Source organism: Accipiter gentilis, chromosome 25 (assembly GCF_929443795.1).
Source record: "Accipiter gentilis chromosome 25, bAccGen1.1, whole genome shotgun sequence".
In the NCBI taxonomy this organism is placed as follows: domain Eukaryota; kingdom Metazoa; phylum Chordata; class Aves; order Accipitriformes; family Accipitridae; genus Astur; species Astur gentilis.
The window spans coordinates 22,238,458-22,524,380 of record NC_064904.1 but is presented as its reverse complement, the minus strand read 5'-3'; the positions used below and the strand labels follow the sequence as shown (position 1 = coordinate 22,524,380).

Sequence of the window (285,923 nt, the reverse complement as noted above, 5' to 3'; positions counted from 1 at the left end):
GTCCGGTGACACCAGCAAGTGTGACAATGGCTACGCTATCATCCCACCGACCCTCCATCCCCATTTTTCCCTGAGGCTTATCCCGCCTGGGACAGCCGATAGACAAGTTCCTCCTGGGTCAGTCATTTCAGCCACCCATGTCAGCAGCAAGCTATTCCCCAAAATCCCTTTTTCACAATGCAAAATGTATGAGAAGTCCAAAGAAAATTGATACACAGGAACCTTTACAACACTTCATTGATAAAATCCTTGGACTGTTTTGACCTGAAATTTTTGATAGCATGCATTTTCCTAACTCTACCTGAAACAGCGCAGGACATTAACTTACAATTCCAGAGTCTTAACCAGACCAAAGTCTTTTTAAAGACTTATCAAAGTCATTTTACACACAAGATAAGTCACAGAGCAGTAAGGTGATAACAATTATGTGGTCTTTTTAAAACATGTTTTCCAGTGGCCCCAGTGCAAATTAGCAGATTATGTTTCCTTCCTAAAGCAATCTGTCTGCAAGGAACTGTCTGGAAATCCTAATTCTGGAAATGATGAACTTTGAGAGCCTCAGCCAATGCACAGCCTGGACTTGAGCTCATTTACCCTTCCATTATGGTCACATCAGTTTTAACAGTGCAAAACAGGTGTGACAAGACAGTGCCAAATTTCTTCCCTGATCACATTTGGCCATCAGCACTGGCCACTACCCCTGCCAATTCAGCGTAGCCTCAAGGAGCAGCCGTCAGCCGAAAGAAGCACTGACGTTTGGGGACCTCACCGGTTTGCATCTTCGCAGCTGGGCTGGAAGAGCTTTGTCCAACGCCATGCAGACTTCTTTAAGCACCTGCCCCTTCAGCATCTGCGCAGGTGGGTTGGTGGTTTCCAGCCCAGATAAAGGGTCGGGAGCAGAGGAAAGGCTGGAAAATGGGAAAAGTTCAAGCAGCAAATATCTACTCGGCTGAGGGACCTCATGGCTAAGCTCCTCCCGCTGTGATGATCGACCAACTGCTTCTTATCTGTCCCATCTCCCAAAAAAACACTAAACCTCTCTACTTTCAGTTTTATTGTAAACCCCACAAGAATACTATTCTACACCAATATTTTGTGGAATGAGTTTGCAACATGCTGCTTAGGCACCGTCATTGTTTGAAAACAAGATTTTATGGGAGATGGATAGAGGTACTGGCTCCCAGACACAAATGGGTCCCACGAAGCCTCAATAATTGGTCAGTAGCTGGTGAAAACTGCCTTATAAAGAGAGCTCTCAGCTTGAAGCTGGAGGATAAGGGTGCAGCAGTGGCAGCTCATAGCATATCCGGAAGATTGGCAGTAACCCAGGGAGCCTGGGAGCCCTCGTTAAGAAATACGTTTGTCTTTTATACTTAAAATTTCTATTTTAGATTTGTATATATTTCTAGTTACTTTCATGTCATGCTACAGGTTACTAACATTTTGTCTTTTGTAGAACTTCAAAACATCAAATGGACTTGCATTTTAAAGTAGGATGCAGATTTCCAACACAAACTGTACTTTTATGCTCACTACTCCCCAAATCCCCCACTTCAAAAAGCAATATCTTAGTGCTGCTGTAAATTTCTTTTAAAATCCATAAAAACATAAAGATCCAGGTTCAAGGAAGGAAACCAAAAGCACTATGTAGCCCTTCAGAAATAAAGTCAGAAATAAAACCACATCTAAGTGTATAAAATTAAGTCAAAAGGCTGCCAATGTTCATGAAATTGGCTTGAAGTCATGGGATCTAAAAAAACAATAGTAACTCTTGGGACTTTCTGTTTTCTTTCTGGAATCTAAGTCTTCAGGATTTGTGTTTTAAAGCTTGATGCTACAAGCAGAGGGTTTGCTTTGGATTTAGAGCAACCTTTGAAAAGCAGTGTTGCAGGTTAAAAAGCTCAGAATATTTTAAGAATTAGGGAGCTGGTGCTTTAGGAAAGAACTAAATCCTGCAAGACTGCAGATAGAGCTGTGCGGGGGAAACAAGAGCAAGTGGTGGGGAGCCCTGCATCCCTCCCCAGCTGCGCTCTGGTGTGGTGCAGAGAGGGCAGCGTAACTGGGACAGGCAGCACCAGGGTGACAGGCAGGGAGAGAAAGGGACCTTTTCTATAGAATAGAATAGAATAGAATAGAATAGAATAGAATAGAATAGAACAGAACATTTTATATTGCTTGCTCATGTTGTTCATGCCTAGTGTAAGTCTAGTTCTATATTGCTTTTTTGTTGTGGTTTTGATGGGAGATGTGGCAAGCCAGGCTTTGCTTTGGGGTTGCATTATCAATTCCTAGCTGTGCCAAGTTTCACCCCATTCCCTTCCCTCTGTGTCACGCACTGAAAACCTATCCCAGCTGGCGGTGGAGGAGAAGATGCTGGAGTCTGGTCTGGAAGAAAAATGTTCCTCAGCAGAATAAGAGTTCAAGGCATTTAACTGAAGGCCTCTGCCAGTTTTAGAAGACCTTTGCTTTCAGCGTTGTACATGCACAAAGGGACAGACAGCTGCTCTCCCGAAGTTTTCATCATCTGAGCAAAGCGCAACAGAGAGGAAAGCATTCTTGTCCCTATTTATGGGTGGAAAAATTAAAAAGGAGAGGTTGAAGGACAAGTAGGGCCATTTCAGGAGTCAAAGAGCCAGTGACTCCAGATATGGGATATTGGTGAAGCCTCTTCTCCAGCTTCAACGCATGGCGGGGGGTTGCTGACGTGCAAACCCAACTACCCCCACAGAGCAAGCACCCATGGCTGGGAAAACAGGGTATGACAGAGGATTTTGACTTGCAGATAAAGGTGATGAGAATAATGTCAATGACTACATAGGGCTGGTTTTCATTTTTTTTTATTATTTTTTCTGTTTTATGTGGGTTTATTCCTTTTGCAGCTCAATCTTTCCTTTGATGTTATTTTTGGTCTTTGCTTTTCTTCGTTTTCTTTCCACGTCCCAGATGATGGTTTCAGTACCCCCTGGCCCCACATCATCTCTACTGGCTCCAATTCCCCATCCCCTGCAAGTGTCTCTTCCCTGCTGCCACTCCTCACAGAGGGATTTTGCTCTTCTCGCCTGTGAAGCAGCTCCCGGCCCAGCGCCTTGCCGCTGAGCTTGGCAGGAAAAAAACCAAACTGGGAAAAAACCTTGATCTCAGCCAGGCAACACGCGTCCCCAGACCCCGCGAGGCTGAGGAGGAGCTGGCCCATTGCCCTGCAGCGTGTAATGCCAATGCCCGTGCAGACGGCGTCCGAGCATCGTGTTACCGGCAGGGATGCAGCTGAGATGAGGGTACTGGAGACCGCGGCCCCTGTGAGCAGCGTGCACAGACCTGTGCAGCACCAGGCATCGTTCAAACCCCCCAATGAGTGTTTTACAGCCAGGACGTACGCGTCTCCTCTCTTCCTAAAGTATATCCAGAGCAAGCTGTTAAACAGCATAAACTACGGTGACACACTGCTGATCTTTGTAACAGCGTCACAGCTCAAGCTAAGCTGTTATATTGCTATAAACATAACAGAGGTGATGAAACCGGGGGGGCACGGGTGTGCACGGGGGTGTCCCAGCAAGGCTGCAAGGACAGCAGAGCGGTGGAGGGAGAGGGGAGAGCAGGGGCTGCCCTGGCCACCAGCACATGGTCCTCTCCTCCTGCCTGGGCTGGCAGGAGGAAAAGCTTTCCATGTACCAGAGGGAATTATTTGTGTTACTCTTCAGGCTACAGATTTTTGTCACCTGGTTCCTCTTCAAACCTCTGCAATCCCAAGCCCAGCTGTTCTTTGCAGCTGGGGCTAGCGCTGGGATTTCTTTGGCCATTCCCTGTCAGTCACGGTGAGGCAGCGGGCTGCCACGCTGGGACATTTGTCTTTAAAATTCTGGCACATCCACGTCTGACGGGCGAGTCTGGGGTTCACCCCCCTCTTGCTCCCCCGACGTGCAGCCTCCAGCTGCTTCCCTGCTGCCGCAGCATCCCGCTTCCCTCTGCTCCTGCGCCGTGCCACTGCTTTTCTGCAAAGTCTGTTGGCTTTTATTCTTCAGTAATTTGCCTGTTCTTCTCCTGATCCAGAGCCCTTCCTCTAAAGAAATAACACTGTGTGTCTGCTGAGTCTTGTGGACCATGTCAATGGATACGGCCATGCTCGGCAAACCTTTGGGGCTGTGGGAGGCAGCTTCTCCACTTCTGTCGGTCCCACCGTTGTGCCAGGACGCGGGTCCCACCACTTGCAGCACTTCGGCATCTGCTCCACTGCACGCCTCGGGGATGCCGCTAGCCCCTTCCCTCTGGGACTGCTGCCTGGCAGGGGGCTGAGCTGTTTCATGGATTCTCTGAATTACAGTGTCACCTGTTTTTTCATCACAGCTGATCAGGATTTTCCCTGTTCTGCCCATCCAGGTCCCTCCCTCTAGAGACAGGAGGTTGTACGTCTCCTCCGCTTCCCCTCGCCCAGCGGTGGAGCCCTGGCACAGCAGCACGGTGCGTTCTTCTGCTCTTGCCTGGTTTTTTTTCCTCCAAGGTTCAGCTGTTTGCTTCCCCACCACGAGCTCTATTCCCTGGAGATTGCCACACTTCAGCTTGACCACCAGCAGCAGGCTGCTGTCAGAGGGCAACGCACAGCCCTCGCTTTCCTCGTCAGGTTGCCTTGATTCCTTTTCTCCAGGCTGGTGGGGCTGGGACTGTTGCCCTGATACCTGCTCGCTCCCACGCTGTGACTCCTGTCCCTGGACCAGCTTGCTGCCACGCCGTGACTCCTGCCGTGATAACTTCTTGCTGCCACGCCGTGAATCCTGCCCCGATACCTTCTCGCTGCCACGCCGTGAATCCTGCCCCGATACCTTCTCGCTGCCGGACCGTGACTCCTGCCGTGATAACTTCTTGCTGCCACGCCGTGAATCCTGCCCCGTTACCTTCTCGCTGCCGCGCCGTGACTCCTGCCGTGATAACTTCTTGCTGCCACACCGTGAATCCTGCCCCGATACCTTCTCGCTGCCGCGCCGTGACTCCTGCCCTGATACCTGCTCGCTACCATGCCGTGGTGTCTGCCTTGTTGGCCACCTCGTTGTTTCAGGGCACCTATCCGAAATTTCCTTTTCTGCCCCATTTACCGATTTATTCTCTGTATCGATGCTGCTCTCAGATTTTTGAGCAGAGGACTTCAAGCTTTCTGCCAGAGCCTTCTTGCTCCAAATCTGACTCATCTGCTGGCTCCTGTTGGTTACTTCTCTGTTTGTCCTTTGGCTGATCCAGGTCGTCCCCTCCTCGGGGCTGTAGGCCACCCTCTGCCCTTGCTCCCCTCTTTCCCTGGAGTCTGTGCTGAGCGGGGACTCCTGCTGCAGGGGCTGCCAGCCGCTCTGCCACGGCTCGTCCCCCAGGCAGGAGTCTGGCCCCAGGGACTGCCAGCTGCCCCCCCTGGAGACCCACCAGGGGCTGTGCCAGCAATCCTGCCTGAGGGACTGCTGGGATGCTTCCCGCGGAGGGTCCTGCTCCTGCTCCCGGGCAGGTCCGCAGGTTTGCTCCAGCTCAAAAGCCTGGCCCCAAAGTTCCTGCCTTTGAGAAACGCTCGCGCTGCTGCCAGCCCGCTGAACCGTGTCACCCATCTTGCTTCGTGAACCCTCACTCTCCCGGGTTTCTTCCATCCCTGCTTCTCGGGCATTCCCTGCTGGTTCTGGTCCCATTAGGTGCTGGCCGCTGGGCTGGTGCTCCTGTCCCCACGCCCGCTGGCTGTCACGCTGCGGTTTTTGTCTCCATGCCTGGCTGCTGCTCCGTGATGCCTGCCCCTCTGCCGCAGCCGTTTTGGGACTTCTATCTGAAATTTCCTCTTCCACCCCGTTTACCTGTTTATTCTCTGTACCAGTGCAGCTCTCAGGTGTTTGAGCAGGGGACTTCAAGGTTTCTTCCAGAGCCGTCTTGCTACAAACATGGCTCGATTGGTGGCTCCTGTTTGCCACCTCCTTGCTGGCCTGAGGGCTGATGTGGGCAGGACCCTCCTCCGCAACCACGCATAGTGCCAGGACGGGGGTCCTCGCGTCTGCCGAGGGGCTCCAGGTGAGGGAGCGCTGGCTCCTCACCCCCTCGCTCCCCAGCAGATCCTCCTGGAGCGTGACAGCCAGCATCTCCCCATGGCAGGGGCTCGCGGGGCGGCTGGTGGTGGCGTGGGGCAGGGGGACGGTGGTGGTGTGGGGCAGGGGGGGTTCCTCTGCCCACCCCTGCCCTCCAGAAGCCTCCAGCTCTGTGAGGTCACTGACCAGCCCCAGCCCCACCGCTACCCGTGGACTGTGCCCCCACAACCCCACGGCTGCCCCAGCTCACCCCCCCCCCCCCTTGCTGCCCCACAGCTGCCCCCAGTCTGTCCCCCTGTGCCACCCCACTGCTGCCCACAGCCTGCCACTAGCTGGGTGCCCACACCGCCCTCCCTGCCCCGTACCCCCCCACCCATGCACCCCCTCATCGTCACCACCGTTGCCCCCATCCTTCCCCAGTGGTCCCCATCCTTCCCTAGTGGTCCCCATCCTTCCCCAGTGGTCCCCATCCTTCCCCAGCGGTCCTCCCTGCAAGCTGTTCCCTGCTCCCAGCCACGCTGCGTTCCCCAAACCTGCATCAATAACCTGTCCTTTTTTTTTTTTTTTTTATCTCATTTATGTTTAATTGCAAAATTAATTCAAGTTTTAAAAAACATTTAGCTTGTTGCCCAGCTTGTATGTTTTGCTCAGCTTATTCTGGAGAAACGTCTGCTTTAGAGTATTTCGGCAGAGATGGCTTCTAACAATCTGCAGCTGGCAGGGAAACTGTAATTCATGAGCCAATACTGCTCCTTAACAATCTTGCACTCTTACGTGCATAATTTAAAAAAAAAAAAAATATTAAGAACACCGTGGCTGCCTACAAAGATGTAGATGAACTGTGTGCCTCATTTGTGCTGTATGTACAGCTGAAAATCCCTTTTTAATTTGCTCTGTCACAGTTAAATATTGCTGCTCATACAGCATATAACATCCTTTACGGCAGTAAGACAAGAAAATAATTTGGATAAAAGAAGTACAGAAACAAATTTCCACCCAAATCTCAGTGCAAACAAAACCCCATTCCCAGTTCATGGTACATAATCAAGGTTTTATTAATTCTAAATCAGCAAGTATATGCAGAGGTATAATGCAACCGCTGGTTAAAAAAAAGATTTTTTTTGTGAATTAACAACGTAAGAACACTGAATTACTAAAAAGAAAAATGCTTAAGGAAGCGAATGACAACTTGAGATGTAGAGGTAAAAACTCCAGGCTATAGCTGTTGTGATATGTACCCAACATAAACTTGAAAATATCCATAAGCCAGGAGTGACAGGACCTGGCCTAGTTAAAATAAACTGGAATCGATAGTGCTTTCTCAGCAGTGGCAGACACAGCACACTTATGCACGATAAGCTATGCTCTACCCTCGCTCTTCCCAATGAATCTGTAAAAAGCCCGGAGCACTGCACAGAAAGCAAAGGCAGAAGGAGAAGTGGTTTAGTCCCAGCTGATAACAGCAGTGCCGCTTTCCTTACCAGCCGGGGGTCAGGGAATGCTGCCGGGAGCGCCGCACGCCGAGCGAGCAGGTCGCCAGCCCCAGCAAACGGATAATTCCCTTGTGCTGCACGCTGCATCGCCACGCGTCTGCAGGACGGGGGTGGGAGGGAGGCTTTCCTCCGCTGCCGCCTCCACCTGTGTCCCCGTTTCGGCCAGGATAGAGTTAATTTTCTTCCCAGTAGCTGGTACAGTGTTCTGATTTGGGTTCAGTAGGAGAAGAATGTTGATAACACACTGATGGTTTCAGTTGGTGCTAATCAGTGTTTATCCCAAGTGAAGGATTTTTCAGCTTCTGATGCCCAGCCAGCAAGAAGGCCGGAGGGGCACAAGGAGTTGGGAGGGGACACAGCCAGGACAGCTGACCCCAACTGGCCAAAGGGGTATTCCATACCGTGTGATGTCACGTCCAGTATAGAAACTGGGGGGAGTTGGCCTGGGGGTCAGCTCAGGAACTAATTAGGCATCAGTCAGCAACTGGTGAGCAATTGCATTGTGCATCACTTGTTTTGTATGTTCCAATCCTTTTATTGGTATTGTCATTTTATTATAGTTGCTATTATCATTATTAGTTTCTTCCTTTCTGTTCTGTTCAACTGTTATCTCAGCCCACGAGTTTTACCTTTTCCCCTCCAGTTCTCTCCCCCATCCCACTGGGTGGGGGGAGTGAGTGAGCGGCTGCGTGGTGCTTAGTTGCAGGCTGGGGTTAAACCACGACAACCTTGCAGCCAGAGAGACACGACATCCTCCAGATGCGTTAACCACAGAGGCGTGCGGAGACGGAGCCAGGCTGCTGTGCTCGTCCTCCCCACGGCTGCCATCACCCCACGGGCACTGCCGGGGATACCCACCCAGGGGTGCTACCCTGTCCCCTGGGACCGGGACTGGACAGTCCTTTGCTCTTCCTCTCTCTCTATTTTCACGCGGCTACGATCATCTTGCTTCAGAGTGGTCAGATGACATGTGAAATTCAGACTAATAGCAACCAAATTATCTATTCTTGAAATACTAATAAATAACAGCCAATTTTTCCATAGTTCGCTTGTTTACCGTATGCCACCAAGGCTGTGGAGCAGCCTTACACAGGAAGAAATTCAAGTTAGCAGAAAGGTGAGGTTTGTAATCGCTATTTTTCTTCCAAACCTCACGAGATTCTTTGGCTTTTTGAATTTTCTTGCAACAAATTCTATTTCCTTCCAATGTTTTAGAGTAAAGATGCAATTACATTCGGTTGTGCAGGAGGTCGTCTGAGCAACAACCCAGCGGTATTTCAAGGCTGCTGGTAATTCCACTCAGTGCAACAGCACCCAGCTGCTTGAAGGTCCAAGGCCATTGCAATACCAGTACTGTGGCTTTATACAGCTTGAAAGGGAGCACATAGAAAACAAAAAGGTTTCCAAAAATGCTGCTGGAATAAAATGTGCGGTTTTCTCCTTCCTTTGCAAGACTCCAGTACTCCCTGAGGGACTCAAACTTTTGTGGAGGATTGCCCACAGAGTAAAGTACATGGGCAATCTTTTAACTGCTCTCGGAAAAGTCACGACCTGCACATATTCCCTATGGACTTGTCAAGCCTTCCCAAGTAAACTTCCCACACGCTCTGTCCGTGCCAAGCATGCTCCAGCCCAGGATGGGAGACCTGCCACTCACCCCGGTACTGCAGCAGCCCTCCCCAGCGCCCCAGCACGCTCACCCCCGCGTCCTCAGCCGCGAAGAAGAAATCGCTCCTCCGAAAGCAAAAGAGCAGCAGGGTGGAGGAGCTGCAGGTGCTCCTGCTTTGAGCAGCAGAACAATATTCTTCCGTCCCACAACGTGCTCTGGAGGTGCTCCCACTGCTGCCTGTGCAGCCCTCGGCTGCCGCAGCAACAGCCCCGGCAAAATCCCGAATTCCTGTTTTGGAAGAGGCCGCAGCAAGCCAGTTCTGGTGAGGAAGGATGGCAGAAAGAGAATGCTAAGTGGTTATCCAAGCTATGCATTGAACCCACCAGGGTGAAGCAAAAGGACTGAGTGATGATATAATTAAAGACTGAACATATATGCAGATGGGGAAGCTAAAGCAAAGGTAAGGCTGCCCCGCCGCTTGCTGATGTGCTCAGGCCACAGCTTGCCATGCTGAACTGTGTACTTCTTCCACTGTCTGCTCATATATTTATCCGCTGTCTCTTGTTTTATATTTCAGAAGGAGACCTTTGGGGAGAGAGATCATCTCCTTGTTTGACATTTTGTGAAAATTAGTTTGCGTTTGCTGAGTACTAAATCTCCATTCCTCAGCTAGGGAATTCAGAAGAGTGCTTTTGCTGGGGACTACAGTCCTGAGGTTGTATTTTCTCCCTATAGAAAAAGAATAAAAGCAGGAGAATTCTTCCGTCTTCTCCCTTTCTCTTCTCCTTTGAGTTACTGCTATTGGCTGTTTCAGGTTAGAGCTAGATATCTGTGTATATACAGATATATGTATACATGTATATAAAAAATACCTATAAATCACTTTGAAATTTTGTTCTTTGAAAGTAGGCCAACAACAATATCAGTTTTTCTCACCTACTTACGAAATAACTCCAAGGTAAAAGTTCTCAAAATTACAATGCCATTAAAGTCAAATTTAACGGTTGAAGTAGCCACTTGGGTTCTCACTTCAATAAGCACAGGAGAAATGCACACCTCCATGGATTAGACAGGGCCTTTTTGAGGTCGTTTGGATGGTGAGGTTTGGGATTTTTACCTAAAACATTTTATAAAAGTATCTGAAAACAGTCTTTGGTTTGCACATGAAGTATCTTCATCATATATGATGAAGTACTAGGGGTTTGATCATTATTTTGGATTTCAATTAAACAACATGAAAACCTGTAAGAAAAATTGTAAATCAGTCACTCAAGTCTTCAGAAGAAGCTGTACCAACCATCTGAGCAAAAGAGAGAAGGTTCCTCAGTACGACTCAAACTTTGTTTTTGTGGTGCAACGCTGCAGCCCTAATGAAGCGGACTGAGCCCCAGGCGCAGCCTCAGGCTCAGGCTCCACAGAAACAGCAAAGGAACGCGGGGCCACAGGAGCAACCAGCGTGGTGTTCTGCGGCAGGAGAGGGAAGATGCCAATATTTAAGCTGAAATAAGAATACAGCCAAACTTGTTTGCCACTTTGGGCTCTTATCGCATGGGATTTTGGCACCCAGATTTGATCTGTTCCAACCCACCCGTTGCTCAGGAGACAAAAAACCCTCTGAACTTTCAGCAGGAAATCTCAATTTTTGCATCATCCACAGGCATGCTGTTTCCAGCAGTTCGGTCTCTAATGAAAACACCCAAGCATTTCAGCTTTATGGAGATGAAACGGGCTCATCCCAAGCTGGACAATATCCAAGGGTAGGTGCACCTGTTCCTCTTGGGGACATCTTTCTAATTCCCACATACTTCTGGAAGTTTGGCCACCAAAGTCATTTCCAGTGGAGCTGACGTGGCCACCACCTCCGAGTTAGCAAAATTTGCAGCCACTGTTTCTGTGGGCAGCCCAGGATGCAAGTTACCCCTGAGGACAGGTATGGATCTCCTCATGGGCACCGGTCCCCGTTGGCTTTGTGCTGCCGTGCATTTGCAGCAGCGGTCCCTGGCATCCAGGCTGTTGCATCTCCGTACGACTCCTCAGATGTCTGCTTCCAGGACAGTTCTGTGCTCCTAAACTGTCATCTGGCCCCCACACATAACCCACCTTCACAGGAAAAAGCTTGATAAATGCTTTGCACCATACTTCCATCTTGCCCCAGTTGCAAGGTCCGCGTTGCATGAGGAAGCCTACGTGTAGAAATCCCCACGTTCCTCCAAGAGTTAACATCTCAGCGCAGCAGACTGTCATCTGGCCCCTCTTTCTACTTGTGTCCCTCATCCAGCAGCCTCAGACTCTGGGATGTGGAGGATGGAAAGTAGAAAAATGATGAAAATGAAAAATCTGTGCTCAAGTTGTGCTCCCCATAAACTGCTGTAATTGGATTTGTGAATCCAATTACAACTGTAGTGTAGAAGGCCACAGACGAGCTCTGTATTGTATGTGTTAAACTGTGCAACGTGTGTATAAAAAAAAGTGGGCAGAAATGAGCTAACTGCATTTACCTTGAAACAGCTTGAGAAAATACCCCCTGACCTAATTCTAACCTCACTGAAGTCAACAAAATCAGAGCCTGAGGCGCTTCAATTAGAAATCCCCAAAATGTATCGAGCTGGGCTTTGAATAATAGCAAGTTCTCTGTTAGAGCAATTGCAGATCTCGCATTGTAAGGGAACAAGCCCAGTGCTCAAAAGACACATATATAATTAGAAATAATTCAGCTGAGTTACAGAATTTCACTACGGCGATAGGTGACGTAAGCCAAAAAATATTGGGGGATAGTGGGTAAACTGCTGGCAAATAAGGAAGGTGGGAAAAACAAACCAAGCAAAATGAAACAGATTGTTAAAAAAAGAATAAAATGAGTAGGTTCTTGTTGCTCCCATAGAGAAAAGTCGTACCTCAAAAGTCTGTTGCAGGCCCTTGATGAAGCCAACATCCCCGTGCATAAAGGTGGATCATTCAGTGCATATTGGGCATTAAAAACATTTTTCATCAAGAGTTTTGGAGGAAAGAACCTATTGTAGGGCAAGAGGAAAGTCTCTCTCCTGGGTCACTTGGTGGGCAGAAGACAAGCAGTAGGCAAACAAGGCGGGCATCACACCGGGCAAGAGTGCGGGGGGCTCGCGAGCAGGGGAGCAAGCTCGTCAAGACCCTCATTAATGCTCTGGGCAAGGAGATGTGCAAGGGGGGCAAAATTACCAAAATTATTCCCTGCCAAAACTGAAGTTCATGAGCAAAATATTTCACAGTACGGAACGACTTGGCAAGAGGAAGGCCGATGGCACTCAGTGTTACCAACCTGAGTAATGCCTGTGGGAAAAGCACGGACCCCATAACCACGGGCATGGGTCTGGTGCTTCAGGGAGGAGGCAGGGGAGGCAAAGGGGTACGGAGATGTACGTCGGAGAAGTATGTCAGAGATGTACGTTGGAGATGCTTGGCCGCAGTGCACCGTTTCTTGCCGGGTGCCCGAACAGACCAGCGTTGTTCAGCCTGGAAAAGAAAAGCTCTGGTGACGGGATGTGACAGAGGAGGGAGACAAGCTCTGGGGCTTGGGAGACACAAAGAGCAAGAACAGTTTTTCATCACACAGGTTATAGGTTATCTTGTGAAATTATTAGGCATTAAGCCAAAAATAAAGCTTAAAGGGGAGTTAATCATGTAGTACATAATTAAGTTGTAGAATTCACTCCCCCACAGACTATTGCAGAAACCAGATTATAAGCAGTTTCAAAAGACCTAGACAGAGTCAGGAAAAATAGATCCACTGATGGAGATTAAGGATAATATGATTGCCTTTAAATTCCAAGCAGCTGGGAAGAATTGCTGGAGGAAAAATCTCCTAATTTTTTTCATCTTCATAGCCTTTTCCTAAACTTTTTTACTGCTGTTTGTCTCAGAACACATCCTTTGCAGTATGTTTGCTAGAAATATCCCACAGAGGATATTTTCTCATGTAGACTTGTTCCCACGATCAGTCTCCAGTGATCCTAGCTGTGCACCATTCTGGTTTTGCGTACTGGTATGTACCCGCACTTTGTGCGGCCATGCCCAGCACTGGCTGCAGCGGAGCTTCTCCCAAGGGCTGCTGCAGGATCGCCACACAAATCAGAGTGATGGCTTAGTGTTTCCTGCAGAAAATATTGCTACTGCTCATACAGACTTATCCTTCTGTCTTTAAAATTCAGGCTGCATAAACTACAGTTATCTATTTAAAAAATGAAAAGAAAGTATTTTCCTATACATCAATGACTTAGTGTATTCAGTACCTTTGCTTTCTAGTCTACAGTGAATTTTACTTTTTTCCAACATAAGCAATTGCCAGGTTTTTGAGTGAGAAATGTCACATGCAAACAATATAAGGTTCAATTAAGTGTTCCAGCATGTAAACATGATTCTGATGGAGCCCCACTTGGGCTTCTAGCCTTCTTCCCAGAAACCAGGTCTTTCCACATCTGAGAATATCATGGCCGACACACAAGGAAAACTCCTCTTAATTAAAACAACCCGAGAACCAGGAGATAAGAAAAAGGTCTACAACAGGGTGAGGTTCCCACATTGTCTTCCAAGTCTGCATTATTTACAGTATGTGACCGGCTTGAGGAGAACTCCCAGAGAAATGCAACAGAAGGACAGGGTCTGCAGGAAACCACCACCTTTGCCGACAAGGCTGTAACAGGTGTCTATAGTCACATTGCTCCCAAAATCAGAGCTGCACAGGGGGAGTCTCCCTACCTGCAAAGACGTTCAGGTGGAAGGCAGTTATCCTTTCAAATGTCTGGTAGAAACAGAGTTACTTCAGAGAAAAATCTAAGAGGCAGAGGGTTGTATGTTACTTGGTACAGTGCATGTGGTTTATATATTCCACAATGTGTTAGAAAGAAACACTTGGTTGTATAACTTAAAGAAAATGCCTTTTTCCAGGCATATTCATGTTTCTGAGTATCAAATTATGTGGGACCAAGGGAAAATTACGAGTTCTTAGAGATATACATCAGTAGATGATGGACACTTCACTTCTTCCTCTTGAAGGAATACTTTTGTATGGAGGTAGCTGAAGTAGCTGGACGAGCTGCAGATCTCCAGGTGATGGCTAAAGGCAAAAAGGGCTCTGTTGTGGTCATGCTGGGGACACAGGTTTGGTCCAACCAAGCCAAAGAAATCAAGCGGATGATCTGTTCTAGAACCATCTGACAGAACTGTCTGGCACAGAAGAACTGGTCGTCAAGGGGGGATTTTAATTATCTGGACATTCATTAGCAAAGGTATCCGGACATGCCACAAACCTTACCTTAAACTGAGCGCAGGCACAGAGCTCTTCTGCTGCCCGTGGGGTTTGCATGGCACAGACTGTGTTCTGCAGGTGTGCTGGATGAAACCGAGAGGTTTGAGTTATTTATTCTGATTTCCATTTCTTTTGCTATCAAATGGCTCTTGTTTGATGCATGTTTCAAGTGACAGATGATAATCCTTAAAATACTGAAGCATAAAGAAGGCAGAAGCAGCACGTGGTGCTTGCAAACCTGCATAGCAAGCTGGCCAGGCAGCAGACAGAATATCTTCTAGGTATACATCTCTGGCACAGAGGAGAAATTTGTTACAGTGAGGAATCTGACCACACGTGTGAACCTCCTGATATTTAAGGCCAAAGTGCAGAAGAAGCAGAAAAAAACAACGTTCAGCCCTGAGCACGGAGCCACCGAGACATTCCCATGGCCTCGGCCGCTCAGCTGCTGCGGGGATGCACAGGGGAGTGGGGGGGACTCATGGTTCACCCCCAGCTGCAACCTCAAACATGCCCTGAGAGGGACGTATAGTCAGGTCTCTTTGTTTATATGTTTCTCTGAAAATATATCTCTGACATATTTTCTTTAAAATACATTCAGTAGTCTCTATTTCAGAAAATGAAAAACAAGGGACAGGAGCAATTCACAGCTGCAATTCAAATTTAGGTACTGTCCTGGTTTCAGCCAGGATAGAGTTAATTGTCTTCCTAGTAGCTGGTACAGTGTTCTGGTTTGGGTTCAGTATGAGAAGAATGTTGATAACAACTGAAACTATCAGTGTGTTGCTAAGTAGTGTCTATACCAAGTGAAGGATTTTTCAGCTTCTCCTGCCCAGCCAGCAAGAAGGCTGGAGGGGCACAAGGAGTTGGGAGGGGACACAGCCAGGGCAGCTGACCCCAACTGGCCAAAGGGGTATTCCATACCGTGTGATGTCATGCCCAGTATATAAACTGGGGGGGTGTGCTGGGGGAGGATTGCTGCACGGGGACTAACTGGGCATCGGTCGGTGAGTGGTGAGCAGTTGCATTGTGCATCACTTGTTTTGTATATTCCAATCCTTTTATTATTATTATTATTATCATTGAAATAGCAGTAGTAGTAGTATATTCCTTTCTGTCCTATTATACTGTCTTTATCCCAACCCACAAGTTTTACTTTTTTTCCGATTCTCTCCCCCATCCCACTGGGCGGGGGTAAGCGAGCAAACAGCTGCGTGGTGCTTAGTTGCTGGCTGGGGTTAAAGCACAACAGGCACAAAAGGAAGAAGCTTATGCCTTTTCCCTGTGGTGTTGACCTACATAATCTTTTTGTGTCCAACCCCAGGGACACCAATGCCTTTTTAGACAGCCCAGATCTACCTCCATCTGACCATCCTCTCTATCTACATTTTAAGTCCTCCTATACCAATACAGTACCTAAATTTTTAGGAGCAGATGGAACACAAATAACATTAAGAATAGGTAATTTTTCTAACCCAAAATGATTGTTCAGTACAAAAGGAAATTCTTTGACAAGACAGTCACAACTCAGAGGAGTGGAAATCAGGTAGAGATGCAAAACTTTGATTTGCACCTATATATTTGAATGTGCTAATTGTTCCCTCTGGGAGCTGAGCCTTTTGAAAACAGTGTTTCTTTATACATACATGAAATAATTCCTGAATATTTCAAACATAGTCTTTATGTATAAAGTAAACATATGTTGATCAGTTATTTCTAGAATAATATGCCATCTGCTATTTGACAACATGTTCCTCTGAGTGTAGTGATTAGTGATGGGTGAAAGTGGAAAACCATTTTCTATGAAATTTTGCTCACTTGCACACATTTTCTGCAATTTAGAATCTAGAAATATAAATCTTGAAAAATATTCAAGAGGTTATTTAATCCGGCCCATGGCATTGAGGAAAGGACACCCTGCCAGATGTTTTCTAACCAGTTCTTGCAAACAGCCACCGGTGGACACACCATAGTCGTCCCCCCCCAGCCTCTTGGCACCAAAATTTAAAAAGCTTTACCCATTCTGAACTATATCTGTTGAAAATGAAGTTTGCATTTTTTTCTGGATTATTGCATTAAAATATTATTGCAATGAAAATCAGCTGAAAGCTCAGTTCATTGCAACTCCTCAAGCCCTACCCTGAGGACCCACCTGGGCTTGAGCACGCCGTCACCAAAGTCCCATACACCGTTGTGGTATAAGAGATATCCTGTGCTTCGCACTCTTGAAGCAAGATGCCTTTTAAGGGAGCTTTTTAGCCTGACAATTTCATCCATAAGTGTTAACTATGTTCATGTGAAGCCCACGGTGGCTGGATAAGCCCTCCTTGCAGGAAACTCAGAGGACTCCACAAACCGCCTTTCCAGCTCTGTACCAGTTGTGTGATGGAAAAGTCTGCTCTCTGGTCTAGGAGGAAAATGAGAGCTGTCAGTGTTTTACAAGTCAAACCATTTGAAATTTATTTCAGATTAATCTGATGCCTGATTTAGGCAAAATCTAATCACTTTGTGGTAGGAAAGAATAATTAAAATGTAACTGCCAGAAATGTTGAAACAAAAATTCAATTCAAACTGAAAAGAATTGGTGTTTTAAATTCACACATACTATTTGAAAAGCAAATTATGATTTTGAAAGATTTAGGTAAAGAATCACTTCAGTTGTCACGTAAGTCACAGAGAAGCTAATGACTTCCAAGGCAAGAAGTGCACTTGCTTTCAGAGCAGACTGAACAAGATGGAGATAAAACACCTTAAGTCTCAACAAAGATATAGCCCAGCATGTTGGTAAATCATGAAAACTGGGGTGAAAACTTTCACAAGACCAGGCTGTGGAACACTCTCCTCATTTTTCAACTACAATAAAACTTGAACAGCACCTGAAAAGCTCTTCTCATCCTGATGCCTAATGTAGGGACAAAGTAGGAAGGGTGACAAACCTGGAGCACGCCACGTAAAGCCCAGAATAAAAGTGTTTTTCTCATGTCAGACTCTCAGGTCTTTCAGCATGGAAGACGAGAAGAAAAAATGTTAGGAGCACCTCATAGTCCTCGCTACCAGAGGAGGCTGGCCTACCTAATGATATCAGCATGGGCATCTGTTCTTCATTTGTGGCCAGAGCAGATGGAAATCAAGGCAGCCGATCTAATTCCCTTGTATCACCTGCTGACCTATCTCCATTTAAGTTGAGCTGGTTGGCGGTAGGCACCATTGCAAATCTCACTTGACACAAATGCTTTTTCTGTCATGCACAGGTTGCATTATAGCCTGTACGAGATGAACAAGGGTGGCAAAAAAACCCAGATCATAAGAAGATCACGTGTCTCAGCTCATCATTTCGTGCTCACGGTTAGAAGACTGGGCTTTCTTGCGGCTCTTCACAGCTTCAGAGGTGCAGGGTCAGGAGACCGGTGCCTGCAGCACCTTCTGGCCTCACAGACACGCCTGTGAAACATGGATACAACACTGGTGATGGAGGAGTTTTTTACAGTTTTTTTATCTAAGATGATGTTCATGTGTTGATTGCCTCATCCTTAGGGCATTTTTCTATCTTATGTGTACCAGGAATACCAGCTTACATCATATTAATTCCCTCATCCCTGATAAAGCAACAGTAAGTAGCTGAGCAAATGCTATGCTGCCTTACTGTGATAATTATTAGCCTTTACAGAAATGCATATTTCTTTCCATGGCTTTCATTTTTGTCACTCAGGTTTGCCCTAACACCCCTAGTTAGCAGGTGCAGAAATCACTGATTCTCTGCATGCAAGTCCTCCCTTCCCTCACCTTTCTCCTGGTCGTTAGCGGGAACATACATATTTTATTTAAAGCACTGCATGCTTTCCCTTGCTCATTTTTCTCTGTATTAGGTGAAGCGGCTTGTTTTGGAAAATACACTCACAAACTTCTCTGATCCACATTCATTAATCTGCAGCCAAATTCATTAAACAGAATTATAAAATAAGCTAAACATTTTGTAGGTGGTATATGGTTAAAAATGTTGTGATTTTTTTTTTTATCAGGTGACAGAAAAACAATGTTTATAGGGCTGGCAGTATCACGCAAAATAACCAGCAGCCGAGCATTGAGGGAGATCCTGGGGCAGTCCTGGCTGCCTCTCGTGGGCACCGCACCCCCTGCACACTCACCTGCAAAGCCAATGGTCAAAGTCACCAAAATACAAACCTGCAAACAAAAAAAGCCCCAAACAAAAGTTTTGGAAAAAAAAAAAAAAAAAAAAAAAAAAAAGGGGGGGGGCCCAGACTAGCTTTATTTCACAGTTGGGAAACTGCAGAAAAGCACATTTTAGCTGCCAACAGTGACATTGCGAGCAGATGATCTGCTAAAACAACGCTGTACAGGCTTCATATACAATGTACATCCACAAATGCATACGTGTATTTGATTACGAGTTTATTTATGTCAGCCACATACATTCTGTGTGTTACTATATAAATGTGTATAGACTGTAAGAGGTTCTCAAGCAAAACCATCAATATTTCTTTATATCTTCATCCACTAAGCATCCATGCCTTAAAATGTCTGGGCTATCACAATGCAAAAGACCACAAATAATCTGTAATGTGAGAGGAGCTAATCCAGCCCTTCATGTCTGATGTGCAAGATGCAGCTGTAGGGGCTGAGCTTTGTGGTTTCTTATGCTGTTGCAGGGGGATTTAAAGAGAGAGAGAGGGTGAAAAATGAAAGATTTGGATCATTTAAAGAATCACCTCCAATTGTATTAGCAATAGGAAAATGATTTAATAGAAATTCTTATAAAAGTGCAGCTTCACAGAATTCAATGGCAATATTCACTCTATTACTTAGTGCATGGATGAAATGCACTCAGGAAAATTAAGTTTGAATAAGACTAAACTTATGCATATAGACACTGAAAACATAAGTTAAAAAAAGGAATATTACAAAGAAAAATCAAGTTAGAATTAATTTCTTGTGATTTGTGCAAAGATCGGGAATGTGGAAAAGTAGAGGAGACCCTCCCATTGAGTCAGGAGGTTCAGAGAAGACCCCCTTGCTTTCTGAGCTCCTGTCGGAGTCTGGGTGCAGCTGGATCGACTCCTAGTCCCAGACTTGGGCAGTGGTTTATATCTAAAGGGATTATGAGTATAACAGTAGCCTGAGAGTCATTCGCAGTTGAATTAATTTACGACAGTAAATTAAGTATAAATTTGAAAGTAATAACTTATACTTGTTATAATATACTTATTATAGACTCTTCAGGTTAGTATATGTGCATGCATAAAGACACTAAGATAGATACATAAAAGAGAGTAAAAGAGAGTAGAAGAAGTATACCTGTTAAAAATTCCCCTTGAGGTCAGTGAAAAGGTTCACTTTGAATGCTTCGGCATTTATCTCAACAGGCGAAGGGTCGAGCCTCAAGGAGTGAAGAGAATCAGCCCAGGTCATGTCGGCTTTTGATGACAGACCTCCGATTTTCGCAAACTGGAAAGCCTGTGAGCTCTGAGAGGCATCCTGCTCAGAGGGAGATGCTGGTCACAGCCCACTGTGGTCCAGGGGAGCTCAAAGGGCCTCACTTAGTACCGTTCTTTATAGGTTGGGGAGATGATTGACTTTTGTCATCAACAAGTTACTGGGATCCCAGCTGCGCTGGTACTGATTCACATGCAGATAAGGAAAGCTCCAAGGCTGGCTGAGAATAACTTAAAACATAGATACGGGATGCTCCAAGGCTGTCAGGGGAGGATTATAGTGTCTCAAGGTCGTTATGAGAGAGAACTGGTTGCAGGTCATTACGAGAACCGGCTATCTCTGCTCCCGTCCCCTGCCTCCACCGGGCAGCAGGAGTCCTTGAGGCACACAGCGTATCTCCCTGTCTTAGGTGTGTGAGAGTTCCTGGCACAGCCAAGGTCTCTTAACTGCCCAACTCATCACACTTATGCTAAGGCCTAGTGAGCCTTCCCGAGTTGGTAAATCAACCTGGAGCGGGGGAAGAAATGCACCACCACACGAAACTTTGCAGTTTCTCATGCATTGGCGTAACAGGAGTCATCTCCTCACTCCATCTCTTGGGAAGCTAACTGTGATGGATTGGGATCTCTACCTTTCCCAGTTAACTTGCTTTATCTCTCTTTGGGGCACCAAGAACTTTGCCTTAGTCCACCCGCAGACAATCTCTTTCTCAGCTACCTATTGTGTAGGTACAGCCATCCCAATGTACCAGTGGGACCACGTTGCTCTCAGAGTTCGTGCTTGGCTCTGCTCACCCCAGCCCTGTCCTGCCCCAAAATAGGGAATTTGATCTGAGATCATCTGAAAAATTCTTCCCTCCAAAATGCAGGTCCTCGGCTTGGCATCACCACCAGGTCACCTCTTGTGGAAGTAGAAGTGATCACTAAAGTGTTGGCTCATTGCCATCGATCTGTGGGTTTTATCACTTACAGAAGGGAAGTTTTCGGACAAACACACACAAATTTTCCTTTTCCCACCTTTGATCGAGGTGTGTCAGAGGTGAAGAGCTCTCCTCTCCTGCTATTGCATGATGGGCACAGCATTAGTTGAGTTTCCAGGTGAGCACCAACACATCTGCCTACTCTTACTTTTCCATGTGCTAAGGCTCACAGATACATTACAGAAAGATTGTCATAGCTGTGTGCCTTCAGGAGGGAAAGCCCATAATTCTTTAAATGTTCAGACATCCAACTCGCAGTAGGTTCGTCTGTAAATAGCCTGCCCTAAGCCGAGCTTGGATGAAGTTGTTTATCCACAGGTACATGGCCATTTAGCACATCTCCATTCAGGAGACATGAATAGTTTGCCCTGAGCTTATCAATGCTTCTCAGAATTAGACTTTGATGTTTATCCAAAGTGGGAATGTTTGCTGAATTTGCTTAGGAAATGCAGCACTATTTTAAATGCGAACAGTCCCAGATAAAGGACGGTTCTTGCGTAAGCAGCTCTGCTCTGGGTATCTGCAGACCCCGCACAAAGTCAGACAAGCTCAGGAGAGGCCAAAGTCTCTTTATTCAGGAGACACCAGCGATGTTCCTTTCATGTCTTAATCCTCTTTTGTACCATTCTAGGAGAGAGCGAGCTAGCGGGAAGGCTTACAGCAAGCCTTCAGTAAGGTGGGAATTCACCCACCACGTCCCATCACAGAAAGGTCTCAGGGCAGGGAGAGGAGGCAGTGGGTGATGTCTGTTCCTCCTGCAGCTCGGAGAACAGGCACCAGCCTCCAGCTGCCCTGGGTGATGGGCAACAGAGCTGCAAATCCTGCCTGTGGTGGGCGAGAGGTGCAGCCGGCTCCCCGGAGGCGAGCAGTGCCGGGAGGGGAAGGAAAATACTCTGCTCAGGAGAGGGAAATCTACCACCAGCTGTGGGCTGGCTGAACTTCTCCCAGCAACTGTCAAAGCCCCAGCTGGTATATTCTACACAGCATGACACACTCGGCTGCACAAAATTTCCAGGCAGGCATCATGGGGACTCAGGATTATTGCACTCCTCATAAAGTCCTTCTTCAACATTGGTATCTCTGCCCGATGCCTTGTGCCTCCTGTGTCCTCCCCCAAAGGAGATGGGGATGGGCAGGGTAGGAAGATGGGAAGTATAGGAAGGGAAGGGTAGAAAGATCAGCAGCTCATTTTTAAAATCTGTTAAAAAATTGTGGAGGACAGAGGGCTGGTCCTGGCTCTGATCCTAATACCCTTAGATACTGTCCCCAGATAACCGATTGTTATAGTCATGGGGGAAGCACACATCCCACCTTATTCCTAAAGACCACGCAGGGCAGAGGCTCCTCCAAAAGGTGCTGCTAATGCAGGACAGTCTTTGATACAACCCATCTGGGCGTGAAGCTGAGGGTGGTGCTTTTCCATCAACAGTAAAGAAATGCAAGGTTATTTGTCACCCTTCTCTCATTAAACATATTGAAAAGGCACACGAACCTGTGACAACTCTCAGCGTACAATCAAGGTGTTATGGGGAGCCTTCACCAACACAAACCCGTATCAGGAGGCAATGGGGACATCAGCAACCCCAGGGGAGATGCAAGGGGGGCAGGATTATCCCAGTTAATTCCTCATGTACACGCTCTCTGGGAAGCTGGTAACACAGGGAGAACATGGACACAACAGCATGCATGTGTGACACAGCTGATAGAACATTGATTATGTCATTTTAATAGGTCTGCAGAGATTGAGGCTGTAAATCCAGCTGCCTGGCCTGAGCAGAGGTATTGCACCAGGAGACCAATTAGGCACCAGCCGCTGGTAATTGCCGGCCCCAGCATGCCTGCAGATGCCTGCGCCTACCCGGGGAGAAGCCAGAAGACAACCCTAGGATCAGCAAGGGGCATCCGCAGCCCAGCTCCGGGCACCGGACCCACGGCTCATGGAGCTCTGCGCTACACGGGCTCCTCCGTGATGCCCCTCGGTGCACCCTCGGCATCGGAGGGTGGGCACCCACCCCGTCCAGCGGCGACTTACCCCCCCCACTCACGGGAACGAGCTGAGAGCTTTCGTCTCTGCGAAAACAGAGCGTGCCGGGGATCGCAAAAATCAGCAAAGCAGAAAAAAAATATTTTCTGGTTGTTTTTCTAGATGGTTACACACGGACCTGCAGAGAGGATTGATTCAAAAGGGTTCAGCCAAGAGACTGAAGATAAAATGTGAACACTTCCAAAAGTCAGTCTAAGCGAATAACGGCCCTTTCCCTCTCGGGCAGCTGCAAAGATTTCGTACATCTGCCTAATTCATTTGGCGGTGAAGGCAGTGTGCTCTCCTCAACCCCAAAACTTCTCTTTCCATTAAAATTAGCAATATTAAATATGGTTTCTCATCGCATAAGTTATACACAGGCCTGTTTTGTGTAGGTAAGATAAGCATATGCCTGTATTATTGGATGTATACTTCTACATATACTAGGTTGAAAATAACAGAAAGCTATCCCAAATATTATTATTTTTTTAATAGACTATTTCAGGTGGAAGGGACCTACAACGATCATCTAGTCCAACTGCCTGACCACTTGAGGGCTGTCCAAAAGTTCAAGCATGTTGTTAAGAGCATTGTCCAAATGCCTCTTCAACACGGACAGGCTTGGGGCATTGACCACCTCTCTAGGAAGCCTGTCGCAATGTTTGACCGCCCTCTCTGAGCCCTAAAACTGAGCTACCATGGAGAAAAATAGCAGTCATCACTAGTGTAGGAGCTGTAGGCTTTTGGATAGTCTCACAGTAAATCTCTTAAAGTGAACAGAAGTGATTCAGCAGGTACACATCTACCGTATCAATATTCAGAGTTTGCAACATGAGTCGTGTGGCCATAAATCATACAAGAAAATAACAAAACTTGAAGAGTGTGTCATGGCAAAATCAGGACAAAAGTATGTTAAGACTTTCAAGAGTGGGCAGAACATACATTAATTATAGGCCCAAAAGATTGCTGTGAGTTACTAAGATAACAGTATGAAGTATTAGTAATTCCTTAGATATTATTTTGCTCAGTTTACTTGTTTCCACAGCATGTAAATGTTCTGATTTAACACTTAATGATCGGCTCACAGAAGTACATGTGCAGCACTTTTCTCCCAATAATGACACTCTTCACGTTTCTTGTGGCCATAAGCATACAGCTGAAGAAAGGCTGGAATAATCACATTATATATTACAGCCATTTAGTTGTAGAAATGAAGCATGAAATAAACACTTTAGTTCATTAGCCCTAGTGAAGTAGCACAGTGTGAGTCTGCTATCCGTAATCACCGGTAATCCATGCCTAACCTGGTGACACGCTTTATTACCAAACCCGTGAAGCGGCTCGGGATCTCATCCTGGAAATGCAACGGGTGCCCCTAGGAAATGGCTTTTTGGAGGAAAGAGGCCGTATTTCATTAATGCTGTGCGTGCACTGCCTTGTTCCCCCTGCCTGCCCTTCCCGCCGGGTCCCTGCAGGGACGGCAGGCAGGCGATGCCAGCAGCGCCGCCTCCGCTCGCCCGGGGCAGCCAAAATTAGTACCTGGAGATCTGGCTGATTCTCTGCTTCAGACAGTTGGCTTGACAGCGCGGGGGAAGGCACGGCTCTCCTTAGTTCGGGCTCTGTTCGATCTGTTAATTAATAGACGCTGCATCCCTGCTATTTCATGCAAATGCAGCTACACGTCGGTGCCCGTGAGCACGCCTGGGAAGCCTGCAGCACCGGACCATCACCCAGGAGCAGCTGGATGTCCCCGACGGGGCCGTCCTTTTTTAAGGAAAGTCCTTCTGGCTTTGTGCTCTGGGCAGCTTGTACCCTTGATGAGATGTGCTGTCCCAGGCTGGGTCCGGCTTGAGCAGCACAATAACAGGCAATGTCACTTCCACAACAGGGAAAGTCATGCTTTTCTGGGATTCAGGATATGCCCTGGGTTGTTTGGAAAAAACATAGCTCTGTGTTTTTTCCATGACGAGGGCTAAGCTATATCTCTGCTCTGAGGTTTGCCATTTGGAAAACTGAGCTGTGATCCATCTCTCGAGTCCGATCCCCACGGCTTCCAGTGGCACAAGAGCAGGTTCAGCCCTGAGACCCCCGGGAAGAAGGACCACAAACACTGCTCATCTTCAGAAGAGATCGACCCCGTCAGAGCTTTGTATCGGATGCGAGTTCCTCTGCCCTGAGTTTCTGGGCTCTGAAAATGGAGGCTCAGGTACAAACCCAGTTAACCAAGAGCCACAGCGGCTGCAGGTCCCTGTGGGCACGTGCATCTCCAGCATCAGCGGGAGGCACATGGACGTGTGCTGTGGGACTTCTCCTCCCACCATGGCCCACAGCAAAACAGCCGTGGCTGGTCGTGGCTGATGCAGCACCCTCCTTTTCCACCAGCACCCCCGGACAGGGCTGCAACTGAGGGACGGTGCACAGAGCCAGAGCTAATTGCAATCACTCGGCCAGCACTGGGCAGCAGCAGCTGCAGCATCTCTCTTCCCAGCTGAAGTTACGGTGTTGGCACGGGACCTTGGCCATGCCCAGCCCTCGTGGGTCCCTCCACCACGCCGCAGGAGGGACGGCACCGGCCGCTCGGTGCTCTCATCGCCCACCTCGGCAGCTCCGGCGATGCACCAGCACCGGCACCAGCTGCAGGGGTAGGCCCAGCACGCCGGCAGCGCTGCTTTATATTCTTTCCATGGACCAAAGCCTTTTGTTTCATATCCGTCTTTATTTCTTTTTTTTTTTTTTTTTCTCTTTTTTTTTTTTTTCCATCTCTGCCCACATCAGTGCACGGCCGTGAAGACATGCAGAGGACCCCGCGCTCCCCACAGCCCCCATGGAAGGGAAAGTGGTAAAATACCTACAACAGACTTGACCAAAGAGCTAGTCTAACCTGAAAGCCTTGCCTTTTTTTTTTTTTTTTTTAATCATCTCTTTTTAACAATAATCTGGCAATAAAGAGAAAACTATATTTTCCACAGAGGAACAGAAGGCTGTTGTAGGCACTCCAGGACAAGAGAATATTTCAAAACATATTCAGTAAAATATATGCATATTAGCTACAGCTTTACTCTATGGCTCAAATTGCTCTGTCTTCTTGCGGCGAAAAAATGAGACAGTTTCCATTGGAGGGCAGGAACCACATCTCCTTTAATAATTTCATGCCAGACCATGTAAAATGTAACTCCTGTTCCTGTGTTCTATCAAAACCTACACCCGGTAGAGTAGCAAATGACCAAAAAACAGTGTTTAGAAGAACTCATTTTCATGCTCTGCAGGCTCTAACCTTGTCTCCAAAAGCCAAGGTTGATGTGTCCCATGCCAAATTAAATCGAAGATGTATGCAGTAATGAAAAGGGTAGCATTCCATGAAAATCCCCACTTTTCAGTTAAAGAGGCCATGGTTTATTAGGTATGCAAAAATTACAATGTCAGGGTAACTTTGCAAGTTAAGCTTTTTTCCTAAATGCTCAAGTATCTCACTGGAAGGAAGACGCTAGCTCAAGATTTTCATAACTTGTTACCTGGATACTCTACTTCAAAAAAAAATTGCTCCGGTGAAAATAAACCATTCCCCTCTCAAAACATGAGGGAAGCATCCCCTGATGGGGGTGGGGGGTCCGAGCAGAGTGAGATCCCCACGGCAGCAAAGCAGCTCATGATTGCACGGTAAGGAATCCGCAAAAATCTCCGAAACCTTAAAAGATTTTGCTTCCCAACACAGAATGAAGGCCCCGACTTCCAGATCTGCTTGTGATATTTGACCTATTTACATGAATTCCCTCGCTGTTGGCAAGCTACAAATGAGAACAAGAGCTCGTTACCAATCTGCATTGCCAGATGAGCGCCCAAGGGAAGGCAGAGAAAAGCAGATCCCCGGGTCAGGGGAAAGCAGGAATTAACTGCAGCCACGGAGTTATTCGGGGTGAACCCACTGGGCTCGGTGCAGCCCCTCGCCCTGGTCCACATCCCGGCGCAGCCCCGGTCCCTCCCACTTCGGAGCATCGCGCAGAAGAAAGGAGCAGGCAAATGATATTTTACTGCATCTGTAAAGTGAAACTATGCGTGAAGAAATAGAAAAAAGGAGCAGATTCAAACTCATTGCAAACCACAATAAGCTGCAGAGGACATTTAATCACGATTTCCCTTCCGAAGGGAAAACAATATTAGAAATCTGCAAGGCCTGAGATTTGCATCTAAGGCCAATATGCTTTCCCTTTCTCATCTCCATTCCCCTTAAATCTTTTATAGGAGTCATTAAAAAATGTTGCGCACTACCACAGTCATAACAAATAAACTTATGCCCATTAACAACTGCCTGAAGCACAGCAGGAAATCAGACAGATATATCAGTACCCTTGTGCAAAACAAATCTGCTTCCACTAATAGCAGGGCTTTTTGCCCAGCCTGTACCAGGGAAAACATGCAACCTTCCCTCTCCAAAATAAGCAACCTTCCTCCTCCACGTGCTCCACGCTACCCCGCGGCCCCAGCTCCCACGGCTCGGCCCCATCAGCCCTTCCACTCCCCACTTACTGCATTAAAAAGTCAATTAGAGCCAACTGCCCGGCACGAGGCAAGCACAGGTGAGAGGAAGGCGGGCAAGAAGCCATTCCTCACCCCATGGCAGTCATACAAGACTGTGGACTTCTCCTGGGAGAAACCTGCTCACTACTGATGCTGGGACGAGCAGCAACATGGTCCTCAGCCGTGCCTCCTCCTGCACAGGGCTCTCCAGACCCCAGGCTGCATTTGGGATGCTTCCAATAAGAGTTTCAAGAAGAGTTTGTGAGCCGTGACAAGTTGGTATAAATCATGTTTGCTCCGTGCGAAGCCTGCTGAGCAAACCAGGGGCTTTGTGTCTTGTGCTGGTTTCATGTGTGCTACCCTGACGGAGTCGGGGGAAGTGCTGCTGTGATTTATTCATATCCTAGCAAACAAGTCTTCATTAACTACTAAAACTTGCATGTGGAAAAAGCATGTACTGTCAAGTGCTGGGTGCTGTTTAATGAAGAAAAATGAGGCAGCCACCAAATACATGGCAGTCAGAACTGGATCTCTTATTGACTTTCTTCCCTGGGCAGTTCCCTCCTCCTGCATTACTGAAAAACATTTTAAGACTTCTGCAGCATATCCCTCCTGTGAGTGACAGCCAGTCTCTTCTCAAAAAGCTGCCCAAAGCTGGTACAGGCGATGCCCCATCAGCCCCAGGGACTTTTTGCTATTCCCATCGATGCATGGTTGCATCCTCCCCGTGCCCGGGCTGCACACCGGCACAGCGGTTGGGGCTTTTCAGACCTCTGGCTGGGCTCCTGAGGACAGTTAAACCACTGGTTTTTAGCTAGTTTAGCACCCATCATCCAGAATAAAGAAAAAATCATGGCATTATCTTTTCCTTATTTTCCGTGCAGTCAACAAGAGCTATTTCTCTGCTTTAGGCCAAGCAAATTACACATGATACAGTACTGCATATAAAATATTGGGCTGCATTCAAAATTCACTTTCAATTTTAATGCATTTGAGGTTCAGCTGGCTATTCATGGGGAAAGAAATAATACAGATGGGCAGCGTGGTTAGACATGCTTAGTGCAAAACAGCAGCCTGGAGGGCAAACAGCTTTGGTCGGAGGTTTCCCCCGCTCCCCCATGGTCTCCCATGTAGGACCCCGCAGGGGCAGCGGGGGTATGAGCACCCCGCTCTGGGCTGGAGATGTAGTAAAAAGTAGATTTTTAGGTTTAAAATGTTCAGGCTATAGGAGCCCAAGACAGTTTGGGATGTTTCTTCATGGATGAGATGAACTGGTGCCTCCACGCATGGCGGGACACCGGCGGCATCGCCAGTGCTCGAAGCCTGTCCCACCGGCAGCACCGTTGCCAGCACCGAACGGGGGGTTCTGAGCAGCCGCGCTTGGCGAGGCAGCCTCCCCTGCCTGCAAGCAGCCAGCCCCTGTGCACACCCATTTGATTAAGCTTTCTATTTTTTGTAATTGAAATATTTCTCATGCCTGCTCAAACACCTCTTCAAGAGTACTGATATTTATCTAACATATTGAAAAATTATTTTAATTTTCAGGAAATCTTTTTTTTTTTCTCCCTGGCAACCTGGCATAGATAACAAAACAATGAACAATTCTCATTCATTTCATGCATTTCTGAACATCGTGGCAACCACTGTCAGAAAATTTAATCATGTTGCTTTCATAACATTTATTTTGCATATTTCCGCAGTCACTCTGTGGAGCATGGCCGTGGCAAACATAACTTGCCTAAAGTCATATGCAAAAGATAGTCCGGTACTTCATCAAAGTTTGCTGCTGAAAAGACCTGCAGAAATAAAAGATTAGAATATAAAAGGGAAGTGTTCATTGCACCCTTCTTGTGCTCTTCCCTGCACTTAATTTAAAGCTTGCTTGTGGTAAATAGGTCGGAGTCTGCTTTTCCTGGTTGCACAGCGAAAGGGTAAGCGAGTCTCAAAAACAGCTCTTCATGTGAAACACTTACTTTAATTCCACCAATATCAGATGTGAAACTGCCTCCGGGTTCATATATCTCAGCTTCACTTACCTGGATTTAGCAGATAATAATAAAGGAAATAATATTCCATGCCTATAGCACCATGCGTGCACTTACACTGCACAGCACCACTAATTAATTCTGCATTCAATGGCCTTCTGGACCAGCCACAGGGACATGCAGGTACCAGCCATAAGTCCCAGACCACCTTTCCTTCCAGGCAATTCATTTGCGTTTGACATTTCATAGTTCTCCAGCTTCATAAAATTTATTTCTGACTTGTTTCATGTAAATCAAATTGCATGAGACTTCTGCCTTCAGATTATAAATGATCACATTAAACCAGAAGATGCTCTTGGCCACAGTAAGTCTAAAAAATGTGATTTTGTACAGTTGTTCTTTTTCTTTTTCCTTTTTTTTTTTTTTTTTGGTGAACAAGCAACTTTGTATATTCCCAAATCAAGCCATTTGCACATTTGTCTGTATACAGATGGCTAGCTGGGCACGTGCTGTCCTCCCGTGAGACCCCCCCTGCAGTCCCGCGTTCAGGGTCCTCAGCAGAGGACAGACAGGGACCTGTTGGAGTGAGCCCAGACGGGGGACACAAAAAAGATGTGAGGGCTGGAGCACCTCTCCTGTGAGGAAATGCTGAGGGAGTTGGGGTTGTTCAGCCTGGAGAAGAGAAGGCTCCAGGGGGACCTTACAGCAGCCTGCCAGTACCTAAAGGGGGCTTAGAAGAAAGATGGGGAGAGACTTTTTAGTAGGGCTTGTAGCAGTAGGACGAGGGGTAATGGTTTTAAACTAAAAGAGGGTAGATTTAGACTAGATGTAAGGAAGAAGGTCTTTTTGCCGAGGGTGTTGAGACACTGGAGGAGGTTTCCCAGAGAGTTTGTGTCTGCCCCATCCCTGGCAGTGCTCAAGGCCAGGTTGGATGGGGCTTTGGGCAACCTGCTCTAGTGGAAGGTGTCCCTGCCCACGGCAGGGGGGTTGGAACTGGATGATCTTTAAGGTCCCTTCCCACCCAAGCCATTCTGTGATTCTGTGTGTCTATTTTGGCACGGGGTCACCGCTCCCTGCCTTGTGCCCTGCGCAGGCGGGAGGCTGCTGCTGGGACATCCCTTCTCCGCAGGGTCCGACCTTCCTGCCCCCACGACACCGTACGGGCGGCCACGCCGCGGGGGTGCAAGCTGTTTTATTTTCTGCTCAGCCTCAAACAGGCCACGAACGTGCTCCATTCCTGCTAGCAACCACCGTATCGCTTCATTTCCAATAGAAACATAATTCTTAGAGTAAAAATAAGTTATAGCAGCTCAATGAACAATGACAATAAGGCTTTGCTTCCTCTGTCTATTTTCCTTCCCCCCCCGCCCTGCCCCTAGCTGGCTGTTGCATGAAGCTAAGCACCGCAAAGCAAAGAGGAAACCAAACGTGTAACTTATCACAAACGTCCAGGGGACTCTGCCAGGGCATCCGTGTAGATGCCAATCCACTTAGTTATGCTAGAAGATCATTTTTCTAATGGTATTAAGATGCAATATGGGAAATATTAGTGGGATTTAAAGGCTGGCTAGTAATGTCCTTCCAGATACCCACAGCTGGGTTAGAAAATGATAAAATAAAACCCCAGGATGCGGGAAGGGTTTGGGGAGCTTAAACTGTGGGTACAAGCCAGTCTTTAGGTCACACTCAAGGCGGGGGAAACTCCTTTGATCAGGCATCTGAGCAAAATCTCCATCCCTTCCTGAGCACATCCTGCAGGCGGGATCACCTCCGCGCCCACACCACGGAGAGGGTCCCCAGACCCTCAAGGCCGCCGGTCCAGCCCCTGCAGCCCAAGGCAAGCGGGCAGGGAAAGGGGGGAGCTCAGTCTGCCCCAGCCCCCTCATACTGCTCCGGTCCAGGCTGCCTCAGGCTGCTTTCTTGTTGTTTCCTTTAATTAAGCGGGAAAATATCTCCCTGAGCTGAAGGTAATTGGCAAAGCAGCCTGGGCACTCAGGAACTTTGTAAAAATAGATGCAGGAGGCTAAATTAGTTTCAGCATTTTGAAGTTGCAGAAGTGCAAAGGCAAAAAAAAAAAAAAACCAAGAGCAGCAACAACAAATATTCCCACTGAGCCCTGTTTGCTTGAGGCTGCGGGAGGGGGGAGGGAAGCTGGAGCAAGTCCTCAGCCCAGGCGCTCCCAAAACCACAGCTTCCAGCCAGGTCCACCGGAGACAACACAGCGTCAGATCTCAAACACCAAGCCCACCCGTGCCGGTGGGCAACTACGGCCACCGCTCCAGTCCCACCTGCCCTTTGGCCACCTCCGTTTCAGGACTGACCCATGTTTCAGCATAAAAGTAGTTGTTTGGATGGGTCTTGGTGCTCCCAGGGAGGATGCCAAGCAGATGATGCTCCTGCTGCGTCGCCGTGGAAAACTGGGACTTCCAGGGAAATATTGAGGCATCTCCCCTGGGGCAGCAGGACCAGTGGGACACCACCAGGGCACTTAATTCTGGGACCATCTGATCCATCCTTGGGGGAAAAGAGAGAGCGAGCTGTGACCAGCCTCTGCTCAGTGTCTGGCAAATCCCACAGTGTGCCACGAACCCGTGAGTGGGAGCAGCTCGAGAGGCCCCGCTCCAGACTGGCTGTAAACCTGTAATGAGCTCTGCCAGTTACACTTGCAATTGATTTCACCTCCCCATTGACAGCCTGCAGGGAACCCCCGCTCATAGGACTGCTTGGCAGGACACCAAGATGCACAAGGGAAACGTTGCCCTAAATTACGATGCTTTAAACAAACAGGACTGAAGGAAGTACGAAGCTGAAGTCTTTGGTGTATGAAACGTATAAATAAGGAAAAAGCTCCAGCACCCGAGCACACATGTCCTGGAGGCATCCTCCGGCTCCACATTGATTTAAGCACTCTGCCCCGAAAGTCAAAGCGCTCTCCCAGGCACCACTTGCTGCTTGGCCACAGCCAAAGCACTGCCGTCGGTGCCTCAGGGAGAGGAAAACCTCAGCCCTCTCTTCCCTGCCAGTCCTCTCCCTCTTCCCAGGAGGGCAGAGGATCCCCTTTCCCTTCCACTATCCCTACCCAGTGCACCCCTCCCTCTCCCCCAGCTCTCCAGTGAGGTACCTACAAACTTTTTGAACTTTTCTTTAGACCAGCTCCCCCATGCAAACCACCCAGTCTAGGAAATTTACTGCCACACACCAGTAGCTGTGGAGTACCCGGCGGTGATGTTGGTAGGTACTCTCTGAGCCACGTCCTCGCCCAAAAGGCATGAGCGATACTCAAGATAAGGTGGCAGCAGCGCTGCGCTTCCCACCGGGCAAAATACGGCCACGGTGTGACACGAGAGAGATGGGAAAAAGGGAACAGCTGGCATCTTCTGCAAAGTAATAACATAACTATATAACTAGATGTGTATATAAATATGTATGTATTGATTACATAATACTGTAATCATATACAAATAATATTTTTATCATCTTTTACTAATATTTTTTTTAAAAAAAAAAAAAAACAACTACCAAACACTTCCCCAAATTACTGACTCTGACTATTAAATCTCAGTCCTGGGCAGAGCATTGCCTCCCTCCCTCGCACACACGCAGCAGGGCACCCACAAACAGCATACGCCTGTCGGGGGGCACAGGCCAAGTCAGGGACGAGCTGCTGGGTTTTCATTTTAACCACTTAATTCTGCTTTCAACAAGTCTGAACCAAAAGAGTGGACATTGAGCCCTTTTGTTAAAGACCGCAAGGGTTTCTCTCTCTTAATCAGGCTCTCCCAGCAATAATATTCAATTATTTTTCTGTGGCTGGTTTCCCCAACAGGCAAATAGCCAACGTGTCGCCCATCACCCATTTCCCAGCTCAGCCCCTTGGGATCCATCCACTGCTGTTTTCAGCTTCCTTTCCTACAGAAACCAAACAAGCAACGTAAAAACCCTCAACAACATGTAATCGGCTTCCAAACTTGTGCCAATCAAAACAGTTATCTGGGGAGCCTCCGGAGAGACAGAGACTGGCATTGCAAACAAACATTGCATACATATTTTTGAAAGAAGAATAGAATAGGAAATAGGTGGGAATTTGCTTTGTTATTTTGCTACACTGCTGTCCTTCATGTTATTTTGCTACAGCCCACCCAAGCCGTCCTGCGGCGATGGCACGGTTGCCAGAGCCCTTCACGACAGCAGGGCAGCGGGCCCCACGGAGGGCTGGGGGCTGCAGGGATGCTCAGTATTACTGTCAGCACGAAATACTAGAGAAAAAATACCTGCTCTTGGGTTTCAGGGTTGATCAGCCTCTGTGTAGGGATCAGCGGGGACTTTTTAGCCCCCCTGAAGCAGCAAAACACAGAACCTCAGCCTAAACTCTTATTATTTCTAGCTAAACCTCTTATTAGTTCTTTCTTGAGAGCAACATTTATGTACCCACTTGGAGGGGGCCAAAATGTCAACCAATGTCCCATGGTGGGGAGGAGTCCCCACCAGCAAGCTTGGGACAGGCTTGGGTCAAACCTGAATCTCCCAGATCCCACACAGCCTCCTGTTCACCGGAATATCCTGCCTATTTTAAAGCATTTATTTAAAATTAAGTTTCATGTGCAAGTTTATTAAAAAAGTGTGGTTTATGGATTTAATTAAAGTACTGCATATGAGACCTTGCTAATCCTGTTTGTGCTGCAACTGTATTAAAGTGCTAAAAATCAATATATTTGAGTTTAAATATTTTATTATGGCAAGCTGTTAAATATTAATGATGTAACAAGTAATCAGTGTCACTGCTTCTATCTGTTCTGTGAGAAATGTGCAGGAAATTAGAAAAAAAATTAAAATGTCTGTTCAGTTTGATGGCCAGGCAGCTATTTGTTTCTCAGTTCAGGAAACAAACATTGTTGGTGATTTACGTAAGTCACAAGAGCATCTTCCCATGGCTGTTCTCCTTGCACAAGGCAGGGAAGGCACGGAGCTGCAGAGCAGTGCTGGAGGGCCAGGATCACGCTCACGTGCATCAAATTCCACGGCGCAAGCCAAGACGTGAGCTTGCATCATGTCAGCTGCCGGGACCTCTGGGTGCTGCGTCCTCCTCCACCATCTCTGTGGCCCTAGGGACATCCCTGGCTCTCATCCCACCGATTGCTCTGGCAGCAAAAATGCCCATTTTCTGCCCTTATGGGGACATTTTTTTCTTCCACACCAGTGGAAGTTGGAGAAAAATCCCAGGATGCTCAGATATAAAGGAGACAGGCAGGTGGCTGCAGCCCCACTGGCTTATTGACATACAAATATAATCATGAACCTTCTTGGGGCAGATAAAAGGCTATTTTTAGCATACTGCATTTGGCAGTGGCACCGATCTGTGGCCTGATGGAAATCCGAAGGTTGCAGCCAGCTGCCAGAGGACTTTGGAAGTTTTACACCCAAACCTTGTCCCTGATATACACAATTTTTAACGATGCTTCTGCTCAGAGAATGTCAAATTACACTGCACAAAATGAATCGCAAACACGGGTTTTGTAATCACATTTTAGAGAGATCCGAGTTTATTAATATACATGATCTTGTAAACCTGGCTCCCGCGAAAAGGCAATGAAGGAGCCAATTTGTTTGTGATCAAATCCCAATTCTAGAGCAAGTCAATCTTAGTTTCTGTCCTGCCACCAGCACACAGCAGGGTGATTTCTGCCCAGGACGGCCTCCCAGCCGTGCCTTGCTCCCGGAGGAGAGCAGCGGGTGCGGATGTTCCCAGGGAAGGATGCCGACTGTCGGGAGAAGGAACACCCCAGCTCACGGGCTGTGTGGACCGGCCGCTTTTGGAGCACTTTCCGTGACTGATCGTTGTTAACCCTGTTTTTAAAAAGTCCATCCTGAGCATCAGTGGGGTGGGAACTCTCTGAGCATCTGTAGACATTGGCCATGCAGACGTCTACATCTGAGACAGCCCGGTCACGCTTCCCTCACCCTTTCACCCCCCAGGGACCCCGCACCCCAGGGTGCTGGTCTGTGGGTGGCCCATACGCACCCTCCGAGGGTCCGTCAGCGCTCGGTCACGGCATGGGATGCAGCTGGACACTGGGAACATCTCCGGGTGTCCACCCAAAAGCAGGGCACGGGGAGGATGCAGGGACCGTAAAACCGTGTGTGGCACGAGGCTGCTGGGAGCAGCGCGAGCCTCGGCAGCTTTTATCCGAAAATATGGGCTCTCTCCCATGTTAAAGGCCAGATCCTGAAAAGTGTGACCGCATTGGCCTCCCATTCCCTCTGTGGTACACACACACGTCTCCGGTGCCGTGCCTGGGACCCACGGGTGCCCCTTTTCCCCCTCCACCGGTCCTCGCATTTGTCATCTGCCCGTTTTGTCCATACGATGTTGTTTACACCCTCCCAGGTAAATTTATGCACCGAGTTTCTGACACAGACTCATTCAGCAGCACCGTGCATCTAATTTTTAATCTGAGTAATAGGGTTGAAATGTCACACTAATAGCGACTCCTGTGCCTCGTGGTTTTCTCCTATCAATCAGTCCTTCGTTATCAGGTAATTGGAAATATTTATCTCATCCCGCACTGCGTGCTTTTTCCCCAAACAAAACCTCAGTTGATATTTCCAGGGGGTAAAAAGGCACTGGGGATGCAGCAGGGGATCAGACCAGAACAGGGATGGGGTCCAGAGCCTCCCCTGGGCTGAGCACTGCCCGAGGTCGGGTTGGAAGAGGTCTTCTCCATCCCCACCTCCCCCTGGAGAAGACTCGGCGGCAGATCCACCAAGCAGAGCCGAGGTCCATCCCACCGCCGTGCATCCCGTGGGCAAGCCCCAGAACACCCATCTCTGCTGGGGTGGGAACGGTAAACCCTGACTGTGGGCCCTGAACAGGAACGACCAATTGCCACCAAACCCCTGGCAACTGCAGGAAACATCAGTGGCAATCGGGTGGCACCGGAGGGGTCCCAGCCCCGGCAGCATGGCTCTTTGCTTCCGGAAAATGCACGTACCCCGTCCTGGGCACATGCAGTCGGGTCCCCCCAGTGGGATGGGGTACTGGGGTCACTGGTCCCATGGGGGGGGAGGCAGCGCAACCCTCAAATCACACAATTCTGCTGTGGCTTCTCACTAGCACTTTTCAAGAAATGTTATTTCTCCACTTCAGTTTGTGTTTTCCAGGGGTTTTTTTCTGAGAAAACAAAAGACTGGGGGAAAAGACCTTCTCAGGTTTTAGATGTTCTGGAAAAAAAAAAAAAAAAAAGAAAAAACAAACAACAACAAACTGATTCTGCTTTAAAAGTCATTAAAATGTTCAAATGGAGAGAAATCAAGTATCTGTAATTATTACCACTGGAAGCAGTTATTTTTCCTACTCTTGTTAGAACCTTCTTTGAAACGAATAACATCCTTCCTGCCAAATAAGATCCTCTTCCATTACCTTAATTTTTTTGCTATAAGGAAAATCACATCTTTGCAATTCAAACTGAAAGGGGTACCCTCGTTCCCGACACACACGCACACCCCAGCAGCGCTGAGCTGAGCCCCTCCAGCTCTGGATGCAGCCCGGCTCCTGCGGGAGGGACAGGGCTGATGGGACCCCCTGCCTGCACTGAGGGGCTGCCCCCTCTCCCCCCACCACCCCAGCAGGAGGTTCCGTGGCCATGCCCGAGCTCCCAGCTTGGCTCTTGGTTTTCCCCCCAGGGCAGCAGGTTTCTGCTTGAACATCTGCACGACCCTGGGCCAGGCAGCAATGCTCCACATGGGAGCGTTATCAATATAAACACAGATAGCCGAGTTCGCCAGTGATTTTTGTCCGTGCATACTGTTGCAAATCCTAATCCCCGCTGCAGTTAGCCCTGTTCTGTGTAGCTCCCTGCAAGCACCATGATATCAAATCACAAATACCCTCTTACCTAATGCTATTTAAAAAAGACAGGGAGAGTCACGTGCTACTGAAAATGCCTTTTCATCTCACAGCGCTTCTTGCTGCGGAAAATACTTGCCAGTGCTCAGCTGTGAAGTTGTAAATCTGCTTTGGCTAGGTTTAAGGGAGATCAGGAGTTGTTATTTAAGCCCCCTGAGTGACCCTCCAGGTAAATTCCGGCTGCCCATCAGCGGCATCAATCCGGCGTCCACGCCACGGACCCCCTTCCTCGGTCCCGCTCGGGCTTGCGGCAAGACTGAGAACGACCGTGCTTCTGGGTGAGACGGAGCAAAGGCACCTTTCCCCTTTCTAGAAAGATGTGCAAGAAGGTGCGTTTGGGAGCAGTTTAATTCAAGGCACAGAGCGCTGCTCTGCGCGCTGCTGCCTGCCACGGGGACGGCGGTGCTGCGGTGGGCTGCAGCGGAGCTTTGCTACCATCTGCCGGGCACCCACCAGGACCCTCGGCATCCTTACGGCCTGGAAGCCTAAGGCCAAATGAAAGGAAGATTTACCTGTCCCTTGGCAAAACCCCCAAAGGCTAACCCCAGTCTCACATCCATCATTATCCCAGCGGAGGGCCACAGGCACGGCCCGTCACCATCACGGGCGGCTTCCCACACCCCTTTGACCTGTTTTTAATAAGACACAAGCACCAGGAATCAAAGGCAGTGTTTTATTGATGCCCCACAATGCAAACACCAAGGGTAACACATGACACGCAAGAAAATCTTTGCTGTCTCTGACCCTTGCGGGAGGCACCCTCCAGCTCCAGGACCCCCCAGCTCCAGGACCGCTGCACCCCGTGGTCCCGGCACCGGCGTCCAGCCCCCGGCACAGGGCGTGGGATCGTCTCCGAGGAGATAGAGGATGTCGTGTCTGTGTTTCCATATTTCATTTAGAAAAGCCGGAGAGTGATGGAAGGTGGCAGTGATGGAAGCCCAGGAGGTGATGCTGAGGTGAGGCTGGTGGTCCCAGCAAGCCCACCCAGCACGGCTCCCCGCACACCCCGGCTCCATCCCTCCTCGGCAGAGCCAGGCGAGCGCCTTGCTCCCGCCGCAGCGAGGACCAAACACATCTGCCAGCAGGCAGGTTTCTGGCAGCGAGGTGGGGATGCCTTCTCCCCCACCCTTCCCCTGTTTTCCTGCTCCTCGAGCACACGGTGCCGTGTAAGTACCTGTGCTTTCTGCATACTCTGGTGTCCTGAAAGAGCATCAGCATTGCTCGGCCAGGATGTCACCGTCACAGCTCCACTAACACCTCTCTACAAGACAGACTGTCCCAGCCACGTGCATTTTGCTTCACGTTTCCGAACGACTGACAGCCGGCAAGAGTGAGTGCAGAGGAACAGCCCTCCTGGCCCCTGGCCGGGAGGTTTTTGGGAGCCACGGGCAGCCTTTCCAAGGACCTTCCCTGCCAAAAGCCGATCCCCTGCTTCCCACTGCCGTTCCTCTGTGGCACAGGACAGACCTCATCCTTCTGCTTATGTGGAGTCACCCAACCCCACACCAGCACTCTGGTGGACCGGGTAGTGGAGTGGTGCCACGCTGGCAGCCCCTACAGCCCCATCCATCTCCAAATCAATCAGGGGACTTGGGGTGATGTCAAGGGGGGATGGCAACCACCCCAGGCCAGTGCTTGCAAGAGGAAGAGTTTTCCTGGCGCAGAGCCGGAGGACAGCAGCACAAGGGCAAGTGCCCGCTGGAGGGTCCCCAGCTGCCCCCTGGGTCCCCCCCGTCCCCATCTCGGCGGTGGCCGTGCGATGCCCCTCACGTGCCCGCTGCCCGCACGTGGCAATGCCATGGCAACACGCTGCCACGGCACAACAAACGCCGGATAAACCGAAATGGAAAGGAGTAAAAGCAAATTCCGTCGTCCGCTCCGGTGACAGAGCCAATATCAGCGCCCATCTGCCTGCATTATTCCCCTGGAATTAGAGAGACCTAGAGAGGGAGAGAAAAAGCGGCAAAGCGAGCGTACACTTACGGAGCGTGACCGTCCTCGGCTTCAGCCGAAAATCACTCCTCCCTTCTGCCCACCTCCTGTCCCCCCCGCCGGCATCCCGCACCCGGTCGGCGCTGAGGCCGGCGATGCTGGATGAGAGCAGGACCCCAGCCCCGGGCAGGGGGGCTCAGCCTGCCCTCAGCATCCCCGATGCCTGCTGCCAACGCTCCGGGGCTGCTCCCCGGGACGGATTCGGTGCCCCTCGGGGGCCCGATCCTCCCCGCGTGGTGCAGCGTGGCGGGTGGGGAGCTGACCCCGCACGCCGGCTTCCCGGAGCTGCTCCAAAATGTCTGAAGCACTGGAGGCAGGAGGAGCTGCCGCTCCCTGCTAATTCCTGCCCTGTCCTCCTCCGGTGAAACTTGTAATTCGCTGCTGGATCGTTCAGAGAAATCCTGGGGCTTGCATTATTATTCAGTACAATCTCATCAGCTTTTATCCTTTAGCAATGACCTTATGATAGTAAGTTAAGCCTACAGAAATAGCATTTGTAATTAATCTATTTCCATAAGATTAGCATGTCAAATGTCACAGGGATACATGTAAGATCCCTTCAGAGCTTAAAATCCTTTTGTCCAAATTGCTTTAAAACCGTGACAGTCTCATCAGTAAGTAAACAGCCTGGCTGGGGCGGGGGGGGGCAGGGCTCTCCGCGGACCCCTCCCGGCTGGCCCCCAACCTGCTGCAAAAACCACTGGTTGGCAATGCCAAAACCTGCTTTTCTGCCCCGTCCACCCAGCCTGGCCGAGGCCAAAGAGCCGCTGAGCTCACCCCGAAGAAGGGGACCGACCCCATCGCACGGGCTGAGGCCGGGGGTCCGACACCCTCACCCCCGCTTCTCTGCCCATCATCCCGGCCCCAGCTCTGGCACCGCTGCTGCAGGACTAGTCGGTGCCATCACCGACCTCTTCCACTTCAACACTGATGTGTCATTTAAAAAACGGTAGAAAAATAATGCCAGAAGATACCGAGGGATTTATTTTATCTTTCTCTCACATGAAAACGTTGTGTACAAAGTCCTCCTTACCTGTAAGAAAAATCCCCATTTCATTCCAGCACAAGATATTTTTCGAGTTTAATGCCTTGTATTCTCCCGGGGGTTGTTAGAAAACACCCCAAATCCCTTCAGGTCTCTGCTGTCACTCCTCGCACAGCTCGGGTACCCTCTGCTCACGCCAGCATTTACATTTCAGCTTAGCCACGCTGCTGGCTCACAGGCTGTTGGCTGAGCTGGGCTGGATTTGGGGGTTATCGGCAGCCTGCAGAAGAGGGGGACCCCCGCCCTGCCGGAGCAGGCTGGCACCCACGCTGTGCCCGGCAGCCTGCCACGGTCGTACGTCGTAACAAAGCAAAGCAAACGCCCGCCGAGGGTGAGCAGGGGCCTTCAGCAATTTTATTGCTTGGACTCAAATATCGCAGCCCCCCACCATCCCAATGCCCCGCCAGGTCCCCCCGCCTGCCCGGGCAGGGAGCTGACTGCAAGGACTCCTGAGATACGGGGTTGGGAGTGGGCACAGGAGCAGGCAGGAGCAGGCAGGAGCAGGCAGCATTGTGACTCCCTTTCCTTCTGGGGATGGAGGAGCTTGCCCATGCTGAAAGTTTTCTTTTGAGCTTTTATACTTTTGTAATAAGAGGAAAAATCTCCTGTTTTCTAAGCGCAATCTTTTTCCCTCTCGAATTTTTCACCTTTAATCAAGTTCTCTGTCGAGTGAGGCTCTTTCTTTTCTAGTAATTAAAAAAGGATATTACCCAAAGAAGATTATTTTTTTCTTTTCTTTCTGCAGAATAAAATAAGTTTCCTATCATCAGATCTACATCGAAAGCAAGTGCAGGTACAATTCACTGGAGGAAACGCTCCCCCCTAATGCCAGAAAGGGAGTTATCCATAACCCTGTTTTCTGACACCTCAGTTCTTTTCAGTTTATGTCCCTCGGCACCCACCCCCGGCAGGATCAGGCAGGGCTGCTGAAGGATGCTGCAACACGGTGCGTGCATCCTCCGAGCACAAAGCGATGCTCAAATCCCAAACTCTCTCACTGCGATGACTTTGCAAAAGTCATTGAATACTCTTACCTCTGCAAAAGCACTTTAAAAACACATGTACACACAGACAGGCACACACTCCCGGGTCTCTGCACCTCCTCTCCAGCTGCTCCGGATGGATCTTTGCTTGCCCCCGTGCTCACGCTCGCCCATGGCCCTGCCCCAGGTGCTGCCCCAGGGACCCCCATGCACCCATAGGCACCAGGAGCCCCTCACCCAGGGGACAGGCCGTGCCGTAAGCAGCCAGGACAGGCACGGCCAGACAAGCGTGCCCACCAGCCACTGTTTTCACAGGACCGGCCCTTTTTGTCCCCTTACCCCACTATTTCCCTATGCTTATTCCCTTCCCCGAATCACCTGTATCCATCCCTTTCCCCACTTTTGGTTCCTCCCTGAATATCCCAGAATAAATCCCGTGCAATCCCAAAATACTCTCCCCCGCATCCCACATCGTGTCCATGCCCCCAGTCCCAAAGCCGCTCCGGGGTCACACAGAGCCCCCGGCTGCTGGCTCCGAGGTGGGCAACACACTCCCCAAAGCGCGGGGAACACCAGTCTCGTCCCCCCATCTGCTCTCGATGCTGGTTTCTTCCCAGTGACCCCATACACCCCATAACTCCTGGCACGGCCACCAGTCCCGGCGCTGCCCTGGGACCAGCACAGCCATAGGAAGTCTCACCCCCCACCCCCCCACCCCCCCCGCACCCCAGTCCTACCAGATCCCTCCTGGGCTTTCCCAGCTTGAATTCCTACAGAGCAGTGTCACCCCAGCCCCAAAATGGACTGCTCAGAGGCGTGCTGATGCGGAGCAGAGCCCAGCGCTGGCTCCACGTCTCCCAAATTAACCCCGTGTCACAGCTCATCTTACAGCATCTCCAGGGAGTATTAAAATGATTTTTTTTCCATTTTCTCACTCTATTTCTCTTTTTCCTTTTGGAAATACAGGATGACACTGTGTGATAAGGTCTGTCACTTTAAATTAAACCAGCTAGAGTGCGTTTTTTCCTGCAGTAATCTGAATGCAGATAAAATGTGATATCCCTGGGAAGAGAGAAGCATCAGAAGGAAGAAAGGGACCAAAAACCAGATACCCGGATACCTCCCAGGATTAACCATGGGCTTTTCGACTCTATAGCATCCCTACAGCTTTTCATTAACACTACAGAAATCAGACTTCATTGTCTTCAAGCATTTATAGCATGGCTTCCACAGGGTCAGTATTTGGGGCTCCCCATGCGAAAGAGATGCCAGCAGGGAGGGGAGCGACAGGGCTGTGGGGGCTGTGGGATGGTGGGCACCAAGGTCCTGGCAGCCCAAAGCCCACCTGCCAGAACGAGAGCAGGTGACAAGCACTTCTCCATTACCATCAGCACATTTTGCTTTTTAGAGAGCCATTGCCAGCCTTCCTAAGGACCTGGGAAGGTCCACGTTAATAGGAACGGAGCATGTAAACCTTTCCCACTCACCTAATTAGCTGCTCATCCAAAAATTTTGGATGGTTTTGGAAAACCCAGCTTTGAGTCATAAATGAAATCGGTAGTGTCAATTCAGGGCGAAAACCTAAACCGACGCTGTGCTGACGCTACCCCCTTCGGCGTTACACCTGACTAAAGAGGGGTTTAAGGAACTTGGGGGAAAAGCCGTAAAGAGTCAACACCATCAGTGAAGACAAACATATCGCAGGAGCCAGAGGCACTGGAGATTGCGTGAGGCAGAGTTAGAGATCCCTCATCTATCATCTGCTGTGCAAATCACATTACTGGAGCTGAGGATCCTTCAGCCGGGGAAAGCGCAGCAGGCAGATGTAATCTCCCACAGATGCTGCCAGGAAGGCACGAGGCTCAAAGGGATGAAATGTCACCAGCCTGTCTCAGCTTGTCCCTGGAAATATTGCCTCTTAATCCCAGTCTCTGCCTCTAGACTTACCACCCCTGTGACCGCTCCGGGCTCGGACCCAGGCTTGCCCGCCCCGTCCCCAGGAGCGGCTGTGGCTCTGTCGGCTGCAGCACCATTGCTGACACACAGCCAGGTGGGACAGGGCTGAAAACAACGGCAAAAAACCAAAACGTGTCTAAAACCTGACAAGACGCGTTTCCAGGAGGGATGCCTGCTGCTCCTTGCACATCCCACGCTCCATCTCCTCCCCGTCGGGACAGTTCTGCTTCTGCTGCCGGAGAAGTTCACAGCCCACACAGCAGTCCCACATCCAGGCTCAAAGCAGGGACTCAGGATACAACTCATCGTTTGGCTTCTGGTCACCACAGCACGGTCCAAGCACACCTCATACAAACCCTCTTTTTCTCTGAGATCTCACTGGCACAGGGCATTATTTTTTCCAAACTCGCCCCTATGCCCTCAGAAAATAAGGTGCTTGCGGACTTGCGTCTTTGCCCCTCACAATCCCCTTTTCGGTCCCTTGTCTTACGTATTTCACTGGGAAAAAAAGTACAGCCTGGCCAAGTGGTTTGTGAGCCCGAGAGGCAGGACTCTGCTGGTGCCTGCCTGGTACCCCAAGAGAGTGGGGGGATCTTTTGGCTCCCATGTAGACTTGTTGGCCAAGCCCCTTTGTGAGCCTGGCTGTGCCCACAGGCTTCTGTGGATAGAAAGGGGAGATGATGCCTGTCCAGACGAGGGGCACATGTGGATAAATGTATTTTCAACTGGGATGCTTGAATACTGGGTATATAGAACGTGCTTACAGGTGTATAGCACCTGGAATGCTCCAAATAGCAGCAGGTTAATGGGTTCTTTGGCTCCTGTACACATGCCAGTGGGTGCACACTATGGGCATGGGAAATGATTTGGTTGCACCTGGAAGGGCTGCCAGTTTGGAAATAGGATGCCTTCACATGCACAGCCAACCCATGCAGCAATCCCACGGTGCCTAGAAAATATCCTGCTTTCCTGCATCACATGTATTTAACCCTGCACGGAAAACTTTTTGATTCGCCCATCATTTCTGGCTTTATTATTTTTCCTCCGCTGTCAGAGACTTCCTCTCCCCAGGACAAATACGTGAACTCCATGCTGGGACCATATGCACGCCGCTTCTGGGTGCAAAGCAACAATTACTGGCCCTGGTAATAATGGCTGTGGCTCTCAAAGCTGTGACCTGGGGAGAGAGACGGCTTTACAGACCTTGCAGATGTCATACCCAGGAGCAAAGACAGGTGACGGCGATGATGAAGACTTTGGGCCTTACATCATCTTATAACAATTAGTCCCTGCAGCTGGACCAGGGAAGAGAACACAGAGGAATGGAGAAGTTGTTCAAAAAGAGATAAACTCAGAGAAGGCTCAGCAAGGGATGCTGATCTCGCCCAGAGGTGGGTGAGGGATGGGTTAGGGAGGAGTGTGAGCGCTTCCCATGCCGTGCCAGGGATCCCCGGCCACCGCAGCCCTGGCCCCGGCAGAGGGGTGAGAGGGAGACAAGGACAGGGAAGGGGTTATTCCCACCGCCGTTGGGAACAGGGTACTTTTCCAAGCAGCACTGGACTGAAGGACTCGGCCACCACAGTTTGTGGGAATGGCTGGAGTTCCATGTGCCGCCTGATGTCGGTGGGAAGGCTCGGGCTTCGCCAGGAGCATGCTGTGCTACCGGCACTGCTCACGTTTTTTAATTCTCCAAACTGAAAAAAAAAAAATTAAAAAATGCTGCCGGAGGATTTAGGTGACGATCTGACTGCCACGCTTTGGGCACAGGAGGGACACCCTGGTACCCCCGGTGTCCTCCTGGGGGTCTCTCCCCACTCCCCCCACTGCCGCCCAGGCTGGTTTCTGGTGCATTTGTAAAGACCGAGGCGGTGAAGCTTTGCAGTGAATGCAAAGGAGGGGAGACGACGCTGGGGAGGGCCCACCTGGGAATTGCCATTCTCCCGGCCTCTCCAACTGCCACCGTTAATATTCGCCGCGTTCCTCGCAGCTGTCAGCACATGCTGTCTGCTGCTTTATTCCCACTGCCGAAGCCCTTCCGTCCCACTACCCGTCTCGAATGCTAATATCTGACCACGGCATATTATTCATCTTATCAAAGGCAGGACAAGTATTTTAAATGCTGCAGCGATTCATGGTAATTAGGGAAACTCTTGCGAATATTCATTCTCTCCTCCTCTTTCTCCATCCTCCCCATGCTGATGTGGAAATACAAAGTATTCACTGTGTAAGAAGATGGGAACAGGACCATCAGCAAGTTGGGACCCCCCAGATGTGCCTTAAAATACTTTGTGAGCAGGACACTCACCTTAAAAGCACAGCTCGCTTCCCTGCCCCAGCACAGGGTGAGATGGTGCTGGGCACCACGCGTCGGGACCCTCCTGGCCCCTGAGCCGGCGCAGATGCCGCTGCCCCCAGAAAGACCGGGGAGCTGCCAAAATTTGCTCCGATGTATATGTGACCTCAATACAAATTAGGCAAAAGCCAAATCTCCATGTCTGCCACGTGCTCAACCGTAGCTCCAAGCCTGGCACGGGGCTGAGCACCGCCGGCGGTCCTGCCCGGAGGCTGGCACTGTCTGGGGAGCGGTGGGGGCTACTGGGAGGCACTGGGGAGGACTGGGGGGGTTTATAGCAGGAGGGCAGAAAGCCTCCACGGTCTTGTGCCAGAGCACCCTGCAGGGCCTTCGCACCCCTTCCCTGGCACATGGAGGGTCACCTCTGCGCTGGCACAAGCAAACTGGTGCCCACCCAGTCCCCACACTGGGGACAGCGGTTTCTGCCCAGAGCTGGCATTTACGCCTTGCCCGCTTGGCACTGGGACTGTCAACACACCATCCCAGCATCCCGTCCCCTTGATGCCCAGGTTTGGTCCATGCCTCACTCTCTCACAAGCTGGCACTGCCCGGACATCACCAGTGACAGGGACACGGTGAAGGATGGCTTGTCCCCAGCCGGTCACCGCTGCCCTTTTGCCTCTTGCAAGCACAGCTTGCTGGTGGCAGGGAAAGCCCTGGCACGGCAGTACCACACCATAGATGTGCCCTTCCCATCCCAGGTGAGCCGTGATGTGGTCCAGAGCGAGGGTGGTCCAGGCGCCAGGCTGGGCAAGGGGATGCCCGCAGCCTCCCTGAAGCCGTACCTCCAAACATCGCCTTTTCCGAGGTGCCTTCAGCCCCTCCTGTCCCTGCTGTGTTTGCCCTTTCCTGCAGCCTCAAGCACAGGAACAGTCGTGGAAAGGTTTTGGGGGCAAGAGGATGCTTTCTCCTCCTCTGCCCACCAGCCGAGACGAGGCAAGGGACCAAACCACCGCAGGGACCAGCCTGCTCCCCTGCCACCCCTCCTCTCCTTCCTTTTCCCACCCTGCCAACGAGGAGGACCCAAACCCGGTCCCCTGGGTCTGGGCACACTCAGACTGCAGAGCCTCCCCTCTCGTGGGATTTCACCGCCCCTTCATTTCATTTATTGTTTTCACAGCTTTCTCGCTGAGCTTTGTGAGGACTTTGAATTAAAAAAAAAAAACGAAAAAAAAAAAAAAGACTGTGTTTGTTTCCTAGTTGGGTACCAGCCTGAACTGAATTAGTTTGAATAACTGCAAACCTTTAGGGAAATTCATGCTAAATTTATAAAATATTATTATCTCTAGCTCTCTAAATTAATCTGCACAAGTAAGTAAAGTACTTTTTCATTTAGGACAATTCAGGATTTAAATTAAACAGTAAGGCAGAGAAAACTCAAGACATACTTTGTGTATGCGCCAGCATACCTCCAAATATTAACTTTGATTTCCAGGACCACATGGGAATGAAGTGTAAGCTAGAATGCCGTATTTAGGAGATACTTATTCGTAGCCTCTAGCTTTTGGCCCAGAGGGAGATGAAAGGAGGCTGGATGCTGCACTGCAGGCACTGATGGCTTCCTGAGCGTGGCTGGAGTCAAACAGCGGCTTTGGCTGGGTGGGCAGCGTCTGTGACCTTCACGCACTGGGATGTTTTCCCATATGATGTGTCGGTAGGTCTAGAGAGGGGCCGAGGGGGGCTGCCCAGCAGGAGGTGAGGTCTCATCGCAGGATTTTGAGCGAGGAAAAAAAACGTGCAGAAGAAGTGGGAGCTCTGCCGAGGCGGGGATGCTCGCTGGGGCGCGCAAAGCTGGACGGACCCAGCAGAGGAGAGGGGACCCCAAAGCGGTCCCGCAGGGAGAGCCGCAGGTGAGAACCAGGCAGGAGTTAGGAGTTGTCCGGGGCAGATGCCGGAGGAGAGCCGTGCCGGCAGTGCCTGGCAGCACGGAAAGCCTCTGTCTGCCGGAGGAAAGAGTCTCTTGGACACCAGAACCCCCTTCATTAACACGGTCCCTCTGTCATCTGTAAAGGCAGCCGTAACCTGGTGGGGAGGAGGAGGATGTGAGAAAGCAAGGTGGCTGACTGCTGCACGAGTCAGGGAGCCTGTTACCAAAACGTGGATCTGTGGAAGGGAGTCCCCGGTGCCCACTGCTGCGGCCCAGGAGCTCGCTGGGGCCGTGGGGAGGGAGCCATGAGGCCGGCTGGGAAGATCCCAGTTCATGAAGGTATGTTCTGTGGGCGACTAAGAGAAAGGGAAGAAAAACCTTGTAATCCCTCCGCCATAGCGGAAAGCTTTGCAGCAAGAGATCGGTGGTGCATTAATACCTTTAATTCCAGCTAAACCCCATTATTGCAACAGCCCGGCTGCAAAACGTGACATTTCCCAGCCAGCAGACAGCATCTCCCATTACAGCAATCCAACACAAGCCCTTACGGGGCATTTCTACACCCGCCGGGACCCCGGTCCGAGGGTGGGCTCTGCAGGAAAGAGGGGCAGCCTGTGGCAGGGTGAACCCCCCCCACACCCCGGGTTCTGAGGACCCACTTGCCCACGTTCCCCAGGCACGCGTGGCCTGGAGGTGGCAGGGACGGTGGCAGGGAAGGAGATGGAGAGAAGAAGGGTCCCAGCGCGACCAGCATCCTCGCGACGAGGCCAGAGCTGCCCTGCAGCAGGGGACCAAACGCGTGCGGGGCTCAGCCCTGGACCCCTGGGAAGCCCCCACCAAGCCCTGGCAGCATCTCGCCTGAGATGATGAAAGCGGTGATGGGTCACCCCGACATCTCTGCCCACGGCCACACCAGAGAATCACGCAGCGAGCGCGGCGTTGCTCGGTTTCATCGAAGTCTCGGGTGGCTGTAACCCCCCCCACGGGGCTGGGGGGTCTCGGGTGGGTGCAGTGGGGGGGGTACTGGGGTGCCTGGGGGGGGCTGAGACAACCCCCCCCCACCACCACCCGTGTCTGTCCCTGCGTGAATCAACACTGACATCCAGTGACCGCCCAGCCCCACTGCAGCTTTCTGTTCCTTGCCATCGCTCAGCAAAAGAGCTCGTTATTAAAGGGGGAAAAAAACAAAAAAAGGGGGGGGGGGGAGGGGGGGGAGAGAAAAAAAAGAGGCTTTTCATTTTCCTGAAAAAATACCTTCGAAAGCCCATTCCTCGGGGAAACACTCGCGTTTCCTCTGGTCTTTCTAACCACACTGAATTAAAGGTGACAAGGAAGAGACACACACCTCTGCAGGAGCTCCAGCCCCTCCAGTGATGCTCCACGGCCCCAGCAGCCTCCAGCACCCCACTTTGGCACCGAGGTGCCCACTGGCCTTGGCACCACGTAAATCCCCCCACCCCAATATCGTCTCCCATTCCCGGGTTCAGGCACCAGCCCTGGGCAGGGACGAGGTGGTCCTCAAGCAGCACCAGCCGGTTGTTGAGGCAGGGGCTCAGCACGAGGTTCTGCCCAATTTCCTTCTCCTGGGGATGCAGGAGCTGAATTCCCCTTCTGGCCCTAAAAACACGTCCCCAAGCCTGCCGGGCTGCCATCGTCCCCAATGTCACCTGGGCCATTCGCTTCTAATCCAGCCGCAGCCCTGGGACTCTCGCAGCATCCTTCATGCAGCAGAGCAGAGCCTGAAGCTCGGGGGTAGTTTGCGTGCCTGTCCGAGAATATAAGAGTGTGAAAAGTATAAACATGAGTATAAAATAGTGTCCCTCGGCCTCTCCTCTCGCCGTGCTGTCGGCACGCCAGACCACCCTCGCTGGGCTGAAACGTGGGGTGTTTGTAAGCCCCCACATGCCTGCGACAGGCAGTTTGGAGCTGACAGATCCGGGCTTTCAGCATCCCCTGGTGACTCAAACATTTATCTGTGCTGGGAGCAGGGGAAAGCAAACACTTTACCTCATTATATTTTTCCTGGCAATATATATATTAGTAATTTGAAGACACTAACTTTTTATTTAGGGTATTTAGGGAAATACATCCATCTGTTCATCCCTGAGACAGAGAGGGAGGGATGCCTGAAGCTTCAGGTGCATTTTTTTAACCATATAACTGGGCTCAGCACCTCCCAGAGTCTCACCAGTTAACCCAGCCTGACCGTGCTCAGCACAGCCTGAGCATCCACAGGCTCCAAAATAAATGGGTCCCCCCAAGGCCACCCTGCGCTGGGAGCACCCAGCACACGCCTGGGAGCAGCCACAGGTTCCCCACCATGCCAAACCTCCTGACGCAGCGCTCAGCGTTGATTTTAATCGGAGCAAAACTTGAAAGGGAATTAGTCTCAAAATAAATCCAGTCCATCCAGGTCCCAGAAAAAAGGAATCATTCAGAAATCCCCCTGGCTTCCGAGGAAGGAGTATTTCCAGTGCTGATAACCCCTATTAGAAAAGTGTAATTCAGTGAATGAGCCACTGCTACTTCATGGCAAGGTCCAGCAGGGAACCACCATAGGCTATGGCTGTTCTTGATAAGCACGTATTGTTTCTGCTGTGCTGAAACCATTTCAAGAAGGAAGGGCTGCAACCAGCCCTTATTTCTGCTTTGTTTTACCTCCTCGTTTTGCCCTTTCTCCGCTTTAAAAACCACACTAGCTTATCTTCTGGGAAACCCTAACCTTTGCTGTTTTGAAGGGCGAAAGCCTTTCTCCGCACGAACGCTGCCGGGCCCGGGAGGAGGACCTGGCAGCGTGGCAGCGGCACTAGCCACCGGGCAGCGGCACTAGCCACCGGGCAGCGGCACTCTGTGCGGCACGGGGTGCCGTCCCGGCAGGCGTGGTGCCGCGGGCAGCCCGGCAGCAAGGTGGATAATCTCATCGGCGATACGGCGGCTTTCTGCAGGGAGGCACAGACCGACCGCAGGGAGCCCAATTTTAAAATTCAGCAGATGATAACACTCTGCAAGGCATAAAACACGAGTTGCATGACATCAAATGTATTCTCCACCGCTCCTGCTACTTTTGGGCAGCATCAATATCAAAAAGCCCCCAGGAGGAAAGGCTGAGAGTGGCAGGGCAGGAGAGGAAGACCGAGGCCGGGAGCAGGGACGAGCTGGGATGGAGAAACCTGGGCTCCCAGCTGTACCTAGCGTCTGTTTTGCGGGCAGAACCGCGCACAAATGGTTGTAGGCAACTGGTGGTTTCTTACCTGCTCTGAGGCTTCGCTCCCACCCATAGCCTGACTTTTGCCTTCAGGTCACTCCTGTGGCCTCGGCTCATTGCTGCGGCCGCCCAGACAAGGCGGCAGATCCGCGCTCGACCTCCTCTGCTTGCAGGAGGGCTCGTGCCTGATGCCGCGCTATTTCCACGCTGTTTCTTTCCAGCAGCATTTGCCTGTGTGATTTGTGCATCAGCCGGGCAATGCCCTTGCTTTGGCTCAGGCCTGGCATCTGCAGTTGAGGAGAGACGGCAGCAAGCTTCGCTTCAAAAATTACTTGGAGAGCTGCTGCATCACAAATTGATCTAAAAGGATGTTGTGCAAGGAGGCCGTGCTGTGTACAGCTTCCCGGCTTTAAAAATGCCATTCAGATTAAAGTTTTGGGAGAGTTTTTGTGTTTTATAACCTACACACTAAAGAGGTGACCCTCGGAGCACAAGGTCAGACACACGCAGCGCGTTGCCCTGTTGGTAAAACAAAAGCAGACCCCGCAGTGGTTTATTCACTGGTGCAGACAGAGACCGGGGCCCTTGGCGAAAGGTTTTTGACCCCTTTTATTTGCACCTTCAAATACTTTCCCTGAAAGACACAAAAACATTGTGCCTTTAGGGTGCTGGAGCCGGCAGAGGGTGACAGGATGGGTCCTTGGGGCCCAGAAGCACCCCCAAAGTTTGGACCCTCGAGGCCCTGAGCACCTTCCATGGCACTGACCGTGATTTTGGGTGCCAGCACCCAGCACGAGGGGAGCAGGCACAGCCAAGGTCCTTGCACTTGGAAGCAGGTCCAAGGACACCACGTTTCCCCGCGCAGCCCAGGCACGGGGGGGCTTTGGGGGTGCTGGGGTACGTGTGCCAAATCCTTTCTCTACAACAAGACCCTACAGGCATATCCAAAACAAATAGTGAATCTAAACGTGGGTCTCCCAGGAGTCTTCTCTTCTGCAGGCTGAACAACCCCAGCTCCCTCAGCCTCAGATGAAATGTTTCTGCTTGTCCCTGCTCCGCTCGCACCCTTGATAACCCTGGGAATCAACCTGTTCCGTGGAGTCCCACTGGGAGACCCACTCACCGGCAGCTTCTTCCCCTCCACTGGCATTTTCCTTGGCAATCTGCTGCTGCTGGCAAGGAGAGCGTGGTGCAGCCCTTCGGAGATGAGGAGAGGGATTTAATAGGACTTCCAATTCTTTCATCGTGGTCCCCTTGCTGCCTGCAGTAGTACTGCATTTGGTACGTACAGACTATCGCATTTAGTTTGGCGCACACAGGAACCTTAAAATGCACCTGTTAATAATGCAGGATGTGATCTCTTTGCTCTGCATTGTTCAACAAGTGTGGAGGGATTCTGCAAGGCAAATCCAGGTCCACATTGGAATGAAGTACCTGCTGCATCCTAACATTAATAATGGGCCGAACAACTGCTCTCCAGCCTGGAGGTTTTAGGACTAAAATATGTACCCAAATTTGCAGCTCAAAGCTATTGGTATTTGAATTTCATCTCCAATTAAATAAAGCACTCAGTCGTGCACTCAACTCTAACTCTCAACTAACACCACCAAAAGCAGTATCATTTTTCTGCTTCAAAACGCAGAGGATTTCCATTTCTAATAGCACCACCTAAGGACGCAACCTGCCGTATGCCTCCATGAGAGGGGGAAAAAAGAAGGGTTTTTTCCTCCCCTCTAGAGAACCGAAGGGCAAAGGCTATTTCCCTTCTAGTTAAACACTGTTCTACCTATTCTGGAAAAGTAAGTTTTGAAACTGAAGCACTTTCCTTTTGCCTCCCACCTTCCCCAGCCCCTGCTGTCCCTTCGGTCACCAGCTGTAAAGCATCTTCGCCCCAGAAAACATCAGCTCCGGAGAGGCGGCAGCGGCAGAACCGGCCTCTTCCCGCACTGCCATCGCGATAGCCGGCAGGGTCCCATCACGCCAGACCAAGGAGTTAAATTGCCAGGGTTTCACTGTCAGCTAGAGAGTAACTCATTGCCATGTTGCTTATTTTTAAAACGACAATGAAATTTTCAGAGGAATTTTTTGTATTTTCAAGTATATTATGTAACGAAATTATTTCAGTTTTGCCAATATCCTATTTTTTTTGCAGCCGATACTCTAATGTTTGGAAACACTTTAATCTGCCCGTGGAAGATGAACGTGTGCTTCTGGCTCACACATGATCTGAGGACTGTGTAATACAATTTCCAAATCTTTTTCTCACTGCCAAAGGCATTTCAGAATTACAGAAATGCCAGGAAGTGTTCAGGCATGGGGTCTGCAGTTTGTGCAGCTGGTAAGTTCTCTAGCTATTAAAAATTACTTTGCAGAGTCATTAAGGCATCATCGTTGCAATTTTTAATTCTGACAAAGTTCAAGACGATGGAAAGACACTTTAAATGACTGAACACGTCTCATTTTACAGTGCAATAATCGTTTTTATGCCCAGTCTTAAAATCAGAGCACTCTGATGCTGTATGTGCTGGAGCTCGTGAAAGTGCATTAACAGTAAATTAAAGCAATATCTGGGTAAAAAATGGAATTTGATTATAAACTGCCTTCAGAAAAGGGGGGGAGAAGGGGCCAGCAGCCACAGCAACCGTGCAGGAAGGCTCGGGCTTTAAAAAGTGGGCAGGAGGCAACTGCAGGTCGTGTCCATGGGATGGAGGTTTGACCAAGAGAGGGCTCGGCGGGGTGCTTGTGCTCCAGGAATCATCAAAACAGCCAGAAATGGGTCGGAGACGAGGCTGGGCGCCCATCCTGGCCGTGCCCGTTCTCTGGGGGGGGATGGCTGGTACCCCGGCACCACCGGCGCGCTGACCCAGCCTGCTCCTCGGTTTGTACCTTCTCTGGAGACCCACCTCCACACCTGACGTGGACCTGAGCAACCCAATATAACCTCAGTCTGCTCCTCCTTTGAGTGTGTGTGGTGGCAGAGCTGGGGCCGGTGACCTTCAGGGGTCTCCTCTGACCTAAATGCTTTTCATATAATTTGTTCTTGTCCTTCCCTGTTCTTTCTGTTTAAAGAGTTTCAGTCTATGCTGAAGCTCTTTGATTTTGTTGTGGTTTACCTTACGTACAATTAGAAACAAACTCCTAAATTTTTCAGTTTACAGCAATATTTTGTGTATTTTGAGATGTACATTCTTATTACTTGACTAATGCATGAAAATCCTAAATTTAATCAGTCAAGAAAATTTGTCTTGTAACTTACAAGGTTAACAATATTTTCCTTAATTTCAAAGCAGGTGGGATACAGGCAAGAAATAAATACTTTAAAAAATACATCTTCTTCGTTCTATTTAAAAGAATCTGAATGGTCACAAAATGGGTGATTTATTATTTTTTTTTAATGTGTATGACTGCTAGAAAGAATGGTCACTATTGTTCTGTGCTTGCAGATGATTGCAGTTTAATAACCAGATCAAGTGATTACCATTATTTCCATCTTCCCCAAGAAATTCCTTGTGGAGCCTGGACTTAGCCAGCAGTCATCCCCAGACAGAGCTGGGTAAGTGCCTGGTAGGTATGGTTCAGTACAGGCTCAAATGTGCTGGGTTTTTTGTTGTACCTAGGAGCCCTTATTCTGGCTTGGGAAAATCACAATAGCTGAAATATTCTGTGCCCATGTCCTCTCTCTATCACGTCAGCATCATGCCAGGTGACATCTAGGTGCCCATCTGCTCAGAGCAGCCTCTTTTGGAGACCCGACTTGCACGGGTGGATGGCCAGTACCCACATCTGTCCTGGTGGCAGAGGGAAGGTGAACAAGGAGTGGGATGGGAGTACAGAAGCATGAGAATTTTTTGTTTTCTTGGTTTCTTTTGGCCTCTAACTATAGGAATGACCTTACCCAAGGAGGAGACCACACACTGGTAATAAGTAGCAGAAGATAAGCGCACAGTGAATTCAGTATAGGCACTTGGACTCTCTCAGTTCATCTGAAACTTTTAAATAACTGAATAGAAGTGTGAGCACACTGCAGCTGGTAACAAACTGTTTTGGTTTTTCTTCTAGACTGGAGCTTTAGTAGCAAAGAAAATTACCACTTGAGAAGTTTCACGCAATGCTAATGCAGTTTACTTTGTCATATCTCCCAGATATCACTTCTCATCTGTTAACGCTGGCTGTTCAGGTAAATCTGCGTACCCGGTGCCGAGGAACATGAAACACCGGGCTGCATGACCCACCTACAGCAAGGCATGCAGTACAGCCAGCTAGGTGGCCGAAAGGGAGCACCGATGATCAAGGTGTTGTTTTCCAAGAAATATAATAGTCGGATTAAACCTTTATAGGCTGTGAAATAGGAAACCAGTTCTGCTAGAGCTGAGTACCAGGCGCCTGCCCTTTCCTTGGAGCAGAGCAGTCATAAAGACAAGTCATAAGTCATTTAGGACGAGAGGAGATGGACTTAAGTTGCACCAGGGGAGGTTTATATTAGATATTAGAAGAAATGTCTTTACTGAACAGGTTGTCAGGCATTGGAACAGGCTGCCCAGGGAAGTGGTGGAGTGACCATCCCTGGAGGTGTTCAAAAACCACATAGACAAGGCACATGAGGACATGGTTTTAGTGGGCATGGTGGTGTTGGGTTGACGGGTGGGCTGGATGATCTTAAAGGTCTTTTCCAACCTAAATGATTCCATGATTCTATAAAGCAGCACCAGACTGGCTGGTGGGACCCACAGCTGTCCTCCGGCTAAGCCCAGGCACATCTTGCCTCGCGCTTGCTTTGCGAGTTGGTTGCCTCAGGGAAGATGACAAGTCTCTGGGGGAGGTGGATTCAGGGATGAGCTGTCTGCGTTCAGAGCAGCCGCCTGCCAGATACTTTTTCCATCAGCAGATGCCTGCATTGGATGCTTGTGCTATCCATATGACTTTGTTTTCAGACAAGTTATCGGAAGGTGCCACGCTCTTCGATAAAGAAAAGCCCCAAATCAATGTTTACTGGGTGCACCTATGGTGGGCTATAAAATGTCATTTTTTAAAAAATAAAGCATCAGATTTCTATTTTTTTGCTATCTCTAGTTAATATTAGAGAGCTAAAACCCCCTAAGTTATGTTGCTTTCACTGTTATGTTCCTGGCCATTCCTAAAATTAAGGTCTGTGTATTAAGCATACTCAGGACCCAAAGAAAGAAGAGAACTACAGTAGTTGTGTATTGTACTGCCTAGTGCTGGCTTAGGTCAAATGCTATGCAAGGTGTTTGTATTTTTCTGACACAATCTTATTTTTTTAAAAATGGGTAACTTTATGCTAAAATAAACTAGAAAAAAACCATCTACTGCCCTGTCTATCTGCCAAATGTGTTTTGAAGTACCTGCTACATCAATGTGTAATAGCAACCTTTAAACTTAAGGAAAGCTAAAACGTAAGCCCTTGATGGGTATTACCTGAGTGTCTTTTATTAGTGAAGCAAATATGTGAAGAGCTGTCTAACAGTAAACCAAAATTATGTAGGTGCAAACCCCTCTGGCCCTGAACAGATCATGTTTCTGCAGAGTTATTCAGCGATGCTGGGTCTTCACCAGGAGAGAACAGTTTGTGCGGGAGCTTTCTAGAGCGTACTCTTCTGCCAAGGAAAGCAGGAACAAGCGGGTTTGTGTGTTCCTTTGATGGTTACTGATTCATCAGGCAGATAATAGTTACGGCTACAGAGACAGATGGGAAATAGCAAGCCACGTACTAAAATCCTCTTCCACGAGAGCTTCTAATACCAATGAGGCAAAGACCCTGGAACCTGGTTGCTGGGGTCAGGGTCTTCCAGTCAGTTCACCCCTCCCCAAGAAGGACAAGCATCCTCCTGCTCCACCTCCCCTTCTTTCTAGCTGTCACCTTGCAGGGTTGAGCTATCACCGCTTTTGAATAACAGCTCACAAACACGTTACTGCGTTAGAAGGCTAAAGCTACAGCGCATTTATATTCACCACTCAGCGAAAGCATAGTTAAGTTTTTCCCCAGGTTTATTTACTAAATTTTCACATTCAATGAAATAGTTACAACAATACTTACAGAGCATTATCACAAGAGCAAACACATTGAGAACACTAGTAAAGACCAAGAATGCAGGTTACAGTTATTTTCCTGTTTAACTTAAATGCCGCTTTTGTAAACAATAACAAAACCAGAACATTGCTGCTAAAAAAGATGTACACATAAAAACACTCTACATACACAAAACTACATATATCATTTTATACTCTCAACCAAAGCACTCTGGTCAAGTCCGAGTACAATTTGGTATTCTCTGTACAATTATTAAATCCTGCTAAAAATTATAGTTATCCTTGGGTTTAAAATACAGCACAGCGCATAAGGCAAAAAAATAGGAATTATCATCCAGTTCTTTGCGTTTCAGTTAAGTATCAAGAATTTAAGGCAAGTTTGGACGTTTTGCATTGTTTCATGTAGTGAATGGGGACTTACAGATGGCAGATTCACAAAAGTAACATGCTATCTTCCAGAAACAGTTAACTGTTTGTAATGTGTACTGGACACATTTGCCCCTCTAGAAATTCCAACTAGACTTTCTGAAAGAAAAGCATTCCTAGTAGGAGAGACTGTCAAGAAGCTTACAGATGAATATCTTTAAAAAAAAAACCCAAACAACCAACCCCAAAACACCCCCCCACCCCCCCCAGAGCAGAAATTTAGGAACTGTATGTACACATATAAACTCATACCCATTTTAAAGTGCTTTGCAGATAATTTTGAGTGATTAAGAAATAGAACTGGATGATAATTTATAGTTGTATGACATCTTATTTGAAGGTCCTTAATTGTTAAACTGCAAGACAGATGTGACAATGAGAGTGTTATTCTTTAAATGCAGATTTAAACTGATTGTTGTGTCTGATCTTCCTATAACCAAGCACTTCAGTGAACAGGACAACAAGCACCCAGAACAGAAAATGAAGACAGCATGATTTCAAGTGACACGATCCCTAGGTTGATACACTGTTTGATCCATTTCTAGCTAAACAGTTCATCTAATAACAGCAGTATATTTCATTAGGCATTTTTCCCATTCTTCATACCAAGTCTGCATACTAAAAAAAATTGTTTATGCTGCTACCTTAAATTTAGGAATACCACATTACACAATATGGGGTCAATCTCTATGACCTCATTTAACATTACCACTGCCTAGGTGAAGAGAGTGGAACATTTAACAATTTTCAGTGCTTTGACTTCCCTAAATGAAAGATATTTGTATAAACATTGAATAACCATCAACACCACCCTGACCTATGGATTTTTTTGTTCTGATGAAGTCAAAATGATTTCTATACCTTGCGCCAGTCTCTGCTAACTGAAAATGGTGTTTACTAATACTTCTAATCCGAACACGTACGTGAGCATCTTCATTCACGGAATCCTATTGTAGTTAAACTCTAAAAGGTACGGTATATACCGAACTGCGTGGAAAGCCTCCTATCAAGAAAAGGCATAAACTTGTCTATTAGCTAAGGAATTTTTTTTTTTTTTAATATTAGTTTGTTAAGTGTCTTTATCTCCGGTGTATATTGGAAAATACGATTATCAATGGCATCTCTGTGAAACAATCTGAAAAGTAAAACAGCACATGTAAGCATTCAGCTTGCGCATTTATCTGAACCGAAGGAGAAGGCAACCTATGCAACAGGCTGAAACATCTTCCTTAATCCCCAACCCCAAACCTGCTCCCCTTCATCCTTCTCCCCACACACAAACATGCAATGTACAACCACGTAGCTACTTGTGTCCTATCAACAGATTCACTGGAATAATTAAATCACACTATTATTGCTATGTAACTAGAATCCTTAGTGGGTCAAATAAACTGCATTGAAAACGCTGAAATTGTTAATTTTATTCGCTTTTAAAGTCCTGCTGAATTCTACCAAATTTGAAGAATACGTGCAGGATTTTATAATCTGTGCAAACACCTGTTACCTGTGAATAATGTTTTATGGTGAAAACATCCTCGGCTCCTTGACTGTTTAAAATCTGAATGTTAGCGTATGGAAGAACAAGGAACACCACTGTTTGCCTGGCTGCAATTAGCTTTGCAGGAACTTAGAATAAATCAAGCACACTCAAAACTCTCCGCTTAGCACACTTATAAAGAAATGGCTTTTAAAGCAACTATTTCAAATATTATTGCACCTTCAAAAATAATACTATATGGGCTTGAAAAACAAGGGGAAACAAACATTAATTTAGCATGTTAAAACAAGGGGAAAATAACTCTGGATGCAGAAAAACTCTTCAGTACTGGGCCTGGCAATACACACACAGACATCAAAACAGAAACTGAAGATAACCATGATTCATAGTTAAAGTTAGAAGACAAACCAAAACATTCTAAATTAGCTAAAATTCATATTTATTCAGTCATCTATTTTAAATAATGGTTATAGCCCACAGCATTGCTTTCTATTTACCTGCCCAAGTTTTCACTAAGTTTAGGGCTATCACAAAGTTATATCTCTCGAGATTCTGGTTAGTCACAGGAACTGACCTTCAGTACTCTGTTACACTGGACACACACTTGGGATGAGCAACTATGCCCCGCGCTTGTCATTCATTGCAACTTGTGTTAAAGGCAAGACTGTCTGAAGAACATGAGATGGGATCTCACTGTTCACTCCCTATTTATGTATTTGTGAGAAGAGGAACAATAAACATAGATCTTCTGGAAAAAAAATAATGTAACAAACTTAGAGCTCATTCAGGATATTGTGTTATTCTTGACAGTTTTCATAGGCACAAATGTATCAAGCAAATAAACAAAAACACTAGAACAATCAAAACGATCATGCTTTATGCATACTGCACTAAAATTGGTAACAGCCTTATCATTAAGTCCTACATTTAGCACCATTTTTTATCTGAACACTCTGAGAAAGCAATCATACATTCTTTTAAAAAAGGAAGTTATACAGAATATGGACACAAGTGCGCTTGGGAGAAGGATGGGATGGATTCATTTTTGAGTACTTATTTTATATCATGCTATGAATGCTGCTGTGGCATCTTCCGATGCATGACTTTTGTAATTTTTCCTTGCATTACAATTGAAAACACACAGCAGACTAGCAAGATTAAATCATTTAATCTAGCATTCGTTTATCCACAAAACGAAAAATATAAAGGAAAGTTAAAAATGTGATTTCTCTTCAGCAGATCCAAAAACTTCATTAAGAGGCAATAAGTTTGCCCTGTAAATTTCTTTTAAATAGTTACTAATTACCATCCCAGGCCTCCTACCAGTAAGTGGGTAACAAAGGAGAACGTACAGGCAACATACTATGGCATTTATTTACAAACCTTGAGATACAGAAACAAGGCAGCCCTTTAGTTACTGTTCATAAAAAAAATTATGAAGCACTGGCGTTTTCTTAGTATGAAGACACAACCAGACAACTATCAGCAAACTGTCCAGTCATACAACACATTCACACATCTCTCACCCCAAGCACAGTAAACTTCATGTTTCATAGAGGCAGGAGGAAGAGAGAAAAGCTCTAGAAAGTGAAAGGGTTAGATATACAGTAAGTTTTCTAACCATATGCCAGGCATGTACAGTACTCTCTAACATTCACTGCCATTAACAGGATGCTATCTAAACCCAGCTGGTAATAAGCGTTCCATTCCTTCTGCCCATGTCACTAAAGTACCAAAGGCAAATTACTGGAAGAAAACAAATCCTTCCTCATTTCAGTCCCAGCTTCACCATGTTCCTCCAGCTTTCCAACTTCAGAAAACACGGCTTATGGTCTCTGCCAGCAGGGTTTACTTTCAAGCAGATTAAGCTCCTTCTTTGCATCAAGTCCGCAGAGTCCTGCTTTTCATCAAAGTGCAGTCAAACCAAAATTGCATCGACAGTACATCATCCCAGCAGAGTCCAGCCAGGTATCTGAGATAGGATCATATTTCTGGACAGTGTTCAGATAGGATGACCCTGAATGACCTCCAACCACATAAAGGTAGTTATCAATTACAGCTGCACCAACTCCTATTGGAAAGAAAAAAAAATTAAAAAATTGCACAATCACCAAGTGTGGAAATAAGTAGTATTTTTGTTCCTAATTAGAACCACCTCCCCACACCTGAAGGCTGAACAGACAAGTTCTCACAGCTTCTCCTTCTCTGGGCTGTCTTTAAAGAAAATGGATGTAAACAAAAAGTCGTTCTCTGTTCAGGTCTTACACTCCTTTTTGACTTTTCTCATGCCCCTTCCTATAACAAAACAATGCTCTTCTGTCCCAATACTCCTTGTCACAGAGACAGAAGAGAGGATGCACTACCAAGTCTCAACATAAAGTAAAATACAACAGAATGGTAACCACAAAATTGCTGAAATTAACTCAAAATTAATGAAGAAGATAAAGTAGAAATATTACTTCATGTTATTTTTGTTACAGCTGAGTATTAATAAACTGGACTATAATTAAAATTAGAAAAATAAATACTCATTCTTTCACAGAGCTGATTAAGAGATCTTTGGTCCAGTTCACAAAGTACAGTGCTCTGCAGACAAATCACTGCAACTTTATTGCAGCTTCTGTCAGGTCAAACAGCAATTTATTTCTGAAAGGATATCTGAGTTAACTGCCGAGAGGTTTGTATGTCCCTACCTGTTCTGGGTTCCTTCATGGGTCGACACACAGTCCACTGATTTTGATGAGGATCGTATCTCTCAATGCTGGATAGGTGAGACACACCATTGTGTCCACCGACTACAAAAATGAAGCCCAGCATGACACCAACACCGAAGTTTATTCGTTTATCAGCCATTGAAGCTACTGTCTCCCACGAGTTTTTACTTGGATCATAACGCTCCATGCTGCAAACACAGACAACTTGTGAGGCTCGGATTTTAGTGACATTTAAATTTCACTCCACAAGAAATCTGCATTTGTCAGAGGTACATCTAGTTCTGCCAACCAATATTACCACGCACAGGAATAACGTAACACAAAGAAAGAGTGCTTGAGCTGATGGAAAATTTTGCAGTGTGGTTGCTTTGTGCTACCCAATGGTAGCACAGAAGAAACTAAAGCCAGTGTTATCACCTCAGAAGCATCGATCACGTCCTAGGGTCCTTTGACAACATGAAGCAGCTGGAGGGTTTCAACAGTGTTGCCAAAAAGCTGTTTTAACATACTTCATCCTGACAACACAGAGACTGCAGTTCAGCTGCTTCTCTGATGTCCTCATGTCACTACCCTGGACCTTCAGGTGACAAATTGAAACAAAGCAAGATTTTTCAAAGCTGTTCTCGGAACCAAGAGCTCTTTCCAGGATGACTGCTGCTATTTATTAAAAAAGCAACTCATGAAAAACTGTACACAATGCAGATCTGAAGTGTATCTATTTGGGTTACACATCAAATCAAAAACTTCCCGGAGGCTTGCCTGAAAATAACAGACAGAGAGGAAAAAAAAATGTGGAGAGCATATCCCTCAGGAAAAGCAGTAAAGAAGTTGCTGATCAAAACACTAAGGATAGAAGAGGCCTTCAGGATAAAATGGAAATTAATTATCATCATCGTTATTACTTTTTTTAATCGGTGGAGCTGTACAGATGGTCAGAGTCATTAACACACTCATGGCACGTAGCCATTCTCTGTCCAAAGTGTAGCTTCAGTAGCATGAGGGGGCAGAAAAGAGGGGAAGAGAAAATCAGAAGCACTACAGAGTTGGAGAGAAAGCGCTTAATTACACAGCAGTCAGCTTTCTTTTAATGCTAGAGCTTGTATGAGTCTAGTGACTGTATGGCATGACATATTACTTGCGTCCTTGAATAATTAATAAAACAAAAAATATTCAATAAAAAGTAAATTAAATTTAAAAAGGCAAATAATGAAATATCAGATTCCAGTAACTCTACAGGAGCTGCTGGCAATTCCTTTCTGACTGAGGAAGAGAGCAGATGTGGTACAAGGAGTGAGGCTACTGCAGAATTTTAGTGTTGTTAAGAGCTTCCCCTTTAAAGCCACCAGCTTGATAAAGACATTCCCTCTTGCTCCAGTGATAAGTCCTACCTTTCCTGAAAGGAGGTTACTGAGTTTACCTTTCAGAGGCCTGCGTGCATACTGAGAATTCAACTTTTGGGCACCACTTCTGGCAATAGCAAGGGCTTGATTATCTTCTTTTTTTTTTTTTTTTTTTTTTATGGTCTGTGCAACAAGGCTGCAGTGGAGTCAGCATCCCAGAGGTCCCTTAGTACCTCCTGGTACTACTACTACGCCTGCTCTACTTTGCTACTGACTTTGCTTTAAGCTACTATTAAAGCTGATAGTTCTGTGTGGTACAAAGATGGTACGGAGCTAAGAATGACCACATAGAACAACAGCGCAGCTTAATTATTCTGGGTCAAATTCCCATGTGAAGAAATCCTGGAGTCAACAGAAAACTTTTAGAGATGGTTTGCTTGTCTATTAAGTATTTCAACTGCTATCACCTTTCATAATTTAAAATATAAGAAGTCAGAATAACATCACATTAAGTTTCATAAAATCCTGCCACAACCATTCCAAACAGTTTAAGTTATTGCTGTTTTTATTTCAGTAATTTAAAAAATTGTTTGCATTTTCCAAATGAAAACTACTTAGCTATACTTCCCTATTTGGGAATGAATCCTTTGCTTCACAAACTGTTTTATATAAAAACATATCAAATATGAAAAGAACAATTAATGATTAGTGCAATGTCGTTATACTACACTGTTAAACAATCAATGCATCTCTTCCTATAAGCAAGATTTTCATTTTCATTCTTTATTCCGCTATTTAGACTTGTAATCATTAATTTGCTTCCTGGAGGGACATATGGCTGAATTGTTCCCATTTTAATGAAGAAGAGAGTACAAATGATTTCTTTGCATAACTAAATGCCCCTGTCTATCCAAACAGAGCGATGTGGAACAGAACAATTAAAGAGCATGCTGGTGCCAGGAAAGCTCCTTGTGAATGCCAGGGCTGAAGCAAGCCCACTTCTACCCAGGAGCCAGACCAGTAACCACCATTCTGAACTTTATTATTATCATTAAGACTACTTTAATATTCCGAGGTATATATTTATTTTGTGTATATTAAGCATGTGAAAAATCCTTTTTATTTCAAATCAGTGTTTTCAATGTTAAAGCTAACCACTCTTCCTAATATTCTGCAGGCTTGAGGTACAAGGATTTATATAGCGCTGTCCCAGTGTTAAGCAAGCCTCTCCCAAGAGCTCAGTAACGGAGGTGCATCACCATGACGCAGATAAAAGTACACTACCTTGGGGCCTGAGCAAATAAGCCCACACCATACTGATCTGCTGAGTTAACCAGCTTGGGTGTCTACAAGGTCAGGTGTCTTGCACCACCTTGCTTAGTAACATGCACATATGTCATTGTCTTTACCATTTTCCCTTCTTAGGGATTAAAAAAATAAAAACCAACCAAAAAACCCAACCCAAACAAACCAGCTCTGAGCTGGAACACGTAAAGGTAAGTTAAAAGAAAGACTTCCCAGTTGAATTATCAGACTGACACTGCAGAACAAGGATTAATGAAGCCCACTGTGGATTACCAATCTATCTTAGAGTAATTTTTAATTGGCTGCTGAACACGAGCTTAACAGTGAATTTTGCTGCTTTCCAGCTTATGACACTGAGCTACACACATCAAAAGCACATACCTGTTCATATGGGCAGGACCATAACCACCAATGGCATATATCATTCCGTCCAAGACAGCCGCAGCAAAACAACTTCTTGTTTTGTTCATTGGGGCCACTAGCTGCCACTCCTTCACTTTAGGAATGTATTTCTCTACAGTTCGTAAATAAGACTGCCCATCATAGCCACCTAAGGCGTAGAGTTCTCCTGCCAGAACTACCACTCCCAGAGTACTCCGGCTCTCAAACATCCTTTCAAGAGATGTCCAAGTGTTCGTATCAGGGTCCCAGCACTCCACTGAATTCTCATGCTTTCGGTAACTGATGCCTTGACACACGTGGGTTGCAATCCCTCCTACAACATATATTTTCTGGTCTAGGACACATATTCCAAATTCATAGCGGGGAATGCTAAGAGGTGCCAGGCCTATCCAAGAGTCATTCTGGGGAAAATACATTTCAACACTGAAATAGAAAAACAAAGATTATGTGAGCAAACCTAACTTTCTGAAGCTCTGTGAAGTGCAAATGAGCATCAAGGAACACAGTCTTAAGACTACTTCTTATGTCTCATCTGATGTTTGCCATTTCTTCCAATAGCCCAAATGTAAGCTAAAATGAAATGCTGTTTACTGTTCTAAAGAGTTAAAAACCCAGAGCCTCACAGCCTACGGTGCGATGCAGCAACACAGCAAGTAGCCACGGCACCAAGTCTGAGACCCGAAAGGATGAATTTTGAAAGTACAAACCAGGCAGACTACAGAGAAGGCAAGACAGCACCCTGGATAATGCGAGGGAAGACAAAACAGTGTTGATGCCACAGCAGCTTTTGGAGGTAGGCTGTGATTGTGGTAAGCTAAAAATACAAACCGAAGGGATAAGAAGGGTAAACTGAAAAAAAACAGTCAGAACAAACACAGAGATGGGAGAGAGAAAAAAAGAGAATTAGAGAGGGGGAAGCACATGTCTATATATACATACAAACATACATTTAGAAAGTACAATCTGTAGTTTTATAAATACATATTTTACATGCACTGTATAATTTAAATGAAATGTCAGAGTAAAACAAACTAATTTGAAAAATCTGTTTTCAAAATACTGCTTATCTGCATTTCCTTTTAATTATACTCAGTGTTAAGAGTATGGTGGATCTAGCCTATCATGTATGAAGTCTAGTCAACCTACCTAAATAGTCTGGTTAACAAATTACTTCAATGATTTAAAAGAATATCCAGTACACAGGAAATACGACCTGTTCAAAAAACAGAAAACAAAATGAAGCCACTGGAGAGCTGGGAGCCACTGGCTAAGAACCTAGAAGCAGGGACTGCTGAAACACCAGACTGGCTCTTGACAGCAGCAGCAGAATTAGAAAAAGAACAGTACTACATACATTCTAAGTAATTTTGTTATTATGAAGCAGTGGCTAACATTAAAGTGAAAAGCCAGTCTTCCTGCAGTACAAATGAAAAGTACAATGAGAATAGTGGAATTAAGGTTTCCTACTTCACGATTTTAATTGTATTAGGAATTATCCATTTAATCAATCTGTGACTTTTTTTTTTTTATTTCTAAGTCAAGGGCAGTTGTTTAAACTTAAGTATTAACTGAATCAACAGTTTAGAAAAGACTAACATGAATAATAAATAAAGGAAGAGCAAATTTTGGTATGCGTTAAAATGTGGTTAACAGTAGTAAAGAGCATTTTTGTTTAAAAAAATTAATCAAAATAATCCAAACTACGTGGTATGTAACATTGTTACACTCATTGAAGAAGCTGTGAAAGAAACAGAGCTGAAGAATATCAGAGGACGACTTTACTCACTCAAACAGATTTTTTTATTAAACACAAAATCCCCTTTACTTTTTAAATCTGTAAACCCAACAATTCCCAGTCTCAACATCTAGTTTACTATCGATCCCTATTATAGGGAATGTTAACTTCAAATAACTTTGACAACATCTCTAAACACAGGGAAAAACAACATACAGATCTTCCCAGGTTTTTAAATGTATGTATATACATGCAAGCATGGAACTGTCACAGAAAAAAAAATATCTGAGAGTAAAATATCATCCCAGAATTCAGCTGTAGAACCAGTTCGGGTAGTCTGCCTTAACACAGAAAACATTTACTGAGCTGATAAGGGTACAGTCAACAGCAAAGCACTATATGTGTATGTATAAGCATGCATACATATGCAGACCCACACATAGTTTAACTACCATATCTGGAAATGTTAATACAATGTTATAAGTAAACCCAACCATACCCATATGGGGAAGAAAGCTATTTTTCTCACTATTACATTCCTTTTGCTCACATGATTAGCCTCAGTGATGTACTCCAGTAACTGAGGAGGAGGTTCATTTTGAAAACCAGGTAAAGAAAGATGGGCACTTCTCTGTTTCTGCCAGCACGGACACAGATACCTACTCAGCAGCAGAGGTTAAAGGCACGATTACATTATGATCAAGAATGTGACATTGCTAAGAATTACCTCTTCGCCCTTCTCTGATTAAGTCTTTTAATTCCAAGGACTTTTGAGTTATCAGGAAGCAAATTTCTTATGTATTAGGTTAAATTTTATGATTTAATTCTCTGGAATAATAATAGGTCAGGGAAAAATTATGTAAAATGAAAAAACCTGAAAGGATAAAGAACCATAGAATGGTTTGGGTTGGAAGAGACCTGAAAAATCACCTGCTCCCAATCCCCCTGCCATGGGCAGGGACACCTTCCACTAGACCAGGTTGCTCAGAGCCCCATCCAACCTGCCCTTGAACCCTTCCAGGGATGGGGCATCCACAACCTCTCTGGGCAACCTGTTCCAGTGCCTCACCACCCTCACTGTGAGGAAAGTGAAGCGGCAGCATACAAACTTTTATTAACCACTTTTATTAACCAAATTTCTCAATCAATAGAATTAAAATGGTAAGATTTTATAGCCATTGGTGTTGGTACAAACAAAACCCCGTAACACTGAAGATTACTCATGGAATCAAAAAGCATTTTGAATTCAGCACTCACCCTTGTTCCAAAAAAATCTACTTATGAGTTCTTATGAAGGAAAGCAGTAACTACAGTCCTGCAAACCACAGCTCGTCAATGATTGTCTTAATCCTGACCCAGGGTGGTAATGAACATGCGCGAACGTCACACCACCCAAGTGCTGCAACAACTTGACTATTACTTACCTTTCCAAACATGCAAACAGTCCAGCTTTTCCTCCTACAGCACAAAGAACTTTAGGAGCACAGCGAGGTCGTGTCATCAACATGGTCTGGTGTGAAAGTCTGTGTTCAGGCATAAAGTGGTATTTTAGGGCCTCATTTAGCAGATGTTTACAAGTGTGGTCATCACGAATGAGATGGTTCGCTTCGTATAACCTTGTGAGAAACTTGACGCTCAGCAGTGGCAACCGAACGCAATGTAGCAGCTGTGCCAAGTACTTCTGTCGCTCCTGCACATCATATTTGATCCAGGACTCCAGTGCATAAAAAACGGTTTCTTCTGTCACAACATTCAAGCAGTCATTGGAAACAATTTCATCCAACTCAGAATGTGTAAGCTCAAAAAATTCTTCCGTCTGACAAACATCTTCAAAGTTTTGACAAATGTACTTGTTAGCAGCCAAGTAGAGGTCATGGCAGCCGTAGGTCTCTGCAAAACGAGAAATCCCGATGCAATTGCCAGGATCAAGCTGGCTTTCAAGAAATGCACAACACTCCTTCACTACCAGTTTGATCTGGAGAAGATTCGCAGCTGGAAGAAGCGACTCTACAGTGTCTTGCGAGATAAACACAGTTCCTGTGTAGGCATACTCCACGATGGCCTGCAGGGCTGCCTCATCAATGCACTGGAACTCCACCTCCGAGTTCTCCTTCTCAGAAAGGTTCCCAGTAAACATGGCTTTGAAGTATGGACTGATGCTGGCAAGCACCACTTTGTGGGCATGGATCTTGACATCGCCAACTCTCAGGATAATGTCACAGAGCTCGTGATGTTGGCGAAGGAGGTTCAAGCCTTGCAGAAGCTGTTCAGAATGCAAGTGGGTTAAGTTGGCAAGCATGTAGGTTGGAGACGACTGGTCCATCTGTGACAAACAGAATTTTTAACGCATTACTCAGGGCTTCATTTCAACAACTTCATTACTCATGTTACTTAGACATGCCATACATAACATTTAAAAAATATTTTTCCATTTTTGCTTTTATCTTAAGTTTATTACTTTCCAATTTACTTTTTCAATCTTCATGTGCTACGCTGTGGCATGCAAGTTAAATCCAGGACAATCAAATGTTTATTAATAGTCTATGCTATATTAAACTTTGCCTTAAAAACACCCCAACCAACCACCACCCTTTTTTTTGTTGTTGTTGTTCTGGAGTAAAATGCATATTATCTGAAGCATTGAATACACGATAGGATTCTACATGAGATATTTGAGAGAACTGAACAGTGACTGAAATAAAAATAGAGACAAAGAACGGCACCAGCTCATTTGAGACAAAGTTTTAAAAGTTCTTAAACTACTTTCAGCTACTTGCCTTGCGGTCTACTTAGCGCTACTGTGGTGCAGCCAAGCCCTGCTGCACTTCCCCTCCGAGCAGTGCTGCGAGCAGGGCCCTACCAGTCAGCAGGGACCAGCTCTCCATTCCTCCTTCCTCACCTGGAACAGCAGAGTCCCTCCCTCTGCACAGAGGGGCAAAAAAGACCCACAGAGCCAGTGGGACCCTGGGCTGCAAGAAGAGGGGTGCTGGAACAGAGGTTTCTGTACTCTGAACAGGCAGAGGAGCACAGGAGTAGGGGGAGATCCTTGCCTCGCCTCTCCGAATGGCTTCCGCCACGAGACAAAATCCCCAGTGGACATGCCCTCAGCCTCCGGAGAGATCAGAGCCAGGGAAGGCTGGGAGCTGGGCCTGCCTCCATCATCAAGAGACAAGGGGTGGGAGCTGGTGAGGCGCTTCCCAGGGTGATCAAGGGAGCAGGTCCCAGGTGGACAGGCTGAGCATCCCGGCGTCTTATCACCATTTCCACATCCTCATGGCACCGGCAGCTACCCACACTCCCTAACATCACTAGCAAGGGCAGAGAGAAGGATCCTCGTTCCTACCTACAGCTCTACAAAACCCCTGAACGTTTCTTCCAAAAAGTTTTAGTTTGCATCGTGACACTTGAAGGCACTATGATACCTGTTCTAATTTCAGGATCATTAAAATTCAAATGGTGCTGCCCACCACTACCTGTTGGAGAAGCAGTTCTTCAGCTCTTTATTCAGACTGAATTATTATACCAGTGAGAGGGTGGAGGGTACGAATGCGTCAGGATCCTGGACCACGAGGAAATATAACTATTGTTCTACAGAGAACACTGCAACCATCCAATTTCTGAACTGAAAAGCTGATTTAATTTTGATTTGCTAAATGACTACACAAACTTCAAGACCTCGCTTTTTTTATCTTATTATTAAGAAGTTCATCATTTTTACAGCTCCTTAACTGACATCTAATTTGCAGTGAGCCTACTTACAAAGTGCTTAATCTGAAAGAATAAAATTAGCTGCCAACGTTTAAGTACAGAACATAATAGCACTGACAGAGAAGTGAAGGCTTACAGCTGGGGATAGAAAACCTCTTGCCCATTAAGAGATAAGTAAGCTCACCTCTCTCCTACTACAAGCCTATACTGGAAAAAAACCCCATATCTAAAAGAAAGTCTTTTAAGCATATCTGCAAAAGGCAAGATTCCATACAACAACATTTTCCATATAACAACATTTTTGCAGCACAAATTACATGGGCGGGGGGGGAAGAGCTGTTCAGCAGCTAAAACACTTCCCTTTCCTTTTGTGTTTCTGCTCAGTTCATAACCGGATTGTACGTACACACAGAAATCATAAAACACAAGGTAACACCACATGGAAGGAAAAAGGAATGGTTACAGTTCAGGTGCAAAACCTGTAAAACCAGTTATAAATAACTATATTTACGTTATTCTGCAGGAATAAAACTTTTTGTACCAACTTGGTAGAGGTGCCTACTGTTGCACCTCGCATGCCTCCTGCATGGCAATGCTCACCCATGCCACGTATTTGCATGTATTTATTTTGTTGCTGAGCAAGGAATCAGAAGCCGGTAGATTAACCAGCCCTGAAGAACGGATGCTAGTCCAACGACCTGAGCTCACAACACAAATCAAATGGTTGCCCCTAGGCTCTGGACTACCAGATCCTTTTGACAGTCTGTAGATCAGACTTATCTTGAATAGGAGGGAAGGAGTTACTGGAAATAAAAAGGCTAACCAGAAATGTAAATACTTAAGCCCGCTTACTGAAGGTTTTTACTCTCCTAAAAACCACGGTAGGCGACGATACCCAGTAAGCGATGCAGAGCGCAGCGTTTTCTGTATGTGAAAACAGCAAGAAGAGCTGCAGGCACTTTTCTGTTTGAAGGTGGCGTTGAAGTGCTCGCCAGTTCCTTATTTAGGCTACAAAATGGTTGGAGCCCGTAAGCGACTCGCCTAGTTTTGTTACTCACCAGAGAGCACACAACCTCAAAAGCACCCGCCCCAAGTGCCGAGCTAACTTTGGTTCTAAACACCTGACACATCACAAAAAAACCCCAAACCAAAACCACCTTCTGCGCGCTAGAAAAAAGCGCAAGAAACAACTCGCAAAGCGTAAACCGTCTGCCTTATAAAATTTTAGCCTCTCCACGCCGTCGCGCTTGACCCCTTGTGCTTAAGCTCCAGTCCCGGGCTGTTTCAACGCGAGGGGTGGGGGGGCGGCGGGGAGAGGATCCTCAGCGATCGCTCCGGGACTGCCACTCCCGTCTCCCCCCCCCCCCCCAAAGCTGCACACTCGGCCGCGGGGTCCCGCTCCGTCGCGGCGGGGCTGGGCTCACCTGAGGGCGGGGGGGTGGCGCAGGCCGCGGCCAGGCCCTGGCCCGCGGTAGCCGCCGCCGCCGCCGCCGCCTCGGTCGCCTCCGCTCCTCCGGCAGCACCCGGCAGCGGCGCGCGTCACTTCCGGGCGCCACCACCCCGCGCTCTCTACCAATCAGCGGCGGAGAAGCGCCGCGCACCCACCGTCCGCCGGGCACACCCCACACCGTGGAAGGAGGAAAGGGGGGGGGGGGAAGGAAAGAAGGCGGCTCGTTCCCCTTCAGCAGCGCAGCCCCGGCACCATCCGCCTCACCGCCCCGCGTCTCTCGGCTTCTTCCGCTCCTCACCCGCTTTCCGCAGCGGCGGCGTAGGCGAAGCGAGAAAGCATCGAGTCTTGTCCCGTCGCCAACGCTTCCCCCCCCGCCACCTTGCGCCGTGGGCGGTGCCGCGCAGGCGCGCTGCAGGGCCGGCCCTTGGCGACGGTGGTGTTGTGCCGCGCGGCGTTGCCGGGGCGGGGGCGGTTCTCTTTCCTCTCATGGCCGCCGCCCTCACGCTGCCGCCGCCGCCGCCCGCCCGCGCCATGGAGCCGCCGGCGGGCCCCGAGCGAGGGACGCGGGGCCGGGGGGGCCGGCTCCCGCTGTGCCTCAGCGCCGAACGGGCGGAGGGTGATGCCGCCGCGGAACTGCCGCGGCCGGCCCTGCGCGGTCGGTACCGCGGGTCCGGCCGCCCGCCCGCCGCCCGCGGCGGGTTAGGCGAGCTCTCCCGCAGCCTGGCTTGGCAGATGGGCGGCCCCGCCGGGCAGCGGGAGGAGGAGGAGGAGGAGCAGCCTGGCACCGAGACGTTCCCACCCGCCGGCCGGGAGCGGCGGGTGGTCGGTGAGGGCATGGTGGCCCCGCCGTCCCCCGCCCGGCTCGGCAGCGCCGGCTTGAAGTTCGGTCTGTTGCCGCCGGAGCTGCACGCCCGGCTGCTGGACCAGGAGGACTATAAGAGCCGTACGCAAGCGGTGGAGGAGCTGAAGAGGGTGGTCGGAGGTGCCAGCCAGGCCACCGTGACCTCCATGCCTGCCCCCAGCCTCCTGGGGCTCATCAGCTTCCTCTACACCCTCCTGGATGACTCCAACTTCAAGGTGGTCCTCGGGGCGTTGGAGGTGATAGATCTGCTGGCCCTGCGCCTGGGAGACCGGGTCCCGGCTTTCCTGGCGCCCCTGGTCTCCGCTGCTGCTAAAGTCCTGGGGGACAACAAGCTGGCCATCCGGCAGGAGTACGGCCGCCTGTTCCTGCGGCTGATGAAGGCGGCGGGTCCTCGGCAGGTGCTGGGCCTGCTGCTGCAGCAGGAGTACCTGCAGCACAAGAACTCCAAAGTCCGTGAGGAGGTGGTCAACATCTGCATCATGGCCCTCCTCACTCACCCCAGCGAGGAGCTGGACTTGGCCAAGCTGGCGTTTGGGCTGGCTCCAGCACTGGTGGACAGCAAGCGCAGGGTTCGACATGCTGCCATGGAAGCGTTCGCTGCGCTGGCGTCGTCCATGGGCCCGGGCAAAACCGGCCTTCTCTTCAAGGCGGTGGATGCCGTGGAACTTGAGGACAACGGGGACGGGGTGATGCACGCGGTGCAGGCCAGGCTGGCCAGGAAGACCTTGCCCAAGCTAGTAGACCAAGGGTTTGTAGAGTATGCTGTGCCCTTGCCGTCATCAGGTCATAACAGGGGGTCCAGTTTACCCCCCGGAGCAGATACGGACTGGCTGTTGATGGGCAGCAGGACTCAGAGTGCACACAGTTACTGTGGGTATCACGCAAGGGATGACGCTTTGCAAAACTCCAGCTCGCACGGTGCGTATGCCGACCAAGGAATAAGTTCAAGGAGAGTCTTGAGTGCGGGTAAAGGAAAAAACAAACTGCCTTGGGAAAATGAGCATGCTGGAGACAGGGAAGGTGGTTCGGGAGTCAAGATGCCTTTCACAAAGGGTGTGGAGCAGGTACGTACTTGTAGCTCGTTTATTCTAGGGCATGTTCCAAAGGGAGATTTGAAGGTTGACAAAGGCTTGTTAAGCAACAGGTATTTGCGAGGTATGGCTAATACTGCTAATATTTGATGCGCAAGGATCTCTATACGTACATCGATCTGGGAAGGCAGATTCGAGAACTCCCTCAGTCATATTTAACACTAGTAGGAACCAGGCAACTTCTCACTTACAAAAAAAAAAAAAATAAATCTTTTTTTTTAAGTTAGCTGGACTCCATGAGGCACTTCTTACTTCTAACCCTAGCGACGTGCCTCTGACAATGGCTAGCTAAGACCCAGGGAATGAGTACAAGAGTGGGGAAACTGTTTCAGAGCTTCTTATTGTATATTCGCGTTTGAAAGTGCCTGACTGACTGCAAAGAGTTTCCTAAATCCAAAAGGTGTTTGGAGGAAAACTGACAAATTACTTCAACATGGGCTTTGAAGGCAGAGCTCTGGACTGTGGCTGAGCCAGTGCTTTTTGGCAGTCTACTGACCTGTAATGAAACCTGAGGGTTGCCAAATGTCTATGTGGCTCTTGTTCCTCAGTCTGATTTGACTAGAAAGAATGTAGGTCAGGCTGAAATAGCAATTCTGATTGACCCAAGTTTTGATTTTATCACTTACTGACCATGTCGGCAGCTGCAGAGGGAAGGAACCTTGGAAAATTGTTCAAGTCACTTTTAGTTTGGCAGTGGTTCTGTTATGTGTCATCTTGTTTTGGATACCATCCATGCATTTAAGACCTGGGGGTGTGTGTCTGTGTGTGGTGGGTTTTCTGTTGTGTGGGTTTTTTTTTCTGTTTGTTTTTTAACTGGACAGGTTTAATTTATCATAACTTGATCTCCAGTGAATGAGTTTGAGTAGATCTTTTTATAAAATCAAGAGCTGTATAGAATAGACTTCCTCCCTGCCACCTTTATGTATTCAGAATGTAATTCTTAGTTGCTTAGTAACTTGTTCCTCTATTGCAGGTCATGAACAGTGCTACTTTGTGATGGCTGGCTTTTAGTAAAGTCCCTTAATAAAAAGAAATGTGAGTGAACATTATTGTAGTGTAAAAACCTTGACGTTCACCTATATACTTGTATGCACACATGCTCATGTCCTTCCTTGGTTTATATATTACCTTTATTCCGACTCCCAAAGAGATCTGTCTCTTTCTGAGTTGATGAATCGGGCAACTAAGTTCCCTTAGATTACCCACAAAGCAGATAGGGTCTGGACAACAAGTTATGTAGGAAACGCCTCTATAGCAAGAAGGTCTGTCTTTTTGAAACAGCTTTTCAGTATTAACTAATACCACTTGTAGAAATAATAGTTAATTGCCAGCATTCTCTAGGCAAATTGGGCTGAGTTCTGTACTGCTGTTGTTTGCTGCTGGCTGGGTTTGCGTTTTTCTGTAGACGGCGAGCAAAAAGCAAGCCAGTACATGCACCAAAACCTGGCTGTTGCTTAGAATGGTGGAAGGTCCTCTGTCTGAGGCAGGCCTCTCTTGAAGTCACAGTTAGGTGCTGTGGAAATGGTTCTTTATTTATTTTTTAACCTTTGGTCGTTGTATTTATCACCGTAAATTGGGAGGAGTGCCCAGAGTTTCCAACCCTGGAGAGAGGGAGAGAAAGCAGTTTGTTTATGCTTTCTGTGGTGTTGCATATGTAAAGTGCATTTAGAAATGGTGTGAACTTAAATTTAAATTTATCTGGGGAAGTAACTACATATTCGTGTTTGCAAGTCAGTGATAATGAGGTACTTGGTTTACTAGGAGCATCCTTGATACTAATATGATAAAAGTTTTTTAGACTATATATATCTTTATATGCATAGTATAAACTTAATGGACATAAATCCCATCTCATAATATTTGGATGAAAACCAACCTAACTGCCAGGGATCTGAAGTGCTAAGTGTGCATATGTGGGGTTTTGGTTTTGTTTATAGTATTACTTTCAAAGGCAGGCAAATCATAAGCAGATTGCAGGAAGCTCTCATGTAAGAGTGCTAGTTACCTCCTGTATGTAAAGCCTAACAGGAAAAAATAAAGACCTTCAGATTGGCTTCCTATGTCTGACAACCACTTGGCTTGTCTCTTCGTCATCCCAACATTTGTCTGTGTGACTGAATCATTGTGGGATGACAGGTTTTTTTCTTTTCTCCTTGGAAAACTTTTGCAATTACATAACATCATGCAAATACTTCAAGTATAAATTAACATTTTCCTTTTGTGATCATCTTTATTCTTACATCCTTCTGTATTATGCCAAATATTTCACTTTGTTCCCACTTATGAACAGATGTAGAACTTACATTTGTGCTGTCTGTTTTTGCAGAATTAGAAGAGAATCACTTTCAGCCTTTATTTGGTAAAAGCGTCATTTGGAACAGGAACTACTTGTGACTATCAGGGCAGGTTACTTGCCCGAATCTCTTTTCCTTTGCTGCTGTGAGGGGGACTCAAGCTGTGAAGTTAACCAGCCTTGCTTTGCTTTCGCTGCAGCCACGTAGTATGCAGTAGCTGGCAATGATGGCAATGACAATACTTCTCCAGGGAGAAAATCCTGTTTGTCATGTACTGCATTTATTCCTTTTTAATAAGAACTAATTTTTTTGCACCTAATGACTGTTTTTTCTAAGACATTCTGTACCTCCTAGAGATTCTGTTTGTTCCTGTCTCTTCCCGCTGCTTTCTGACTTGTTCTGTTTGCCTCTCACTTCCATTTTATGTTGTTTTCTTGCATATTTATGTTGGTAGAAGGCAGATCGATAACTTTGAGGTGTCAGAATTTGAAGGCTTCATCAGTTGCACCCTACCAAAGGAAACATGTTAATGCTCCTCTTGCATTCTTACTTGAAAGACGCCTGAATAACCAGAAACCTCCAGTTAACCAGAATTCATTTTACATTGAAGTATAACTCTTCTCCACATAGCTTTTTGCTTACATGCAGGTAAGTACTGCCAAAAATAACATTTGATGTCATGTTTGATAGATTTTGAAAGTTGCCAATTTTGACTTGGACATAGACGAACACGGTATCAAAATTACGCCTGTGTTACCAGCTTGCTTTAGGGGTGTTGGTTCACCTGACGTGAACAATGTCAAAAGCATTGTTCCCATCATGACAATAAGACATCTCAAGGCTGATACAATACAGCATCTAATATTTTGCATTCAGTGGGTTTGAAAAATTTGGTTCAGTCCATGTGAAAACACAAGCTGTTTCTTTGCTGGTGGGCGGTTAAGAAGAGCATACTACTGGCAGACATAAGGTTTTACAATTACTCTTCAACTGGCTTTTGGGAGCTGTGATTTTAAAAATTGCTGTGGATTAACAGCTGTCCACCTGCCATCAAGACATACTAAGTTGAATGTAAATTGAACCTGGCTCGAGGAATAGCTTTGTGTCTCTGTACAGGCTCATACTAATTTAGTCCACTTATGCTGCTGTAACCATCACCCATCTCTCTCTCCAATAGCAATTGTTCAACTCGTGCTGGTGGCACCTGTTTGCCACTCAGAAGTAGTGGTGGCACTCAGTTTCTCAAATTCCAACGATTCCTTTTTACTTCAATGTCTGCAAACATACAGTCTGGCAGTAACAGTGCTCCTATGAGAGACAAAAGTATGATTTAACTTAGCCACTGCATCTTTGTCCTCTGTGAGGGAAAGGAACCGCCTTGTTTAAAAACAAGTGCGTCAGGGAGGCTTTTTATTGGAAGGTAAGGCAAATGCTGCTCATCATTGTGTATCAGGGAGAAAAAGAGTGAGAGATTCATTTTAGTTACCTGTATGGTAATTGCTTAAGTAGCCCCATTGTCAATGGAGAGCTACTCTGTGCAGTCAGTAGAGTCTAGAGAGCCATCTTTGTGAGCAAGGACCTAATTTGGCATGAGATGAATTGTTTTCGAGACTTTGGGCACTATTGGCTAGACCCACACTTACTGTAATGGAAACTTAAACAACACGTTGGTTTAAGTATTGAAATATTTATCCGATCACTGTAGGTTGACAACTTTGTTATTCTGTCTTCACGTCCTGATCTTTTGTCTTATCTTACTGTTAAATCTGTCTGAATAGATTGTAAAGCTCTCCAGGGCAGGGGACATCTTTTTATCTGGCTTTGTGATTTTTTTTTTATTTTTTTTTTAATACAGTACTTGCTGGCTTCTTGATGGTGTTTGTTTTCTTATATCCATTCCACAAAGCTGCTTTTATCCTGTGGAGTGTATGTATCTTCGATGCCAGTAGGTGAACTCTGTTTTCACGCTGGGACGAGTAAACTTGGACAGTGTTTCCTGTACTTGAAGACATTCCTTCTTAACTGAAGGAGATTGCCATAAGCTGTATAAATAAAGCGCTTTTCCTCAGGGCATTTAGCAATCAAAGGCGGGGGGGGAGAAAGAAAGTTCACCCTGTATCTCTTCTTAACTATTTTCAGTAAGGTATATCACGCATAAAATTCGGGTAGTTGACTTGTTCATGAAAATGTGAAAAATTAATAATTAATTCAGACATTCCTTTGAAATTAATTTGCTTAAAAATTAACTTTTGGAGTCATTCTGTGGCTGAAAGGATGCATGAAATTAGCTTAATGTTTAAAGTTGTTTTTCTACTAGTATTTTTAGGGTCATGTTACACAGTGATTGTCCAAGGCCATGTCTAGACTTCCCTGATCAGATAAGATGTGAAGTAAAACGTGTGTAAGTTAATGTGTACTAAAAATGTAATGTAGACAAAGCACATTGCCTTCAAGGGTTTGTCTTTAAACACAGCTTCTGTCAGTGATGTTAAATTGGGTTATTGATGAAACGTTTCTCTGTAACCTCTGACGTCCTTTGAGACTGGTTTTGTTTCTGACCCATCTGGAAACTTATGGTTGCCAGCTACGCCGCAGGATTGGGAACAGCAATCTGACTGCACTGACAAACATAACCAAGAGCGTCCATCCCGTGCAGTGTGTTTCGTGTTTCTGTACAGTGCAGAGTCCAGGAGTGACTGTGCTAACACCCGTGGCTGCCACCTCGAGCAGTGGAGATACCACCACCTAATCGTGGTTAGCTTGACACTGGAGATGCGAGCTCAGAGTTTCTCTTAATTTGTTAGATTTGCATGAGACTGTAGTTACATTCAACCTTATAAACACCTTAGTGAGATGCTCTAGTCAGAGGTGCTTGAACTGCCACCACCTCAACTTCCAGGGGATGCCCTTCTGCACTCAGAAAGGAGTCTTCTTCCTACTCATAATGGCAGAAGAAAACATGACGGATAGGTAAACACTGCAGGGCCTTTCTCGGGAAATGGGTGCCTCCTGCTGTCTCTTTCGGAGCCAGAGGGTGCCATCAAAAGCCCAGAGAGAAGCGGTGAGTGCAGCAGGACTGTTTGGTCACCCGAGGAGCCGCCTTGCCCCGATGCTGCGGCTGACTCGGAATAAGTCATGCAGGCATGGAGTTTTGCTGGAAAGAGAGTCATCTCCAGTGACGTAGCTCAGCAGTGTTCTGCCTTGAGGTGTGCTTACAAAATGTGGCACTCGTGGGGTATATAGCACACACCCCTTACAAAGGTCATTAAATAAGACATTTATACCAGTCTTTATTTAATCTGTGGGTCTTATTTCTGACAACTAGTATGCTTTGGTTAAAGTGCATGATTTCACGCTTCAGTGCTTTATATGCTGAAATTGAAGTCTTATGGCTTAATAGCTGTTCATAGCACCTCAGCTTTCCATTTTTCTTTCTTTCTGAAAGCCAAACCTGAGTTTATTGAATAAAGGATAATTATCTGTACTTCTACGCTTCTCGTTCTTGGCAGCTGCACACATCTGTCAAAGCTACAGGACAGACTCTGCTTTTGACTCTACCTTCTTCTAAAGCCAAATTTGAGTAGCCTGACCTCCTCCTCCTTACATGGGACAGGGGTAGTTGCTATCACCACTCAGCTGAGTGGTAGGCTGAAGCTTCTCTGTTTTTTAGCTAAATTAGTAAAATGGTAACTGTTTTGTGGTTGTGTTGGGGTTTTTTTGGTTGGGTTTTTTTCCCCCCCAAGTACCTGTAGTTTTATGTTCTGAAGCACATACTTACAGGAACCTTTTAACAGCATCAGAGGAATGTTTTGTTTGCTAGAGATAGGAAATACTTGGCAATGCAGAATGGTAATAAAGCATATGACCCCATGAATATTTTCCTTTGTACTTCAGTAAGGTCCCATTCATTTCTAATCCTGAGCTGGCAGAGCCAGGCTTGTGGTGTTCAATTTTTTTTATCTGTAAATCCAACGGATAAAGTTGTCTGAAGTCACTGAAGTGTGTATTCTCTTTCTAGAGATGCTGATGTACTATGTCTGCTCCTGTTCCTTGGGTTTAGCCTTGGAAAGTGTAAACAATTCCAATCTGAACCAGACCAGATCCTATTCTGAAATAAATGTTTATGTTGTTTTTTTAGAACTTGATGTGATCTACTGATCTTTTGGGTGCTGATGTTGAGTAATTGAAATTAGCCTGCTGTGACCAAACATGTTGTGTTCTCTAATGGTTTCCCAGCTATGCCATTCATGAGAGGTCACAGAAATGAGTTTGAGAACACTGCAGTAGCAATCCCCCATTCCCTTTTTAATTTTCATCTTCTATAATTCCAATTTAAGCAAGCTATCAGAACAAAAACACTCTGCAGTTTGAGGTACAAAAGCACTTTTTAAAAAAATGAATGCTACTTCTTCTGTAGACCTTATTAGCTCCACTGCCCTGCTGAAACATGAAGAACAAACTGGTTGCTGCAAAACCAGCTAACAGTGTGCTGGGAGTTCCTCACTGATCTTTTGTAGCTAAGCCTTCCTGTGTCTACCTTGAAAATTTAGCGTGCTGTATATAAAATATAACATGCCTAGTAATTATTGCAGTTAGAGAGTTACCTTACTGTTTTTCCCCTGTGAAACATATGCATTGTGAGTGCCTGTACCTGCTGCTGAAAGCACTGCCCTTTGGGTGGGAAGCAAGAGCATTTGAACATTTTACTGAAATTTTGAGCCATGTTAAAAAGTATACGTGAACTACGTGCAATTTCACGTAACTGCACTGTTTGGCAATACATGTGGAATTCTTCTCTGTTTACATACTGATCTGATAACCAGAGAACTTAATAGCTGGGCTTTGTGAAGACCTTAGCGAGTGTTCAAATGATCTGTGAAATTAGTTTTATGAAAAAAATACTCTTTTGTTTTCTGCAGCAATAATGAGGATTAAAGGGACACAGAGGTTGACCTGTCTGTGTGATAAAGCTATCCTTTCATTGTGAATTGAGATGTCAGTCTCTGGGATGTGAGCTGTGGTTTTTCTGGAGGTTGGGAGAGTATTTTGGGGAGATATCATTACATATTTGTGCTATTGTTGTCTCTTCCCTGGGAGCATGTTGTTGATGGCTGCTGTGTATTTGATTAGGAGGACTTCTGTCTCATCCAGTGCTGCTGCTCAGCTGGGAAGGGAATGTAGGAACACAGCTGTTGTCACTGGTGGGTCACTCACAAAGGCTGTGCTTTGGTAACCAAGTTAATATTCCTTTGGGTGGATGGATTCAAATATTTTCCGCCATCGGTGGTACTAGTGGTATTTAAATGAACCTGAAACCTTTTGAGAAATCCCTTTGCCGGGATCTGTAATCTACTTCAGTGAAAAAATCTGGCAGCATTAGGTTTGTGTTTATTTGCCACCACCCTGCGTGCCTATGTTTATGAAATTTATAATCGTTGTAATTATAATTTGCATACAAGAAAGCAGACAGTTTTTATTCCTGTAGCTGGGATGGGAACAACTGAGCGAAGTTGTACAATCATGTCAGCATTGTGTAATTTGCTCCTTCTGCATATATTGTTTTGTCTATGGAAAAATGTAGTGTAAGTAATTTGTACAAGTAACATTTATTTATGGACTGAAAGATGCATAGATTGAAAAGGATGTTTTCTAGCCGACTGATTGCAGAAGCAGGAATGCCGAGTTCTCATCTCCTCTTTTCTCCCGACTTGTAATAACGTGGAACAAACCACTTCACCCACTTGTCTGCTGTTCTTTTTTCTCACCTGTAATGTAAAACTGGTGTCCCTCAGGGTACCCGGGCGGTAAAAAGCCAACATAGCGCTGAGTGTTATTGGTGTCACTGGTGTGATTTAAGTCATTGTTCTTACTGTATATTCTGCAATCAGAACTTGTTTCTTATTCTTTGCAAAGCTTCATATTTTCTGCTCTGGTCCTACTAAATCATTTCATACCTGCTGGATTCCTTCTGCTGTCTTCCATTAAAAATGGGATTCAGACAGATCCATTTTGTATCGAGGCTCCTTAACTTTTCCTTCGCTGTCGTATGCTTTAAGCAGTTGTCCACAAATATTTTAAGTGAGAGGCTAATCCCTGAAGGCCGATTAAAAAGTCTGGCCCTGCATTAGCACTGGCTTTCGGGGAGGAAGATTTTATGTAAAGTTTTAAGCTTTTGAGCATTTTGGTGGGTTTGCTTAAAATGCTTCAGACTCGAGACTTTGACTTGTTAGGCGGATGATTTAATTATATCTGCTGAAGTTGGAGCCTGTGAAATGCAGTGCATGACAGTAAATTGGAACATGCATTTTTGTAAGTAAAGTCAAAATTTTTGCCATTTTTGTTAACCGCAAAACCCCTCCCAGGAACAGGGAAGCTTTTTCATTCAAGAGGCTGTGTCCACGTAGCTGCGTACCTTGGCGCTCAGTGCAGGGATGAACTGCTGTCCCTTTGGGAACCGGTTGGGTTTTTAAAGCATTAAATGGAAATACAGGCAAACTGCTGTTGCACTTACTTGTTTACTGCTAACAGGTACCATGTGTGAGTTACTTTTTTCCATTTTTAAGGGGGGAGAGTCTTGGAGGAGAATTAGAAATACGTAACTTAAAAGTTTGAATTGTGAGGTTTATTTTTTCAAGAGGAGTCCATGAGATTTATCCCGGTGCGTGGAAGGTGTAGCAGACCTCAGAGCCGGCTGTGTTGCAGGGTCTGCTGTTGCCCAGGCGCAGCACGGCTGTACCGTGTATGTGCGGAGTTTGCCGCTGACCGGTTTCTCCCTGTTGAACGCAACTTGCATTGTGTGGGCCAGGCTGTGAATTGAGGAGGTAATTGAATTATGGACTAATGGAGAACTGCAATTTCATGTTGCAAGAGTTTTTGTGAAGTTCCCAGTTTGAGAATCCATCTTTTTGGTGAACTGAGATCTTCAGTGACATTAAAAAGTACATATTTTTATAAGTTAATGTACTGTGTACATTTAGACTACAAATTCTCTATTCACACAACCAGTATATTGAGTAAAGAAGGTTTTTAGGCATAATGTGATTCTGTTCTTTCCAATACTGAGTAAATATTTCCATTTCTGTTCAGACTTCTCTTCTGACCTCTCTGTGGAGCCTTGTCTATGAAAGGGGAGAGCAGAGTTAATGTAGCCTGGAAATGATTAAATTCCTGAATTTACTAATTAAATCAGAAAGCAAGAAACCCTTATTTAAAGCATGATCTTTTCTTTGCTAAATATTTATATTGCTCAGATTTTTCCTTTAGATATAACCATTTCTCATTACAAGGTGCTGATATTACCAGATACAGCTTTTAGACTAAATCTGAAGCATGCTTTTGTCACACCTCAAGTAGCTGCTGTCTGTTTAAACACTTACATAGCTAATGTACATAATTCAAAATGTTAATGTTTAATTTTAAAAATTGATGACTAGTGCAATTCTCTACCAGTTTGTTTTGTTGTTTTTTTTTTTTTCCCTTCAATGTGAATAGTGTCAACCTATATTACAATAAGATCTGGAAACCAACTAAAATGCTTTCTAATGCTTAAAATACTTAAGAGTATTAGGTAGTTGGGAAAAGAAAACTTTCATCAAAATGTTTTGCATTTAAAAATCAACTGCCTTTTTTAAACACAGGAAGTCTTGGCAGTTCGTGTCGATGAGCTGTGGCGCTCAGTGCTAAATTTTAAGGTTTTAAAAAATTGTCACAGTTTTTTTTGTGTGAAGGATCTGAATTTTTGAACTGCTGACCTGGCCGTGCTGCAAGAAACTTAACGCTTCGTTTCACGACAGTGAAAGGCTTCATATCTTATGTTACCAATCTTTTAATAAAGGGTTGGGTGAGATTGTTTAATGTTGGAAGACAGAATTATTATTTTGTTTTTAAAGTCAGGTAGTGCTTTGGGTTTAGGCTGCAGGAGGACGAGGTTGAAGGCAGACTGAGCCATGCCCCAGCCCCGTGTCGGTGCCCAGGGCCTGGGGGACAGCTCTCCCCTCCTTGGCACTCTCGTGTCACCCCAGGAATGGCAGCACCCCAGGAATGGCAGCACCCCAGGAATAGCATGAGCCCCAGGAACAGCGAGGCAGAATAAGGCAGCTATTTTTGGGGTCTTTTTTTTTTTTTTTTTTGTAGAAACCTTTTCTGCTTTTTGCTCTCTTCATTCAGTAAGCTTTGCCTGTGGATATATGCATGATGAATCCCTTTTGCTTCTGTGAGTGAAAGATACAGCGCATGTACGCACTCTCTTGCTTTTCATTGTCTAAGTGATAGGGAGGAGAAACCTTTATTTGTCGTCAGTTCTGTCTTCTTAAACATATTGATGGTAGTTTGTGTAGCTTCATTGTAAAGAGACAGGTTTGGGCTGTGGTGGGGTCTAGATGACAAAGATACGCAGGTAATTCTGCTGTTTGTACAGAAAAGGGTTGTGCATTCCTTTCACACACATGAATGTTTCTTTATTTTCCTTTTTCCTACAGTTCTCTACATCCAATGATTTTCTTCATTCTCCAAAGTTAAGGCCCTCTCAAGGAGTACCAGTCAGTGATGAGTTATTTTTTAGTAGAAAAAGAGCTTCAAGGAATTTATTTCAGAATAGTATAGATTTTAACTCTGAGCATTCTTCTGTTTGTGCTGGTAAGTATTAACACAGAAGAGTGTTTGATCTGCTGTTTACAAAACAGATTTAGAAGAACCTGAGCATAAATTTGTAGCTTTATGAGCGTGATTTATCATTTGTTGATTATTTGTTTTGTTATTTATTTTAATTTACTACGAAGAATTGAGTACTGGGCACAGGGCTACGCCTCCAGCTGAAGCAAGTGGCAGCAGTCCCATTCCTGCTCCTGGAGAAGCGTACTCCATCTCAGAACCTAGACCACTGTTTTCCAGTCCTGCAGTACACACACAGATTTTCACTAGGTAGATCCAATAGGGATTATAGATCAGGGTTTTTTTCAGACAGCAAGACCAAAAAGAAGTAGTGTGGTTACGTGAACAGATGTATTGAACAAAAGGACTCAGGGTATCCCTGAAATATAGAGCTTTCTGGTGCTTTTGCAGAGTTAGGAAAAAGAAGTACCATGTAGATCAGCAATGGAGTAATTCAGCCAACATTCCTTCACACTTTAAAATACAATATGAATTGCAGATAAAGCAGTAAATTAAAAGGAGACACAGAATTTTACAGACTTTTGAGCAGGAATACGTTGTTGGCTAGAATAGCAGTTGTTATCATAAAAGGTATGCTGTCAAGAGTTAGCCGATAGTGGTGGCCGGGTATGAAATACCATAAACTGGACAACATGTTGGGAAGGTTGTATTTATGTATGGTAGGCTGTTCAGGAGAGCAGATCCGTGCATATCTATTCTAGATTTGCATATTTTCTCTTTTTGCTTTGTATAAGCAGCTAGGGTAGAAAGCTGTCTGAAGAGTGAGCTCTAAAGATTGTTTTAAAAAATGGAAAATGTCTTGTTTTTGAAAACCAAGTCTGTAGAAGATTGCAGGTATAGTGCTACACTTAATTTACACTAGCAATGTAGACTCAGTGATTTGTATTCTAATAGCCAAAAGGCATGTAAAAAGACTGGGCAAGACCAGACCTGATTTATTCTCTTTGCTTGGCAGTAGGTTATATTCTTGGCTTTGTCTGAGGAGTGCTGACATGTGCGGCATGCAAAGTTTACTCCTAGCTATGCTAGGCATGACATCACTCTAAAGGAACTCACTGCATTTGGGGGTTTTAAGGTGTTGTCTTCCCTTTATTGTCATGTATTCAGAGAGGGGATTGTTCTGGGTTTTTCTTTTGACCCCCTACAATTCTCAGGTGGAAAAGTGCCCTGGAAGAACATTTTTCCAGTTCGTGCCTGTGAACGGTATTATTATGAGGTTCCTTAGAAACTCTTGAATTAAATGCTTTGAAAGTAGTTATATTTTACACTGAAAGTTAGACAGAGAGTCTTAATTCACTATTAAATATTATTGTGTAGTTTTTGTTGAATAACATACGTTAAGTATTTATCTAGTTATTTGTGTTTTTCTTTTGAAAGGTGCTATGGGCTCTCATCAGTCGCAAGTTTCAGGGAAATGTGGAACACTTGGATACACACAGACACGTGGGAAGAGTGGTAGCGTGGACTCTGATTTACAATTCTTAGGATTAAATAACTGTCAGCAAGACAAAGGTATATGGATTCTAACTGTATTGTAAGTCAGTGCATGTTACTTTGGAAATGTCACTTTATTTCTATGCTGCCTTAAGAAATAAAAACAATTACTAAAATGTTGTTCAGTCCCTATTCAGATGTATTTGTGCCTCCCTCCTGTGTAGTGCTTTTCACTTGTGGTTTTTAATCTGCAACCCACACCTTTGGTATCTGACTGTACCAGCATGCTGTATAAAAAGTGGTACTGTAACAGAATCTGAACTTTTTTTGAAAAACTGATTTTTAGAGTTCTGTTAATGATATAGGTCAGATCAGTCCAGCCTGCTTAACAGCAAGGGCCAGGTTTGAGCCTTGCTCCTCTGAGACCGGTTCACGTACCTCTTTTGGTCCCCTCCGAGGTGTGGAGGGCAGCCGAGGTGTCTGAGCAGGTACATGTGCAGGAGGAGGCACAGGCTGCTCCGTTCTGCTGGACAAAACAGCCGGGTGGAATTGACCTCGGTGTGCTGCAGAGATGCTGTGTTGGCACCTGTAAAGCTCTTAATTCTCATAGTGTTGCTTTACAGTACAGCTTTTACTAGACAGATGGCCAGGGCGCTGCCGTGTCAGGTGGCTTTTGCTGCTAGCTTAAAAAGTGAGGCTAGGGATTTGATTGAGTGCACCTTAACCCTAGAGCTGGAGGCTGAGATAAATCAGGACCTGTAACACGTATAAACTTGGCTGTTCATCAGTAGCAACAATAATAAAAATGCCAGATGTACACTTAGTGGAGGAATAAACTCACTGTCCTGAGGAATAGATGGTAATGATACCAAATCTGTGGACAGGGCTGCTTTGAGTCATCCAGCTGTGTTGGACAAGGGATATTGCTGACGGCCTTCTCGGAAGATATGTAGGAACTTTATTTACTTGGTTTACCTCTAGTCACTTACAGGCTCTAGATACTGTGTTTTTCTCATGCCTATGGGAAGAAAGGAGAAATTTCCTCTTTGTTTTTTGCCCTTCTAATGACAAAGTCAATATTCTCTTCTCTTAGCCTCAGTCTTCAGAAGGCTGTCCAGGTACGTTGCCCACACTTGCTGATTTATTTCTCTGCAAATAGTTTTTGTGCCAGATATTGTTACTTGAGCCTTTCTCTGGTAGCACAACCCACACCTGATGTGGTTGTCTCAGTTTTTCTGCCCTGGGATACCTGGAGAGCACCGGGGTGCTGCAGCCTTGGAAAGCAGCAGGAGCAGAAGACAGAAGACCTTGGAGCGATCTGATTTCTAAAGGGATTTTTTATGCTATAACTAAAGGCACAATTGAATGGTTTTCTTCGGAGTGACACAGACCATTAATAGCTTCTCCTAGCCTGACTCAGACTGTCACTTTTTCTTGCTCCTTGCCTGTGCTTTCCCATTCTCCCAGTTGTGCTGGTGGAACTGGTTGTGGGGCTGTTCTCTCAACAAGATTGCTGAAGTGGCCCAGCGTACAGTGATCCTTCCAGAGGCTGTCAGGAACTTTAAGTTTTTCTTTGTCCACTTTTTCACTTCCATGGCTAAAAGCTTGAGTGCATGAAGGGAACATGTGTCTGCTTTTCATGGGAAACAATTAAAATAGTGTAGTTCCAAGTCATCACTTATCTTTCCATTTTTGACCTACTGGTTTCTTGGAAAAAATAATTTTTGGATTTTTTTTTTTTAAGGGTGTAGAATTTTAAATATTTGTGCTTTATTTGTGCTCTTGTATCACTGAGTTTTGAGAGTGGTGTTTGCAAATTTCATGCTATGCAGGCTTGGAATACATAGCAGCAAGCAACAGAACCATGTTCAATCTACTTGCATCGTTTGTTTTTTTAAATATAGTTCTTCAAAACATGACTGAAATAGCTTAGGCTTAAACTCATTTGATCAAATGCAGAAAAAAGGAAATGGATATTTTGAGGGACAATGCAATTTGCAAAATGAAGTTAGCTGATTTGTCTGTGTCTGCTTGAGTAAAATGCTGACCTTCAGTTTTTGACTGTCTAGATGGTGTATTATTTCATTGTAAATTATTATTATAAGAGCTGTCAGAGGGGCTAATTACCACAAATACTATTCTCTTTTTCTTTGTTCAGTTTGTGCCAGCCTAAATTTTTCCAGCAAGACCCAGAGAAGTTTTTGCAATCAAGCAGAACATATGATGTCCTTCCAAGGTCCTAATGCAAGCCAGGGCACCTTCCTTCTGCCATCTTACCCTCTGTCATCGCCAAGGAACAGCCCAAAGCACGTCTCCTCTGCAGCTGATTCTTCAAAGAAGTCACAAGATAATACCATGAACTTCTCAAACTCCTGGCCTCTTAAAAGCTTTGAAGGACTGCCTAAGCCTCATTCACAGAAGCAGCTTCTCAGTCACAAATCAGGAGATAATACAGGTAGGAATGTCGTCAATATAATGAAAACAGATTTCAGGTTTGCATTTTGAGTGACTTTAAGCAGTAGTCAGAAAACCTACAGTGGCGGATAAATGGGGAATTATGCAATGCTCCAATTGCAATTAGAAACATGAGGGTTTTCTACCTGCGCTAGTCTAGTCACATCACTGGAGGCTTCTTTTAAAAAGTGAAGTCTTTGTGTTCTGTCATAAAGCATAATATGCTACAGCTTTGCTTTTGTTATCAGTAATGTATCAAGGAAAAGTTTTTCTTCAAACTAAAATAAAAAAAAAAAACCAAATCTAGCACTTTCAGAGAAAGGCAATAGAGAAATACCCGTTACTTTTAATACTCTAATTAGTACCTGTGCAAGAACAATATTACTCATTGCATTTTCCCTTTTGGCCTCTTTTATTTGGAAATGTACGTATTGAATTCTCCACACTCAGAATAGCTCTTTAAAACCTGGGTACAAACAGCTACATCTCTACTGAGTAGAATCTGTGCTGATTTCATCCCAGTTTGCACTGACAGCTAATGGCAGAGACTGTTGTTTATGGTCTGATTTCCTGACTTTGAAGACCTCATGTACACATTGGTTAACCTGAAATAGTTTTAAGTTTATTTAATTACAATTGCTTAAGTGATTTAGCTGATTTCTTTCAAATACTTACTAAGGGCTGTCTTATTTTAGGTTAAAAATAGCTTTACTCTCTGTTTAGCTTAAATTAATTCCTAATGACTCATGAGGCATACCTTCTGTGAGCAATACAACAGTTTCCACATAAAATTTTGCACTGATTTAAAGAAATCTGTTTTAAATTTCATCTTCGTTGAGACCCATATTTTTGTGCATATGTAGAAAGTTTCTAATTTAATGCTTTGGAAGTCACCTGTGCTTGGAATGCATGTAACAGTATCCTGTAGATGTGTGTTCATCACTTGCTGATTTTCTGTATGTTGTCCATATGCATTTAAATTTTTTTCTGTTTCTTTGGAGTAACTTTATTGTTGTTACAGCAGCTTACAGGAGAGTTTGTTAGGGCACTAGTCTTTTTTTTTCATAATTAAGAAAGTTAATTACTTTTTAAAGGTACTAAGTGTATGTTGGTATGCACATGCATGAAACTATTTTTTTAAAAGGAGACACTAAAAGTAGAAGAGATTGGTAACCGAGCTTGAAATGCAGGGAGATGGAAAAGGTAGAGTCAGGAGGTAATAGAAAATAGCATGGAAAGAGGCAAATCTCGTAATGATCCTAATGATTTTGTAAAATTGAATATTGAAAAATGTGCGTAAGTGTGTATTCAGGAACAGGTCTTTGGTGCATTTGGGAAACTGATGTTGGAGAAGGAATATTGAAAGATTTTCAAAGTATGAATGGTTTAAAAATAAAGTTAGATAGAGAATCACTGTCTACTGTTGTTCGTGTGAGAGACTTACTTTCATCTGTGTGTGTGTATGTGTGTGTATATTCATACACAGGAATACATGTATACATGCATACCTGAAGGAGCTAAGGAAGGGGTTTGGTGACATCAGGTTTTAAATAAAGGGGAGCGTTTTTAATGCTCATTGTGGAGCCGACTGCTGAAGGCGCCAAAAGCAAGGATTTATTGGCAAAGGAGGTGAACTTGTATACCAGGACGGTGGGTCACCTTGGGTCAAACCTGACCAAGGAAGCTCCTAAATCCTGTCTGAATACTCTTTAGTGTCAGTTTCTTACCTTGTTAGGGAACAGGCCTTTCGTCTGACTCACTACAGCTGTTATGTTCTTACTGGTTTTATTCAAATTTGCTCATACTGAGCCAAACAAAATGTCCTTGAAATGTATTTATAATAGTAAATAAAATTGCATGCATAAATGTGTTTTTTAACACTCACCTCAAGGTGAACAGGAGTTTTCTGGTGTGATATAGAAATGAGACATGAAGTTTATTCTGGTGAGTGCTGTGTTCCTGCCACCCCTCCAAAGGACTGACATCTGCTTGTGTCTTCTTCAGGGGAGAATTTGCAGGAGAAACACTCTCCTCTGCAGCTGAAACCCACCCTGGTGAGACCCCCAGCCTCCCGCCGGGGCCTGAATGGGACCAGACCTGTCCCCCCCATACCCCGTCTCGCTAGCCCACTGCCCGATAAGATTGAATTAAGTGTGACAAAGTGGAGAAACGAAGAGTGTGAGGACATGTGGCTGAATGAAGTGGATAGGAAGCTTGCAGCTGATCTTTCAGAGCTAAATGTTGATGATGAGGAAGTGGATCAAGAAGAGGTTGGTTTAAGTATGACATAATGCACTTTTAACAGTTGATAAACTGTAAGCTTTTCTTTTTCCTAAACGAGAGCCAGAAAATAATGTTTCTGACTTAAATTTTGTGGCAGTCATCACTACAGCAGGTTTTCAATGAGATACCATTGGGTGTCTGATAGAAGCTAAGTAAAGCAATAAATACCAGTGTTGAAGCACACTTCCCGTGTTTGTTCCAGACATATTAATTTCCCTTGTTTTTCTCAGAGCTCAAGTTGTAATTAATGTTTTCAGTTATTGTAGTACCAAGGCAGAACTGCGGGCCTTTATACAGCTTCTGCTCTCATTATCTTGACTTCATTTTAAATTTCATGCCAGATTTAAGTAATAATCCTCTCTTTAGTTACAGCAAAGTGCCCGAAATAACAAATAACTTCCTTGATGAAGGTTCATTTGACTCAGCCTGGGAGTTTCCTCAGCTTCCTGGGGCTGCTGAAGTGGGCTGTCCCTGATACCCTCACGGCATGTCCCAGCTCTCTCAGAATTCAGTCATTTTTTCATGGAATAAAATGAGAAAAACTGATGTGAAGCTGGGTGAATGTGGTGTCACCTGCAGCTGATTGATATGACACAGACACATTTGGCATTAGGCTCGGCAGGTCAGCATCCCTCCTGTATGTGGAAATCCACTAGTAGTAATTTGGGCTAATTATATGTATTTGGTGGCCAGTGTTTTGAGTGTGCCACTCAACCTGTGACTTAGAAAATATTTGAAATATTTAAAACCTTTAAAAATATATAACTTCTGTGACCCATGAGACTTGTCGAACAGACTTATTCTAGTGTTTCCCTTTACTGGTCCATGAAATACTTCGCAGCCAGTGTAGCTGTATATCCTGCATGGCTGTTTCTCCATCGCATGGGTTGTCCAGTGATATTCCACTGTGTATGGGAGGCTGTGTGTACACCGTCCCCTGCCACTGTGCCCGGTACACGCCGAAAGATCCTGTCCCTCAGTCTGTTGCTCAAGTCTCTCTGATGTTTGAGAAACACCAAATAGCTGCACCAGTCTAGGATATAGAAAAATACTGCAGAAGCATGCTGGATTATTTCCAGGGGTCGTGGAGAGGTGGAACTGTATCCGCAGTATCCTCGTCAGTACAAATCTAAACCATTGCAACGTTGATTACATGAGAACCACAGGTGTCAACCGTGATTGGATTTTGTATGATCTTCCCCGCATGATCCCATGCAACACGTCTGTATTTCTGTCACAGTTTATAGAAATTGTTTGAATCTCAAATCCTGTCTTTAGTCCCTGTGGATCTGAGAGCAGCTGCAGTAGGACTTAATGGCTTTGCCTTACTGCCTTTATTTTCCATGCTCTAGTCACTACTGAAAGTAACTTGAGGTGATAAACAGACAGAGGAAGAATTTTTTTTATGTCAGATGTATTCAGCAAAAAGAGGAGAGAATATGCAGTAGCATGAAGCTCTAGTCATTGTAGATTTTCCTGCTTAGCTGAGTAGGAGCTTTGCTTGCTAGGCGCAGTTTTCAGGATTCACTTCTGCATATTTTGCAGCTTTGTGCAGTTCTGTTGTGAAAAGCCTGAGGACCCAATTGTGTGTACTAGCACCCAGCAAATGCTTCCTTTAGTCTATTAAAAAAGATAAGAGCAGCTGATGTATTTTTGCAGGAATCTGTTCTTGTGTTTTGCAAAATGAAGCTAGGAGTTACTGTGAATTTGCATTTACTTGCAGGATAATTACTCTTGTGAAGTAAAACAATGAAAGGGATCATTATGATACTGCATAACCTATGTAAATGGTCAGTCACATTGCCCAAGAGACACGTGCACTGAACGCCTGTGAACTGAACTGAACACTCAGAAACATACTTTCTTTTCCTTAAAAAAGCTTTTTTTCTTACGCAGTGAGTAAAACCTGTGATTTTGTTTTCAATCCTGTTTAGATGCAGAATTCACTTCGATCTCTACGAAACAGTGCAGCTAAAAAAAGGGCAAAGCTAAGCAGCAACATTTCAGATCTTGAAAGTCCTGATTCTGCTCTTAAACTTGATCTGTCTGTGGACTCCCCCTCCCACGCTTCCTCCCCGAGCGCAGGCTCCTACAGTGAAAGCGGCATTTACAGCCAGGAGTCTCTGACTTCACCTGTGTCCACAGTCCCCCAGAGAAGGAGAATAACGTGAGTGGAACTCGTGTATTAACTCTGCTTTGAAATTCTCACACACAGTCTCTGCTGCTGGTAGTTTAATATTAAAGGGGATGAAATCTGTAATATATTTTTTATACAAGATTGTTTTGCTTAATAGCTTGGGTTTTTTTATGTGTGAATTATTTTCCTATCTAAAAATACATTGCTCTATACAATAGCTGCTTAATTATATTCTTCTAGTTTGTGCTGGCTTTTAATTTGAAAGAGTTCCCTGGTGCAGCCATAGTAACACAGTGCAGTGAAGTACTGCGGGTGGTAGTAAATATTTCATTAAGACTGTAGCCTGCCATAGAAGGTATGTGAACCATAGCCTAAACAAATGAGTAAGAAGGAGAATGAGTTAAGAGGAAGGATAAGGTTTGCTTGTTATAGCCTGGAAATTGAAGAAGGGATGGCTTGTTTTTTTGTGATAAGTGGAGGACAACGTAGATGTTTCTTATTACTGCAAATCATGAACTGTTTCCATTTTATTACTGGCAGACTATTGTTATTTAAAATGCCTTCACAGAGCTCTTCTAAAAAGAAATTCTGTGATGACATGCTATTCTGACTGTAAAGAGAAATGAGCCAGTTGGTTGTGAGCAGTATAAACTATTTTATTTTTTAATGAAATAAAAAAAAGTTTTTGAGGAATTTTGCAGATTTCGCAGTATGGAATCTCCTTTTCTGCTCTCTGAGGCCATGATAAAGCTGCTTGTACCTCTGATCCAAAGACATCTTTTATTTTTGTATGTACTAAATGCATCTTTATGTAACTGGCATACAAGTATATAAACAGAATAGGAAGGAAGAGAGGGAATATACAAAAGAAAGGTTTTTGAGACAGAGGGAGGCTGGAATGATTCAGAAACAGAGGGTTTTCACAGTTGTGCAGTCTCAGAACTAATTTATGTGTAGGTTATCTTCCCCATATGCATTACTGCTGAATCATGGTTTTAAAAATATTCTTTAAAATAACACATTCAAATGCTAGAATACCTAAAAAGTCATGACCATAAACTTCTGTGTATAATGTTTTTCCAGACAAGTTTTTTACTAAGGACACGTTCTATACAACATGCCATTTCCATTATTGAGTGACATACAAGCTTAATGTTTTACAGAATTTACAGATACAGAAATTCTGAACTAGCAAGCAAGAGAGGGGACATCTGGCAGTAAGACTGAATTTGTAGAGGTGACAAAATGTATCCTAGAAGACACTGGAAGCCTTGGAATGTTCATAAAAATACCAGAGAGTTTAGTTCAGATGCTGGTTTGCGAGCATTGGAAATCAGCATTGTCGGTTCACAAAATCGATGTAGTTGGGCAACAAGAATGTAGGCTTTTTCTGTTTATTTACTTCTAGAAGAATCGGTTTCTCTACTGATAAACCACCACAGAAATGGGAGCTTGATACTGGTATTAGTGAAGTTTCTGAAGCATGGGCTTTCTTCCGGATCTTAAAAGCAAGTCTTCTAGTTGTGTGTATTTCAGTCCTAGCAGAAAGTGGAACAGCTGCTGTTTCCCTGTAACTATTACGTACCTAGGCACAGTATTTAACAGCACAGGGCTCTGGGTTCAATCTTTAATATTCAAATCATCATTTCAAAAAAGAAGTATCAAGATTGTCTTGTAGATAACAGCATTTTCCTGGTGAATGTCTGTGTGCTAGACACTGAACTGAAAACAGCTCATTTCTGGAAGTGACAGGTTAGTGGATTTGGTCACTCTCATTTGCCATTCTTTGCCAGATTGGAACCAGCATCATCAGTCCCTAGACCAGATGATTCCTTAGCTTTTTGACTGTATGCTAAATTTAGTCCTAGTGTAAAGTTTACTCTTAAGGGTCATCTTTATGGTGTTCCTCATAATGGACCTGCTCATCAAATAATTTCTACTAAATTCATTTTCTTTTTCTACTCAGTGTGAACATTTGTGGAAGTACACTGGAAATATTTGTCCACTAAGTACGTTGGGGAGGAGAAACTGAAATCTGTTGTTGTCTTTGCTGCAAAGTGTTATTTAGCTGGGCTCTGACTAGTGTGTAGAATTGTACTTATAAAAATTTGTTTTATATTTTAACAGGTCAGACACCTTTCCACTACTTGGCAGCAAATTGCAGCCTGCAAGGATATCATCAGCAAGAAACAGAGACCCACATGTTGCAGAACACAATTCCAGCACAGGTATTTCGCTGTTGACATGGTTTAACCCCAGCCAGCAACTAAGCACCATGCAGCTGCTCTATCACTCCCCTCCTCAACTGGACAGGGGAGAGAAAATACAACAAAAGGCTGGTGGGTTGAGATAAGGACAGGGAGAGATCGCTCAACCAATTAACGTCACAGGCAAAACAAACTTGACTTGGGGAAAATTAACTTAATTTATTGCCAGTCAAACCAGAGTAGGGTAATGAGAAATAAAACCAAATCTTAAAACACCTTCCCCTCACCTCTCCCTTCTCCCTGAGCACAGCTTCACTCACGGATTCTCTACCTACCCCCCTCAGCAGCACAGGGGGACAGGGAATGGGGGTTGCAGTCAGTTCATCACACGTTGTCTCTGCCATTCCTTCCTCCTCGGGGGAGGACTCCTCACTCTTCCCCTGCTCCGGTGTGGGGTCCCTCACATGGGAGACAGTTCTCCATGAACTCCTCCAACGTGGGTCCTTCCCATGGGCTGCAGTCCTTCAGGCACAGACTGCTCCAGCGCGGGTCCCTCATGGGGTCACAAGTCCTGCCAGAAAACCTGCTCCAGTGTGGGCTCCTCTCTCCACGGGGCCACAGGTCCTGCCAGGAGCCTGCTCCAGAGCGGGGTTCCCCCAGGGTCCCAGCCTCCTTTGGGCATCCCCCTGCTCCGGCGTGGGGTCCTCCCTGGGCTGCAGGTGGAGATCTGCTCCACTGTGGACATCCCTGGGCTGGAGGGGGAGATCTGCTCCACTGTGGACATCCCCGGGCTGGAGGGGGACAGCCTGTCTCACCATGGTCTTCCTCACGGGCTGCAGGGGAATCTCTGCTCCAGTGCCTGGAGCAGCTCCTCATCTCCTTCTGCACTGACCTGGGGGTTTGCAGGACTGTTTCTGTTACATGTTCTCACTCTGCTCTCTGCTGCTGTTGTTGCATGGCAGTATTTTTCCCCTTCTTGAATACGTTCTCTTAGAGGCGCTACCACCGTCGCTGATGGGCTTGGCCTTGGCTGGCGGCAGGTCCGTCTTGGAGCCGGCTAGCATTGGCTCTGTCAGACATGGGGGAAGCTTCCAGCAGCTTCTCACAGAAATCACCCTGTAACCCCCCCTGCTACCAAAACCTTGCTGTGCAGGCCCAATACAGCTGTGCTCTTCAATATATACCTTGCTTCATTGATGCAACAGAATGGTCACTTGATATGTCTTTCTTACTTGTTCAATGAGTTCAAGTCCATTCAGCACTTAAAAAAAGGTAATTGCTAGGCGCTGTTTGGTCAAATTGAGATTATACTGCGGTACTGCAGGTGAACCAGGGTTTCTGCCTTTCTCTGTCAGGATAAAATGTGTTACTGCAAATGCCACCTGTGAGTATGTGCACTTCAAAATTCATTGCAGTATTGTTTGAAAATTCATTGGACACCAGCTGGATAAGAGTAGGAAGGGTCAAAATGTTGCAAGAAGTTAATTTCCTCGTAGGAAATTGAAGTTGAGTGATGCTGTTCTGTTTTACGCTTACAGTGAAGTACAGGTAACTGCAGATTTCTGTAATTCAGCTGGATGGTGGAAAGGTACTGAGGGAGCTGTGCCCACAAAGTTCTTTTCTGACCTCTTCCCAAAGACTACTCTGTTGCACCCTGTTGCAGCCTAAGGAGCAACATATATATTTTTTCTAAAAAGTTTGCAAAACTTAGTTCAGTTAAGATTGGACGGCATCTTACAGACCTGAATTTGCAAAGCCATCACATTGAAAAACCGGTAATTGCTACTGAGACTTATGATCTTTTTTCACAAATTGAAGCTATTGCTCCTCATTTCAGCTGAGGTCACTTTTCTCAGAATAAATTAGCAAATAGGTTTTTCAAGTAACAGCATAAGTCAGAAAGCAAATACTGCACGTACATAGAAATACATATTGTGGTTAATGATTTTGCATTCATTATATGAAAAGACCTTCTGCAAGAAGTTGACCTTCAGTGTAAAATAATAAGCAGCACATTTATTTTGCTTATTGAGCCAGTTAATCAACCAGGATGCACAGCACTGGACCTCCTGTAAAGAGCTGACAGCCTACTACCGATAAGGTCATTGTAATACACGTACAGCTAACTGGTGAAGACAAGTCCATCACTCCCACTACTGCCTGGGCTTGGCCTGTCACACAAGTCAAATCTCAAAAAGCTCTGAATTTTTACACTGGAACTTGGAGAACTTGTAAAAATCAGTTTGGTATTTAACTGGTATCATCAGATGAAAGGTTTTTTTAAACACTGAACGTAAATCCCCCTTGCTGTAACTTACCTCATTACACTTTTATTTTATTTTGAAGGATGAAAGATTTTCTTCTTCCAAGCAGCTACCTTTTTTTTGTATTTTTCTTTCCCTCTTTCATTTTCTATCCTTTAGACTAACTCCTATTTTTTCTAGCTTTCCTTCACAGGTCAGACTTTATGGACTTTTTAACTGCTGTCATCTAGGCTGTTTTCAACAGATCTACATGCAGTACCCATACAATGCCCTTTGTGCACTTTGAGTTGAAAGGATAGTTATGGTTGCATTGTTGTAAAACATGCAAAATCAGTCCTGTCCTACCTGAGTCTTGTTCTTCTTGGATCATTCTTGTAATTTATCATGAGGTCCTTGAATTCAGATCCTGTCCTCAAGCATGCATATATGCTTCCCATTTGCTGACCTTTATTTGAGTGCAGCATGCTGCCTCATTATCCAGCTGTTTGGGCAAAATATTGGATAGTACTGGATCCTGAACAGACTGCAGCAGAACGCTGCTTGATACATCCCTCCATTTGGAGAATGAAGCTTTTGGTAACTGCTCTGTGTACGTATGGGACGATATGGCATCTCTCACTTCTTTCCAGCCCACAGGGACTGTTGCTGTGTTATAAAAGGAGACCAGATTTCTCTGATCATACTGTTTTCTGGTGGGTGCTTCCAAATACATTAGTTTCCCTGGTACAGTCCTGGGAACTGTATTGCCCAGCATATGGGTCAGTTATACTCTGGCTCCTTCTTCAGCTTTTTTCTTTTTTTTTTTAAAGAGTTTTAAGACTTTTACTCTTTTCTGTTCTGGAAAATTAGTTGTCCCTTACCTATCATTAACTTGCTAATTGAGGTCAGATTGCTTCAGCTGTTTCTCTAAGATTAATTTTATCAGCTTCTTTTAGCTTTGTTATAATAGTGGCAACTTTCAGATGTTTCTTAGTTCCCGAATTCTTTCTGTAACGTGTAAGTTTGTGCAGCTTTTAGTAGTTGACACGTTGAAAACCTGTCTGCCTGCTGTCAGGCCTGTAGCTCATCTTTTGCCAGGGTCCTGACAGTTTCCGAGGCTAGAGGGTGCTGTTGTACCAAATACAGCAATTAATGGATCAGTTGTGATGTGTGAGGTCTTAATGTTGATATATGAAACGCTATAACTACTAGGCTTCACTGGGACAGTGCAGAAATTCATGGTCGAGGAGTTCTTGGTCTTTCAGGGGATCTGGCCCTATAGTAATTTTCCAGAGCATCTCACAGCAGCCAGGACCAGGGCACTGTCCGTAGTGTTCCTTGCTGGGAGAGACTCACCATCTCAAGTATATCCCTCAGCAAAACCCTCCCTTCAGTTTTCATCCCCTAGCAGAACAAAACACCCTGCTCTGATCCAAGTTCTCAGCTGAAGAAGAGAACACAAGAAACCTTTTTAAGGATTTCAGTATGGCTCTTGATCTACGTGGACATGGTTGGGTTGACAGCGACGGCCACCAGTGCAGAACTTGAAGACAAATGGGCATCGGCGGGTGGTAGGAAACGCATCAGTACCGTCACGCCTGCGGCAGTGGGAAGCAGATCTGCAGGCTGGTACCCCTCGTAGCACGCCAAGGAAGATGCCTGGGTCACTCTAGTTGCTGGCATTGCCAGAGTTATGTCACCTTGGTGCTGCCTATCGATCCCTTTAATTAAATGCAGGGTTAGTTCTCTGGAATTTGTGGAATATGTAGTAAAAGCACATAGATGAAAAGACTTCTGTCTTTTTAGGTATTTTGATTTTAGGGGTGTTTGGAAAAGCAGAAATGATCCTTTAAAGGATTCCTGAAGTAATTAGCGGTGGTTTTGTTTTTGTTTATTTTTTAACCAAAACCTAAAATGTGTTGAGAATGTTTTGCAGGCATAAAAATGCTCTGTTTCTATTGTCTCCAATTGTAACATTAAAATGTGTTATATGACTTCTAGATTTCTTGTGGTTTAACTAGTATTTTACTATTTTCACTTAGTTGACCTATGACTTAATTTGGCTTTTAATGTTGAATTACTTAGTATTCAGTTGTTCATATTTGAAAGACTTTAAACTAAAAAATAATTTTTCAAGCTGAGCTTATCAACCTGGGTTTATCTGTAGATGAAAGCCTTTGCATGTGAAAGATGAGTAGAGCCTGAGCATCTTTGTTGAAATGCTCAGATTTCTGTAGGCAAAAATGCTCATACTGTATGCATAAAACCAGTCTGAGGGACTCTGAAAATGTAACTATTTGAGAATCCTGTAGTACACAGGAAAAACTATTTCTAATTTTATTTTTAATATTTGATTTTTTTCCTTTTGCATGGCCAGCATTTGATGATAAGGGGACTTCTAACGTTAGCATAGTTGGCCAACGTGTGAACTGTGGCAATGGGTGTGGAGATTATGAGGACAAGAAGCAAGAAGTGTCACGTACTATTTTTCAAAGTCAAAATACGGAATACCAAAGAAATTTTAAGCATTCAAAAGGTTTGTGAGTCTGCTGTTCATCTGAGCTCTCATTTGTGGCAAAAACTGAAGCTGTGTGTATAGCCTTTTGTAAAACAGGTTTTATAGAAAATACGTTTCAAGGTGTTTAGTGTGGGTTCCTCTTTTCTAGTCTTTATATTATGCTAACAAGTTTGGTTTTTTTCTGACATTGACTAAAATTAGACTGCCAATTAAATTAAAGTTAAAAGTCAAGTGATAGTACATAGCATGTAAAAAGGACCAAATTGCTATATATCTCAGTCCAAATAAATGAACAGCTTTAAATGTTTGGTTTTAAATTATTCTGTTGTTCATTGGTGAAATTAAGGAACTTAAACCATTATATTTCACGTTTCAGTTTTAACTGTGTCATATTAATGCATCCTAGGAGCTACTGTTCTCTAAATCAGACTTGTATGTACGGTACAGATGTATTTTCCAACTATAAGCTTGTTAGAATAGAGCAGCAACTTTTTTTTTTTCTGAACATCAGAAGTAAAATGTGGAAGTCAGTTTAAGGAGCATATGATTTCACTCTCTCTTGTTCAGATCTCCCTCAGAGTGGCTGAAATAGATATCAAGTAATCATGTTTTAGTGACAAATAGAAAATTAAATAGACATTGAATAATGAAGAAGATCTTTGTCCCAATAAGAGACTTTGTTTTCTTCATCTCTTGCTTCAACCTTAAACATGGACAGTTTTTGGTCTATTTCTCAAGGTTTTCTAGAACTGGTGGAGTGCTATTTTGTGTGAAACATTTAAAGCTGAGCAATGGAAGTTTATAAGCAGATTTGTAAATCCTTGGGTTTTGGGGTTTTTTTTGTTGTTGTTAACACCTGCTTATCATGAGATACCTGTGAAATGGAAGTTTGTAAGTTTTTTGTGCTAGAAGCTGAGGTTAGGACAGAAGGTCTTAATCTGGGGGTGGGTTCCAAAGACGATCCAGTATTTGATGCCCATTCAGTTATGTTCTAAGAGAGAATTGCTCATGAAGCCTCAAGTTTATATGCAGGAAAATCCCAAAAGACCAGTTTTGACAGTTCTCGAATGTTAAAACTTGGAACATTCAGAAGCCGATGATTGTGGGAGGACAAAATAACACTTTCAAGAGAAACCTTTTCACTTGATATTTCTTCTCATAAAGGATAAAAAAAGAGAGCTCCAAAATTTAAAGTATGTAATCAGGTAATTAGTAAAGTAAAACAGCATCTGTCATACTCTTACCTGTGATTATTTTTGGCAAACTAAAGATTGAGATGAGGGCAGAAAACGTTAATAGTGCTGTCAAGAGTCCCAAACTGTTGAGGTGCTGCAGCTTGCTTGGTAGAGGGCATTTTGTAGCAGCTGTAGATGTAGACAGAGGGCTGTCAGTTCACCAGAGTCTTTCTCAACTGGGATGGTTCAGTAGTCCCCTGGCTTGATTTGTGCACTTTCTAGTAGGTAATCAGGCTTTGCTAAATCATCTTTTCTGCTTAGAAACTTCAGATTATTCAGGTTAAATAGCAAAAGCAAATATTGCCCTTCTTTTGTCACAAACTATCATTTTTATTTGCAACTAGTGTAGGCAATATGGAAGTATATAATATATGTTATCCACTTTGGTGAAGAATTTGAGGGACTGCTAATTTATATGGGAAACAGCATTAAGTGCTGCTTGGGGTATTTTAGCAAATTATGTTTTGATTCAATTATGCTGAATTATGTAAGAAACAGATCTATACTTCTGCTAAGTGAGTTAGAAACTTCTGGTTTTTTTCAGTGGGATCAGTTGATTTAAAAATCCTCTTACAAACATTGGTTTTCTTTATGATCTTTTTGCAGAAATTTTGTTTGCTCTATGCTGTCCGTGATTTTGAGGATATCGATATTTAATAAATTCTGTTAGTGTCAGTAACTTGAAAATATATTGATTCATAAAAGCAGTATATTCAGATGTCACTGTATGATGACATTTTAGAAGAATAAAACATGTATCAGAGGGTAAACTACATGATCTACATTGTGTGATTTTTTTTTTTATTTTTTTAAGGTCTTGCAGAGTCAACATCTAGTTTTCCACAGATGAACAATCTAGATTTCACTTCACCAAGTGTCCTGTCTGAAGATGCAGTTGTAATTGTTGGTAAAGGTATTACAAAAGCAAAATTATCTCCTATATCTCATCATGTTATTAAAATGAGGGAATACGTACCATCATAGAGTGGGAAAAGAAAAATAGATTCTGTACAACATTTTAGATTGTGAACAATCTCCAGTTTAGGTGGGAATAAAAAGAATTATGCTTGAAAGTTTTGCAGTTACTGGATATGCTATTCCATTCCAGAAACAAAGAATGACAGCAAGTTATGAAGGTTAGGTCTTGGTTCTAGCCAAGTGTGCACACATGTGCATGCATCCATCCTACTCGGCAGAATAAAGTAAGAGTACTTTTGGGTGGAAAGTGGCACTGATAGTGTAACAGCAATGTTTTTATCTCCTTGAATTACTTTTGGTTTTCTTTAGTTTTTACTGAGTTCTGCTGAACAGAATGGTTATTTTGGTGAGGGCACAATATGATATGCCTTTCAGGTGTTTTTGGAAGTCCTCCTTCTGCACGAACACACAGCCAGTCCCTAACGTGTGTAGCGAATGGAGATGACCAAGCTGTCAAAGAGGAGACTGAGCCATCATCAGGGATCTCTGGGAGAAGCATCCAGCAGAACAGGGCTTCTCATTTCCATGTTGAAAATGTAGAAGAGGTAAGAATTTCAGAACTTTTTTACTGTCGCGCTACCTGGTTTTGCATGTATGAATACAGTTAGAGACAATTTTGCAGTCTCTATCTTACGGGAAACAAGAGTTTGATTAAAATAGCCTATAGCCATCAAGCTGCTTCTCCCTGCTTTTTCTTTTTGGTTCCACGTGGATATTTTATAATGGCAAACTGCTGTGTCAGAAGCTTCCCACCTAACTTGGAAGTCTGGGAGAAGGGCTGCAGGAGGGAGTGAAGCTGGAAAATGTCCTCCTCCTCTCCAGCTCCCACAGCACATAGGAATATGGAAGGAGGAATTGCCTGGGTTTGATCACATCTTGCTTTTTTTGATGGGTGTATTAATCTAGCTCCCTTCATAAGTTTTTTTAAAAAACAGTCTGATTATCTGTCCCATAATACAGTTTCGTGAGGAGTGGTGCTGCTTTTTTAAATAGTATTTACATCTGTTATAACTTGGAACAAGATTTATCTGAATGAAGTGTGATACAAAGTTTTAAAAATTATAAATGAAAATCACAAGTCTTTCTGAAAGCATTTAAAATAACATTTTAAGATAACTAAAACTTTAAGTTAATGATAAACAGTGTCTTAATTTTCTGATTTCCCCTGAAGAGATGAATACTTGGAGGGATGAAATTCAAAGGAGCAAATGGAGGAATGTATTAAATGTTACTGAGTTTTCATGAGGAACTGTAAGCGTCTTAAACATATAAAAGAGTAGGGTTAGATCGCACTGTTAAAGACCGCTACAAAAATCCTGTGTGCTTAAATGTAAGGGAGTTAGCCCACTGAGAAGTGAGTGTATTTGTTAGTTAAAATTCTAGGAAACTACACAATGCTGCCAAGGAATAGCAGACCTTTTCTTGTAGACCTTGGTTCTCTAACTATTCAGATAGTTTAGAGTAAGTGATTGTTTCCCTTAAATGTTTAAGCCTGGAATGTTGCTTCTTTTTGCCAGTAGGACTGCTTATCATGCAGAAAGAACACATTCAGCTCTTTTCAGGATTGGATTTAATATTTAAGTGAATAATTTCCATTTGCTCTGTAGAATAATGGTGAAAATAGTAATTTTCCATGCTTACCTTAGACAATAACAAGAACTGGGTAATAAGTTATTGGGTAACTTGTACATTATATTATACTGAATACCATAGTGGGTGCATTAATTTTTTACAGATAGAAGTAGCCATGTCAAAATCTGCCCAGGATAAGATAAGGCAGAAGAAAAAAGAAGAAAAAGAACACAATCATAAAGAACATCAGGAAGTCAAAGACCTCGAAGGAAAGGAAGAAAACCCTTGGGAAAGACTTAAACTGAATGTACCAGAGAAAATGACAACAGAAAGTGAGGATTAGTGTTTGTCTTAAATGAATAATAAACTGTTAAATGCTGCTGAAATGAAAATTAAAATTCTGTGATAATTACCAAAAATGACTGTTTAGTGTGACATGAGGTATCACTAGAATTAATTTTACACTGCAGTTTACTCTGTAGTCAGTTGTCAGTCTTCTAATGCAAATGGTGGAGAGTAAAGTGCTTATGGGAAATATTTGAAAGACTGTAGCTAAGAAAAATTTCAAAAGACAAATTAGGACTCAAAATACTAGTTTTTTCCTTTTTTTCTGATTTGTTGTTGTTGTAGTTTGGACATTTCCTTCTATTTTCTAGAGTTAAATCTCTGTGGGGATGTATTAACATCATCAAGAAATTTATCTTTGTCATTAGAAAACGTGACCTTGAATCCTTCATTAAAAAGAACATCCAGTTTGAAGAAGACAAAATGTTCAGCTTTGCTAGATTCTGGTAAGCTGTTACAGTAAACTAAAGACTGTTAAAATATTGGGTCTGCGGAGTGGGACAGTTCCAAAATACAATCAGGTTTAATATGATTTATTTGTATAATGGAGAGTCCTGAGGTGCTCTGGAAGATTAGTACTTTGGGGGTGGTGGTGAAGGGGATCTGAATTCATCATTGCTCCCTTGAAACATTTTTCATCTATAATTTGTTAGGAAGACATTTGGAACAGGAGAGGGTTTTTTATTTGCTCAGCAACTTAGTTGTTGTAATGTATTTATGGCAAATTGACTCCCTTCTGTCTCCAAGAAAAACATTTCTGGGTACATTTTGTCACTGAGATGCCTTTAAAATATGCAGTAGAAATCTTTTCAGAATAGAAGGTCGTACTGATGTTGGTCAAAGGTCTTCAGAATTTCTCAAGTGGCTCTTTAAGTTTTACTATGTTGTGTCTTAGCACACTCTGTTTTAGCACATTGTGCATCTGTTTTTACACTGAACAACCTGCTACGTTTGTGTTTGCAACTTTTTAAAGCGGTGGTTGTTTGCAAAAAAAATTCATTCACACGTGTGAAATGCTGAATGATTGAGGATGTAACTGGGAAAGCTGTCTTTTTGAAAACCTGGTCCCTTAGTAGCAGCAGTCTATACCTCAACCTTTTTATATTTCCTTCCTTTGAGTGCATTAGTTTCTTCAGATTATGTTAATTATTTCTTATGCTTCACGACTTTGCAGATGAAATTTCTCTTGGGGCGCGAGGACGCTATAAAGACCAGACCCCATCAGTCACTCATAGCCCAGAAATAATGGACCCATCAGAACTGCAGCCCTTTTCAAAACCAGAAACGGCGCTGACAGAAGCCTTGACACTTTTAGCTGATGATGACTGGTAGGTGTAAACATCTGTCTACAACCTGAATCTAACGTGGAAGGTGTTTATTTCGATAACTTTAAAAAAATAACAGCAAAATGGACATAATATCACAGAGTGAGAAGGATTGCAAGCAATATATGAAAAAAAAGAAAAAAGTTTTTTGCAGTCCAAATCTATATTAAACTGTCACTGTTGTAAATTGAGGCTTAATAGCTAAGCTTTCAGAGACTTTTAGAGATATCCAAGTTTAAGCAGTGTTCTGGAGAGGGTCCCCACCAATACCTTCTTGTCACTTTCTGTGGAATATAAGGCTTCACTGTGCTCTCACTGGTGAAATGGGGTTACAATGCTGCTGCCTTTTCAACTTGGGGAAGGAAAATAGTCTTTTAATCGCCACTAGTGCAAATTGTGGACAGCACTGTAGGAAAGAATTGAGAAACTGGTATGCTAAAATAGTCCTACTACCACATTAAAAGAAAGACTCACTTTGAAAGAATTTCCTACATTATATGTCATTGGTTTATTTTACAATCCAATTTGTTTGCTATTTGGTTTCTTAGAATTCTGTGTTTTAATATTTTAATGAAAATTTGCAAATGCTTTGTATTTAAATGTTTTTTTACATAGGGAGAAGAAAATTGAAGGTCTGAACTTTGTTAGATGTTTGTCTGCCTATCATGCAACTATTCTGATTGTGAAGCTACATGAAACAAGTTTGGCTGTGGCTCAAGAGGTTAAATTTTACTATTGGAATATTTCACTGACTATATATGTGTATATGTATTTTATAGCTCTCAGATACACTGAAATGGTATGTTCATCTGTGGTTAGTTTTCCTCTGTTGGACAGTCTCAAAAAGCTGAGTCTGTTGTTCAGCAAAGCAGCTCAGATACCAACGCTTGATCTGATTTGCTAAGAGCCTGAAAAAAATTAGATTGTAACTTTACAACATTTTTCATGTGTATGTATTTTAATTCTCACACATTGTGAATCAAGTTAGAAATGTATTTCTCAGTTGCTTTTAATGTTGCTTAAAAATTACAAAGGGAAACATTAAGCTTTGCTTATTTTAAAGTGTATTTTATAAACATTATTCATTGTTTGTTTGGGTTTTTCCTGTGTGCAGGTCAAGAATTTACGCTCAGGTGTTTCTCGAGCTGCTGTGGTCTGTTTAGGGGATTTGTTCACCTACCTGAAAAAGAGCATGGATCAAGAACTAGATAATACAGTAAAAGTCCTTTTGCACAAAGCTGGTGAATCCAACACATTTATAAGGGAAGAGGTAGACAAAGCACTGAAGGCTATGGTTAATAATGTGACTCCAGCACGTGCACTTTGTTCTCTTATAAATGGAGGGCAAAGGTAATTCTTATAAAGACTTTGTAAAGAAATAACTTGTGAATAGATTAAATTTATCAAATATAGTCTTTAAAAAAATACCAAGATACAACAGGCAGAAATTTGAAAATATAGTAAGTCAGCTCTGCAAAACTTCTACCCAGGGCAACGTTTGTGGGCATAAAAGTAAAATGTGCCCCCCCTGTTTCTTTCTGTACGTTATGTAAAAAATTGGTTGTTGATATTGGAGCTTGGTTTATTTTCTGGTCATTTTGCAACATTTCAGTAATTTTATTTGCTGTTAGTATGGTATTCTTAGGAAACTGCTATCTTGCTTTGCTTAGTGTGAAGCTCACATAGCATTCTTATTTTTCCTTTGCTCTGCAATCAAATACCTGTCTCTTTCAGTTTTCAGCACTGCTTTTTATTTAGAAAGTTGATTTATAACTTACAATTCTCTAGCTGAAACTATCTTGGTTGATTTCCTATTCTTCTCTAGACTCAGCTGGTTAATAGTCTTTTTGTCTGCATTTTAATTTCCTTTACAGTGGCGGTGGCCATTATTTTCTTGAGTACCTCAAACATGACAAGCCTCCAGTTCTGGTTGCATGGTTTGATTCTGACCTCTAGCTCACCTCAGTCTGTAGGAGAAGTTACATTCCTTTCTTTCACTTTCCCTGTTAAGTATGGTGTTCTTTTTCTTTTATATCCTCATTCACTGTAACAGCAATACTTAATCAAACCATTAGGCATTCCAGTATGTTAGATATATACCTACTTGTACTTAATCTCTTACCTATCTGTCATCACTTAGATGACATTTAATAGGCTACATTTCTCGTAGCCTATCCCTTCCATTAAATATTTTCAGATGCTACTTTATAAATCAATCTTTAGAATTTCTGCACAGCTACGAATCATAAGAGTTAGTCTTGATTCGAAATGTTTTGTTTCCTATTTTGTTTCCTGGGGAGCTGGTTGTTGTGGAGTATATTGATTCTGTTTCCTGAAAGCCAATGAGAACCATACTGCAATTACCTGAACTTTAAACTGAAAGGCAAATGTCAGCCTTGGGATTTAAATTATTTATGAATCATGCCTGCACGTGGTTGTTTTGTGAATTTAAGAGCAGCAGGCAGTAACTGCACATTGCTTTAGTTCAGAAGCGATGTAAAGTGGTCTGTTTATGTACTCCCATCTTTTCTTCAGAAATCCTTGGCCAAGCAATACTCATGATCATAATTGGCTAGATCTGATCTCCTCATTTTCAGTGGCAGATTCAAACACACTGACCTATCCTTCTGAGTTTTCTAGACCTATAAAGATTTGACCCCTCCAATTTGTGAACCAGGATACATTTTCAGATATCTAAGACATCAAAATTATCTGAGCTGTGAGTCTGAATACATCATTTGGAGCAGGGACTAATTTCCTCACAGCTAAGAAGACTTCAAAGCAGTGTCTAAATCATGGAGTACAGTATGTTTTTAATGCCTAATGCATTGGTGGGTGGCCTAAATAGCCCTGTGAGTTACAGCTTTTCTAGTATTGGCTGTAACACTGAATACAAGAATTATCTTTCAGAGTGCAAATTTGGGAGAAAAATGACGTGTCTTCAGTACAAAGTGGAAAGGTTCTGTTTGACACAACTGTGTAATTACAGAAAGGATATCTCTTCTAAATTTGGCTTATACATTGAGTCGCTTGTATTTACCACAACTTACATTCTCAAGTTAACAGTTACGGTTTTGCCTAAAATTTGTAAGCCCTTTTAAAATTTACCTATTTTCTGCTCAACACATTTCAAGCCTACTGTGATCATAAGTGTTGATGCTTTCAACCCTGAGTAGATATATATACTGATTCTTCATCAGCTACAAAGCTGGTTTTAACTTTACCAACAAGAATAACTACAAACATTTTTGTTTGCTTTTGTGAGATGCTTCTCTAAAGATACTGGACTACTGCTGTAAACTCACCTCTATGAAGAGATGCTTGATCGAAGAGCATGATTCTAGTAGTAGATCTAAAAGTGATTGTGTTTCAGAAATTTTAAAATCGTGTTTCTTATCTGAATGAATTGTGTTTAATTCTAAGGTCTTACGTACATACAAAAAGAATTCCAACACTTTTGCATGAGCAGTGGGCATTTGTGGGGAGTGGGGGCTTATTTGCTTCCACGTAGTGAGGTCTTCAAGCCTTGCAGTTCTTGTTTTCCCATCAGTACACGCAGCAGGAGTTAGTCTGTTACTTCTTCCCTTCTCCCAAGCTCCTGAGACGAGTGGCTGCTGTACAGATGTAACTGCAGGTACTGAGCATGAGCCAAAGCTAGTCTTAAACGAGGTAGCTCAGTAGCAAGCAGCTGAGAGGATGGCTGCGTTAGCAGGGAGTTCCACGTGAGATGCTGCCGGATTGATTTTGCAGCCTGGACTGGGTTCTGAGCTGCCACATTTTGCAGTTTAAATAGACCCAGTCAGTTGCCTTTGTGCGAACTGAAGCTGCTTTGGTTGTGCAGTATAATCTAGTGGTAGCTTTACTGCCAGTGAGGCCATGGTAATCTATGGAACCAGAGAAAACTAAAATCCTGGTGAAAGGGGAATGTAGTCATTGAGGAAGAATGCTGGATGTCAAACTGTAAAGCTGGGGAGCCGCTGATGTGGTTCACCAAGTCAATTCTTTTCATTAGCTCTCTCGTTTAAACCTGCTTTTCCCTATGAAAGATGAGCCATATAAATGTCTTATTTACTGTGTGGTGAAAGTGTCCTCAAAGTAGGATTTTTTTAATCCAAAGATAAAAATAAAATTGGAAAAGTTTGAATTTGCAGAGTTGTGTACTCTGAAAACATGTGGGATCAGCAGGTACAGTGGAATTTATATAAAAGGTTAGTTTGCTGCATGGGTTTGAAAATTGATTCCAGCTTTTCTCTCATTTTCATCAGCGTAGGTGTTTAATGGCCCCCATTTTGTAGAAACTAGACTTCTGCAAGATTTTTAGAAGTCAATAGAATATTGCTTTATTTAATTTTAAATTGATATACACAGAATGTGTTTCTGAGCGTAGGGACTTGTTTTTCATAAAGTTGATGGAAAGAACATGTAGTAATGTGCTTTCTAAAATATTTTACAGTTGTTTTAAGGAAAACTAGAAATTAAAATCTAAAAAGAAGAAAATTACTAGTTTTATTAATCCAAAATGTGCAGTTAGAGGTTGAAACTGACTTTAAACAAAAAGAATACAATTTTTCTTTTTTCATATTTGCATTCTTTATTTGCATAGTTTGGGATTTTTAAGTGAATGAAATGAAATTTAATCAAATGGGGTTTTCTTCTAAAAAAAGTTATTTGTCTTCGCTCCACAAGGTCTTCTCTACACAGCCAGAATAAGTATCTGCATATCAGTAGTATACTAGTTGTAGATTATGCTGAAAGATGAAAAAAGAAAACTTGTATACTGTATTTGGTAGAGCATATAAATACTGCTGTCCAGCTCCTGTGATGAGTTTTTACTAAGCAGCTGTGTTTTCTTTAGCCACCTGCATTCAGCGGTGAGAAGATGCACAGCCCAGCACCTGTCAGACATTGTAGAACGTATGGGACCGGAACGGATACTGTCTGGAACCAAAGCTGTTGCCGATCGGATTTTCCCTGCAATAGCCAGGTTTGCACAGGATAGTTCACAACAAACAAGGTTAGTAAGGTTAATAGTTAAGATAAGCACATTCCAGGTGGCTGAAACCTTTGCATAGCTCAGCATGTGTTCCTCTGCAGTGACAGAGGATAGAATCATAGAATCATTTAGGTTGGAAAAGACCCTTAAGATCTTTGAGTCCAGCCGTTAACCTAGCACTCCCAAGGTTGTTAAGATAGTATATGTGACAGGAATTACCTGAATGCCTGCTGCAGCTGTGCCCACCCCAGCTGCAGGAAGAAGAGGGGCTCAAAGCATATACTCTGCTGGGCACAGACAAGATGCAGGACATGGAGGGAACGCTGGCACTGGGATCCACACTCTCTGACTGACAAGGCTGGACTATCCTATTTAGAGGCAGCTGAAATGGAAGACTGTTCTCGTTAATTTGCTCAGTTGTTGATTAAATAGTGATTCTTGAGTGTAGTTTCTTTGTGGGAGGACGGAGAGGCAGAGAGGGTGTCTGGTTACACATATAGATAGCAATCTTTCCGCACTTAATATTTTGAAATAACACACTTATAACTACCAGCAGAGTTACAAAGCAAATCTGTGTTTACGTATGTACACGTTGTGGTCTGTTGCTCTGCAGGTATTATGGTCGAAAGATGCTATTCAGTATGATGACTCATCCTGATTTTGATAGAATGCTTGAAAAGTATGTGCCGACCAAGGATTTGCCTTACATTAAGGAATCTGTTAGCAATCTACGTGAAAAGGTGTGTGGAAAAGCTCTTGTTTAACAGCTGAAAAATGTAAATGTGTACTAGTAGCCATTAGGTGTAGATAGTAAACCTACAGGGAACGGGGGTGTGTGTGTGTGTGCATTCAGAGCAAGACAAGTAATCGAGTGACTGCAGCATGGCAAGGAACAGCTTGTTAGCTGCCCTGTGAATGCTTTTACTCCTTGCCAATACACTGGATGAAATGTACTTTGCTACTATACTTTGTATGGCCATTAGACTTGCTTTTGCAGGATCTCCAGCAGTGCAGAACTGTACCAGCCAAGTTAATTAACAATTGTACCTTTGTGCAGGGTTTGGGGGAGATGCCATTAGATACACCCTCAGCAAAGGGAAGACGTTCCCATACTAGTAGTGTTGGACATTCGAGGTCATCATCTACTTCCAGAGATGCTCTCAACATCACTGACAGGTAATGATCTTCAGTGTTTTACCCTGTTAGTAAGTTGACCTCTAGGATAATAGCCACACCACAAGAAGAGAGTATGGAAACATTCACAACAGGGTTGTGGAAATGAAACATACCTGAAGGAAAAACTTTACGTGTCCCAGATAAAATAGGGTCCCTTTTAAATAGGGTAATTGGTAATAGTAAAATGGCTTTGTGCATTTTGAAGTTAATTTATTTATTGACTGCTGATGAAAATACACAGGGTACACAAAACACTTGGAATTCACAGTAGTTTCATGTCACTATCAGTTCAAGATAATGCTGTTCAGACTCTATAGAAAAAAAGTGCCTAGTGGTAGCCGCAGTACAAAGTATCTATTTGTTCCCTTCCCTGGAGACTAAGTATTTAGTTAGAGCCTAACTGGGAATGCTGAAGGTTTTAGATGATACTCTGTCCATTTTTAGTTTTCTGTTTTTTCTTCTAATAGGTTTTCTATTGAACTGAAAAAGAAACCCCCCAAAATTTAAGCCAAGCCAAAAAGCTGTCCAAGAATATAGAGTTCATAGGGACTGTGACTGCTTCCAGGTTGAAGAAAGTGTATCTGTTCAGGAACAGCTTTCTTTAATGCACTCTCTACTATTCAAAATAATAATTAATTCCACATTTGATGGTAAATTTTGCTTTGGTATGTAAAACTACATGTCTGCTTCCTTAGAAGAGGTGCTACTTACTGCATTATGCCAAAGGCTCTCTTACCTTTGATTCAGGTACTTTTAGTGGCCTATGGTACACTAGCAGGACAGGAGATTTTGATGCCACCTTTTGTTCTCACAGAGCTGATAGGTTTGAATTTGGAAATGCAAGAAAGATGCTTATTTTGTTCTCCATCAAAGACTTCTGATCATGAGTTAGGAATGAGCTGACGACTATCTGGACTGGTGTGTAAATGCAGGATACTTATCTGGACAGAGAAGTGATTCCACATATTTTCTAATTCTTTCCATGACTGTCTAATGAGATTAGATGCTACAGAAAATTTGTCTCAAAATCCTCTGTGAAGAGTTGTTGAATTTCCACCTCAGCATGGCGTGTTGCTTAGGTACCACCTAGACTGGGATCAGCGTCTAAAATACTTTGAGAATAAAGAATTAAACTACAGTAACTTTTTTTTTTTTTTTTTTTCCCCATTGATGTGAGGGAAGTTCACAATTGTTACTCGTCACAAACCCAGCTGCTCTCATACAGAAACTTGAAACAGCACAGGGCTCCTGCCTAGCTGAGGCTTATCTCTTGTGTGATAGGTATATATGCATTTAGGGTGGAACGTATATTGAGACTTTAGGAACAACAATTACCATTAGGTGATTATTTTTTTTAAATCACCATGCTTAAAGTGAAAGTCCTTCATCAGAAGATTTTCTGTTTACTTCTGATATTTGCACTTACGTGGAAAGACGAAGTCTGCGACTAAAGACTCCTGTTTCAGCTTGCTTATGTGTTCACTGAATAACTTTTTCCTTTCCAATAGAGAGACTATTGAAGCCCGTGAAGTCACAAGAAAAACAGCTCCTCGTAATTCACTAGAAAGTGAAGAATATGTTAAAGACATTATAGGTTTATTGAATGCAAAAGACTTCCGTGATCGAATAAATGGCATTAAGCAGCTGTTATCAGATACAGAGAACAATCAAGGCTTTGTTGTTGCAAACATTGTGAAGGTAACTCTATAAAAACATTTTATTTCAAAGGTCTTTGAAGTTGTGTCACAGAGTTTTCTGATAAAGATCTTGGCTCCCTCTTTCAATAAGAATGTCTGATTAACAGGAAAACATTGAGGAATAGGTGAGGTATGCTCAAGGGGGAGATATGTAAGCTACAAAGGTAGTAAAGGAAGTAAATAGCGGGAAGAAGCTGGAAGTTTTCACTTAGAGATAGCACTCATTGAACTATTTCTGGAATACTGCGTGCAGTTTTTCATGCCACTGCTGAGTAAATATCAAAATATTGGAACAGGTTACAAAAAGAGCAGCAAGGATAAATCAAGATCTGAAAAACGGTCTCTGAAACACAGCTGCAAGTTCTGCCTGCTTTGTTTGTCTCGGAGAAGGTGAGGAAAGGTCTTTATTATGATACAGCTTAAGGTAAATATCCTTTCTAATAGGAAAGGAGGTTCTTTAGGAGAAAAATACTATGATGAGGTCCAACAGTTGTAAACTAAGGATAGATATGATGAAAGGAAAACCAAGGTTGTCTTCTAACAGTGCAGTCAGTGTCTTTGCTGTGGAGCTATGAAATAGTTCTGTGGAACTTTGCAATATCTTAACTGTGAATATTTCTGAAATCTTTAAAACATTCTTTTTGCTAAACAGAGCTATGTCTTGCTAAAAATATTTGCTTGCAGAAAATGTTAGTCATACTGAAAGTTACAGATGGCTAGTTTACCTCCATTACATTGTATAGGAATGATTCAAATGCAGATGGGGTGAGATACAGTTGAATAATACACAGTATAAAAATATCAAATGTTGCTTTACTTGCTAAAAAAAAATAATCTCTCAGGTATTTGCATATCAGAGCTGTCTTTTGCTAAGATGGACAATTAAAGTGTAACTATAAAGCAGGAAATGTAATATCCACCTCAAACATTAATTGTTAATTCCGTTAAATGCTGTTTGGATATTTTTTCAGATCTTTGACGCTTTCAAGTCTCGCTTACATGACTCAAACAGTAAAGTAAATCAGGTTGCTTTGGAGACAATGCACAAGATGATTCCATTGCTGAAAGACAATTTAACACCTGTGATCAACATGTTAATTCCTGCTATGGTAGACAACAACCTGAACTCCAAAAATCCAGGGATTTATGCAGCTGCCACAAACGTTATTCAGGCTCTATGTCAACACTTAGGTAAGTCTAAATTTAAAGAGTTACTCTTTCCAATAGTTTCCATCCAATCATTACATTGTGTAATGTAATGTGCATCACTGGTTTTATTCTCACACTTTTTAAACCATACAAGTCTTAATATTTTGCCAGTCCAATAAAGAAATACAGCTAGCTGGACTTGTCATAAGTGCATAGGTGGTTTTGTTATTTTTCCATAGCAGGTGTTTTTTGCTGTGAGGGTGTCTGAGTTGCTGGCACAGGTTGCCCAAGGCAGCTGTGGATTCTCCATCCTTGGAGATACTCAGAACCTGTCTGGACGTGGTCCCAGGCAATCGGCTGCAGTGGCCCTGCTTGAGCTGGGGCATCGGGCCAGATGATGTCCAGAGGTCCCTTCCCACCTCAACCATTCTGTGAGATTCTGTGTTTCATTATCCAGCAGCTTGTCACACTGCTGAACCTCTTAAACAGGTCAGAGAACTAGATTCTTGCTGTTTTGTGTATGCAGCAACTGTTTTCCCTCCTCAACTATTCTAGCTTTGGAACAGAATTTTAGTATTTTCAGTAAATGAATATGCTGTGTTCTACCAGATTCTAGGAGTTAGGGCTTGTTGTTAAAAGTATCTTTTTATGCTTTTATGCCCTTAAATACATCACTGTGTTTTTTGAAGTTAATATATCATAAGTAAGGTTCTTATCTACATTTTTCTATATTGTGTTTATTTCCAGACTGTTTAATTTTCTGTTTAAGAATTTTAATGTGTTTTGTTCTTTGCATTTAGACAACTCTTTGCTCCTCCAGCCATTTTGCACAAAAGCCCAGTTTCTGAATGGAAAAGCAAAACAAGACATGACAGAAAAGCTTGCTGGTAAACTGATGTTTCACTTTGCATGTTTGTTTGTGTACCATCCGAATTAGGCAAATTCATTGTAGGATGGTGGTGGCTATGCATCTTCCCTTCTGTCACAGTAGATTGTGGGCATTAACGATGCAGCAGTTGTCAAATTTCACCCCCTTCTAATGCAAATTGAAGCTACTGCTGACAAAACAAAAGATTATTGATATTATATAGTCAGATAGAAGATGTATAAATACCTGGAAGGTGTATAACTACCTTAAGCTTATAATAATTTTAATATGGAATCAGAAAGAATGTGTTTTGGTTTGTAATGAGTTTCAGTCTTATCAGTAACTGAGTGGGATGTACTGTATTGAGACTTGGGTCCCCGCAGGCCTACTTCTGCCCAGTTGGCAAGCGTCTGTTTTGGTGCAGGGGCCAGAGACACGGGGCCGACTGGGGAGTGGAGGCTTGCCTGCTTCACTTGCTGCAAGTCATATTGCCTCTCGCAGTATTCATTCCCTCATACTCTTGCCAGGGAGAAAAGAAAGGAATGAGTGCCTGCTTTTTCTGAGGTTTCCCAGCACAGAAAATATACTGTTCTCTAAGGCTGGCTCCTACTAACTCCTGAATTTTACTTCTGTGCCCTTTTGCTTTTCACAGTTGGTCTTGTTCTCATTTTAAGGCTCTCGAGAAGACATATTGGCATTGTCGTAAAGGAGACAAGCTGGCAAGCTGAGCTGCACTCACCACAAAGCTGCCAGACTTTGTAATGGTCTTCTTCCTGAACTGGTGTCAAAAGCTTAAAGACAAATTTGCTTAAAAATTGAAGACAAATTTTAATCAGAATTTGAATACATATTTTAATATTGGCGATTATTACTAGCAGAAGTGCTGAATTTTCCTTTGATGTTTTAAGTGAACAAAGGGTGTCTTTATGGGAAATATTCTTGAACCAAAGAGAAATTATTTGGCTTACTTTCAGAGTAGTTCTGTGTAGTAGCTCTGAAATTGAACTAAATATCATAATGGACAGTCTGTTCTTGAAATATTCCTAAATTTATGCTTTCTGAATGTGTTAGCAACCTTTAAACAGTTCATCTCTTGCTGGGATTTTTTTGGAGTAGTTTGTATCATGTATCAGAAGAGCCCATTCTAATAAGAAGGCAAACATTTGCAAATGAGATACTTGTAATTGTCTAAGTGGGGAAAATGCATTGTGCTATATATATTTATAGTATAAGGATACTTTGTTCCTTAAACTCAAATACTTGCTGTGTATTTCCGATAGAGGAGAAATCATAAAATATCAGATGTTACACAGTGCACTGTGAGAAATAAAGCTCCTTAGGACAATCCTAACTAAAAAAAAATAAATCAAACCCCCTTTGTTTCTTGTTTTAATTTAATGGAAAATTGTGATTATCAGCAGTACCAGTGCTACTGTGTAAGCTCCTGAGAGAGGATGAAAGGGGTGTTTGCAGGGAAAGCTGGTATTTTTTATCGGAGTGCTGATGCTGTTGCAACAGCAGACAAGCTCTTCTGTATATAGCAAACATTCCTTCATTAGTTGCTTTGAGAAGATGATTTGACACTGTGTCTCAGAGGAGGGGATCACTTCTGAATCGTATTTTAAAAATAGTCTTCAAACACTGCTTGATGACTTGTTGTCCTCCTTGCAGATCTTGTTACGGAGCTATACCCACGGAAGCCTTACGCTGTGGAGCAAAAAGTTCTAGCTGTCCTTTGGCACCTCCTGGGAAACATGACGAACAGTGGCTCTTTGCCTGTTGCTGGAGGAAATATCCGGACAGCCACAGCGAAATTATCGAAAGCACTTTTTGCACAGATGGGTCAAAGTCTGTTAACTCACGCTGCGTCTCAGCCACCGCACATCAAGAAGAGTCTAGAAGAATTTTTGGAGATAGCAACCTAAAATAACCACCTCTGCGTGCGTGTGAAACTCAGCCAGCCGACCGACCCACACAGACGGACGGACAGCAGTTTACACGGGAGACAGGCGGGACCGTCCCCGTGTCGCTGCCTTTCTCACGCGGAGGAGAGCCTGCAGAGCGCTGGGCTGTGCCGAGGCCGGCTCCGAGGAGAATTCCGTCCTGCTCGCCTGCCGTTCTCCTCAGGAGATACAGCACAGCGCCCTGTTTGCAATAGCGGGTGTCAGATCGCTAATGAATAAATACACTCATCACGTCCTTTGACTTGTTTTAGCACTAAGCTTTACGTTGCTAAGCGGAAGAAAATCCTGGAGATAATTATACAGTGCAACAGGGTTTTGTGTGGTATTTGTGAAAAAATACGTATTTTTTTAATCCAGTTTCACAGTTGTGCAGTATTAGCTTGCTGTGGCTGCTGTTAACGGTGCTGTAACGTTTGTGTGGTGGCTGGGCATGCTCGTCTGCAGGGGAATGTACAACTCCGGCAGCTCACAGCGAAGCACGGCGACCCGCTCTGGGGGAAACCAGCCCCTCCTTTCCCCTTCCCGTTTCCGCAGGCAGCGCCGGTAAAGCGGCCCCCTCCCCGCCCCATTCCGTCCCTCCCGCTGCCGGTACTGTACGAGTTTGACACGGGAACCTGACGCGAATAAACCGGATTTATTTCTGTAACGCAGCGGCCGCCGCCTCCTTGCCTGAGGGGGTGGGGGAAGAGAAGGAAAAGGGGGAGGGCCGCCATTTTGGCGGGATGGGCGGGAAGGCGCCCGGGCGCATGCGCGGTGCGGGTCGGGCGCAGGCGCGGTTCGCTCTTCCTGGGGCCCGGCGGCGGCAGGCGCGCGGCGGGCTGGCGGTCACCGTCCCCCGCGGCAGGTATCGGCGCTGAGGGGACGGGACGGGGCGGCCGGGCGGTCCTTTCCTCGGGAGACCGGGGCACCGCGATCGGCCCCGGGAGGGTGGGGGGGCTCGCCTCGCCTGGGGAAGGGCCTGGCCCCGGGCCCGGGCCCGGGCCCGGGCCCGGGCACGGGCCTGGGCCTGGGCCGGCGGGAGGCTGAGGCGGGCGGGGCCGGCCTGAGGGGAGGAGGCGCCGTGCCTGGGGCTCTCCGCTTGCCGTGACAGCCGCCCCGCTGCCGCCTGCAGATGTTCCCCCCGGGCAGCGGTTATCGGGCTCTGCGGAAGACCAGCCTGGCCGCGGCTGTCGCTTAATAGAGGAGAGCGTTAGTCCGCGGGCAGGGGCCAGGCCGGCAGCGGCCGCGCCGTCCTGCCCGGAGAGGTTCGAGCAGCTGCTGCTGAGGGTTGTGAAACGCTCTTCCTAGGGCTTGGGGGGGTGGTGGGGGGGTGGGAGGTGGGGCCTGGAATCCCGTGGTGCTGCCCGTTTGTGTTTTTTTCCTAGGCGTTTTCTATTAGTTCATTCGTATTTATAAACGCAGGTAGTGTATGTGAGAAACGCTTAATTGAAACAGGCTAAATATATATTGACGTGAATTATTCATAGCTGGTGCGTGTGGCTACCTGATATCCAGTTGTTTCGCTGGAGAGATGTAAAAACTCCTGGAATTAAGTTACTCTCTTCCAAGGTTGGCTGTCCTTGAAGCATCAGCTTCGTGTGTGCTGCCTTCGTAGCTCCGTGGATCGACGGGCAACTGTTTGGTACCAGGCAGGGTCGATTGTGTCGGCTGTAACGTTCAGTTACTGTAAGAGTTTGGGATATGCCTTGGTTCCCTGGGAGTGTTCTAGAACTCCTTCAATTGGAAGCGAACTGTCAGACAGACTTTCAGTTTCTGTTTGAAACCTTGTGTGCAGGGGTGATCCTGTACCGCTTCTCCCTCTTTATTTTTTTCTCTCCTCCTTATTGGAAGACAGCCAGATTTGGGGAAGTTGTTCTTTAAGCTGGAATACATCTTCTGAATCAGCTAGAGGGGGGAAAATATCTGGCAGAATAAGTTTAGGTCATAAATTATTGCATGATTAAAAACAATTGTATTAGCTTTCTCAAATTTTAGAGCTGTAAATATCCTTTAAGCTATTTTTATCAAGTGTTGGGCCTGCTGTTCTCATGACACACTCCTCTTTGGCCTTGATTTTAGAATCTTTACACAGGTAAGCTCTGAATGGTAGCAGCTGTTTTTAATGATGCAGATATCTTCTGTATGTTGCACTGGTAAAGGTGTACTGATACTGCTTTGATATTTAATTTCTTAATTTATAGATTGTGTTTATTCTCAAAATCAATATCGAAGATGCATCTCCAACACTCACTAAAGAAACCAGCTTTTGAAGGAGGCTTTCTAGAGTGCCCCAGTGTGTGGGGAAGAACTGGTCTTTAACGAAATAAACTGCTTGTCTTACACAAGCGTCCTCTTTTCCTGTAAAACAAAAGCACTATAGTGCTCTGTGTAGTCACATCGTGTTCGTGTGACTTTTAAATAGCATGAACTGTTCATTTTTATGAACAGTTACCATATAAAGTTGCAAAATTATGAACAGTTTACCTTAAAGGAAAGAAATTGTATTTTTATGATTGCCAGCTGATGTATACAATGGAGAATAGAAATAGTTACTTTTAAAAAACAGTTATTAGAAAACTTGCGGAGTAAACTGTGTGGACCTTTTAACACTACACCAAAGTTACTTGCCTTGGTGAACTCCTAGGAGAACATGAACTGTTATCTCACGTGTTGGCGCTGCTGAAGATAGGGTATAGATTTTTTTTTTTCTCCTTTCTGTCAAGAATTTTTCCTCCACTATATTACTGATGGCTTATCGACATATTTGTTAAAGTGAAAGCAAGTGGTCTCTTTGTTCTCTTTTCAGGCTTTCAGTATGTCCTGGTTTCAGCCAGGATAGAGTTAATTGTCTTCCTAGTAGCTGGTATAGTGTTCTGTTTTGGGTTCAGTATGAGAAGAATGTTGATAACACACTGATGTTTTCAGTTGTTGCTAAGGAATGTTTAGACTTAAGTCAAGGATTTTTCAGCTTCTGATGCCCAGCCAGCAAGAAGGCTGGAGGGGCACAAGGAGTTGGGAGGGGACACGGCCAGGACAGCTGACCCCAACTGGCCAAAGGGGTATTCCATACCATGGGATGTCATGCCCAGTATATAAACTGGGGGGGGGCGGGGAGGGAGCGGCCTGGGGCAGATCGCTGCTGGGGGACTAACTGGGCATCAGTTGGTGGGTGGTGAGCAATTGCATTGTGCATCATTTGTACATTTCAATTCTTTTATTATTATTATTGTAATTTTATTAGTGTTACTATTGTCATTATTAGTTTCTTTTTTTCTGTTCTACTAAACTGTTCTTCTCTCACCCCACGAGTTTTACTTTTTTTCCCCCCAATTCTCTCCCCCATTCCACTGGGTGTGGGGGGGAGGTGAGTGAGCAGCTGCATGGTTCTTAGTTGCTGGCTGGGGTTAAACCAGGACACAGTGGGAAAGAATTCTGGAGATAGAGTGGGGTGTGGGGACTTTTTTTTAAATGCAAAACTTACTTGCCATCTTCTCTGAAGGGAAGCAAAGGGAAACAGGAGTGGCAGTTGCTACAGTGCATTTGAGGATGATGGTCTCGCCCTGTTCTTCATCAAGATAGATTCACAGCTAAGAGCTATTGTATTCTGCCTGGGTATTGTATTGCCTAGAACCTGTTAGTCATTAGGATGTAGCTTGAGGGTAGGGAAGGTTCAGCTGAGTGCCTTAGCCTATGCTTCAGGAGGTGAAGGCCCAGATCAATTGTGGTCAGCTGCTCTTTGGCAGAGCAGCATGCAGCCAAGTTAGGCTGGACTGGCCTTTGTGGAGGAGGGTAGGGCTGGGCAGCAGCATTTGGCAGGAAGATCAAAATGAAAAGTGGGAGGAAGATGGAGTCTGTCCTGAGGGGCAGGAGGAAGCACCTGACACCTGAGTTGTGTGTGGGAGCCCTTGACTGCTTGTAAGGGGCTAGCCTAAACTTTTTTTGTGGCCTTCTGATGCTGGTTGTTTTCTATAGACATCATTAATATGGACTGAGTCTAGTGCTGATAGTAATTCTTTTCTTTGCAAAGTTATCGCTTAAGCCAGTTCAGCTAGGCGCTGAGGGTACGTTTTAACATATGCTGGTCTTGCAAAGAAGTTACTGATTTGTACTAAGTAGGAAAATTGAATAAATTTGACTGTAATTATTTGTTTGGCATAAACATCCGCTAGACTCATACAGGAGAACGGTATTGGTTCACTGTTATACCTTGATAGCTACTTGCGATAGTTTTTTAGAAAAACCACAATGGTTTGTATGTGCAGATGTTAAAATTTATGACTGCTATTAACATTTTTTTAAATTGTGAATTAAGCTCAACAGTGAAGCAGATCTAATTGATGGAGGTCTGTGGTGGAATACACGGATGCCTGAAGTACTTGGGAGACTCTTAGCTAATAATTCATGCCCAAGTTCTACTTGAATGTTCACTGCATGAATACTGAATCTTTTTTATTTCCACAGGATCTAGTACTACAAAACAGCAGTAACCTCAGCCATGGAGAACGCAGATAATACAGAGGAGGAGAAGCCGACTGTAAGCAATGACAGCACAGACAATGCCGCTGAAACGACAACAGAAGAACAGCAGATGGACTTCAGTACAGAAATTATGAGTGTAACTGAGATGGAACAATCACCTGATAGTACCCCTGACTTGAACGAAGAGAACACACAGGAGAGTGAAATTCCAAATATTGAAAGTTTGCAGACAACAGATATTGAGGCTTGCTTCCCTCCAGATTTTGACAAGTTCTGGAAAGTAGTAGAGGACAATCCCCAGGATTTCACAGGATGGGTATATCTACTACAGTATGTAGAGCAGGAGGTTAGTACATGCCCCCTTTTTCCCTAGCCTTCCAGAAATAAAGAAAACCAAAACAAGCCATGGGTATTCCAGTGACAAATCTAGAACTGTACATCAGGCTTTCATAGATGCTGTTTTAAGACAATTGCCCTTGCCAGTGTCATCAGTAGAGGTCACAAAATGAAAAATCGTTTTTAAGGAAATGTTAAAACATTTATTGTTTTTAAAATAACGTGAATTTTTTTTTTAAGGAAAGGATTCATTGCTTTTGTTGTGTATTTCTTGCAGAACCACTTACCAGCTGCCAGGAAAGCATTTGACAGGTTTTTCACACACTATCCATATTGCTATGGATATTGGAAAAAGTATGCAGACCTTGAAAAGCGGCATGACAACGTTAAACAATCTGATGAGGTATGTAGGTAGCTGGGCGCGGCTATTGCCATTGGTCCTGTTAGCCAAATAATGACTAACCTACTGCAAGTCATTTGGCTGCCAGTACCTGCCATGTATGGTCAGGTTTGTAGGGATTTTGTTTGCACTTGTCACATCTGTGGCATTTGTAGCTAATGTTTTTTCTCTTTGTTGGCAGGTGCGTTAAACCTCTACAGTTTGTCAAGCTTTGCAGTGCAAGCCTCTGTATTACACTGCAGCTTAACAAGTAGGGCAGGGCTTTTCTGTCACTTACATTTATTACTCATTTTCAAAACAATATAGTTGGTTTGCTGGTCACAATTGCTACATCTTATTGCATTTTTGGTCAGACGCTGTCAATGATGCTCTAATGGGTCTGTGCCCTATGGTCTGTACCCCAAAGCCTGCCCACACAACCTGGTCAGAATGCAGGGACCGCTGCGCTTTGAAGATCAAGACTCTGCACGTGGAGATCAGAACATTGCCATGTTCTATCCAACCTCCACCCAAATGGTAATGGTAGATTATTTAAACAAAATTCCAGTAATTAGTATTTCTAAGGTTCACCGGATAACACAGTGTTGCCTCTCTATTAGGACACCATTAAGTATTTGAAGTACAGTTCATGTTCTCTTCATAGGTTTATCGCAGAGGGCTGCAGGCAATTCCTCTTAGTGTTGATCTTTGGATACATTATATAAACTTCTTAAAGGAGACCTTGGACCCTACTGATCCTGAAACTAACAGTACTATTCGAGGGTAAGTTGAAAGCAGTCTTAAGTAATACAAGAGACCCACACATACAATTACATAGCAGTGTAATCAGATTAAGATGTTTAAGCTAAGGGGCAAGCTAATAACAACCTGTAGTTATTTTAAGGACTTTTAAGAGATGATGGAGCCAAATTCCCTAAGAAGGGGTAGGCAATACGGTGTGGTACAAGGGTCAAAAGTTGTGACTTCGGAGGTTGCTAGAGACTGTGTATTTTCCTAATATCTTGCATTCCTGCAAGTGGATTTTTCTGTTGTCTTTATTTGTTCTGTTGTGGTAGTGCTGGAGGAAAAAAAAAAGTGAGTGCGAACTTTCTGAATTTCTAGAGGTCTTGCTACAGATATCTAGAGAATACTTTGCAGAATTTAAATAATGAATATAACTGTGGTTGCAAGTAAATGAGGATGCTCATAATCTTTAAATAAGAGCGCAAACTTTTCTTCCTTGTTCTGTCACCACATCTAGAAACAACTGTAAAATGATATCATTTTTCAGAGCCTATGAACATGCAGTCTTAGCTGCTGGGACAGATTTCCGTTCTGACAGACTATGGGAAATGTATATAAACTGGGAAAATGAACAGGGAAACCTAAGGGAAGTTACATCCATCTATGACCGTATCCTTGGAATTCCAACGCAGCTCTACAGTCATCACTTCCAGAGGTAAAGAGAAAACAAAGGTTTAGTTAATGCTATGAATTTCTTAAGCACACGCTAACCTAATTCTGTAAATGTGAAAATGTTCACTCAACAAGAACTTGAAATAGTTACTTAGTTTTATATACTTATCTACTTATTTATGTACCCATAGAGTTTGACTGGTTGTTTTAAAGTACTAATACATGTTTTAGAAATTTGGCTTTAGATAAATGCACAAATTCTGTGGAATAAAAGAAGGCCTTGGAATTGTGAGGAAGAAGAGAGGATGTCTTTGAAAAATCAGATTGAGCAGTTTCAAAATTTAATTCCTCACGCAACGCTCACATGTGGTGAAAGACTAATTTAATTGACTAAAGAGAAATACTTGGTTAAGTTTTAGATAGTAGAATTCTGCATTAATACGGAGAGGTTAAGAGGGAACCAGAAACCTTGGTTAAGTTATGCACCAGTCTTCCTCATAATTTCTACAGATCTTTTGGGTTTGGAAATAAAGTATCTTCCTCCAAAATCGACCTTGTCCTTTGGCATCAATTATGCATGGCAAGTGGTCTGTCTTCACCACCAAAGTTCATTGTCCTTTCCTTTCTCTTTGAAATGTGAAGCGTTTGAAGTCTGATAGATAGTAGAAGTTGCGCTTTGTGTGTATGTTGTTGGAAGTTGCATTTTCAGTGTTGCTCTAGGTTGATAAAGTAATGCAGAACCTCACTAGGATTTATTACTGTGCTCTGGTTAGGCAGAGTTTTGCAACATGAAACATCAAATTTGTGTTGACCTGTTTCTAATTATTCTTAGGTTTAAAGAACATATACAGAACAACTTGCCTCGGGACCTTCTGACTACAGAGCAGTTTGTTCAGCTGCGCAGAGAGCTGGCATCTGTGAATGGCCATAGCGGGGAGGATGCACAACCTGGAGACGACCTGCCCTCTGGTACTGAGGACATAACTGACCCTGCCAAGGTACATATGCAGAGGATGTTTGTCGACATTTCTTGCTTTACTCTGTGGCTGACAGATTAATTTATTTGCAGACAATTAGTACAGCTGTAGCTGAGGTGTTTCAGTAGTTCTCTCGCAGATCATTGCTCTGTGGCTCATGTGATAACTGCTTTTGCCTACAGGACATACCTTTCCAGTGTTTTCATAGGTATGAAAGAAATGGAGTTAAAAAATTGGAGAAGTGATGTAAAAAACGTTAGGGATAAATATTAATTATTCCAGATTAACAGATTAGGAACTGTGGTCCAAGAAAGCTCTTCATCAGCAACAGTCGGTGCAGGTTCATAGCCTTCAAAGGCTATGAAAACTTGGAACTGTCCAGAGGAATTGCTGACTGTGAAAATGTATACATACTGAAACCAAGTTTGACTTGGATCCAAAATCATCTTTAATCATCTTTAGCATAAGAGCAAAGCTTCAGATAGAAAACCAATTCAGTTGGGTTGTGCTAAGGGACAAGGCACCATCAGGGCAATATTCTGTCCCTTCTACTATTCAGGGTAACATTTAATGCATCTCTGATACTTCTAACTTATGCATGTTATTGTCGTCATAAAATGTATTTACAAAGGTGATACGGTATCTACCTGTGTTACATTTTTAAAAATTATGTTTTAGCTAATCACTGAGATAGAAAACATGAGGCACAGAATCATTGAGATTCATCAAGAAATGTTTAACCACAATGAACATGAAGTCAGTAAGAGGTGGACGTTTGAAGAAGCGGTAAGTTTGTTTTTTCTATGTAAGGCAGCATGCGCAAGCGTTTTGAACATAAAACTGGGAGCTAGGAATGTTGAGTAACAGTTAGGCCTTACAACTTAAGCTGTTGCAGGGCTTTGAACAAATATCCAGTTTCACTTCTCTGCTCTTTTTCTTGTGAAAAGGCAACTTGTGAGGTCACCTTTGTCATCTGACGAGTTAAAAAATCTTTAATTATTTTGTTATTTAATAGTATTTGGAGAGGCAAGATGGTGTATTGTTTACTAAGCAGACTTTAAATACAGAAGCATGAAATGCTATGTAAGTTACTACTGCCTTATGCATCTGGGGCATTGCAAAATAAGGGGATGAAGGTAATTCTGATTGAAAAGGTAAGCCTATCCTAAAAGGAGAATGAAATCTGTATGTTTTTGTATTTTAATGTTACGCTCCTACACCTGCAATCAGTTAACTTTCACTTTCCAAAAGTAGCCATCATAACATGCAGCTCCTATGTATAACATATTCAAAGTAATTAATTAAACTAATCGTTTGATCACTGCAAGTATAGAACTTTTTGAAAAACAACCTGACTTTTTAATTCTCGGTCTTTTTTTTTTTTTATTTTTTCCTTCCTGGCAAATAGCATATTGCATAACATGGTTCTTGTTTTAAACTTACTTTCTTTTTTAAAAGTACATTGAAGATCTGTCCCGGCTGTTTGATACAGAGACTCCTTAATGGGTTAAGTGATGTCAGAACTGTTATGTTGCTTATTGCACTTTGTTGGACCAGGCCAGATACCTTATAAGCTGGAGGAACTCCAGGACATGGTACCTAGCCAGTCCTAGCGCCATAGACTCGAACATAGTCAAACTCGGATGGGTTACCCTTTCTGTTACACAGCAGCCTGCAGGGCTGATAGCAGTCCTACGTGCCGCAGGGTTGCTTTCATACAGGTTACCTGTAGTAGAAGGAAGCAGAGCGTGCAGAGTGTGTCCCTAGAGTAGGCAAGGCTGAAGTACGCTGATGTAGTGTGGAAAATGGTTATGTGGGGATAGGTCTTCCGGAAACTAAGCTACAAATTGTTGAAACTTGGGAGAATGCTAAAACTGTGGACACGCTAGAGAAAATGTGTAAGAAAGAGGGTGTCCTTTCTTGCTACTGCCCAGAATCAGTACTTTTTCTACGAAGAGAAAAATATCTGCTCTGTAGATACCAATGTGTTGGATCTCTGAGGTGTTTGAAATACAAGGTTAAATGTATCTTTATAACAGACAGAAATGAGGTAGATGGGCAACAGATGTCACATAAGTGATGGAGACTGCTTAGACCTGCTTTACTGTTATTTTAGCAGGAGCAATGTACCTGTGAATTTGTCAAAATGGAAAAAGAGTATTGGGTTCCACAGTAGAGTTCAGTGAGGAGCATGAAGGGGGTAATTGGCTTTAAATTTAACCTGGCCTTGAAGAATTGAATGTTACTGCTTAATTATTGTAAGTTCTTTATCCGTTTGTATGTATCTGAGATGGAGTGGCAGTACAGGAGAGATAATCAGGTAAAATAAAAGATTTGTAGAGAAAAAGCAAAAGATCTCTGGAAGGATACCTTGCTATGTTTAGTTCAGACAATGTTTAAATTTTCTGTGCTGAACTCTGTCCCACCCAGCTCCTCTTGTAGTCATCAATAAAAATGCAATCTTGCTAGCTCTTGGAATAATCAGCTTAATGTAAATATTGAATGTGAAGTTCAATTCAATGTTCTGTCTTGTCATGATTCTCAACCAAATTTTGAATTTAATTTGTAGGATATGGGTTAGTACAACAGTAATTTCTTTAGAGTTGTATGTATGTGGGCAGTATTCATTGTTGTTTACAATGTCATTGTTACATTGTGGCCGCAGCTTTGCAAGGGATTAACTGCACTGAGTTCTTTCTCAGCTTCTGTAAACACTTGCACTCTTTTAAAAAGCTTTCTCAAAAAACAAGTTACTAGCCTAGAATGTAATTGTCAGCAAAATCTCTTGAGATCGGTACTTGGGTAACCCCAGCAGACTTCTTTGAATAGCTAATGACGTATCATTCTGAAGTCCTGTTTATTTAAATGGTATTGCTTGAAAGGTGTGTGGCTGTTTGGTTTGTGGGTTTGTTGGGGGTTTTTTTTTGGTTTTTTTTGGTTTGGTTTTTTTATGCCACTTGGTGGTATGCTTATTAGTCGTAAGTTGCCATACTGTGACTCTTGCAGATTAAGAGGCCTTACTTTCATGTAAAACCTCTGGAGAAAATTCAGCTGAAAAACTGGAAAGAGTACTTAGAATTTGAGATAGAAAATGGCACTCATGAGCGAGTTGTGGTCCTCTTTGAAAGATGTGTTATTTCATGTGCCCTCTATGAGGACTTCTGGATTAAGGTAAGGGAAGTGGTTTACCACCTATCTCCTACCGATTGCATACATTGATCTAGTGACTAACCTTTTGTACTCTTGTGGAATGTTGTTCATATATAACTATATCTGTTGCATTAGGAGATGGTCTGCTTGCAACCAGATTTGACTGCTGCATATGCCAACTTCGTTGCCTCTCTACGTCCTTCCTTACAGAAACTAGTCTAGTGGTTCAATAAAGGTGCTGAATGGGTTTAAACAAAAGAATTTTATCGTTCTGTCATGTTTTTAAAGACAAATACAAGCTTTAAATTCTTCAATCTCTGCTCTGTTTTCAACTATAGTATGCCAAATACATGGAGAATCATAGTATTGAAGGAGTGAGGCATGTCTACAGCAGGGCTTGCACGATACATCTTCCTAAGAAACCAATGGTTCACATGCTGTGGGCTGCCTTTGAGGAGCAGCAGGGTAAGAGCAACATTAGTTTTTGCTGGGAGGGATTCTGGTTTTGAGAGGCTGTTGGATGTCTCATCTTAAAGCATCTTCACTGGTATTTTAGGCAACATCGATGAAGCAAGACGAATCTTGAAGACATTCGAAGAGTGTATTTTAGGGCTAGCAATGATTCGCTTGCGAAGAGTAAGTCTAGAACGCAGACATGGAAACATGGAAGAAGCTGAACATCTGCTTGAAGATGCTGTTAGGAATGCCAAATCAATTAGTGAATCGTCATTTTACGCCATCAAATTAGCTCGACACCTCTTCAAAGTACAGAAAAATCTTCCAAAGGCAAGAAAAGTGCTGTCAGAAGCCATAGAAATTGACAAAGTATGTGTTCCCTCTTTGCTGTATTTAAAAAAAAAAACAAAACCAAACAAAAAAACCTGGTATTTTTCTCTCTTTCTGAACCTTTTTTTTTTTTTTTCTTTTTTTAAAATATGGCAACAATGATGACAGGAATTGTAACTGTATGTAATGTTTCATTACTACATGGAGACACCAGTCCCTCTAAACTGATGTTGCCATATGTGCAGCTTGCAAATCTGGAAGTTTGCATTTTTTTTTTAAATCAGAATCACAATGTGCTTCATACCTTCATTTTTCCTTTTTAGAATCTTACATATTATAGGCATGTTCACATCTCAAGGCGAACAAAATTGATTGCGTAGGTAGTACTTGTAGACTTTTTGGTATAACCACAGAACTATTTGGCACTCCAAATACTATTAGCTCACTGCTAGCGAAGCGTGACATCTGGTTTTGTAGTGTTAGATCACTTCTAATATTTGTGAAACAAGCCAGGTCAAAGATGACCAATGTAAAGAGAAAATCTTTTTATTGACTATTCTAGCATATACTTATGATTTAAACGTTCTGGTATCCATCTGGTAGCTATACATTCGACATTAAACGCCTAACATGACAGATGTACAACTTCTAATATGTCTTTTGCACAGGAAAATACAAAACTGTATCTCAACTTACTTGAAATGGAGTACAGTGGTGATCTCAAGCAAAATGAAGAAAACATCTTGAGCTGTTTTGATAAGGCTGTCAATGGCGCATTGTCTATAAAAATGAGGATTACGTTTTCTCAGCGAAAAGTGGAATTTCTTGAAGATTTTGGTTCTGATGTAAACAAGTAAGATGTAATCCGTGCAATGGCCAAATTAGGGTCACCACAAGAGTGCTGGTAGAAGCACTAGGGAAGGGGTAGGGTTAGTGGCATCCATTGAGTTTTTTTCTTTTGTGCCATCAGTTCTCTGTTGAGGGATGGCTGCTTTTCTAAACCAGCTTCCTGTTTTTAAATAGGAATATAATTTCAGAAAATTATCCTTTTTTTTCTGAAATAGCTGACATCTCATGGAGCAAAACTATGCTGCCCATAACTTCTTACTGTCGTTTTCTCTTGGTAAATTTTATAAAAGAGGATGTTCCTCAAAGAGAATGTGAAGTTTTTTGTGACACAGGTATAATCTGGTACTCGGTACCCTGTGAGCTGCTGCTCAAATCTGCGTTGATTTGTTTTTTCTATGTTTAAAGTGTTAACAATGCTGTACACTTATGTGGGAGGATCAGATACTAGAAGTGCAACTTTTTAATTAAATACTAGATATACTTTTTTTCTCTTAATTTTCTATTGTAAAACAAGCCCTAGTTTTCATTTACATTTGCAGCTAATTAACTTTGAAGGACTAACCATGAGTTAGTTTTTCTGCTTTGTATGTTTTTTAACAATAGCTGTCCTTAGTTTCTGCTGACTCTGGCCATCCTAACTTGAGTGGCAGCCAAGCTTTGCAAGTTTGGGATCCTAGATAGAGCAAACAAAATGAGGTTTTCAGTTCCCAAATAATACTAGAGCATAGAATAAGTACAAGAAATGGTTTTCACCAAGAGCAATATTGACAGAAGAAGCAGTTTTCATGTGATACTTTGTAAACTGTGGTATGCAACAGATGAAATGGTATTTAGCTATTTGTGGGAATTCTAGCTAGGACTCTTCTGTGCTGCATTAAATGTACTTGTTCTTCCCGTGTTGCCTGGGAGAAGGCTGTAGGTGCTACTTTGGAGTGGTTGTAATTTTGTGTAATACCTGTTGCCAGTATTTAAAGAAATGTTGATTCTGAAGTATCAGGGCTGCTATGGGTGGCATCAACAGGCAGCTGAGGGAATGCAATCACTGGAAGAAGCAGCTGTATCACAAATAAGTTTTAGAAAACTTCTTTATAAAGGAACTTTATAAAAGAACTGCCCAAAGTGTGATAGAAGTTGAGCAAGTTGGGAATTTCTGAGCTAACAGAAAATTCTTCACTATGCTTTGTGGAATCAAATTAAGTTTTTTGGCTTTCCCATGTTCATGGTAGATCACTGATTAATATTTGATTACGATTGAGGTTTTTTTAGAATGTTTTTGTATTCTTAGAGTTTCAAGTAGACATTGTGAAATGGTTGCTCATGTGTTTAAAATGTTTACATGAAAATGGTGAGCAAAGCTTTCTTTCATTTTGTCTCCTTCAGGCTTCTGGATGCCTATGATGAACATCAAGCACTTCTAAAGGAGCAGGATTCTTTAAAAAGGAGAGCAGAGAATGGGTAAGAAGTCTGTTCACCTGAGGGTATAAACTAACTTGGTAGATGATGCAGTATGGGGTAGCTGGAACATGTACTACATTGCACTGTACACTACACTACACAAAGCACTTTTTGGAAATGCTTTAAAATTAGTTCAGAGAACAATCTCAGTCTGTGGGGTTTTTTTTTCTTCATGAATATATATACATATATTTTTCAGCTTTAAACCTACTGCTTGCAAGAACAAAATCACTGTTTTTTAATCACTTAAAGTACAAACTAAATTGGGTTATACCGTTGGTTAAAATATTTGAAAACAGATTTATTGGAAAATAACATTTTGAATTACGTATCACAGGAAAACTAAACAGTACTGGTACTCTTAAGCAGAAACGTGCTTTTGCTGTCTCAGTTTGAGCACCAGAACAATTTAAAAACCAGACTATCATTCTGAAGCACAATATACTACTGTCTTTTTCTAAATCAAATTGTTACTCTGTTTGGACAGGGCACCAAGTTTCAAAATACTACTTAACCTTATCCATGATAACATTTCTCATGCAAAGACACGCTCAGAATTTAATCCAAGATACCATTTATAAGCATATATTAACTTCACAGATCAGAGGAGCCAGATGAAAAGAAAATGCTCACAGATGATCCAACTTTGGCATCAGCACAGATGATGGATGGAGACATGCAAGTCAATCAGGCAGCGTATAACTACAATGCCTGGTACCAGGTAGGTGTATGCTTGGTTACTTCTTTCAACACGCGCGTTCTGAACATATGCACGTTATGGTTTTCCCAGTGACGTTTATCTATGGCCCATGTCAGTTGGCAAGGAAGGCTTGGAGTAAAAATTTAGCTCCTGTTTTTGTTGATTCCTCTTTGGCCTGTTACACAAGTGTAAAATATTTCTCTCTAGTGTGGAGCAAGATGAGCAGTTTTGTGGCTAGACATTTATGTGAAGGGGTGTGTGACAGCAGTTAAGGCCATTGTGGGCAAAGGGCAATAGACCTGTAATGTGCTGAAATGTTTTGCCCAGGAGGGTCGCCTTGCGCTGCCAATTTACTGCGCGTTTTGACAGTTCCTTTCTCCAACTTGTAGCTCCTTTAACGTTTCATTATGGGTCTGCTGCACTGGTATATAGTGCATGCAAACCAGCCTGTACAACAGCTTGTCTTGGGGGCTGTTCCTGCGTGGCATTTCATGTTGTCCCCTACAGGGGCTTAAAGAGTGAATCAGTAATATCATACCTTGGTTTCCTCCTCCTGCTTGTGGCAGCAGCAACCTCCAGCACAGGCTCTGCTTGCTTCTAGACTGACTGTCCGTTTTTGTGCTCTGACTTGTCCACGGAGCAGGCTGTAAAATCAGAGCTTCAACACCTGCCTTACTGTGTGAGATTAATACTGGTAAGGGTGGGTGCTGCCGCTGCCCCCTCAGCTGAGGCGAGAGTGCTGTGCTGCAGGCGTGGAATGCTGCTTATTCTCAGTTGTGAGTTGCAGAGGGTCCAACTGAAACTTTTGCTGAAGCAGTTTAATCAATACTGTGGTTTAGACTGCAAGGAGCCTAGCAAGCCCCTGAAAACAGTGTTTGCAGATGGGACACAAACCAGTCCTTGTGTACCTGTGGTTTAGAAGTGCCCGCATCAAGGCCAAGCGTTCTTTCCAAAGTCAGGCAGTGAAAGGTGTCTCACCCAGCATGGGGAAACTGCTCAGCACTAGGCCAGGAAAAACGCCCCAAGTTTTCAGGCACAGAACCGTGTGAACAGCAGACTTGGAGTGTCGAGAAGATCTCAGCCCTGTGGTTGACATGGTAAACTCCATCACTGTCTGCCTCCTGTGCATTTCACAGTCTGCTTGAGAGTAGCAGACAGAAATGCTTTCTGAGGGAATGGAGATGTTTGTTTGTGCTACCCTGAGAATGTTACACGGCTGAATACCTACCTAGGCTCAGCTGGGATAGTTGGGGTACAGCTGGTTGCAGCAAGACCATGGGGACTGCCTCAGTGATGGTTTCTGCTAGCTGCAAACCCATGGCTTCAAAGGGAGTGGTGGGGCACTTGAGCTGTCTGTTCAGGCTCTGCTATCTTGTGGGGTGTGCTGTGAGAGCAGCTAGAACGCAGACAGTTTGAGCTTCCTTTACCATCTGCTCCCTCCCTTTTTCCTCCCTCTTATGAGCGTCTGTTGAAAGGGGAGTGACATGGAGCCACAGAGCAGGTACTAAAGAGGGACCTGAGGAGCAAGAGTGAACCTCTGAGCTGTCCTCTCTATCAGAAGACTTACCCCATGTGTGTTTATTAAGTGACTAAAAACACAACACACAACGGTACCAGGCTCTGCGCTGACCCTTGGTGTAGCTCTGACCCTGGACTGAACCACATGTCAGTGTTACCTCCCTAACAAAGCTGACTTCCCGGTGCTCTTCCAGGCGGTTGGGAGTTCCTGGGACTGGGCCCTGCAGAGGAACACCCTCGTATGTTCCACCCAGAGCGAGGCACGGGCTGCGTGCGGAGCCTCGGTAAAGGGGTACCGAGTACTGAACGTTGCGGGTGGGATGTGGGCACCTTGCCATGCTGGCCGCCACCAGAACTGCCCCAGTTACAGAAGGGCAGCCTTACCCGAGCCTTTTGGGAAGGACAGACAGCTCACTGTCAGGTATCCTCGTGGATCATGGGCAGTCTGACTTAATGCTGTTATCTGTTGTGTTTGTTCTTTCTAGTACAATTACCAGAACGCATGGAATTATGGACAGTATTACCATCCAACTTGATCAGAAGAGTGAGTGAAGTTCACTGTGCCACAGTTTCAACAAAGATGGAATTAAAAAAAAAAATATATATTTTTCTAAATTAGGGATGTGAAAGAACTGTTGTAATACCTGCTTTTTGGTCTTTTGCATGTGAAATGAGCTGATGTTCACAGGGTATGTGTGAAGCAAGATTTGTGTGCCGGTAACTGATAAATGGTATCTCTGTACAATTCTAGTTTACCATAAATGCATTTTTTTTTAATTCCCTGCACTAATTTATGGAGATATCTGAAGAATTTTTTTTTGGTCTCATAATGATGCCATAGATTTAATCAGTAAAGCTGTAGGGGTTTTGTTCTGGTTTCTTTTTCTCCCCAAAGCTGTTCTGCTGACCCGTGTTGGCTGCCATGGCTGCTGCAGGAACGGCGCAGGTCGGGAAGGCTGGCAGTTCAGGAGTAAGGCTGTCCTCTCCTGCTCTGCTCTCCAACCGGAACGTCACCACCTGCTCTACCATGAGATCTCTTCCATGCCCCAGCGAGCAAATCCCCGACTCCTTTGTTTATGTGGTTACGATCGAAACTCTTCAGATTACGATGGCAGCCTTTGCACGCTGCGACCTGTATTTTCTATTCTATGTGGGGGTCAAAAATTAAAATGCAGTGCAAAATGTTGCATTCTTTTCTAAAAAGCACAAACTGTGTTTGGGATGATTTTTGTATTTAGAGTTTTTCATGTACACAGTGTGAGCAAACTTTTTTCATTTTGATCAAAGTGATCATTCCCATTTTTGTAATAAAAGCAAGGAATTCAGTAGTTCTCTGAGCTTTCTTGGATTGCCTCGTTCAAGCCAGGAGTAAAAGCGGCAGAGTCTCGGTTCATCACCGGTTTTGTTCAAACTGCAGTGTCTGTGGTACAGGAACACCTCAGGAACGCGTGGGGTGCGGGCGGGTCTCCTCAAGATGGGCCTGGGCATCGTGCCTGACACTTCTATGAAACACCTTTAGAAGAGAAATGCAGTGGAATTTCCTCCCCCCCGCCCCCAACTTAGGCAATGCCTAGAATACAAATGTAATTTTTTTCCTCTTCTAATATTTTAGGTTAACTAAGATTGTTGGGCGAGTGCTGTCGTAAGACTCAGCAGCTCTGCAAAAGATAAAGCTGAAAGAGAAGCACACTGGTGAAGGCTTGAGCCGGGTATCAAAGTAGCTGCTTTTCAGTCAATGATCACACAGTATGGCAAGGGGTAATAAAAACAGTCCTGGCCCTTCTCGATAGGTCTATTCCTTTAACAGTTTGCTGGAGATCTATGCCATTTTTCCCCCATAGTAGGAGAAGAAGTGTTAAGGTGAGTATACACACAAGAAAGTGAAGTCACTTGCATGTATAAACTATGTTTTCTTTAGTGGTATGTTACTGTACAGCAGTTGGGGAGCAGGGAGAACAAACTTGATTTCGATACAAGGCCACAGTTGTAACTATATCCTGAAGTTACAAGAGCAAAACTGCATTGTCAGAAGCTTTCTTGATCATAAATGGATTCCCAGCAGTGAAGGAAACTCTTCATTTCATTCGATATCCACCAATTCCACTTCAAAGAAAAGTTTTGCATTTGGTGGAATCCTGTTTGCGCACGTTAAGGAAGCTTCAAAAGCAGAACCCCCACTGCCCCTTACCCCATGGGCCAGGGTTAAGCAAGTTACCACCTGTTCTCCCTGTTCTCATGTGTCAGTTTTATATTTCACTGACCCGTCTGAACATCTTGGGTTTAGTATGGAACCGCGGCCGCCGTCCTACTCGAGTTGTCATGAGACGTTCAGCACCAGTTCCGCAGATACGCCTTTACTAAGACATGCTTTTCATTGCTCCCATTCCGCTAAAGATGAGCAGCTGAGTCTCGCCCAAACTGCCAAGCGCCTGCCCATTTTTGGGACATGGTCACTGGTCTCCCTCTGAGGAAGTTAGACTGTCCTACGGTACTAGAGAGGGAAGAAGACTGTCTAGACAGTCCTTTAAATTAGCATGACATAGCATTCGAGCCAGAGAGAACACTGCTTCCCTTCCTCTGGAAGCACTGGTAAAAAAACATGACTGCCCAAGGCACTCTGCAGGATCACTCAGTCCCCTATTTCAGTGGTATCCCAGGACCAGTTCTAGCCAAGATTTCGCTGCTGTCTCTCCAGTTGCAGCAGAACTTCTCCTCCCACCTCCCTACTACACCACTTAGCATCCCCACTGGTGCTGCAGGAATAAGCATTTGGAAGCAGCCGGAGTAAAAAAGCAGGCAGAGAACAATAGCAAGTTATGCTCTGCAATACTGCCCGCAGGAGCTTTTCTTCAAAACAAATGGACAATTGCATCCATCCATTAAGTTCACTGGATTTTTTTTTATATTGTTAATGTTCCAAGCCTGCTATGAGTAACAGGTGAATGCTCCTGCCATTATATCCCTGTCCATAAAGCACTTTATTCCAGCAAGCATTTCCAAGTTACTTAATGAGTAATTGGTTGTGGAAGGATACTTGGCATCAGGCTGCCCTTTCTTGCCATACGCCCACTCAGGTTCGATTTCCAGTTGAGCCTTCTCTCCTTTACTCATTGTTAAGAGAGCTTCATCCCACTAAAAAAAAACACAACAAAACAAAAACAACAAAAGAACACAGCAGTCTTAGAGAGCTTAATAAAAAATGCACGTCATAACGCTTTCCCCATTTGCTCCTATGAATACCTGCGCAGTGCCACATCATTCTCTCCAGCACGCTTGCCCACCCCAGAGTACGCTATGCAGTTGTTTCACATTCTTTCTATTTGTGGAAACACTCCCCCTTGGCCGATGTTCCCTGCACCCACACTAGCCTGTGCTGTACTTTGCAGTGCAGGTTCATGCTTCTCTGTTGTAAAGACATTAGTGAACCCATGAAGTAACATGCTCATTTCTAAGCAAGTATTCAGAGTTTCAGAAGGTGTTGAACAGCTGACCACTGCAGACACCATTCCAAGGGATTTGTCTCTCTCTGCCTCATGTTTCCTTACCATTTCACAGCATCAATGGATTAGCGTTTATTTAAGGCTGATGCTTAAAGACTAATTTTACTTCAGTACTTGTCCCTCTTCAAGACTCGCTCGCGCTGCCCAAAGCCGGTGTTCAGTTCAGCACCGTACCAACATTTCACAATGAACAGCTGCTGCTCCTGTCGTGTAGCTGCTCAAGGAAGATATCTGGCACCCACACAAACACAGGAGCGCTGTGCCAAGAGACTAAAGAAAAAACCCAGGCGACTGCTGCTTCTGCAGTACTGGCCACAAGCCCAGGGACATTTTCCCCTTCCCAGTTCCAATCCTGTTACCCATAAAGGCCTTTTTCCTGCACAGCAGCAGCATGGAAGATTATGCTGGGTTGGGTTTGTTTTGTTTTTTCAAGTCAGGTAAGCACAAGATCCTCCTTACATTTGCAGGCAGCCACAAATTTAACAGTGGCTCAGCAGCAGCAAGGTAAGAGTTAAGCACCTCATTTGCTGTGCACATACGCTGGTATCTCCCCACACAAGTTTGCACCAGCACCTGTGACTTCAAGATGTAAGCTAACAGACAGGTGTGCAGAAAACTCGATTCTTCTACTGAGTGCTTTTAGTCTACCTAGATATTCGCCCCCCCCAGCTTCCACCTGCAGTACTTCAGCTCTCGGTGCTGGACAAAGCAGAGGAGTTACAGCATCAAACTGCAACTCATTTCAGCACACGACAGCCAGAGGAATTTGGAGTTTCAGCATCCAGTTCAGAATTAACAGATGAACTGAACTACGCGTGAAGAGGCACTGAGGCAAATACAAAAAAGATCCTGAGAGAAAACAACCTTCTGACGGACGAAAGCACACTGAATGCACGCAGTGATTGAGAGCGCCCTGGGAAACCGATAACCTTGCCTATTGTGCAAAGAACTAGACAGAGATGTGCAAGAGGCTGTGCTTGTCCTGAGGAACACGTAGTTGTTACACTGTTTTCCACACACTACTTCACGAGAGGAATGACACTGCAGATGGATGGATGCATCCGTAAAGAATAAGTATTACATCCTGTAATGTGGATGTAAACACTTTCAACTTGCCTTTTTACCTCCACAAGAAACAAGAACAGCAGCTCAAAATTTGCACCCCGGTCATAAATCCTTCAGAATGGAAACTTTTTGGATTCTGAGGACGTCATTAATAGTTTACTTACACCTCTGATTACTTTTCCTACGCCAACTTTGAAACTTAAAGGTTTGGCTGCTTTTTTCTTCTTTGAACCTGAAAGACAGTTTTATGTTGTTTTGCTTTAACATCACACCAAAATATACCATACTTCTGTCTAAAATTACTGCTATGATCATGCTTTATATAATACCTCTTCTTATAATATTATATTTAGCCCACCATCAGATTTTGAGGTGAAAATTTAGGGCTATGCACTAAAAACATTATTAAATGTTCAAGTTGCACCAAGAGCTAAAGTTGATGAGCATCTTTCAGACGCTGATCCAGTGAACCTCAAAGACTCATTTCTGAATTACTAAAGTTGATAGTACAAGTCATAAATACATTAGTGAAGCAAAAAAAGTCAACAGGTAACATACAATATCATACAAGTATGATGACTCACAGACAGTATTCCAGTGACATCACTGCTGGAAAAGCATTTCTAGGATTTCAGAATTTCATATACTTAAATCTTCTGATCGAGAAACTGTCACAGAAATACCAGCAGACTTGTCTGCAGTGGATACGGTACACCAGACTACTTCAAATCACTCTTATGCCAGCACGTCTACATTTAAGAGTTTATTATAGAAATACACCAAGATGTGTCTTTTTAGAGACACTGACTACGCTGTTGGTGCTCGAGTTCCATAGATAAGGTTAACTCCCTGAGCAAGAACCATCCTTCCTCCAAAGTAGTTTCAGCACTGCTTAAATCCCCACATTTCACATTATCTATGGCCTGGAGAATGCCCAATGTGAGGTCTGGCAAGATGCAGCAGTGTCACTTGACACCAGCCAGTCCTAAAATACTGCCCTGCACTACCTCATGGAAAAATCAGGCTCCAGGAGCAGGCTGCAGGGACACCCCCAGTCAGCTCAATGGGACGATGGTAAAAGCAGTTTGTCAGGACTCCCGCCATGCACACCTTCCACGAGCAAATGCCTGCCCGAGGTTGCTTAATGAGCCTGGCTAATTTCCTCCATGTGCATTTGCAACAAAAGCCAAACGGTGTATATATATGACCTTACTTGTTTGAATATTGGTATCGAAGACTGTTCCATCCTGTAGTTTTCCTGTATACCAGCAATGAACAGTGTCTCCTTTCTTCGGAAAGTTGGTTTTATCGCCCTTCTTTAAAATTGATTTTGTATACTTTGGCGGCCCCTAAGCTTACAAAAAACAGAGTTATGACTGCTGCATTAACTAGTCTCAGAGCAACTGCATCCAAGACCGAACAACCACCTAGTTCAAGGCACCGAACGAGCACGTGCAGCGCTAGTGCATGGCACGTTCCTGTGTTATTGCACAGCTGTGATATTTGGGGAGAACGTAGCAGCCTGGGCGCAGTTTTCCGCAAAGACTGAAGCTTTGGGATTGATGCACAGGGCTCATCGCTAATTCAAGTTACAGAAGCAGCTTAAGGTTCAGGCACGGTACGAACACCAGCCGTCTTGCCGCAACCAGGTTTTAGAAGACCCGCTTAATTCGGCTGCCCCACGCGATCTCCCAAACAACGCGAGGTGGGGGGTGCCACACCGACCTCCTCCACGGCCTCCTCGGGCTTTGCCGCTTTCCCCTTGGCCTCCTCCACCTTAGCGGGCTTCGCCTTCTCCGCTGCCTTCTCCGCGCCGTCCGTGCCCTTGAACCGCTGAGGGGAGGGAGAGGGGCGGCAGCCGTCAACCGCTGCCCACCCACCCCTCCAGCCCCCGGCCCCTCCAGCCCCCGGCCCCGCACCTGCGTGTGGAAAAGCTGCGTGTAGGCCGCGATGAGCTGCTCCTTATTCGCTGTCTTCGCCACGTTCTTCACCTGCCCCAGCAGCTTGTGCTCCGCCAGGAACTGCAAGACACGCCGCTGAGTAGCAGAGAAAAACACCGCCCCGCTCTCCCCACGTACCCCCCCACACACACCGCCCACCCCTTACCGCCTGGGCTGCGTGCTCCTGGAGGAACTTGATGATATCCTTCTTGGGCAGCGCCTCGCTCCGCAGCTCCTCAGCGCTCCAGGGCTGCGCCGGACCCGCCGTCGCCGCCGCCATTTTCCCGCCCGCCGCCGCCGCCACCACCACCACCGCCGCCGCCTCCTCCTCCTCACGCACCGCCCAGCCTTCCCGGCGGCCCCGCGGGAGCCGCCGCAGCGGACGAAGGGGTGGGACGGGAGGCGGCCACCGCCTCCCGTCCCACCCCTTCGTCCGCTGCGGCGGCTCCCGCGGGGTTTTCAAGCGGCGGCGGCGAGAGAAAATGGAGGGCGCCGCGCTGTGGCGCGTGTTACCTCAGAGCGGGTGGGAGGCGCGCGGCGCGGCGGCGCCCTGAGGGAGGATGAGCGGCGGGCGGCAACGGACTTTACCTCAGGCCTGGAGGGCGGCGAGCGGGAAGGCGGCGAAGGAGGAGAAGAAGAAGAAGGAGGAGGAAGAAGAAGACGATGACCTGTTGTTGGTGGCGGCCGCGGCCGCGGCGGACCCAAGCCCGGTGGCAGCCTACCCGAGCCCGGTGGCGGGTTTCTGTGAGGCGTCGGGCTCCATTTGGATCTACCCCACGAACTACCCGGTGCGCGGCTACCAGGTGCGCATGGCCCAGGCCGCCTTGTTGGGGAACACACTGGTCTGTTTGCCCACCGGGCTGGGTAAAACCTTCGTGGCCGCTGTCGTCATGTACAACTTCTACCGCTGGTTTCCCTCCGGCAAGGTGCTCTTCCTCGCCCCTACCAAGCCGCTGGTGGCTCAGCAGATGGAAGCCTGCGCCCGCGTTATGGGCATCCCGGCCCGGCACATGGCCGAGATGACAGGTAGGGTGGCGGCAGGGCCAGGGCCAGGTCTGCTCCGCTCCGGGGTGCCTCGGAGGAGCCGCAAACCTTGCGGCTGCTTAGCTGAAAGGCAAGGGCAAGAAACGTGAAAAGCCCGTGGGGGGGGGGAAGTATTTTTTTAGGACTATAAGCTTTTTAAGGGGTTAATTTTAAGTTCTGCAATAGTTAAAACCCCAGGTCACCCATATAAAGGGTCACGAAGCGCTGGAACGTGTTTTCTGGAGTTCTGGTGTGCAGCCTTGTGGTTCACAGAGCCCTAGGATTTCCACACAGAGGTGTAAATGTCTGCACAGAAAACATGCTCTGTGTGAAACTTAAGCCAAAGAGTAATGGCGCTTTTTTTTTTTCTTTAAAGTTTTTGCAGACCCCGTGAACTGCAGTTTACTGCTTACTGAAGTAATAGCCTTAACGACTGAATCCATAACCCGCTTTTAAGCACAAACCGTTGTCAGCGATGGTGTAGATTAGGTGTAGGGCTGCGGGAGTGTCCCGGTTTCAGCTGGGATAGAGTTAATTGTCTTCCTAGTAGCTGGTATTAGCGTTATGTTTTTGAGTTAGGTATGTGAAGAATGTTGATAACACACTGATGTTTTCAGTTGTTGCTAAGTAGTGTTTATACCAAATCAAGGATTTTTCAGCTTCTCCTGCCCAGCCAGCGAGAAGGCCGGAGGGGCACAAGGAGTTGGGAGGGGACACAGCCAGGGCAGCTGACCCCAACTGGCCAAAGGGGTATTCCATACCGTGTGATGTCATGTCCAGTATATAAACTGGGGGCAGCTGGCCTGGGGGCAATCGCTGCTCAGGAACTAACTGGTCATTGGTTGGCAAGTGGTGAGCAATTGCATTGTGCATCACTTGTTTTGTATGTTCTAATTCTTTTATTACTATTGTAATTTTATTATTATTGTCATTAATAGTTTCTTCCTTTCTGTTCTACTAAACTGTTCTTATCTCACCCCACGAGTTTTACCTTTTCCCTTCCAGTTGTCTCTCCCATCCCACTGGGTGGGGGGGAGTGAGTGAGCAGCTGTGTGGAGCTTAGTTGCTGGCTAGGAATAAACCATGATGGGGAGGCTAGGGGGCACCTTGAGTTTTCTAGCCTTTGTTTCTGTGATTCTGGCTTTAGTGTTTTAATGCAGAATATCTTCCTACTCCTTGTATTCACCCTTTTTTCTTGAAAATGGGATTAGCGTCAAGGTGCGTGCTGTTTTAAAAGGCACTCCTTTCCCAAAGCCAGCATGGGTCTGCCAGCCCCATTGGCCTTCTGCTGCTGCTCTCGGGTCACAGGTCATGGCTTGTTCTCAGCAGAACAATTTGGAAATGTTATTTCTTTAATTTTCAGGGGGAACCCAAGCTCTTAGTCGGAGAGAACTGTGGACTACTAAGAGAGTCTTCTTCCTTACACCTCAAATAATGGTGAATGATCTTTCCCGTGGGACGTGTCCTGCTGTAGAGATTAAATGTTTGGTTATTGATGAAGCTCACAAAGCCCTTGGAAATCACGCCTACTGTCAGGTAATGCTGGAGCCGCCCCACTCTTGTCTCACGATTACAAAAGACCTCCCCCAAAGTCACCTACAGGATCTCCATAAAGTGTCGCTGTCATCATTGCTTTAGGGAGATTGTCCTTTAGGTCCTTAGCTTTGTTTGAAAGAGACCAAACAGTCCTCTATGTTCTCAGTGCCTTGTTTTTAAGTAAAAACTGTATTAAAACTTGATAAGGTGAGGTGGGAATTTTTTTAATGTCTGAATAAAATTGCAATTTTTGTTTCAAAATATTTTTTTTTGACTGAGGTAATTTTTAAAAAAAGTCACTATGCTGTTTCTTTCAGATGTGTTTGTATTTGCAGGTGTACTGTGGTGTGTTTGTGCTATGTTGGAATAGCTCTTAAATGGGGGAGGTATTTTTTTCAGAAAAAAGTGCAGGCTTTTTTTTGTGAAGTTCTTTATCTTAGTAAATGTGTTCAAGATTTCTTTTTAAAATAGGGTTTTGTCTTGATTAGCAAAGAGTTTATTGTGTTATCTTGGCTTAATCTCCTCATAGCGGTATGTGACTTAGAAGAAAGTTACAGGTTTATATACTGGAGAAATTGACTGAATGTGTATGGAGTTGTGTCTCATTGCTTGCTAGGCCTCTTTAGAGGAAAATAGGTGTGTTTTAGTGCTTGTTGAACTCGGCATGCAGGAAAAGAGATGGTAGCTTGCCAAGTTAAAACAGTACATGTTGGTTTGCCAATGTTGCAATTTTCTTCTATAATTTTTCAGAACTGTAGGAACTTCATTTTCAAAGAATTTAAGTTTATACATTATTTTATTTCAAAATACTGTATAAAAATATTGTCTTAAAATATCGTCTCAAATAATGTCTCAAACAGAGAGCCAAGACTTGCATTCATTAGCTTTTGAGTCGTCCTAGTTGTAGCTGGGGAAAAATTTCTTCCATCCCCCTTGTCAGTCTCCATGGCTGTGAAATTGGCAGGCTTTGTTCTCTGTTTTATCTCTGCCTTTGCATGATTTTCAGGAGATCTATCAGCACAAATTGAATTTCTCTTTAGTCTCCGTTCACTGATTATGTATTATATAGCTTTTACGTTCTGTTCTGTTACTTGTAATTTTTTGTTGTGCAGCATGAGGTGGTTGGTCAGAAGGCACAGTGTCTGCTGATAGCACTGGCAGAGTTCAGGTCTGTGGGAAAACAAAGTAGGGAGGCAATTTGGCTGTTGCTTGAATGTTCAGCAGCTATTGTACTTGTCCCCGTGTTGGTCTTGGAGAGGGTTGTAGAATGAGAACATGGGAAGTCTAGGAAATATTCAGTCATGGTGGTTGTCATCTCATCTCTTCAGATTTCATGGGACTAATCATCCATGATTTACTTTTTTATTTTTTTTTATTTAGAGTGGTGAGTGGTTCTTCAAACTTACTTTTTGGCAGCTCGCTTGAGTTAGTGTGCTGTTAATCTTTTTGTTAAATCAAGTGAAAAATCATTTTGTAATTTACCAAGGTTGTTCTGCTGCATGGGACTGGGGTAATACACTTAACCAAGATTAAGTGTTCTTGGATAAAATGGTTATAAAGTGAACACTTCTTGGTTCGCATTTGAATTTAGATATACTCTTTTTAGAATATTTTGTTAAGCTTTTTCTACGTAGTGGGTATTTTCATCGATAGGGTTTGTATGAGCAAATAGTCTCCTTTAAGGATATTAACGGAAACATTCCTATTCTTAGGTTGTAAGGGAACTAAGCAAATATACAAATCAATTTCGGATCTTGGCCCTAAGTGCCACACCAGGCAGTGATACAAAGGTGAGTCAAATCTACTTGCATGTTTGAAATAATAAAATTTCAGTAAAAGCTATGTTTAATACCAGTTTGAACATTGTGTAGGATACTGAAGTCTATTAGAATTCCATGTAAAAACTGAATCTCTTTACAATCCATTAGATGTTAAGGGTTTGTCTTTTTCATGCTATAGACTCTATATCATTGATTTCCTGACCTTTCTAAAAGGAAATAATACCTTTTGGTTTTTGAGAATACAAACCTACTTGAACCAAAAAGAATATACTCTCAGTGCAAAATGACTTTCATATTCTGTTCAGTGTGATATATTGGGTAAATATAAGTAAGGCTTAGCTTTTCAGTTTAAGGCAGATAGACATCCAAATTCAGTTTAAGCTCCTAGCTCCAGGTTACTTCTCATCAGATATTTCATGGTGCACCCAAAGCCAAAGGGAGAGTTCTGTCTCTCCAGCCCTTGTGCAATTGTATGCTTTTTGCATTCATGAACTTACCATGTTGGCTCTTTGTATGCTACTTGAGATCTTTAAGTGGAGAGTTTCATTTTTCATCTATAGGTAGTAGGTACCTTTTCCTTACAATTATATTCATGCTAAAATATGGAAATGGTTACTTTAATGTGATACCGACTTGCATTGTTGGGAGTTTTAATAAACAAATACGGTCTTTTTTGTGGCTTCTCAAACAGGCTGTGCAGCAAGTTATTTCCAACTTACTCATTGCTCAGATAGAGCTATGTGCTGAAGATTCTCCAGAAATTCAGCCTTATTCTCATGAGCGACAAGTGGAAAAAATTGTTGTTCCACTTGGTGAAGAATTGGTAGAAATTCAGAATGCTTACATTGGGGTGAGTTTTTGCATTTATTTATTTGTTGTTAAATGGACAGTGTCACTAAACATATGATCTTCCTTCCTATTTTAACGTATCTATCTAGACTAGCAATAACTTATAAAGGTAACACTTTCCTGTGCAATTAACTTTGCCTTTGAGTATAAGGTAAAGAAAAAACCCCATGGTTTCAACTACAGCAGCTGCTGTTCCACTTTGCACCAATGATACCTGTTACCTTGCATAACTTAAAAAGTTCTGGTGGAAAACTTACAGTTTAATTAGTTTTCTCGTCCTCTTTCAGAAGTCCTTGTAAAATTGACATGAGGCCTCAACCAAGGGCTTCTTAATTTGGCTGAATTTATTAAGGTGTTGAGAATGGCCATGCTTGTGTTCTCTAGGTTATTGCCAGCCTTATGAAAACTGTGTATTGACTGAAACATTTTCTCTGATTAAGAATATTCTTTAGAGCTATAAGTCATTTGTAAGTGTACTTAGTTCTCCTTGATTTTTGTTATTGGGGTTTTTTTCTGATTTTTTTTCTAATTTTTCTCTTGAGAGTTTTTTTCTTTTCTTTTTTTACCAGTAGGCAATGTCCAAATATAAGACAGATTAGCAGGGACCAGAACTGTTAGCCAGTCAATGATGACTTAATGGTCTGTATCTTGTCAGTAAGTTCCTAGTAGACAAATGGTATTACATAAGATACTACTTTGAAAAGTTCAAAAAAGATGTTCTTTTTTTGTAGGAGACATTAAAATATTAGGATTAAGTTAGTATCAGACTGTTGACCTTAGAGTATGTTTTTGGTTAAAGTTTAATGATTTTGGTGTAGTTTATGTGAAGACCATTGGAAGGTAAACTTGTTCGTTCATTTTTCTAGATTGAATTAGCTGTTTTCAAACCAGTAACCTGAGAGTGTATTTAAATGAGGAAGTTCCACTGATAACCTAGCAAGAACTTCAAAGATAGTTTTGCATCACTACAAGTGCCTCTGAATTCTCGTATTGAGTGCAGGGATTTCATCTGAAGTGTTTCACTTGAGATTTAAGCTGAAATAAGCATGTAGGTTTGGCTAATCTGCTGTAATTGAGGAATATAAACAAACTTTGACTAAACTGTCACTGTGGCTTCAGTGGTTTCCATTTCCTTTCTTTGATCTGGTATTTGCATTTGTATTGCTACTCCTTTACTTAGCAAATAGGACTTGTAACAACAAAGAGGGTGTGAAAGGATGATGCCCCAGCCTTTTCCAGTGTTCCTGGGTAAACCAAGCCTTAGTCTTAGAGACTTCAGTGCTTTCAAAAGTGGCTCCTGTACCTCAGTTTCTGCAGAGGTGTTTCTGTAGTTGTGCAGTTTTCTGTGGCACAGCGATGGACCTCAGCCATGCCCTGAAGTTAAATTACACCATTTACTGGACTCCTGTGTTTTGGCTTCTGGACAGCTTGAGATCAGGGTGTATGAGTGCAGCCACAGAGAAGCAACAAGTACGTGTTGCATTATCCTTGTCCCTTGCCAAAAGAATCAGTTGTGAAGTATGTTCTGAATGGCATCAGGATTTAGGAGAAAACTCAAATGCATATGTCGCTCTTTGTTAAGTACTGCTTCTCTACAGTTTGATTCTGAAACCAGTCCTACACCAGTCTGTGCTGCAGTAAGAATTGGGGGAGACTGTGCTGGATGCTTGACAAAAATGGGCTTGCCGATGGCTTCTGCAGTGAGGAGGAGTGAGTTTGCTAGCAGACCTGCTGGCTGCAGCATATAGACGCGTAGCTCCAAATGTACATGTTTATTTCAAAGAATGTATGTTCTTTTGAAAGCTATTTAAGTTTTGTGGGTCTTGGAGCAACCATTTCAAATGTGGGGCTTAAACGGCTTTTGTAAAATCAGAATAGCAACTTGTGACTTCTGCTGTTCCCATTCAAAGGAGAGATAGCAAAAGGTCTTGTATGTCTGTTACAAAAATGAAAGCCCGGGTACTCTGCACAATAAGATCATTATCTTTAATTTTGACAAACAGTAACAGTAAACAAGATGACATCTCAGTGACAATGAAGGATAGTGTAAAACAGCACAACGCAACAATGCCGGATAAATTATGTTTATATTTGTATACATACAATAAGCAAGGCCCTGAGTATCACAACAGCTGGAATAAACCTTTGAGGCACTAATGCTTGTTTGGAAAATACACAGTATGCAGGACAACATTTATCTGTTAAGGCTACATCATTTAATCCTAAAAAAATATGGGTGAATTCTGTTTTATTATCTCCTTTGAATAGTGGAAATCCAATAACTTCAAATTAAAAATGAAAATCCATTAATTAATGGCTTACAAAATAGAGCCACAGGTGGATAATAATAAAATGCCTATTCTGATAACAGGAGTTGGGTAATCATGCTTGACATGATGTTTCCAGACTTTCTGAAGTGATGTATTTGAGTAATAGTAATGTTTCCTTGGTATTTGCTGGTGTAACTATTAAGTAAACTTTATTGTGTGTCAGTGAAAAAACACAATTCTTCGTGCCCGTGCTTGTGAGGGCCAGTTACAGAAGTTGGTACAATGATCCATAGCCATAAAGTGTATCTTCAAACTTGAGATTAATTGGTTCTCAGCAGCAGAAGCTGTCTAACGTAAGTCAAAATAAATACTATCTTGGAATTCACAGTTTTACATAAAACAACACTGAACACTTTGCTGCAGTTAGGATATCAGCACATTCAGATAAATACCTTAGTTTTATATTTCAGTAACAAGAATGTTTCTATAGCATACCCACAAGTAGCTGAGTCACAGAAGTATTTAGGTGAAGATTGCCTATGGAAGGAGACATAAGATACAGCAAATGCTTTTTGTAATAGACATTTAAAATGTAAACTATGTACAAACTGGTACTTTATGGCGAGAGGATTTAACTACTTCCGATAACTATTTGACATTTGTTGTGCCAAAGCATTAAAATAATTTTCATAGCTGGCAAAAGCAATCAAATTGCAGAAGCTTCTTTATTTTGCCATAAAATCTTGTCAAAGGTGAAAATTATTTTTATTTGCTATTATAAAAATCTTGGGAGGGGGGTGTGAGGGCAAAACAAAACCTGTTATTTAATGCCTCCCTGGGCCCTCTACTCAGTTTTTAAAAACTTTTTGTTGTTTTTCATTAACCTGTTAGCTTTCATTTTAATACTGGCTAGCATTTCCAACAGTCTGAGGAAATGTTAACAATAAATGAAAAGCAAAATAAATAAAAAATCAAACGGGAAATAATCCAACATACTGAAAAGGAAGTCTGTTTTTTTTGTTTTGTTTTGTGTTGGTTTTTTTTTTCTCCTCTACCCCTGCCCCCCTCTGGCTAGGATCCTGTATCTTGAACAAATTGAGAGAAATAAAAGACATGACAGGTACCTTCATCGCCTTGTTCTGTTAAGTAAGAAATACTTTGATGTGCAGTTACATTGGCGCATAAAAGAAATACTTTGACGTGCATTAAATTGGCACGTTGGACAAAGTAGTTCCTCATTTGTGACATCTGTGCTGTCACGTGGCAAACCAGCTTTGATAGTTTTCTGGCTGGAGTAAGAAAGATCCCAAACCCACAGTCTTTTTTGAGATTCCCCCCATCAGTTTAACATCCAGTTAATTTGTGGCAATACAAACGTCTGTGCTGGACTCATGCGGGGTCTCTGAACAGCTAGGGATATCGGATGTCCAGAAGAAGAAAGGACGGACTGCCTTTTTTGTGTGGTGTTTGTGGGGCTGGTTTTTCTTCTTTTTTCCTCCTCAGAAAGACTATCAGTTTGCCTGTGTCAAAACGAAGGCTTTTCTCTCTCTTTTTGTTGTTGGGGGGTTTTTTTTGTTTGTTTTTTCCCCCCTTCGCCGGGCTGTCTCCCCGAGGGGTCTCTGCGGGCAGCAGCCACCAGAAGGCGCCTTGCCCATGCGTGAGCACGCTCGGCCGGGCCAGCCGGCACTCTGACTTGGCTGCTCAGCCGGGGCTTTCGGGTTAAGCCGGCAGTCAGTGTGGTGCAGCAGAGCGCCGTGTGGAACCGGGAGCCTTAAAGCTCTCGAGACCTGTTCCTTTATTCACTCAGAAGTACTACATAAATCCATTTTGTTTGCCAGTTAACTCTACTGTAAGCTAGCCGATACTGGCTCTGGTTGCCGTTTTGTATGCTGTAACTGAAGAACGCAAAAGCTCTATTTAAAGCCTAAACCCTGTAATCAATAAATAATGCTGGTGATGTACTTAATGAAATTTTATATAAAAAGACATTTACTTCTATTAAGATTAAAATCTACCATCAGATCTGTAACGGGACATATTAAGAAGGGATTTTTGAGAGCAAAACTGTTTGCTACCCTGATTCTAAAGTGCAGTAGGTGCTCTTTAACTGTAGTAAACAGCAAAGCATGAATGCTGCTTTCAGACCTTCTGATGCATGTAGAACTATGTGAGCTTGTCTTTCAATCACAGTGTGCTAGACTAGCAGTTGTCTACTTGAAGTATTATCATATGGATGAAGTGTAAAAGAAACAAGCTGCAATATGGAAAATTAGATATTGGGAAGAAAAATTCTCACAGTGAGGGTGGTCAAATACTGGAACAGGGCCCAGAGGGGTTACGGGCTCCTCATCCCTGGAGATGTTCAAAATCCGACTCTGTGAGGCCCTGAGCAGCCTGCTCTGCCAGCAGCGCAGCAGAGAGCTGGACCAGGTGACTGCCAGAGGTCACTTCTGGCTGAAATTTTTTCTGTGATTCTGTGAAATATTTGTATCATTTAGAACATTAATAGTGTGGTACTGCCAGAAGAGTGTGAAAAGTACGGAATAAATTACTTCAGCTGCGGTGTTTTAACATTCAGCAAAGTTGTAAGAAGAAAGTGTTCAGAAAACTGAAGAGTTAAGAATAACCACTTTCTATTTAGGAATGCCAAATATAGTCATGGGATTACTATGAGTGTGTGATTAAGGTAACCTGTAACTTTTGCTATCAAAACTTTAATCACCATTAGGACTGTTCTGCCACCTTGGTCTCTTCTCAAGGTTAAAAGTACTTTGGTTGAACGCTTTTTGAGGTAAGCATTAAGAATCTTTGCGCCACAGATAATGACATTAAAAGTAGTCAGTGTTGGCCTACTCTTACTCATTGGTTTAATCTCAGTGGTCTACATCTGGTAGTTTTCTTCAGAAATTAAGGCCCAAGCATTCTTTTTCTGAAGCATAGCCTGCATGTGTGAGGTGCTTTTAATGTGTGTCCCACTGAAAGCCCCAAGAGGGACTTTGTGTCCTGGTACAGCACTAGGTACCCAGAGCAGGCCAGGCCATGGGCTCCAGGATCTCCCCTAGGACCGTCCCAAGCCACAAGCAGTTTAGAGGTGCTAATAAGTGGATGAGGAGAGAGGTCTCTGTCTCCCTTATCTTGTAAAAAAAGATAAGGTGAACTAACCTTTAAAGTGCTAAAAATCTCCATAAAATTGTGTAAAAACTGTGAAAGTAGACATAGGAAAGTTGACATAGGTGTGTTTCAGGTGTTACCTTTGATTATTAAGTTGGAGTGATTGCCTTGCTGAACTGACTAAAAGCCACATTTCTAAAATCTTTGAGGGTTTGACATCTAGTCTCATGTGATTCACCTGTAAGATTCTGCCAGTAAATCAGAACTGATTCTTGTGACTGACAAGCATCAGAAATGAGAGGCTATGGTCTTTGAAGGAACCATATCTCGTTGTGTCGATTGGCAGCAGCTGGATTCGTGTATCCTGCAATGATGAACGTGTCCTGCAAACATAACTCGGGACTCTCCAGAATTTCCGCCAACAGGTTTATTTCTCTCATTATAGAGTCTTCATTGGTGATTCCTCTGAAGCTCCTGTAACAATCAACTTCATATCAAGTTCTTTTTAAATTCCACAGTTTTTCCAGAGCCTAAAAAATGCCTCCTTCTAAATTATTTAGTCATATTTCACAAATGATACTACCTGACTGTGACTGATCTCAAACAGATAACAATTTTTTCTTAACATTTTCACTGATATGTCAGACTTTTTTCCCCAGCTACACAGAATAGTCTGTGTTCTGAGATGCTGTTATATCTCACGTTTACAGATGCATCATTTTACCAACTAAGTTGGTAACTGTTATTTCCTGAATATCCCAGTTTGATAAAGCAGGCAGCTTTTAACAATTACTGAAAATCAAGTTTTACTGTTTGTTAGCTTTTAGAACTTGATTTAAAATACGTAACATGCCCAAATTGCATCTTTTTACCTTTTTTACTAGAACAAAATCAAAATGTTTCTTACCTACTATAAACAATAGTAGAAGGCCATTCTTCAATTATTATGTCAGAATCAAATGGATGAGGTGGCTCGTCCTGCAGCACTTCAGGCAGGTAGTATGCTACTGTCACTGACGGTGTCATCTCCGATTGAGATTCGTTTGTATGGACTATGGTCACAATGGGTACTGTTATCCCCAAGTACAGTCCTGAGGAGACATACATGACTTTTAGAAAATACAAATGGAAGTCTACATATGGTGCTTGACTTCTGAACTCACACTGAATAATACAAAGTGAGTACCACAGAGCAGTTTCATTATGAAAAGGTATTCAGTAGGATGTTTTAGAAAATGGGTTTGTGTATTCCAAGTGGAAGTAGCATTTTATTATGCCTTGTAGTTTGTGTGTGTGTTTATATCTCTAGAATCTACACATGCAAATATGTGTGCATGTGTGTCTAAAATGTGGTATTTGGTGAGCTCTCCTATCTTCGTGTGGGGCAAGGAGTTTGACTTAACTTCTTTCCTCCTCTTAAGAGGGTTGTGTTTATCTTGTAAACCGACCTTGTATCATGTTTTAAATATTTAGGAACAAACAATGTAGGCAAGACAAGGGGGCTGCATTGTGAATTCATTTAGGATTTGCTGTTACCAAACATGTTGCTATGGTTTTTGCAGTGCTATAGGAAAAGGTTGTGACTTTTGACTGTGCAGGTAGCAGTGATGACTAGGAGTGCGAACTTTGCTTCTGCATACAGTTTGAAAACAAAACTGTACTGTTCTGGTGCCAAAATTACTTTTAAACCATGTTAAAGGGTTAAAAGAATGGAGAGAGTGGGGAAGTTACCTGGTTAAGGAAAAGCTTTCATGATCAATGCTTTCAGTTTTTTGGAAAGAAAATTAAGGGTTGACTTGATTGCAACACATGTACTATTATGGAACAAAACACTGGGCATTGCAAAACTTTTTAATCAACTGGAGAAGGAAAAAAATGAGAACTGATGGCTGAAGTTAAAACCAGATTAAATCGGATTGGAAAATAGGTGCACATTTTTCATGCAGGCACAAGTTATCAGGGGCATGTTGGACTTGCCATTAAAGTACTTGAGTTAAAACTAGATTATCTTTCTGGAAAATATGCTTCAACCACAAATTTTTGGTGTCCACTCAGACATACACAAGTTAAGTATCATAAACTAAAATGGAGGCAAAACATTATGGTCTCTTTTGGCATTACACTCTGAGTAGGTTCTTAGAATATGTGATTTCAGTACTGCTGTGAAAACTAAACTACTAAAATTCTGTAGCAAAAGCCTAATGTGTAGCTGACAGCCTACAGAAATAGCCAGTATCAATTCTCAGGCAGTTGGGGTGGTCACAGCGCCCCTAGAAACAGTGGTCGTTTCCCGCAGATGTTCTCTTCTAGCATGTATGCAGAGGGAGCAGCACTTTGGTTTAGACTCTGCTGGAAAGGCTGTATTACAGGAAAACATCCCTCTAGACAGGGTGGTGTATTTGGAAGAAGCTCATGAAAGTATCTTCCCAATTAGGAGAAGCTAGTGCATAAATAAAATGTTTTAACTTTAATGTAGAATTGGGGTACCAATTACCTGAGGAATTCTGCTCACAAATGTACCTCATAAGCTTCATGAATCCAAGGCATATGCTCTGTTCATACTGTTTTTCTTTCATTTTTATACAAGCCCACTTGGCTTTTCCATACTGACGTTTTTCGTAAAGCAGATCTCCAAGCTGCAAATGCAGTAAGACAATAATTTGTATTTTAAGTTAATCACCTAAAAAACCTGTGCAAACAAATAGAAGTCAAACAATATTCCAGTGCTTTACTTACAGCATAGAGAAATCAGATTTTAAGTCTCAGCGTCAGCTGTACCTTAAGTGCGTTCTATTTAATGATTAGTTCACATGTGCTTCATTTCAAGGTCCAAGCTGGTATATAATAAGTAGATATCCAAAACCAATGCAGTGTGTGCATCTTACTTGAGTACAAGAATAATTGCATCTTTTTTCAACTGTCAGTAAAATGATCTTGAAAGGAACATGTGAATTTCAATCCTTCCTTGTATGAATTAAGAAGGGATATGCTGCTGATCTGGGGCCAAAACTTATTTCAGCAGACTTCTAGGTAGGTCTCCTTTAAAATAAGGAACTGCCATCTTTTGGGCTTGCAGTATTAAGCATTTAGTTGGAATTAACACTGAATAACCTTACTTTTTTTTCCTGCAGTTATTACAGTAGTACTAAGAAATTGCTTTCAAGCATTTAATTACAGCATAAATAGTCAGGAGTCCCAAACTGTTTAGGTGAAATACACTCAATCAAATTGTGACATTTATAAATTTGAATTATATAGATCTACTTAAAAGAAATGCGACAAGAATTCTTTATACATGGTTAGTAAAGATTTTCTTGACTTGTCACGTATTTAAGGTTAGACACTTGTTTGCACATTTCCTGAGCTGTAAACAATTTGCTAGATATCAGTTTCAATTTTTCATTAGAGGGTAAGATGGTTTTGATAAGATGGATTTGTAAATTGCTGATTTGTTTAATAATGATCCATGATACAGAAGCACATGTTTAAAGTCAGATATTAATCTCTTTCAAGTATTCTTTGCTAAGGTTTTGTTAACGTAATTATGCAAAGAAGCAAGTGCATTGATTTAAATGAATAGGCATTTTTATTTCAAATGTCAAAATAAGAGGGGTTTTGTTAAATTAATTATAAAGTGTCACAAAGACTTTAATTCCTTGCCATCTTGTGACATTGCTGCTAGTTTCTACCTTACAAAAAAGAAAAATTCACACATGTAAGAGTGGTGAGGTGTTAAAAATGAAATGTAGTTATCCAGTTATAATGCTTTGCACTTATGATATTAAAAATCCTGAATTGTTACAAAATTTTTCTAAAGAAACATATTTTTGGAAGCTAGGTATGAATACTGAAAACACTGTTAAAACCTCAACTGGGAAGGGAAACGGTACCTTTTCTTTGCGCTGGATCAGAGTAAATGGGATGGTCTGTCTCTCCTGGGGATTGTTATTTCTAGTCAGCTGCTGAATTGGCTCTGCCATCTCTGTAACAAAATAACACATTTACAATTTTAGATGTAGGAAGGAGTCTGGGGACCTTGTTTTTGTAACAAAGATCAAGTTTTGTAAGTTTAGTTTGCTCTTCAATATTAATGGAGAAGGTTAACTGGCTTCTGTCTCTGTACTGTTGGGAACAGATTTCGCTCTCCCACTCCTCGTATACTGCAATTGCACAGGTGTCTAGGGAAAGCTTTTGGGGGAGACCAGTCTCCTGGCTCTGTGCTGGTGTTGCCAGGAGAGGATTTCAAAATAAAAGGCAAACAAATATTTTAATTAAGAAGTAGAAAAGAACATGAACTTTTGTTTGTAGCTTCAGAAGACTGCATAGAAGAGATGATACACTGGGCTGTATCAGCAAGACCGCAGCCAGCTGGTCAAGGATGGTGGCTGTTCTGTTCGGTGCTCATGAAGCTGCATTTCACTTTATGGTACAGCAATGGCATTGATGAACTCAAAATACTTTGGTGGAGGGCTGCCCAGCTGGTTAGGGCAGGATGGAGCATAGAAGGGGCTGGGAGAACCCGATGTGCTCAGGCTGGAGGGGAGAAAGTGAAGGTGGGGTGTGGATGGGGGATCAAAGTGCAGTCTCCACCATGTAGTGGAAGGATACAGAGAAGACTGAGACTCTGTTTAGAGGTATACAGTGATAGGGTGAGAGGCAGCAGACATACAATTGCCATACAGAAAATTCTGATTAGGTATAGAAAAAAACCCACCAAAACCCAAAAATCACAGTGTGAGTGATCAACCACTGGGACAGGGGCCCAGAGATGTTATGGAGCCTCTGTCCTTGGAAAAATTTAAGAGTCAGCTGGATGAGGTCCTGAGCAATCTGAAACCCGAAAGTTAGGAACTTAACTGAGCAATTAGCTCTGCTTTTAACAAGGGGTTAGACTGCAGATCTCCAGGGGCTCCTTACAACCTGAATTATTTCATAGTTCTGTATTGGTTAATTCTGCATATTATACCTACTCAGTGTAAATAGATGTTTATACTTTCTTTAAAAGAAAAGTGCTGAAACTATAAATGAGGAAGGAGAAAAGTGTCCTGTTAAGCTAAAGGAATAGAAGATGAGGAAACTTAAAATTCCTCAATGTATACTTCACTGAAGAAATGTCTTAAGAAGACGTGATTATTTAACAAAGAAATTGGAACACAGATTCGTGTCAATTGACACAAATCTCTTTTTGTTGCATAGTAGTTTCATAGGTATGTGCTGTGTGAAAGTTTTTATTTCAGTTTGGAAGGGGCAGAAATGACTTAGAGTGAATATTAACATTCTAGCAAAGTTCAAACATAATTTACATAAAGATGGGAGTAGAGCAAAGCAAGCTTTGTAACTCGTGTTCTGTTTGTCAGGTTCCATTACACCCGGCAGAAAGAAATCCAGTGGTTCAATGTTCTCAAATAGTCATAGTTACCATAAAGCACTAGTAAAGATTAAATGGAATGTACTAACTTAAGTTGACTAATAGGGACACCCTCTGTTTTGCATGCTTCTTATGTTTGCCGTTGACTGTCGTCTTGCCCTTTAGAACGAGAAGGCCTTGGGGTACAGTCTAATGTGTCATCACTTCTGATCTCAGCTCACGTTTTGGTGGCTCATTATATGAAGGAGAGTGTTAATAGTTGACTGTTGTTGAAGAACTGCAAGCACCTGCATGCTCACTTGCCAATACTGAGATGGAACTGAAATGTACTGTGACTTTTTGAATGATTCTCACATTTTGTAAGAAATTAAATAACGAACCTGTTCTCTATTTCTAGATGTAGTGACACTGCCAATCATCCAGTCTGTATTAATGGTACACTTTCCAGCCAAGCTCAAACGGATAGGAGAAAATATATTATACTTGCGTATATAATACTAGCATATTCTAGTACTTCTGTTCTCCTACAATTTTGTCATTTAAATGTGGTTGGATTAGGTGTATTTGCAACTATGGTTATCTTGACATCAGTTCTAGGTGCAGTTCGTAAATAAATTCTGCTTAGAAGTTGATCCCTAACAGACAGGCTTGGAAACTCTGGATATAAGGTTAGTCTTAGGAATGGAAAACCTCTCTTCCAGAAGAGTTAGTCCCTTGCTTTTCCAAGGTGAAGTAAAACAGACATTTGTGTACTTTGATAGAGGATTAGAAACTTAATTTTTATGTACAGTGTTTGAAAGTCTGGGTGTGAATTTCTGCCGTACTACCTCATGTTATATATCAGACATGCATGAAAAGGACTAAAGTTTCAACTGAAATAAGAGCCCTTCTCTTAGGTGTTTTAAGTGCCTCAGCGTCTTAAGTGGAAAAGGCAGGATGATAGGGGAAAAGAGTATTATCCATGTTGCAGAGAAGAGGAGAATTAAGATGCAGGAGAATTAACTTGGCCGAGGTCACTCAGTAAATCTGTAGCTGAGCTGGGAATCAAACCTACATCTCCTGGCATCCAGTGCAGGGGTTTTAGCTTTAAGACTATTTGGAATAGTAAAGATGGTTTTAATAAGGGGGAGAAAGCTACACTTTAGTTAATTTTAAACTTTTTTTTTTAAATGTGATTGGGAAACATTTAATAACTGACATGTGAAATTGATCTCTGGAGGCTGAGAGAAAAATAAAAGTACATTAGACTTTCCACAGAGTACTTAAGAATTAGGAAACATTTTAGGACTCTAGAAATGTTAACTCTATTTTTAGATTCCTTTATTGATAAGTGTGGAGGGGTTTATATTTTTCTTTTTTTTTTTTTTTCCTTCCATATTAATGCACAGGATAGGGATTACAACTAATTAAAGTCCTTTGGGGAGTTTTATTCTTCAGTTTGTGAATCCTCACCTGTCAGGCAGGGTGGTATAACATTTGGATTATAAATACTTTAGCCTGTAAAATACTTTAGATTATACTGCCCAAAAGCAAGTGAGTTGCTTGGTTTACATGTCATCTGTCAGTCCAAGCTTGCAAACTTGAATACTGGTGTGACAAAACAACGCACGATGAGTTGTAGCAGTGTAGCTAGGTAAAGGCTTGGTTTAATTCAATTTCAAAATTGTGATTACAGTTGCTACTATAGGTAGGTATTGTGAAACAGGCAAATCTTTACAAAGGGATTTATATAGATAAGGCACATTTGACAAGACTTGTTCGTAGCAGCAAGATTGAACAGTATTTAAATTGTTGCATGTCTTAATTTGTGTCTGATTGGACCTGCTGGGAGCGCTGCTGAAGTGGGATGTACTTGTCAGCTGCACCCCTAAATAATGTACGTGCACACAAAACTCTGTCATTCTAGAGGAGACAGGCTTTGCAATGCTGGGAACCAAAATCTTCATACTGAAAAGAACCACTAGACATGCACCTTGGAGAAAAAGCTCTGGGAGGTGTCTATGAGCACCATCTTATGAAGCAAGCTCAGTGCTGGGCTGGGGTGGGCTTCAGCATGAGGCTGCACCACTGGGATGACACAGCAGTGGAGACTCTGTAGTCCTTCCTCACATGCTTCCTTCAGCCGCCAGATGTTTTGGCTGTCCAGCAGCCTCTGTACCAGCAGAGCCTTGCTGCCACTTACGTGAGGTAACCTCAGCAGGGGAGGTGCATTGGAATTGATGGAAAACCACCTGCAATTCAGATCTAAAGTTTGATCTGGAGCCTGGGTATTTGAACTCAGATCATGCTTCTTGGCGCACTGAGTATCTTTAGCCAACTTTATGCTTTAGCAAGTAGATGGTTTTGATGGGTAGCAATTTTCCTGAGCTTGCTTATTCATGAATGTTCTTACACTGAAATTAGAATTGAGAAATTTAAAATTAACTGCTGTAGCGTGTTTTTTGCTTCTACTGGGAGTAGATAAAATATAGGTTTCAAGCCAAGAAAGTTAGATTATACCTTTCTGCACCTTCTGTTTTCTTTTACCTTTTTGTTGCAAGGTTTGGCATAGGCCAGTCAGTCTATAGGATTAAGATCTTGTTAATAGTGATAAATTGCAATATCTGTTCACATCTCACAAAATCTTAGGGTTTTTAGAATGCTTACAGTGTTCCTGTTACCTTAAAAGGTGCTAACAAAAGCTACAAAGCAAGTCATCTTTTTGAAAAGTATATTGTCACTGTGGAACAAAACAGGTGTCAAAGCTTGTGGCAGTCCAGAGCTATTGATGAGAGGGGTGGTAATATTCTTATTTTGCAGACTTTACCACTAGACTACAGGAAATACACCTTCTGTTGTTAAGGTCTCAAGTGCTCTGCCTGCACAGTTACCAGGCTGGCAGTCAATAGTTGGCCAAGTAAAGTTCTTCTATTTTCATTCATTGTGGCTTCAGTGACAGCAGCTGCTTGGCTGGGGCACACTAGTCGAGAGAGGTGGTCTGCTCCCTATTGACAGGGAAGATTTCTCCTCCCAGAAAGTCATCTCTGTTGCCTCTCTGTGTTCCCTGGGGCTCAAGTACACTTTTAGCTGACTGGATACCAAACATGGATATTAACAGTTAACTTGAACTTTGAATGGACCACGTAAACTCATCTGGCACTCTCTTAGGCTGTTCTAGCTGAGATGCAGTCCCCTCCTGACATACAGCCCTGGACAATATCTGAAGAAAAATCTTCTGTTTAGATTTTTGTAATGTTTGCTTAGTGCTACAAAGTAAACCTTTTATAATACAGTAACTAAAATGTGGTAAAATACTAGTTTTGATATATATCCTGGATTTGACATCCTGCCTCATAAATCTTAGGATTTTCAATGCCTTGTTTCACTATGTATCAGAATACCAGATAATTGTGTGGGAACGAATCTTGTTTTCTGCTACACAAAGCTAGTCTTAAGCAGCAACTTGGCATCCATGTGTTCACGGCTCACTCGTGCATGTGTTAAAACCTCTCCCCCGCCTCTGTGCGCCTGTAGAATCAGAAGCCTTCAGATTTGATGTCCTGATTACAGACACAAACCCGTGGCTGCTGGCGTGTGTCTTGGAACTATGGGTTGGCACTGCTGGCACAGGGCATCCAAAGAGCCCCCCAGGAAGGGGGCAGTGAGGACAAGGCAAGCCAGAGAACTCTGTTCAGTCTGACTATGCCCTTCTTTTAGTACCTGCTGGGGTGTTAATTTTCATTGTTAAAACATTAGAAAGATAAGATGAGACTTCTACGTGTGACTTGAAAAGGCAGTTGTACCCTCTTTGCTGTGTTGGAATATAGGAAAAGTTTTTGAAGAACAGTCATTTCATTTTGGTAGTATCTAGTGCAGTCTTGTTCAAGGTTTTGCTGCTTCCTGTCCTCTTAGAAGGTGATTTATCTGAACAGCAGAGATGCTAATGATCTCTCTCTACTTCTCTGAGCTTCTCTGCTGCTTGTTGTGAGTTACCTGACTTGTTACAGTCTTTCAGATGGTTCAGTCTTTCTCAAAACTGAAAAGAAACAATTTCTTAACAAGATAAGCCTGGGAGGCTTAGTGTCAAAAAGCAAAGTTGATCCTTTTCACTTGTTTACTCTGTGCCATCTTTCAATTCAACCACCTTTCTTTCAAGATCTAGCCTTTTGGATAGGTACAGGAGATAACTCTTAAGAAGAATGCTTTTGCAGGTAGTCAATTTGAGACTGAAAACTCGCATCAGTCCTCCTTAGTGCAAATAGGTCAATCCGCTACGACTACAGCCGCTTCTCTAGGTTAGAAAAATCTGTCGAATCGCCCCGTGCAAACCTTCCTCGCAGACTTTTCCGTCTGCGGGAAGCGCGCACGGCTCGGATGGCCGTGTGTTGCAGTACCGCGCACCTCCCCAGCCCTAGCCCTGCCCCGGAGCCAGCCGTGCCGCAGCTGCCCGCACCAGGCGTCCCTAACCCGGCCTCCCCGCCGCTGGCCGGCGTGACCCTGCCGCTGCCGTGGGGAGGCGAAGGGGACCGTGCTCCTCCCGGCCCGGCCCCGGGCCCTCTCCAGGGGGGACAGCTGGGTGCCAGCCCCCAGGACAGGCTCCCCCGGGCTCCCTTCGCAGGTGTTGGGGCCCTGCACCCCCCGTGAAACGCGTGCGGGGGCTCCCCGGGGAACTCGTCACCGGCACGGAGCAGCTCACACGGAGCTGCCGAGAGGGACGCCCTGCAGCTGAAGGTCAGGAGTAACCGGGAAGGTGACGGTACCGGCCGGTAAGCTCAGCGATGCCGCCTCCCTAATCCCCCTAAAGCCCAGCGGGCCGCTGTGGGCGTAAGCGGCTTAGCCCGGCCCGAGCGCTGCCCGCTTGCGGGTGCCCGGCCGGCTCTTACCCCGGGGCACGTCCACCTGGTGGCCCCTGCCCACGCTCTGCCAGTAGCTCAGCAGCCGCTCCTGCTCCTCGTCCTCCATGCGCTCGGCCTCCTCCTCCAGGCTGCTGCCGTTGCTGTGGTACGCCGAGTCGGGGCTGTCCTCCGCCATCCCGTCCAGGTCCTCCAGCGTGATCATCGCCGGGGCGCCCGGCTCCGCGCCGCTCATGCGGCACCCGCCCGTCTCCATCGTGCCGAGCCGAGCCGGGGAGCGGGCTGGGTGCGCTGCCGCCGCCGCGCCGCTTTATGAAGGGCTCGCCCTGCCCAGGGATTTGAGGGCGGGGGGGGGCGAGCGCCGGCACAGGCGGGGGCGGCCCCCGCCTCTGCCCGCCCGCCGCCGGGGCAGTGTCGGGGGCGGGCGGTTCGGGCTGGCGGAGCTCCGGCGAGGGTCCCTGCGCGGAGCCGGCGGCACTTTGCTAGCAGTCCTGATGCGCTGTAGCTTCACCCGGCGCTGTAGGATGCAAGCAGTATAGGCTTTAAAGAAGTTTGTGTTTCGTATGTCTTCTCGCTGTTAACTCGGGCTCTCTTTCCTAGCTATTCTCTTCATCATCTTTTTTCCCCACTGCTCTTCATCTCCTGTTAGTCCTTCTTTATTGCGACTCTCTTTTAATATTTTCAAACCGTGCTTGAAAGGCAGATCTTTCATTTTATTCAGGGGTGTCTGCAACGTCATTCCAAAGTGGCTCCAGTTAGGAGTGCAAAAGCCATGGCTCGTTTCGTTATTGAAAGTCCAGCTTTGGAAGTTGACAGCTGCACAATTTTGCCATTGCTGAGGCAAGCCTTTAGAGAAAGGTAGATGAGCAGACCTGTTATGGGGATGGCTATGACAATTAAAGCAGGATCTGAATTTGAGTCAGGGGTCTGTGTGAAGCATGTTGTTCTACTTGTAGTTGTCTCTCATTCCAACTTTAATGTGAAATAAGCGTTGTGGTCCTTTTTGCACGGGCAGAAAAGGGGAACCTCTGGGCTTTTAGAATTTTAGAAAAATAGCAAAATAGTCTTCTCCCATACACTGTTGAGATGCTTGCAGGAAGAGACCAAAGGTTGGGGGTATATAACTGTTGACTCTGTGATGTGATGCTTAATTCCCTGCCCCCCCCCCCCTTTTTTTTTTTTTCTGATCAGTATTTTTCTCTTAGGCTCAGCTTTGGTTACCTAACCCAGGGGCCAATCTTGGTGTGACAATGAAGTATTAATTGCCTTAGAAACCAGAGATGTGCAAGTCCTGACTGTGTACTTCTGACAATACAGACTGAAATCCTGCTGTTCCTATCAAGTGTTTCTGTAAAAGCTGACCAGCCAAGGACTGTTGTTTCTTGGACAATTTGCAAATGGAAGAACAACCACCAGTGGGAATGTCCTGAGAGAACAGTTCTTCAGTTCTTTCCTAGTGAATTTAGCTTCCCCCCCCTCAGAATAGTGGAATGCACTTGTTGCACTAAGTGAAGCAGATAGTTCCACTGTGAGGATGTTTGGCCTCTTAGTTGTGGACATCAGCATCACAGACTCTTCTCTGATGTGAAATACACTGAGAAGGCAAATCCTTGACAAATGTAGGAGATGTTTGCTTAAGTGTTTGGTTGTCTGATGATTTGATTTCATGGTCAACTACCTAGTGTACAGAACCTCAAGTTTCATTGAAAATGTGCTGAAACGGACTGTATTTTGGGGCAGTTATCCGATCGTCCTTGCAAAGGTGCTATTGAACTTTTTGTGGGGCAGCTACACTGCTCTGGGTAGGTACCTTGAAGTAAGGCACATGAATCGATCCACATCACAGGTAGTGTCTTAAACTACATTTTAGTGCAGTACAAACACTGACTGCAGTTTTGTGGGTAAGGAATTTTCCGTGTGATTTTGGAACTTGGATTATTACTACCAAGTGGGGGCATCCTGGCTCTTGGAGATTTCTTCCAGGAAACCATTATTCTTGAGAAGAGCCGACTTTTTGAGGCAATGTGTAGAGGCTCTTCCTCTGTCTATCCTGCGTAAGTAATTCTGACACTTTCTCACAGAAAATAGTCCCATCTCTTTTGTTCAAGACTTAATTATGAGAATAAATGGTTGCTTAAATTAAATTACTCTGTTTAAAGGATTGCTAAGCGTTGTTGCTGGAGAGGGGGAAAAAAAAACCCAAAACCAACAACCAGAAAAATTGTCTAAAATCATGACTAAATTTCTCTGTTTGTGAGAAATGCCACTGAGTATTGACTGGCTGCCTGTGAGAAAGAGGCTGGTAGGAGCTTAAGATCCTATTTTAAAGATCCACCTGCACAAATTACTGCATGTGTATTTTATTTGTCTTTGGTTTGTGATGTGCTTAGTAATTATATACAAAGGGCTACATTTGATAGAGTACTGAAGATGTATCATGGTCTGTGTATAGACGCAGCTGTGAGCTCAGATAATAAAGTAACTGATTGCTACTGGAGTTGAACAAAGCTGATTTTTGTTGTATTTGGCTTTTTTCCCCCCAACTTGTTCACTTTGGGTGTGACTGTTGGCTAATGAACAGTAACTCGAGATAATAGGGTTTTGGTAGTACTGTATTCTTGGTGCTTTCCTGCCAGGTTGTATCTCTGAATGTAAAAGAAAAACAAATGTTCAGCCTTGCAAACTGAGGATATGAAACATCCCCAGTAGGATGCTACTTTTGGTCCCATGGCAAAGTGATGACACTTACTGAATGGCGGATTATATAGAAAAGCCAATTCTCTCTTATAACTTCTCAAGTAAAAGAGTAAAAATATTCTCAGTGAAATTAATTGAAAAGTAAAAACTGTAGGCCTTCTTTTTTTTGTAACTTTTAAGAAATGAAAAATGCTGTAATAGGAGAAAAAACAAGATGTTAGAAGAGGACAAGCTATTCTATCTTTTTGGTGAATACTAGTTTTCAGGGAGGAAGGGTATATGTTCAATGTGTAACAGATCCCTGGAGAGTGGGAAGACTGTGAAGTGTCTGAATGAGTTAATATAAACTTGACAACAAAACTTTCAGAGGCACCAAGATCATTACTAGGTTGATCAGTATTGGTTTTGGAGAATTATAAGATCAGCTTAAAAACACTGTACCCTGCTGTGTCCCTGTTGCTTTATTTTCAGTATTGGAAAGGTAAGAAAATGTCAGTACAAAGCTTGCACAAAATAACACTTTTCTCTCTCGTGTTTAGAGTTTGTTTGTCATGACTCTGAAGTTTTACAGGGAGAATAACTAAAACTGAGCACTAGTCATAGCTCCAAATGCCTTTCTCAGTTGCCTTCTCTGTCATAAACCCACATGCTTTTCTGTTAATAATTGTCCTCCTTCCCTTCTTTGATGTACTACACTATGATTTGAGAGGCTTCATCAAATGTTACAATAAACTGTTCTCACTCTGTACATAAACTTTATGTACTCCATGTGCCTGAAAAGTTTCTTTACAGTCGGGTAAAGGATATGTGTAAGCTGCCCTAGCTCATCCGTGAGATGTGCTCCTATGGCCATGAGGCTGTCCGGTTCTCTGATCACCACTGGACTTCATGGCTCTGAGTACTTTCTTTTTTGATGGAGTCTAAAGACTCAGTCACTCAACCTGGAGTTACAGTTGGTGGACACTAAACATGGTTTGTTCCTGGGATGTCCTCCTGGAAGTTACTTTTAGGAATATTATGTTACGGCACTGACACTTCTCAAGGTAGCACACTTTGTGAAACCCAAACCCTTCTAGTTTCAGCCCTAAAACAAAGCAATGAACGCTCTAGATCTTCATCTAACCTTCACTGGAGCTGCTGCTCCCTAGAGCTGTAGAAGGTCTTGGTTGATTTCATACCTTCCTCCAAAATCGGTTTGCTCTCCCCCAGGACAGTATGATCACAACTCTGTTGTGAAGACTTGTGATAAATACACCTTCTAAGCTGGCTTTCCAGCTGTGGGTGGTGGGGCCAGAGCCTGGAATAAGTCTCCTCTTTCCCTTTCTTGTCTTCCTTCGCTCTCTTTCTTGAAGCTTTGAAAATCTGGAGCAGAGAGCAGGAGCAGCGTGATGTCCATGTGGGGCATGACAACAACAAAAATCTGGATTTGTGTTCTGGAGCTGCCTGTGCTACCTCCCTGCTCCTGGCTGTAGTGGTCCCTTGTTAAGGCAGACCAGTGTGTTAGTGGGGCACGTTAACACTCCTGCACAGCTCTAGGTGTGACATTACCTCACCGACAGCGAACGTAGTCTCATTTTCTTGCACACCAATTCTGCATCTGCCCCACCATGTTTGGAAGGGGTCTGTGGCATGTTGGGCATTGAAAATGCTGGAGCTGGCTGAGTTGGGAGAGCAGGGGAAGGAGATGAAGGGAGATGGCAGCTCTATTTAAGGGCAGTGTGACTGTATAAACCTGGTCAGGTATGACAGTTGAGGCTGGAAGTGCTGTGGAGAGCTTCCTGGCACTTCACCTTTCCTCTGGATAGAAGTGAACCTTTAGAGTTTTTGTTTTGTGAAGATACAGTCTAGTGGCTGGTTTCTCTCAAACCCTGCCTTCTGTACGCTGAAAGAAATGCACTACAAACAGTTATTTATGTGTGGCAGATTTCTTGTTTTTCTTTGGCAAAGAATGCTTGCAAATCCGCAGTAAAATAATTAGGCCAGGTCATCTGTTTAGAGCCTTTGTTTTATATTGTGCCAAGAGAAAACAGGTTAATAGCAGGTTTTAGTGAGGTGTAGCTGAAGTAGTAACGGTTCTTTGCATTGCCAGTTCTGCTTGTAATACACATGGTAGTCCTTTGTAGCTCCAAATGGCAGATCTTAAGCTAACCTCAGGTACAAGCTTCAAAAAAATCAGTGTGATTTGCTGCAGAAGATACCTCGTTCAGCAAAAACCTTTATGCTCATGGCAAATTTAGTGCACTATGGGATAGCTTTACCAGTTGTCTTTTATGTATTGGTAGTAAATCTGTCACCTTTTTGAACTCAATTTAGTTAGCTAGAAAAAGCCATGAGTCCTAGTAAGCAATTACTTTAAATTAATTCTACAGTTCTGTTTTTTAATGGGTAACATAACACTTAAATGTTTTGGAAAGATTGAGAAGACTTCCCAGAAGTATTATCTTTTTAATTAAAAATAAAGGTATAGAAGCAAGATAAATGTAATCACTCTGAGTAGTGCTTGTTTCTGTATCTCTTCTAAGTAGGTTATGTTTACTGTTCCTTATTAGTTTTGAAGCTCCAGGTGACTGGATCCTGCTGTCTTTCATAATAGTCTTCCTTGGTTTGTTTTGCAGAAGCTGATTAAATCAGACAGGGGTGTACATTGAGCAAACAGTGACAATGTAATTTTCTTACATATTATAAAGTAGGTCAGGGGATGAGACATAAAAGTACATGTAATGGAAATTTCTTTTTAAAAAAAAGCATGCAACAAGTATAGGAGATAATAAACCAGTGCTGAAATACTATACTTACATGGGCATTACTTTTTAATGAAAACATTAATTTCTTTTCTAGAGAAACATGTTTGTGTTTAGAGAGTGACTCAATTTCCACTATTTGAGACATAGTTTAAGTTTGATCTTCAGCATTTCCAGTGTCCTCATGTCCAGCTGTTTAGGGTTTAATAGGAAGGTAAAATGCTATTTCAGTGGTAACCCATTAAAATAAAAAGCAGTGAGTTATCCCTTGCATGGCCGACATTTTTAATTTATATTTTTTTTAGACACTTTTTATAAGCTGGCACAGATATTTCTGTCTCTGTCCTTTTAAAGCGATTTGTCAGATACAGGCCAGATCCAAAAACAACATAAAAATAACAAACTATTTGGCAAAAGACAAAGTTTTGAATTTTAAATGCTTGAAACTAAACCAAATATGAGAAATTAATTTCTTGTGCATTTAGATTTCCACGTAGCTTGGTGAATGTTTCACTGTATCTTAAGAAAAGATAATTTGATTTCCCCCCTCCCCCCCCTTTCCTCCAGAAATTCCTAGCAATATTGTGGTTTCCAATTGGTGTTTAGTTGTTGTTAGTGGTGTTAGTGGTTTATTTGGTCTAATTAATCCATTAGTTTTAATTAGAAGGAATGATTCGGGATGGAGTATCTTGACTGTGCTTTACTTCGCCTGGGGAGCCGTGTGAGGCAGTGTCCCTGTCTGCCTGTGTCATAGAATCCTAGAATGGTTTGGGTTGGAAGAGACCTTAAAGACCATCCAGTTCCAACCCCCCTGCCATGGGCAGGGACACCTTCCACTAGAGCAGGTTGCCCAAAGCCCCATCCAACCTGGCCTTGAGCACTGCCAGGGATGGGGCAGACACAAACTCTCTGGGAAACCTGTTCTGTGCCTCGCCACCCTCACAGTGAAGAACTTCTTCCTTACATCTAATCTAAATCTACCCTCTTTCAGTTTGAAGCCATTACCCCTTGTCCTATCCCTACATGCCCTTGCCCTTGTAAAAAGTACCTCTCTGGCTTTCTTGTAGGCCCCTTTAAGTACTTTACCTGCAGGTCAAGGCAAACCTGAAGACAGGGGTTTGAAGTGCCTGGGGGCTCTGTGGCCACAGATGGATGTTCAGTCCACAGAGCTGGTCTGACATCAACTCCCGCAAGAGATGTGAGCAGGCAGTGCTCCTCACCACCATCCTGCCTTCAGAGCTGCTCCCAGAGGCCTCCCAGCTGCTCCTGTGGGCATCGCGGATCTGCCAAGCTGGGTTCCTGTGATCAAAAGCAGCAAGTTGCCTGAGCGTGGTATCCCAGTCTGAAGGCCCAGACTAGGGAAGAGGAGGACCCTAAGATGCACGAGAGCATTCAGAATTTAGGCTTTGTTTCTACTATTTCTCAGAAGCCTTTATCTGTTATAATCTGCTTAGCCTCCTGACTCCAGCTACATGTTTTTGAAAGACCTGCGGGCAAGGAGTGGGCAGTGTGGAAATTCCCCAGCACATTGTTTCCCCAGTTTGGCTGGTGCTTTCACAAGTTTTCCTTCACCCTTCCAAAGTTCTCTTTGCATTTTTGATTCTTTGGAGGATTAATGCCTCTGTAGTTGACAATGGCAATTATTCCCATCCCTTTTCTCAGGATTTGTCGCTTAATGCCACATAGGCACTGTACACAGAGTAAGAAGCTAAAGGAAAACCAAAGTATAAAGATAATCAAAACAAGCTGAGAAGAGTTGTTAAACTAAGCTGCCAGTGCCTTGACAGGGTATGAATAGAGTGTGCTGTTAATAATACTTATGCATCCTAACAGGCTCTAAAAACCCAGCATACACTAGATGTGTGAAGAGGACAAATGGAGTGTTGTCACTTGGTGCATAAACATGCACTGCACTTTTACAGTTGACTTTCTTCTCCTGTTAGGGCATTTTGTTTTCACAAACAGAAGACTTAGTTAGATCAGTATTGTTTGAGGCCTGAAAGTTAGACCTGTTTTTATTGGTTCAGTTGGATTTGATTTTCAGTGGGCTGAAAGAACAGCAGTAAAGGCGTTAGGCTTTTGTTATGCTATAGCCTTCTCAGTGCAGTTCAGCTGAACTGCTGTTAAAATGCCTAGAAAACTTGGGAAACACTGGATGCATGTAAGCAGCTATTGGGAACTATCTGCTATCAAACTAAGTCAAGACTGCCTTTGGAGAAGCTTGTTATTGTGCACTAAGATGTTTTTGGTGCTACTAGTCAAGTGGGCCAACAGATTGTAAGTAATTTTTATAGAACAAATCTGATTACTCTAATTATTACAGAGTTAGCGCTCATGCAAAGCTAAATCTGTGAAAAAAATCACGACCACCTAAGGCTGAGAAACAAAGAGGAAAAACAGGATTAAGATGAATTAGTGCAGGTCAGTTCCCTTGTTTCACCAATGTGGAAAGCAGGTACATGTGATGCATAAAAACAAATTGTCTTTTGGCGTGGTTTCTGAAGGAAATGGGGCACGCTGCTGTGCTGGGTCCATCTGCTGGATGCTCATTCCTCTCTGTTCATGTCTCCCGACTCCCATCCCTTCCACACACAACTTTCTAACCTGTTGGCTAGTCTTCTGTCTGGGGTAATTTAGAGTTCTCAAAGCTGAATAAAAGTTTTCCTGAGACTAAAATGCTGTTGAAGTTAGGGTTACCAGTAAGAGAGGGAGCTGCAGCATGAGTTCAGTAGCTGGTTACCCATCCTATTTAATTTCCTCTCTGCTCAGTCAGTACTTGTGTGATTACAAAAGCACAGTGTGCGTTTCCACTTCTCAGTTATTTGATGGGTATGGGTTTATCTTGGGGCATGAGGGTGTTTGTCTGTAGGGTGGTGGGCACAAATCTTCAGGGAACCAAGTTGTAAAAATTCTGCAGGTTTTAGAAAAAAATTTATAAATTAGCCTAGAAACATTCTGATAATGGAGAACCTTTCGGTGAGGGAGAGCACCAGCTTGTCATCTGATACAGTAACAAATTATTCAGAAATCAGTACAGTTTGTTTTGAAAAATGCTATGTTTCAAGTAAAATAAATGAGCTGCTTATGTTCTGTTGTGCAAGATCTGTAAAAATAAAACTACTTCAAAGGGCTAAATACACATACCTTCACATCTTTTTTTATACTTCTGTGTTTTCTTTGCAGGTGCTAGAAACATTTGCTGGACGCCTGATTAGAATAGGAGTTTTAGCAAGGCGGGATATTCCCAGCCTTACAAAGTACCAGATAATTCTAGCAAGAGACCAATATAGAAAAAACCCTTCTTCACAAAATGGGGTAAATGTCTTTATTTATTTCACTTTATTGAAGTAGTGAATAAATAATAATATACCACAGCATACAAAGTTTCCTGATACGTTTTATGTTAGTTTTCCTTTGTAACAGTTATATTTTTAGCCTGGAATGAAATAAGCCTACTTGTTCCACATTTCTTGATGCTAATATAGGAAAGTTAAGGAAAAGATGAAGAACTCAATTTCCAAACTGAAATTGTTTTGAGAACTTAGATTGTGACTGCTGAATTTACACTTTCCCCTCAAAACTACATTAGTGTTCCTATATTTCTGTAAATTGTCATGGAATGTTCAAATTTTGCAAACTTAAAAAAGAATATTACTTAAAAAAGAAAAGAAAAAAAAGACTGTGTCACTTAAAAAGAACAATGGGAAATACACTTCACAGTAGGCAAGCCAACTTTCCTGACTTAAATTTTGTAGCTCGGGTAGACGTGCCAGAAATCTCTTGTTTTGCCAAAGACTGATGGATAGTTCAGCTGTCAGATTTTGAGTGTTGCTGCATCAGAAAGTAATGAGATAATCCTGGAGGATAATACAGATATTTCGGAGATCATTTTGGAGGTAGAAAGAGATTGCCTTCATTAATGATTAAGAATTGTGTAACCTGTTTCCTGAAGGTTTTGATAGATAGACTACTCACTGTACATTAGTTTGTGCTTTGGCTCTATTTCTCAAATGTCAATCTTATCTTTGTCAGAAGAATTGCGGTATGATTCTGCTGCTTATCGACTTCCTAATTTAATGATGAGTTTGTTTTGTTTTTGCAGGGAATACATCAAGGCATAATTGAAGGAGATTTTGCACTTTGTATCAGTTTATATCATGGTTATGAGCTGCTGCTGCAAATGGGAGTACGGTCGTTATTTATCTACCTTTGTGGAATTATGGATGGTTCAAAAGGTGAAATGTCTTCAGAAATATCCTTCCTTCTGTCTCCACTCCTCCTCATCTAATTTACCCCATCTGTATGGGGTTTTGCACAAAACAGCTTATATAATGGATGGGTTGCAAATGTAATTGCTATTTTGTTCCCCTTCATTCCTATTGGAAATATGTTAGCACAATGTTAAAGATAGAGTATATTTGGGAAAGCAAATGTGTTTATATGGTAGCAGTTCTAAAAACAATAAGGCACAGAGAACTCAGAGTAAGTGGCAGTAATATCTCTGGAGAGACAGAGAATAACCATTAAACAATTTAAACTGAGAAATCGTTTGGTCTTATAAAGCAATTCCTCCCACCATAGCGAAACTCATGTGCATGAGTTTTAAGCGTCAGATTTAGACACATCACACTAGAAGTTCTATTCCAGCTGTGCAACATTTTCCATGCTCACTAAGCAAAGTATAAAGTTGTTATTGAGTTTCTCTGTACCTCTTCTCATTTGAGAAAAGGAGAGGATGAGAACTGTGCACACTATTCCAGATGTGGATAGAGCATGAATTCATACAGTGATTCAATAATGTTTTCTCTTCTGGCCTCAGTTTATTTCCTAATTCTATCACTGACTATTGTGAGTCTTCTGTAAGTCTCCACAGTCATTTTTAGACCTGTTGGGTCGTCACTGCTATCTGGAAGACCTGGTTTGGCACTGACATCTTTTTTTGAGGGGACAAATTTCAACATAGCAATGTCAGTCCAACTGCAAATTTCTTTTAAACACTGGATGTGGGAGGGGAAGGTTCCAGCTGTTCAGATTACCCCATGATGTGGTTCTCGGGTTTCCTGCTTTGTTTTGATTTACACTTAGCTGTGCAACTGTGTGGTAACTTACAAAAGCTAGTTCGCCTACAGCACTGCTTAATTAAAATGACACTGCTTCATCCTATGTCTGAACCAAAAATGTACAGTGCATGCTTCATGTTACAGAGTATCTATAGAACATATTTTTAGAGTATGCATGTGCTAATAATTGCTCATTAATTTTGTGCTTTTGACATTTTTACAATTTATTACTTTAGTGTGTGCAGATTTTTACATTTCTGGTGGTATACTGCTGTTAGACCTAGTCACTGGAGAGCATTTTGTGTATTTCCTAGTTTCTCAGATTCCTTAAATCCCTGTCTGCTATTGAAAAATGACTGATGGAAGGTAGTTCTAATAAATAGGTCTTCTGTACTGGTGTTCTGGTAAGTTTAGTTTCTGGTTTGAGTAGACCAAAATTCTTTTCAACATTGACATAAAATCATTCAAGAAACTTATTAATTTTAGCTTTTAGTCTAGGTTCCCTTCTCTTTGAGTAACTGGCAGCATTTCGTGGAATCCCAGACTCATAGTATGGTTTGGGTTGGAAGGGACCTTTCAAGACCATCTAGCCCACCCCCACCCTGTAATGAGCAGGGACATCTTAAATTAGATCAGGTTGTTCAAAGCCCCATCCAACCTGACCTTGAACACTTCCTGTGATGGGGTGTCTGTGACTTCTCTGGGCAACCTGTTCCAGTGTCTTACCACTCTCATCATTTTTAGATTGAATGGCTTTTGGTGCTAAATGGTTGATGTAAAACTTTTTTGTTTACCCACAGGACCAGGCTTCTGTCTACACATATGTTTTTCATGTTTAAATCTATGTTTTCATGTTTAAATTCCATAATGGCATCTTCCCTGAAAAAATACTGATGCTGAACAATGTTTATTACGTTTCCTAAAGCTAGCGTGTATTTTGTAGCTCTTGAAAGGAGCTTGCTACTTTTGAGAAAGCTTGTCTTTTGGATAGCAAAAATTATATTCACTCCAGAGATTAAATACTAAGGTATTTCAACTTTTTACAAAGGGTTAACCCGTACGAAGAATGAACTTGGTCGTAATGAGGACTTCATGAAACTATATCAGCAGCTTAGAGACATGTTTTCAGACACATCTCTGGCTTCACTGAATGGAAATGTTTACAAGAGTAAAACAGGTAAGTATTTCCCTTTTAGGGACAGAATATTTACTTTCTGTTTAAATGAAACAGTAGATAGCTCTACATAGTTTGTAGATGCAGGAAGCTATTCATTGTGATATACTTGGCTAGTATTCTTTATGCCAGATTTTTTCCTCAGACTCTTATCTATCTATCTTCTCTAGCTGGTTTTAGCTACCTTCAAAGAAGGTATGTTTGAAGTTTTTAATTTGATTTAAAATGGAAGGTTAAAATATTACTGTTTGACTATATATCTTTTAGAGTGTGACAGTAACAACACTTGCTCAAAAACTGGGTTTAACAAATGTGCTTCTGTAAGTAATCTACTAATTTTTTTAGGTGAATGCAATTAGAACTAGTGTCAGGAATTTGTATGTCTGACTTGGAGAATTAATTTTTGGTTTTACTTACATCTTTAATTGCTTTATTTCCTTTTCAGTGTTTGAAAATAAAAAGGAATTTATCTACAGCCATCCAAAATTAAGGAAATTGGAGGAAATTGTAATAGAACACTTCAAATCCTGGAAAAAAGGATGTTCTGGTAAGTACTAACAACTCAAAAGAAAAAGTATCTGAACAGTTGAACCCGAGGATGAAAACAAGTAATATCCTACTGATTTATTTCCTAATTTGTTCAAGTGCTTCTTTATTGTTTTGTATGTTTGTATATCTTCTGTGTGGAAAAGTCCTCTTTAGAAGGACTATACCATAATATTTCTTGAAGAAAAAACATTCTGTAAGTTATCATTATTAATTTGATATAAACTGTTCTAACAGTTTAGTAAAACAGTGATAGTAAACTCATTCCTAGTGCTACTATGTCTCTTGATCTTCATAGTCACAGAATTTGTTCTGGAAACCATCTCTCAGTGCAGTGCTACCATTACCTCCTGCAACGTTATATGCAAAATATTTATGGAGCTTAAAGATAAAAGTTTTGATATCCAGCCTGTTCTGAAGAATGGCAAACTCTGAGGCATCGATTTGAAGTTTAAAACCTTCAATTACATTCATCTTTCTCTCATTCTTTTTCATCTTGACTGAAAGGGAGATCAAAAATATGTCCCACAGTAGCATGAGATTAAGCAACAAAATATTCTGAATCATTCAGACATTTCTGGCTTTAGGAAGTTTCAGCTTCTTGATCCAGTTGTTGCTTTTGGAATGATGACATTAGTAACAATTTTAATTTTTTTTTTTTTTTCAACTTCTTCACTTTTTTCCTAGTCTGTTTGGATCTTTGTGCTCTGTGAAGTTCGGATAATTTCTGATTTGCCATTCCATTTTGTGGTTTTTTTGGGTTTTTTTTTTTGGTGTTGTTTTTTTTTTGTTTGGGTTTTTTTGGTTTTGTTTGTTTGTTTGTTTTATATTAGAGGCTTGATTCTCAGAATACACTTTAAGTGACTGCTACTTTCTAGCAGGCAACTTCAAGTTTCATCATGTCTGGTTTTGTTAGTTTATAATATGTCTAAATGCATTTAATCAAATTACGTTTCTTCTCCCCCCTTCCTTCCATCCACACTTCTCTCTGTCCTCCCTGCCTCCCTCCATGCCTCTGTCTTGTTTCCTGTAACACATCTGTCTAAGCTATTGCCTTTTGTTTTCAAATTCTGTATTCTGTACTAGAGTTCCTTTAACTAAGTTTCATGCTTAATATTCTTCCATCTTCTTTTGCATGGATTTTGCTGTCATATGAATCCCATCAGATATGTTTTTCCTTGCAATGTTGGTCAGACATGTCTGTTAATATTACTAACAGGTAATTAATATTCAAGTGTTTTGATTTTGTTTTGTGTCTGTGTGTGTGAACTCAGAAGAGTAGGCATCAATTGTAAGTCTTTCCCATTATAAATACAAAATTACAGTAACCGTGCAAGAAGAAATATGTAATCTTTTCTAGCATAATTGGTGAGCTATGGTAGAATATCTAGTCATAACTTGAGCTAGCTATGTTAGGTTTTCTTGCTGGACTTCTTTCCTCCTTATCCCTGGAACCTCCTTTATCCTCGTGACTAACATGCAAGGCAAGGCCATGGGGAGTATAAAGCAGTGTCCTGAACACAGTTCTTCTCTAGATGCATATAGTCAAATTGAAAGCAAGTCCTGAAATCTTTGTGTATAAAGCAAGGCCAGAAAGCACTTTACAATTTGCAGTCTGATCACAAAGTTGCAGGCATTCTAGTAATTTAGGGAATGTAGTAAGCTCCAGATTGTGTCTTCTAAGCTTATGCATCTCCAACCCAAATGCACTGGGCAGTTGATGGAAATAGTGAGACACTGATTTTATTTATTTGCCTTATTATTCACTGTGTCATAGTGCCTCTGATGCTACCTTTTGAGCAATAACCCAAAACCTGTATTTCTACCCTTACTCCCTGTTTCTTGCAAGTAAACTCTACATTCACACGTACACAAGCAACTACACCCTAAATTCTGGGTTTGGACTCTGACTGAATAGAGTACACACCCATGTCCTGATTTCTTACTCCTCCAGACAAGAATTTGTCATGAGTCTGTCAATAAAAACTTGAGTACTTATTAAGATTCCAGACATAATCGCATGTATCATTGCTCCATCAGAAGGCTCTGAAATAAAAGCCTAAATCATTATGCGAGCAGTGGAAAATACATTCAGCATTTGTTTCAAGAACTCATGCAAGTGTGTATTATCTCTAGGGAAAAAACCCAGAAGCAAATAAACCCCCTGAACTTAACTCTGCCTTGTTCCAATTATGCATTACTGAACTACCCTAAATCATAATTTACTGTGTTCGTGCCTGTGTAATTTTTAAAACGAATAACTTCTTCTGCAAAGCATTTTCCTTGAAAAGCCCTACATTTGAGACAGAAAAGGAGAATATTAATAATCTGTCATTAGCCATATCAGGAACAACACTAGCTCTTTTTCCTCCATTTGAGATGAAACCTCTCATATGAGGACTTGTGGGAGTAGTGCCAAGTTGCCTGTGCAAACTCTGAACATTTCTAACTAGTGTTCAACCAGGTTAAGTTTGAGCTTCCCAACCATGTAGCTATTGCCCCTGCTTTGCAAAATGCACTTACCAGCAATTTGGATAAGTGCAAGATAACATTCTGGACAGCCCTTAAGAAATGTTGGCTCAGCATAATGAGCTTCTCCCAGCTAATCTTCCATACCTGGATTACTTGTCAGATTGATTATGGGCTGCTAATGTCTTGAATTTTCTAAGTCTCATTTTGGATAAGGTCAAGGAGGTAATGGCAGCAGTATAACATTTTTTACAGTACAGGGACAGATGCCACTGAGCATTACTGCTATTCAAGTTATGAGAATATGCTAAAAATAGATATAGAATAATGTTATTCAGTATAAAGTTAGTGGAGGAGAATAATATGAACTCAGGTAAGTAAGATATATCCAACCTGCACTTATTCTGAAATATATAGTTTGTCGGTCTGCTCAGGATGGCAAATTATGTAGAACACATTATATCAGTGTTGCAATTGTCTGGTTTCTAGCTAAAAATATTGAATCATATTCACCATTTTGTTTCTAGGCCTTCGCTGGGGACTGGTTTCTGTACTTGACAGATGACCTCCCATGTTTCCTGCAATTTACTGAAACAGTGCAGTAGAATATTATAGAATAATTTCGACTAGTTAGAAGGGACCTCTGGAGATCCTCTTGTCTAACCTCCTTGGCTCTCAGCCTCGAGAGTGAAATTTGTTTTGACCAGAGGCAGCCATCTTCATAATCTACCTGTGAATTCAGGGCTCATCTTAAAAACAAATGGCCAAGATGGTTAGCTTCAGCTTCTCCTTTTTGACTTAAGCTGCTGAAACCATTTCTGCATGTAGATATGCACAACTGAAAACTAAACTGGAATTTCTGATAGCTGGTCAGAAAGATAGATAGATAGATAGACACTGATCTGTTACACTTAATGCTTTAACTTCAAGAAACAGCTTGAGACTGGAATTACAGGCATAGCATGAAACTGTTATCAAGCACCAACTGACTGTTCTTTGTATGTTCCGGGAAATAGCTTTCTACACATTCAGTTTTGAGAATTTTAATTCCTTGTCTAACATTTCTTTTAGTGAGATAAAGGTGCTTTGTGGAGAATTGTGTAAAAGAGGAGATCTTTATTCCTGGAAATCTATTTGATTTCATCTGAAGGGTATGTCTAGGTAATGCATGCAAGCTGTGCCAATTTCAGTTATTCATTATATCCTTTTAGGGATTCTCTTTTCTAGCATACTAGGTTTTTACTTTGTAGCATGCAGTAATGGGCATGTTGGTTTAGCGTTTGGATAGGATAAACAGCAGCTGACTGTTCAAGACTTGCATGTTGCTTAGGCAGCTTTCGCTTGTGCTCATGAAGGCAGATACCTTTATATGTTTTGGTAAAAAAAAAAAAAAAAAAAAAAAAAAAAGTTGAGTATCCAGAAGACAAAATCTGTGATGGTATAACATAAGAAACATTGTTTTGGTCAAAGGCGCCTTGCTAAGAAACCGTGTATCGATGCAATTATTTTTCTCTTTTCTTTGAAAAGGGAAAGGCTATCTATGCTATTGAAATGAGAGATATAACCAGTTGTGATGACAGATCATTCAGAAGTAACAGATTATGCTGTTAAGGGGAGGTTTTGCACATTTCTGCTGTCATGAGGATCCTAAGCAGTAGAACTAGAGACAACTTGCTACAACAAATCATAGAAAGTTAATATACATCTCTAATTCCACCACCCTGAATCCTAGACTAATGGTAACAGTGTTTTGTATTGCTAACCTCATCTGACTCTGGGCATTTAAGTGGCAGATTTAGATGTCACATTGTAGGATCTTTGGAAGAAGGCATCTTAAACTTTATTTCAATATGCTTGCCATCAAACCTGAAATTTTCAAAGTAGCATTAGTAAAGGTATCTCAGATATAATACATTCTTGCCATAGTTGGTGTAAATTCTCCAAAATTAGAATACTGCTTTGATTCCAAAGAGGAATTGTTTGAGCAGGTATATCTTGGAACATTTTCTAGGAGGTTGGTCTAAATAGGCTGAGAGGCTACTAATTGTCAGTTTTCTCTGCTGTTTGTTTATTTATTTATTTGTTTATTTATTCATTTACTTAGATTTTTTTTTTAATGAATTTTTTTTTAAACAAAATGTCTTTGAAAAAATCTTCCCATTAAGTGAGATGAGAGCTGTGAATGTATAGTTTGTGGGATGACCTCTCCTTTTTTATTGGTAGTTATTTTAAAATCATGCATAAAAATGCTCTTCTGGCTTTTTAAAATTAAATAGATCAAATCACGAATGAAAGCACATCTGTGGACGCTGTGGATACCAGAGTGATGATCTTCTCATCATTTCGAGATAGCGTGCAAGAAATTGCAGAAATGCTTTCCCGGCTCAGTCCAGTTGTTAGAGTAATGACATTTGTTGGCCACTCCACAGGAAAGAGCACAAAAGGCTTCACACAAAAGGAACAACTTGAGGTAAACAAAAGATGAGATTTGTATTAGGAAATAGTGATAAAGAGTATTAATTGTGAAAATAACTACTTGAGTATTGATACAGGTTGTATGGCAGTGACTGAACTTCAAAGCATCATTAGTACATTCATATGTAGTTCAATTGCTTTTAGAGCATCCAAAATTATACTCACTGAACAGAATGTAGTAGAAATATTTTATACATTTACATTATATTAACAGCTGCTAACTTTTATGTATTTGAAAATCTGGGCAAATAAATACTTGCTTCAGGGATTATTTTTTTTTTTCTTGTAGGTAGAAAAAAATAAGATATCTCCTTAAATTTTGATTTAACAAAGTTTAAACAAACAAACCAACAAAAAACCAGAAAAAAACCCAAATGCTTCCCCCCCTTCCCCCCCCCCTCAAAAAAAAAAAATTAAAAAAATTAATTGCAAAGTTGGGAAGATCAATTTAGAAGAGTGCCATGGTTGGAGTCAGAATAAGGTGTGCTTTTTTTAACTTTGTTTCAGAACTGAAGAGTTGTTATGTTGATGTTGATAACATTTGTGCATGGTATTTGATCACAATATAGTAGTTGACAAATTCAGAAAGTAGTTTTATGGTATAAATTAATTTTTTCAACTTCTGTTTGAGCCTAGAAAAACTGCAAAGTGTGTATAAGGGGCCTTCTGGCTAACCTGTTAAATCTAATTTTAATCATTTATTCAGGTGGTAAAACGCTTTCGTGAAGGTGGGTATAACACTCTGGTCTCTACCTGTGTTGGGGAAGAAGGCTTAGACATTGGAGAAGTTGATCTCATCATCTGCTTTGACGCTCAGAAAAGTCCAATTCGCCTTGTGCAGAGGATGGGTCGAACGGGGCGCAGGCGTCAAGGCAGGATCGTTGTCATCCTTGCCGAAGGGCGGGAGGAACGGGTGAGTATGTAGCTTTCTTCTCTCTGGCAAAACAGAGTTGTTTAGTCTGTTACAGGGTACTGTGCAATCCTGAGCACTCCTAGCAACATTTTAACTGTCCCTGCAGGAAAGTAATATAGCCCACAATATCCTAGAAATATGTGCCCTTTCTCAATGTGAAGGGCTTCAAGCCCTGTTCTTAATAACAGTTACTTTGTAAACGATAAACTGAAACTCAGAAAATACACGGGTTTTGGCAAGGGTACAGAACAATGTGGAAGAGATAGGGATGAATCTCTGAGGGCGGGAGGACTGGAAGCATCTCACTCTGAATTGCTGACGACACTGTGCTTTCAGACAAGTGCTTAGTGGTAGCACACTTGCGTATGAGGTCTGAAGAGATCAGCTTAAGTGGAAATCTACTTTTGCTAAATTCCTGAACCTCAGCATTCAACTCAGAGTATAATTAATCATCTCTGAGTGCAGGCTGCCCCTTGGGAAACTAATGTACCAGTGGAAATCTAAGCCGTGAGTTGTGAGCCAGGGGAACTGATCTTCAGCTGTACCTGCACTCTGCCCAGCTTCATCCTGCAGCTGCACCATTGCTAGGTCTGATCCAAGGAAGCTGGCGGGGTAGGGTTCAGGTGGGAGGAGGTAAGGCAGTCCCCACTGACATCACTTGTCGGTGAGATTGGTTGCAGAGTGACAGGAACCTGCATCTTTACAGTCTCTTTGTGTAACCCCTGTTTGAATGCAAGGCATTTTTAGGGCGCACCTCACTGTTCAGGCTGAAAATTGATGATGTTCTTTGCTGGCTTTGTTTACTTGTGAGGTTGGTTCTGAGTTGGATCAGGTTTCATGACAGAGAAGTTCGAGATCTGTGTAAGCTAGTTGTAAACGCAAAATTTCAGAATCTTGCTATTATTTCATTTATTCCGGTCAATGTTGTGCCTCTGGTTTAACTTTGTAGGTAGCAAGGATTTAATTCTAAATGAGGGTCCAAAGAATCCTGCCTGAGGAAAAAAGCTGCTTTGAAGGGATGAAATTTAAAAATTATAAAAGCAAACAGTATTTGTAAATAGATATTTTCTCATGCTGCTTATGAAGACTGGTTACTACTGAAAGCCCTGCTCTGTAATGGGATATTAAAATCGTCCCTTAAATTCCTTGTAGTTTACCTTAAGTAGTTGGATTACTGGGTTCTTCAGATTTTCTCAGAAATCTTTGAAGCAAAACCTTCCCCAGGTAGGATAGTAATTTTTATGTAATTTTGTTGGTTTGTTTTGAGATACTGAAATAAATTTAATTGCTGAACAATATTGCCTTTGGTTGGTTTTGCTTGGGTTTGTTGTGGGGTTTTGGGGGTTTTTGGTTTGTTGTTTTTTTTTTTTGATTCAGTCTCGTTCCAGATCTGTTAATGCGGAGATTCTTCCCCGTCACATAACTTGCAGCTAAGTAATTAAAGGTCTCATATTAATTTGTGGGAATTTGTTTTTCTTTTTTAAAAAATCAAACCACTTCAAGTCAATTATAAACTTTTGAAGGACTTTTATTAGAAAAAAATTGGTAAATGCAGGTCTGGAAACTCAATGTTTGACAGGGATTTCTGTTACAGAAGTGTTTATTACTCTGTTCTGGTCCTCACCTCCCCACGTGTTTCCTCACCCAGTTCAGCTGTCCCATGTGGAAGCGCACTGCGTCTCAGCACTGCACCGCACGTCACACAGTTGCACCCTGCTAATGCCCTGGGTTCCCTGAGCGTTTGGCTTATGAATCTTCCACCTTTCTAGTTTGGCCGTATTCCAAGATGTGCTGTGTTTTGATTTGGGTTTTTTAATGTCTTGTGACAGCTCAGCTGCATGTGCATCAGCCTGGAAGGGAGCTGTTAGCTGCAAATTTAAACTGGTACAAAGAGAAGGGCACAAGGGAGTTCACAGCCTCTCAGGCTCCTGTCAGGCCAAGCTGACACTCTCCGTGAAACAAAGGAAAAGGAACATACTGTCTCAGTAACAGCAAAGTAACAATTCTGTTAAGCAATGAATTTGGTAATACAATTTTTTTTTTTCATATAAAGACCTTTTTGCCTGTTCTAGAATTAAAAGATATTTATTGGAATGCCTGAGGGACGGTATAATAAAGCTAGCCGTTAACCTCTTCCAGTTATATTCAGAAAGCATCTTTTTGTGTCCATCTCCTCTAATCCTGGCTTCCAGAGATCATCTCTCTCAAAAGAACACATACTGCCATACTGTCATACTCGGAGCACTTAGTCTGCCTAACTGGGCATGGTGTCTCCATCGGTGACCTGTCACAGAGACTTGGAGAAGGGTATTAGAATAAGAAATACTCAGAGGGGGACCAGTTTCTTCCCTTAGTTTGTCCATCTTTGTCTTGGTTTCTGTGTTGCACAATAAAAATGGAGTGTAATTAAAAGGTCTTGGAGCATGTATGACATCAACAAATAATATTATGCCTTTTTTTTTGCTTGACCTCTTTTCTTTGTTTCTGATGTAATCCAATTTACATCACACCTGTGTCTATTGCAGATTGTAAATTCCCCCAGGCAAGGGCTGTATTTCTTTGTCTCTCAAGTGCTGTGCCTGCTTCTGATCTATTTACAGAGTGTAAAAAGCTGTACATTGTTTTACATTTTGTATTGTTTGCAACTTAAAGAGCAATCACTTCTTTGATACTTCCTTGCTTTTTGTCACATTTGCTTTGAATGTTTTACCTAGGCAGAAAACAGTGATAATTCAAATTTAATTTGACTTAGATATTTTAGTATGGAAGCTCTTTAAAAAAAGAAAAAAAAGAGCTTAGTAGCTATGTTTTAATGTATACATTATCAGATTTTCAATGCAACGTTATTGCTTTGTTGTTCTCATCTGTGTCCTTCTGTTCCTTTCCCCTCTCTGCTCTGGTTACCATAATGTGGAGCCATACTGCAAGTCTTGAACTTGCAGTTCAAGAACAAGCAGTCACATTGACCTAACTGATGATATTCACAGAAGAGGGAATATGGTTGGCTCTCAGGGCCTTGCTTCATATTTTTAGTTGTGTTTTGGGAAGAGAAGAAAAAAGAAAACAAAAAACACCTTGATGGTGGAACATAAAATAATGTGAAACCCCACAGACACTCAGGTGTTCTTTTACATTTGATCAAGTTGTGAAAAAACAATGCAACAACATATGACTTGTCTTCTCTTTTACAGACTTACAATCAAAGCCAGTCTAACAAAAGGAGCATCCACAAAGCTATTTCAGGAAACAAAATGCTTCATTTCTACCAGCGTAGCCCACGTATGATTCCAGAAGGCATAAATCCAAAGTTGCATAAAATGTTTATTACTGCTGAAAAATATGAACCAAGCAGTTCAAGAATGCTTTCCAAAGAGAGAAGGTCTAGTTCCCTACAGCATAAATCTGCTCTCTTTTCCTATGTCACTGGTAAGAGGATTATGGTGTTTTTCTAAGCACTGAGTAAGCTGCTATCTCATGTTGCTATATTACAGCATATCAAAACTGCATGCTCATGAGTTTTGGGGTCTCTAGCAAAAGTATAATTTCTGTCAGCTGCAGCCTTTTGACTGTGATACTGTGCTGACTGTGCCTTTGATTCCTCATCCTTTTCTTTTAACAACCTCACATCACAGTTTTGTCCTCAAATATCCGTACTTCAAATCAGACATTTGTTTCATCTTTCTCCATAGAGCTTCTTATGGAGTCAATGACTGAAGGTCAGAAACTCCAGCTACAAACAGAAGGGGCAAATGTTAATGATGTCTTGTGAAGACTTCTGATATACCTATGTCAGGTGGCATAATTGTCACTTAAATGTTTAGTGATATTTCTATACAAAATCTCGTTTTGAGCTTTAACAGTCAGGCTTTATGTTTTTATTAATACAAGAAAAGTATGTCTTGTACCTTTGTAAATGACAATAAAATAGAAATGCTTGAAAACTAAAGGAATTTGAGGAGCGGAAAAAGAGAAATCAAGGGTAGGATATTCATGAATTGCACACACCCTTGGAGGAAAACTAATCTAAAAAGAGAAATGGCTCTTTAGCTGATGCAGTTACATAGCACCGAAATGCTCAGTAAACTGAACAAAATTATAAGATAGGAAGAAAGAGCTAAGTTTTGTAAATACTTGGAAACTGTCATGCTCGATCTCTTTGGTTAAGTGCCTTCTGTAAAGACCAATAGCAACTTCTTGAAAGAAGAAACTCCTGAAGACCTTGGGAAACTTTGTATTTCAGTATCTGAGTAGTTAGAGTTAGTGTTTTACAAAATGCTTTTGATTACAAAAATTCTTACTATCAAAATCTACATCTGATCTCTTTCCACACACCATCCAGGGCAAACAAAAGGCTGACTGTAGAAAGGGGAAGCAAGCTATGAAATCAGGCAGAAAAAAATCAGCTTCCCCTTTGGCCTCCAAAACAGTTCATACTATCTCCCATTTTGCAGGGTAGAAATGTAATGGGGAAGAATTAGTATCAGTAGAGCAATCTGGACACGCCATTGTCAGCCCAGACTGTAAGTATGCATGTGCTGCAGACACAGCTGCGACACAGTTGTGATGATGCTCCTGATCATGACATTTCCCCTTATGCCTCTGGAGCCTTCTGTAAGGCATGCTTATCTGGGTTTTGTGCACAACCCAGGTGGTGGCCAGTGAGGAAAACCAAAGATGGAATAAACAGACACAGCTTGCAAGAAAATAAGCAGAGCAAAACATGGAAGTAAATAATCATTTTGGAACATTTGGAAGCCTGTCCTAGAAAATAGAAATGAGAGGCAGTAAGTGCATAAAGAAGATAATATGCTGAACATATTTCCTGCTGAGGGAATAGCACTTCAAAGGCTGTAATTACCAGGTTCCTTTTGTGTGAAATAGGTTAGCAGCTGCCACAGTTGAAGTACATAGTGTGCATGGAGGTCTCTCAGTTGCTGAAGATGAACATGATTGACTGCCCATCTTGCAAACAAGTGTTAGATGAGCACGAGTTATTGAGCACCAGCTTTATGTGTTGAAGTTCCCTTCATTACTGTATGAAGCAAGTGGCTGTTTCTGATTTTAATGATATTTAAGATAAATCTCAAAAAGACGAGAAAGACCTTTATTTTTTGCATTTTCTCCTCTCCTTATTTCAGTGCTCCCTTCCACATTAGAAAATTGAAAAAGCTAGCAGTGATGAATAAGCTGTGTGCATTCTTACTTATGCTCTCTTACTTTTCATTTGTTCTTGAGGTTCAGTTGATCTTCAGGTTTATCCATGGAAGAATACATGTGTACAGAAATTGCAGTATCGTGGGCAGAAGTATTGTAGTAATTTCAAGCATTCTCCTCCTTTTCTTGTCAAAATTAAATTGTTCTTCTTAAGTTGATTCAATTTCTATTAATTTTGCACTATCTTTCCACTTCAGAACCTGTTTCATAAACTTTATCTGTTTGTCAATACCAGAAGCAGGACACCGTATTCTTGTCTTGCCCTATCACTAACTGTGTTCTTCAGTTGTATGAGCTTTTCTTGAAAAAGCACAGCAACAAGAGTGAAAATCCCATTACTTGGCAGTCCTCTCATACTGTTTCTTCTGATCTGAGATTCTTTTCTCTCTGGTTTTGTTTTTTGTTTTGTTTTTTAAAGAGCTTGCTGAAATTGAGTAGCATACTAGTAAGTGCAGTAAAATCAAAAAACATTTAAGAAAAAATAGTTTTGCACTTAAATTGGCTTGGACTCATTGGACACAAAATCTCTGAACAGATATCTTTGGAGACAGCTCATGTGTTTTATACTCATCTTTTTTTACTTTATAAAATGTGAATAACTATCCCACAAGATAATTGAAAAGGTGAAAGTGCTGAAAGATCTGTATGATCATCTCTAACATTATTATCTTTGCAAGTTCTCTGCCAATCTCCCCACTCTGAGAGGTATGAAACCACAACAGGCATGGCAAAAAATAGCTAACATGCATTAAAATGTGCTCTTCCTGTACCTGTTGTTCCTGGTAGCTGAATGTCATTTTAAGCTATCAATAATTTGTTCTTCTTTTTGCATTGCATTTATCTAGGTGAAATCTCACTTTGTTAATTCTTCTCCTGGTTCTTCACAATCACTCTACTCCCCCCTTTTCAGATTGTATCAATTTTGAGTTGTCCATAGCTGTGTTTTTTGTTTGATTTTACAATTTCACATTATTTCTTTAATTGCTGTTTTTATCTAACTGATGCGAACTTCTTTTACTGTCTTTTTCTAAAATATACCAATGCCTTCTTTAGTCTTTAGACCTTTGTGGGGTTTTTCATGCCTTTCCAGTTGCCCATGCCTTCTAATGTACTTGGATGGCTGATAAATTTTCTGAGTTCATCTCCTATTTGAATTAAACATGCGTAATAATACACATTTCCTTCTTGAGTGGTTGTCAGAAAACTATGGAAATACTGCAGAAGACTGCTGTTTTCAGTGTTTATTTTCTTTGAAAAAAAACAGTTAATCAAGGATGTATTTATGCACATGTACTTTACTTTCTTGAATTCATATTTTTTGTCCTGACAATACCTGTGTTGTGGGTTACACCTTTCATTGTTTTCAGGATGATAGCTACACAAAATTTTCCTAATAAGGTGGTGGGTTTTTTTTCAGCTTACCTCAGCTACACCTATTTTGAGTTATTTTTTTTAGCCAGTGACATGGTTTCTCCGAAATACCAATTGTATCTTCTTCTCTAGTCATGCCTGCCCCAAACAAGCTGCTTGTGCTTTGTATGGGAGCATTAATATCAATTTTACTGGCCAAAAGTAACTTCAACAGCAATATTGTGCTTGTTGCTTTCCCTGTAATTCTCCCCTGTCCACTTCCCTCTCCCACATACACACACTTCTGGTAAAGGAAGCAGTATTCTGTGCTGGCAGTGAATAATTTCTTAAGTAAACCAGCAAAACCTTTGGACAGTTGAAGTTTCTTTTGCACCAGCAGCTTTCTTCATAGTGAGAAGAGGGACAGTTTATACTCAGAAAAAGAAGGCCCAGAGCTTCGGGAAGTATCTGTTACCAAATTTTGCCAGCTGCTGGAGGCCTTCATACCTGTATAGTGTTGCACCATCTATTACTTGGGCAGATGGTATTGCAAGATCCTCTTGTCTTTGTCAGAAGGAGTTGTCCTCCAGAGCTGTAACACAGAGAACTAAGTCATCTGTTGTTCTTGGTGTTTCCCTGGACATGTCTGGATGGCAACAGTTCATCACCTGAGCTGCTCAGGAAAGTTCTGGTACACTGTCAGGACAATCATCTTCAAGAGCAAGAGGGAACCCAAACTAGATCTGTTTGTCTACAAAGTTTTTTGCTGGTGCCCACTTTTTCCTATCTAAAAACTTGCCGTTTGAAAATGCATTCTTGGTTCCTTGGTAGGCCATCTTTTTGCTGCTTGGTTATGAAGATAAGTCTTAAGTGTGGCAGTAGAAGTCACTTTGGAATGACCAACAGTGTTAGATTTTGGTTACAGCTTAAGTCTCTTTCTGGCCTTTCGTTTCTACCTTGTCCAGGCAACACTGTCCAGAACTCCATGCTAATCCAAGATGGACATATTCTGTCTTGCTGTGTGGGTGCTGGATATTAACTGCTAGAGCAGACCTAATACTTACCTGTTCCTATAAACAACAGGAAACGCTGTGAGATATGCTTTTCTGATAAGCGTTCGTAATTTTCTTTTCCTTCAGGTCTCTCTTTTTCCTCTTCTTCTGGGTCCTTGAACTGTGTGTTGGTTATAAAGGAGTGTAATGTCTCCTAGACTCAAGTCAAAAATATTGTAGTAGCACTATTGATCTTCTCCTGTTTTTTTTAATGATGGCCTTAAACTTCAGTGTTGGTTAGCTTTTTCCAGCTGTGAAAGACTTTTTCTGAACAAGACTTGAACCTAGTACTCTGAACTGAGGGATCTGTTTTTGAGTCTCTAATCAACATTGTCACACCATCCTCTAGAGACACAGTCTCTGGCAATTGTAACTTGAGAGGATTGAGGGATACACGCAGATTCCTCCCACAGTGGCATTAATTCAGAATAGGGTGTTGACTGCAGATTCATCCCAAATCCTGTCTGCAGAGTGATTGTCAAATTAACTTAATTATTTTTCTCCAAGCTTCACACATCTGGGCTAAAAGCAATCACATTCTTAACATGCTCTTAGCACTTATTCTTTGGATGTGACTTTGCTGTTCACACTGATGACTGTTTTGAGGGATTTGGCATGTTTTTAAATAGTGGTGGTATCAAGGCTTGCTGTCAGACTGCCAAAAATGACTCCATTTCCTCTTCATCACTGGAGTGTAGTCACTCAGAGCCAAGCACCACCAGGGCCTTGTCTTCAGCAAGCTGCCATACGAGCACTTTTGTTTTATCTAGCACTGGTGCTCACAGGTGCCCTATACTTCCTCTTGCGGTTATGAGCGTGAATAAAAATGATGAGCCTCTTTTTTCTTTCCCTGCTCCTGGGGAATTTTCATAATACTTTTGTTTCTATCCTCTTATTCATGTGCATGACCTTAACAGAGGAGATTGATTCAAAAAATGACTAAAAAATATTTTTGTCATAACAAATTAATGTTGCTTTCCGGTATTTAAAGAGTAACTATAAAAAAAAGGGGGGGGGGGGGGGGGGAGCACAGTTATTTGCAGTTTGTTCCCCAAGGTCTCTAAGACAGATGGTTAGCAATTCGAGCCATATGATTTTCCTGTTTGCTATACTGTCATCAGGGCCTGTAGGTATTTGATAGATGTATTTCTCTCTATTTATATCTGTCTGGCTATCTATATATTTGTATCTTTGTAATGCCTTCCCCCAAAACAGTCATTTCATAGCTAGATTTATCCATAATTATAACATACAACACTGTTTTGATACTTGTTTCTGACATTAGATTCTCTCTATCTGGTTTTGCTTGTGGCACAGAGAAAGTATTTTTTCTTTTAGCTGGTTTCATACCAAGTTGTTTTTATTCTGTGTATCCTTTTTCTTAAAGTAGGTAACATTTTCCTGTTATTGTTTTTCTCCCCCATAGACAAAAAGCAAATACAAGGTCATGAGAGCTGGTCTCTCTCGCCTGAGGAATATGAAATATGGGACAGACTTTACAGGATTAAGGAAAGTGATGGAGTAAAGGAACTGGTATTGCCTCGAGTTCCATTTGAAACCGTAGAAAACCTGGAAGAAATATCAGTGAGTTTAACCTAAATGTAATATTTCCTTTGACATGAGTCTTAAAGGATATTCTGAGTAACAAAGTTAACTGTGAATTTGAAGGAGGTCTGTATTAAAAATGCAATTTTGGGAATTATATGTAGGGTTTTGAGGTTAAGAATTTAGGAATTAGATGTTTGAAATGGGTCTTTGAGGTTAGGTCTGTAAATTAAAAATACATTAAAAAGTCTTTCAGTATCCTTTAAGTTCCATTCCTATTTCTAAGAATTCCATGCAGGATGCTGTATTCATGATGGTATTGTATCCACACTTCATCCCCAAGTTTATATAACTATAAAAGTGTTACTGAAAGAAAACCTCAAGTTTTACAATCTCTTTTCTGATTCAGAGAAAAAAAATGGAGCTTTTGTGTCATATCACCGCTTAAAACAACCTGTCTTCCATGAAAGCCATGACAACACAAAGCATGGAATTGTTTTTATTTTAGACCAGACTTAAATCTTTGTGATCATGTTTAGATACTTCTCTGCATTCAGAGTATTTATTGTCCTTGACAGAGAAGTGGACGTTGGTTTTGATAAAGAATGTCTTGACTAAAATCTCCTTGCCAATCTTAATTTCAAACTGCAGAAGCATGAAGAGGAGGCAACTCATGAACTTTCTTTGTCTGAATGGAGAATTTGGCAGAATCGTCCTTTTCCTACATCTATGGTTGATCACTCAGATCGTTGTTACCATTTTATCAGTGTTATGGAAATGATAGAACAGATGAGACATGAACAGGTAAGGTGTTTACATTTGGCTGGCTGTAAACATGCACAAGTATTTAATGCACAATTAGAGTATTTAAAAAATAATGAGTGCTTTAGTTTTGTCTGTTCAGCTGAAACAAAAAGTGGGGAAGTGTTTGCATGGGGCTAAGTGGCTAAGTTAGGCATTGTGAAATTAATACTGTGTATTTCATTTTGTTTCAAAATGTGTCCCACTGGTATTCTGTAATTCTTAATCTTTTCCATGGAAGTTGTTTAAAAACAGTGTTTCCCTATGCAGGAAAAAAACCTACACCCATAAATCATTCTTTTTTTAATGGAACTGAGTATCAATTTTTTACAAAATGTCATTAAATACAAGAACTGTATCTGTCAAGGAGCAAAGTCACCAAGAGAGGTATTAGAACTGTTGCAGAGTGTAACAGGAATTGGAAATAATTTTGTATCGTGTATGTGCAGCAAATTCATCCCATAAAAATGACGCAGGAATGTTTTGCATGTTTTAAGGTGGTTGTGTTTTGTGGCTTTGTGGTTTGTTTTCTGTGAAAGCTTTAATTAAAACCTAATTGCTCGTAAGAATTAAAGAATAAAAACAGGGCAGTCAAACAAACATGGATAAAAACCATTTGGGAGATGAGAATTTTGTTTACTAAGAATTATGGATAGCAGATATGCCTTTATAATGAAAGGCACATACAAGAGAATGTGTGTAGAGGTAGATCTGTTGACAGTACCTGAATACTTCAGTTGTTCACCACACTATTTTTTCCTCTGGTTTAGGTCTTCTATGTTCCACAGATACTGCTTTTTAGTGTGTTGAAGTTTTCTAGGTCATCAGAATCTGTTGCTAAGCGGCCAGAGTTTCCTGAATAACTAGACTAATCAAGGAAGAGAATAGAGACATTGTAGTTGTACTCCTTGCTAGGAAAGTGTATTAATGGGAAGTTGTAAATAGACTTTCAGAGCTAAGATAAGCTTTTCCACTTCATCACAGAACAATGTCATTCTTGACTTCTTTGGGAGTCTGTGTTCCCAAGCTAGGGTCGAGAACATACTGCCAGAGAGAGAGGACTTTGGGGAGAGTTCAGGTATGGAGAGTTGAAGGAAGTAAAGAGGTAAAACAAAATGGTTAAAAATTTAGAATTGCTCTTCTAATTGAGGATTTCCTTCCCCACCATCAAATCAGGCACTTGAAGTATTTGTGACTTAAGTTCCTTTTGCCGAAGGGTATTAATACCAGAAGTCTGTTCAGGTTCCCAAGCTCCTTCAGAATTGTAGATGCTAAGCCAACATCTGGCACCCTTAAGATAATTTACAGAGCAAATTTGTTAGTCACCAAGCAAGTCTTCGGTCTTCTCCCCCAGACTCTGCCAAAGTAGGTGCTAAAAATTATAAGCAAAGCAGAGTGTCAAATACTTGTTTTCGCAAGTGAGCTTTTACAAAACTTTTACAGAGATAGGTCTGCCTACTGTCCCTCACAAAAATGAGACAGCCCAGGTCACCTACCCCTGCTCTGTACTGTGTGGTGAACAGAGAGGATGTCCCTTCAACAGGTGAGACCCAGAACTATGGCTGTTTACGTTGTGGTCATCACTTTACATTTTGCTTAGCTCTGATGATGACCATCCAGCGTTGGCAGGGTGTGTAGTGCTGCATTCTCTGTGTAGTGCTCTGCTCAGAAATCATGCTGCTCTGTGCCATAATAGCACATGGGCTCTCTCACCAAGTACTTCAGAGCAGTCCTGCGTACAGCACATCGCAGTGCTGCAAAAACTCTGAAACAGTCTTGGAAAATGCTGGAAGATCTGCATCAGAAAGGAAGGGATACAGCTATTAATTGATAACAAGTGATAAACAGTTGGCTTTCACTATTGCTAATTTAACAGCTAAATGTCAGCTTAATCATGTACATTGTAAGTAATGCTCTTGCAGTCAAAAGACTGAGACTGCCTGTTATCTCATTCAGCTGCCTCCCAGCTCAACATTTCAGGCATTACCAGGATTGATTTCCAGCCAGCTTTCTCTGATCTGTCTTAACTAGTCTTAGGTGGAGACACTGAACTTCTTCCTCATCAGTTAGAGGAGAAGTCATAATTGAATGTCACTGGCATGTTGAAAACACCTTCTAACGACTCCACTGAATATGAGAGGTTACAACACGACACATCACTCCACCCTGTTGAATTCTAGAGAAAAATAAAGCACTGGCAGTAACTCTGGCCACGTCTGACAAGGCAGAAGCTGTAATCGGCACTGACACCCAGTTTTTAAACTTCAGTGGTTGTTGGCCTCTTTCTTATATCTAAACCAAATTGTCAATGTTCAAGGAAATCAAAGCTTCACCATAATTGTTTCACAAGAAGCAAAGATGCAATGTGTCTTAATTTATTTTGTCAGCACTGACAGTCATTTCTCGCATGTGAGTTTTATTAATATTTTCTTAAATCATCCTTGACTTCTCTGAAAGACATTGCTAGTTTTCCCAAGACAGGATATGTTCCCACTGAAATTCACCAAAGAGAAGGGAAGTGAATGATGTATATTATCTTTACAGTGGAATTGCCTTGGAACAGTCACTGCACTGTGGCAGTCCTTACTCATCAGGTAGATTACACCAGCAAAAACTTGTTGCCTTGCTATTCGGAAGAGAACAATCTTCCATATTGCTAACATGAGAGCACATGTGAGTGTGGGGGAGGTGGTTTTGGTTTCCTGTTACTACCAGTCTTGTCCTCATTCAGTCTTCCTACAGCTTCAGTTCTGGGGAATCAGAAAACACATACGGAGAAAAATGTGTATAATTATACAGTAAATCAGACCAAAGAACCTTTTGGTGTAAAATATTTTTTTAAAAAATATCTCTGTTCTAAACCATTTCTGTCAGTGAATGCTGCTTTGAGGGCCATCACTATTAATGCACAGCAGTTCAGTTTGGACCTGTGGAGCTCTCTGGTCCAGTCCAGGGCCCATGTATATCAGGTGGCTGGGCCCTCAACAAGTCAAGCCTTCAGGATCTCCAGGGCTGGAATCCTACAGCTTCCCTGGGCCCCTGGTTCAGTGTTTGATCATCCTCACAGTGAAAAAATTTCTCCCAATATGTAATTGAAATTTCTCTTGTTTCATGTTGTGCCCATTAACTCTGGTCTTGGTGTACCTCCAGGAAGCCTGGCTCTGTCTTCCCTCTGCTCTTACGCTAGATAAAGATGGTAATAAGATCCTCTCTTCTTAAGACGGAATGGAGTTCCCTTGTCTTCCCTTGTACATCCTTGTGTTCCAGCCCTGTGACAGTTTTGGCCGCCTCTGCTAGACTTGATCCAGTCCAAGATATTTCTTATACTGGGGGCCCAAAACTAGACTAAGCGCTCCAGATGTGGTCTTGCAGGCGATGAACAGAGAATAATTGCTTCCCTTGTCCTGCTCGTGGCTGTCTTACTAATGAAGCCTGGGTGCAATCATCTTTGTTGCCACAAGGGCACACTGCTGTTTCATTTTTCTGTCATGAGGTTTCTGTCATCCTGTTGAGGACCCTCTGGACAGCTACCCTGCCCTCAAGCATGTCACCTGCTTCCCGTCACCTGATATCGTCTGCAAACTTACTGAAGGTGCACTCTGTGCTGTAGCCAAGGTCAGTAATAAAAATTTTAAACACCAAAAACCTCTGAGAAACACTCCTAGCAGCTAGCCACTGTCTGGACTTCATACCAGTCCTCAAAAACACTTCAGTCATGGTGGTCCAGCCAGTTTTCCACCCACCCTTATTGACCACTTCTGTGTCAGAAGCCTTGCTAAAGTCAAGGTAAACAACATCCACTGCACTTGTCTTGCCCACAAAGCTGGTTAACATCTTCATAAAAGGCAGTCTTGAATTCTTCATCCCTATGCATTCTGTATGCTTGTTGGGATATTCTCTTGAAAGCTTGAATGTTTTCTTACTAGTTTGATTAGAAGTTTGTACTTTAAAGTTAAAATTAGAACAAATATAACATCCATGTAGCACTCTAATTTCACACATTTAGATTTTCCTCATGATATAATATTCCCAACACTATTGCATATAAAATTGTTCGCATCGGGATCTTTCAAAAATCAAGCAAGCTTTTCTAAAAACTGGTTATGCACCGTTGCCCATAGCTAGACCTATGGGGACACACGGATGGTTTACTTCAACAGTAACTAGTACGCTGATTTTTTTCTGTATTGTAGAGTGCTTGTTAGAAAAAAATATTAATTAAAAAATGCAAAAGTAGAGCAAAATTAAAGAAACTTAGAGATCTATAGGCAATGTTTTGAATTTCTGCACACCTATTAAGGTATGCTTATATAGATGGGTATATCTTGGCTGTATTCCTGACTGATGCTGTGTAGGTATGAGCAGCTGTCCAAGCGAAATACCTCCGACTGAAAGAACTGCCTGGGTTTGCAAGCGCAGGGCTATGCAACACCAGCCCCATGTGTTTTTTGCCACTGTATTTTCACGAGCAGTTCAACATAAAATTGGGAAAAAACGTGCGGTTTAAAATCATGCTTTTCTGCCAGATTTGAATTTAACCCTCTTTAGTGTCCTGCTCCGTTTCACAGCAAGACCCCACTGATGCATTGTGCTTGCTCAAGGTCCAGGCAGTTCAGGGACAGGACTGCTGCTGCCTCCTGCATTAGCTTAGCATACTTGTGCTGTGGCTAGATTAATGTGTCTCCAGGCACATTACATGTACTTAATATACAGCACACAGATTGAGATGGTCTTCAAGCTTGGTGTTTTACAGACTACTTTGACCTAGGCATTCTTGGTGGAGATAGCTTCTATAGCAAGTTAAACCTTTCAGAAGCTTTGCTTTACTGTAGTGTTTAGATGTGTTTTGAAATTGTAGGAAGCGTTGTTACTAAACAGTAGGATAGCATAAAGGGATATTGCTCCAGCCTCTGGGAAATTTACCTTTAACAGAAATTAAGCCTGTAAAAATCTACCTAAAGTGTTGGTCTTATATGGAAAATAAGTGGATGGAAACAGTAATTGTTTTAGCAGTGGCTCAAAGGTTTTTGCATGTATGTACTGTACATCCAAGTTCCTACTATAAATATTCTATTGCCAAATATACCACTGCTAATCTGTCTGACGTTAATTTACAGTTCTTAATAGAAGAGGGATTTAAGATAAATAAGTCAAAGCTATTTCCTTAAATAACTGAGATTGATCTTCAAACCACAGTTCTATTGATTATTTTCTTACCAATGGTTAAAATACAAAACCAGGAAAATCATTATTTTACTATTAATAACCAAATGATCTGGAAGTTTCTGATGAAACTAATTATTTCCTGGGAAGAATCTCATTTGGAGATTAGTAATAACTTAATATGAGCCAGCTCAGGAGGTATTTGTGTGTTCTTTGTGGGTGTTTTCTTTTCTATTACAGGAGAAAGCTCAGGAGTTCACTGATGTGTAGCTTTCCTTTCCTTGTACTCATTCTATGATTCCAAGAAACCTCCGATGCAGTTGTGTTTTGCATAATAGATTTTAAAAAGTCAATTAAAAGGCTTAGATATTTTTAAATAGATGAAGTGAAAATGTTTGGAAAGGAATTTTTATATTGTATTTATATGCTGTTAACAACTTAGAGAAGAAGTTGGCACAATCAAAAGAAAATAAAAAAGTAAAAGAAATCCCAAATATGAACCCTGCGACAGGCACATCCACTGCAGAAAAGCCTTTAATGCCCGTGTAGCTTTATTACTACAGCAACGAGAACTGGGCAGATGGGATTGGATTTTCTACTAGCTACAAGCAGGGATTTTTTGTGTAACATGGTAACAAATCAAGTTGTCCTTATGCAAAATAATTCAATAGCTTTTAAGCATTTTTAAAAATTAAACTGTACTGTTTGGAAACAAGGTCAGGGCAAAGTAATCATTTTTATTGAAATGATATTTGTCCAAGTTTCTGAGGATAAGTAACAGGAAATATTGACGTGCAAGTGCATTTTTTTTTTTTCTGGGAGGTAGGCATTTCTTAATGACTTTTAAAAAGTTGCAATGTGTCAAATGTAGGAGGATGACCATGGTTATCCGTTTCCCACTTCAAAGTTGGCAGTGTGAAGTTAGATTAATTATTCTCCCTAGAAAGACAAAAGAAAACCCAAAGATTCTCATTAGGATTGTCTCTCTTTTTCACCCAAGTAATCTCTGATACCAAACACCTCGGGAGGAAAGGTTTAGAAGATGAACCTGGAACAACTGCCACTAAGGTTGCCTTGAAGGTTTCATGGGATGAAAATGTTCCCAAGATACCCTAAAATTCAAAAAAACCTGAAAAGGCTTTCCATGATTTTTAAATTTTTAGATCAGGCATGTTTGGGAGGAAAAATGCAGTGTTTCCAGCCAGCTGTGACTTTTTTTTCCCAGGAGACACTGAATGCAAAATTAAAAATGGTTTGAATAAGGACAATGAAATATTTTGGTTTAGACCCTCATTGCCAGTAGTATGTCTCTGGTTAAAATCCTGATCTGAGATGTGGCAAGACTTCTTCCCTAGCCAGCAACAAATAATTTAAGACAGCAAATGACGTTTAGTTATAGTGTTTATGACAGGTGGACTAATGCATCTGTGGAACTGCTGGCTTGAACTGTGGGATATTATTTATTGTCTGGGCACTGAATTTGGCTTAAACAGCAGAGTACACAAAATCAAAGCAAATACGCTGTCTTGGGATTCTCAAAAGAAAGCTGTGCAGAGGTGGCCCAATTTGTTCTTTACTCTGGAAAAACCCAACAGGAGCATGCTTCCTAGCGTGAAGGTGGAAGGATGTTTGTTTTGTTGTTAGATGGTAAGGCTGCCAGGGAGAACCTGCAAGACCAAGAATCTCAGCTCTCCAATTAAAATAGTTTCTTTGTGCCATATTGATTCTTCTGATCTTGTTGCCAATTGATTTGAGTCTGAATGCTGAGACCTGGTTTAGATTGTTCAGACTTTTAATTGCAGGTGCTTTCTGTTTTTAATGATTTAATGTTTTAAAACATGGTTTTATACTCACAGTGAGAATGGAGAAGAGTGATTAGGCAAAGGATTGTGGCATGTCAGCCATGTGCAAGGAACAAGGGGCTTGAGCAGATTGTGTGGCACCTGGATGGGCTTAGCTGTGTTAGTTTGAGATAGGCTATCTACTGTGTTTAGGGGTGAGACAGTGTTCCTGTATAGTGCTACATAGAAGCCTCGCATAGCCCTTGTGCCACAGGTTCAGGCATACCAGCCAGAAATATTCTTTCCACCCAATTTAAGTGACCTCAGCTTTCTGGAAAATGTGCCATATTATTACATCTTATGGCAACCAAATAAGATATCACGTATGTGATATAGAGTTGCCAACTGAAATCTACAGATAAGAGGAACTTCATGTGCATTCTGTGGTACAGTATAGATAACACCATTGTATACAGCTGCCTGCCTTTTGTGGGTTTTTATTGCTAATGTATGCACTCCTGATCTCCCTCCCCGCTGTCAGTAGAGTGGTAGAGAACATACCGATTCTGGCTACTTTTGACTTTTGTTGGTTTTGTTCCATTGTTTTTTTATTTGTTTAGGGGTGTGTCCATGTGTACAGTAATTTCACATGTAGGTTTCTGGATTTAAAGTAGTTGTATGCTGTTTTTCACAAACTGTCAAAATATTTACGTATGTGAATAATTGGTTAGCTGTTCCTTAGGCTCTTACAAAAGACTGATTTGGCAAAACTTTTCCAGGAAGTGTGCCAGGTGTAAACTGGCAATCCATTTGTATTGTCCTGGAACTCTTGCAGGAGCTACTATGCACCAAATGTCTTTGAAGATACTATTTATGTTTTGAGAGGGGATAATATTTTAAAATTGTTTCTAATATTATAATAAAGCACTGGTGACAAAGTTTAGTGCAATATAATCACATTTATTTAGAACACTGAACTGATACTATAGCTGAAAACCTGCTTTTAGATGCACCAGTCCTGCTACCTGCTTGGATATACCTGTTGCTGCTTGTATTTTTAGTATTGGCATGGAAATGCAGTAATCTTAGGAAATTATTATGGTCACTGGGATTCAGGCATGTTTTGCTATCCATATTTTCATGGAAGTTACATATCAGTATCCAGGTCATTCCTGTATATCTCCCTGTAGTGTGGTGGGTCTCCCCCCTCCCCATATATTTCTGAAGTACTTAGCATGGGGACATCCCAGGCTAAGGAGGTCAAATTGCAAATGTCAGCTTTCACCCATCTTTGATGTCAGATAACAGAACAATCTGCAGTTACCGGGTCAGACATCTCTAGTACTAACTAGCTATCACTTCCATCTAGGAAGTTTTATAAAATAAGTAGTTACTAAACCATAGATAAATTTATTTTCTTACTCTTCGTAAGTTCTTGAACATTCACTCTTGCCTCTGTAGCCTCTTTAATGATGCCTGTTCCCATAATTGCTGGGGTACATATGCCATATTTTGCTAATAAATCTTCCTTTTTAGGGATCTTTTGAGTGTTTTTATTGTGCAGCTGTGTTTGTTGTATAGCCAGATACTCTCTCAAATTAGAGTATCACAAAATAAGTACAAGCGGATAAATGAATAGTAGCCAATTGCTACTAAGCAGGAGCAGATGGTAGCTCTTCAAGAATTCCCAGCTGCTTAGATGAGCTTGGGTGTTGCAGGAGAAGGTGTCAGACATTGACTTGGGATTTGAAGAAGGGTGTTGGGTGGCTGCATGAGAGATAGTTTGTGATTCATTCAAGCAAGCTGCATGAAAGAAAAAAAGCAACAGAATTAGTAGATACATCAATAATGTGATACCAAGAAATATCACAGCTTTTGTAGAAGGAAATTGTGTCTTCTGTGTCACTTAGGCTTCTTTCATGAATCAACTAAATATATTTTTAAGGGTCATCTGATACAATATACTTGAACTTCCAAAAAAAGTTTTTGACAGGGTTCCTTCCCCTAGAGTCTCTTCTGGAAACTAAGCAATCATGGAATAGGAAGGATTGATTATTCTATTCATTAACCAGTTCCTGAAAGGTATAAATAATGGCCTGTACTCAAATGGCAGGGAGGTTAGCAGTGAAATCACATAAGCATAAACATTTTTTAGCCTATTTGTAAATGGTTTGGAAAAGTGATCATTTTTACAGCAGTAAGAAATTAGGTTTTGGTAATAAAAGTAGAGGATGGCCATAAAGAATTACAAAATTTCCTAAAGAATTAGCCTGCGAGCAAGATCTAAAAAGTTGGTGAATTAAATTCTGTACCAATAAGTTTAAGGTTGAATGAAAGAGAAAGCTGCCTTAGCTAGGAAAGAGTTGTTTTGGATACTTCTGTGTAAACATTAGTTTAATGATCACTGTTACTCAAAAAAGGGATTAGAATTTCAGAAATCAGTAGAAAAGTGATATAAAATAAAGCAGAAAAAAATTGTATGACAGTCAAAGTATGTCATATGCCTGTATCTTGTATATAGTGAAAGTTTATCCATTGCCCTTAAGGTCATTGGTGTAGACATAATTTTTAGCCAATGTAAGCTCACATTAAGTAGCCTAAGTAGGCAGATGGACATGTTTTGGGGAAGGAGCATTCTATAATTTCTTTATTTCTAAACTTTTCTCAATTCTTGGTTAGATACAACACACTGGATTAAAGCAGCCTTTGTCTGATAGCTGTGGGTGGGTGTTTGTCCTCTTGCATTCTTGTGCTTCAGTCTTGTTACTGGACACTAATAAATACTATATAGTACATACTTTTATCTTAAACCATTTCAGAGAGGAACATAGTATTTTACTGTCTACAGCCCAATTTGTCAAGCAGGTAAGCAGGATTCCTGAAGGGCAGAAGCTCTCTTTGTAGGAATGAGAGGAACCGAGGAGGACTGCAAGCTTTGATTTCTATATCCTCCAGAAGTCTTGTATTGCAATGGAAGTGCAGTTTACCTTCCTCAGCAAGTGTGTGTTAACATATCCAATATGTTAAAAGCAATAATTGTAGCCTTAGAGATATTTGTAAGCCTTAGAAAAGTATTTGTGGGCAGTGGGGGAGAATGGTCATGGCTTGAGAGCATTTGAGGAACAGCATTTTGTTGTCCAGAATACACTAAAGGATGTCTATTGCATGTTAAGGACCATGTGTGAGGGCAACACAAGGGTCTTCTCTTGAGTATTAAGGGACCGAATGATCCACCTACAAGGAAAAAATTGTAACCACTTGTCATTTGAATGGTTTGGAATATGCTTCTTTGGTATCTGCTCTACCTACTCATGCAAAATATGTGTGAAAACCACCAGCCTTACTGCTGTAATTTTTGTTAATATTCATGCTAAAACATAAGTTAACCAGAAAATATACCCATGTGACTAACTATATTGGCAGTCTGGACTCCATGGGATTTAACACCTGGTATGAAAGCTGAAAGTCCAAAAGCCTTTCTTCCCTAGATGTAACAAAAAAACCACGTTCTGAAAATAGGTTCTGTGTTGTGCCAGAAAAGACTTAAATGTCAGTTGTTCATGCTGCTTTTACTTCTGTTTCAATCAAGCTTTTGATTAAAGAAGTTATAATTGTTAAAATCTAGACCTTATCTGTTTACAGACTTATATTTTCATTTTTAAATAGCAAAATCAGCAAGGTTTTGGCAGGCATCTGAATCTCGTTAGCAAGTGTACATCCAAAGTAGCTTACAAGGAGAGAGAGGTTAATTTTAATTTTGATAGTAGCTGCCTTAATTTTAAATGTTAGAAAATAGAGAGTGTGTGTGTGTATATATACACATATTTATATATTAGAAATGAAAATTTTAATATCTTAAGTTTACTCTTCCTTTTTATTTTCTATATTAAAAACCCTATTGCTTCTTAAACTGAATCAGTAATTCTAAGCAAGGTCATCGATTTAGTACAATAATGTAAGAGAGATCCCTGTTTTTCTACTCCTGCATGACCTATTTGCTGAGTAGCTGGTACACACTGGAGCTTACTAGGTTATAGAAGGGCTTATCAGGTAATTTAAGATTCTACCAGTACACTTTCAGGCTAAAATGTGATAATTATAATTCTGTCCTTTCACTCCATCAGTATTAACTAGACTCACTAGGAGAAACTATTTGTTTGGGAGAAAGTACTTTGAATTACTAAGTTGAACTAGAACAGTTATATAACTCCATGTAAGCCTGAAATTAGGTTACTAAAGTTTGTCCTAGATGCTAAATTTGTCCTGGCACACAGCAGTTTTGCTAGACTTTCCCCCCATGCCTGCCGCCAAGTTAAAACGTAATTATAGGTATATGCAGTGGCCTAATGAAGTCCTTCAGTATAACAACTCCTCGCTCTTCCTGTTTTCTGTGTTGTACTCAGTTACTTATCCATCCAAGAAATTTCCCTGGTTTGCTCTCTCTGTTTAAGTTTCTTTAAAGATTTTGGCAGGGACTTTTTGAAAGCCTTTCAGAAAGCTGGGAAGATGGTATGCATGAGAGCATGTCAATGTTTTTGCTTGTTGGTCTCTTCAAAGAAATCTAATGGGTTTGTAAGGTCTGAGTTTTTGTTTTCAAAAGCAATATTGACACTTCTGAAGAAGACTTATCCAGTAATTATATTATCTGTTATAGCTTCTACTAATTTAATCAGTATGGAGATAAGGTTAGCAACCTATTAGGTTCTTCCCTGACCATTAAAAAATGGCATCACATTTGCCGCCACGTAGTTCCTGAGGCATGTAAGCAAGAGATTACATACCACCATTACCAATTCAGGAACTTCATTCTTGAGTTTCTCTAGGTCCTTTGGATGACATGATATGGTTCTGTTACCTCTTACCATCCTAAACATGCAACTTCATGTTTGGCCATATGAAAACATGAATGATTTGCTCTTATCTGTTCTAACTCTGGTCCAGTTATGATTTGAATTATCCTTTTACCTACTCACAACCCTCATCTTTTCTTGCAGGTTTGATTACGTTTGGTTTGCTTTACTTTACTTTGGGTTAATTAAAAAATGCGGAAGAATATAGGGCCAAGAATGATCTGCTCCGCACCTCTTGGAAGCATATTGGGTGGGCACCTACTTCTGTGTCAATAAGGTTTAGTGGTTTGGCAGCTAATCAATCTTTAATCCATATATGTTCCTATAATGCTTGGATACTTTAACTGAGATGTTACACAACATTCGGTTGCTACTTACATAAATCTAAACATATTATCAACACTTGTCAACCAAATGTGTGATCTCCTCCAATAACGTTTGTGAAGTTAATTGGACCATGTCATGTTTGTTGTTTGTTACTCCTCTTTGATATCATACAGAGACTTCCATATCTTGAGTCTGTGTTTTGACTGAGCTTGAGGGAAACTAATTATTTAGAACCTATACATATCAAAATCATACTTTAATCCTTTCACAGTAATTTTCTTCACTATTTTGGTATTAAGACTTCTTATAAGTCAGCCTCTATAGCCTGCAGATCTCCTTGGAGATCTCTTTTTAAAAAATCCTAACTTTTCGTTTCTTTTAATATATTTGTAAATGGATAGCCTAAGCATAGGCAATAACTGTGTAGCAGCTGAGTAACATCTTATGTAGTGACAAATGGAGTAGGTGTTTCACAGGCCTTTAGAGACAAATCTCTAGCAATTGAACTTCCTCCCCTTGCTACCACTCTACTGTTCTGACCATATAGAAATTGAATATGTTGTTGCTGAGACACAGGTGTTATTGCTATAAACAGGATTTGTAACCAGCTGTGCCCCTGACCCCAAAACAGCCTGTACACAGATTCTTCCTTATTTATTCTGCATATGATACTTTCTGCAGCATGTGTATGAAGTTAGTGATAAAATCTAAATTTTGATTTATTATTGTTATTGTTACTACTACTACTACTGAGAGTGGAAAAAATACTGTTAATTCTGGATAGTGTACTTTTATCTACTGCAACCAGAAAGGATCCAGAACTGTGTTAGGATGTGATCTGTCTTCAAATGCATGGAAGACAGCTCTTTGAATCCTGTTTTCAGGAATATGTCTAGACAAGCCACGCAGCAGTAATTTTAGGTATGCTTATTTCTGCCTTGTGTAATGAGGTAGAATGACTTTGCAGAGTATTTTTCAAACCTTGTTTTCCATGATTGACTCCTCTAGCTCCCATAAGGAGTCTAGCAGTAAAAGGTTGTTTAACAGCAGCTCTAGGTGTACTGTTTGTAGAAACCCAAACTGTTTAATTTCTTCACACTCTTTTGGAAGAGATGCCCTGGTGGTCCCAGGGGTCCCAGTTTTATCAAGATGTTGGTGTCACAGTGCTATTGGTTAGAACAGCTCTGGGAACTTTTGTAGCAACTCAGTTACACAGAGACCAAGTGAAGAAATGAGAAGTCATGTTCTCTGTGAGTGAAGACCAGGGGCTGTGCCCATGGGAGCAGAATCTGCACATTGCTTGGGTACATGTAATAGGGAGGGATTTGTCTAGCTTGTGAAGAGCTAGAGAAGGATGGGAGGTTACTATACACTGCTGGGAGATAGAGGTGCCAGTAGAGTTTGAATAGTGAATATCAGCATGACTCGCACAAGCTGAAGTATAACTGCTGTAATAATATTCTTGTGGGACACTGAGGAGGGTTCAAGAGGTTATGATTATGAGCACCTTATTTTTTTCCTACTTATATATGCTAGGACTTTTGGAGAATGTTACTTGTATAGGAAGCAGGTAACCTCTTATTGTAAAAATCAGTTTTATCACCCACTATTCTATAAAGGTGCCTTGTTTAATTTTGGGGACTAATGAGTCTAGGGATTCATCTGCCTGAACTGCCAAAAGATAATTGTGCCTTCTGTTTAGATCTTACATCCTCATTTTTATTGTTTACTAGTGAAACAGGTTTGAACTTTGAAGGAGTATTTCAAACCATTGCTTTTAGAGCCTCATTTGACCCTAACTGTTCCTTTTGGAGATTGCATGCCTGAATTTTGAATTCTTAATTTAAAAGAGAGAGTGAGAAGGACAATAAATAAATAGCTTTTCCATCCAGGTAGTCCTTGTATGGATACCTAACTGGGAGTGATGTCAAAGTCTATTGTGCTTTTTTCAAGTGTATTTTCAAGAGTTGGTTGCCTAGGTCAGTGCCTTTTTAAACAGAAGTTTAATAAGCGTCCATGGGGGGGGGGGGGGGGGGGGAAGTTCAGAGTATGTAAGTGAGAAGTTCTTAATGTGCCATCAATGGCAATAGCCAAATTACAAACGATAGTACAAAGAGAACAGAGAACTTTAGGCTCCCTTGTGCTTGAATAAGAGTTTCTTCTGCTCACAGTATCTTTCTCAATTTGCTAGTCTTCCCAGAACTACAGCCTGTAAGCATTAGCCTGTCTGAGGATAGAATACCTTGCACATTTTATTGCAAAGTGAAGTTGCTTCCTGTTAATGTTCTGAGAACTGCATCCTAACTGCTGACATAGATGCTTAGTGCAGAATATTTGTGGGTTGATGCTCTGTTAAATGCCATCTTTATTTATGCATGGTATCTTTTAGTCTTTCTAAAACATTCAGGTTTGAATACCCAAGCATGGATTTGCAGTTGCTGGCAGCAAAGTGGTTTTTTTGAGAGTTGTGACCTTAAATGCAAAGCACTTTCCTTTTTTTTTTTTCTTTTTTTTCTCTTTGTTTTTTCTCTTTGTTTTCTCCTTTATAATAACCTTTAGGAGTATGAAAACCTTTGTCACTTGTTTTAAATATCCTTATGACAAGTCCTTGTAAGCCCATCTGTATTTATAGTAAATATTACATTGTGTTTGTCACCAGGGAGATTGCAGCTATGAACTGGAGATTCATCCTCACTTATGTATTGAAGACGTTCATGTTCAAAGGAATAAAAGTCATCATTCCATGATCAACTCCACATTTGATCAGAAAGCATGCTCATCTAGAAAAGACATGGCACACAGATCAAAAGTAAAACCATTTTTACCTGATACAAATGATAATGGGAGTGAATTCTTTACCACGTTTAAAGTAACAAAAACAAAGACTCCCAAAAGAACTTCCGGATTAAATTTGGAAGTGCCTGTGTTGCCTACGGATACTAATACTTCAGCTTCTTACTCACAAAGAAGGCTTGCTCTGGTTGAAACTACTGACCAGGGCAGTCAAAAGGATGAGGAACTAGAGGTGACATTTGGCTTAAATGAATTTATTGACCTGTGTGACAAGAGTGAAAGTACTATAATTCATGAAAGTGCAGCAATAAAGGAATACAAAACTGTAGATAAAGCTTGTAGGTCACTGGGGACGAATGATGCAGATTCAGGTTATAGTAACTTCACAGTTGAGAAATCAGCTGTGTCCTCTGACTTATTTCATCTTCCTGAATCATATGTGGATTCGTTTGCACTTGTGAGACCATCTGAGGAGCCTTCTTGGTTAAATCAAGTATTTTCCCATGTGAAAAGGCTTTTATCACAATCTCCTCCCTCTTTGAATAAACTTTATGATTTTGAAAACATGATGAGAAATGGAGAAACAGTATGTCCTTTTCAAAACGTTATTTCTGATAGTTATTCTGAAAGACTTCAGGACAAAGTCTTTCCTGCATCTTCAGAAGTTAATTGTTCACTGCTGCTCTTTGAAAATCCTGAACTGAAAGTCACCAGTGAATTGTGTGCTTCTGTAAGTACCTGTTTTTCAAAAACCGTATCATCTTCTGAAACTGCTGTTGTTAATGCCAAAGAGGAACTTCACTGGAATGACAGTTTTGATAGTCTGTTTGCCAATAAAGAATTCACTGAAATTCAAGAATTCACTGAAATTCAAAAGAAAACCCCAACAATAAATCACACTCTGACAAATAACCCTTCAATTAAGTATTTTGTTCAAAAAGATAAAGAAGATCTTGAAATTAACAAGAAAAATTTGATTAATGATGAAGAGAAGAGAATACACTTATTTGAAGATGAACGCATTTATGACACAAATAATGGAATTCTTTCTCTGAGCAATAAGCATTTAGTCAGGTCAGATTCAGGTGAGAGTGTTACTAGGCCAGTTGCAGAGCGAGGCTCCAAGTGCTTTCCTTCAGAGACGTGCTGTGTGAACACTGACAAAACCTGCAAGGAGCAGCCTATAAGCAGTAAAACTACAACCGTGGAAATGTCAGGTGATATTACTGTGACCGAGCAGTTCCTGGATAACGATGATCTTTATGACTGTTCTCTAGAACTGTTCTCTGTTAACTTTGATCTGGGATTTTCCATTGAAGAGTGTGAGAATGAAATCTTTGAAGAAAAGATAAATATTAATAATACCAGAAAATTAAACAGTGCCTCAGGGAGTCATGCAGATGTTAAATCCAATGAAGATAAAAACAAATTACTGCATGATAGCTCCAGACTTGAAACATCACCAAAACGGGATTGCAAAAGTTTTGAGAGAAGAGATATTTCCACACTATTGCCATTCCAGAGCAGGAGCATGAATGATGGAGAAGGGACTGAGGATGCTACCAGTGCAGTGCCTTTCTTGAAGTCAGGAGACAGAAGAACGGGAAATGGATCACCTGAAGCTTTGGCCTCTGCACTCACTACCCCAACAAGTAGAAAGGTTATGAACATTGAAGCTATCAAAAGAATTCCTATGAATGTCTTCTCTAGTGCCAGGGAGGAAATTCCAGAGGTGCCTCTTACAGATAAAGTAAACAAAAGCCCACGTAGGCAGAACTTCGGGAGTTCAGCCGTGGATGCACTTGATTCCCCTTTAGGAAGAACTGAAAACCTGGAAGACACCAACCTTCGTAGTTCACATATGTCTCCTGCTGAAGGTAGGGATTTCAGTGGTACAGTTAGTTAATACCTTCATGTTAAAATAAATAGAATCAAGTATCTTTTGGATCCTCAATTTAGTTTTATGACTTAGGTGGGAAGGATGAAAGGAAAAGGGAATAATGGTTGTAATACTGGAAGTTGGGACCATGGGAGACTTTCCAGAAACTTAACCCTGCATATGAGCTTAGCTATTTGGGGCTGAAACACATGCATGTGTATTGGAGGAAGTACTCGGAATTAAACCTCTCGTACCAATTCACAAGTGCTAACAGTGCAACCATGTGACACAGTTGTGTGAGCTAAAGCTGCCTTTAAAGCCCTTTTTTAATTTTCTCAGTATCTGATTTGTAATCATCTGGATCTGTTGCACTTCAATCCCTGAATTCATGCCTTCATATTTTCCTTTCATTGTTCCTGAGGAATAGAAACTCTACTGATGGATTTCTTTCGGTTTAGTTGCATGACAGCTGACTTGTGTTTAAAATTTTCTGATTATAACTTCAGCACAAACCAGGATTGTCTTAAAAATATTGACTGTTTGTAGGCTTTATTCTATTTTTATTTCCTCCCTTCTTTCTCTCCTTCTATCTTCTTCTCACTTAAGACCAATATGTCATAAAAAAATATTTTGTATTCAGATATTACCAATATATAAATGACTGTCATTCTTCACTCGTTAGTCACTTACAGGTCATATTCGCACCCTTTGTTGTATTTATCTCGGAATAACCTTGAATTACTTTTAAAATAATTCAGGCTTGATAGTTCTTAGTTTGATTCATAGGGCTCATTGAGTTTTTCTGAATGGATTAGTTACTGCCCTTAAAAATTGAAACAAAGCATAAGCAGTCCTTTTGGTGGTTAAAGCATCTTTTTTTCCTTCTCTTTGATTTTGTCTGATAGTCATATTTTCTGAAGATGATTGATTCTCGAATGCCACCTCTCTTACTGAATCATCACACCTTCAAACTGATATGTTAGTTTGCTGAATTAAAAAATTGTAATCTATTTAATAAAGAATAATAAAAACCCCCTCCAAAATCCCTAAAAACAAAACCACAGAAAGAAACAAATTGCTGTTTTAGAATTGCAGGGTTCATACTAAACCTGGATCAGGTTCTAAGGGTTTTGTCCGGTCAGGTCTTGAAAACCTCCCTAGAGAGTGTGTGTTGTTGAAATGATAGTTATTGGTATTTAAATATGTTATTGTAGAAGTGGAATGTTTAGGAATTTTGTGCTTTTCCTTAAAGAAATTCAAACCTTTGAGTGATTTAGTCGGAACCAACTCTCCATCCCACCCTGTCCTGCCATACTCCCAAAGAAACAGAGGAAAAAATAAGCCAGAATGCCTTAGCTGCAGTTAATGTTGAGCCTCCTTTGGGATAGGAAGGGTGTTACACTAGGCAGCCTATCTATTGCACCGAGTCCAATATCTCTGTCGGAATTGGAGCTTTGTCATGCAGAATGTGAAGGAAGATCCTGTATTTCATAAAGGCAGTCCTTTGTAAAAACAAAAAGGCTGCAGTTGTTTGAGAAGGAATTGGAAAGAGGACTTTTCACTGAGTTCCGGTTTTGCGTCAATGCACCCAAAGGGATATGTGTTAGAAAACACTTCCAGAAGTGTAACTCTTACTCCACTTCTAAGAGCTTCTTCTCTTGGTTTCATTTTTCACCTCCCTTTTTCTGTATCTGTACTGCCTGGGGTAATCACTTCCACTCAGAGACTCTCCAGGGAAGTAGGATTTATTGTACATCTCAGCTGGAGATTATTTATTTTGATTAACAAGGCTAAAGAGAACAATATTTGCCACACAGATCAATAAGTAATCTCCTTTGTAGGTACTTTTATAAGAGAGACAGATTTTGATTGCTTACTTATAGCAATATTGTATTGTGAACAGTGCATTTTCTTGTGAATGTTGTTTACTATTTTTTCTGTAGGAGCCAGCAGTGAAAGTGAAGAAGAGATCGTTTTCCAGAGACAAAATAGGAAAAAAAAGAATGTTTTGAAGTCTCCTGATGTGAGTCTTTGAAAAAGAGAAGGGGGGGGGGGGGGGGGGGGAAGAGAAGCAAAATGACAAGTCAAACACCAAAACAAAAATCCTCATTGCAATTATACTTATTTCTGTTTACATAGGTTATGAATGATAGTGATTTTGAATCACCGATTCGTGCCATCAGAAAACGTCGACACCCACTTAACATGGTTAGTAAGTGCTTTGGTGAGACAGAAGAAAAATAATATAAACTCATTTACGGAGTGTATGTATTGAAACATTTACTCTTTCTCCAGTCAGTAAGTAAGTGTTCTTATTAAAAATATTTCATGCTGTCTGACCTAAGGCATATTAGAATGTAATTGCTTTCCTTCATTGAATTCTTTCCTGAGGTCTCCCAAGATGACTACTGTTATAGGCAGGAAAGCTGAGCCTCTCCTTTTGTGCAAGGCAGTAAATAACTTTTCTTCCACAAAGCTTTGAATCAAAAACCCAAAAAATTCATGTCACATTTAACCTGATTTTTCTTCCAAAGAACATGTTTTTTTCTGTTCCTTTTGTATTTAATAAGATGATTAGCATTATTGCATTATTTTGCCATAGCAGATCAATCGCAAAAAATCAGGCATTGCTTAAAAACCCCCCACATATTGAAGGATGACTGTGTAATTAAAATATTGCTTACTTTAGTCGTACTTATTGAAGTGTTTGTGAAATGTTCCTCTAGTCAGACGTGTCCAGTGATGACAGCATGGATTTTCACAAGAACTCAAGTAGGACCACACATAGCAGCTCTGCAGCCTGTAACAAAAAACAGCTAAGAAGTATGAAACGGCAAAAGGTCAAGAGCGATTTTACATACAAGGTATGTGATGTTACATGTCTCTCTTAATATGTTGAAGGTCATATTTGGAGCAGTGTGCACTGAAGTTGCAACGTAGGTAACTGCTGCGCTTTGTCATAGGTGTGTGTATGTATGAGAGTGCACATTTGCAACATTGCAAAATCTGGTTCAGAAGAACGTGTCTTTGAACATGAGCAGCACATTAGCAAACAAAACTAAAGAGACAGAAAGAGACTTAGTGAGATTCTACTTTCTGTTCAAACTGTAAGAATGAACTGAAAGTATTTGCTAATTTGTGCATATTTAAAATTAAAAAAAACCATGAAAATGCCAGAAATGTTGAGCACTGGTTTCGCATACTTAAGATGAAAATTTACTGTGTCATCAAGTCATTCATTCTTGTGTGTATTTTATGGCCTAAAATAATTGAGCTTATGTCTATTTTATGGCCTTTGTAGGATCTCATGATACAACTGTACTACAGTAGGCATGCAGTTGGGCAGTTTGTTTCTAAGGTGTTGTTTAGGAGGGTTGAGGCTCATAGCTACATCATACAAGTTTGTTGCAAACATTTGAGATGAAATTTTGGAACACTGGATGGTGATCTTAACCCTGACATCCATTGCCTGACTTTCAGAGGAATCTGCGGGGCCCTGTGTAATAATGTTCTGAAGCAAAATAACAATTTACATTACAAATAGAAGATACTCAAAGATTAGTCAGACTCGGGAAGCTCAGGTTCTTGTCCAGAACTTACGCTATTAGAATACTTGATCATATGAATTTACCACCTACTGTAATGGTTTCAACTTTGAACATCTTAAGACAGCAATGGTCCCTCGACCCCAAAGCTTAAATCTTAACTTAGTATTTTACACTTTAATCTGTCACTGCATCAGGAATGGAGGCAGGAGAGGATGCAAGGCCAGAATCATATATTCATAGTAAGTTGAAGAGCTCTTAAATATGCATGGATGTGGTTCCACTAGGCAGAAATCACTGTTAGCAGGGCTCTGGGGGCACATTGTTGGATATTTTTAATGTGTTAAAGATAATCTTCATTATGGAGACTTCCCTATAGGATCAGGATTTTCCATTCTGGAATACAAAGAATGGGGTAGATGAAAGATCCATTTTTCAATTTTATTTAAACATTTTTTTTTTTAATGTGAGACCAAAAGGTTCATGGAAAGAGAATGTATATACTTACGGAATTCTACTCTTCCTTCATACATCATCTTACCTAAACATCCATAGTGATGAACATGTCAGAATTCCGGATCCACAGAAGATCCAAGACAACAAAATCATTCTGATCAGTCCACCACCAGTTACAGTGTTCTGTCAGAAGTACAGGTAATGGAGTTGTAAGTGCAGCAGAGATCTGCAGTTAGATTAATGGAGATTGTGAGAGTCCAAGGTGACCAGAATAGTCAGTGGCACTGAATTCAGTTTAAGAACCTGGTAACTTATTGTTTCCCACGTGTGACCAGACTCTTGACTGTTAGTTTCTGGTGTCACAGTGCTTTTCATACTGCAGGGTTTGTCCTCTCCATAGTCTTTCCAAATAAGGATTAAGACTAATTGGCAATAGCATTGAGAGTTCTTTCCTGTAAACAGGTGACCTCCAGTGTGTTTCAGAATAATCAAAACTGTTCTAGAAAAGGAACTATGAATAATGCCTGTCATTCAGGCTTACTAAATGGTGTAAGCAAATAATTAAAAGACTTAGGGAAATTTGAAAATCAGAGATGTCACTTATTATAGCACAAGATGCCCTAGTCTTCCATGTACTAAACTAAAATTTACAGCTTTGTGCTTTTTATTCAGAGTATTTTGAAAGCAAACAAATCATTCTTTTGGAATCATTGGGATACATAATGTTTTGGGGGAGTTCTTTTCATGTTTTACTTTAGTACTTTATAGCTGAAATTATAAGAGAAAAAGCTAACTTAATCTAAATTATCTCTGACAAAACATCTTCCTGAATTCATTTATTTTGCTTCCATGTACATTCTTGTGAATGTTTTGTTGTCTGTTTTTGATGGAACTTAGTACCAAGGTTTGTATCATGTCTCCTGGACTGTAGTTCATATTCGAAGTGCCTCATCTTCCCTGAAAGAAGAGCATTTTCTCAATAATGAGTTGCATTGTCTGATGAATTAATGAAACAGTTAATCCTAAATCCTGAACAGAAAAGGGCAAACCAGCGTGAAGTCTGTGTCTGAAGTTTCTAGTGGACTTGAGTTCAGAGTAATCCAGCACTTCTAAATCAAAACAGATTTTTGAAAGCAAATAAAATGGGTAAAACTAGATTTATAAGTTACAAAATAACCTAATATTTTTTGGTAGCTTTGTTACAATCTGTTAGTAAAATCTGCCTGTGCTATTAACTAGTCTAGGTGCAAACAGTGCTACATGCTCAGGTTACCTTTGGCCAGTGCTTTAAAATGGATGCCAGCTTCACCCTTCTGTGCTGGTGGGACAGATATTTGTGCGTTGTCCTGTATTTCACTGAACTTTGTGTTCTTTACATCACCTTTCCCTGTGACGGATTCTCTTTTCAAAGCTAGAAGCCTAATAATATCTGTGATCATCTCAGCAGCCAGTGTTCTGAAGTCATGAACTGGTTTAATCAGAGGTCTCATATGTAACATTAGTTAATTGGTAGCCAGCTTCTAACTGAAATTTTGTCTGGATTTTTTTCTTTTTTAGAATGCAGCAAGACAGTTTCTAGATGAAGAAGCAGAGCTGTCCCAGCAAGATGCAGACTGTGTTTCATCTGATGAGAGTGATGACACAGAGAACGAGCTGAACTCTTCACTTGCTCAATTCCTGAATGATGATGCAGTGGTCACACAAGTGTTAAATGGTGAATGAGGAGAGTTGTTTATGGTTTTAAGATAAGGGGTATTGGTTAGTAGGTGGTGTATCACAGGCATGGCCATTCAGTCAGCTAATATGTCAGAGTGTGAGAGCTAATAAGCAGTAACCTCCTCAGCTGTGGTACATCAGGTGCTTTCCATTACCTGTTTATACCTTCTTTTTTTTTTTTTTAATTTTTTTTTATTCACATGGTTTTCTGATGTAGTAAGTTCCTCACTGGAGTCTCTACTACACCATAGCTTTGGGCAGGCTGGAGTCAGTTCTTTGAGGATTGTGAGGGCAGGAGATCGTCTCTTGCTAAGTGTCAACCACCCCCTCATACATCATTAGACTGAACAGAAACACAATTTTTCATTTCACTTAGAAATTTCTAAATCTTTCAGGTCTTCTGTTACACAGAAACCTAAAATATGATATGAAATAACAATAGATAAAATGACAGTGTTGATACTGACAGAGCTGAGTCGGTAATGCTGTTTTTTGGCTGAGATGGTTTAGTTACTCGTGTGCTTATGAACTTTGTCTTTCCCTGGGATATTTCCTGATGGAATCATCTTTTTACTGTTTAAGATTCCTAGATGTTGCTGAGGATTTTCCTCCTCCACTGGAATTGTGAGTTGTTCCCTGCAAGATCCTGTGTGGGCTTCAGTACACCCATCCCTTTCTCATACAGTCTCTGAAATCCGTTGTTGTGTGTTTTGGGAAAAACTTGCAACACAAAACTGAGTGATTTGGGTTTCCTGTGACTAATATTGCTCTTCTCCCTGTGATGGGCATCCAGAGCTCTACCTGCTGGGAAAACTTTCTACATGGCAGCTTTCATGACAGCAAGCTGGGTAGACCTAGTCCTTTGCTTTGGGATTTCCAGAGATGTCTGGAGAATTGCAAATTTTTGTTTTGTGAAATACAAAAGAGAGAGTATAAAGGAATTACTTAATATGGAAAACATGATGTAACAGTACTGAATTAAAAAATTGTTTCCTTAATAATACTGTATTCTCTTTTATCTTCTTGTTTTAATTCAGACTGTGAGATGACAGGAGTTTACCTGAAATCTGTGCGTAGTCCAGCTCTTGGCAATAGATATAAAACGGTTCATCGTGAATTCAACAACATGGAGATTTTCTCACAGGTATGAAACAAAATGATTGCTGTCCTTTTGAAATTCCAATTGTGTGTGACTGTATTTAGGTTCTGATCCTACTTTGAAATGTAGTTTGTAGCCTATTGTTGATAAATTAATGAGTTCTAACAAAAGACTTTTGACTGCATTTTGTTCTTTAAGTTAAAGTGTGCAGACACATATGCTTTCATAGAAGCATGCGCACTCTGTTCTTCAGCCAGAGAGAGGCTGTCAACCAGTCTGAAGCAAAAGCATCCCAATCCCTAGTTGTCTTTTCACCAAAGAGCGGAGCTCTTGCGGTGATCATTGTTGATTGATGTAGGACTGCATGGTGCTTCCAGGGTCGGAAGCTTATATTCCTCCTCTCCGCTGTCTTCCACTGTCACAGAGGATACTGACTGACATCTTCCAAGGAAGAGTCCTCTCACCCAGCGTGTGATGTTTCCAGTCTCTTAACCGACTTTCCAGTTTGGTGAAACAAGCAACCCCTAAAGAGAGGTGTAACAGTTGGGGCATATGCCTGTTACCCAGCTGTATGTCAGATTGCCCTGTGCTCTTCTTGCCAGACAAGCAGGAGTGCCAGTAGATCAAATTTTCTCTAGCAATTGCAAGGTTAGCTCCTGAAACATAAGTTTGGAAACATTTATGAGAAAATAAGGTAGCATATTTAACAGTGCTTGTTGCTGCTCCTCAGCACGCTCTGGCAGGGTTCCTCTCGCTGCCCAGTGTCCCCAGTGTTACTGGAGACTGACCCTTTACATGGTCCCTGGGTGCTAGTTGTGCCCCTGCCGCATGGGTTAACTACTGAGCATGAATGAGTCTCCAAAGCAGATCCTTAGCCAAGCTCTTGCCCTATTACATACAGTATCATTGTGCACTAATTCTGTGTACTCATGAAAGAGCCAGTGAAACGTTGCTGGATTATCATAACGGAGCTTCTTCAGAAATGTTAACTTCTTATCCCAGCTGCTCCTGGCTGGGTTCGGTTTCTGTCATGCCTGGTTGTGTTCCCTTTCCATGTGAATGCTGTCATGGTGCTCAGCTGAGATGTTTCCTACATGATCTGTCTTCTGGGTTCTGTTTTACTCTGAACTCTCCATACATCACAATATAATTCACTTGTACGGTATTTTTTAGTTACTTAATTTTCCTTTGTTATTTCATAGTGACCAAAGAAATCACAGAATTGGAAAAACAGATGCTCAGGATGTTTCCTTATCTCCCCCCATTTTTTTTTCTGTATCCTGTATTCCTGATTTTTATATCACCTTCAGCAAAATAAAATAGACATCTATATTAGATAAAAAGGATAAACCACTTTTATCTTTTGTTTGGTTTTTTTTTTTCTTTTGTTAACCCACAAAAATACAGGTTGTGCCCACTGATTATTTGCAAGCAGATAAGAATGTGCGGGGCTTGATTTCCAAGCAGCCTCAGCTTATTATGTCAGTTTTGTTGTTTCAGCTGAGGCAGAGTGTTGCTGAAAATGCAAAGCTTTTACACAATGCAAAGGCATCATAAAGTTCTTCTGCCAGCCGGCCTTGTGCATGTGCTGCGGAGTTTGTTGTGCACGTGGCACAAGGTGTGGAATCTGCATTTCTTCATGCAAAACCGCAGCTTGTCCCCAGTGTGCAAGTGTGGCGGTTCAGAGTGCCTCCCCCTGTGCAGAGATGCGCAAAGGAGATACTCCTGTCTGTAATTCCAACCTGTTTGATAGTAGTATTAGCGAGCGAGTCTTGTTTCTATTGTGATAGTACAATTAATATTCCCATTAAAAGCTTTCTGACCGAAATCTGAGTGTACGCTCGTTCCAGGCACAGCTACGAGTGTGTCGGGCCCCCCGGGGAAGTAGCTCAGGAACTGCAGAGCATATTCAGCAGCGGAGGTTTGAGAGGTGTGAGAAGCCCCTAGGCCCCGCAGTACCTGTGCGTAGGATGGATTGGATAAGCAAAGAGCACCTATGGAGAGGAGGAGCAAAATCATAACAGTTTCAAAACTTAACTGGGTTTGGTTTCCTCCCCCTGCCAGATTCCTGAGCAAGACCAGGGTTACGCAGAAGACAGTTTCTGTGTTGGAGAGGAGGAAGAGGAAACTTGCAAAAAAAGTGAATCTAGTGAGGAGGAAGTGTGCATTAATTTTGATCTCCTAAATAATGAGAGTTTTACTAGTGGAAGAAAACAATACCTCACTCGCCGCAGAAAAAAATTAAACCAGGCCAGGATGGAAGAGAACTGCTCTGTCCCAATGCAAAAGAAGAAACCATCCCGAATTATTGTTCTCAGTGATTCCAGCGGGGAAGAAACAAGTGTCAGCAGTGAGAAGCCCATGAAAACAGACTGTTTCAGGGCAGAACTGGAAAATGCTAAGTTACCCACGTCATTGCCTCCAGTCTCTTCTGCGCAGTGCAAAAAAATTGCTGGGGAAATCATTGCTCATCAGTCTGCAGAGGCTAAGAGTGAGATGCTTCTCGGCTTGAAAGCTGCAGTATCTGAAATGCTGGATTTTCACCCAGACCATCAAGTCAGGAGCACATGCTTTCCACCAGCTGTCGCTAGTTCTGATCTGGGGAAAGAGGATCTCCAGGCTGCCACTGAGGTTGGTGTCAATTCAAAACAAGGACCTTCCTCTTGCCTCATTTTGCTAAAGAATCCCACCCCGTGGGGACCTGTCTTATTGCACTGTTGGTTTGAGGGCTGTCAGTAATACAGCAGCAAGAGTGAGTGTGCTTCTGGGGATAAAGGAGCAGCTCTGTTCTGCCTGTACTGCTTTATGCTGTCTCCCTTTTCTTTGGTATAGGAAGCTTTTGTACTCTCAGGATAACTTGGAGAGTATCATAGCAGTCAGTAAATAAAAACTGGGGATTTAGATACTATCCTGAGTCTGACAGTCATGGAGGACTATGGGTGGTAGAGAATGTCCACTAATTCTTTGGTTTTTGTAGTTATAAAATAGTAGTTCACTGTCCTAAATTGAGACCTTTCATCATTTGAGGTTGGATTCCTGTTCTCTTACACTTTTCTGCCTGACGTATCATTTACAGTATTCAGTTTCTGTTGAACTCATTACTGAAGGCTGCATGCTTTTGTCATTCAAGCTGCTAAATAATTAGATCAACTAATTTTGGAGGTTGTTTATAGGGGATTAAAGTGTTAATCTGAAAGTGTTAATGTTTTGCAGTATCAAAAAATACCTTTTTTTTTAAGATTTTATTAATTGGATTTAAAAAAAAAAAAGTTGACTGTATCTGTTAAGCATCAGTATTTGAAAACCGTATCTTTTTTTATTGGCATGTTGTTTTTGGCCTTATGCTTCTGTGATCTCTTAGAAATACTGTCTGATTTTCGACTTTTACAGGTGGAAAGTTCTTTGAAGAACACCTGTAAGAGCACTTCAGTTCCAATTCGTTCTGCTTCCACAAAACCCTCTTCAGCTACAGCTCTCTTTTCACGTGACCCTCTGGAGAAAAAGCCTTCCCTCTGTATTCTGGTAGACAGTCGTGAGATCTCCTCTGGAGCAGAGGTGATTTCTTCCTTGAAGGCAGTTCACGGAGTAAAGGTGCAGGTTTGCTCGCTGAGCAGCAGCGATTACATCGTGAGCAACCGCATGGCTGTGGAAAGGAAATTTCTGTCAGAATTACTGAACTCTGTGAACAGGAATAAAGTCACCCAGCGGATCCAGCGCCTGCAGAGCATGTTTGAGAGAATATGTGTGATTGTGGAAAAGGACAGGATTAAACCAGGTAGGTGTTCCCAGGCAGAGGCAGCATGGGGACGCACCGGTCTCTGCTCAAGGCTTGTACTGGCCATACTGGCTTTGTGTATAATACGGGAGAGAAAGTAGGTTGAAAACCTGTACCTTGAGTCTCTGTGGGAGTGTTACATTAATAAGGTCACCAGCTGAACATTAAAATTTGTTTTGCTTTTGAGGGCCACTTAATATAGGCAGAGATACACAACTAGATCCCAAGGGATACATTGCATAATAATTACTGAGGCAGGAAAAAAGCAAGTTAACTCAAACATTATTAACTGACCATATTAATATATGCTGAAAAAGCCCCAACTTCAAGACAGGTTTCAACAACGAAGGTGAGAATACTAGAAGAAAGGAACAAGCACAATCTAGGCTCAGCACTAAAATAATAGCGGACTCAAGAAAAATATTTTTTCTAGCAGTAGCCTAACAAGTGGTATTTGTCAAACTGTATAGGAAAACTCTCACGGTTTAGGACCAGTGAGAATGGTAGCCAGCCTGAGCACACCATCCCACATACTCAGTCCATCTCCAAATTGTAGAGAGCAAACCACATAATGGCTGCTGCTTGAACAAGCAAAAGATAAGTCAGTTGAATGAAATCAGTTTTTAGAAAAAGGCAAAAAGAGCACTCCTACAAAGAGTTACTCTGGGAAGGCTGTTTGAGCTATTGCCTTGTGTCACAAAGCACAGAACAGGAGTCTCAAAGATGCCTCCTGACTCAATTAAGCATTTGTGGAAAATTCAAGACTATTGCTTTAATTTAAATCGTTTGGCCAAACCATTTGTTTTAATCCTAAGATCCAAATTATGCAATCAAACAATTTTAGTGACACTGTCTATTCTCAGTGCCGTCTAGAAAATAATTGAGAGGTCTTGCTTGCACCTGCTTCACTGAAGATGGAACTAGAGCTCACAGCTCCAACTAAATTACAGATGTTCTGGGATATAAAACTCCACTATTGAAATCAAATTGTTGTGGATGTAGCTTTGGTTTTGTGACATAAATCTAATTTATTGATAGTTCAGATATGAAAACAATGATAGAATAGATCACTGAAGATGTAGCTTCTCAGAGCAGGCTGTAGATAAGTGGATTGCGTTTGAGCTGCCTTTTTACCCTGCTGCTGAAGGTGTCATTCATCTTCATCGTTTTTGTCCATTTTTTCTCATTATGCTGTTTCCAGAGTGTTGTTGGTTTCCTGTTTAACAGTGTTCAAGTGCATTCTTACTTTTGTAGCTTCACCCAAACCTCTTCTGATTCGGTCTGTCCTGTTGTTTATCACTTATCATGTGTTCCTCTCCCCTAATGACATTTAATTTGGAATTTCAGTGTTAATTCCTTTTTAAATTATAATTATATTGTAATTTTAAAATTCCTTTGAGATAAAACTTTATCTCAAATAACCGAGTAAATCCTGTTCCTATGACCCCTCCCTGCCTCCTTTCCCTGAGATGTTTTCCCTCGTCAGCAGGGGATCTTTGAGGTGTTTTGCTTTGCAAGTGATTCATATTAGATTTTTCACAGTAATTTAGCACTGAAATCTCACCGAGTTTTCTGTATTTTCACTCTGCAGGAGAAACGTCACGATTTTTCCAGAGGACGCAGTACTACGATGGTGTGCTCTCAGCCTTGGTCCAGGCAGGGGTCAAAATTCTTTTTAGCTCGTGCCAAGAGGAAACTGCTGGTTTGCTGAAAGACCTGGCTTTGGTGGAGCAAAGAAAAAACTCTGCCATTCGTGTGCCGATGGAGGTGGAGGGTCACAAACAGGAAATGCTCAACTTCTACTTGAGTTTTCCTAATCTCAGCTACCTGGCTGCTCTCAATATGTGCCATTACTTTGACTCCGTAAAGAAGATGGCTAACAGGTAAGAGCAAAGATGTACGGCAAGCGCTTTGAGGCCTGGCTTGCTCCTCTGTCTCAGCTGGGGCCTCCCGCAGGGGTAGTTGCTTGGGCAGATCCTTTCTGTGCCTTTCAGTTACTGCCAGCGCTCCCCAGGAGCCTTCCTGTCTCTGCATCGGTCCTGCTCTTTCTTTATGTGTCTCTTCAAGCTGAGCAGGGTAATGACATGGGCTCTGCTTCCACCATCCCTCCTGCTGCCTTATTTTTCTTTTCCCTTCCACGGCATCCTCTGTTTTTTCTGCAGCTTTCTTAGCCTTGCTTAGTCTGTTGTGCTCACAGCCCTCAGAAACCCAGAGAGGTGACTGCCAGCAGCTCGTGGCGTTCCCATTGCTCTCCTCACACTGGCCACTTCTTGCCCGCTGGCCAGTTTCCCCTTTTGTCCCGGTGTCGTCCGCTGGACTCCGAAGAGCTGCAGGTGAGGTGCCCTCCTGCTGTGGTCTCTTACAGCTCCCCCTCTGACATCGCCACCGGTGCCCAGGTCAGCCTGCAGAAGGCGGAGGAGATCTACCGCCACCTCCACTACGGCTTTGATGTGCAGATGCTGCCCGAGAACCTCTGCGCTAAGGGGAGAAGCAATGCAGCTGCCAAGAGCTGAGGGCAGTGAAACTTTGGTTTCTGGACCCCCAGGCTGTTTTTTGTTTTACTGCACTTTACTGAGTTTTGATTCACTGTAAAATATGTAAATAAATCCTTGCAGAAAGATCAGGGCTTTTGGCATGCTCCATCCACTGCTGTCGGGAGCCTAACGGAGGGCTGAGTCTCTGCTGGGCACCAGGGTCAGACACAGCCCTGTGCCTCCCCTGCTGCTGCCCGGACCGCTGGCTGTCAGCACTGGGTGAACGTGTATAGGCGGGCATATGGCTCTGTGGGCAGGGCAGGACCCTTCCAAAATTCCTTTAAAAATGAGAATAATGTTTTGGCAAAGTAAAGCTTTCTGGCTTAGGCAGAAAGGTGGTGACAGAGGGGAAGGAGCCTCCTGCAGGACTGGTACCCAGGTTTCCTAGGAAAAAAGTGAATTCCACACGTGCCTTACTCTTCCTGCCCAGAACGCTGAAGCGTTTGCTAGGTTTGAAGCAGAGGGCAGCGAGGAAGTCCCCTCGTTCTCGGTGGCCTCGCAGCTCGTCCCCTCTCCTGTCCCCAGCCTGTGCCTGCTGGGTCACGCTTCCCCTGCTGTGGGACAGGCTGCAGCTCGTTGCTGCCACACGGTGGCTGCCTGGCAAAGGAGCAGGGTTTTATTCCTTCCCTCCCCAGGTGGAGCGTGTTCATGAGGAGGCCCCTACAGAAATAAGTGAGGGACATGAACAGAGATAAATAACCTTGCTGACACATGAGGTCCGGGGGACTAATAGAGACCAGCGACAGGCTGGTATCAGCCGTTCATCCCTATTTAAAAACAAAAGAGGGGATGAAAACTTGCAGGCCCAGCTGACAAGATAAACAAGACTGAGGGGTAGCTGGTGAATACTGCTTCTCTCCCTCCAAGAGCATCATTCATACAAATAAGCTTGTCCTTTTTTATTACATTAAGGAAATGTAAAAATTCAGATTCTTAGTAGGAGTTAAAAAGCAATTCCAATGAGTTAGAGCCTGTACAACTAAAAGTTTATTGCACAGCTATGTTGCAAGAAGATATTTTATCTTAAAACAAATCAGAACTTGCCACTAATTCATATCCATGTACATTTCCCCCCTCCCCAGGAGAACCAGGGCAACAGAAAGGAGGAGCCTGGCCAAGAAAGCGCTGCTTTGTACACACAGAAAAAATGACAAAAATTGCTGGAGAGGTAGCCAGGTGAGAATGGTGTTAAAACACATAAAAACACTCCAGGGCAAGGCTTCCAGACTGAACTAACATGACAGGAACACCATCTCAGAGAGGTGGCCAAAGCCCTGGGCTTTGTACAAAAGGCACATAAGTACTGAACTAATAAAACCCACACAGTTCATTAAACACAAAAATAGAAATCCTGTTCTTCATCTGATGAATCTGCTGTCTCAGCCCCAAAGAGCTTCTCTACAACAGGGGTCTGTTTCACTTCTGCAATAAGAAAAAACAGGAAATTATTAGCCTGTGTGACTGAGCTTAGAAAGCAGTTACAGGAGGTCCAAAAAGCAAAGACGCTTATGAGAAACAGAGTGCGGAAAAAAATATTAAAAGCAAAGATTGTGGACACCCAACAAAAGAGTGGCTATGCGGAAGTAAGTGAAGGAACCTGAAATGAAGAAGGAGAAACAAGGAGTACTTACTGTTCTCAAAACTGAACCGGGTTCTGCGTGAAGCTGGTGTACTTAGCACACCTTCGGCCTGATGGAAAGGACAAAAAGGCTCTGCTCACACAGCTGCTACAGGAACGTCAGAACAGTGCAGGGGAACTGGCACAGAGTCAGTCTTACCCTGGAATTAAGTTGCCCTATCACTATGCTACATTTTCACTAAATAATCTAAAGTGTTCAGCAAATGCTTTCACTAAACTAGAGGCAGAATTCGTTTTTCTGCTTCTGGGATCTCAGCTTTTCATGGAAAAGCCAGAAGAATTACAAAACCCAGGATAGCGAAGGAATAAATACATCAATTCAGGGACTATCCGATACAAGGTGAGAATTAGTTTCCTTTCCCACTGTACAAAAGAATGTAGCAGGAACTTAATGTACCTGAAGATCACAGAATTCAAAAGCAGTTATAAATCCTGAAAAAAAGCAATGTATTTAACCCTGACAATAAATAGCTCTTTTCTAACAAAAAGAACATTTCTCCGAGAGAAATAGATACAAAACCCAGAAGTTTGGGCAGAAGTAGGGGAGGGTTCCTGTTTTCCATCTTGAATATACACACTAGTCTGTGATCCCAGGATTCTTTTGCCTGCTGCTTAGCAAAACTTAGCACCCCTAAGGTGGAACTAGGCAACGTTCAAGGAAACCAGCATTACCGACTTCTTCCTGACCTTGTCCCAGGTGCCTCTGCTGCCCCGCGTGTTCTTCTGCATTCTGAATACGTGCCTGTCGTAATCATTCCTGCAGATGTAATCAAGCACCTTAGTGTCACTGGTGTGCTGCCTGCAGAATCCGCTGGATACACTTAAAGGTATTATACATACAGCTCTAATTCAGAAGGAAAATTAGCATGGCCATTCAAAACAGTTGTTGTCAATTAAATATAACAGCAGCTCTGGGAGTATAACAAGACAGAAGAGTTTCATGAGATTACATGCTAGAACTCTTAATGCAAGTATCAGACAAAGCTTCATCATCTGCTTCTCACCCATCAGAGAAAATACCACTTACACTGCAAGTTTCAAGGCAATTCCAGTTTGTTTCAGTAAAGCCTGAAGCAACTGGGTTAAGAGGTTAAGGCTCAAAATGAGCAGAGAAAGCTCTGCTGAGGCTGAAGCCCAAATCACTACCTTCTCCAAGAGTAAAGGGACACATGATTGTCATTGTTTTCATTGCCCATGCTTGGCTGAGTAGCTCAAACGGCATGCACTGTCAAAAGAAAGAGCTTTCTTTAAACAAATCCCTCAAGGGCTGCGGGATTTCCTATGCAGTGGAAGTGAACTGGTATCCCAGTTCCAAGAGTGACCTTTCTGAGAAGACAAAAAAACCCCACAAACAATCTTGGGGAAAATGAAAAAGGAGTAGGTTAGCAGAGAGACAGTAGTTTGAGTTCCTACCTATTGATGGGTACCAGCATACCAGGGCTGATATGCTCACACTGAGGGGTTTTCACCGTAGGGAAGACAGCTGAGGAAGGTGTGATCGGGTTGTCCGTAAGTGCAAAGCCGTCATCATCATCATCATCTTGGCTTCCCCAGAATGTTGGCAACTACAAAGCCACATCAGAGCAATCAATGACCTGCCCTTTTTAGCAAAAGTCTGCTGAAAAGGCTTCTCAGGGGTCTGTCTCAGAGTGGCGATAGGACACAGCCTCTTCACGACTCTGTGAACCTTGCTGGTGTCCCTCTTCCCCAAACGGAGGAGTCCCAGACTCTCTCGTCTCTCCTCAATAGGCAGTCGCTCCATTCCCTTGCTCACTTCAGTGGCGTTTTTGACTCCACTATGTCCCTCTTGAGACGCAGAAGCCAGCAATGTGCACAGTACACAGAATGCAGATATGGAAGGACTTGACATAGCAGCCAAATGATGCCTCCATCTTGCTCTTAATACTCCTCTCGTTGATGCCCAACGTTTTGCTGGCCTTTTTTGGCTGCTAATACACATTCAAAAAATAATTTCTGATTCAAATTACAAGCTCAAAGCTGACCATTACTACTCAGGAGCAGGGTTTCAGGATTACTCAGTGAGCTTCTGGTCCTTCCATTTTGAAGGGAGAGAACTGGAAATGTTCAGAGAGGAGCAACACGGATGATCAAAAGCACAGCAGGTCCTGGGGGGGGGAGAGCTATAACTGGCATCAGGGGTGAACGGGGACCAGGACAGTTATTTGCTGTCTCCTCCCCATGAGAAGAGGAGGACGAAGTCAGCAGATGCCAGTTCAGAACAAATAAAAGATTATGCTTCTTCACACAGCAAATAATTCAGCTCTGGAACTTAGCACAAGAAATTGCAGATGTGAAGAGTCTACATGGGTTCAAGGAGGGGCTGGACTTGTTCATGGCAGGGGAATCCACTCCTGACTCCTAAATACACAGAATTTCTCTCCAGAGGTATATCTCTCACCATATGCAACAGAAGGAAGTTAGTTTGTCTTGTACAGCATGAGTTGGCAAAATGAATTTTTTTTAAAAAAAAAACAAAACACAAAACCCAAGGAGAACCCTTTTGAATCACTGGCTGAAATTGCATTCTACGAAAAAAGGAGTCTCCTGGAAAATCCCTCTGCAAAAATAGGGTCTCTTGGACATGGATGCTTTGACTTTCATAGCCAGTCTGCTCATACTAGCCATGGGGATTTCTCCGTGGCACACTGCAGTTTATAGAAAGCAAATTCTGACTTTCCCATAAGCTGTGACATTACTTCTGGGAGTGTGCCAGAATAAGAAAGCCCCTGTTGCTACAAAGAAAACTCACAAAAGAACAAATCTATCAAGAGACACGGGGTGCAGTTTGGAGTCCCTGCTGGAACTGAGGCACTAGTTTTTATAGGTGGAGCTCGCTTGGTCAGACAACAGCAAAAAGATGTGTCATGAAATACACTTAAAAAATTCTCTACAAGGGAAAATAATAAATAATTCGGTAATAAATGACTGGCTTTCTCTTTACAAATGAAAACAGAGTCTTAACTAACATCTAGAGTGCGTAATCGTGCTGCACCACAGCTAAGTGGAAGTTTGTCAGAGATGCGGTAACGCTCTCCAGCTCCAGTACTGTGTCTGCCAGGGGTGTTTGGGGGCTGCAGGTGGAGCAGGAGGGGAGCGCACTCCTCCTGCTTTGGTTGCTGAAGGCGAGCCCAGCCAAGGAAACGGGGCAGCCCTTCAGCCCAAATAGGCAGCAAAGAGGAGAGCGTAAGTAAACAGCAGGCAAGGGCCGGGGCAAGAGGGTAACAGAACTCCCAGCGAGAAACCCACCCGCAGACAGCATCGAGAGGCAAGTGGTTTTAAACGTGAGATGTGCTGAGAGGAGAGAAAGAAAATCCTGTTAAATACCAGCACGACCTTAGAAAGTACCCGGTTCCACAGCACAGGGACCCAGTGGTCAGCCCCAGGACAGTGATATCAGTGCACAACCCATGCTTCACAGCCTCACAAGTTCCTCCCATGCGGAGGCAGAAGGGACACCCCTACCCCAGGCTGGTTTTACATGTCCGTTCAGCAGTAACACTTGTCTGCAGAAGCCACATTCCGCACGTTCTCACTGCTGGCAATCCAAGTATTACAATAATGAATCAAGGAAATAAGCCTCTTCCCCCAATTCCACAAGATATTATTGATGGAACTGAACCAGCAGACTTGCAACACACCCTTGAAATACCAACCAGAAAAGCATATGCATATATACACTGTTTTCCCAGATTTACCTTTACTCTTCTATTCTGAAAGGGCGTCGCCATGAAAATATCATCATGGTTGTCCTTTGGCAAATGGTCCAGGAAGTCTCTCATCTGCTGCTTCCTTTTGAAGGTTCCCACTTTGGCAGTTATCTTAACCGGCTCCTGCTTATCTACATGAATCAAAACATTAATTGTTCTAAGACATCAGTTACATAACATGACTTTAAAATTTGCTAACTACAGTCAAACCTAGTGATACAGAGTCCAGTCTCTCCTTTGTGGAAATGTCTTACAGCTTCTTTGTGATCCTTTGAGTTCTTACACAATTTATGCTTTCAAAAAGAATTTCTCCACTACATCTTAATCAGAAGCTCGCTCTAGAGCCTTACATAGCCATTGCAAGTATCATACATCAGCTATTTTATTACTATTTTAACAGAATTAGCCATGCACCTGCATTTCAGAGGCAAAAGATGCCAAGATTTATCACCCACGTCAAGAGGCATAAAGTGCTCAAACAAAGGCTCTGCTGTGCAGAGACCACTCTAGCATCCTCAACACGAGGTCTATGGAATGCTCGTCTGAGAATTTAGCATATACAGTTGCATCCTTCGCAAACCTTGATCCAATTACCACACCTATATGATGAGCCATTAAACTTGCTTGAAGTAAAGAAAGGACTTTCTCACTTCCACCCGTATATGTGGTCCTATCCCCTGCTTTCCATTACAAACTACTTTATGGGCAAATGTAGAAGAACATCTTCCTAGTATCCTCATCTTCAGACAAAAACTAAAATAGCTGCTTACGCAGACAGTCAAGTAAAGAAGAAAATTAATGCACAGTCCGCAGATTTTCAGAAGAACAAACTGGTTTTGTATCTGTGCTAAGATTCATTGTTAACAGGATGCACTCAGCTTCTGAGAGAAAGCCAATGAACAGCTCCTACCTGCCAAGAAAGACCCTTGCTTACTATTATGCAGGACTGCATTTAGTCCTTTGCTTTGCTACAGTCATTTTAGAATGTCTCAGTAGTCAAAAGGCCCAAGTGAGTCCAAGAGGTCCCAAACATTGCTTTCCTCAAAGCAAAAAACCTTAAAACCACTATGGCAGACTGACCCCTTACAAATGCTCGCTAACCAAAACAATTGTGTCTTCTATTAAGCTGCAGTCTGATCACATCTAATGCCAGGGTGAAACAGGAAAAAATTCTCTACAGGATATCAGCAGTGGAGAAATGAACAGCAACATTAGAAAAAGCCTTCGTAATCACAAAAGTGCAGGGAATTTTGTTACCATGGGAATAGTCAAAATAAGATGGTTTCTCTCTGTGCTCCAAAATGCTTGAGAACATACCACCCCTGTCAAATTAACTACAAAACTGATGCCCGGCAGACTCACACAAATTCTAGAACTGCAACAACACATTTCAAAGAAACATTCAAGTAAAAATAAAGTGCATTGTCCTGCACTTGAACCCTCAGTCTGCTGCTTTTCCAAGTCTGCACAACACCACAGTTCACTGCCTTCAAGGGCCGGGAAACCTGCTGAGATCATCTGGTCTGTTCTACGTTACCGAGGCTACAGAACTGGAGCTAAGCATTCCCGTGTGAAGTCCAATAACTGTGAGTAATCCAGATCACCTCATTTGGATGGAAAAAATTATTTTAATGCTTTCAGTAAATGGAGACTGATGCACAGCTTTAACCACTGCCAAACGTCACCAGAGCCGTCTTTGCCCGCAGTTGTGTAACACTCAAAGCCTCAGCTTCCAATGGCCGAGTGATGGCATCTCTTTGTCAGCTAGAGGAGTTATCAAATAGCTTTCCTTACCTAAGCACTTACTATGTCATTGTAACCTTCTCTGTGCTAAATAACTGGATTGAGTACCTTGTGCCTTTCACTTCAGGGTGTACTTGCTCGCCATAAACGTGAACTACTGACTTCAGAACTGGACAGAAAACAGCAACAGGCACGTCAGTGCCAGACACCAGGGAATGTAACTTTGCTGTTCTTACTCCACATTGCCCTTAGTGCACCCAAGCACCCTGTATCCTTTTTGGATAGCTCTACAAGTAGCTCTTTGTCTACTAGGGCCTCCAAGAGCCTCTTCAGATGTAAACAGCTTTTTTCCATTAGGTAGCGAGGCCAGTTTAAGTCTTCCCATCATGCTAAAAACTAGAAAACTCGAAAAACAACCTTTCTCTTATTGTTCCTTCAGACATTTAAGACATCCTCCAAGCTCTCCAACAAACCTTTATACTATGGAAGTTAACCTTCTTCACTACTGGACCCTGATGTGCATTTATGTCTGTATCTCTCATTTCATAATAAATGCTGAATTTAAAATTATTTAAAGACAACAAAATACCCAGAAACAAGATGTCAGTACCTTTCTGTTCTGATTTTCCTGAAGTGGTGGTCTTCTTGGCATTTGTTTTGGAACCTTTTGCCTGTTGTTGTTCTACATACTTTTCATAGCACTCTTCAGCAGAGCGAGACCCCACTGCCATGGCCACCTCCACCCAGAAGCCATTCCTGTGCTTTGGAAATGAAGCAATGGCCCTGCCAAGAGAACAAAGCCACAACCTTCGTCACACCAAAGAACCTGTGCAACGCAGCCGAGTAAAATACCCAGAGGCCAGCTGCCTGTCCTAGAAAGGCGCTGTGCGATGGATGTAGAGAATCTTGTTTCTGGTGTCTTGTCCAGGTGCTTTAAAACATGCAAAAATTTATTTGAACAATTTAAACTAAGAGCTCAGTTACAAGATAAATTTCTTCCTTATTTGCAGCAGGTGTACCCTGCCCCAGAGGCTCATGCCTTTTCAGGTTTCTACTCTAAAAGAAACAAAACCAAACATGGTCATTTTATTACTTAATGTATGTATTAAATACTGCCCAGTAGTTTAAGTAATTGGATGATGCATTAATTAAACATTTTTGCAGTTAATCTCCCTTTACAAAGCTTAAGTACATAAGCACATCATGTTTAAATTTTATTGCATTAGGGAAGAGAATATGCTACCTCTGACTTACTATTTAAATCATAAATATGAATACTTTTACCATATTATTTATGTACTCGTGTTTTTCAATTTTACTCATAGGAATGTTTATCAGTTTTAACAAGACTAAGTCTGTGGTTCTGAAAAATGGGTAGAGGAGTAGATTCACAAAATTTTGCCTAATATCTGTGTTCCTCTCAGTTTACACTGATGACAGTGGTAGGGGCTGCTATAGGCTCACGCATCTACAGTTATTTTAGAAAATACTCAGTTGTCTCCTGTATTTCACTATTTTTTTATTTGTTAACAAAACCTATTTTTTAAGAGCACATTAAAACGTAAAGGAAACCTTTAAAATAAGGTGAAAGAGACTGAATCGAAAAATCCAAATCCAGACCACCCAAACCCTCCAGTATATTATGCCTCCCGATGCCCCAGGGAAACTTTGCCCTGTGAAGACAGGGCAACCACTTGCCTGTTGAGCTTCTGTAATTCCTTTTCAGACCAACCATCAGTTTCCCTTTGAAAAAGTTCTAGAGATTTCTGCACCTTTTTTCTCTCAGGTTCTCTGGATTTTGCTGCTGAAGACATGGCAGTATTAGAAACTTGACAATTTGTTTTTTTATCAGATACTTTTGAATTCTTTTCTTTTACATGATATTCCTCTTCACTGGTTTTGGTCTCAGTGTCAGATTCAAGCAAATATCTTGGAGGGTTGACTCTGCTTCTTGTCCTCATTGCCTTGTCAGGCAGATGGGAAGTACTGGACTTGCTAGAAGGTGCTTCTCCTTCAGGTAAACCAGAACTGTCAGTGGATTCAGGCACACTTTGCTTTAACGGCACATTATGGGAGCTAGTAGAGCGTTTTACTGTCCTTTGTTCACACAACACTTTGTTTGCATCATCCTGTGAACTTTTGCAGTTAGAGGAAGATTTAGAGGTTCGAGTCTCTTGTTTTAGTAAAGGTTTGGTTTTCCTTTTGATAGACAGTGGGATATCTTCACTGGATCCCTCTTCTTGATCTTTGTTTGACGATTCTTCTGTTAAATGCTTGTCTTGTTGTTTGGCTGACCTTAAAGAGTACTTGTAAGCCTTCTGACAGACAGTCAGTTCTCCATATTCCGCATCTCTCTTTTCTTTTGTCCGTCCTGAGATTCTGCTATTATAGTTCTGTTTGTTTAGCACTTCAGTATTTAAGGGAGTCATCTTGACAGAAAGCTGTGTTTTCATTTCTGTACTCCTGATTGCATGATCACTTTCATCATCATCTGAAACAAAGTACCTGGCCTTGCTTCCAGCAGACTTGGTTTCTCTTTTGGAACTCACTCCTTTTTCATTGTTTTTCCCTGAAAGAGATGATGTCAGTATAATATCACGCATTGTAACGTAAATCATTACTGTGTTCTCAGACAAGCAAAGACTAGCCTGCTGCGGGATGTGATGCATCCCACACTCATTAAGATCTGTGAACTCCTTTCTGCTATTTAGACTGTAGTCCGTAGGAAGAGACAAGCAGCATGCATCCAGCGTGCAGCTCCCCACGTTCTGCAGAAGCCTTTCCCCACACTAACAGAACATGGGAGTTCTTCAGGACAAGGAGGATATTCTGTTGAATGGTCACGTTGGGATACAAAAATAAACACTCCTTCCCTCCGAAACACAGCAAAATGTCACTTAAGAGAGAAATGGGTGATGCTAGGAAACATTTCATCATGCTCTGTACTGCCTGCCCCTTCCCCATTTAAGAGACACGTAGCACAGGTAATCTGCAACCCAAAGATTTACCTGACAGATAACTATTAACTCATTTCTGCTGTTAAGGGATGTCCATAACTTTACCAAACACAACTGATTAAAACCAGCACCTAGTGAAGCTTCCCGAGATCGCGACACCTCCTTTCCCATATGTGTATCTTGGAAGGATTAAGTAAAGGCCTCCTGTTTTAGGGTGGTTTCAAGGATTCCCAAGAAGATGAACACACGCATACTGACTATAAGGGGAAAGAGCAAGCATTCATTAACTGCAGATGTGCGTTATGCTAAGGGTATCTTGTAAAGCAAATTAACATACCGACCTGAGGACAGTGAGGAAGATGAACCATCTGTACATTCTTGTGCGGTCTTGCTCCGCGAGCTCAGCCCAGCAATCGGTAGGTGCCAGCTTTACATGGGCATCCCCACGGAGGCAACAGTGGCCTCACTGTACACCAGCCCGATGCTCTTCGGAAAAATCCCAGTATTTATACATTTGCAGAGGAACGGGTTTCAGCACACGTGGCCAGCGGGTGCCAAAACACGCCTTGGTTGTAACATAGGGAGCCTATGACGCATGTGCTTGCTGGCCAGGCGCGCTGCACGAGCCATAGCCACCCTGTCTGTTGGTTCATGGGCTTTGTACATGCAGCATATTGTCACCATCCAGCACTCAAGCGCTGATCATGCGCGCAGCTGTGCTGTGCAACAGCCTGCTGCTCGTCCTCCCCCGGTATTGCTCAGCTCTCTTATCTCCGTGGTCAGCATTCCAAGCAATGGGCAACAAACCATCCATTTTCTGTGCTGCCTGTGTTTTCCTCAGCTATCTACCTCTCCCCCACTGTTCATCCACAGATCAAAATCCCATTTTTAACCCATCTGTATACACTTTTTGCTCTCACATGTACACTCCTATGTATTTGGGATTAAATTCTTCAGGAACAGAAGGCTACACGATACAGATGTGATAGCATGTCCCAGCAGGCAGGCCATTCCTCCTCTTAGCAGTCAGGAAGCAGAGCAAATCCATTTACACGCGGCTCTTACAAAGAACATATAGCATGAAACCAGTTCTAAGAACTGAATTCATTCTGAGCAAGTGTCCCTCTGCTCAGAGGGAGTACAGCCAGCAGCAGGGGGGATTCCTCATGCAAGGAGATGTCCTGTTCCTGCCCAGTTCACTCCCATGACAAACTGCCTCCAGGCGACTAAAAGAATGAGGATTATTATCAAGGCTACAAAAGGGATTGTGAAAGTATTGAGCAGATAGAGAATAAAACTGTAAACAGAAAACGTTGCTAAAATGCTATGACTGAGATTGAGCAAACGCTAATGTCCCAAAAGCTTTACTTCTGCGGCAAATAGCTTTTCTGCAGGAAACATTACAGTTGCTTTAAAAGAGAAACTTCTGCTTTGTATTTTATATTGTTTTCAGGGTTCTATTATTTCCCAAATTTTATTAAAAATAAAGTTTTTAAAACTCTGTTAATACACTTTATTTGCCTACATAGACATTTCATTTATTTTCATTCATCCAACTTAAAAAGGAAAGCCAGACCACCAGTTCCCTGGACTGGTGACCTCCACTTCTCTCCAGGCTCTCTCAAGTCACATGTAATACCTACGTTGAGAGATCCAAAGCACAGGAACAGAAACTTAAAAAAAATAATAATCATAATCCTTTAATTTCAATTTCCAGAAGGAAATCTGCATGTTCCCATTATGTAAATACAGAAGTGATTCACAAATGTAGTTTATATTTATAGCTGTCAAACTAGGCATTGATGCTACTCTGATAATTCTCCATAGAAGAACCAATCAGCCATTAGAAAATTTAAATAATTTCTTTGCATTAACAGGACATCAGCATACTGCTCTAGCACCCAACTCACAATCCCACTGATTCTAGTCAATAACTTTAAAAAAAGAAAACAAAAATTTTTTTACCTTGACTTCGACTTTTTGGTGTTTCTTCTGTTGTCTTCATTTTTTCCTTTCTTGTATTCTTCTTAGAGTTGGAACTGGTCTTTGTTTGGGATTTCGCACTAATAAACATCTTCAAAATAAAACAATTTAATCTAAACTTCTGCAAGAGATTACATATCAAGCCTACCAATGCCAGCTCTGAAAAAGCCAAATGTTTACAGGATTGGTAGATTTAAAAGTCACCTACATTGACCAGTATCTACTAAATACTATCTGATGAACACATGTGTTTATACAAATGCATGCAACCAGAGCAACTTAGCCAGGCTCCCTTTAAATTTAAATATTCTAAACCACAAATTTAAATCTTGAGACCTAGAACTGCTTGAGTTGGTGTTAAATTGGACGTACACCTTCACTGTGCAGCTGATGACAAGTGTTAGTACTCCCTGAATTCCATAAGGCCGACTAATCTTAGAGGTAAAAAAACCCTCACAAGTACCATAAGGAATGCTCCTTTCCTTCACTCATTTTCAGAATATTATCAGAGTTGCTTAAAGTGCCATAATCGATAAGAACAGCACACCTCCATCAAAACTGGGGTGACCTGGACAGATCAGGATACCAGAAGTGAGGAAACAGCTGGTCCGAATGAATGTGAAACCCCACCCAGGAAGGGGAGAACCGAGAGCAGTACAGGTTAACATAAAAACCCACTCGCAGCACGGGCATCCCGCGTGCGATGAAACGCTGTGGCACGGACTCAGCATTACAGTATTACAAAAAATGTTTTACTTGGGAACCTCTGTGACCCAGACCAGTGCATGTGTCCAACTTCAGGTTTGATGCATTTATCTGTCAAAAAAACCCAACTTATTTTTCCAGAAGTAATTCCCCATTATTCCCATTTTACAGAGAACAACCATTATCTGATAATATGGAGATTAAGACTTTTTTTGTTTGTTTTAAAATGTTTTTATAATGTTTTCAAGATTTCCTGCCTCTCTGGGTACTTCTAAGAGCTGGACTCTTTCTGTTAGATACGTAGCCAAATTTATTCATTATATTTAAGATACATTTAAATAACAGTACGCAAAAGAATCTTACCATGCTCAGATAATCTATTCCACCTTCTTCTATCCTAACGTTTAGTTTCTGATCAACAAACTCACGTTGCCCGCACCAGAAGTTTAATGGTGGTTTAACAAGACGGCCGCTACGAGTGTAAACTCTGCTTGAGTCAAATATGGAACTGTGTTCTGGTGTTGTATCTACGAGAAAAAAGAAGAAATAGAGTTTCGTCCCAAATATAGTCTTGAAAATTCACCTTTGCAGACTTCATAAGCATAGGAGCAATATTGTGATTAAACCAGCTCATCTGCAACAACTACATGGAAAATATAAAACTTATCACAATATTATGTTATTCTTTGAAAAGTGTTCAGGTTAGAAATGAGCGTACCTTAATGTGATTCACATGTTACAAAATTCACTGTTGTGAACTTTTTATTTTGTTTAGAAGATTATAAATACTATAAAGGTCATATAGGGAAGTAGAATGATAAATAAGTTGTCACACTGAACAAATCCTAACTAATGAGAGAAAAAAAAACAAACAGCTTTTATAGCATTAGCGAGAAAATCTGATTCTAGTATTGTCGTGGTTTAACCCCAGCCTGCAACTAAGCACCACGCAGCTGCTCACTCACTCCCCTGAACCAGTGGGATGGGGGAGGGAATCAGGGGAAAAAAAAAAAGGTAAAACTCATGGGTTGAGATAAGAACAGTTTAGCAGAATGGAAGGGAAGAAAATAATAAAGATAATAGCAACAATAATAAAATTACAATAATAATAAAAAGATTGGAATATACAAAACAAGTGATGCACAATGCAACTGCTCACCACCCACCGACCAGTGCCCAGTTAGTTCCCAAGCCACTCTCCCAGGCCAACCGCCCCCCCAGTTTCTATACTGGACATGACATCACACGGTATGGAATACCCCTTTGGCCAGTTGGGGTCAGCTGCCCTGGCTGTGTCCCCTCCCAACTCCTCGTGCCCCTCCAGCCTTCTTGCTGGCTGGGCAGGAGAAGCTGAAAAATCCTTAAGTCTTAGCACCAACTGAAACCATCAGTGTGTTATCAACATTCTTCACATACTGAACCCAAACCAGAACACTGTACCAGCTACTGGGAAGAAAATTAACTCTACCCCAGCTGAAACCAGGAAAAGTATTAACAAACAGTACAATGAAGTTTGGCCAAAACCCTGTTGGAACATATGACAAGATATTAAAAAAGTCAAAGTTAAAACCAAAAGCTATTATGTCCCTAACAAAGTTAGGATTGCATTACAAGACAAAGAAGAAAACAGGTTGATCATTAGGTTAGGGCTTTACAACCCTTTTTTTCTGAAACAAAGCCAACGTAATGACTTTTTTTTACAACCAATGCTGTCCATCCCCAGTTGTCATCGCTATGCCTCAACTGTGGCAAAAATATAAAGATGCCATAAAACAAACCTGCTCAAGGACTTGATATGAGTTTAAACTAATCCAACTAAAAAAGAAGGTGGGCACTGCAGGGGACGAGTCCCAAGGATGGAGCCTTGATTGGAGGTATTAAATCCTACAGGCATCCCAGGAGGACTAAGAAGAGAGTACGTTACACAAAATAGTAACTGGAGAAAAAAAATGTCAGCTTTGCTGTCAGAATAAACAGCTCTGGAGTCATTGCCTTCAGCTACTACAGACCAAAACAGACTCCTGCTTCTTTCCCAGGGTTAACCCTCAGGACAGCCCCTAAACACTTGTTGTAGCTGTTTGTTGTGGTTTAACCCCAGCCAGCAACTAAGCGCCACGCAGCCGCTCACTCACTCCCCCCCCCCACCCAGTGGGATGGGGGAGAAAATCGGGAAAAGAAGCAAAACCCGTGGGTTGAGATAAGAACGGTTTAATAGAACAGAAAAGAAGAAACTAATAATGACAATGATAACACTAATAAAATGACAACAGCAATAATAAAAGCATTGGAATGTACAAATGATGTGCAGGGCAATTGCTCACCACCCGCCGACCGACACCCAGCTAGTCCCCGAGTGGCGATTCCCAGCCCCCTCTCCCAGTTCCTATACTAGATGGGATGTCCCATGGTATGGAATACCCCTTTGGCCAGTTGGGGTCAGCTGCCCTGGCTGTGTCCTGTGCCAACTTCTTGTGCCCCTCCAGCCTTCTTGCTGGCTGGGCTTGAGAAGCTGAAAAATCCTTGACTTTAGTCTAAACACTACTTAGCAACAATGGAAAACATCAGTGTTATCAACATTCTTCTCCTACTGAACTCAAAACATAGCACTGTACCAGCTAGTAGGAAGACAGTTAACTCTATCCCAGCTGAAACCAGGACACTGTTGTACCTTAGCAAACCAGAAATAAAGAACCAAGTCAATGCTCTTGATCATTGCAGTCTAAGTAAACACAAACAAAAAACTTCACCCAACTAGTTTGTTATCTCTTCCACACAGCCTAGTTAACAAGATACAAATCAGACAGGTATTAGGTAACTTTTGGTGGGGAAAACAGCTCTCAAACACTCCAACTTTTTTCTGAAGAAAAGGATTATTAAATACCCACAAGCGTTTTTATCATTCTTCAGTAATACTTCATAGGTGGTGTTTCTGGTTTCAGGTTTCTTTACAACTCTTGCTGAACCTTTTGCATTTTTCAATATATCCATATCCACCGAGTCACCCTCTTCATCTTCATCCTCAACAGTATTTTGTTTATTTTGTTTTCGTTCTTTCCTAATGATTTGGAGTTTAAGAAAAGAAATAGTAAACATCTGAAGCAGTTTGTCCTTTAACAACACATTAACTTGTGTAAACTCCAAGTCTTCTCCTCATCTCGGGAAAAGCCCGAGAGCACAATGCAGCTGTACTCACACAGACACCGTGTGAGCCACTAAATGGATGAAGACCTTTGCTTCTCTTTTTTCTAAGGCTATGTAAACAAGCAGAACAAACCCAAACCATTATAATGAAAAAAGGGTAAAAGGATATCCTTCCAAAGCCAGTGACCAGTATTTGTCTGGAACATACTCTTCATGCACACATCTACCATCTTTTATACTCCTCTAGCATAGTATTCTTAAAAGGCAAAATCTCAATAAATACTAAAAAGAACATTGCAATGAAACAACCTCCAAAGAAGTTACCTTCTCCTTTCCTCAAGAAACTCCTCAACATATTCCTTCCACTTTTTGGAAAACCCGTATGTAAATCTTTTGATGAAACGGTAGGGAAATCCTGTTTGAAACAAAAGTAGCATTAACAATAGCTGAGCAATACTTTTACTCAGAAAGGGTAGAAATAAAATCCAGTACAATCATGGTTTTTTAAGTACCTCAGAAGCTCACTACATCTTTAAACACTAGAGAGAGACAGGTTTCCCCAGTTCAAGAGAACAGCATACTTCATAGAAAAGTCAGCCAAGGGGTCACTAATTACAGACATCAGTATCTGGAGACAGCATTCTAGTTTCCTGGGAACCAGGAGCATAAGCTTTCCCCTGCCCATCTCGCTGGACTGGCAAGTGGCTTCTCTGCAGAGCACCAGAAGTCCCTCAGACAGCCTGAGCTTTTCTGGCTCTGGTTAGGTCTAAGCCATTTGGGACTTAGCACATCAAGAAAACTCCACTTGGAAGAAAATTTTATTGTGCTTTGATACAGAAGCTGTTCCGTCAAGAGCACACAGGCTGTTCATGGGGCTTAGACAAAGAACAACTGCATCAGGATCAGGTGCAGTCAGTGTCCAGCAACAACATTACAACCTGGGAAATTCTTCAGGTAGTACAGATACAACAGAATGCCTCTAGTTTTGTTTCCACAATTGGAAAACAACCCTAAAACCAAATATTGATACAAAGGTATAATGTAATCCTCCATTGCAACAGACAAGGAAAAAAACATCACTTGAGCTCCAGCCTTTCTGAGCAAAACATTGGACATTTAACACTCTCATGGATACTATCATGGGGCCTTCCCATTGACAGGATATAACCTGTATGGGTGCAGGAGCACAACAACATTGAGCCACCGCTTGCCTGCTCACGTCTAAAAAACCAGCAGTGTTCATCCTCTGACACTGAGACCACTAGAGTCATGGGCTACTAAAAGAAAGGTCTTCAACACACGATTAGAAAACAAGCTTAAGTAGTAGCCTATTTATCTGAAATTCTGGGAAGCAGTACCTTTACCGAAAAGCCTTCAACAGGCACATGAGGTCAAAAAAGAAATCACATCCACAAACTGTTAATCTTTGGAGCTGAAAAGCCATTAATGTCAGCCTGCACCAACAGAGAGTTCTAGTAACTGAGCTCCTCCAGGAGGAGGGGAAAGGCACTCTTTCATTACTTTATTTAGTACACAACCAAAGGTCCATCTAGCCCCAACCAGGGAAAGGATACTAACAGCAGAGGCCAGAGTATGGAAGCAAGGCAAGTATACAGGAATATCCCCTCTAAGCAATCTCCCAACCTCCAGCTGAGAAGTCAACTCTGATTTCTCTGTATTTAAAAACCCTAAAGGTTTCTCCTGTTCTGCAGACCAGAAAGTCTTAGCTTAGTTTGTCCTTTGCTGTATGAAAGCCTTTTTATAACTTTAAACACATCATTCTTCTCCACACACTTCCTACTTCTGCATTCTTTCTGAGAATAGCTTGTTGAGGTTTCTGTGGGGAGGGTGAAGGAAAGATGTGGACTTGTACTCAGTCTCCAAGATGTTCATGTATCATACAGCTTTTACAGCCAATAATGGTCTAATTTTTTTTGTTCCATTCATTTTCAGCATTCAAGTTTTTTCACTACTAGTGAGCATTAAGGCGACCACTTAACAGAACCATCTATTGAAACCCCCAAACCTTGTTCCTCAGTTTTTACAGTGAACCAAAAGTCTTACAATCATACATCATCATACACTATCATATGGGGGTTGGACTAGATATCTTTAAAGGTCCTCCCAAACCAAACTATAAAACCATTCTGTGACGTATGTAACAATTTGCTTTCCCCTACCACTACATGCATCATTTTATATTTACCAAGGCTGAATTTCATCATTTTGATGCCCATTCTGAAGCTCTTGTGACATGCTTTGTGGCCAGCACTCACCCTTACCATCCTGATGCAACTTGGCAACATCAGACTACAGCTGCTGCTTCCCAGCTAATGTTCTTTTCTGCAAAGTTTATGAATCTGCTCCACAGCCCATATCATTATGGGATTCTTTTTATTCCTCTCATCTTCTATTGTTATTTAAACCCACAGAAGTTCCTCCTCCTTATCACATAACTACTTTGCATCCTTACAATCTTCCCAAGAGCCTTTCTAGAAGCCCAGAGTCTAGGGGCCCCATCAAAGAAGTCTTACACTCTTGTGAGGCATTATTTCATCTATAGTAGCACTGTAGATGCCTTCCTTCCTACCTCACTATCTGTACATCCACCAGTCCCACTCATTCTTACAGTTTCTATTGGTTTACCTCCTATGAATGCCAAACTCCACATTCCTTAATTTCAAGGGACTTGGGAAACAACTTTCTTAAAAAGCTTTGCATCAGCCACCTTTCAGGCCCGTAAGTATCAAAGCAGTTTTTTTTCGAGATGTTACATGCTAGGTATTTCATCCTTCAGCTCCTTTAAAATGCTTTAGGAGTGGCATTTCATTACAGCTGTGGTGGGTTGACCCTGGCTGGGTGCCAGGTGCCCACCAAAGCCACTCTATCACTCCCCTCCTCAACTGGACAGGGGAGACAAATGTAACTGTGGGGAGAGATTTGAAGGAAACAGACAGGACAGCGGATACTGCTCCATTGTTATAAAGAGATGTGCTGGAACTTGTAGGCTGTAAACCTTGGGAGGCCTGATAGGGGAAATAGAGGCACCAAGGTGGTGGAGAATTACTGACCCATGAGTCATGTTCGATAAGGTGCTGGAACTTAAGACTTTTTGCGAAAATAGCTTAGTTGCTGACAGTCCAATTGTTAAAGTTAAGTAGCTACCAATTAGCACGCCCTGATAAGAACTTTGAAGCATAATAACCAATTAGTTCAAAAACCACGTCTTCTAATTTTCTATATAAACGAGTGTTATATTCAATAAAACGGACCCTCTGCTTGCATCAAGCTGTGTCCTGTATCTCAATCACAGCAAATTGGTGACCCTGACGTGATTCCAGGGTCCAGAAACCACCTATCTGCGTGGCATGCTGCGAGTCCCACAGAACATTGAATGAGCTGCTGAAAGGAAGCAGGAGCCAGCCAGCCTGAAATCCCTCCAGAGTAGAGAGGTGAGCTGTGGGAAACATGGGGAATCAAGCGTCTTCCCCGGAAAGAGACGTATATGAGCTTATGAAAGCTCTTCTTCAAAGAGAGAATGTAACAAAAGACTTGTGGGTGGACATCAGGACAGTTTAATAAAGCAAAAGCAAAGGAAAACAAATTATTTTATTCTCTACTTCCCATTGGCAGGCAATGTCTGGCCACTTCCTGGGAAGCAGGGCTTCGGTGCTCATGGTGGTTGTACTGGAAGACGAACGTAAAATAACAAATGCCCCTCCTTCCATCTCCCTTTACTTCGCTTTTATAGCTGAGCGGACATCATATGGTATGGAAAATCCTTTTGGTCAGTTTGGGTCAGCTGTCCTCCCAAGTTCTTGCCCACCCGCAGCCTGCTGGTGAGGGGGGGGATGTTGGAGAGACAGCCCTGATGCTGTGGGAGCACTGCTCAGCAGTGGCCACACCACTGGTGGGTTATCCACACCTTTCTGGGTACCAATACAGGGCACAGCACTACGAGGGCTACTATGGGGAGAATTAGCTCCATCTCAGCCAGACCCAATACAACAACCACATGGGTTCATTCTTTACATGGACTGGATAAAATATTTCCTGGTCTTCAGGAAGGGCTCTAGCCAAAGCACAGCAAGTGCTGTTCCACAGATGCAGGCTGGAACAGAGTGAGCACCACAGGGGGTTGTGTGCAACATTCCTGCTGTGCGGCTGTTGGGACATCAGCCACAGAAAACACCTTTCCAGGAACAGAGCCTGTGCAGTTAAATAGCCTGTACTGTCCTTTGCACAGTTTCATTGTCAGTGACCAGCAGATGGGTTTGCTAGTGCACCTGGTATCCCAGATTGCTAATAACCACTTTTGATAACAAGGCAGAAGTAGGTAAGTGCCTAGTCAGTGCTCTTACTGCAACACATTTCATTAATGATTTCAGTGCTTTGAAGTCACTTGGAGTATGGGCACACAGCAGTCCGATATTTTCCACAGGCAAGTAGTTCTGTACTTGTGCAGCTTGGTTCACAAACTGATGGTGCCACTGCTGCCAGTCCCAGCCGTTTTCAGCTGCCAGTACCAGCGGTTTAAGGAAATCCTCAGGTTAGACTTTAGATGTGGCATTTCTTCTTTACCTACATTAGCTTGTCTTTAACTTCTCTTTTGATTCCTAAATCAATATTGAATCTGTTCAGGGTATTTCCAGGATATTTTCCACACTGACCCTATGACAGTTTTTGCGTGTTAGAAGACAAGGGGAAGCCAAGAAGGACAGATGTTTTGCCCTAAGTGCTAAGTCCAAAGATCAGAGGAATTGACCCAGCATGGTCCATTAACTCTTAAGCTTAGGAAACCTCTGTAGTACCTGAGCCAGTCCACTCAGAAGTCTCTGGCTGTCACTTTTCCTTCTCAGAATATTGACATAAAAACAAATACAAGTATTTAGCAGAGGAACTAATAAAAATATTCAAGTTGGAGAGCAGCAGTCAGGTATTTATCAGAATGCATCCCAGTACTGCAAATGAGAAGAAAAAATTAAAGCCACAGACACATCTTTAGATGCCTCGTGCTGGACCTGAAAGAGCAAAGAGTGCATATATGCTCCTGTAAAAAGAGCGTGATCATGCCCACAAGGCACCTCTGTATTAAGGCAAGCATTTATTCCATCCATGCCACAGATGACCTTTACATTCCTAGAGCTGCCCATAAGCACTAACATGGCAGCTCATTTACTAGTGAACATGACAGAGGATGCACATGAAGCAAGAAAAATAGAATAAAGCCTAGCCTAACTTTAACTCTGTGTGTAAATTAAATTTCTTTAAAATTCCACATGCTTCAAAACAATCTGAAGCAGGAAGTTTGGATGGATTTGGTATAAGATATCACTTAGACCCTAAAGATGGATCAGTTTACTAAATTATAAAGCACTGGCACCATAACTAGTCTATCTCCAAACAGAAATTCCATGTAGCATTGCAGAGCTAGTCATTAATTACTGAACAGTAAGTCACAGATAGAATGCGAACACCAGAGTAATTTCAGTAGTATATAAACAATCCCTATTTGAATGTCTTAGGACAATTTAAATGCCAAAACATTGACCAAAATTACATAGAGGCAATCTTAGCAAAAACCAGTTTCCTTAAAAGAATGTACCATTAGCCAACCTCATGCTCTGAAAGCCCTCTCTGTAACTGCACCACCCTAAAATGCCAGCTACAGTTAACATTAGATAGTATTTAGAAATCTGATGGAGTCACTTTCCATCATGTGCTGAATACCCACTGAGCCCAATTAGCAGGATAAGACAAAATGTTCACTTCAGCAGTATGCTCCATGATAAATCTAAAGCCCTTCTCAGTTTGTAATGTTACATTAAGAATCATCTTACCTTCTTTCCTCATTGAAGCTGAATCTATATTTCCCTGTAGCAAGTAGATACTGCCAGTTGATGTTTTAACTTGGTTGTGTGCTATGCGTTCCATAATTGCATTACTATGCCATGACAGACCTTTCATATCTCTAAGAAAAGACAGATAACATGAAGAACAGAAATGAAACATTGTTTTCATAAAAGAAAGAATTTTAAACTAGAATATTGATATTACCTACGAGGCTGGCAGTGCTACATATATTATGAGCAATATAGACACTAGCAGGATGTGCTAGGTTTTCTTAGCTTGGCAGAGAAGCCATTCTGGCCTTGTCTAGTACTTGGACAGGAGACAAAACGAACATGTCAACTACTGCAAATGTTAGTCACAGAACATTAGCTTGACATAAGGCTGCAGAAGCAAAATGTACTACAGGACTCCATCCAGCTCATTATTGCAGTGTTACCATTATGTAAATTACAAAACTACCATTATACAGGTCAAATGTATATTTTCCCCAGGATTATTGTATTTATTTATGACCTTCCTATGTAAAAGACAAAAACAACTGAAGGAGTCCCAATATGTGCAAAAATTGGACTTGTTAAGAAATTCAGGTACTTCTCCATGAGAAATAAAAAATAGACCCAAGCATTAAAGTAGAAAATCTACAGAGTGTTGGATTTTTTTGTTTGTTTTGGTTAAATATACTTTTACAACAGTAACCAACAGACCAAACTACAGAACAGTATTAAGGACTGAAACCCAAGATGACAGTGAGAACACTCAACTGTGTAACTTGACACACAATATTAACAGAAGCCAATTCAGAAGGTCTATAAAACAAATCAAATATATCATGTGTAAGCAACATGTATCAGATACACTAACACAAGTGAAAAGAGAACATGTTGCTAGTAGTGAAGGATGCAAAGTGAGAGGATCAGTTGTTTCCACAAAGCCATGAAACCAATGTCAATTCCTACTACAAATCCCACCACAGAATATGTAGCCTCCTGACATCTCTCAGTAAGCATACTGAGCTACTTCCTTCCACAGTGCTGCTGCTGTTGAGTGAGGTTCTGAGTTGTCAGTAGATAAGTAACTGCGTTAGGTAGTTACTAGCTACAGAAAGAGTAGAATACTCCTTTCCAAGGGATATTTTCACAATGTCTTCAAACAACTTTATTGCAAGCTAAACCTCTCCTTTGTTCTGACACTTGTTTTCCTGATGTTATAGCTATTTGAATACAATCTGACCAAAAACATAACCAAAAAAACCCACAGAGTCAGTTTTCAGGTGGATCAGCTGCTGCCATGGTTCACCATATAGCTGTAGGAGTAATAGTGCCACCACACATGACATGGCAGGAACATAGACCTGATGGCAGCCTGTACCAAGTTTGACTTAAAGCAGCCACAAAAGAGAATTTTTGTGAAAAGAAGTAGAAGCTCATCATACCCCTAGTCAGCACCAGTCTGGGGGATCTACCAGACAAACACATTTGTCTTTATTCCTCTTAAGCTCTTTGATTAACTCAGGACTGGACTTTGAAACAATTATTTAACCAGTAGTCTTCTATATGTAGGCACTCTACCCCTTGCACAGATGAAGGAATTCACCTCTTCCTTGATAAAGAAGTTTAAACTATAACATCACTTCGTATTTGCCAAAGGCTAAGAGTAAGTTCCATGAAGGTGCAGCTCCCATGGCCACCTAAGCCAGGACAACCATGGTTCCTTCTCCCCCACTGTTCCTCAGCCTCCAGCCATGCATTCCCTCATCCCTCTGTGCACCAGCTCTGCCATTCTGCAGGCTCTGAAGCAAATGGATTCAGCGTGCTTAGTCAGAAGATAGATAACTATGTTTAAAAAAAAAATGGTATGAGATGTAAGCATTGTCACGAGGGTTAGGACACAAGCATGTTCCCTGTGGCTGGGGAGGAAAGCAGCAGAAGTGTGTGGAACTGCTTCCAACAGTTAAAGATATTCCAAGAATACAAGTCTCAAAACTACAGCTGTTCAGCCAGGCAAAGATGGTATAGCCTTTCTAGCTCAGATGCTGAAAGCCCACCAACATGTTTTACATTGCATTTAAATAAGAAAACTTTTCCTTACTTCCGTTTTCCTTCAACATATATTGCAGTGTTACCATCCATCACTTTAATTCTCCAACTGGTTAGGCAGATATTTTTCTGTTATAAAAAAGAAGAAGTAATTTTTAAATTAGCCTAAGCTATGCAACATCACCAAGGCATTACCAAAATAGAAATTAACTCCTGTATAACTTGAGAAGATATTTAGGCACCATCCTCCAGACAAGAAAAACTGAAAACAACCATTACATGCATAAATGTTGAAAGATAATCAAGCTGGAGTCTAATGCACAAAGACATGCATTTAAATTACAGAAACTTTTGAGTCATTTAATATTGACTTTCAGATGACAAAGTCATTGGCCAAGACTTCTAGCAAATCCAAAAAGCTCCTCACAAAAAATACCAACACTATGCCATACCTCTTACACTTTGTCACCTGTCCTCTGTTACTGTTCAGAAAAAAGTTATCTATGAAAAAAAATCTATTTATTAGCTATGTTATTGCTAAAATTTAGACAGTATTAAAATGGCTATATCTGATATTGCAAACTACTGACACATACAGCTGCAGTACCTTAATTTTGCATTAAATAGCCAGCAAGCCAGTTGCACTTGAGTTGCAATTTGGAAAACTGTGTGTGAAACATATGACTTTGTTTTAAAAAAAGCTTCTCGAAAAACAATATTTTATTAACTGAAGTTGTGAGGAGAAATAGCCATAGTTTCAGATGTTAAACTCCAGATCTTTCCTTTAACAATGTTCGCCTTTTGACCATCAGCCTTGACTTCACTGAAGATCTTACCAATGCTTTAACCCTGACTGAGGAGAGGTACTGGCCATGTACAGCCAGCACCTCCTCCGTGCTCAGATCTGTACTGTCCAATAACAACACCTCTTTCAGTACCTTCCACTCAGCTACAAATCTTTAATATTAACAGATATCTGTTCCTTGCCTAAATCAAAGCCCATCATAAAGGTAACTTTTTTTTTAAATACAGGAAAACATATCAAACATGCTTGACAACAGTGAAGGAGAACAAAACAATTAACTTGCTTAACTTGAAGAGGACTTCTCCACAAACTTCTCCAGGAAACAAAGGAAACTCAAACCTTGGGAAGGTATGCTTCCACCAGTTTCCTAGGCTAATCACTGAGGAAAGCGGCACGCTTCGAAATACACCATTTTCCTCGAAATTTATTCCAGAAGTTGCAAATACTGCCAAGCATGTATTGAATTGAAAAGATCTGCAGACTAGTCTCCTGGGAAAAGATTCTTGTCCCACTTAATTCAACAGAAGTTTGGATATTCTGTAAGAAAGCCAAGACTTTTACCTCACTATCAGCAGTACAGATTCAGTTAACTTTAGAACCATCGCTAGCCTACAGTTAGGAAAGATCTCTCCTCCTTGGCTTTGTGGAGACAGCCAAGAGCTGGACTGGCCAGTGATTTGTTTCATGTCCATCATACCAACACATGGCAATTAACATATTAGAGATGACGTAGAAGGCTACTTCAGGTAGAGAACTCTCTCAGCCCACACTGTGGCTTGTGAATGCTAAAACAAAAGGCCTTCTTTTACAAAAAAAACCCCAAAACAAAACCCAAACCAAACCAACACCCTCCCCCCCCGAACATTGTCATCTTGGATTATGGGAAAAAAGAAATCTTTTTGAAGGGAAAGCCTCTACCAGTGAGAGCCAATAAAATAATAGTTTATTCTCTTCTGAATGCTCATTACTTTCGACAGGAAAAAAAAAAATAAATCACAACTATGAGCTACAAGCAGCCCACAGGAATATATCGGTTGCCCTAAAGTATTAAGTTCTCCCACCTCTTTGTCTGCTTTCTCAGCAACTTGGTCTGTATGAGGTTTATTCAAAGCAACCATATAGCCTTCTTTTGGCTTTTGCTTCCTTGGAATGTGGACTTCAGGAGAAGAGAACATAATACTACATAAGCACCGTGAGGGCTTTTGAGAATTAGTCTCCGGTGTCTTTTCTACTCCACAAGCAGCTTGCTTGTTACTTGGCTGCAACTCTCTTCTGTCTTGATGAAGTTCAGTATGATTTGCTTCTCCATTTCCCCACCTTTCTTCTAACTGATCCCCATTTTTAAAAGGGCTGGAATTTAAATTCACAGACATTTCATCATCAGCATCCAGTGATTCCACAAGGAAATCATCCTGATCATCCTTATCAGTGGCCACATACTCTGTAGGATCATTCCTGAGCTGCTCAGCAAAAGCAGATTTGACTAACGGCTTTTCTGTAGTTGTGGAAGGAAGAATGGGAATGTTCTGCTTGACTGGGTTTGAAGGTGTTGAATCTGCCCATTAAAAAAAAAAGGAATAACAAAGAAATTAGTGATATTTGAGAACTAATAAAGAAAATGCATTCATAAAGTTAGCTCCATTTTTAATAAGAGGAGGTTGTATTGATTAACACTACAATTGCAAAAGCACTGCCTATTTCAATTGCCACTCTTTGAATTTGTTCAGACTAGCTTTTCCTCACCACCAGATCAATACCCCTGCTGTTAAAGACTTCTAGATATCCCACTTCCCCCAAAACGAAGCTAATGCACACCATACCTGTGAACAGTATATCTTTACCATTCTTCCTGTCTTTTCTTTAATGAATCCTCATTGCAGAGAAAAAAAAACAAGATCTGTTTTCACAAAAAACAAAATCTCAAATATTTCCATCTTCCCAGACTTCAAGATCTGGACTTCTAGCCATGCTGTGAGCTACAAGCACTGGAGTTTGAGTTTTCAGATAAATTAAGCTCAGTTTTGAAGTTGAACACTACTAAGACTTTGGCATGCATCATTTTCCTCATGTGCATTTCCAAAACTGAACTACAGGACAGAAGCATATATACAGAGTTGCTATCAAGTAACAATACGGAAAAAAAACAAATACAAAAGAATTTATCATGGAAAGAAACCTTGTCTCTATGTATTAAGAGCAAAGGGAAAAAAAAAAGAGCCAGCAAATAAGAGGTTTATGATTTTTCCACCAAGTTTCACATTCAAATAGTGAAGTGTTGCACCTAGTCTCTAAAGAACTCTTAACCACATTAGGAGCCTGAAGGCAGTAGATAGCTTTCATTGTCAGAGGAGATGGTGCACTAAAATGGATTAATGATGTCAAACTTCAAGGTCAAAAGCCCACAGCCCTAAACCACAGTTAAACCAAGTCTAATGCCATCTCCAGGTTTGAAAAGGCAGATTTGCAGGTTTCTTCCTCCATTTTCCACTGCGCACAGACTACAAAGAAAGAATAATACTCTGCCGAAGTATGCAAGAGACTATAAACAAGAACTGAGACCCTGAAGTCAAGAGAGTTTTTGAAGTGTTTTTAAGAGCAATACCCAGTACCTTTTTGCTGCTGCTGCAATTTCCACTTTATACGCAAGAAGAACTTCTGAGGGGATTCTAGTACAAGAGGATCTATGGCTAGTGCTTTCATGGTTCGGTTCTCAGGAATCAGAGTGCAAGGTAGATCTGGAAAATAATAACAATACAAAAAAAATATCTTTGAATTTGGGGGAGAAAAACATTTCCTTGTTGGGGGGTAGGGGAGGCAAAGTACATACTCCGTAAGATCCTAAACATGACAGTATGTTTTCTTTTCTTTCCCAAGATGGATAGGCAATGCAATCTTTCCCTTTTCAACAGGGGGTTAGCTGCTATGTTGCCTCACCTGCATATGAGAAACACCCTCAGGTGTGTGTATGCATGTCTGGATGTAACCCAACCCACAGGGATCAACAGGAGTTTGGAGGTGCCTACAAATGGGAGGTGTTTCACAGCAGTATGGTCTAACAAGTAGTACCAATACTAGCCCCTTTTGATATTCAATCAAAAGTCATTATCAATTTGTGATGCGATGATGCAAAGGCAAAAATATACCTTTTGGAAATCTGTTGTTAAAAAGGAAATAAAACTTTAGGAGCTTTTACTTTTTATAAAAATCACAGAATCATAGAATGTTTGGGTTGCAAGGGACCTTCAAGGGCCATCTAGTCCACCCCCCCTGCCATGGGCAGGGACACCTTCCACTAGAGCAGGTTGCTCAAAGCCCCATCCAGCCTGGCCTTGGATGTTTCCAGGGACTGGGCATCCACCACCTCTCTGGGCAACCTGTGCCAGTGTTTCACCACCCTCATTGTAAAACATTTCTTCCTTACATCTAGTCCTAATCTACCCTTTTTCAGTTTAAAGCCATTACCCCTTGTCCTATTACAACAGGCCCTGCTAAAAAGTCTGTCCTCATCTTTCTTATAAGCCCCTGCTAGGTACTGGAAGGCTGCTATAAGGTCTTCCTGGAGCCTTCTCTTCTCCAAGCTGAACAACCCCAACTCTCTCAGCCTTTCCTCACAGGAGATGTGTCCGACCTCTGGACTCACTCCAACAGGTCCATGTCCTTCTTATGTTGGGAACCCCAGAGCTGGATGCAGTGCTGCAGGTGGGGTCTCACCAGAGCAGAGCAAAGGGGCAGAATCCCCTCCCTCGACCTGCTGGTCACGCTGCTTTGGATGCAGCCCAGGATAGGGTTGACCTGGGCTGTGAGCGCACATTGCCAGCTCTTGTCCAGTTTTTCATCCACCAGTACCCCCAAGTCCTCCTCAGCAGCGCTGCTCTCAATCCCTTCATCCCCCAGCTGGTATTGATACTGGGGGTTGCCCCAACCCAGGTGCAGGACCCTGCACTTGGCCTTGTTGAACCTCATGAGGTTCATGCAGGCACACTTATTGAGCTTGTCCACGTCCCTCTGGAGCACATCCTGTCCCTCAGGAATGTCAACTGTACCACTCAGCTTGGTGTCATCAGCAAACTTCCTGAGGGTACGCTCATTTCCACTGTCTGTGTCATTGATGATGATATTAAACAGTACTGGTCCCAACACAGACCCCTGAGGGACACCACTTGTCACAAATCTCCATCTGGACATTGAGCCACTGACCACCACCCTCTGGATGCGACCATCCAGCCAATTCCTCATCCACTGAACAGCGCACCCATCAAATCCATATTTCTCCAATTTAGAGAAGGATGGTGTGGGGGACCATGTCAAAGGCCTTGCAGAACTCCAGATAGATAACATCCATAGCTCTTCCCCTGTCCACTGATGTAGTCACTCCACCACGGAAGGCCACAAGGTTGGTCAGGCAGGACTTGCCCTTGGTGAAGCCATGCTGGCTGCCTCAAATCACATTTCTGTCCTCCATGTGCCTTAGCATAGCTTCTAAGAGGATCTGTTCCATGATCTTCGCAGGCGCAGAGGTGAGGCTGACAGGTTGGTGGTTCCTTTTTACCCTTTTTGAAAATGGGTGCAATGTTTCCCTTTTTCCAGCCACCATAATAACAGTTTAATCTCAATTTTACTCTATCCAACAGAAATAAGGAAAGTAACAAGTGATGTTACATTGCAGCAAGGAGACTTAGGAAAACTTTTTCATATCTAACTGTAAAACAAGGGCACTGCCTCCTTCATAACAGCAAGTTCTTTTCAGAACAACTCGATGACCCCTCAGTGAAAACAGCATACAGCTACCCATGCTACTGGCCAGATAACACAGGCTGAGCAGTTAGCCTAATTTTCTGCAATCACATCTTAAAATGAACACAGACTAACCAGATAGATCTTAACCCCCACCCAAAACCGGATAAAAGTTTAGTACAGGAGATTCATAAGTACTGTACTTCTAACAGGTATACATATAGTGATGAAGCATAACCCTTCCGATAAACCAGCCAATATTTCAGTGAGCCTCCCACTCTGAGTGATCACAGCATGAGAATAACAGCACCACAAGACACCCTCCCCTTTAAAATATCTCCGTTACCTTTACAGATACACACGAACCAGAAGGCCATTCCTACTCACCTAGAGCGGCTGGCTACAGTACCTTCCCAGGAGGGGCACAGTCCTTGCAAGTTCACATTACACCAACTAGTCAGAAACGGAAGACGCACTGCAAGAGTCATCAGACCCAAGTGCCCAGGGGAATACCCCAGAAGGACGTAAAAACCTAAACAATTCTTCCATGAACCCTCCTCCTTTCTGTATTGACTGTAGGGAATAGTTGAAGTAATCGTTTTGATTTTTTTTTACTTATAAAGTGTAATGCTCTGTTTTTCAAGATGTTGCAATGGGTCAGTCCCATTCACAAACACAACAGAGGGAGCAAGCAGTCAAAGCCAGACTGAGTAAAAGAGGGGAAAGGTACCGTGGGAGGGATTCCTCTAAGGTAAAGAAAGGGGGAAGAGAAATCAACTATGCTACAGACACAGTTTAGCATTAAAAAAACCCTCCATCCAAACTTTTTTTTTTTTTTTTTTAATCCCAACCATCCGGGGGAAAACCAGTACTGCTACAGTTATTTTTTACACCTATGAACACACACCGGCCGCTTTTTCCAGACCCTGGAAGAGCTGTAAGCGGAATACGGAGGAAGTCATAGCAAGCTCGAGGTTAAACAAGAGACGGCTTTCTCAGAGAAGCCATCGGACAAACCCTTTTCTGGCTGCGTGCACCCACCTGGCACCTCGGCGGGTCTCTGCCGACCTTCTGGCGTGACAAGATTTCTCTTAGGCCTTCGCCCCTGCTCCTCGGGATTCGGGACGGGAGTGAGGATCAGGTCGCTGCCGCAGCTCCTCTCCGGCGCCTTCCCCGCGGGCAGCCCCAGGTCCTGCTTCTGCCGCAAGGCCCTGGTCTTCATCCGCTGGAAGATTTTGGCCGGGCACTCGCGGGCGGGAGGTTCGCACGCCCGTCGCTTCGGCCGCCGCTCGGGGCCAGGGCTGGAGCCGGCCAGCATCCCACCGGCATCCCGCTGCTTCTCGCCGCCCGCCGGCAGCGCGGCCCGCAAGACGCCGTCTCCCAAACCGCCGGCCGCCGGCTCTTCGGCGTGGCTCTCCTTACGGCCCGCCGGCGGCTCCGCCGCCGCCGCCTCCTCCTCGAGGGTGCCCTGGCGCCTCAGCAGCTCCTTCAGGGGGGTCAGCGTGTCCGCGGGGATGCTGTTGAGGAACACCGAGCGAAACGGCGGCTCTTCCCGGCGGCGGGCGGGGGTCACGATCATCTCGCTGCCGTCGCCTCAGCCGCCCGCCCGCCCGCCCTTTCCCTCCGACCGGCGCCAAAGCCCCGCGCGCGCGCGGCGGCTGCAGCCCGCCCCAGCTGTTAGGAGATTTGAGCGCTGCCGCAGCGCCCGGATTGGTGGCGAGGGCCGGTAGCGTCACCGCCCGCCTGGGCGGCAAGAAGCAGTGCGGGGGGTGATGCTACCGGTCGGAAGTTGCCGAACGGCGTTTAGGAAGAAGGCAGCGTAGTCAACTGCCTCCCCCCGCACTGTGGGTGGTTCAGTCCGCCCCGCGCGATGGGCGGGGCCCACCGCTGAGGCGCGGGCGGCCGTTGGTGGCTGAGGCGGCTGTGAGGGGCCGGCGCTGAGAGGGGGCGGCCGTAGCGCAGCGGGCGGCTGGGGGGAATTCTCGGTGTTGAGGGGTCAGCGGCCGGCTTGAGACGCCGGGGAGTGGAGGGCGGGTTGGGTTCTGCCGCACGGCGCCTCTCGCGAAGGTCCCCAAACCCGCCGGCCGGCGTTGTTAGGACAGGCCCGCCAAAGGGAAAGGTGACAGGCTGGTGACAGACCTGCGGGTCGGCCCAGGTGACTCGGATAGGGCGCTGGGATCGAGATAGAAGTGCCACGGTCCTTCCGAGAGCCGAGTCGGAGCCCGCGGGGTTGAAGAGAAAGCAGAGTGCGGCCGGGGAGGCGTGTGTGCTCCTTGCGCCTGCCTTCGGGTACAGCAACAGCAGAGAAAATAGAAAGAGTTCGCTAGCACATTTCAGCACCGTCAAGACTTCTAGGACTGGCCTGCAAAGCGACCCCGTGCTGTAACTATACGTAGGTTTTTTTTAAAAGACGACAATAAATTCGGTCTGTAGCCGTGCGCTTAAATGGGAGTTGTAATGAGAGCTCTGAAAACACAGGCGAGCTATTGTCTCGGTCTTGGCCGAAAGATTTAAGTGGTAGAGTTTCATATTAAAAGTGGGAAAGGAGGGAAGTTACTTGCATAATGGGTATAACAGAAATCAACAGCTTTACCCGGCAGTCCAGTCCTCCCAGCTAATAGAAGGTGCAGTGAATAGCTTGTGGAGTCAGGTGCGCCTGATATTTAGATTAGTCCAAGTAGGTAGGATCAGCAATTGTTTGGGGTAAGAAATTACTTCAGTGTTTACTGTAATTGACCAAATACCTATTAATAAAGAATAGCTGCATTAAAAAAAAAATACTAGTTTTGCTGGATGTTTGTGGATTTCATTTGGTATTTTACAACTTAATTATTATTTTTTTTTGTAATTAAAGTCTTTGGGTTTCTTACAGGAAAGGCATATGCTAATTAGTGGCCCAGATTATACAGCAGACAATGATCCTGTGCTTGCTGCTACCCAAAATTTCTAAGAATTCATATGCTGAGGAGAAAAACCCAGGTACACAGTTGTCAGTGTTAAGAACCAAAGGTAGGTTTGTCTCTGGGGAGTGGGGTCATGAGCTATAAAAAAATAGTTCAGTGAGAAGCAGGTTTTGTGAAAACAGGTTATGTGGCCTTGCACCCTCTTGGAGAGGGTTTCATGTGTTTCTGAGCTCCTCCCCCACTTAAAGAAGAGGAGGAGTATCTGCTACAGAGATTAAAATCTCCAAGAGAATAAGCAGAGCAAGTACTGCCTGTTACATAGTGGCGTATGGACACTCAGAGGCCTTTCAGAAGGCGTTCAGTCAGAGAAGGGAGCTCTGCAAGCTGGGCTAGCTCTCCTCGTGTCTGGTGCTGGCCTTGGCTCCCTATGCTGTTCCTTCTGTGGCAGTGTGGAGCTGGGGTCTCTGAGGGAAGTAAAGGGGCTGGTAGCCCTGTTGGTGGGGAGGGCAATTGGAGAAAGCTATGGGGAAAATGAAAGAGCATCAAAAAGTCAAAACAGGAATGGCAAGAACAGGCTGTGTTTACATTTTACATTAGTTGTTATATGTCTGACTGTGGTTTGTATATAATTGGCTGTCCATACAGCTGGCATGGTCTCAGCCTGTTAAGCTGAAAGGAGTAGAGCAATCTGTTTAATACACTGTAATGTTATCAGTTTCTAACTGTGTGCATTGCACCATAATGGTTCAGCTCCTCTTAAAAAGCAAAACCAAAAAAGTTCAACCCACAACTGATTCCTTATCTCTAATGATGTCTTATTGCTAGCATAGTTTCTTAAATACTTAACAGATCAGCTTTTGCCTAAGTAATCAAAAGCAAAGACAATTTGTTTTACTCCAGTTATTTGCAGAAGTTATCATACTTTTTCTTCCTTTCAGAAAAAAAAAAAAAAGTAGGATCCAGAGAAAGTTGAGTGACTGGTAGTTTCTTCTTTCTAGTAAAAGATAGGTTTGTGAGATTTGGTGGTGTAGTTTAGATAGCTGCAAAAGCTCATATTTACTATGAACTTTGTTAACAGGGCAAAGCAAGTCCCCTTTTGTACAGAGTATCCGACTCCAGTGGAGCTTCCTAAATCGCACCTCTTGAGTAATTTTTAAGCTTGTTTCCTGATGCTTTGTTCCGTAAAGAACAGGTTGATTATATAGAGAAGAAAGAATAATCCAGACTAAGTAGAGAAAGCTGTTAAGGTAAAAAGATTGAATTTTATTTTCATTGGGTAGTGTGAGTTCAGATACTGTGTGTAGTTGCAACACCAGCTGTGTACACAGGAGAGCTTATTCTGTGGGAGAGCAGGTACATCTAGATGCAAAAAGGCCGCACCTCCAAGTGATGGCTGCTTGACAGCCTTATCAGGTCTTTGTGCTGTGGGCTTAAAAGGAGAGCTATGTATTTTACTAATTAGAGTGCATCTATTTTAATCTCAGCAATTATACGAAAAGACCTGAAAATTGGCATCCTGACAGTTGGTTCTTTTTGGGGAGACTGCTGATGCCAATAAAATACGCCCTGGAAAAAAAGAGTGATCACAGGATAGATCACAACTGCATTATAAAGGGATTTCCAAGATGCTTTTTTCAGACTTTCTGCCTCTGCTTAGTTTCCAGTGAAGACGCAATCTATGCTGCTGAATTTAAGGCACTGCTTAGAGCCACGTAAACTTAGGTAGAGTATGTAACCAATAGACCTGCTCCTATTAGTTGCTTGCTGCGGACCCCTTAGAGCTGGTTCACCAGCCACCATGATCACAGATACCTGTATGGAAAGAAATGCCAACTGTGCCTGAAAAAATCTAAAATGTCGTTCTCCTGACTGGTCTCATATAAACTATTTTGGCAGCAGCTGCAAAAATACAACCCAAAAAGTCTGTGTTGTAGGTTGCATGTGAAGTCCAGTAACCTCAGAGCCAGATCTGTAGTGTGTGGTTAAACTGAAAAAAAACCCCAAACTTGCATGCTGTTTGGCTGAGGGGTGCGTGCTTTTTCATGTTTTTTTTCATGGAAATACTTTTTTTGTGTGGTCCTTTTGACAGGTATTGTCAATGAAGCAATCCTGCAAATTATATATACATATAATAAGTATAGAGGCATAAGAATAAATGTTTGGAGTCCTCTGAGTGGTTTTACCTTATTGCAGGCTGGCAGTCACTCTTCTGTATAATGTTTCTGTCCTCGAGAGATGCCTAACAAATAAAAGACCAAGGTGACAAACAGATTTTATTAGTCCTTTGTCACCTGCGGCACCCATGAGAGAATGCCAAGTGCTCTGTGTTCCCAAAACAAGGTTCCAATGGGAGAAATGGAGCAAAGGGAGGGAGCTTGTTTAAAATTAAATATCTTTTACTATATCCTATTTAGCCAAGATAGATTGCTGTTGATAATTAAAGAAATGTCTTCTTGCCCTCAGGGTTTCCATTCTGTATTCCTGTAGTTATTGTGAAGCTCTGTGAAGAAGCTTAGTCTTTTATTGGTCCTTTCCTTTCTGGAGCTATTTTTCTGGTAGCTTAGTAATTACATTGGTCATATCTACACATCTGCCTGGCTAACTGTTGTGTAACTTACTGACAATACCCTTACTGTGCTTTACCCATTTTTTTAATGAAAGGTGTACTCTCATTTCTGGGAAAAAACTAATTGTGTTCTTAATTTTCCATACTTTTTTATCATTCATTTTTTCCTTCATTCAGGTTTTCTGAGATCTTAAATCAATTAATTGTATGACTGAAAAAAACCCCTACTGCTTCCTTTGTTTGAGGCAGCAGGGGGCCCAGAAGCAAATACCCATAATATTTCATATATGTATACTTATAGGTATATACAGGGTGGTTTATTACCTACTAGCTTTAAAATCCAGAAATACAGAATAATCTTCATTAAACCTGCAAATTACTGATGGACTTCATTGCGTCTTGGATCTCTAGTCTATGTTTTACTTTCCTCTTTCCTTTGTAGGATGATCTTGGGGCAGTTGAATGAATCAGTTACTATAACACTATTAGCTATGGAATCTTTACCTGAGCTTGCTTCAGTCTCCAGCTGGAAAGTATTCAGTGAATTAACAGTCACAAGACAAAAATGCTCTTGTGGTTAGGCAGGCAAGTATTCCCTGTGAGAACTTTGTGCTGTCTCCTGTCTGCTTCTGACAGAGCTCAGCAAATTTCCTAAAGCAACATTTTCATGGGCACACTCTTACAGAGAATATTCAGTTTTCTGAGAGCCTGTTTATTAAAAGTCCCAACTACTTGTGAGATCTGCTGGAGTCAATAGAGATGGCTGAGCTGCAGGGTCAGCGTGGTGGGGTGAACGTGACAAAGTCTTCATTCAGGCTGGCACTCATTCTGCTCTGCTCCTGCATCACTCTGGTCTTGGCCACAGCAGTTTGGTCTTCTGCCCTCAAAGTGGTGATGGGGAGGTTTCTTATGGCTTTTTGATGACCTTAATGGAAATTTTGGAGACATGCATGTTTTTAATTACATTAGAGAAGCGATAGCCTATGTGATTCACTTGCTGCAGTTACCAGAAGAAATTTTGATGGTGATAATTGGATTCTATCCTCCTGTAGAAAAAGCTTGTGCCTTGCCACCTGCTGTCCTGGAAAATACATGGCTGACCTTCCCCTCTTGTGTCAAAATAGCACTGAGTCCTGTGGTGGCTAAGTACTGCCAGTGCCAAGCTCAGAAAGGACATCACTTCTGTAAGGGCAGGAGTCTGCCTTAATCAATGGAGGCAGATGGTGACATTTTTTCCCAACCTGCTAACTGTGACTGAGGATTCCCTCCAGCCTGAGGGGTTGCCTGTAAGCATTTCAAATGCTCAAAGACCTCCAGGAGCAAAACTTGAAAACATGTGTATTCTGTCTGAAGGAAGCACGGTGCAGGGAGTTCTGCATTTCCCCCCACTTGCTGTTGTGGTTCTTGAATGCCTTTGGACGAATCAGACTTGCTCATGTCCGTGTGTGCCCTCTGCTGTGAGAAATCTCTGCAGTATTTTGTACTCTGATCTCCAAAAATAGGGAATTTTCTCTTCCTTCTCTTCCAGGTGAAAAGACCTTTCTGTTCTGAGCTGACTTTCCACAAAACTCATTCACCAGCTGCTCTTCTCAACACCAGCCAGAATTAATAAATTAATGGGACTACTCAGAATAGTTAAGTGTAAGTTTAACCACTCGTAACATTAGAAGGAAGGGTGGAAATCTGTGCAATACTCTAAACACAACATTTATGCAAATTTTCACACACTGACTGTGACTTGCAGCTTAAGGCCTTGCTCAGTCAGACTTCATTGGCATCAAATCAGAGCAGCGTGAAGCTCTGCTAGATAACATATTTTAGACAACCAGAGTAACTATTGTCCAAGACTTGCAAAAGCATCAGATGATTTAAGTTGTTTCTGTCCTTGGATGTGAGAACCATTACAGGTTTTAATTTTCAGAGATGTGAGCCTCTCCTGTTGAGAGGGGGACACCAGTAAAGTGTTTCAAGTTGGATCCAGTCCAAAGCCTGCAACTGGAGAGAGCTCTCTAAGGATGTTTTTTTAGCATTTATCTTTTGGTTTGGATTTAAAGGTCTTGTGTAACAAATATTTTTAAGAACATTTCTGGTCCCTGAACCCCTAGCTATACCTGTATCCTCTCAATGTTATGTGCTAACAGTCAGTTAGTTTGAATATTGGTCAGACTTCCTAGATAAATGCCTTGCTATAAACTGACTAAATTAGATCAGATTAGAAGTTTCAGTTAAATTATTTTGATTAATTGAAGTGCACCTATGGGATTCTTTACTTGCCCTTGCTCTAAATATCATATACTGATCTAAACATGACCACCTCAAGAGCTCTGTACTCGGCACTGGTGAGGCCGCACCTCGAGTACTGTGTTCAGTTTTGGGCCCCTCACTACAAGAAAGACATTGAGGTGCTGGAGCGTGTCCAGAGAAGGGCAACCAAGCTGGTGAAGGGTCTAGAGCACAAGTCCTATGAGGAGCGGTTGAGGGAACTGGGATTGTTCAGCGTGGAGAAAAGGAGGCTGCGGGGAGACCTTATCGCTCTCTACAGCTACCTGAAAGGAGGGTGTAGCGAGGTGGGTACTGGTCTCTTCTATCAAGTGACTAGTGATAGGGCAAGAGGAAATGGCCTGAACTTGCACCAGGGGAGGCTTAGATTGGATATTAGGAAAAATTTCTTCACCGAAAAGGTTGCCAAGCATTGGAATGGGTGTCCTGATCCAGTGTCGGGGAAGGTTTCTATATGATCCCAAGAGCGAGATTAAGACACAAACAAGGTCAAATGCTGTATATCCAAAAGAGCTTTTATTATCAAAAGTGGAAAATAGTAGCGATAGGATAGAATGGAAGAAAAGGCAGAAATCAAGCAAGCAGTCGGGATAGAGTTGCAAGGATAGTCACCACCCTGGATCCAGTGGCGTCCCATTGGTCCTTAGTCTTCAATTCTTCGGTGGTGGGTGCACACCACGGCTTGTCTCCACAGTTTTTTATAGGGCTTATTTCAATGATCCATGCACATACATATTGTTCATGAATTATTCACACGCTGCAGGTTTCGTCTATCACAGGACCTTCTCATGATCAACACCAGAAAACAGTGTCTTATCTCAAAGACTACAGTTTCCTTGAGAATGGTAACCTCCACATTCCTGCATGCTTGTTGCCTTCAGCACATTTCCTCTCCTGGATGCCTCAGTGGCCTAGTAGTCGTCCTTATGGATGGAGGAATGTCCTGCTTAGACAGGCTATCCCAGAGACAAAAGGCTTGATATAAGCAGTTCACAATTCTTGAGATGTATGGCTTGAGGTGACAGTCCAGTCTCTCACACCTAACAATCTTTGAGACAAACAGTTGAAGGTAACAATTCAGTCTCACAACTGCCCAGGGAAGTGGTGGAGTCGCCATCCCTGGAAGTATTTAAAAGACATGTAGGTGTGGCACTTAGGGACATGGTTTAGTGGTGGACTTGGCAGTGTTAGGTTAATGGTTGGACTCGATGATCTTAAAAGTCTTTTGCAACCTAAATGATTCTGTGATTCTGTAACTCGTGCTGTTGGGCAGGACGGGCCTTTTGGAAAATACTTTGTTTCCTTCTTTTTTTTTTCTTTTTTCTTCCCCATCCTTCAGTGCAAGCAGTGTCCTAGCGCTTCCACTTCCTATACTAATCTCGAAGTAGTGAGGTTATAGCTGTCTGACAGAGCATTTCCTCTACTATTTCTTCATCAGCATGTCATTGCTGTCCACCTGACAGAGTTCCTGTCAGACTCAGAGAATGTCTTTGGACAAATTCTGAAGAGCCTTCCAAAATTGAGAGAGTTAAATCTTATATGCGAGTAGGCTCTACGCTGTTGAGGGGGCTCTGTCATTCAAGTTTGTGATCTCTTAAATGGTCTTCAACACAGTGAATTTATTTGTATGTATGTGCATAGCACCACTGTTCTCTTGAAGAAAAATCAGAAAAAAACCCAACAGCTTCCACTGGCAGACTGATTCCAACAGCATATCTTTGACAGGGTCATGTTAAGCTTGGCTAAAATGGGGCTTCTGTGAGGGCTTGCTTGTCATTACTGGAAACATGAACAGGATTTAAAAAGCTATTCCAAATTTCAGTATCAGAATAATTTGATTTGTCTTCTAAGTGCAACTGCTTGCAAAATGTGTAATAAGTTTCTTTTAATTTTTTTTTTTTTAAGTTCAGTCTAGCACAGTTTGGAATTATCCAGGTTTCAAATATATATATTGATTTTCCTGAAAAGTTCTGCTGATATTCCATCAGGATGAAGGTAGTGTAGAAACAAATGATAACTGAATAGCTATTCACAGCAGCAGGTGGTGTATAAACAAAAAAAGCTGAAATGTCTTTTGTGACATTTTGTCTGTATGTCTGCCAGCTTGAGCAGTAAACAAATACTGATTTTTTCTGTACAAACACTTCTGAGTCAAAGCACTACTTGTCACTGACAAAACACCGCCACACTCTTCTTTAGGTGACCATGGCTTGCTGCTGTCAGATTTATTTATTTATTTATTTATTTATGTTATTCTTTTGCTTTTTCTGAATGGTATAATATTACTTATGCTCTTAACCAGGAGCTCAGAGGGAGGGAAGAGGGAGTGGAAGAGGAAGCTATGGTTTAGGGCTATCAGAAAAATAGTTAAATTAAATTAATGAAGAAATGAAATGTCACTCTTCAAGCATCTGACATCATGAAAACTGACTAATGTGTTTTGAATGTGGACCTACTTTTTAATAAAAGACAGTGATTACTACCTTTGATAACTGTGGATCCTTAATTGCTTTTTTTAGAGTTTTTCACAAGCCTGTATGATTCAGAATAAAACTTTTGAACCAGTTTTGTCTCTGGTCTCCTACTCATTCTGATATATATGACTAAGGCGTGATTTTGTTGCAGAGGTTATAATGCACATTCCTTATCAAAATAAGCTTGGTGATTTTCAGAAATCAGAAATAGTTTATTCATAAATGAAGTTTTTTATCTGTGATTTCCAATGTACCTTTGAGATTTTTCTTAGCCAGGAGTACAATACTTATTGCATTTGAGAGATCTGGATATTGTTTGTTTGGAAAAGCACTGGATTTATGAGCAGGTGCTAGCATTTTTAAAAAAACTGACACATCAAATCACTGTGAACAATTTGCTTCCCAAACCGATGTTCATATCCAGTGGAAAAATTATGGTTCCTTTTGTGTCAAGGGAGTGGGGTCAGGATGTGCAGAGTCAGTTCTGTGGAACAGCTACTGCCTGTAAATTCAGTTGTGCTTACCCTGGAGTAACTTGTGCGTGCATCTGCGTACTCAGTGTAGTAAGCCTCTGTAAAGCTGTGCATGAAGGAGAGTTCTTGGCTTAAGCTTCATGTTCTGTGAAGGAACCTTTTCTTATTTGGAAATTTTCCTATTCCTGTCTGTTCCCTCCCCACCACCAAAATTCAGCTATATCATTTCTTAATGTTTGTTCTAAGTCCTCTGTGTGGTTTTGCTCTAAACAAAATTTGATGTATCTTCCTCCGCAGTCCTGGTCAGCTCTCTACTGCTTTTCTAGTTCTTTTCTCACTCATAAAAAATATTCCACCATTAAAATTCAGAGTTTCCTGTAACCCCTTATTTCTTACTGTTTCTTTCTCATTGTTATATTTCCCAATGGCTCATTCTTCTAATGGACTTTATGGATAGTAAATGCATTTTACATGTATAGTGGTTCCACTCCATGCTACGCTGCCTCCTGAAAACAGCTTCTGAGCAAAGGAATCTAGAAATGTGATCTCACATTGATAATGTCACAGCCTCCATAATGAATACTAAGCCAAGGCTGTATGACAGTCCATCAGTGTTCCTCCTAAATGCAGTTACTCATCATTTCAGTTAAAGTGTGTATGGCCCTGTCAAATTTTGCCTGACTCTAAAATTAAAACAGTGAGAAGAGGAGCCGATGTGAGGAGAATCTTTTGAAATAACTTTCTTTGGCCTGTATATTTCTTTGGAAAATGTCATTCTAAGTGACCGATTCACTTTGAAATAAGACTTGAATGTTGTTCTCCAACGTCAGATCTGAGATAGACAAGTGCCGTAAAAGGTAGTGGCTTTGCATCAGGATCAGTAACATTGTGAGGGTTTGATGCCATTAAGTTTCCCATTAGGCTCTGAATACCCTCTTGCCAATGCTTTTCACGATGGTCCTTCAGGCCTCCCCTCTGTGGTTGGAATGCCTGTCAGGCTTTTTTTGAAACAAAATCTTTTGACAAATAGAGACCACACTGGAAGCCAACCTTGTTCTGTTTGTTACCAGTGTGTTGTCTGGCTGGAGCAGGTCACCGTATGTCTGTTTTAGCATTTCTTCTGTTTCATATGAAATAGCAAGCAAGATTACTGTATGAACACCATTTTAATAGAGCAGTTGCAGTCATTTGAGAACAGTGTGTAGCCTTACGATAAGTGAAACTTGATGTGAGATTTTGACAGCTGTAAATCACTAAGCAGACACCATAAGACAACTTTGCAGATAGTACTATTCAGTAGTGGATATATGGAATTTATTATTTGGTGCATGAATTTTGCTCTCATTTTATTAACAGTGAATTCTTTTACATTTATCTTGTTCATGTTTATTTAGTAATTTTGGTCAGAGTGTAAATGTGTTGGTGAAACTGATTTGTTTTGCTGTGAAAGATTTGCCCTTTATTCAAGCTTTATTCATGATTGAAGAGATATTCATGCAAATAATGGACTTAAAGCTTGAATTACATGGACTGCATTAACCAGTGTGCTAACATGTTGTTCTTTAGAATATTCTGCAGTAGGTGCACATGATAAAATAATAACAAGAGAAGAAAGAAGTAGGTCTGGCTTTATGTTGCCTTCTCAGAAGACTTTCTAGATGGAATGCTGGCAATATTTGTGATCTTTTGACCATACTGTCAGATCATTTGCATTTACATTAAAAAAAAAAAAAAAAAAAGACTTTCAGAAATGTGCTTCTGTTCTAAACCCTTCAGGAAAGATGGATGGAGCTGTTGGACTAGCTGACTGAAATGGTGCTTTGCTCTTTTTTCAAAATCAACAACCAGATTTAAAGCTACCGGTCCAGTTCCGGAGCTGCTGGAAGGAATGTCAACATGAGCTGAGAAGGTGATATTAATTAGCGCCCATTGGGAATCTGTTTCACTGTGCTGTTAGCAAAGGTCTCTCAGTCTTGTGAAGTTTGTTTTGTTGTTTTGATGATTGTACCACTCTTGTAAGAGAGGATCTGGCCTAGGAGGTGTGGGTGCCTAGGAGGATTTTGCATCCCTGTCTTTGACCATTAGAATTGACTTCTGGAGGAAAGATGTGTGGAAGCAACACAATTTGGTTAGTCATTTTGCATCCCTGTCTTTGACCATTAGAATTGACTTCTGGAGGAAAGGTGTGTGGAAGCAACACAATTTGGTTAGCTAAGTAATACATGAAATAAATCTAGGTCTTCTGGCACATGTGAGAGAAACCCATAGGAGAGGGAGGATGGCATAGGATTATCTACAGTGGGGAGCTTGAAGAGAGGCCAGGATGGATGAAGAATATGGAACAGGTCAAGCTCCTTCAGACAAGGATAAATTGTCAGGAGCTCTGAAGAATGCTCTTGGACTGCACAAGAATTAGTTTGCTGCTAAAGTTATTCCAAGATCTTTCTTTAAGTCTGCACAATTGTAACGGGTTAGACTATGGGTTGGTGTGATACATGCCTTGTACAGCTCGCTTACCTTTATGCCCCAGCTGCTGTTGCTGGATTCCTTGTTTTAAGCATTTCAGAGCATTTGTTTCCTGTTTAGGAGTAGCCAATCATTTCTGTCATTGCTTGCCTGTATTTCACATTGTGGTTGGACGTGTTTATTACATTCCATCTTCATGCTGTCTGTTTCATGTACTGTTTGACATTCTGGCCTGCTCTTCCTGCTTCTGACTTGCTGACTGGATTTCTGTGAACTCTTCTTCTTCTGATTTAGCAGTGGTGCTTAGACCCATATGCCTTGTGCTTTTCTCTAGGGCTTTTATTTTTGTTCCTGTTTATTCTTCCACTTGGCATATCAATATCACCTATTGCAGTACCAGGTCCATCTCCCTTAGTAATCATTCACATCTTTTTCATTGCTATTTCACTGAGCAATTTGCTCTTTAATGAAAGTCTCTTAATACCCCCTGCTCATTTTTTTTTAAAGTTCCTCTACTGTTTCCCTGTCATTCAGTGGTGTATTTGTTATCCTTTTTGGGAAGCTCAAAAGAAAACCAGAAACATAACAGAGCCATGCTTTCCTGGAAGACATCATGGAGGACAGGCTGGGGTTGGTTTACTGGTTCCACAAAGCCAGTGAGATACCCTGCAACCCTGGGGAGGAAGTGTGGGGCCCCATGGGGAATCCTAGCCAAGCTGTGGGCAGTTGGGATCAAAGATTAGGGGCTGAGCAGGAAGGGGTTTGAAACTAGAGGCCAAAGGTAGCCAAGGGCAAAATTAGGACCTGGGGTCTGAGCAGGAAGAAGCTGGAAGAGCCAAAGGCATGTTGAATCAAAGGCAGAAGTATGATCCAGAGCCCGGGGTTGAATGTCAGGAGATTGAAGAACCTCTGATTTAAGGTAAATGCCAAGACAGAGAGCCAGAAGGACTGGTACAAGGTCAGTGGGCTGACCAGGAGCAAAAAACAGAATGCTGAGCAGAAAGGAAAGAGGCAAAGTGCAGGCACTGAGGAGTGGCTAAGTGGCACACTGAGCACTTTGTCTTATACATCCACGTTATGCATCAGACTCACAGTCTCAGGATTTTGACATGTTGTCCTTCTTTGTCACTAGAGCGAAGACCTGAAAAAGTGGAGAAGAGCTGGGATGCAGCTGAGAGACAGAGAAGAGAAAGGACTAGACCAGACAGAGTACCTTGCAAACAGATTGGAACAGAAATGCAGTTAGCTTTCAGACATACCAAATTAATCCTCATTCCTCTGAGCAAGGATATTTGTAGAAGCCATTTCCTCTATTAAGCTGACTCTTAGCAGGGAAGATGGGGTTGATTCTGTTTAATTCTAAGTTTCCAGTGATAATTACCTTTCAGGGCTGTGATGAAACAAGCATTTACGAAGGAATAAAAAGAGAGGATAAAAAGAATTACAGCTTTCTGATGACACTGTCAGGAAGCAGGGCAACAGAGCTGAATGCTCTGGGCCTGCAGATACCAGCCATGACAACTGGTGCTTGAGACTGTCTCATTGCCCTGATTTGGGAAATGATGCCTAGCTCCTGTGGTTAACTTCTTCTCTAGCACGAGAAATCCCAGGCTGACCAGAGGTGATTGTGCTTTCTTGCTGTGTTCTGTTAATGCTGCATAGTGCAGCTGGGCTCAGGATAAAGAGAAAAGCTGAAAGAGCAGGAAGAAAGTGATGGGGGTTGTGGGAGTGGGGCATGCAGAAGGGAAGATGGAAGAGGAGCTCTGTGTCCCTGGGTGGTCCCTCTGTAGTGCATACCACAGGTAAGAGAGCTATATCCATATGTTCTCTGATGATACAGACCTTGCCCCTATTCTCAGTACCTTTCAGCTCTGTTCTCTACCCTTATCCCATCCTAATTCCTGCTTTTATTTTTTAGAGGCTGGAGGCAGCTCATGGTGCATGGAATGTGCCTTTACTTCCCTGTCTTGCCCACCAACTCGTAATACAGCAGTTTTCACTGTGGTATCAGGGTTATACTTCTGTGTTTGGTACGATGGCCATAGCATGTTCCTTCATTGTTTGATAATTTCTGTTTGGATTGCTTCAGCGTTTCACCCTTTCACACCTTTCCCATCAATGCTTCCTTTTACAAACCTTTGTTCCTTTCCCACTGCAAGTGCAAGCCTACACCGCTCACATTAAAGGGGGTTCCTCCCTCTTCCTTTTCTCTTCCCCCTTTTTTGTTCACCTGTATCTTTTGTCTCCTAAGGGCATGAGTTTTCTAAGGCTCTGGCTGTCCCTGCAGGTAGAAGTTGTCACTGAGACACCCACTGAGTCTATTTCCCTAGATTTCCTCTATAGTGGAAAGAGAGGCAATCAAAGTAGCCTGTGAAGCCATGTGAAAGTAGATGTCTGAATGCCTGTTTCTTTCCACTGCCTATGTAGAGATGATCAGTGCAGGTGCAAAAGTCTGTGCTGCAGACGGCTGAAGTTAGACGAAGTGAATTCCTCCCTACATGTACCCAACAGGGAGCCTGCCTTGGCTGGAGCATTTACAGCCATGTTACTGGCTTTGGCTTGCTCCAACAGGAATACCATTTCACAAACCTCAGAGCCAAGCAATAGCACAGACTGATTTGATGGCAGGGTCACACTGAGATAAGAAACATGTTTCTGCCTTAGCTTTGAAATTGCTTTTACCAGTTGTTGTACTTCTTGGTGTTACTTGCGGGGTGTGTATCACTTGGCTAGTTTTCTCTGGTGAATCATCACAGGAATACTAATAGAGGAACAAATGTGACCTCTAGAGGAGTACTCGGGATGGTTGAGATTACATGACAGATAAGCTAAAGAGCTATAAAAACTGTAAATACTCTTGTTTCAGGACATCCGCTCAGCAAAACAGGGTTAGGAGAGAATGCCTCCTCAGAAATACTAGAGCACACTTGTTTTATTTTTGTAATTCTGTTTATAATCTGTTTATAACATACAGTAATAGGTCGGTACTGCTTGTGCTAGGCACTGTACGAAAGTGCTCTAGAGGCATGTAAGCCATGTATAAGGCAGAATACAGTAGGCAGATGGGGTGGAATTGAGGAAAGCAATGAGGTAGCATTGGTCAGGGGGGTGAACAGTGCTTTCAGCTTCCCCATGGTCTAGATGTAAAGGTTTTTGGCTGGTTTCATAAGGAAACAAGATGTGCTAGTGTGCAGTGTCTCTACAGCTGTGTTGCTGTTCCATCCCTCACTCACCCCATACTCCTGGCCAGAGACTTTTAGTTTCATTGGCTCGTGTCAGTCACAGTTGATGGAGAAACTCAAGTTTGGAGGGAAAAGAATAGTGACCAGATAGGGGGAAAAGACTCACCTCTGATCCATTTGTCCTAGTATTAGGTAGATACCCATCTACTGTCTGATCTGCAAGCAAGCAACGCAGAAATGGCAGCTGAATGTGGGTTTCTGAATGAGACTGGTGTTGCGCAGAGGTCAATGAGGACCAAGGGCAGAACCGGTGAGGTGCCAACAGATGACTGCTGCAGACAGCAAAGAGTTCCTGGAGGACGTGTGGATTTTAGCTCAGGCGACACAGAGAACCAGACAGGGAAGACAGAAAGGAGAAGTAAGTAGGAACAAGGGAATGTTTGCTGAACTGTGAAGATGTATGTGCTGCGATTCAACACCTGCTAAACTCTTGAGAGCTCTAGGTTTTAGTGGCTTAGGAGCAGACTCAGGAGGGGCATACTTGGTAGTGTGGCAATTTGTAACTGCTTACAGATGAAGCAAAACCACTTAAAGTCTAAAATTGCTTTTGTTAAGTATGCTAATTACAATTTCCAAGGCCTGTTCATTGCTGTGATAGAAAGGTATTCAGTATGGACTCTGATCCAGTTTTTCTTTGGTGTGTTGACATCCCATTAATGAGCTAAATGCCTTCCGCTACAGTATTAAGCTGCTAACATGCTAATTTGGCTAAGTATATTTCAAAAAGTTTAAAACCAAATTAGTGCTGTTATTCAAACATTATCAAGATACTTATTTTGAACACCAAAAGGAGCTACTTCATAATTTGTTTTACAAAGATACATTTGAATGGTGTGTAAGAAATGACAGTTTCTTTGACCTTTGTAACATTTTGCATAAGTAAGGTATAAGAAGAGTCTTAAATATTTTATTGCTTAGAGATTATCTACTTGATAAAACCTTTCAAAATTGGATTTCGTCATAAACAGTCCCACTATCTTAGGTGTAGAGGCAAAAATAGCTAAGCTGTAGGGATCAGCCACTAAATGCCAAGTATTTCCTTTCAAGCCTCACTGGGCTGTGCAAAGTCTCGCAAAATCCGTAAACGGATTGCCCATTTCTCCCTCATGCCATATGTGGTATGTGCACTGGTAGGGGGTTTCCTCATATGAGAGAATATTTTCTTCTGCATCCAGGTGGTATGTCCTGACTGACAAGCATTTCCAGAGAGGAGGTACTGAAGAAGGAAAAGCACTGCATTTTGTTAAGGCTGGTTTGATGTAGGATGCTGGAGCAGCGTGGCGGAGGGCCCGTGTCCACGAGATGGCAGGAGCTGCCTTCCATGCTTCACACAGCTCTGGAGCAGGGTTCTCTGGCCAGCACACAGCTCTGCCTGAAATATACTTCTGCTAAAAACACAGTTATTCATAAGTTTTACAATGTTTAGCATTTAAATATGCCCCCATCTGTGATTCTTAGAAGCACAAGCAGGAGTAGAGGTTCAGGGAAAATGTGTTGTGTGGTGCACAGCTAAGCTAAGCTTGTCTTGAATTTTGAAAGCTGTGCCTCCTCTCCACACTGGGCTCTGCTGCTGCTTACACCCGCTCCCACAGATGCCGAGACAAGAGAGAAATATTTTGGCTTTGCCGTCTATGGAGGGCATAGAAATTACTTTCCCCGTTAGTTTCAGTTGGACCCATTGTCTTGTAGGAGAGCTCAGCACCTTCTGTGGAATGATTTCTGAGCTGATTAAGAAACCAACCACAATCCTTACTAAGCTGTTCGGATGACTGTCACCTCAGTGTTAAAATTGTGTACTTTACCTCCTACCTGAAATTGTTTCGCTTCAGTTTCCAGACGCTTCCTTTCTCAGCTGGAAGGAAGAACAGTCTAATGCCAGAAACTTTCAGCCCATGCAGGTGGTGAAGAGGTCACATCTTTTCATTCTGTTAAATGAAATAGGAAAAGCTTCTCTCATCTCCCCATGCAAGGCAGGTTTTCCAGATCTCAGATCTTCCTGTTGCTTTTACAGGGGCCACTTGCGGATTGAATCCTGGGTCTCCAGCCCCTTCAAAAAAGGTGGTATCCGGTGGTGTATACACTGGCAGTGCCAGTCTCTCCCCCTAGTCTCAGTTCTCCTACCTGTGCATCTGAGGTTCACCTCTTAGACACTTGAGCTAACCCTTCAGCATCTTCCCTTGGGATCAGCCATAACCTTTCCTTAGGAACATGTAACATAAAGGACTCCTGAATAGTTGCTTTCAGTCCTGTCCCACTATTGTCATAAGCTGAGCTCATTTTTTAACTAGTTGCTTATTTTTCCTGTTGCCATACTGTTGCTACTGAAGTGTATTCCTCAGTATTTCTTCTCTAGTGATTAGATGCTGCCTTCTTGTTTCCAGTGTAAATGTATTCATAGCTATTTATAGCTAATTATTAGCTATTCATAGCTAATTTATAACTCTTGGTTCTTGTGCTGGCCCTGACTTTTAGCTTACTTAATTCTCTCCTTTCACTGTTATTTTCTCCCTGGTGTATCTCTAGAGAGCAGTCACAGTTTGTCTCAGCCTTTGTCTCAGCTGGAAGCATTAAGCCATGACACTTTGCTGCTGCTTTTAGATTCGTTTGTCTCTGAGTTTGTGTTTTTGAAGCAGATGATTAGAGCTGTACTCAGTTCTTCTCTAATGAGATCAGTGCTTTGCTTGCACAGGAGCAGTAGGAATTCATGTCCTTACTGCGAGTGTCTTTCTCTGCATGACCTCAGATGCTTGATATGAGAATTTCCAGTTTGGTTAATAATTGCAATTCTGGCATAAGATGTTTCTATAAGGCTTTTGGCTTATTCAGGTCTAGTTTTTATAGAATCTAGTCAGTTTCACAACATCCTGGTAATTAATGCTACCATTCGAACTCCATCACTATCAGCCTGCCTCATTTTACCTGTCTGGTCTGCCACATTAACCATTCTGGAGGTTTTAGGGGCATCCAACTTGCCCCTTTCAATCCCATAATTACAGCCCTCTGCTTCTCCAGGGCCTCACTCCTCTGCCCTTTCCTGAGGGTGCCAAGGTTTCATAAACATTTATATAATTAGCCAAGGAACTGCTTTTAAAAACTGCTCACAAAAATGTTTTTAAAGTTTCTTGAAAATTGTTTGTGATTAGCTTTGGTTGTGGTCAGTTAATAATCTGCTTAGTTAAACAGTCATTGTTGAATAGAAAATATTTTGTTATTACTGTAAAAAGTTAATACCCCACTCAGTATCTTTACAAGCACAAAAGATAAATATTTCTTGAATGCTTTCTTTAACACTAATAGTTACTGTATCCATTCCCAATAATGGGAGTAAACCATTACAATAATTTCCCCATTACTGTTCTTTCCAAACATCCTTGTTGTCCTTTACCTTATTGGTAAGAGTTTATTTTTACTTGTGTCTGTAACTATCTTTTGTGTGTATTTCATAAGTGATCACTTTGAGTAATCTCCATTGATTGCAAAGAAGCATGTCTGATTTTTATTTAGGAGAGACATTTATTATGCCTGTTATTAGGAAACAGCACATTGTGATTATACAGAGTTTGACATTATTTCCCTGAGAGGTGAGATGACTTCACAGTGTCATAACCTGTCCCAAGATTTTGCAAGAAGTTATGCAAAAGTAACATAGGAGTCTAAAAATTCTTGTGGCTTCTAATTAGGGCTGTCTTACAGAAATTGAATTTTGCTGTGATAGTAATTTCCTAGCAGTGTTATTTGTATTGCAGTATTTCCATTCATGGAAGAGAAATCACCTCAGAAGTAACAAATATATCAAAACTTAAGTGTCTGAAGAAGTCCCTGACCTAAAAGGGTGCAAACTAGGACAGTGCTTTGGGCAGTTCTCTGTGTTTTTCCTGGTTTTGTCTTTTTTCCAAGATACCTGCATAGGCCAGCATCAGAGCCTGGGTGCTGAGCTACACAAACCTTTGATTCTTGTATTCTTTTGTAGTAAAGGTGATTTGTCCTAAATGCTGAACAAAGCTCAGTAAGTGAATTCCTGGTCCAAAGGGTTTCCAGCATTGTTGAATCAAGGAGGAGAAGCAGCATACTGACCCCATCTCACAGGTCAGTTTGAGTGACTGATCTGAGACTGCGACAGACCCTGAGGCCTTAGGCCAGTATTTTAAGAGGGACACAATAGCCTCGCCGTGGGTCGGTGCAGAGGTCTGTGTAGGGCAGTGCCCTTGCTCTGACTATAGCTGTTAGCAGATGTTCAGGTAAAGAATACACACCAACGGGAGCATGCAGTGATGCTTTGTGGTACGGTCTCAGGGCACAAACCTATTTACCTGTCCAGAACCAGTCCTGAAGTGCATTTCTATTTTCACTAGCAGTGTAGGCCAGGGCAGTAGTTAGACTACAGAAATCTCAGAAAGTTACGGTTATGGCATGGTTTTATGTGTTTTTAAATCTGTTCTTTTCACTTGAGAAATACCTACCGAGAAGAGGTTTTAGGTGTGACGTGCTTTCAGAGAAAGCTCTTGTGTGTGAGCTGTGTAACAGTGTTGCTGCGTTCACTTTGCTTCTGCCCAGGAGCCCTGTGGAATCGCTTTGCAGTGTCACTGAGAAACATTTACCACAAAGCTGTATTCTTCACTGCTGATAAGGGCAGGGAGGGGTGACTGTGATCACAGTCCAATCTCCTGTGTAATGAAATCCATTCCTCCGTTCCACTTTATCCATTTTAAAATGCGTCTAAAATCACCCCTGACAGAGCCCAGTCCAAAGAGGAGTCATCAGGGCCAACCCGCTGACATCCCTGGTACAGTGGTGGTGGGTGCTGGGGGGTGTGGGAGGATGGACAACAGAGTGGCCCAGTTCGCTACCCCAACAGAGTATTTCCTCTCACTGCTGTCAGAGCAGAGCTTGGGGACAAGGGTGGCCAAGGTTCAACCTGCAGGACAGTGCTTATGTTCTTGATTCCATCACACCCATGGTTCTGCTGCTCCAGCAACTACTTGCTTCACTCCCAGTAAAATTTTCCTGTTACTTATATCCTGAAGTTGTCTAATTTCAGCCTTCAGGCTTTGAGTCTTAAGGAGCATAGAAAAATGGGCTGCATTTTTACATGGATTGCAAGGGCAGAAAGGGACAGTTCCTGTCAGGAGGTCTGATTGTCTGACCAATGCAGGTGATGGTCCTTGCCTGCTCTGTTAGGTGGGAGAGTTTGCTCTGCAGGGTTCGTTCACCTGCTCATTTGTATAGATTGTGATCAGGTCTTTCCTTAATCTTCTTTGATAGGGTAAATAGATCAACTCCTAAAGTCTCTTACTCTAAGGCAAACTTCCAAATTCTTTACTGGTTCTACTGGCTTTTTGATAAATCCTCTCTGACTGATCAGCCTTTTCTTGCAACTGTGAAAGCCCCGTGGGACTTGGCATTGCATCTGCTGCTGCCTCAGAGACTCATCAAGCACCTCATCTCCCTGTACCTGCATCTCTCTGTGGGCAGTGATATGTCCAGGGGAGGCAGCAAGGCTTAGGAAAAGGGCTGAGAGTGGACACAGCGGGAAGCATGTGAGACCAAAGTGGGAGCAGAGGAAGTGTCCCAGTTTGGGAGGTGTAGAGCAGCACAGCCCCCTGGAGCCAGAGGCCAAGGTGGCCCTGACGGGCACTGCTGAAAAAAAGAGAAACCCAAAAGCATGTTTGCATGATTGTGAGTAAACTAGTAAGGTCCAGGGAATTAACAGCCTGTAGCATGTATTGCTGATTGCAGGAGTAAATGGGCTTGGTGTTGCTGCTGGTGGGACAGTGAGCCATTTAGTGGGCATGGGCTGGGGAGTGGAAGCCCTGGGCACAGAAGAAGCTTTACACTGGCGTGGAAAGAAGACTCAGAACAGATCTCTGTGACTCCTGCACTCTGTGAGGCAGGTTTCACCTTGGCATTGGACAAGTTCGAGTGTGTGTCCCTTTCCCCTATAAACAGCAGCTGAATCCCTCTTAGCTGAGGAGTAGTAACAGCTCCTTATCAGTGACCCTAGCATGGCCTGCAGTGGGTAAATTCAGCCTGTTCACCACCTGTGCTGTTCTCTGCTGGTGCCTGGTGCTTGCAGGAGCTCCCAGAGCCATGGGTCTTGGTGATCTCGCTGCACAGGAGGGAAGGAGAAATTCCCCTTCGTCAGATACTGTTCCAGGCTGACCTCCAGGGACACCTACCAGAGGCACGTGCTAAACAATTTAAACAATTTAAAACAATTTAAAAATAAAGGCAAAGTGCTTGGCAAGTCTAGTGCCTGTAAAGTATATGTAGCTTTTAAATACTAGCAAATCGCAATAGCATTGATATTTATGGATGTTGACTGTAAATGTTAAAATACGTATGCATTGTGTATTAGAAAATGGAAAGCAATGTCTGTGTTGTCTGAGGGATAAGTTCTTCAGTGCTGCTTTCTATTTTTGTCACTTAGGAGACATTTTGATTTAGCAGAATGCAGGAATCTTTAGCCATGCTAATGCCTGTTCTTAACACAACACAAATTATAAAGCCATTAGCAAAGTAGATGTTGTCTACCTGCAGATTATTCATTGGTGAGCACTTAAAACAATTTAAAATTGGTGTTGCCATTTTTTTACTGCATCATTTTACAAGTCCCTTGGATGTTTGCCAGATGCACTGCCTTGCTCAGGCAGCTGCCCGGGAAAGAACATCTTTCAGGTCTGAGAGCTCATACAATGCAGTTTAGGTCCAACTCACACTCAAGGTTTGCAAATTTCCCATTTTCTCAGTTTCCTGCAAAAAGCTGTGCAGCATCTCCATGCAGGAAGATGAACTTTTCCAAGCAACTACAGTGTGTTTCTGGGGTGCCTCGCTCAGGCAATCCAGCCTGGTGCAGTTTCTAGTGTGCATTAGAGCTGTGCCCTGGATAAATCAGAGTGGTTGGATGTCTGCAGATACTCTTTGCTCAAAGCAGGGTCAGTTTGAGGAGGTTGCTCTGGGTTGTTTCCAGGTGGGTTTTTACTGTCTCTGAGGGTGCATGTTCCAAAACCTGTCCAGCCAACATGTTCCAATGTTCAACCACTCTTGCTCTAAAAAAGTTTCTTCTTATGTTTGGATGACATTTAGTGTATTTCAATTTGTGTCCATTGTCTCTTGTCCTTTCCCTGGGTGCCACTGAGAAGAGCTTGGCTGCGTCTCCTTTACAGCCTCCTATCAGGTATTCACTTACATTGATGAGATCCCCTGAGCCTTCTCTTCTCCAGGCTGAACAGTCCCAGCTCTCTCAGCCTCTCTGCATATGAGAGATGCTCCAGTCCATTCGTCATCTTTGTGGGCCTTTGCTGGACTCTCTCCATGTAAGCCCCCTTCTTTGACCTGCTGGCAACTTCTGCCTGATGCAGCCCAGGAGGCTGGTGGCTGTCTTTGCCACACTGCTGGGTCATGTTCAAGTTGTTACACATCAGGACCCCCAGGGCCTTCTCCACCAAGTGCTTTCCAGCCAGTCAGCCTCCAGCATAATCATGCATGGGGTTATTCCTCCCCAGTTACAGGACTTTGCTTTTCCCTTTGTTGAACTCCATGAGGTTCTTCTCAGCCCATTTCTTCAGCCTGTCCAGGTCCTTCTGAATGTCAGTACACCCATCTGGTCTACCAGCTACTCCTCCCAATTTTGTATCATCTGCAAGCTTGCTGAGGCTGTTCTCTGTGCCTTCATGCAAGTCATTAATGAAGATGGTGAACAGTATTGGCCCAAGTATTGACCCTTGGGGTACAGTGTGTTCCCTGAGGAGCTCAGTCTGAGCAGGCAGAGCAGGCATGGAGGAGCAGCAGAAGGACATGCCTGGAGTCAGCTGGCAGGCTAACAGCAGGGCCAGGACTACAAGATATCTCTCCTGACTCCCTTTTCCCCATGTAACTGCTTTTCTACTGAATTTTAGTTCTTTCATGCCTTTTGCAAAATAAAATTGCTGATAAATGTTTGGGGTTGCTTGGCGTGAAAGTGGGAGGCAGTGGAGAAACCTTTCCAATCAATAACTCCATTCAGACCATAAAACTGAAGTAGAAGTGCAAAGAGCTGTTTGGTGATCCAAAAAGCAGCCAACCTCCTGGCCTCAAACTCCTGACAGTAAGCTTGAATTACCAGTTGAGTTATGCATGGTAGCATAAATCTGGCTTCAGCAGGTGCTTGACTTTAACTGCATGAGCAATTTTGCTACACTGGGACTGCCTGTAAACATGCAGGTAACCACATATTGAACTGTCATCCAGATGGGGACCTCTCTGATACTAGCACTGATGTAAGGTAACTCTGGTTTGCACAACCTGGCCAACCGTTTTAACAGCCCCTCTCATTACAGTTATCCTTGAGGGCTGAGCAAACTGCATCTTAAAGCAAGGCAGAGGGGTTTTTGCCTCTACCACTACTGCTGAGAGGCTGTCTCAGAATTTCACTGCCATCAGGATTAAAAGTCTTCAGATTTCCAGCCTGGATTTATGACTATTTTACACCATTTACTACTGTGCAAGCATTTTTGCCTTTTAGTTTGAACATCTCTTGTCCCTCCCTGGTGTTTGTATCCCTGAATACATGGAGGAAAAATGCCCTCTTACAGCCTTTTTTTGTTTTTTTCTGACTGGAATAAGCCAAGCTCTTTGAGGGTCTGCTTGGGTCGTGCTGTGTGTGTGGTACAGAAATCTCTTACCCAGCAGAGCTGTTGCTGGCCTGGTGACAGATGCAGAGTGGCACTGCTCCCAAAGCTAATAAATCCTGCTAAAGCGTTTGGTTTAAAAGATCGAGCCTGGCATTGATATGTTAGTATGGCCAGGGCTGGCCGTGACAATTTCCCCATCTTAGGTTAGTTCCATGCTTCATCTGATGTGTTTGCTGCTGTTTTTCTGTCATTTGCAAGTTCTTAACCAACTTCGTTCTTGACAGTTCTGACATTCCTATATATTTCCCTATACGCCCTCTAAGTTGTCAGGTGGTCCATTTATTTTCCACCAAATTTCAAAGCAGCAATTGTAGATGCTGTGTTCCCAATAACCTTTTGAAGAGGCTGGTTCATATAAAAATCCCTACTTGTTTTTCCAGCTTGCTGGATTAGGAGTTCTAGCGTCTTAAAGCTTTCATCTCACTGATGGCTACAAACTCCTCAGTCCAGTTTGCTCATTTCATAAGAAACTTGTGAAATCAAGAGCTGTATTTACAGACCTTTTCATTAGAATGAAGCCCGTGATTCTTTACTTGCCTCAAGCCTTTCTTTGACATGCTTTTATTTTTATCAAGACCAAGGTTGAAATTTTATTGCCAATTTTTATTTCGGTGTTTCTTTGGTGAAGATACATATTGAGTGCACTATCTGGGCCCTACTGTTACTAGCAAGTTCTGCTTTTTGTTCAAAAAAAGGTCATTTCAAGTCATCTCTAATATCTTTCACTTCCAGTTGAATATAATAGAATAGACTGTTTCAGTTGGAAGGGACCTACAACAATCATCTAGTCCAACTGCCTGAACAATTCAGGGCTGACCAAGTTCAAGCATGTTATTAAGGGCATTGTCCAAATGCCTCTTAAACACTGACAGGCTTGGGGCACCGACAACCTCTCTGGGAAGCCTGTTCCAGCGTTTGAATTTCACTCACTCGCAATGTGAGAGAAACTCTGCGCAGTCCAGTTGTATGGATCTAAAGTCAGTTTTGCCATCAGTCAAAAAGAGAACTCCTAAATACTGTACAGATGGCTTAATACAGTTAAATGAAGGAATCAAGTTACCTTCTCAGGTAACGGCTGTTAGGGGTTCAGCGTAGCTTTATTTAAATAAAGTCCCACAGGCATGATGTGTATGTGTGCATGTGTGTGTGTTTTATTTTGCTCCTTTGGTTTTCCAACCTTCTATTTGCTACTATGTCTAGTACAGGAACTGCCCAGAGTTGAAGTTCTTTGGGAAAGACATTTAATGGTACCTAAGTGATAATACATTAATATTTGCCTATGAAGAGGGAAATGCCATTTCCAGGCCCATTTCTAGGAGAATCTTCTTTCCTAAATGAAAGAAGGGAGTTGGTCTCTGAAGCTGCTTTCACAGTCAGAATGACCTCTGTAATTTTCTCACGTGTGGGTTGTGTTCTGTGCCATTTTCATGCATGTGTCAAATGTGGTGTCAATGCAGAGTCCAGTCAAAGTGGCTTGACCATGAGCTTTGCTACAACGCTTGGGCCCCAGCCAAGAAGATAGTGGGACCTTCCTCTGAGGCAGTGAGCATCATTACAAGAACCTTACACAGTCCCAGCAGAAGTTGGGACTCTCCAGAACCAACAAAATAAAACTTTGGATGGGTTCTTGGATAATGTTAGATTTCTACACGTAACCCGTATCTTGGGTAACACAAATCTCTTTGATGATTCTGTTTTTTGAAAGTGAGTCCTTGACTAGCCCATGTCCTCATGTCACCCAGCCAACCTCCAAGGCAGAAGCAGGGGCTTTTGTGGGAAAAGGATCATGCCATGGGAGAGTGGGTCAGGAATGGGGAGGAGGTGGATAAACCTCCCTTCTATTATCCATGCAAGAGAATTACCCACACTAGGTAGGGCTGCATCGCTTGATTTTTGGCAGACAGCTCTTTGTATTATGCAAATGAAAATACTTGCTGTGTTGATGTCTTCTGTTTGCTGACTTAAACCACGAGGGTGAGGCAGATTCATCTTTGACGAGTATATTCCCTAATGGATAGCATCTGCTTATTTGGCTAGTTGGAACAGGTATGTGAGATGATTAAGCAATTGTGTATCTATGAAGAATCTGTATGCTGCTACCTTTGTTCTTCACCTGAAGTACATGATGAAATGCAGCAAACTGATAGGCCAAGTGGCTGAAGGTGATGTAAATATTTGAAACCCCCAAGAAGGACTTAGTGGTATCCAAATGGCCGTCTCCCTCTGGAGTTAAGGCTGTCTCTGGTACATTCTCACTCTGACTGAGATGTGCAGTACTTGGCATCTCATACCTCTTCATCATGGCCTAAGCCAGTAATGGAAACACTCGCCTGCATAATTCTCTGCCATCTAAGCTCTGCTAATTGGAAATGGAAAGAAAAATGTTTCTCCCAGTTTTTTACATCAGGAGCTAGTAATTTCACTCTCTCTTGGAGTGTTACTCTAGTGGTTATGAAATTTAGCTTAATCTGCATTAATACTGCCTTTTAGCATTGGTTTAGGAAAGAGACCAAAAACCCACATCAAGCTCCAAAGAGCTATTATAGAACAGTTGCAGGCACAGGGCTGGAGATCCTTCCTTTATAGAGAATAATAAATGTTAATGCAGTCCTTAGCATTTCAATGTCATGATTAAATATTCCAGAGCCTTATTAATTGAATATTTTATATTTGTGCAAATGGCCTTGATCTGCACAATGGCATACTAATTCCAAAGTGCCATTTAAAGAGAAAGGAGATAGAACACACTCAAATTCCTTCAAGGAAACAGTGCAAACAAGCCTTTTTAAAATGAATGCATTAATATACTCTTTAGCAATTTATTTTGCATGAAGCAGCTATGTGGAGGAAATGTAAATATGTTTGTGTTTGGGGTTTTTTTGGGTCCCAGAGTCATACAGATGGCTTCCCATTGGTACTGCACAGAAGAACTATCAGTAATAAAGTATCTGAGGGAATTAAAATTCTGTAGATAGCAGTCATGCATCCTTTCAGTGACACCAACATTGTGATTCTGTAGTGGTAGATATTAACCTTTTCTCTGATGTGCCTCCATGTTACAATTTAAGGAAGTTTCAGGCTGCTACTCCTCTAAAGTCATAAATATTTAGAAGGTAGTTACTAGCTCCCGAACCTAATTAATGACCCCTTTCAGGAGATGATGTTAGCTAACTTTCTCCTCTAGAAAATGTTACCCAGTGCCGTTCTAGTCTGTGTGTGATAAAATGGTCTTCTTCTCCTATGTCTCGCTGTGAGGTTTTACTTGAGGAAGGTCTCAGAATGCCTTGTGTCTCTGATGTGCACCAGCCATGGCCTCATGCGGTGATGTTTGATTCGGACATGTTCTCACAGGTTTCATGGGATCATCATACTTGCATGTCCTGTTCATTAACCAGCACTGTTGTTTTTCTTTGAGCAAAATTTTCCTTCCTGTAGTAGAGAGGTGATAATGTCTTTGCCAAAACCTACGTAGCCCAAATCTATGTTGCAGCAGGAAGGTTTCCTTTCTAGTTAACATTTAGTTAAGATTTGGTTTTATTTCTCATTATCCTACTCTGATTTGATTGGTAATAAATGAAATAATTTTTTCTTCAAGTCAAGTCTGTTTTGCCTGTGATGGTAATTGCTGAGTGATCTCTCTGTCCTTATCTCGACCCATAAGCCTTTCGTTCTATTTTCTGTCCCCTGTCCAGCTGAGGGGGTCAGTGATAGAGTGGCTTTGGTGGGTACCTGGTGTCCAGCCAGGGTCAACCCACCACACCTGGCAGAATTTCAATGCAGCATGACAGGGAATATTCATTATTGTAAATTTAAAATAAATTTCTTTTGCTTTTCTTCACTCTGTACCCTCTTCCTCACATAATAAGAAGAACAATAAATAAATAATAAATAAGTCATTAAGATTCTGCAGGAGGTAACCAATTCTGACAGCAATGACCTGCCTCTTCTTTTGTGAAGGTGAGGTTCATCAGTCCATTTATGATGAAATTTAGTGTCAGTTGTATGATTTTTCTCTTGTCCTAATTTTGCCCTGAGTTGTTTGGACCACAGATCAAGGCTGACCTTTATACGATAAGCCCTTCATATTTCAGAAGTGAATAGGAGGAGAGAGCCGGGCAGTCCAGTAGGTGATGCTTAGGAAGAACTGTCTGCCTCTGTGGCTTCTCTGAGATGTAGAGGCTGAGTCCTGCAGTACTTCCTTGACTTGCCCAAAGTCCTCCTGCACCACAACCAGGTGCAACCTTTCCACTCTTGTTTCTGCTGTCTCCAAGAGGACCACTAGCTGGTCACAGGGCAGATGAAGTGCCTGTAGCTGCTTGTGGTCGGGGGGCTGAGCACAAATGCCAAAGCAGCCTGCTGGATGCCCAGCTCTCCTAGTCAGAGGAATCCTGGCAAAACAAAGCTGCCTGTCATTTTCACTAAGACTAGTGAATGAGAGGAACATACATAAATGGTTATACCAGTCTGCTGTCCAGTGGAGGCTAAGCACTGGTGGCATTGTTTTCTTTTCTTTCTCTCTGCTTTTTAGATAAAATCCAACTTCACTGCAGGGCTTTTAAGATGACGAGAAGAAACCATGTTAACAAAATTATTTTCAAAGAACGTTAGCATCTCAGCTGGATGGAGATCAGTTGGGCCTGCGGCTTATACAGTATGATAGAAAATCAGTAGCATAAGAGAAAAGCACTAATACAGTAAGAAGGAAAATAGATAGCCACTATGGGTTGCTATGGCTACTCGCTACCTCTTGCTCTGGTGTCCCTTTGGATGTCTTCATTCCAGTGTTGGGTTGTATTGCTTCAGAGCTGTGGTCAGTGGTAGTAGCGTTGTGACTGTGAGATGGCCAGTTCCAGGTACAGCTTGATGCCCCCCGTAACATCCATAGTGGGCTACAAGGAGTCAGCTGGAGCTGGTGGTGTTATCCACAAGGGCAATGCACTGGTGACATGGGACAGTTTCTCATGGAGATAAAGCAAGCAGCTCACTGGTAGGCAGTGAGGCTCAGCAGAGTGCGTGGAGGATTTCTGAGTCAGGGCTGCTGCTAGTCAGTGGCATAGTTCCCTAGGGCACGAGGGGTGAAACTGGTCAGGTCTTTGTAATCCTCATGTTTCAGGGAACTGAGTTCAATCTAACCATGATTGTCAGAGACTGCTGTTGTAGCCAGCTGCTGGTGTTCACTGCTGATGATGGAAAACATCCCTATTTGGTGAGAGGTAAACATTGTGTACAGAGTGAGTGCCATGCTTATGGCCAAACTGGGACCTACCCAGTGAGATTTCTGCCATGTGAGGCCTTATTCTCATTCCTGGAGCACTACCCTTTCCCCTACCTGCCCCCATCTCAGTTCACAGCTTTCATTTAGCAAAGCACTTTCAGGAGGCTTTTAGATCCAATTACTCCAGTGACATTGATGTCACCAGCCACATAATGGCATGCAGCATCAGAGCCTGGATTTTCAAAGAATCATTCGACTTTGGATGTCTGTGTCAGAGGGGGACACAAAAGGACATGGGTGCCCACTAGTGAGAGATTCCCTCAGGTTATACCTTCAGAGTCCTTCTGTCTGAGTCCCTGTGTGCCTTTGGCCTGTTATTCATGGGTACTGTTAGCCGTTCTGCCAGGTCACTCTGCTTAAGTAATGGGCTTAATAAAGCAAAAGGGTTCTTTGATGAAAGTTTTGGCATCCCATGTTGTCCTGCCTGACTGTGGGAAAAGCCACCTGTCATTTGGGAAGTTGAATACTTCTGAATCACTTCTTAGCACCTCCCCTTCCATGATTCTACATATAATATTTTACAGTCATTCTGTCTTCTATTCCAAGTCCATGTGTTTTAGAAGAGTGAGCGGTAAGTTTAGCTTTATGTACTGGTTTTATATCTGATGCTTCTGGTTATCATTTTACTTTTATTGTGAACATTTTCCCATTCCAGTATTTTGTGATGGACTGCTGCTCCATATTAGAGGACAGAGCTCTGCACTACTGCAGCAGCTACAGTTTGTTCAGAGAATGACTTGTGCAGAGCCTGTAATTTCAGTGATGCCTATTACTGATCCTACTTCAGTATTAGTGCATGGGAGTCTCTGTGCTAGAGGAGGTCATTCAGAGACCTAGAATAGGGTCTATTGCTGTTGCTAAAGAAAAGAGATAGTCAGATCATGTTCCATCATTCATTTGGCAATATTTCTTTTCTCTGCCGATTACTCATCACCTTGCTCCCCAAAGTACCAGAACCAAAGTTCCCTTTCACCTGCTAGCCTGGCATGAGCAACTTGTTCTTCCTTTACTGTCACTGCGGTGAAGTTTGCACTCGGACACTGCAAATGCTACACTTGGCTTTGGAAGATGTGCACACTGCTGGTGCTGTGCTTAGCTTTAAGAAGAGGTGCTCCTAGGAGCTGCTGGATTGATGGTTTTGTGGGCTGCTTTTACACTACTAAAATACAGAGCTAATGATCTGTGCTTTCAGTAGTGGTGACATCAATGTGATACTGTCTTTATTAAAAACAAGTAAAGAAGGAGTATCCACCTGTCCTGAGGGGATGCTAATCTATAAGCTAATTGTGAGGAAATGTCAGATTTCTGGACTTTCTTTCTTCGCTCAGCATCCTCTAATTAATTCTTGTTATTCCCTTCTCTTTCGTAACTCATTTTTATTAAAGCCAACATCTGTTGTGTGTTTGAAGTTGATTAAAACACTCTTTAACCTTTTTCTAAAATTATTAAATTTCCAAAGAAGTGGTAGCACCACAAAAATATCCCTCCTCTTCATTCGTACTCCCACCCAGGAGGAGCTCAGATGAAATAAATACATTTTCAGAGCAGGTAGGAAGGAGGAAGAAGGAATCCAGTTCAAGGTCAGGCTGATACCTGTTTGCTGTGCATGAGAGAACTCAGGTGCTGTTACAAGATATCTGTGTTAGAACTCAGGCCTTTTGGGGGTAATTTGCTCTGCTGAGAAGTTTGTTCAGAACTAGTCTGGATTTTTCTAAATACCTTAGTAGTATTTTTACACCTTCTAGACAAGTCCCATGTCCCCCAAGTGCTAGGAAGGGCTTTGGTAATATAGTGCTGTATTAAAACTGGAATGCGTAGACAGAAAATGTACGCTGTCAAGAAGATGCCATTAACATAGATTTCTACTCACAGAGCCCAACTTACATAGGTTTTTGGGACAGTTCATACAGTGAATGTCCTATGTCAGCCTTCTGTTTAGGGCTGGATTGTACAGTGAGCTACTGCGTAACAGTTTATTATAATACAGATATTGATTGTGTTTAATGACATTGTATACTTTTCCATGTCACTCCAAGTTGAATGGGAGGAGGCCCTTGTGCAAGACAGCCATGTAAAAGGGACAGTGCATAAGGTCTGCTGCATCTCTCCTGTCAGTCCTTGTGAAGACATCTTGGGTCAGAGGCCATGCAGTAACTACTTCCAAGATGTTTGCAAAGTCGGCACAGTTGAAAGTTGTTTGGGACAAGACCATAGTTTGTGTAGTGTTAAAAAATGAGATTAATGCCAAATAAGATTTTTATTGTTGCATTGTTTACTATGGAGCTACTCTGCATAAACTAGATTTTTGTAACATTTGGGTCTTTCTGTGTAAATGCAGAAAAGATACATTCTAAATATTGTTCAATTATGTAAACCTTGTTAGAGCCAGATATATTATGGATCTTTGGGCTTTCTTGTACTTTTCAGAACAACAGAACAACATAGCAATGGTTATTAGTTTAATTTGGGGTTTATTCTGTGAGATAGCTAGAACAAAGCAGCAATTATCTGAATTACACAATAGGCCGAGGCTGTGCACTCTGAAGCAGGCAATATGTGATATATAAGGTGAGTACAGTGCTCTTCTGAAGTGCTGGTAAGGGTGAGTTTGCAAAGGATACACTTTGGGTCCTGGCTAAATCCCTTGCTGAGTAGCTTGGAGTGGTATTCCAGAACTTTTCATCCCAGAACTGATCTGTGGTGGGGTTGTTTCATGGTTTTGGAGTATTCCTGATTCTCGCCCTCTTACTAGACAAAATCAGCTCTGCCTATGAGGAGATAATCAAAAAAGGAAAGGAGTAGAATTTGAATATTAGACTAACTATAGAAAGTTACTGAATTATTCTCTGGCTTTTAGCAAAAGGTATAAAAAGAGAATCTGAAATTTTAGTCTTTTAGATGCTGCAGAACTGAAGGTTTCTATTTTAGGAAGTGATGAATGATCCTTTTTTTGGAAGTGCTTTTATTCTTTAGAGGTATCTTCTGCAATAAAGAGAAGGCCTTCATTTTCACAAATGCTTAAAACTTGCCTGGTGGTGCCCTTTCAGTTACTCAGAGTGATCCCTTCTGGTGAAATTAAGGCATGAACTATCATTTGATTGATACAGATGCTGACAGATCAAATCTATGTTTTCCTACCGAGAGGAGAGCATCCCTTGTCAGATCTCTTTCCTGAGGGTTTATGAGTTAAATTGGGCAACAGCTACCTTCTTTTGCAGCTGTGAAGGATTTCAGAACATTGCAACTTCATGGTACATGCTTTTCTCTGAAATTATTGCTTTGTAAACCCCTGAAATCTCAATTTACCTCAGCTTTCACTCGCAGTATTTCTTTTAAACATGAAGAGCAGTAGAAACAGAGCTGAGAAAGCAGAAATATGCCATCTTGTTCTCTTACCAGCCCCAAATGTGGGCAGGACTGCTTCACACAGGCAGTGCTGGCTGCCACCAGATTCAGTCTATTTTTATCTTATTTCACAGTGCACTGACAGCAGGATTTAACACTGTCGTGAATGTTGCTGATCCTCCTTAGGATATCTTCATGACTGCCTTACATTAATTATGCTGTAAACTAAAGTTTGCTTTGCTAAATGACATTGCTAATTTAGACCCATCGTAGAAAGGGAGCTGCCGGGCACTGTTCTCTGACAACAACATACTCATGAGATCTGGAAGATGAGGTGACAAACCCTGTTTTGTAGCAGTGGCTGCTTGGGACCCATGTCCTCACTGTCCTCTGGCACACGTCCACCTGAGAGTACCACAGGGGAAATGTGGAGAGGGAAACTGCAGCTGCCCGGCCTTCCCAGTGCTTCAGGGCAGGTCCCAGTTCATCCAGCTACAGCAGCTCTTCTGTCCTGGGTGTCATCCCACAAGGACTGACTGGCTTTTTGAGAGACATTTCTCTGCCCCAGCAGAATTTCTGGGCCTATAGGGAATGTTTTCTGACTTCTTTTTTTTTTTTTTTTTTTTTTTCCCAAGGGATTAGACAGGAAATTTAAAACAGCCCCCTCACATTTTATTAGAAGTGGCTCTATGTCCTCAGGAGTGGAGCAGCCTGGGAGCAGGGGGGGGATGGGACTGTCGTCAGTGCAGTTGTGGGGTGTCTGAATCTTGGACTCAGTTCCCTGCACTGGCAGGACTTCATGTGAGAGCGGACAGACAGTTTGGTACATGCTCTGTGCATGTCAGCAATCCTGTAAGGCAGAGGCAGTAACCTAATGCATGAAAGCAAGTGCCTTTTGGATGATTCCTTGTTTCTGCATTAGTCCTCTGCAAAATGAATGCAAGAATCACTTTCCTTACTCTTGTTCATTGAGACTGTCTTTGTTTGTGTGTTTACAGCCTTTGGTGCCACAGAACTTGGAGCTGAATCATCACTGTGGTGACAGTAAACATGCTTTGGAGTGAAATAATGATGATGGGACAAGTTCCTTCCTTTTTGTTTATCCACTTAGGCTGCCAGAGTTATGCCTCATTTGAACTGTGCATTTGAACCATACTGTGCACCACTCCTGAGGATACAGAGCCATTTTTAAACAAAATGGGAAGGGACTGATTTGAATTTTCACAAGATCTCTTGTCAACTCTTTCTATTCTTTCCTCAGCAGAGAAAACCAACCTTCGTTGTAGTGTATTCCCCTGATGCTGGTACACCTGCAAAAACAACATCACCTAAGCTGCATTAATGATACTTTTTCTTCTAAGGTCTTTACTCTTAGTGACATCTGGCATGATAAGGAGGTTATTTCCTCCCTACGTTCTCCTTATCTCAGTGTATTCTCTCTCCCCAAATCATTTGGGATACCTATAGGAAATGATCAGAGTATCACAACTATGTTTATCACTTAAGACTGGGAAACAGCTGTAAAAGCACTTACTATGGAAGAAGAGACGTGGGTATACTTGAGGTGTGGAGAGAGAAGAGTGGAGGGAGAGCAGTGTGGAAACTGTTTGGTCTGGAAGCAACATTGGTGCTCTTCCAGGCACAAAGACCCTGTGTTCCCGGATGGGGCTTGGTCATGCCAAAGATTAGAGGAAGAGTCCAGAGCTCCATGTTAGTGATAAGTAACATTACTGAGGATTTTTTCACTACCTCATGCTGTATGTCATGAAATTACAATAAGATAAGCAAAGTTTTATTTGCCCGCTACATGGGAGATGAAGTAAATTTCACTTGATATTCGATTTCTGCCCCCCATGTATAACGAATTATAAATGTAATTAACAGACAGTAGTGTGACAAAAAGACAGCTTGGAAGTGCTAAACTGCTGGAGAGTTTAGTGTGCAATCAGTAATTAAAAAAATACATCCTTGTGCAAGCTGGGGTGCTGCCCTTGCTGACTGCTCTCCCTGAGAAAAGAAAGGCAAAGAACCCATTTTGTTGCCATAAGAAAACATAGTATTGTTGTTTGAAGTGTCTGGTAGGTTTCCAAATTGTTCTGTTAAGAAGCAGAAAAATAAATGCATATTGTAAAATGAATTTAGTTTGGACTGGCACTAAAACTCATGGTAGTGGAAGGATCAGAGAGAAGCACAATGATCATAAAAAGCCTGTGATAACTAAACTGTGAATGGACAGTAATTTCTGTCTCAGTGAGATCCATGTTGCCTGGGAAAAGAGGAATGATTTTGGCAATGGCACAATGTAATGACCAGTTTATTATTGGAAGAGCCCTGTAATACAGATACCTGGGTCTGTACAGTAAGTACTTGCCATCTGCAATTCACACAGCACGCTACAAGTGAGTCCAGTGTCACTAATCCTTTTTTCCAAGTATCTTTTAGAAGAGGAGCCTAGCTAGGTGTACAAGAGTGACCTTCCCCAAGTCATCTACTAAACCAGTGGCAGCATGTATTACTGCCTGTCCCACCAGGCCATGCTGACCATCTTCATGTTGGTATTCAGTATTTGGGGATGCTCTTGTCTTCCACATGTTTGGGAAACTTAGGTTTACATCTGAAAGCATTAAAATGCTTCTTTTCCTGGCTCTTGCAAAGTACTTTGAGCATTCCAGTTTCGCTCCAAATTAAAGGGATAAGACTCAGCAAAAGGTTAACATTTGTCTTGCAGAAGGTTGACATTTGTTAACCAAGGGTTAACATTAGTCTTGCTGGTTTTAAGAGACAGTTGTTGGATTGGAGCTGACATTGCAAAATTAGCACTGCCCTGAGAGAGCAGGAGATTACCAGATCTCCTTGCAGGAGCCGGAGTTGTTGCTGTGACTAATTCAGAGAGCCTGCAGGCAGTGCTGCAGTCAGCAGTAGGCTTCAGGGGGAAAGCAGCTTTATCTTTCTGGATGTCTATGGAGTGCCGTTTCCCTGCTGATGTGTAACATTGCTATTGGAGGAACAGTGGAAAGAGATCCTGGTTACTGTTTTCTAAGACGCGGTTGGGCAGAAGGCAGATGGCAATAGCATTTCTGGAGCAAACAATGGAGAATAGGTGTTGTGTCAGCTTCCTCTGGTGTCTCCAAAGGCTACTGAGATTCTGCTTGTGAAACAGAGCAGAATTTGACTTGCAGTCATGGTTCCCTGCAGATACATGAGTCAACAAGAACCTAACTTGATTTGCAAACCCCAGGCGAAGTTTGGGGAGCCAGCAGAGAGGAAGTGCACTTTCTAACTTTATCTCTGGATTCTGTGAGGCAGCAGCATTTTACAGAGTCCACACTCTTTCAACTCTGGTTTGTGTTCCTGTGGTTTTCTGGTTTGCATTTTAGCAAAACTGAATCCCTAGATCTTGCAACGGGCACAACCTAACAGTATTCATTCCTAGGTGTTCTATCACTGCAGGGTCTCATCCTTTTGCAAAAAAAAAGAAGTCATTAAAGACTATTTCTTTATGAACATTAAAGCACTAATGAATGCAGTCCCAGTCTGCTCCCCCTTGCAGAATATGGTCAGGGTCTTACAGAGCTCACCTACTGCTAATGAGGATATGGTAATCAACGGTGGTCTTCTTGTCCAAAGCAACCAGGACATACTCAAGATTGTGAAGGAAGTGATGAAACAGTATCAGAATGCAGAACCTGGAGTTCAGGAGCGCAGATTTTTGTTTGTTTAGGAAACTGGTAGGCGAGATCCCATGGTAGGCAGCTCTGAAGGACAAAGGAGTTTAAGGAAGCTGGCAGGTCTGTTAAGGGGAGCACCCTTCAAGCACAAGAACTGTTTGTCCCAATACTCAGGAAGCGGAGATGCATCAGGAGACCAGACGAGCTTGGCTAAGCAGAGGAGTCAGGATGGGTGTCCTGTGCAGACAGGCAGCACACTGGGCTGTGCAGGGATGTGGCAGGGAACGCCCAGGCAGGGATCACAAATTCAACTTCAAATATTCTCCCAAGTGCGTTAGGATTTCTGCCTTCTTCTGATTGTATGGGCAGAGGGGGAAAGTCTAGCAAGCGCCCAAAACAGTGAAGCACTATAGAGATGAGCTGTTGCCTGTACGTTAACAGAAACTATCTGTCCCTTACCTTAGTCAGCAAGGATTCTTTTAATAGCAAAAGCTCTGAGGCATTTAATGGAAAATGGTACAAATAAATAAGTGTGAGAGTGGGTGCCCAATGAAGTTCAATAGTTGTTTCCACAGAGCCAGGTTTTGTGTTTCACTCTGAGAATACAAACTTTATTGATCCATGCAGCACTTTCATTTTCTGTATAAATATAAATAAATAAAAATAATAATGCAATCCATGTGTAATTCAGTTCAGTTCATGTGAGCTACATTCTGACTTTCCATAATACAAATCAGAAAATTGCAGCTCTGCTGTATATTTGCTGCGATAACCTCTCTCAGAAGCCCACCTCAGGAGAGCACAATCAACCTGTATGTATTCTCTTCACATCAACTTCTCAAGGTCACTGCCTGCCTGAGCAACTCTTTTATGCAATTTCCTACCATTAAGTACAGTAGAAGCCAGTCAGCCTTGGTAGTTTATTTATAGATCCTGTAGATGCACAGTTCTCGCATTCTATTAACGAGGGCAGAAACGGGATGAATTTTTTATCCATTACGGTCCTTGTGCTGCATAAAATACTGTGCATTTTTACTGGAGGCTCTACTGCTTTAACCTTTGACAGGTGATTAATGATTCAGCTACCAGCATTTTACTGATGTCTTGTATAGGGCCTGTGTGGTGCATGTGTACTTAACCACTTTGTACTCATTCAACATATTAATTTGATTTTGTTTATGATAA

General features: G+C 42.7%; 7 protein-coding genes and 1 non-coding gene across 19 annotated transcripts; 4 read left to right on the top strand and 4 right to left on the bottom strand.

Moving 5' to 3' along the window:
- Positions 1 to 56,664: 56,664 nt before the first annotated feature.
- On the bottom strand, positions 56,665 to 71,682 carry KLHL28 (kelch like family member 28). 4 transcript variants are annotated; one of them, XR_007509560.1, is made up of 6 exons: positions 71,279 to 71,432; positions 67,571 to 68,469; positions 64,391 to 64,834; positions 61,344 to 61,552; positions 60,398 to 60,721; positions 56,665 to 59,398 (listed from the first exon to the last, which is right to left on the bottom strand). XR_007509560.1 is itself a non-coding variant. In XM_049828359.1 (5 exons), exons 2-5 carry the CDS (start codon positions 68,467 to 68,469, stop codon positions 60,558 to 60,560), a joined length of 1,716 nt encoding a protein of 571 aa, XP_049684316.1. In that variant the 5' UTR covers positions 71,603 to 71,682; the 3' UTR covers positions 56,665 to 60,557. The 4 variants fall into 4 exon arrangements, 3 of the variants coding, with proteins under 3 accessions (XP_049684316.1, XP_049684317.1, XP_049684315.1); XM_049828359.1 differs by lacking the exon at positions 71,279 to 71,432 and adding an exon at positions 71,603 to 71,682 and having other exon boundaries at positions 56,665 to 60,721; XM_049828360.1 differs by lacking the exon at positions 71,279 to 71,432 and adding an exon at positions 71,569 to 71,590 and having other exon boundaries at positions 56,665 to 60,721.
- Positions 71,683 to 71,755: 73 nt separating this feature from the next.
- On the top strand, positions 71,756 to 117,425 carry TOGARAM1 (TOG array regulator of axonemal microtubules 1). 3 transcript variants are annotated; one of them, XM_049828356.1, is made up of 22 exons: positions 71,756 to 73,230; positions 84,029 to 84,185; positions 85,599 to 85,733; positions 87,814 to 88,110; positions 90,114 to 90,379; positions 92,327 to 92,559; positions 94,657 to 94,757; positions 99,357 to 99,515; positions 101,547 to 101,645; positions 102,086 to 102,255; positions 103,446 to 103,614; positions 103,996 to 104,073; positions 104,802 to 104,955; positions 105,568 to 105,673; positions 106,067 to 106,302; positions 109,808 to 109,966; positions 110,559 to 110,685; positions 111,003 to 111,121; positions 112,630 to 112,819; positions 113,790 to 114,009; positions 114,768 to 114,854; positions 116,507 to 117,425. In XM_049828356.1, exons 1-22 carry the CDS (start codon positions 71,791 to 71,793, stop codon positions 116,758 to 116,760), a joined length of 4,956 nt encoding a protein of 1,651 aa, XP_049684313.1. In that variant the 5' UTR covers positions 71,756 to 71,790; the 3' UTR covers positions 116,761 to 117,425. The 3 variants fall into 3 exon arrangements, with proteins under 3 accessions (XP_049684313.1, XP_049684312.1, XP_049684314.1); XM_049828355.1 differs by having other exon boundaries at positions 103,939 to 104,073; XM_049828357.1 differs by lacking the exons at positions 113,790 to 114,009; positions 114,768 to 114,854; positions 116,507 to 117,425 and adding an exon at positions 113,115 to 113,782 and having other exon boundaries at positions 103,939 to 104,073.
- A 122-nt stretch (positions 117,426 to 117,547) lies between these two features.
- On the top strand, positions 117,548 to 134,006 carry PRPF39 (pre-mRNA processing factor 39). 5 transcript variants are annotated; one of them, XM_049828420.1, is made up of 15 exons: positions 117,548 to 117,643; positions 121,240 to 121,603; positions 121,871 to 121,996; positions 122,637 to 122,755; positions 123,264 to 123,431; positions 124,221 to 124,386; positions 125,044 to 125,151; positions 127,372 to 127,536; positions 127,854 to 127,980; positions 128,072 to 128,340; positions 128,970 to 129,154; positions 130,531 to 130,605; positions 131,206 to 131,326; positions 133,309 to 133,367; positions 133,719 to 134,006. In XM_049828420.1, exons 2-14 carry the CDS (start codon positions 121,274 to 121,276, stop codon positions 133,357 to 133,359), a joined length of 2,010 nt encoding a protein of 669 aa, XP_049684377.1. In that variant the 5' UTR covers positions 117,548 to 117,643; positions 121,240 to 121,273; the 3' UTR covers positions 133,360 to 133,367; positions 133,719 to 134,006. The 5 variants fall into 5 exon arrangements, with proteins under 5 accessions (XP_049684377.1, XP_049684376.1, XP_049684380.1 ...); XM_049828419.1 differs by having other exon boundaries at positions 133,309 to 134,006; XM_049828423.1 differs by lacking the exons at positions 117,548 to 117,643; positions 121,240 to 121,603 and adding exons at positions 122,175 to 122,243; positions 122,347 to 122,509 and having other exon boundaries at positions 121,888 to 121,996; positions 133,309 to 134,006.
- On the top strand, positions 128,452 to 128,537 carry LOC126050756 (small nucleolar RNA SNORD127). Its single transcript, XR_007509645.1, has one exon. It is a non-coding gene; the product is annotated as a small nucleolar RNA SNORD127 (small nucleolar RNA).
- A 413-nt stretch (positions 134,007 to 134,419) lies between the features above and the next one.
- On the bottom strand, positions 134,420 to 139,658 carry FKBP3 (FKBP prolyl isomerase 3). Its single transcript, XM_049828425.1, has 7 exons — positions 139,495 to 139,658; positions 139,308 to 139,409; positions 139,114 to 139,221; positions 138,602 to 138,737; positions 137,553 to 137,620; positions 135,858 to 135,955; positions 134,420 to 134,958 (listed from the first exon to the last, which is right to left on the bottom strand). The coding sequence occupies exons 1-7, from the start codon at positions 139,606 to 139,608 to the stop codon at positions 134,904 to 134,906; spliced, it is 681 nt and encodes a 226-aa protein (XP_049684382.1). The 5' UTR covers positions 139,609 to 139,658; the 3' UTR covers positions 134,420 to 134,903.
- Positions 139,659 to 139,797: 139 nt separating this feature from the next.
- FANCM (FA complementation group M) lies at positions 139,798 to 218,333 on the top strand. The gene is made up of 23 exons (XM_049828455.1): positions 139,798 to 140,354; positions 141,715 to 141,887; positions 143,600 to 143,677; positions 144,360 to 144,518; positions 168,720 to 168,851; positions 169,639 to 169,771; positions 171,645 to 171,773; positions 172,216 to 172,317; positions 177,062 to 177,255; positions 177,967 to 178,173; positions 181,365 to 181,599; positions 187,216 to 187,373; positions 187,986 to 188,138; positions 202,916 to 204,926; positions 206,872 to 206,951; positions 207,068 to 207,136; positions 207,655 to 207,792; positions 210,487 to 210,643; positions 211,683 to 211,789; positions 213,809 to 214,375; positions 215,135 to 215,519; positions 217,111 to 217,402; positions 217,885 to 218,333. Exons 1-23 carry the CDS (start codon positions 139,889 to 139,891, stop codon positions 218,030 to 218,032), a joined length of 6,273 nt encoding a protein of 2,090 aa, XP_049684412.1. The 5' UTR covers positions 139,798 to 139,888; the 3' UTR covers positions 218,033 to 218,333.
- LOC126050509 (heme-binding protein 2-like) lies at positions 148,267 to 160,411 on the bottom strand. The gene is made up of 5 exons (XM_049828459.1): positions 160,129 to 160,411; positions 153,789 to 153,880; positions 152,393 to 152,534; positions 150,806 to 150,989; positions 148,267 to 150,372 (listed from the first exon to the last, which is right to left on the bottom strand). The coding sequence occupies exons 1-5, from the start codon at positions 160,352 to 160,354 to the stop codon at positions 150,201 to 150,203; spliced, it is 816 nt and encodes a 271-aa protein (XP_049684416.1). The 5' UTR covers positions 160,355 to 160,411; the 3' UTR covers positions 148,267 to 150,200.
- A 652-nt stretch (positions 218,334 to 218,985) lies between the features above and the next one.
- Positions 218,986 to 248,983, bottom strand: MIS18BP1 (MIS18 binding protein 1). Of its 3 annotated transcripts, XM_049828458.1 has the most exons (17): positions 248,419 to 248,983; positions 245,253 to 245,378; positions 244,084 to 244,198; positions 243,705 to 243,993; positions 241,891 to 241,967; positions 239,790 to 239,920; positions 234,274 to 234,364; positions 233,694 to 233,863; positions 231,172 to 231,335; positions 230,086 to 230,194; positions 226,862 to 227,732; positions 225,774 to 225,946; positions 223,409 to 223,551; positions 221,106 to 221,257; positions 220,365 to 220,449; positions 219,685 to 219,742; positions 218,986 to 219,475 (listed from the first exon to the last, which is right to left on the bottom strand). In XM_049828458.1, exons 1-17 carry the CDS (start codon positions 248,954 to 248,956, stop codon positions 219,384 to 219,386), a joined length of 3,384 nt encoding a protein of 1,127 aa, XP_049684415.1. In that variant the 5' UTR covers positions 248,957 to 248,983; the 3' UTR covers positions 218,986 to 219,383. The 3 variants fall into 3 exon arrangements, with proteins under 3 accessions (XP_049684415.1, XP_049684413.1, XP_049684414.1); XM_049828456.1 differs by having other exon boundaries at positions 243,705 to 244,198; XM_049828457.1 differs by having other exon boundaries at positions 220,380 to 220,449; positions 243,705 to 244,198.
- Positions 248,984 to 285,923: the final 36,940 nt, after the last annotated feature.

What these genes read in the sequence shown, in the direction of transcription:
- KLHL28 (XM_049828359.1), bottom strand. Translation starts at nt 68,469, where the DNA reads ATGGACCAGTCGTCTCCAACCTACATGCTTGCCAACTTAACCCACTTG. An exon ending in CTGTTTGCATGTTTGGAAAG is followed by an intron (nt 64,835 to 67,570) that starts GTAAGTAATAGT and finishes TTTCTATTTCAG; the next exon opens with TGTTGAAATGTATTTTCCCC. An exon ending in GGTCCTGCCCATATGAACAG is followed by an intron (nt 61,553 to 64,390) that starts GTATGTGCTTTT and finishes CTGTGTTTGCAG; the next exon opens with CATGGAGCGTTATGATCCAA.
- TOGARAM1 (XM_049828355.1), top strand. Translation starts at nt 71,791, where the DNA reads ATGGCCGCCGCCCTCACGCTGCCGCCGCCGCCGCCCGCCCGCGCCATG. An exon ending in TTCAGCTTTGCTAGATTCTG is followed by an intron (nt 104,074 to 104,801) that starts GTAAGCTGTTAC and finishes ACGACTTTGCAG; the next exon opens with ATGAAATTTCTCTTGGGGCG. An exon ending in CTTTTAGCTGATGATGACTG is followed by an intron (nt 104,956 to 105,567) that starts GTAGGTGTAAAC and finishes TTTTTTACATAG; the next exon opens with GGAGAAGAAAATTGAAGGTC.
- PRPF39 (XM_049828420.1), top strand. Translation starts at nt 121,274, where the DNA reads ATGGAGAACGCAGATAATACAGAGGAGGAGAAGCCGACTGTAAGCAAT. An exon ending in AAGCCATAGAAATTGACAAA is followed by an intron (nt 128,341 to 128,969) that starts GTATGTGTTCCC and finishes TCTTTTGCACAG; the next exon opens with GAAAATACAAAACTGTATCT. An exon ending in TTTGGTTCTGATGTAAACAA is followed by an intron (nt 129,155 to 130,530) that starts GTAAGATGTAAT and finishes TGTCTCCTTCAG; the next exon opens with GCTTCTGGATGCCTATGATG.
- FKBP3 (XM_049828425.1), bottom strand. Translation starts at nt 139,608, where the DNA reads ATGGCGGCGGCGACGGCGGGTCCGGCGCAGCCCTGGAGCGCTGAGGAG. An exon ending in AGGAGCACGCAGCCCAGGCG is followed by an intron (nt 139,410 to 139,494) that starts GTAAGGGGTGGG and finishes CGTGTCTTGCAG; the next exon opens with TTCCTGGCGGAGCACAAGCT. An exon ending in AAAGGGCAGCCTGATGCCAA is followed by an intron (nt 134,959 to 135,857) that starts GTATCCTTCCAC and finishes GTGCGCAAACAG; the next exon opens with GATTCCACCAAATGCAAAAC.
- FANCM (XM_049828455.1), top strand. Translation starts at nt 139,889, where the DNA reads ATGAGCGGCGGGCGGCAACGGACTTTACCTCAGGCCTGGAGGGCGGCG. An exon ending in CACCAGGCAGTGATACAAAG is followed by an intron (nt 143,678 to 144,359) that starts GTGAGTCAAATC and finishes CTTCTCAAACAG; the next exon opens with GCTGTGCAGCAAGTTATTTC. An exon ending in ATCTCCAGGCTGCCACTGAG is followed by an intron (nt 214,376 to 215,134) that starts GTTGGTGTCAAT and finishes CGACTTTTACAG; the next exon opens with GTGGAAAGTTCTTTGAAGAA.
- LOC126050509 (XM_049828459.1), bottom strand. Translation starts at nt 160,354, where the DNA reads ATGGAGACGGGCGGGTGCCGCATGAGCGGCGCGGAGCCGGGCGCCCCG. An exon ending in CCAGGTGGACGTGCCCCGGG is followed by an intron (nt 153,881 to 160,128) that starts GTAAGAGCCGGC and finishes ATTTTGTTACAG; the next exon opens with AGATGGCAGAGCCAATTCAG. An exon ending in TTGTGAGCAGAATTCCTCAG is followed by an intron (nt 150,990 to 152,392) that starts GTAATTGGTACC and finishes ATGTCTCCTCAG; the next exon opens with GACTGTACTTGGGGATAACA.
- MIS18BP1 (XM_049828456.1), bottom strand. Translation starts at nt 248,956, where the DNA reads ATGATCGTGACCCCCGCCCGCCGCCGGGAAGAGCCGCCGTTTCGCTCG. An exon ending in ATTGCAGCAGCAGCAAAAAG is followed by an intron (nt 244,199 to 245,252) that starts GTACTGGGTATT and finishes TTTAATGGGCAG; the next exon opens with ATTCAACACCTTCAAACCCA. An exon ending in CCGGTTCAGTTTTGAGAACA is followed by an intron (nt 219,476 to 219,684) that starts GTAAGTACTCCT and finishes TTCTTATTGCAG; the next exon opens with AAGTGAAACAGACCCCTGTT.